At 45.3% G+C, this 255194-nt stretch overlaps 3 protein-coding genes across 5 annotated transcripts; 1 reads left to right on the plus strand and 2 right to left on the minus strand.

Annotated features, from left to right (window-relative positions):
• Positions 1-9820: 9820 nt before the first annotated feature.
• Positions 9821-132222, minus strand: LOC143924836 (uncharacterized). 2 transcript variants are annotated; one of them, XM_077449326.1, is made up of 10 exons: positions 131922-132214; positions 85241-89020; positions 80654-80745; positions 80507-80565; positions 73479-73645; positions 71945-72104; positions 70078-70269; positions 63910-64140; positions 16479-16620; positions 9821-14777 (listed from the first exon to the last, which is right to left on the minus strand). In XM_077449326.1, the coding sequence occupies exons 1-10, from the start codon at positions 131962-131964 to the stop codon at positions 14703-14705; spliced, it is 4941 nt and encodes a 1646-aa protein (XP_077305452.1). In that variant the 5' UTR covers positions 131965-132214; the 3' UTR covers positions 9821-14702. The 2 variants fall into 2 exon arrangements, with proteins under 2 accessions (XP_077305452.1, XP_077305453.1); XM_077449327.1 differs by lacking the exons at positions 9821-14777; positions 16479-16620; positions 63910-64140; positions 70078-70269; positions 73479-73645 and having other exon boundaries at positions 71962-72104; positions 131922-132222.
• A 34372-nt stretch (positions 132223-166594) lies between these two features.
• NDUFAB1 (NADH:ubiquinone oxidoreductase subunit AB1) lies at positions 166595-183428 on the minus strand. The gene is made up of 5 exons (XM_077449328.1): positions 183236-183428; positions 181042-181164; positions 176832-176919; positions 169934-170053; positions 166595-166722 (listed from the first exon to the last, which is right to left on the minus strand). The coding sequence occupies exons 1-4, from the start codon at positions 183380-183382 to the stop codon at positions 169962-169964; spliced, it is 450 nt and encodes a 149-aa protein (XP_077305454.1). The 5' UTR covers positions 183383-183428; the 3' UTR covers positions 166595-166722; positions 169934-169961.
• A 13720-nt stretch (positions 183429-197148) lies between these two features.
• On the plus strand, positions 197149-254932 carry TEX47 (testis expressed 47). Of its 2 annotated transcripts, XM_077449333.1 has the most exons (8): positions 197161-197283; positions 229797-229916; positions 233322-233394; positions 236519-236622; positions 240486-240550; positions 244698-244899; positions 247298-247457; positions 254033-254932. In XM_077449333.1, the coding sequence occupies exons 2-8, from the start codon at positions 229905-229907 to the stop codon at positions 254068-254070; spliced, it is 654 nt and encodes a 217-aa protein (XP_077305459.1). In that variant the 5' UTR covers positions 197161-197283; positions 229797-229904; the 3' UTR covers positions 254071-254932. The 2 variants fall into 2 exon arrangements, with proteins under 2 accessions (XP_077305458.1, XP_077305459.1); XM_077449332.1 differs by lacking the exon at positions 229797-229916 and having other exon boundaries at positions 197149-197283.
• Positions 254933-255194: the final 262 nt, after the last annotated feature.

Genomic DNA, 255194 nt, shown 5'->3' on the forward strand with positions numbered 1-255194 from the left:
TTTCAATATTTAGTAAAAAATGGAGGACAGACCATATTGGACCCATAAAGAATGAGGAAGGACATCTGGTTTCAAAGGCTGGGGAGATGGAGAAGGTATTGAATTTGGTCTTCGCAGGCTTCACGAGGGAATCGGGGGACTTCAGTAACCAAAACTGTAGTGTTTCTCCTTATGACACATCACAGGAAGCACCGCCATGGTTAAGAGTACAGAATTAATATTAGATTTGGGAAACTTAACATTAATCACCGGGACCAAATGGCTTGCATCCGAGGATACTCCGAGGGAACTCAGGTAATTGCCAGGCCAATGTTTCTATTTTTTTTCTGACAGTCCACTAACTGGAATGGTACCAGCTAATTGGAGAAAAGCCAATGTAGCACCAATATTTAAAAAAGGGCCCAAAATACATCCCTGGGAATTACAGACCAGTTAACCTAACATCAATAGTATGCAAGCTCTTGCAGGGCATGATAAGGGACTCTATACAAGATTTTAGTAATGAGAACGGTATCATTAGCAGTAATCGGCATGGTAAGGCAAGAACGATTCTTCATGAATCCAATCTATTAACCTTCTATGAGGAGGAGAGTTGCCATCTAGATAAAGGAAGGCTCATAGGATTTTGCAAAAGCATTTGACCACAGTTCCCCATAAACGTTTACCGTACAAAATAAGGTTCGGTGCCATGGACCATAGGGTGAGTACATGGATTGAAAGCTGGCTACAAGGGCGAGTTCGGGGGGGGGGGGGGGTGATAAATGGGGGAGTACTCAGAATGGTCAGAGGTGGGTAGTGGTGTACTCCACGGTTCTGTGCTGGGACCAATCCTTTTTATTTTGGTTATAAACAGCCTGGAGGATGGGGTAAACAGTTCAATCTCTGTATTTGCAGACGATACTAAGCTAAGCAGGGCAATAACTTCTCTGCAGGATGTGAAAAACCTTGCGAAAAGATCTGAACAAATTAATGGGGTGTGCAACTACATGGTAAATGAGGTTTAATGTAGAAAAATGTCATAATGCATTTGGGTGGGAAAAATATGAATGCAATCTATACACTGGGAGGAGATCCTCCTGGAAGAATCTAGGATGGAAAAGGACCAGGGGGTCCTAGTAGATGATAGGCTCAGCAATGGCATGCAAGCTGCTGCTAACAAAGCAAACAGAATATTGGCATGCATTAAAAAGGGGTTTAACTTGAGATAAAACGATAATTCTCCTTCTCTACAAGACTCTGGTCTGGTCGCACCTAGAGTATGCTGTCCAGTGCTGGGCACCAGTCCTCAGGAAGGATGTACTGGAAATAGAGCAAGTATAGAGAAGAGTGAAAGTAGTGAGTGTACAGCTTGTATAACGGTGTAAATTTGCTGTCCCCTCAAAATAACTCAACACACAGCCATTAACCACTTGCCAACCACCGCGCGACGATGTACGTCCTATTTTTGAAGAGGGATATCTCAGTAATGGCAGCAGCTGCTGCCACAACCGAGATATCCATCTCTTCAGGCGGCGGTCGGCTGTACGATAACAGTGGTCCCTGCAGCGGATTTGCCGCGAGATCACCGCTATCGGCAGCGGGAGAGGTGCCACCCCCCCTCCCGCCGCCCTCCCGCACCTTCCGCCGCTTACCTGAGCCGTCGTAGCGGTGGAAGCGATCGGGTCCTCTTCCTAGCTGGGCATAGAGACAAGTGGCCCCCACTCGTCTATATACCATAGGAGGGCGGAAGCGACGTCAAAACGTCACTTCTGCCCATACCTCTTAAAGGTATATTTTTTTTTAAATGTCATTTTTTTTGCATTTTAGCCCAAATATGAGATCTGAGGACTTTTTGACCCCAGATCTCATATTTAAGAGGACCTGTCATGCTTTTTTCTATTACAAGGGATGTTTACATTCCTTGTAATAGGAATAAAAGTGATCCATTTTTTTTTTTAAACAGTGTAAAAATAAATAAAATCAATTAAAATAAATAAGAAAAAAAAAAAAAGTTTTTTAAAAACACCCCGTCACGACGAGCTTGCGCACAGAAGCGAGCGCATATGTGAGTAGCGCCCGCATATGAAAACGGTGGTCAAACCACACATGTGAGGTATCGCCACGATCGGTAGAGCGAGAGCAATAATTCTAGCCCTAGACCTCCTCTGTAACATAAAAAATGCAACCTGTAGAATTTTTTAAATGTCGCTTATGGAGATTTTTGAGGCTAAAAGTTTGACGCCATTCCACGAGCGGGCGCAATTTTGAAGCGTGATATGTTGGGTATCAATTTACTCGGCGTACCATTATCTTTCACAATATAAAAAAAATTGGGCTAATTTTACTGTTGTCTTATTTTTTTATTCAAAAAAGTGAATTTTTTCCAAAAAAAGTGCGCTTGTAAGACCGCTGCGCAAATACGGTGTGAAAAAAAGTATTTCAATGACCGCCATTTTATTCTCTAGGGTGTTAGAAAAAAAACAATATAAAATGTTTGGGGGTTCTAAGTAATTTTCTAGCAAAAAAAACTGTTTTAAACATGTAAACACCAAGTCTGAAAAAGAGGCCTGGTCCTTAAGTGGTTAATGTCTAAACCGCTGGTAATAAAAGTGTGTACACCCCTAAGTGAAAATGTCCAAATTGGGCCCAAAGTGTGAATATTTTATGTGACCACCATTATTTTCCAGCACTACCTTAACCCTCTTGAGCATGGAGTTCACCAGAGCTTTACAGGTTGCAACTGGAGTCCTCTTCCACTCCTCCATGACGACATCACTGAGCTGGTGGATGTTCGAGACCTTGCACTCCTCCACCTTCCATTTGAGGATGCCCCACAGATGCTCAATAGGGTTTAGGTCTGGAGTAATGCTTGGCCAGTCCATCACCTTTACCCTCAGCTTCTTTAGCAAAGCAGTGGTCATCTTGGCGTGTTTGGGGTCATTGTGTTGGAATACTGCCCTGCGGTCCAGTCTCCAAAGGGAGGGGGATTGTGCTCTGCTTCAGTATGTCACAGTACATGTGGGCATTCATGGTTCCCTCAATAAACTTTAGCTCACCAGTGCGGGCAGCACTCATGCAGCCCCAGACCATGACACTCCCACCACCATGCTTGACCTTAGGTAAGACACACTTGTCTTTGTACTCCTCACCTGGTTGCCGCCACACACGCTTGACACCACCTGAACCTAATAAGTTTATCTTGGTCTCATCAGACCACAGGACATGGTTGCAGTAATCCATGTCCTTTGTCTACTTGTCTTCAGCAAACTGTTTGCAGGCTTTCTTGTGCATCATGTTTAGAAGAGGCTTCCTTCTGAGACGACAGCCATGCAGACCAATTTAATGCAGTGTATAGTTTGATCCCCCCACCCCTTCAACCTCTGCATACGTCTATTTCCCAAACACAATCTCTGGATATGATTCTGAGCATGTGCTCTCAACTACTTTGGTTGACAATGGCCAGGCCTGTTCTTATTGGAACCTGTCCTGTTAAACCACTGTATGGTCTTGGCAACCGTGCTACAGCTCAGTTTCAGGGTCTTGGCAATTTTCTTATAGTCTAGGCCAGTGATGGCGAACCTTGGCACCCCAGATGTTTTGGAACTACATTTCCCATGATGCTCATGCACTCTGCAGTGTAGTTGAGCATCATGGGAAATGTAGTTCCAAAACATCTGGGGTGCCAAGGTTCGCCATCACTGGTCTAGGCCAACTTTATATAGAGCAACAATTCTTTTTTTTCAGATCCTTTAGAGAGTTGTTTGTCATGAGGTGCCATGTTGAACTTCCATTGACAAATTTGAAAATTTTTACTTAGGGGTGTACTCACTTTTGTTACCAGCGGTTTAGACATTAATGGCTGTGTGTTGAGTTATTTTGAAGGGACAGCAAATCTACACTGTTCTACAAGCTGTACACTCACTACTTTACATTGTAGCAAAGTGTCATGTCTTCAGTGTTGTCACACGAAAAGATATAATAAAATATTTACAAAAAATGTGAGGGGTGTACTCACTTTTGTGAGAGACTGTATGTGTGTGTGTGTGTATGTGTGTATATATATATATATATATATATATATATAGTGTGTTTAAGCAGTCTCGTGTTTTAGTTTTTGTCTTGGTATGACACAAAAAAATGAGAAACTAAAAGCTAAATCTAATTAATTCTACGCAAAACTCAAAAAATGCACTGGACAGAATTATTGCCACCCTCAATTTAATATTTGGTAGCACACCCCACCCCTTGGAAAAAATAATTGAAATCAATGGCTTCCTGTTACCATTAATAAGTTTCTTACACCTCTCCATTGGCATATTGGACCACTCTTCTTTCACCAATTGTTCCAGGTCTCTCAGATTGGAAGAGTTCCTTTTCCCAACTGCTGTTTTGAGATCTCTCCACAGGTGCTCTATGGATTTTAGCATTGCTGACCAGTTCAGTATTCTCCAACGCTATGTATTAAACCATTTCTGATGTGTGCTTTGGGTCATTATCCTACTCGAAGACCCATGACTTCTGATGGAGACCCAACTTTCTGCCACTGGGCCCTACCTTACACCCAAGAATTCTTTGGTAGTCTTGAGATTTCATAATGCCATGCGCATGGCAAAGACATCCAGTGCCTGAAGTAGCAAAGCAACCCTGAAACATCAGTGAACCTCCACCATGTTTGCATATATTCTTTTCTTTAAAGGCCTCATTTATCTTTCTGAAAACCGTAGATTGATGGGCTTTCCAAAAAGCTGCAATATTTTCATCTGTACATAGAACATATTCCCAAAAGGATTTTGGCTTCATCTGGTAAGTTTTGACAAACTCTTTGTTAAATTTTTCTCTTTTGTGCAGGGAGGTTAGCTACAGTGCCATGGGCTGTAAACGTCTTGACAATGTTGTGCACAGTGAACACAGGAACATTATGATCTCTGGAAATAGACTTGTAACCTTGAGATTACTCATGCTTTTCCACAATTTCTCAAATCCTCAAACAATATACTATTCCATGCAGTTCTTAGTGGAAATCAAATTAGGACCCCAGAATTTCAAAGCAAAAATAACAGCCACAATAGGCTTTTACTGCTGTCTACAGGTTGAACTGAAAAAACAAATTGTACACCAGCCTCTACCCAGCGTGCCTCAGTTTTATGAAAAAGCAGTGCCAAGGTCATGTGCAAAAAAAGTTAAATATAGGGTTGGGTCCTGTGGCAGGGAGGTGTCCTGTATTGACTCCAAGAAGTGGATTTTAGAGTAAGTACAAAACAAAAATAAAAATCCCATTTTCTTTTGCATCCATGGAAGGTCTTAGGAGTTCAGATACAGTTCGGATGTTCAAAAGAAGTCCAATGAAGGGGTTGGCAACACAGCAACAACTATTCATACAAGCCTCAAGAAGAGCACTTCAAAGAAGAGGCCCCCCCCCCCCGGAGGACCAACTCCAAAATCTGAATTGATATGATGGAAACCCCTAGTAGATAAAGGGATCTTGGCAACAAAATCGAAAGGAAAACAGAGTGGTAGAGAGAAGTAATCTAATACTCCAAATAAGGATGCAGAAGTTCATCACTAAAAATGAAAGACCTCCACACAGAAGGCAACACCAAAACTGTGCTAGATAAAAAATAATTAACCAGAACTCACAATAGATGAACAGCTAATTTGTTAGTAGAGAAGTAGACCCAGAACCTAATGTGATCAACATAAAAACACTGGGGACAAACCCCAGGAAGAACAAGCACGGTAAAGGAGCCCAATAAAAATAACAACAGGTCTAAGTAAGAAGACCAGCGGCCTTACACTCCTGACCCTTGAAAATGTAAAGTGACTCCTGAGACTCAATAGAGAACTGAAGGTTCATTCCCATGAAGTCAACATGACAAAAGGAGCAGGGTGCCAGAGAGGCACCACCCTAAGATGACACTAGGGCCTACAGAAGAATACTGCAGTCTAACGCCAACCACAGCCATAGATCTAAACTCTTGAACCCCTGAGACCTAACATGGAGTGAGGGGCTGGAATTTTTAGAGAGATTATTAATGATCAAATTATGAGAATATTGACCTGATTAAATATCGCCTTATCTGGAGAACCTAGTGCAAGAGCCTCTCGGTCAACAAAAATTAAGAACGAGAAGTCAAGTGGTCCCATGAAGTCCATAATCTGGAGATTACCTGCAGCAGTAAACTAAGCTGTTTCATCTGTTGACAATTCAGGTAGACCCTGGATTGGGCCCCTCAGCGATGATCCCCGCCCACCATGTGGAATCTGCAGTGCATCCTAGGCGTACATACCTTTCTCTGTGCAGATGCTACAAATTGATTTTCAGTTACCAATGCATTTTCATCACGAAAAAGCGTGTGAGCCAGGCTAATATCCCGAGTGGGGATCTGGCTACTTTCCCTGTTGCATGGGGAATTCAAACTCCTTCCAGGAGGGAAGGGCACTGCATTCCCCACATTGGGGGTGGGGGGATATTACTAAAACTGATGTACACAGAATCTGGTGAAGCTGTACGTAGCCAATCAGCTTCCAGGTTTAAGCCCCTGTTCACATCAGCACCATTTGACAGGTCAAATCACATTTCAAATCAGAAACCTATTGCTGGCAGTAGGGGCATCCCTATCGGTGCAACGTTGCTCCGATTTACAAAAGTAGTTCCTGCACTACTTTTGGCAATTTCAATAAATCTATGTGCAAGAACCCGCACAGATGTATTTCAAGTCGCCCCAGAAGTCGGACTGAAACGCAGCTTTGAAATTGTGCAAGTTCAGATGAGTTAGCACGATTTCAAAGCCATGTTCAGTGTGAACGAGGGCCTAATGTCAAAGCTTAATGTGCTTCTACTGTGTTTATGCATTCTTTTTATCTGTAAAAGCCTCCCTTGTGTAGACATTCACACAAGAGTGCTGCCATCTTGGACATGTCGGCAGCCCCAGCTCTATCAGGGTCTCCAAACATTCAAAACAAACAGCCAGTTTACTGCCTTTCAAACTTTAGGGGGGCCAGACTGGCCAGTGGGAATAGAAATGTCCTGGCATCAATGGGAGTAAACACTGCCTTAAGCTTAGTTATTCGTGGGAGTAAAACAATTACACCATTGGTGTCAGTGGGAGGAATAGTGCTCCATTATTGGTGTTAGAGGAATGAACAGTGCCCCATCATTGGTGTCAGTGGGAGAAACAGTCCCCCATCAATAATATCAGTGGGAGGAATAGTGCCCCATCATTGGTGTCATGGGAGGAATAGACCATTGGTGTTGTGGGAGGAATAGATTGTGCCCCATCATTGGTGTCAGTGGAAAGAATAGTGCCCCATAATTTGTCAGTGGGAGCAATAGACCCCCATCTCTGGTGTCAGTGGGAGGAAAAGTACCCCATCATTGGCGTCAGGGGAAGGAATAGTGCCTCATATTAATAGATGGTAAAGTGCCCCAAGGACTGGATAAAGGCAAGCAAAGGGCCACACCCGGCTTGTTGGTCGCATTTTGGAGGGCTCTGCTCTATGGTATTCCCCTTTGCATGACAACTAAATAAAAGGTTATGTAGGGAGTGGTGGAGGAACTGGCCAGCACAGACAGTAATTAGACCCTCCCAGAAGGGAAAAGGGCTATAATGGGGTGGACTCTCTTGCAAGTTCAGAGGAACATTGTAAGTGAATCAAGAATCTTTTATGTAAAGGAAAAATGCTGCATGTCAATTTTTTTGATTTTTCAGTTTTTACCTGCAGTTTTAAAGTTGGTGGCAGGTTCTCTTTAACCGCTTCAGCCCCAGAATATTTTACCCCCTTCCTGACCAGAGCACTTTTTGCGATTTGTCACTGCGTCGTTTTAACTGACAATTGCTCGGTCGTGCAACGTGGCTCCCAAACAAAATTAACGTCCTTTTATTCCCACAAATAGAGCTTTCTTTTGGTGGTGTTTGATCACCCCTGCGGTTTTTATTTTTTGCGCTATAAACAAAAAAAGAGCAACAATTTTGAAAAAAGCGCATTAGTTTTTACATTTTGCTATAATAAATATTCCCCAAAAATATACAAAAAGCATTTTTTTTTCCTCAGTTTAGGCCGATACGTATTCTTCTACATATTTTTGGTACAAAAAATTGCAATAAGCGTTTATTGATTGGTTTGTGCAAAAGTTATGGCGTTTACAAAATAGGGGATAGTTTTATGGCATTTTTATGATTTTTTTTTTTTTTTTTTACTAGTAATGACAGCGATCAGCGATTTTTATCGTGACTGCGACATTATGGTGTACACATCGGACATTTTTGGGACCATTGTCATTTATACAGCAATCGGTGCTATACAAATGCACTGATTCCTGTGTAAATGACACTGGCAGTAAAGGAGTTAACCACTAGGGGACAGGGTAAGGGTTAAGTGTGTCCTGGGGCATGTTTGTAACGGTGGGGGGCATGGCTACGTGTGCCACGTCACTGATCTCTGCTCCCTGTGACACTACTGAACGGGGAGATTCTTGTTTACATTAGCATCTCCCCGTTCCTACCCGTGAGACAATCAAGTCCACGGGACCCGCGACCTGACTCACGGAGGTCCCGGCTGGCACGGCGGCAAATTTAAAGGGATGTACAGGTATGCCCATTTGCTCAGCTGTGCCATTCTCCAGCAGTGGAGCCTGTTAAAAATAGAAGGTCCCCGTGTCTCACATCCATCATAAACACAACATATTTTCTTTAACGGGACACAGAGCCATAGTGATTACTAAGTGGGTTATAGGCCACCTTCAGGTGCTGGACACTGGCACACCCTAAACAGAAAGTTGCCTCCCTATATAACCCCTCCCATTACTGGGAGTATCTCAGTTTTTTCGCCAGTGTCTAAGGTCTTGGTCACAATGTCAAGATGTGGTCAAAATGTGCTGTGCTGAGCTCCTCTGGAGCAATACTTGCTGGGGCCAGCTATGCAGCCAGATCCATTCAAAATGTCTTTTAGGCCGAATTGAATGGTGCTCAGGCCTCATATCCGAAGAAACTAGGTTTTGCCTGTAACGCTTCTCTTTTTAGAGAGCTGGACCCCCGGGATCCAGTACTTTTGGTATTAAGGCCATAAAGTTTTACTGGCGGGGTGCTTTTTACAGGTCCAGGACTGTGGGCTCCCAGAGGGTCCCCGGTTCCTGAAGGTTTAACGGAACCCACTATGAAGGCTGAAGATAGGGTCTGTTGGTTTTACCACAGAAAAAACTGCGGCGAGAAAGGTAAATGGAGTTTTTCTAAGGAATTTTAAAATTTTCTTATGAAATGTCTCCTTTAAAGTAAATGTTGTCATGGCTAAGTGTCAGCAGCACTGGGTGCTGTATAGAGCACGTACCTTCTCATGCTTTGCTTAGAGTTGCACTGTATCACAGAAGCAGCAGGCTTTTTTCCTCCGGCTAGCAGGCAGAGACCGTCCGGTAAGTTTGGGGGGTTTTGCTTCCTCCAGACTCCCCTCCAGACTCCCCCCACCTGAGCTGAACTCTTCCCCCTCTTCTTCAAGAGGCTGAGTATCAGTGAGAACTAAAAACAATCAGCAATGCTGTTTTCTTTCACTGCCCCTACACGGCGGCGGCTTTGAGATCTCCTCCATGCCATCCCTCCCTCACTCAGTAGATCTCGTCTGATAGGAGGCCCGTGCTTGCGTGGGAAAACTTTTTTTTAAAAAGAAAGAAGGGGGGCACGATGTGATGGTGGGGGAGGGGCTTAGCGTGGCGTCCTCCAACAAGGGAGTGTGTTTAAAAAAAAAAAAAAAACATTATTCCTTATTTTGGGATAGTAGGAGGAGCCATGCAGTTAATCCCCTTGCGTCAACTGTACTCCCAGAACCACTGGTTTATGGCACAAATGCAACCTTATAAAATAGATTTGTTTATTCCACACTACATACACCGGTGTCAGAAGACTCTACTGTACATTTTATACCACCAGGTCTTTCCTGAACAAATAGTTATAAACAAAGTCACAAAACAAGTTTCATGGATGCTTATATTTAGTAATTAGGGGATGTGTTTTTGTAGCTGCTAGTCAGACTCGTACAGCCATTAGGATGTGTTTTATTCCATTTCTGTACAATAAACACATTGTAGGTTATATCTTTGGATGCTGATTGAACGGCTTCAGATCATACTACAGCATTTCATTGACTTTGAGTTCAGGCCTCTGAGTTAGCCAATTTAATGTGTTATTTGTTCTGCTTGGGACTTTGTTGATAAACTCCTGTGTTCTGAATCGCCGTCGTGCTTCATGACCCAACTTCCTTTGAGTTTTTGGATCAGAGACCCCAATATTTGCTTCTAGAATTTACTCATACATCAGTCAGTACCTTAATAGGTGCAAGATTTGAAGGCCCTGAGGCAGCGACATGCAATGTAAAATGTATGTGTACTTTATATGTACAATGGATATAAAAAGTCTACAGACACGTGTTAAAATGTCAGGTCTCTGTTATGTAAAAAAAATGAGACAAAGATAAATAATTTCAGAACTTTTTCCACCTTTTAATGTGACCGATAAACTGTACAACTCAGTTTAACAACAAACTGAAATCTTTTAGGTGGAGGGAAGTAAAAATAAAATAATGTGGTTGCACACCCTTAAACTAATACTTTGTTGAAGCATCTTTTGATTTTATTACATCACTCAGTCTTTTTGGGTATGAGTCTATCAGCATGGCACATCTTGATTTGGAAATATTCTCCCACTCCAAATCTGTCGGATTGTGAGGGCATCTCCTGTGCACAGTGCTCTACAGATCACCCCACAGATTTTCAGATCGGTTTCAGGTCTGGGCTCTGGCTGGGCCATTCCAAAACGTTAATCTTCTTCTGGTGAAGCCATTCCTTTGTTGATTTGGATGTATGCTTTGGGTCGTTGTCATGCTGAAAGATGAAGTTGATCTTCATGTTCAGCTTTCTAGCAGAAGCCTGAAGGTTTTATGCCAGTATTGACTGGTATTTGGAACTGTTCATAATTCCCTCTACCTTGACTAAGGCCCCTGTTCCAGTTGAAGATAAACAGCAAAAAGCATGATGCTGCCACCACCATGCTTCACTGTGGGTATGGTGTTCTTTTGGTGATGTGCATTGTTGGTTTTGTGCCAAACACATCTTTTGGAATTATGGGCAAAAATAATCAACCTTGGTTTTTATCAGACCATAACACATTTTCCCACATGCATTTGGGAGACTTCAGATGTGTTTTTGCAAAATGTAGCCGGGCTTGGATGCTTTTCTTCATAAGAAAAGGCTTCCGTCTTGCCACTCTACCCCATAGCCCAGACATATGACGAATATGGGAGATTGTTGTCACATGTACCACACAGCAAGTACTTGCCAGATATACCTGTAGCTCCTTTAATGTTGCTGTAGGCCTCTCAGCAACCTCCCTGACAGTTTTCTTCTCGTCTTTTCATCATCGTTTTAGAGTGACGTCCAGTTCTTGGTAATGTCACCGTTGTGGCATATTTTCTCCACTTGATGACTGTGTTCTATGGTATATCTAATGCCTTGGAAACTCTTTTGTACCCTTTACCTGACTGATACCGTTTAACAATGAGATCCCTCTGATGCTTTGGAAGCTTTCTGCAGACCATGGCTTTTGCTGTAGGATGTGCCTAAGAAACTGTCAGGAAAGACCTACTAAAACATCTGAGCTTTATTTGGGGTTAATCAGAGGCACTTAAGATGATGGCAGGTGTGTACGGACTGCTATTTAACATGAGTTTGAATGGGATTGCTTAATTACACTTATGCAAATACATTATTTTTTTTATTTTATTTTTACTCCCCTAAAAGATTTGTTTTTCAATTGAATTGTACAGTTTACAGGTCACATTAAAGGTGGAAAAAGTCCTGAAATGGTTTATCTTTGTCTCATTTTTTTACATCACTGAAACATGACATTTTAACAGGGTTGTGTAGACTTTTTATATCCACTGTATGCATATTAGCCATTTTCAACTAGGGTTCCTCTGGAGGTTTCTGCGACTTCCTTGAGCAATTTCTGCCTCTCCGATAAGTAACCACCATTACCAGTGAACTTTTTAATTATCTATAATAGAGGGATTCTTCCCACTAACCACAAACATAAGGAATATTCTTCCTGTAGATCGACTGTGTTCTCCCTCCCAGCTGGGGCAGAGGGGGGCATGGGGAGCCATTCCTCCCAAGAGAACACAGTGATTATTGCTAGCAGCTATAGCCACAGTCAATAATAGCATGTACAAATGTGACATGCTGGTTGTAACCAAGTTGACCCAATTTAGCCTGCCCATAGATGGTTTGAATCTCAGCCAGTTCTGCAGGGACGGCCGAGATTCAAACCATCTATGGCTGGCTTAAGGAGCATTCTTCCCACTCACCATCATGATAATGTAATAGTAGATTACATTTTAGAATGCCATTTTTTGCAGAAGATCACATAACTCCTAAGTGTTCACAAACCATTCTTGGATCAAGGTGCTTCACTTATTGAACAACATAGGCTTGATGACACTGGTCATAAAGAAACCTGCCAACTGATAAGCAGTCATGTTCATTTGTGAAGTCAGCAAAGCTTCCATGCCCCTCTCCAGGAAAGATTTCTTTAAAACCAGCTTTGGAGACTACCACATTATCAATGGCTAAGCAAACTGCACAGAAAATTCATATTGAATCTGATTGACCTGTTTTATCAAAATCACTGATCTGGGAAAATTTGTGGACACCTGTCCACCACACCTAACATGAGCTTGCCCCATTCCAAAAGGCGTTAATTTGAGGTTCCTACCATCTTAATGGCTTTAACAGCCTTCAAACACTTGGGAGCCTTTCCACAAGATTTTGGAGTGTTTTTTGTTTAAATGTGTGCCCTTTCAGTTAAAAGTACATTTGTGAGCTTAGGATACTTGCGAGTTGGATAAGTTCATCTGGCTCACTATTGGAGCTCTAAATAATCCTAAAGGTGTTCCGTAGGGTTGAGATCAGGGCTTTGTGCAGGCCACTAGAGTTCCTTACACCAAACTCATCAAGCCATGTCTTTATGGAGCTGGCTTTGTGCATAGTCAGTTCTATTATGGCTAGAGCAAATGGTTGATCACTCCTAGCTGCCATTTTCTAAAAGCCAACTCTTAATGCAGGTGTTTCCAAATTTAATAACGGGCCAGTTTAATATTATTCAAACTTATGGAGGGGGGGGGGGGGCGCGGACTGTGGCCTGCGGGGGAAGAAAATGTCCTGGCGCCAGTGGGAGTAAACAATATGACATCTTGGTATTAGGGGGAGTAATAGTGCCCATCTTTGGTATAAGTAGGAGATATAGCGTCCCATCGTTGGTATCAATAATAGTGTTCCATCATTGGTGTCAGTGGGAGGAACAGTGCAGTTGCTGATGGAAGGAGTGGGGTGAATAATGCTTCAAGGCCTGGATAAAAGCATGCAAAGGGCCACAGTTTGGAGACCACTGTCCTAATGGAAACAGACCGGTAGTTTCTTTATTCAGCTTCTTTTTTTTTTTTTTCCTCTTTTCTCTTGTTTAAAAATTAACATCATTTTTTTTCCCCCTTTATTGCACTTCAATCACAATTGTTATGCTTTTGTTGACATGACTGACAGATATTTAATTGTTGAACTATGCTTTTAAAGCACCTTACAGTTGTCAACTGTATTTATTGAACACTGCTAGAATTATAAAATATATTTGTATTTTGTAGCATTAAAGCAGAACTAAACGTTCCTATCCTTTTACAGCCAAGGAAGCTGCCATCTTAGCCTCTGTTTGATCTGCAGTTGCCATGTGGTACCGTACTGCACATGTAATCAGTTAGGACACCAGCCATTTGATGGCTTGACAGCAAAAGCACCCGTGACAGTTAGCAATCACAGCATGCCTTTTGGGTTTTTGGGGACCTAGTTAAAATCAGAAACATCTGACCTCAACCATTTGTGAAGGTGTCCACATTTTTCAGTGTAGGAGGGCAGCCAATGCGGATACAGAAAATGCTATTTTCATGGCTTTTATGCTCATCTGCTGGTATGGCAAACTGTCAGGCAGGCAACTAGTAACCTAAGCTGATCAACGATAGTGACCCCTGGATTTCCTTCATGGCAGGTTTCCTTTGTATATCTCTGACTAACTCTTGGAGGCTCAGAGACTAGGATAGGGGATGTTTAATAAATCAGATACAGATTTGACACCCCTAAACCTTTTAGCACTGGCTTTGTTCTACATTTTCAAGAATGAACAAACCGGTCTATGTCTTGCAAAATTTTCCAGGACACATAAGGCTGCCCTGTATAAGTGCCAAGCAACGCTTCAGTATTAGTGTTATCCTAATTGTTTTATCTATTGCAAGGATGTTCAAGACAGGAGTGTATGAATTCACTGTATGGTTGTGACATGATATATGTCTGTAACAGTCAGTATGGGTGTTTGAGCAATCACATGATGGACACCACAATAAGTGCTACACGCAGAACATAATTCATCCAGTGTTCCTTTTCCCCACGTGTGAATCCTGGTATTGTCTACACAGTTCAGGATCTCACAGTCCATTGCTATGACCCCAGCATTTCACAGTACTTGATCATCTGAAGTCTTTAGTCCTTGTATTTAGCATTGTTGCTATATCTGGTTGTGTTGCAGGGTCGGCACAGTGTGAGGAAAGTGGTCAGAATGTGCCGTTTATATGCACCACCATCACTGTCTTTGTTAGATATTCTCACGAGCCTTTCCCAAAATCTCATCTCATTTGTGGGTCTATGCCGTCCAGCTCCGCTCTGTGTTGACCAGCTCCATTCCCTCGAAATAAGAGTGGGGCCTGCGTGCGTGGAACTAGAATAAAAGAGAATACGTGAGTCCAGCTGCCTTATTCCATCGTTTATAGTTATACAGAGTTGAGTGGTCTGAAAACACACACACACACACACACACACACACACACACACACACACACACACACACACAATTTACCGACAAGTGCATTTGACCTTCTCCTAAGCTTGCATGGACCTTTGTCAAACTGCTTTTGCATTTTCATCAACTTGCAGCAGTTCTAACGCACACAAAAGCCCACTGACACCGGCCCTCACAAAGGAAGGGGGAATATGAAGGACACTTATAAACGTGTGTGCCTTGAGCTATTGGACTCTATAAACAGGGAATTTACAGCTCCACTTGCTGGCAGAATAATTAATTTTTTTGCATAATATTATATTATGCAATATTTACTCCACTTGTAAATTTAAATGTAAAACTTCTTTTTTTTTGTCCTGTCCATAAAAAAGAAAGACAACACATATATATATATATATATATATATATATATATATATATATATATATATATATATATAAAAAAAAAAACACTAAACATTCACTGTAAAGCAAACCTGCTCTTTCTGCCCTAGCTCATTCAGGGCAAAGCAACAGGTTTAGATTAATCTCCCTACCCTCCCCAGCATACATTTACCTATGTTTTTTGCCCCCGCAGTCCTGTTTAATGCCAGCAGTCAAAAGACATACCCAGAATTTCTTGATATGAAGGAGCATGTCCCAAGCAACCGTGTAGGGCCAACCTCAGATGTCACAGAACAGTCCCTAGACATCCCCCCCCATACCCCTCAGCCCTAAGCTTCCGGTTCTGCAGGGTTAATGCCAGCACTGGACCTGTGACAGGCAGTTATCAAGAGAGCCAACTAAGCCTGCCTTTTCCACTCTCTCTTCTTCGCACTTAGTTCTTCACTCCTGCCGTCCATATTCAGCCAGCAGCAGGCTAAAGTCTGTTGTTGACTGACGTCACTTAGCCAGTCCAGACTCTGGAAGGATATTGACTTTTTCACCCAGTTGCCTGGATTGGAAGCAGACTAAGTCTCTCAGCATGCTGTTGAGAGCCAGTCGCTCCCACCCCCTCCACAGCCTGGAACTCCAGTGAGCGCTGGAGGGGCAGAGCAGAGAGTTGGTGATTGACAGTTATCAGCTCTCTGCTCAATGAAAAGCGAGAACTGAGAGATCAGTGGTCTTTGATCGCTCAGTTCTCGGTCTTGGAGGCGGCGGGGGGACAGATGCAGCACCACACTAATGCTGCATCCACTTAGGTGAGCATTTATGTTTGCTATTTTGAAATCCCACACTTTTCTTTTAAATAAAAGTATTCTTCCTTCTGCTGTTTTTTTTTTTTTATATATATCAGGAAAATGTTTATTGTAGTAAACAACATTACAGTCCAACAATAAGATCATGCATTACTCTTTTGCAACCACTTAACCAACAAACAGTAGTTACATAAGCAAAATCAAATCCGTTTTTTTTTTTACTAAACTTAGGGTGAACCTGTTACTTTGTCTAGAATGGGCAAAGTACGGGTTGACTTTAGAGAAAGAATACTGCAATGTGCTGCCTTAGACATAAAAGGTTTTCCCATATTGAAGAATAATTTTTGATCTTTTGAGTTTGATAGCAGTAAGAAGCATTTTCAGGCTACACTCACAGATTAGACTGTAGGTACCAAGTATAACCCCTATGGGGCTCCACTTACTGGAGACTGTAGAGAGAGCTGGTGCAAGATAGGGAAGGGAGTCCAGTGAATCGGTTCCATCGGCCAGCTGCACACCGACACGTCGCTCGCCTTACCCGAATCAACCATCAGGTCATTGACGCTGCTGCAGCTCGTTTCCAGCCTGGAACACAGCAAAGTCGTGTTTATATTTCAAAATTATAAAATGCGAGTATTAAAGGGGAAGTAGTTTCTTTATTTTCCAGCAAAACAAATGTGACAAACCTACACTATATAGTGAAGTGGTCGTGTATTTTTATATCTCATGACAATTTTTTTTTTATGTTTAATATTCTTTTCCTTTAAAAGAGCTTTGCTAGAATGTGAAAAATCCTGGGTCACCACAAAAGGGACGAAGTGTTCTCATACATTGTTCAGCATTGTAGCATAGCCCTATATTGTTGGTTAATGGTGAAGTGTTGCTGTATGTTGCTTGTCAATGCATTAGTGCCTCCATAAATTGGTGGTGGGGTAGTATGTAATCCAGGGTGAAATTCTTATCAACCCTGCAGTTCTCATGGTTTCTAAAGGCTATCTTCCATCGCACTCCAGAACTTGGAGATGGTTTTTCCGACGGAATTCCGCTGAAGCTTGGCTTGAATACACACGGTCACGCAAAAGTTCTCTGAACTTTCGACCGTCAAGAACGCAGTGACGTACAACACTACGAGAAAATTAAGTTCAAGGCTTCCGAGCATGCGTCAAATTGTTTCTGAGCATGCATAGGAATTTTGCGTGTCGGAATTGCTACAGTCGATCGAAATTTGTGATCGGAACTTTTTCAGACCGAAAAATTGAGAACATGCTCTCAATCTTTTGCTGGCCGAAAATTCCGCCAGCAAAAATCCAATGGAGCATACACATGATCGCATTTTCTGACCGAAAGCTCTCATCCGACCTTTGCTGGCGGAATTTCCAATCGTGTGTACGGGGCATAAATTGTCCTGGTCACCATTGTCTCAACAAATGAAAGCAAGGTTTAACCATTTTGCTGCCAGGCCCTGTGCTCCATTTTGTACACTCAGGTGGCCAGACCATTTTTGTAATTTTTCCTTTTGCTTTTTTATTTTTCACCTATTGCTTTCAGAATTTGTGAAAGACCCTACCCAGATTTTTTAGACCCTGCAGCATTTGCGCAAACGTTTATCAAACCAATATATTTGCAAAAAATACACTAAAGCCTTTAGCAGATAAAAACACAGCAACATTTACAAAATCTTTAGGCTCGGTTCACACAGGGGCGACTGCGATCCGACTTCAGGTCGCCCCTAGTCGCCTCAGGTCGGACAACATTTAAAAATCAATGTAAGTGAATGAGAGCCGTCTTAATGCACGCTACTGAAGTCGCCTCTGACTTCAAAAGAAGTTCCTGTACTACTTCAATCCGACTTGTAGGCGACTTGTACCCATTGATTTCAATGGAGGTCGCCTCCAAGTCGGATTTCTGTCTATACGGAGGAGACTTTGACAGAATTATTAGCTCTGAAGGGGGAACTCCATGCCAAATTTCTGAAAAAAAAATTTGGCGTGGGTTCCGGGGGCCCCCTTATTAAAGGGGGCTCCCGGATTCCGATAAGCCCCCCGCCCGCAGACCCCGACAACCAACGGCCAGGGTTGTCGGGAAGAGGCCCTTGTCCTCATCAACATGGGGACAAGGTGCTTTGGGGTGGGCGGGGCCGCACGCCCCCCTCCCCCAAGGCCCCCCCCATGTTGAGGGCACGCGGCCTGGTACGGCTCAGGAGAAGGGGGGGCGTCCGCTCGTCCCCACCCCCTTTCCTGGCCGGCCGGGTAGCGTGCTCTGATAAGGGTCTGGTGTGGATCTGGGGGGGGGGGTTTTCGGCGTAGGGGGTTCCCCTTGGAATCCATACCAGACCTAAGGGCCTGGTATGCTCTCGGAGGGGGAACCCATGCCAAATTTTTTTCAGAAATTTGGCGTGGAGTTCCCCCTTCAGAGCTCATTCTCTGATTGGCCACGGCAAAAGTCGCCTGGCCTGGGGCGACTTGTAAGTCGCCCCAGGTCGTGTCTAAAAGTCGTGTTCAAGTCGTCTCCAAGTTGCCTCGCAAAGTCGTCCTAAAGTCGTGTCGCCCCTGTGTGAACCGAGCCTTACTAAATATGAAAGCTTAACCTGTATTGAGTTAATAAATAACAAATATTTGTAACTTTTAAACTACGCCTTTTTGCAAAATGGTGAAAATTGAACAGACACAAAAGTGTAAATATCCAAATTTCTCTAACAATCTGAAGCTTTTCAATTTTCCCTTACACCTTTCAGAATTTGTGAAAGACCCCAAAACCATATATTTTCTGAAAACATATGACCTCTAGAATAAAAAAATAAAATAAAAAGTATTTTTGGGGATGTCTCTACCAGCTCAAGAGTGTGACATTTTTGTCCATTCTTCTTTGCAAAATAGCTCAAGCTCTGTCAGATTGGATGGAGAGCGTCTGTGAACAGCAATTTTAAAGTCTTGCCACAGATTCTCAATTGGATTTGGGTCTGGACTTTGACTGGGCCATTCTAACACATGAATATGCTTTGATCTAAACCATTCCATTGTAGCTCTGGCTGTATGTTTCGGGTCGTTGTCCTGCTGGAAGATGAACCTCCACCCCAGTCTCAAGTCTTTTGCAGAGAACAAGTTTTCTTCTAAGATTGCCCTGTATCTGGCTCCATCCATCTTCTTATCAACTCTGACCAGCTTCCCTGTCCCTGCTTAAGAAAACCATCCCCACAACATGATGCTGCCACCACCATGTTTCACTGTGAAGATGGTGTGTTTAGGGTGATGTGCAGTGTTAGTTTTCCACCACACAAAGCATTTTGCTTTTAGGACAAAAAATTCACTTTTGGTCTCAGCTGACTTCTTCCACGTTTGTTCTGTTCCCATGTGGCTTCTCGCAAACTGCAAACGTGACTTCTTATGGCTTTTTTCAACCAATGGCTTTCTTCTTGCCACTCTTCCATAAAGGCCAGATTTGGAGTGGAGAGCACAACGAATAGTTGTCTTGTGGTCAGATTCTCCCACCTGAGCTGTGGATCTCTGCAGCTCCTTCAGAGTTACGATGGGCCTCTTGGCTACTTCTCCGATTAGTTCTCTCCTTGCCCGGCCTGTCATTTTAGGTGGAAGGCCCTGTCTTTGTAGGTTTGCAGTTGTGCCATACTCTTTTTCCAATTTCGGATGATGGATTGAACAGTGATCTCTGAGATGTTCAAAGCTTGGGATATTTTTTCATAACCTAGCCCTGCTTTTAAACTTCTCCACAACTTTATCCCTGACCTGTCTGGTGTGTTCCTTGGCCTTCATGATGCTGTTTGTTCACTTACAAACCTCTGAGGGCTTCAAAGAACAGCTGTATTTATACTGAGATTAAATTACACACAGGTGGACTCTATTTACTAATTAGGTGACTTCTAAAGGCAATTGATTCCATTCGATTTTAGTTAGGGGTATCAGAGTAAAGGGGGCTGAATACAAATGCACATTCAGATATTTATTTGTAAAAAATTTGGAAAACCATTTTATAATTTTCCTTCCACCTCACAATGATGTGCCACTTTCTGTTGGTCTATCACATGAAATCCCAATAAAACACATTTATGTTTTTTTTGTAACGTGACAAAATGTGGAAAATTTCAGGGGGTATAAATACTTTTTCAAGGCACTGTATGGGGCAACCGGATGGAAATGGACCAGCTGTTAACTTCCATCCAATCCGATCCACTGGACAGATGGGGAACAGGACCACCATTCCTCTGTTTTTGGCAGAAAGGATCGATTCGGATGACGGTGGGTGTCAGTGGACATGTGTGCGCTGATATCTGCTGCTCCATAGAAGAGACTAAAGGGTCCAGTCAGGTCCACCTGAAAAACTGACAGGCGGTCCCGATCGGACGCCCTGTGTGAAAGGGGCCTAAAGGGATTTCCTTCATACTGGGAAAATATACTCTTACTTCCTTCTGAGTTTACAGGACAGAAAGTGCAGGGAAACTAAAGGCACTAAACTTACCTCTTCTCTAATGGTCCATGTCCCTTGGTGGCACCGGCACCCTCTCCTCGGGTGCTGATCTTTTGGCGTCTCCATTGGCCGCCGCGCGATGCTATTAATCCTGCAAATGTGCTAGAGTCAGTCATCCCAGCACTCGGGGACCGTGCCAGAGATGTAAGCTGAGCTGCACACATGCCACTGAAAACTGTGAGCAGGCAGGTGGGGGCATTTTGCAGAGACACTGCATGTCTTTTATGCAATAAAAGCCTGCCTGCTCATTATCTTTTGTTAAATTATTATTATACAGGATTTATATAGTGCCAACATTTTGCACAGCGCTTTACAACATGAGGCAGACAGTACAGTTACAATACAATTCATTACAGATAAATGCCTTCAAGGGGTTGTAAAGGAACTTTTTTTTAGAATAACAAGGATGTTATACTTACCTCCACTGTGCAGCTCGTTTTGCACAGAGTGGCCCGAACCTGGTCTTCTGGGGTCCCTCGGCGGCTGTCTCAGCTCCCTCCCGCAAGGACTCCACAACTTCACGCCTGATGTGGAGTGCTTGCGGGCGTGCTCCTGTGATACAGCGGGCGGGTACAGCCACTCGCTGTATCACTTGGCCCCGCCCCCCGCCACGTCACTGGATGTGATTTGACAGCAGCGTGAGCCAAAAACTTGATAGTAGTCCTAATCCTTCCATACATATAGTTACATACAGTAGTTAAGGTTGAATAAAGACAACAGTCCATCCAGTTCAACTCGTGTAGGTGTGCATGTGGAGAAAAATCATTTCCTGTATCCCTGTATATTGTTTTCGCTAAGATGTCTTTTAAAACTATCCATACTGCCTGTGGACATCACCGATTTGTGGAAGACTGTTCCACCTACAGCCTTACCACCCTGACAGTGAAAACCCCCCTATGCAGCTTAAGGTTAAACCTTCTAGTCTCATCATGTGGCCCAGTGTCTTTTTACACTCCCTGGGACTGAAAAGTCTCCTCCCTACACTTAGATCACTGTTGAGATATTTGTGTATCACTATCATATCTCTTCTCAAGCGTCTCTTCTCCATGGAGAATAAAGTTTGCGCTTGTAGTCATTCCTCATAATTGAGGTCCTCCAGTCCTCATATTAATTTAGTTGCCCTTCTCTGCACTCTCTCCAGGACATCCTTTCTGAGGATTGTTGGCCAGAACTGGACGGAATACTTCAGATGCGGCCAAACCAGAGTTGTATAAAGTGGCAGAATTATAATTTTAAATCTGGAGTAAATTCCCTTTTTAATGCATGCTAATAGTCTGCTGGCTTTGGTAGCCGCAGCTTGAGACTGCATGCTATTGCTCAGTCTGTCTTCTACTAGAACCCCTAGATCAGGGTTTCTCAACCAGGGTTCCTCCAGTGGTTGCTGGGGGTTCCTTGAGAAATTAGCAATTTCTGCCTCTCAGATAAGTTCCAACTGCCACCATTGATCTTTTTAGCTATTTGTAAGGGGGTAATTCTTCCCAATGTCCACAAGCGTAAGGAACATTCTTCCCATTAACCATCACACTAATGTATCATGAGTTGTAGATATAGTAATTTTTAGCAGGGTTTCCTGAGACCAGAAAGTTATATCAAGGGTTCCTCAGTGTTGAAAAGCTTGAGAAAGGCTGTCCTAGATCCTTCTCCATCCTGGAAGCCCCTAAGCGTTTTCCCCCTAATTAGTAACTTGTGTTTGTTTATATTTTTACCTCCCAAGTGCATTACCTTACATTTTTCAATGTTAAACTTAATTTGCCATGCAGTAGCCCACACCAATAATTTATTCAGGTCCTCTTGTAAAGTGTATATATTCTGCTGCTTGCTATTTCCCTACATATTTTTGTGTCGTCAGCAAACATTGAGATCGAGCTATTTATCCTAACCTCTATATAAATAGATTAAACAAAATTGGTCCCAGGACAGAGCCTTGGGGTACCCCACTAACCACTCTAGACCATTCTGAGTATGTTATTTATCATAACACTTTGGGCACGCCCTCGTAGCCAGTTTTCTATCCAAGAACAAACCTTCTGGTCCATGCCTACAAACCTCAGCTTGGAGATTAAAGTGGTTGTAAACCCTTACAAACCCCTTTAACCTACAGGTAAGCCTAGATTAAGGCTTACCTGTAGGTCCAAGAAATATCTGCTAAACCTATGCGGTTTAGGAGATATTTACCTGAAGACAGCCACCGCTGTCTACGGCTCATGCAACGTAGGCAGCGGCGCGCAGGTACACTGGGCAAGCCGCAGATCGCGGCGATATGCCGCGAGTGTCGCATGCGCGGGAGTGACATCATCGCTGCTCCGGACGAATCGCAGCGCCGGAGCAGCGAGACTCACCAAGAAGATGGACACTCGGAACTACGGGGGACAGCGGTGACTTCGCTGGCTCTTGTGTCAGGTAAGTGACACATAATGGACTATTATGCGATGTATAGTAGTCCATTATGCTTTACCTTTGCAGGGATTCAAAGAGGAAGTAAACCCATCAGAGTTTACTTCCTCTTTAAGCATTTTTTGGGAACTGTATCAAATGCTTTTGTAAAATTCAGATACACCACAACCACCAGTCTACCTTTGTCCAGATGGCAGCTCACTTCCTCATAGAAGGTTAACAGGTTGGCTTGGCAAGAACAACCTTTCGTAAACCAGTGCTGATTACTGATAATTATACTGAATTGACTGCCAAATTCTTGGATATGGTCCCTCATCATCCCCTCATATAGTTTACAAACTACCAACGTTAGACAGGTCTATAGTTCCCAGGAATATATCTCTGCACTTTTTGAATATTGGTACCACGTTTACGATTAGGAATAGTGGTCTGACTGAGTTCTTTAAGGACTCTAGGGTGTAAGCCTTCTGGACCAGGTGATTTATTTATGTTAAGCTTCTCTAATCCTTTCTGGACTCCAGCTTCTGTTAGCCACAAGGGTAGATCATGCAACGTGTTACTAACAATACTGTTTGACTCTATGTGAATGTACACCAGCCATAACTTTATGACCACTGACTGGTCAAGTGCATAACATTGATTATCCTGTGACAATAGCATCTGAAAGTTGTGGGATATGTTAGGCAGCAAGCAGTGGCATAACTAGAACCTTCAGGGCCCCGATGCAGGAAACCATGGCGGCCCCCCCCCCCGATAGGGCTCTTTTCTCCGAGCCCGATGGTGGAACACCAGGGCCCAGTCCCAAGTGGGTGGCTGAATATAAAGGATCCGATTTAAAAAACATAAATTACAGCCACTGTGCCCATCAAACGCCACCGCTGTACCATCTAATGCCACCACTGTACCATCAAATGTCACTACTGTGGCCATCAAACTCTGCCGCTGTGCCCATCAAATGCCACCGCTGTGCCCATCAAATGCTGCCACTGTGCCCATCAAATACTGCTACTGTGCACATCAAATGCTGCCACTGTGAATTCCCACCGCCCGCTCACTGTCTGTCCGCCACTTACCCTGTCTTGGTGGGGCAGCGGGTAACGGCCATGAGCGGGGTCCTCCATGCAGCTACTGAAATCCTCATCTCCCGTCCTCTCCTCCTGATGGGCATCCAATAGCTGTGTCTATCGTTTCAGCCAATCGGGTGATGGGTAAAAGACCCGCACACCTGATTGGTGGAGAGGTGGTTCAGTGTTAGGAAAGTGAATATTAATTCACTTTTCTAACACACCTGGGTAGACTGTGAGTGTCAAGCATGGCGCTCGCAGTTCACCTATTTTGAAGCCTATTATAGCCCATGGCTCTAATCAGGTGCTGAAAAAACACCCCCCCGCCGCTGTAATTCAGGCACCCGGCACCCCAAAGGGGACCAAACACCTAAATATGGGGGTGGCAGCGGTGGCCATGGATAGATTCATGCTATGCTATGCATGAATCTATCCATTGGTCATAGAGGGGGTGGAACCTGTGCACCCTTTTGGATGCACCGCCACTGATAAACACATGCACACACACATGCATACATACACATACATATATGAACACACACACACATACAAACATGCATGCTCACACACACTCACACACATACAAGCATGCTCACACACACACACACACACACACACACACACACACACACACACACACACACACACACACATGCTCACACACACACACACACATGCATGCTCACACACATACAAACATACATTAATGCTCATACACACACATACAAGCATGCTCACACACATACAAGCATGCTCACACACTCACACACACGCACACACATACATGCATGCTCACACACACACATACAAGCATGCTCACACACACACACACACACACACACACACATACATGCATGCTCACACACACGCACACACATACAAGCATGCTCACACACACGCACACACATACAAGCATGCTCACACACACACACACACACACACACACACACACACACACACACACACATGCTCACACGCACACACAAGCATGCTCACACGCACATACAAGCATGCTCACACACACAAGCATGCACACACACAAGCATGCTCACACACAAGCATGCTCACACACAAGCATGCTCACACACAAGTATGCTCACACACACATACAAGTATGCTCACACACACGCACATACAAGCATGCTCACACACACACACACACATACAAGCATGCTCACACACACACATACAAACACAAATACAGTAGATGGTCTTATTAAAAAAAAACAGCAGACATTTACCTTTGCTCTTCCTGCCGGGTACTGCACTCTAAGGGGAGACAAAGAGCACACACTGTGCTTTCACTAAGCCTAATGTGAGGAGCTCCCGCACTGCCGATTTCAGTTCGGCTGATGATCGTGAGCTCCTCTCAGCCTCCCCTCCTATCAAAGAGCCTCGGGCCCCCTGCAGCAAGGGGCCCGGTCGCCATGGCGATCTTGGCGACCCCTATAGTTCCGCCACTGGCAGCAAGTGAACATGTCCCTGAAGTTCATGTGCCGAAAGCAGAAAAAAATGGGCATTGCAGTTTGTTGTGCATTATGGGGCTACAAAGCCACAGACCTATCATGCTGACTTGTGTCCACAGCCAAAAGCACCTACAGTGGGCACATGGGCATCAGAACTGGACCACAGAGCAATGGAAGAAGGTGACATGGTCTGATGAATCATGTTTTCTTTTACATCCTGTGGATGGCTAGGTGTGTGTGCATTGCTTATCTGGGGAAGAGATGGCACCAGGATACAGTATGGGAAGAAAGCAGTGTAATGCTTTGGGTAACGTTCTGCTGGGAAACCTTGGGTCCTGCCATTCATGTAGATGTTACTTTGACACATACCACCTACCTAAACTTTGTTGGTGACCAAGTACACCCCTTAATGAAAACGGTATTCCCTGATAGCAGTGACTTCTTTCGGCAGCATAATGCTCCCTACCACACTGCAAAAATGTTTCAAGAATGGTGTGAAGAACACAACAATGAGTTTGAAGTGTGGCCTTCACATTTTTCAGATCTCAGACCAATAGAGCATCTGTGGGATATGCTGGAAAAACAAGACTGATCCACGGAGATCTAACCCCTCAACCAGTGATGGTCGGTGCTTAATATATGGGGGGGGGGGGGGCGGGGGGTTTTGGCAAACTAACACACCCCCCCCCCCCCCCTGCGCGCGTACGGAAGACTTCCGGGAATGCGGCAATTGCACAGCCCCCCGGACGTGAATTTGGCAATCGCACACCTGCACACAAATATTAATTCGCTATTGTCACACGAGTGGATGGGCTCTGTGCCCTGAGCCCACCCTTTTTTTAAGCCAGTTAGAGCCTCAGGGTCTAATCATGTGCTTCAAAAAAAACATTGCAATCCATGCTCCATGCATCCGGTGCCCTGCATGAGCGGCCGCCACTGCTCTCACTTTACAGGACCTAAAGTTCTGCTGCTGATGGCTTGGTGCCAGATACCACAGCTTACCTTCAGAGGTCTAGTGGAGTCCATCCCTCAAAGGGTCAGGGCTTTTTTGGCTGCAAAAGGGGCACCACTGTGCCACCCTACTAAGGGCGGCACAGTGGTGTAGTGGTTAGCACTCTCGCCTAGCAGTAAAAAGGGTCACTGGTTTGAATCCCAACCACGACACTACCTGCCTGGAGTTTGCATGTTCTCCCTGTGCCTGCGTGGGTTTCCTCCGGGTACTCCGGTTTCCTCCCACACTCCAAAGACATGCAGGTAGGTTAATTGGCTTCTGTCCCAAATTGGCCCTAGTATATGAATGGGGACCTTGGATTGTGGGCTCCTTGGGGTAGGGACTGATGTGAGTGTGCAATGTACAGGGATAGGGAAAATTGTAGACACTCACTCAGGTTGAACTGGATGGACTGGTGTCTTTATTCAACCTTACTAACTATGTAACTACTCAATATTAGATGGGTGGTCATGGCTGATCAGTACACACAGTTCCTTGCGTAAACCCTTGCATGTGTACAGATTTAGAAACCAGTATGCAGCCACTCATCTCTCAGGGGGCTTTATGGAACACCTGTGGTTTCCTGGCAGGAAAATATGCCCGGACTTTATGTTGTACGGCCAGTCAGCAACAGGCAGCCATGTACGTGAGCTGTAAAGATTGCTGTACACATGGCTCTGAAGCAAAACCGAAAAACAGAAGCAGGCAAAAAAGCAGATAAAAAAATCCAAAATAAATTTTCTGAAAACCTCTCAATACAAGCATACATTTAAATTTTTTGTATGAAGCGCAAGTTCCTCTAAAATAGTTCTGTACCATAACTGCTCTATAACAACTGAGTCACACAAGCTGTACACGCAAAGAATGACTTTGTCTTGCCAGTGAATAGAACAGAGAAACGACTAGAGCCACCTCTTCTTGTCTGTAGAAAGGCTCTCGTGTTCTATAGTAAAGCATGGAGTCGGCACTTTCTGTGCATAGTCGCCATTCATACCGTTAATCCCTGAACTGGGATTAATAGCAATGCTGCTGATCGTCCCAAGGCACAGGCTGTCATTTCAAACCTTTCCCGAGCCGAATAACACATCCGTCGAAAATCTGCTACCTTCAACTGACTACTAAATCTAAAACCAAAAAGAAAAAATTAAAAAATGTTGCTAAATGTTGGGATAATACAATTAAGTATTAATTTGTATAGCATTTAGCCCTCACTTCTATATTTAATCCAACCTTCCTCCAGGACCCCCTCTTCTCTCTGGCTGAGATAGCAGGGAACCACTGGCTCCCACTGCTGTCAATCACAGCCAGTAAACCAATGAGGAGAGAGAGGAGGGTTGGGCTGAGCCACAGCTCTATGTCTTATTGTCAGCGAGCAACCACCAGTGCCCCCAAAGCAAGCGGCTTGCTGTTGGGGGGGAGGAACCAGGAGCACTGGCGGGGAACCCAGGAAGAGGAGGATCGGGGCTTCTCTTCCTGGGTATGTTATAAATACCTGCTCCATTACACACAGCAGCTATGTATAACATGTTTATTTAAATTTTTTTAAGCCAAAATTTTAATACCACTTTTACAACTAGTTAAATTGTCTCTCCTAAAATGGGTTAAAATGTATCATTTGTAGTTCTTAACCACTTTCCCCCCTTCCTGCCCAGGCCAATTTTCAGCTTTCAGCGCTGTTGCTGTTTAACCACGTAAGCCGCGGACCATTTTCCAGCTAAAGGACCAGGCCCCTTTTTGCGATTTGGCACTGCGGCGCTTTAACTGACAATTGCGTGGTCGTGCGACGTGGCTCCCAAACAAAACTGCCGTCCTTTTTTTCCCCACAAATAGAGCTTTCTTTTTGTGGTATTTGATCACCTCTGCGGTTTTTATTTTTTGCACTATAAACAAAAATAGAACGACAATTTTGAAAAAAATTCAATATTTACTTTTTGCTATAATAAATATCCCCCAAAAATATATGCATCGGACAATTTTGACACATTTTTGGGACCATTGGCATTAATACAGCAATCGGTGCAATTAAAAATGCACTGATTACTGTACAAATGTCACTGGCAGTGAAGGGGTTAACCACTAGGGGGCAGTGTAGGGGTTAAGTTTGTGTGTTTTTTTTTAACTGTAAGGGGGCGTGGCTTGGTATCTGACGTCACTGATCATCTTTCCCTATAACAGCGAACAGACGATCAGTGACAGCCTCACTAGGAACCACGAGGAGAGAGAGGTTTGTTTACACTTACCTCTCCTCGTTCTTCAGCTCTGTGACCCAATTGTGGGACACCGGTGGTGATCGGGCCCGCGGGTCCCGCGGCCACGGTCACGGAGCCTAGGACCGGGTCACGAGTGTGCCGCCGCCGGCTGGGCTCTTAAAGCCAACGTACCTGTGCGTGATTGTGCCCAGCCCTGCTATTCTGCCAACGTATATCGGCGTGAGGCGGTCCTTAAGCGGTTAAATGACAATTGCGTGGTCATGCTATGCTGTGCCCAAACAACATTTTTATCATTTTGTTCCAACAAGAGCTTTCTTTTGGTGATATTTGATCACCTCTGCTTTTTTTTTTTTTTTGCTGCAAAACAAATAAAAAAAGACTGAAAACTTTGAAAAAAATAAAAAGTTTTTCTTAGTTTTTGTTATAAAATTTTGTAAATATGTATGTTTTCTCCTTCGCTGATAGGCACTGATGAGGCTGCGCTGCCGGACACTGATAAGGTGGCACTGATAGGCGGCACTGATGTGCAGCACTGATGGGCTCTCATAGGCGGCACAGATGGGCACTCATAGGCTGCAATGATGGGTACTTTTGGGTGGCACTGATAGGTGGGCAATGATGGGCATGGATGAGTCGCAATGATGGCACTAATTGGAATCACTGATTAGGAGGCACTGGCAGGTATTGCTGGTGGGCACTGATTGGCATGTGTGGGCACACATGGCCACCAGGGATGCCATACCTGGTGGTCATCAGTGGTGGCCATCCCTGGTGGTCCTGGGTGGGCATCCGAGGGGGGGCCGCGCTGATAAACAAGCAAAAGTAATTAAGGAAAAGCCAATAAATGGTGATTGGACACGGCTGATCACGTGGTAAAGAGTCTCAGTTAGAGACCCTTTACCTAAATCGAAATTGCGGTGTGTCAGACTGACACGCCGCAACAACGATTGCCGCTATGTGTGCCTCCAGGGGCGTGCAGCGGCCTGTTATTCTGACCACATCATAGGACATCTGGTCAGGATATCGCAACCACTTTGCCAACGTCATTTTGCTACATGGCGGGCAGAAAGTGGTTAAAGCGTGTTGACTCTTAGTCCTTATACACACTGGAGCTCAAAAATACCCATTTCAAGCAGTTGATGGGGTTTTTTTCTGCCTTAAATGCCACTCCATGTTGGCCTATGTGTACATAAGCTTTACAGGAGTTTAGAGGCACAAAAAAACATCACTTATGTGTTCAAGGGAGGAGCATTTTGGCATAAAAATCAACTCAATAATGATGTGACCACCCTTTGCCTTCAAAGCAGCATCAATTCTTCTAGGTACATTTGCACACAGTTTTTGAAGGAACCCGACAGGTAGGTTGTTCTAAACATCTTGGAGAACTAACCACATTCCTTCTGTGGATGTCGGCTGCTTCAAATCCTTCTGTCTCTTCATATAATCCCAGACAGACTCCATGATGTTGAGATCAGGGCTCCGTGGGGGGCCAAACCATCACTTCCACATTGAAGATAGTTCCTAATGATATTGGCTGCATGTTTAGGCTCTGAAACCTGAAATTTGGGCCCCTTTCACACGGGCGGATAGAATTGTGCTTTTAGCTGCGGACAGATGATGTTATCTACCGCAGCTAAATGCACACAATGCTTTCCTATGGCCCCATTCACACACTGCGTTTAGTAATGGTTTTGTTACATGCGGTTTTGTGCAGATAGAAAAAATAAAGTTGACTGCGTCCAGGAACGATTTACTACAGCTATCTGCACATAACTGCAGGTAATCGCAGTGTACTATTTTTCCTGCAGATAGCAGCGGCAACAAGGAAAGAAAAACAATAGGAAGCACATCAGAAATGGCAAGAATTTTCCAAAACGCAGCTAAACGCAGTGTACAACTGCAAGTGATCGCTGTGCCAGGATTCTCTGAATTTCAGAATAACAAAACATGCTTTTAACAGCGGCAGAACAGCCGACTGTGTGAAAGGGGTCTTATACTTTCAGGCTCCATTTTTTTCAGCTGTTAAATTTATCAGTTGTTAAAGAGCGGGGCCGCCGCATTCTTAGCAACCAATGACTCATTCAGCTGTCAGTGGGGTTCCCCTGTTGACAGCTGAAGTGTAAACAAAGTCCCCGCAATTGGAGCTGACAAAAAAAGGAGCGGGGCAATGTTTATCAACAACATTACTCAGCCGCTGAAACAGAGAGATAAAAAGAAACATTGTTTCTTTTTGTATTGGTTTCTTCATCTGCAGATCAAGTCAGTCAGAATGGTTTAAAAAAGGTCAGGTTATACCAGTGTTAACAAGTCCAGCATAGCAATGCAGTCAGAATTCCTAAGCCCTGATGAAGTGACCTCACAAATGCGCTTGTTTCCACTTGAAGGCCCAGAGTTGTCCACAAGCCATGCCCGCCAGCCAGCCCAGAGTTGCTGCCTAAACGTAAGTGGATTACTGTACAGTACTATAAACTTCACTCCCTGACCCCCCCCCCCAATTACAGCCCATGGCCCTCTGCTATAAGCCCCGATCCCTCTTATACAGCCCATGACACCCCACTATATCCCCTGACACCCCACTACAGCACCCCTCCTCCCCAAGAGAGATAAAGGTATTGCTTCACTTTAAGTACATTTTCATTTTACATGCTCTGGTCCCATTGTGTACTTAAAAGTTGGGTATGCCTGTATACTGCTATTGTTGCTGCTGGTTAATTTCCTACTCAAATTGTAAACACCAAACCACAGCGCAAACAATAAAAATATTCACTGTGCTTACAACAAACCAACTAAAGTGCCACAACCATGCATGCACAATATATATATATATATATATATATATATATATATATATATATATGACTGATAGGAGATTACAAACATATATTTCTAAAGTCCAAATAGAAAAAAGTTCCCAAAATTCTTTCTTCCAAAGTGCTGGTGTGCAGGAAATCCTAAAGTACTGTAGTGCTCCAAAGCGGTCAAACGGTGAACTGTGCGCCACACAACCCCTTTATGCTTTTACTCATCAGATAGTATGGACCCCTTAGCATTACTGCATGTGGGTCTATCAGGCCTAAACTGGTATGCGGGAAGATGTACGGTAACCACCAGTCCTCCATCTCTTTCAATAATGTCACCACTAATGTCACCACTCATACTTAGAGGAAAGAGAATCGTATAGTATAGTGAAGTCACGTTCGGCTGGCTTCCGAAACTAGCTTGGTTTGCGCAACCTCACGTGTTCCACCGCTAGCCATTCGGGACGTCACTAAGGAGCCGGAATATATGTAGATTCTGGTTCCTTTAGAGACGTCACATCTGGCTAGCGGTGGAAGCCACGCGAGGTTGTGCAAACCAAGCCAGTTTTGGGAGCCAGCCGACTGCCTTGAATAATTTTTTTTTTTTTTTATGTACAAAGCATGTATTCTCTGGAACACTAATGCCGCATACACACGACCGGACTTTTCAACATCAAAAGTCCGACGAAACGATTCCGGCAGACCATTCGATCGTGTGTGGGCTGCAGCGGACTTTTGATTTGCAAAAGTCTGACAGACTTTAGAAATGGAACATGTTTCAAATTTTTCCGCCAGAACTCCGCCGGACCCAGTTCCTACCGAGAAATCCGCTCGTGTGTGTGCTAGTCCGACGGACAAAAACCGACGCGAGGGCAGCTATTGGCTACTGGCTATGAACTTCCTTATTCTAGTCCGGTCGTATGTCATCACGTTCGAATCCGTTGGACTTTGGTGTGATTGTGTGTGGCCAAGTCTGTTCATTCGGAAAGTCCATCGGGAACTCTGTCAGAACTCCGTCGAAAGTCTGTCGGACCTAGTCCCTCGAAAAGTCCGGTCGTGTGTACGCGGCATTAGTGTGATTTTAAACCTCTGAACATTTTGATTGTTTGCACTGTTTTGGTGCTTACTATCAGTGCTGCATATCAGTGGCCATCAGTGCAACATATCAGTGCCGCCTATCAGTTTACAAAATTTACTGACAAACTTTTTTTTAGTAAAAAATAATAACCCAGCAGTGATTTACCATCTTAAGGACCAGAAGGTTTTACCACCTTCCTGACCAGACCATTTTTTGAGATATGGCACTGCGTTATTTTAACTGACAATTGCGCAGTCTTGCGACACTGAACCCAAATAAAATTGATGTCCTTTTTTTCCCACAAATAGAGCTTTCTTTTGGTGGTATTTGATCACCTTGGCGGTTTTTATTTTTTGTGCTGTAAACAAAAACAGAACGTCATTTTTGAAAAAAAAAAAATTTTTTTTTTACTTTCTGCTTTAAAAAAAAAAAAAAATCTAATTTCTTCATCAATTTAGGCCAACATGTATTCTGCTACATATTTTTGGTAAAATAAAAATTCCAATACGCGTATCTTGATTGGTTTGCTCAAACGTTATAGTATCTGCAAACTATGGGATATTTTTATGGAATTTTGTATTTATTTTTTTTACTAGTAATGGCAGGCATCAGCAATATTTAGCAGCAGACAAATCGGACACGGACACTTTTTTTTTTGGAACCAGTGACATTATTACAGTGATCAATGCAAAAAATATGCACTGTTACTGTACTAATGAACTGGCATGGAAGGGGTTAACATTATGGGTGATCAAGGGGTTAAGTGTGTTTTCCAACTGTGTGTGTGTGTGTGTGTGTGTGTGTGTGTGTGTGTGTGTGTGTGTGGTCCGTGCTCCTGCTTAGCAGGAACAGAAGTTCTGTGTCCTCCTGTCAGAACGGCGATCTGCCATTGTTCAAAATAGGCAGATCCCCGTTCTGTCTCTGTGGGGAACAATCACGTGTGGCCAACGAACATTGCTTCCTCACGGACCTGCTGATTGGCTCCCCCTCTGGCCAATTGGCACGTGCGCTCCCACACGGGCTAGTGCATGAAACGACGTACAGGTACACCGATTCACACAGTCGTGCCACCTTGCCGCAGTACAACTGCAGCAGGGCGGTCGGCAAGTAGGTAAATACCACCAAAAGAAAACGGAAAATTTATATCAAATACTTACCGTAATTTTCCTTTCCTGATGGACTCCATGGCAGCCTACGTATGGGTTAACCCCGCCTCTCCTACCTCATAGGACCCCACTCCCATAAATCTTTGCTTCTAGTCAGAGACCACGTTCCGTAACTTAGCCTACTCCAGCAAATGGGAGGGAACTCCTGCTGCCATGGAGTCCATCAGGAAAGGAAAATTACGGTAAGTATTTGATATAAATTTTCCGTTTTCCTGACAGACTCCATGGCAGCCTACGTATGGGAAATGACTAGCCATACACACCCGGGTGGGCAATTGCTGGTTAAAGAAAAGAAGGTTTAATTGGCACCGTCAACAGATAAGACATTCAAACCAAAATTAACCGAAGACAAGGAAGCCGGTTCTACACAATAGTGTGTCATAAAAGTATTAATCGACGACCATGAGGCCGCTTTACAGATCACTTCCGGGGAAACATGACGGGAAGATGCCCACAATGTAGAAACGCTCCTGGTAGAATGAGCAGTAACCGCTTCTGGGGGAGCCAGACCCTTAGCCTTATACGCCCTTTGGATGGCTTGGACAATCCAAGATGCTATAGTTCTTGAAGAAGCACGTAAACCTCTATTCTTCCCATAAAAGTAGATGAATAAGTGGTCAGAATTCCGGAAAGGAGCTGTGGCTTCTAGGTATTGCTTTAAGACTTCTCCAACATCTAGAGGATGAATATTGGAGTCTTCATCTGCCTGGAAAATTGGAAGGACAATTTCCTGATTTTCGTGAAAAACAGTTGTTACTTTCGGATTTTAACCTAACATAGGAATCAGGACTGCCCGATCTGGGAAAAAGGTGAGAAATGGCTCCTTGCAGCCTAGGGAACTAATCTCAGAGACCCTTTTGGCCGATGTTATGGCCACAAGAAAAGCAGTCTTAAGAGAGAGATCCTTAATAGATGCTTGTCCCATATGCATTTCTGAGAAAAAATCCAAGACAAAAGGAAGGTCCCATTTTGGAAACCTTGGCTTTCTCTGAGGTCTGAGTCTTCTTGCCCCCTTGAAGAACTGCCTAGTGAGAGGATGCTTGGCCATAAGATATCTGAAAATGCAGAGATCGCAGAGACCTGAACCCGCAAGGAACTTACAGATAGGGACAAGTCTAGACCCTTTTGTAGAAAACCAATAACATCCCGTATCTTCGGATCTCTACATGAGCCGTTGGATGTAGACACATAGTCCGCACATTTTGCCCAAATCCTCTGATAAACTTTGTTGGTACCTGGTCTTCTGGCATTTAGTAGAGTAGAAATGGCTGTGTCAGGACAGCCCTATGCCTCCAGCCTTTCCCTTTCAAAAACCAAGCCATCAGATGGAGCTGAGATGGGCAAGGGTGATAGATTGTTCCCTGTGACAAGAGGTCCGGCCTGAGAGGGAGCGGAACTGGATCCTGGTAGCTGAGTTGTAATAAGAGAGGGAACCATGGTCTGTTGGGCCAGTATGGAACAACCGCTACTACTTCGACTTCTTCCCATCTGAGCCTGGACAGAAATCGGAGAATGACTGGAACCGGGGGAAAGGCATAAGCCTTGTGAAACCTCCACTGGTCCGTCAGTGCATCCACTCCGAAGGCCTGAGGACAACGACACCTTGTGTAATACTTCTCCAGCTTGAAGTTGCACGGGGAGGCAAACAGGTAGAACTCCCAGAGACAGAACCCAGTTGAACACCTCGATGTGGAGAGACCACTCGTTGTTGTCCAGGGAAAACCTTGATAGAAAGTCCGCCTGGACATTTTGAATTCCCGGAAGATAGACTGCCGTTAGATTCAACAGATTTGACTGGGCCCAAGCCACGATTGGCTTTACTTCCCTCAGCAAGGAAAGACTGCGGGTGCCCCCTTGTCTTTTGATGTAAGAAACAGCCGTCGTATTGTCCATCCTTAGAAGGACTGAGGATCCTGATGTCAGGTGGAGAAAAGCCTGTAAAGCACAGAAGGCGGCCCGGAGTTCCAGCACATTTGAGACTACCTTCTGGGATGGGAAGTCCCACATGCCTTGGGCTACTTCCGACAAGCATAGAGCACCCCAACCTCTGCTGCTGGCATCCGTTGTCACCGTTACCCAGGAGACCGGGGCTATTGAATGGCAATTCAGAAGGTTCCTCTGCTGTAACCACCAAGGAAGACTCTCCCTCATTGAAGGGGTTATCCGAACCAGATGATCTCGGGAGTTCGGATCCCACTGTTGGAGAAAGCCCTTCTGAAAGGGTCGCATTTTCCATTGCGCCCATTTCACCATTGGAGCTGTGGCCACCATGGTACCTATTATCATTAGACACTGAGAGGCCCTGAGAAAGGGAGATGACATTGCAAGATAGATTCTGTCGCGAATCACCGGAATCTTCTCTAGAGGTAAGGAGATTGTACTCTTAAGGGCCGGTTCACACTGCGGGCGATGCGAGGCGACACGACTTGCCTCGCCGCGATCTGACAAGTCGCCCCCGTTCTGTACAATGGAACCGTTCTGAGAGGAGCGACTCGAGTCGCTCAGACTCAGAAAAAAGGTTCCTGTACTACTTTCGGGCGACCTCGGGGCGACTTGCATTGACTTCTATACAGAAGTCATTTGCAAGTTGCCGCTGAGGTCGCGGCAGGTCGCGGCGAGGCAAGTCGGTGTCGCCTCGCATCGCCCGCAGTGTGAACCGGCCCTTACTGTGTTGAATCGGGCTCCAAGAAACGTTAAGGACTGAGTTGGGATTAGATGACTTTTCTCCTTGTTCAATAGCCACCCGAATTCCATCAGGGTAGAAATGACCTGATCTCGATGTGACAAGAGATGGTCCCTGTTTTGAGAGAGTAAGAGCAGATCGTCCAAGTAATGGTGCAAACGAATCCCTTTGACCCGGATTAGAGCCACGATAGCCAGTAAGAGCTTGGAAAACACTCGAGGCGATGTTGTAAGCCCGAATGGGAGACATGTAAACTGAAGGTGTGTTTGACCCACTGCAAAGCGGAGATACTTCTGAAACTCCCTTGCGATAGGAACATGAAAGTAAGCGTCTTTCAGGTCTATGGAAATAAGCCAATCGCCTGGTTGGATCGTCTGGCGTATTGTTAGCAATGTCTCCATCTTGAACCTTTCTTTCTTTCTAAATGTGTTCAGGTGTGTCAGATCGATGACCGGCCTACAGGAACCACTCTTTTTGAGGACCATGAAAAGGGGGGAGTAAATCCCTTTGAACCTTTCCTCGGTTGGAACCCGAATGGCGGCTCCTTGGGCCAACAGGGATTCTGTATAAGACAGGAGAATTTGTCTCTTTTCCTCTGAGTGTGGCAGAACTGTCGGAACAAACCGGTGTATGGGCGGGCTGCTGAAGACCCAGGAATGGCCAGCTGACACTGTTTTGATTGTCCAATAGTCTTTGACTGAGGCTGCCCAGACGTGCTGGAAAAGGAGTAACCGGGCCCCAACCCGCTCCGCCTGGACAGGCTCTATATCAAAAAGACTTGGAAGGCTTCCGTCCGCCAGATGTAGCTGACTTTGAGGACTTCTGGCCAGAGGGCTGATTTCTCCCCCAATTTTTTCTAAATTTGCGACCAGGCCTGTAGCGACGGGCATCTCTAGCGCGTTCTGGATCTGACCTATATTGAGATCTCCTCTGACCCAGGAGACGGCGATCCTGGGGTAAGAACCCCGACTTACCACCTGTAGCGCGTGTAATGGCAGAATCCAATTTGTTCCCAAAAAGGGAAGATCCCTCAAAGGGAATTCTGCACCATGCCTGTTTGGAGGCAGGATCAGCAACCCAGGGGCGAAGCCATAGGGCACGTTTTGCCGTAACAGAGGAAAGCATAACACGTGCTACAAGGCGAATAATATCAAGGGACGCCTCCCCCAGGAAGACCGAAGCGAGTCTCAACTCATGTATTGGTGATCTCCTGACCAACTCTTCGGACATACTGCCCAGGGTTGCACCAATTTCATCCGTCCAGGCCTCCATAGCTTTTGATAACGCTGCCAGGGCTAAGGCTGGTTTACAAGCCATACCTGCTGTTATATAAATACGTTTCAAGTCCGTATCAATCTTTCTTTCTAGGCCATCCCTGCAGGACACAGTATCTTCCAGAGGAAGTGTAACATGTCTCACTAGCCTCATCAAGGCTGCATCAATGAGAGGGGCCGACTCTAGAGGTTTCACCTCATTGCTCTTAAATGGGTACATTTTTGAAATTTTTGAAATCAAGGAGTTTTTCCTCTCAACTTTACTCCACTCGTCCATGATAATTTCGCCAAGTTCACCCAAGAAGGGGAAGTTTGGGCGCTCCTTTTTGAGATGTTTAAAGTATTTCCTCTGTTTGGAGGGAGCTTCTATAGGATCTTCCCATCTCAATGTCTCCTTAACCGCCCTGACCAACTGCGGAACTAAGGAAAAGTCAAAACCGGCACCAGGTTCCAAATCTTCAGTCTCACTGTCGGAAGAACCGGAAAATGAGGAACTATGACGAGAGGGACCAGGAACCTCTGTATCCGAAACATCAGTGGCTAGAGCCGTACCGGAAGGAGGGATAAACGGTTGATCAGAATCTGCTTTATTCAGTGATTCCTGAACTACTCTCCTGACCAGAGCTTCCACTTGCTGGTCCCCAGCTCCTCTTTCCTTCATGGCTCTTCCATAACATAGCTCGTAGAGGGATTTACCCTCTGGGACCTGAGCATTACATCCCCAGCAGGCTCTACTCTCTGAGCGGCTGGCATGGCGGTGAGCATGGCGACCAGACTCAGACCTTTCTTTACGGTGTCTGGATGGTGACCTAATATGTCTAGAACTTGACGTGGAATGGTGATGTTGTGAATCTTTATGTGCTGATAACTGAGGTTCAGACCTGGAAGGGCTGTAAAGAAAAAACGTGCAAGACAAAGTCATCCTGATCCTAACCCAAGCAATACAGGCAGAATGAAAAGAAAAAAAAAAGATTCATTCCTACCTGCGGCATATGGGTTGGCCACTGGGGGGCGGCGATACGTCCATAGCAGCAGACTCAAACAGCTAGATAGTAAAAAACAAATACAGTGCTTGCAGAGTATAATAAAACAGCGTAGACCCAACTGACCATGAGAAAAAAGGGAGACATACCTTGAGAAAACAGAGAGCAGACACCGGGATCACAGCCTGAGCTCAAAGCATCCCAATCAAATAGCTGTCTCTGACAGCTATTTGAATCTGCCGCCGAGTGATGACGTCCTCGCGCCCACAGCGTACTTGCGCCGAGACTGACGCCGCCGTACAATGCCTGCGCGCATGCGCGGCCGCCGCCATCTTGCCCCAACCGCGACTGCGCAAACCAAGCCTCGATCTCAATCGAGACTCGCCAGCTGCGCAGATCGAAGCAGGAACCAGCGAGATGGAACACAGGAGCGTCCCAGCGCCATAACCAGGAAGACTACAGACAGAAAACGGTACAAACACACAAAAACTGCTGCCATAGATAAAATGTGTATACATTACCAATCCCGCACAACACCTGATCCGACCTGGTACTGGGAGCTTGAAGTACTCATAGTGCACCCGGGGCATCATAAATGGGGGGGCCTCCCGCTAATAGCAAGGACGTTTGGCCAAATTGCCGCTTGCCAGCCAATGGCTGGTTAGTAAGCTCTTCATGGCATCGCATCAAATCGCCCGTGCCCACCCTGCTAATAGCTGGGAAATTGGGCTCCAGAAAGAACCGCCATCCTGAAATTCGTGCACAAACCAGCCGGTCTGGATCCAACTTCATAAGGTAAAACCTTGGTCCTAGGAGGACAAAAAAGGAACGTGGTCTCTGACTAGAAGCAAAGATTTATGGGAGTGGGGTCCTATGAGGTAGGAGAGGTGGGGTTAACCCATACGTAGGCTGCCATGGAGTCTGTCAGGAAAGCTCTATTTGTGTGAAAAAAAAAAAGATAAAAAATTTAATTTGCGTACTGTATTGCATGACCGCGCAATTGTCATTCAAAGTGTGACAGCGTTGAAAGCTGAAAATTAGCCTGGGCAGGAAGGGGGGAAAAGTGTCCAGTAGGCAAGTGGGTAAGGGTGTCAGCAGATCAGCCTCTACAAACTCGGTAGTGCCTAAACATGGAGAGCAACTGAGCATGTGCAGAGCAGGGTGAGACCGTGTATTGTTGGATTTTACACAGTATAGGCACTTATTTTTTATGTTTTACATAGCTATACCTGCAAAAGGGGGTCAGCCTGAAGTGATCCAGCAGGACTTAATTTTCTGACTAATATTCCACTTTAAAGCAAATTCAATTTTGAACGACTTTTGTCAAGTCGTTGAATGTACTGAGAATTTTTGTACAATCCTTCTACCCGCTGTATGGAAAGCTCAAGTTTAGGCTTGAGTTTTTTTTTATTATTAACAAAATCATAAAGGCATTGGATTAATTGACACATAATCCAGAAACCCCCTGTAATATCACTCTGAAAATCTAAGTCGGTGTGTAAAAGGAAACATATAAAAAAAAAAATCCATAAAATTCGGCCCAACCAGCCGCCCTGACACCGACTCTTTCTCCATCCCGCTGTGGAGTGGCAGAGCACCCGGGGGCTAAGGCAGGTTATGCGGCCACATGGAGGGAGTCAGACCATCCTTTGCCGAGTGCTAATTGATTTGTTTGTTTTTATGCCAATCAGTCACTCTTCCTGATTCCATCATGTCTGTTTAATGGAGCACAGGATGGAAAAAAGCAGCAGGGAAATGAGCCTTTATTAACCGGCAACAATCTCAGCTATCTATTAAAGCAGTCCCTGTCCCAGAGACGCATTGCAGAGGCCACAGGCAAAGGAGGGGGGGGGGGACTTTTTCCATAAAAAATAAAAAATGCCTATTCATGGCAAAGTGACAGCAGGTTCCCATCACATTCAGGGAGGGCACATGATGAAGAAGAAAAAGTTAATGCTGTGTAAGCGCCGACAAGTCGAAGAAGCGTGGGGTGATCGTGGAAGTAAAGTAGTAGGGGGAATTTTTTCTTGATAAGGAAAAGGGGCTTTAATAAGTTAACCGCTTGCGGACCAGCCGCCGCAGTTTTACTGCTGCAGGTTGGCTCCGCTGCGCGAAATCACGTTATTGTACGTAATCTCACGAGGCTTGGATAGCAGGCACGTGCCCACCGCGGGCTCCGTGAGTCCGACCGCGGGTCCCGCGGCTTGATGTCCGTGGCGGGGATACCCACGATCGTCTCACTGAGAGGAAGAATGGGGAGATGCTAATGTAAACAAGCATTTCTCCATTCTACCTAGTGACACTGTCACTGATCACAGCTCCCTGTAATCGGGAGCGATGATCAGTGATGTGTCACACAGAGCCCCTCCTCCCACAGTTAGAATCACTCCCTAGGACACGCTTAACCTCCGCAGCGCCCCTCCTGGTTAACCCTTTCACTGCCAGTCACATTTACAAAGTAACCAGTGCATTTTTTAATCACACTGATCACTGTATAAATGTGAATGGTCCCAAAATAGCGCCAAAAGTGTCCGATGTGTCCGCCATTATGTCGCAGTCACAATAAAAAAACGCTGATCGCCACCATTACAAGTAAAAAAAATTCTTAGAAAAATGCCATAAAACTATCCCCTATTTTGTAGACGCTATAACTTTTGCGCAAACCAATCAATAAACGCTTATATTGTGATTTTTTTTTTTACCAAAAATATGTAGATGAATACGTATCGGCCTAAACTGAGGGAAAAAAGTGTTTTTATATATTTTTTGGGGATATTTATTATAGCAAAAAGTAAAAAATAATCGCTTTTTTTGTTTATAGCGCAAAAAATAAAAACCGCAGAGGTGACCAAATACCACCAAAAGAAAGCTCCATTTGTGGGGGGAAAAAGGATGTAAATTTTTTTTGGGAGCCACGTCACACAACCACGCAATTGTCAGTTAAAGTGACGCAGAGCCGATTCGCAAAAAGTGCTCTGGTCTTTGGCCAGCCAAATGCTCTGGGGCTAAAGTGGTTAAATGGCGTTAAAGTGGAGGCGCAAGCGTGTGAACTAATGAAAATGCTATAATTTAAACTCATTAAATTTATCACCGGTATTTATGTAGCACCAACAATATACGCTGCACTGTACATATTGTACATTCACATCAGTCCCTGTGCTCAAGGAGCTTACAATCTAAGGTCTCTATCTCACATTCATATATGCACATACTAAGGCCAATTTAGACAGGAGCCAATTAACCAACCAGCATGTCACAAAAAGTGATGGGAAATCTTCCAATCACAACGCAGAGATTTCCTCTTACTTCCTATTGTATCTGCAGGACAGGAAGTAAAGGAAAGTCACACCAACAGTTTGAGCTTTAGATAACCCAACTCCAATAATTTTTAAAAATCCACCTGTGGATTCCCCCTCCCGCAGTAAAGGTTAAATGCTCGTTCAGTCTCCTTACCTTGGAGGAACCCTTGGTAAAAAGTTTGAGAGCTCAGGAAACTCCTGAAATAAAGTTCAGTCTTACTGCCCACCCACTGCAAGGGTGGATATTTAAATGCTTATAACATCTAGGGATTAAAGTACAGTCTGCAGTACTTACCTTACACCCCTGCTCTGGCCGACTCCAGCATTCTCCTCCTCTGCCTGAGGCTCCAGTGTTAAACTTAGGGGAGGTTATAAATTCATTGTGTTAGTTACTTAAATAGGTCGTGGAAACCCACCCATCAACATTGCAAAACCCACCCTTCATTTCATTAAACACGCCTGCAAACAGCTCTGCCCATTCATTTAAAATTCGCCCTCTTCTGTAGCCATCCGCCCCTTACATGATATAACACTAATACACCCACCCCTTTCAGAGTAGCACGCGCATCGGGAGTGTGCGGCAGCGTCTGGCACAATGTCGCGCTCATTGCGCAGGCGCCATGTACAGCTGACTCAGCTGTTCAGCTTCGGCTATTTTTTGCGCCTCCATTGTGGTTCGTACTGCGCAAGCGTTGTGCCTGGGCGGGGGTCATTATCCGCCGGGGGGACCTTTCTCGGCAGAACACCGGCAGCACTAATGCAGCCCCAGACCATGACGCTCCCACCACTATACTTTACTGTAGGCAAGACACAATTGTCTTTGTACTCCTCGCCTGGTTGCCCCCACACACGCTTGACACCATCTGAACCAAATAGGTTTATCTAGGTCTCATCAGACCACAGGACACGGTTCCGGTAATCCACGTCCTTAGTCTGCTTGTCTTCAACAAACTGTGTTGCAGGCTTTTTTGTGCATCATCTTTAGAAGAGGCTTCCTTCTGGGATGACAGCCATGCAGACCAATTTGATGCAGTGTGTGGCGTATAGTCTGAGCACTGACAGGCTGACCCCCCACCCCTTCAACCTCTGCAGCAATGCTGGCAGCACTCATACATCTATTTCCCAAAGACAACCTCTGGATATGACGCTGAGCACGTGCACTCAACTTCTTTTTGTCGACCATGGCAAGGCCTGTTCTGAGTGGAACTTGTCCTGTTAAACCACTGTATGGTCTTGACCACGTGCTGCAGCTCAGTTTCAGGGTCTTGGCAATCTTCTTATAGCCTAGGCCATCTTTATGTAGAGCAACAATAATTTTTTTTCAGATCCTCAGAGTTCTTTGCCATGAGGTGCCATGTTGAACTTCCAGTGACCAGTATGAGAGAGTGAGAGTGATAACACCAACTTTAACACACCTGCTCCCCGTTCACACCTGAGACCTTGCAACACTAATGAGTCACACAACACTGGGGAGGGAAAATGGCTAATTGGGTCCAATTTGGACATTTTCACTTAGGGGTGTACTCACTTTTGTTTCCAGTGGTTTAGACATTAACCACTAGAGATCCGCGCTATAGCCGAATGACGGCTACAGCGCGGACCTGCTTTGCCGGGACTACGTCTATTGACGTTGTCCCGTGCATGAGCGGCCTGTGCGCCCCCTGTGATCAGCGAGTCTATGAGACTCGCCTGATCACGGATCGGAGCAAGGGGTCGTTCCCGACCCCTTACCACATGATCAGCTGTCAGCCAATGACAGCTGATCATGTGACACAACAGAGACGGTAATCGTCTGACAGCGCGAGGAGGAAAAAAAAAGCCGGTCACCGGCGGCCGTGATCGGGACATCAGTCCCGATCACGGCCAGCTTATCAGTGCCCACCTACCCCCTGCCAGTGCCACCCAAATAATAAAAAGTGCCCCCCATCAGTGCCCATAGTGCCACCCATCAGTGCCACCTATCAGTGCCCACAATCTGCCTCAACAACAGTCCTGCACCCCAGTGCCACATATCCGTGCCCATCAGTGTCATCTACCAGTGCCCATCAGTGCCACCCATCAGTGCCCAGCAGTGCCACCTATCAGTGCCCATCAGTCCCATCTATCAGTGCTACCTATCAGTGCACCTTAGTGCCACCCATCTGTGCCACGCATCCGTGCCATCTTATCTGTGCCCATCTTTGCCCATCAGTGCCGCCTTATCTGTGCCCATCAGTACTGCCTTATCTGTGCCTATCGGTGCCACCTTATCTGTGCCTATTAGTGCTGCCTTAACTGTGCCTATCAGTGCCCACAAGTGCCGCCTCATCAGTGCATTTCAATGAAGGAGAAAAATTACCTGTTTGCAAAATTTTATAACAAAACTATGAAATATGATTTTTTTTTTTTTTGCACTCATTTTTTGTTTGTTTAGCAAAAAATAAAACTCCGAGCTGTAATTAAATACCACCAAAATAAAGCTCTATTTGTGGGAAAAAAATGATAAAAATTTCATTTGGGTACAGTGTTGTATGGCCGCGCAATTGTCATTCAAAGTGCATCAGCGCTGAAAGCTGAAAATTGGTCTGGGCAGGAGGGGGGTTTAAGTGCCCAGTAAGCAAGTGGTTAATGGCTGTGTGTTGAGTTATTTTGAGGGGACATAAAATGTACACTGTTATACAAGCTGTATACTCACTACTTTACATTGTAACAAAGTGTCATTTTTTTCAGTGTTGTCACATGAAGAGGTATAATAAAATATTTACAAAATTGTGAGGGGTGCACTCACTTTTGCGAGACACTGTTTTTAAAATTTTCTTTAAAAGACAGTTTCCGCCTCTCGAAAAATGTGAATGACTTATGGACCATGTATCTGTTGCTCACAGTCTGCCGTTCCCCTGACATTATGGACAGCAGAGTGGCTTAGTGGTTAGCACTCCCACCTTGAAGCACTGGGTTCTTTGGTTCGGTTCCACCTGCCTGTAGTTTGCATGTTCTCCCTATGCTTGTGTGAGTTTCTTCTGGTTTTCCCACATTCTAAAGACATAATGGTAGGTTAATTGGCTCTTGTCTGAATTGGCCCTACAGTGTATGTGCATGTGAGATAGGAACCTTAGATTGTAAGCTTGTTGTTGGCAGTGACTGATGTAAATGTAAATGGTCGGTGCTACTTAAATACCTGTAATAAATATATTAGCTGCATTAAAATGCTTATTGCAGGCATTCTGATGTAGAACACAGCGTTGCCTGCTGATGCGCCAGTCTGTTGGGGCTACATGTGTCCTCTCAGTGTGAATCTCTCTGCACATCCATTGATCTGCCCCCCCATCCTGCCACACTCCTACCCTCCACAGCCTCCCTGCAGTAACAGCCGCAACACACTGGCAGCTCGGCGAGGAGTATAACCATGACAACAGCTCCACCAATCACAGAGCAGCGTTCCGGCACGTTCAGAATACCTCCATAGCTAAGGTAGCGGGGGTCTCTGAGCTGCTGGAGGATGCAGTAACCCCCGCAGTGCCAGACTGCTAGGAATGATGTCTGATTAAACATTCGCTGCACATCCAGCCACCGCTGAGCGCATGTGCGGAATCACAGACATGCAAATGACCCAATTGTGTCTGACTTTCCTGGCCAAGACATCGCTATTCCTCTCCCGACTAAAGAAACAGATGATGACTGCCATTAGAGAGAGACAACCTAGACAGAGCTAGGGTTACCCCCCAGGAAAGTTCTAAACTCCTATTGTAGATGAGAAGACTTCGCATAGCGAGTCTGACCTCAGTCATCAGAGCGACGGCGTGGAAAGACATTGTACAATGTAGACAATTCATTTTGGCAAAGCAGCCAGATGCTCTTTTCTGCTCCCATTGCAGTACAGTAAAGGCAAAGTAAGAATCGCATTGGCTTCCAAGAGGCAACACCGACAGTCTGAGACTATCCATCAGATAAATGAGGTCCACCCCGACAGGTCAGTACTAGTGAGCTGATGTTGGAGATTGGTGTATATACACCATCTAAGGCCTCATTTACATGGGTGTATCTATCCCTATACACAAATGGCCACTGCCCTCACCTATAACTGGCCTTTGCAGTAAGGAGCACATGGAAGGGCAACGCACAGCGTTGCCAGAACAAGATTCCTAGCCGCTCACCTCAAGCAGTAGACCCCTGAGTAAATCAGTCGGGTCTAAACAGCAATTCCCTTTAAAGGGTTGGGTCAGCAGAATCACACACTAACAATAGATGAATGCCGATAGCTTGCTTAATCACAGGATTTTCGCCGTCAACTCCGGGTAAGCAGATACGTAAAACTAAAGTAATAACATCTAGTGCTCGCTGTATGCTTAAAATTAATTATTTAAAATATAAAAGTGTGCGCTTACAAGAATCGCACTGTACCTCAGTGCAAAGGATTAATGGCAAAGACGCAGTAAACTCCACGAGAATCGGCGCGTTGGACGCAAGTGACGTAACGATCAAGGTCACGTGGTTTCTGTACGCGTTACGCCCCAAGGGGGTGGGGCGCCCCCTTGATCGTGACGTCACGCGGGTGATGTCACGATCAGGGTCACATGGTTTTCGTATACGTTACGTCCCTACGGAAACCATGTAACCTTAATCGTGGCGTCACCCGCGTCCAACACTGATTCTCGTGGAGTTTACTACGTGTTTGCCATTGATTCTTTGCACTGAGGTACAGTGTAATTCTTGTAAGTGCACACTTTATATTTTAAATAAATCATTTTAACCACTTGACCACTGGGCACTTAAACCCCCTTCCTAACCAGACCAATTTTCAGCTTTTCCTCATTGTTTCACAGCAAAACGGAACCGTTGAATGAAAATGTGTACGAAAAAGGCTTTTTTTTTGTTGTTGTTTATAGTTTCTGATCATGCCCAGTCTTTCTTTTCAGATTTTTTTTGTATGAAAATGGTACACATTAAACTAAAATCATTTGTTCTGTTCCCGTACGAGAACATTTTTGGCATTTGTCCCTACTGGAATTTCTGTACGAAAAGTCAGAATCGGATTCGCCGCAAGATCACTTTTATCGGTGGCGGGAGAGGTGCTCCGGTGCCCTCCACGGTTTACCGGAGCCACCAGCAGTGGCAGAGTGAGGGGAAGATGGCCCCCACCCAGCTCCATATCATTGCAGGGCGGAAGCGATGTCAAAACGTCACTTCCACCCATAGCTCTTAAAGGGACATATTTTTTTTTTATTATGTTTTCAAATTACATTTTTTTTTTATTGCATTTTAGTATAAATTTGAGATGTGAGGTCTTTTTGACCCCAGATCTCATATTTTAGAGGTCCTGTCATCCCCAGATCTCATATGTAAGAGGTCCCGCCATGCTTTTTTTCTATTACAAGGGATGTTTACATTCCTTGTAATAGGAATAAAAGTGACACTTTTTTTTTTTAAAGAACAGTGTATAAAAAGTTAAATCAATAAAAAAAAAATTAACGCGCCCCATCCCGCAGAGCTTGCACGCAGAAGCGAATGCATACATGAGTAGCGCCCGCATATGTAAATGGTGTTCAAACCACACATGTGAGGTATCACCACGATCGTTACAGAGAGTGAGAGCAATAATTCTAGCCCTAGACCTCCTCTGTAACTCAAAACATGCAACCTGTAGAATTTTTTAAATATTACCTATGGAGATTTTTAAAGGTAAAAGTTTGTCGCCGTTTCACGAGCAGGCACAATTTTGAAGCATGACATGTTGGGTATCAATTTACTCGGTGTAACATTATCTTTCATAATATAAAATGGGCGGCACAGTGGTGTAGTGGTTAGCACTCTCACCTAGCAGTAAGAAGGGTCGCTGGTTCAAATCCCAACCAGGACACTACCTGCCTGGAGTTTGCATGTTTTCCCTGTGCCTGCGTGGGTTTCCTCCGGGCACTCCAGTTTCCTCCCACAATCCAAAGACATGCAGGTAGGTTAATTGGCTTCTGTCCAAAAAACTGGCCCTACTATATGAATGGGGACATTGGATTGTGGGCTCCTAGAGGGTAGGGACCGATGAGAGTGTGCAATGTACAGGGATAGGGACAATTGTAGACACACACTCAGGTTGAACTGGATGGACTGTCTTTATTCAACCGTGCTAACTATGAAACTATAAAAAAAAAAATTGGGCTAACTTTACTTTTTTTCTTATTTTTTAATTAAAAAAAGTGTATTTTTTCCAAAAAAAGTGAGCTTGTAAGACCACTGCACAAATACAGTTTGACAAAAAGTATTGCAACGACTGCCATTTTATTCTCTAGGGTGTTAGAAAAAAAATTATATATAATGTTTTGGGGTTCAAAGTAATTTTCTAGCAAAAAAAACCTGTTTTAATCCCCCTGGCGGTATTCCCGAGTCTGGCTCGGGGTGAAAATTCAGCACCATTAGCGGTAACCCTGAGCCAGACTCGGGACCGCATCGCTGGATCCAGGATGAGTATGCTTACCTTATCCCCTGGATCCAGCGATGTCTCCCCGCACTGTGAGCTGCTTGTCCTCCGCTCAATGTATCACATCACCTGGCTCTGTTGCCTGCGAGCGTTGCGACGCACGGGGACAGAGAATGGCGCAAAATTCAAAAAGTGAAACATACACATTACATACATGATAATGTAATCTTACAGATTACATTGCTGTATGTAATCATTTCACATCCCCTTTGTCCCTAGTGGTCTGTCCAGTGTCCTGCATGTAGTTTTATTATATAAAAACTGTTCTTTATGGCTGGAAACTGGAGATCGTCCATAGCAACCAAAACTGTCCCTTTACATCAAAAATGATTTTAGACCAGCTAGAAAACAGCGATAATAAATTGGAATCACTCGCAGAATTGAGGGATAGCGATTTGTGGGGACGTCATCAAATACTGAAAAGTAATGACAGTGACAATTCTACAACTGAGCAAATTTCAGTGTTTTTGATTTGATTACATTATTGAATCATTTTTATTATTATATTATTATTTGGTATAATTATTTATAGTTATTTATTATATTATCATTTATGATTTAATTTTTCAAACTTTATCATACCCGGTGTCTTATCATATAAGGTCCCCCATCAGATAGCGTCCGCTGTGTACTGTGCATGCGCAGTAGACAGCAACACAGATTCCGAAAATAGCCGAGGATGAACGGCGCCTGCGCACTGAGTCCAAGTTCTAGCCCCACCATCCAAGAGGACATAGAGTAGGAATAAAAAAGAGCCGAGCGCAGCGAGGCCGAGCCCGAAGCGTGGCGAGCGAAGTTCACGCGCGAGGGGCCATCTAATTTTCACAACCCTATGTCCGCTTGGATGGTGGGACTACCACCCCCACTCACGGCGCAGGCGCCGTTCAGCTTCGGAAATTTTACGAAGCTTCTTCTGCCGCGCAGTACGGGGCGGACGTTATAGGATGTCTACTAGACTCTGGTTTGGACAGATTTAAGTTATTGAGTTATTTGAGTTATTCTTAAGAATTACAGGACTACAATATAAAACGCCAAATTTTCATGCAAAATAATTGTACCGCTTTCAGCGCCTAAAATCTGAAATAATCATACCGCCAGGGAGGTTAAACCACTAAACACCAAATCTCAAAGCAAGACTCTGTCCTTAAGTGGTTGAAGAGAGAAGTGGTTAAGTAACAGCAGAGAGCCAAAGCTGATCTCACATGATCCTTAACTGCATATGCAAGAAAAAATGAATGCATTTCAATGAGAATGAGCCTAGTTAACACCAGTACTTTCATGTGCGCTAAAAAAAAAAATAATAAAAAAAAATTGTGCATGCTTTTTTGCATGTATACATAACTAAACAAATTTGAGCGTACTACAAATGCATGTAAAGGCATCTTGGTAAAAAAAAAAAAAACATAAACAATGCCTAAAAAACACACCACAAACGCATTACAAATGCATGTAAACTTATATGTAGAACTGCACACTGAACACAGGGATTGTGGGGTAAGCGAGTCCTAAAAGGGCAGCACAGTGTTCTACAAGTAAAAGCAACACAAATGCCAGCAAGCACCAGGCAGCTTCTCTTTATCTGCTCTGTGCTGTCCTCATTTGGCCATCACTGGGAATGCAGAAATCATTTGTATTTATAAAGCGCCAACAATTTACCCAGAGCTTTACAAATTGTAAATTCACATCAGTTCCTGCGCTCACAGAGCTTGCAATCTAAGGTCCCTATCTCACATGCATACTAGGGCCAGTTTAGAAAGGAGCCAATTAACCTAGCAGAGCACTGGAGTACCTGGAGGAAACCCACAAAAGCACAGCAAGACTATGCAAGCTTCACGCAGGTTGTGTCCCAACTGGGATTTGAACAGAGGACCCTACTGCTGCCAGGGTCTGCCGGGTAAAAGTGATAACCGTTAAGCCATATGAGTTTTCAGATTGCACTGTCTGGTGTAGTTTGGGCACCGACTGCCAGATCTTCTGCCTGTGTAGCCATTGGCGCTTTTGTCTGCAGCTCTTTGACCCTGCTCTTTGGATTGGTCATCTCTTGATTCCTGACTGCCCCAATATTGATGCTAGCCCTGCTGGGCTTGAGTGCTGTTTAGGCAACTCAGCTGCATCAGGTGTCTCTGATCCTGGTATGTATTTATGCTGAACTGCTATATCCACTTCCTCTTTAGCCAATATGTATACCCTTTACTAACGTTGACTTACTTGTATACCCTATATCAGTGATGGCGAACCTTGACAAAAATCTATATAGGGCAGAGATGGTGAACCTTGGCACCCCAGATGTTTTGGAACTCCATTTCCCATGATGCTCCACTACACTGCAGTGTGTATGAGCATCTTGGGAAATGTAGTTCCAAAACATCTGGGGTGCCAAGGTTTACCATCTCTGCCCTATATAGATTCTTTGATTTTTGTTTTTATATTATGTTATTACTTTTAGTGAACATGGAAGCGGGTGAATCTGATCCTGATTCAGCAGGCTATTTTGAATCCTGCAGTCCAGCTGGCCATTTACATGCCTATACCGATCTAATTTGGTCCTTTTTTGCACAGATTATACCCTCCCTGTTGGTCACAATCATTATACTCAGTATTTTTCTATCTATTTCTCTCCTTGTATATACTTATTTATACAACCTTTTCATGCAGTTCACTGAGGTTCCAGGTGGTCAGTTCGGTCCTGGTTTGTTGCCCCCAACGGCGTTGTAGACTCGATGCGGTGGCCTTGACCCTTAACTTTCTGGGGAGACCCAAGCAACAACACATTTGTTTTTACTCTTTTTGGGCTTACCTACATATGGAGCAGCCTGGCTGGCCTGGTTGGTATTCTATTAATGTGCACACCAATTTCCCATATGCTAAAATGTATGGATATATACATTATATGTTTACTGTAGACCTGACCTAATACTGTTTTTGCATTATAGAATACCTATATACATAACACACACACACATATATATATATATATATATATATATATATATATATATATATATATATATAAATATATGTAGCGGGGTCTCTTTAAGGACTATAAAACTACTGTTCCCAGAACCCCGCTGGTTCCCAGGATGTTTGGAGTTATGCCCCAGAGACTCATGGGGGAGGGTATATAAGGAGGGGGAGAGGCCTAGTTTTTTTTTGGACACCCCCCCCCCCTCTCCTAGCAAGAGGAGGTCTGTGCTGAACTGCTGGAGGCACAAGGCCTGAAGCCTGGGCCTTGTGCTCTTTTCCAAAGAGCCCTCTGCCAGCCTAGCTGCACCTGAGAGACATTTTCTCATCCTTGCTGCAGTACACCAGAAGGATTGAAGACTCGGAGGTCGGTGGATTCCTGTTCCTAGACGAATCGGCGGAGGAAACGGACTTGGACTTGTCCGGGTGGTGAGAGCTGTTTAAAGACAGATACTTTATCTTTATTATTCGTTTGGATTACAAAGTTGTTCTTCAAGTGCACCACCCAAAGATTGCTAGCGGATATTGTTTCACTGGACTTCCATCTAGATCAGTCAGGCCTGACTGCATAGGTAGATAGTGCTGGGTGTTAGTTTACCCATGCGGGGAAGTAGCTGAAAAAGGGCAGCGCTAGAGTTGCATAGCAATACTTTATTATGCTGATTACTCTGTTTATCTTTATTACTGGTTACTGCAGGGACCTGCTTATGTGTTGCAAACCAAATGTTCGATTCATGTTATTCCTTTTATAAAACAACAAGTAAAGTCTATTATATACTTTCAAAGATTGTCTATGAGCTTGAGTTATCCACCCACGCACACACATATTTAGAGTATAAGCGATTTAATGTGTATTGCTAGATACTAACTGTGCCAGAGTGGGTAGAGCAGATTGCCGGTGGGGGTTGGCGGAGCTGTGCTCAGGGCCCAAACCAAACTTGCGGCCCTCTTAAGTGAGGGTATCGCTATACGTGGGGGCTCGTAAATCCGGGATTTCTGAGACAGCGGTGAACACGCCAGAGGTACCGGCATGGACCCACAGGGAGTCAGAGCGTGGTGTGAAGCGGCTAAGGCCGACCCAAGTCAGTCAGTGGTCATTAGCCTCCCAGGGGAGAAATGGTCGACTGAGACCGTAGAGGAGTTAATGAAGTCAGTGTCCCCAGACCATGAACCATGGGTGATGGAGATAAAATCAGACCCAGACATCTCATATCAGTACGCGGTAGTGGAATACTGGGATGGGATGCCGGAGGCTTGCAAGCGCTACTGTGTACGGACACAAGACAACAGATCCTATAGGTTGACGCACGCAACAAAGGAGGAGCCATCGCCAACGGGATCACCGCAGGCTGCGGCTGTACCTCACCCGAGAGTCTCAGACCAGCACCGGCCACCCTTAGCGCAGAACTGTGTGCTGTCCTGGGGGAGATTGTGGCCCAGTGCAAGAAGGATCCCACAGATTACCCGATGTCGGGGTACAGAAAACTCTGGATGTTTTCAGGGAGGAAACCTGTACCTTCGGAAGAAGAGGGATTTGAAGAGTGGTTAGATAGCGCAACTCAGACACTAGAGGAATGGGAAGTTCCAGAGCGCAGAAAGAAGCAGAGGATTGTGGAAAGTCTAAAGGGGCCTGCTCTAGAGGCCGTACGCAAACCTGAAGATGAGCAGGACAGACTGTAATGCGCAGGAGTACCTAGATGTATTACAGAATGTACAGGGAAAAGAAAGAGCTAAGTAAGGCAAGGGATTAACAACGCACCTCATCCCAATTGTAACAGATAGGGAGGAACGGAAGGAGAAGGACGGGACTGTTACGGTGCTAGTAATAGTTAGAAAAAAGTATATAAATGTTTAGATAAAAAAGAATGTTTTATTAAATGTAGTAAAAGCGATCAAGAGAGTACAAAAAGATCAAATTTAACAATATACATATATTGGCTGGCATACAGAGCAATATATAAAATCCAACAATTAGTTTGAATAACCATATTCTTGGCAGTTCAGATGGAAAATTCCCGACATGTTTCGCCTATTGTTAGGCTTCTTCAGGGGAGCCAATAATTGGTGGAAGAGAAATTGTTTTGTTTAAAATACAGAAAAGGTTCACTACGAATAGAGAAAAACAAAACAGAATTAATGGAGACGGTCATATACAAAAGCACACTCTTAGTCCTCAGCATTGCCCAGGTGTCTCAAGGGACCAATCAATACAGAGTAAAACAAATGGTATGTGTGTGTCATTGGAAAGTATAAACTAATAATACCTACCAATCTAAAACAGATGCGTCTAATCCCTAAGAAGAAGACCCCACCCGGGATTGGGAAGCGAACCGATCAGAGATAACCGCCAATGCGGTGACTGCAGGAGACAAAATAAGCGAACAGGCAAATCTAATATTTTACCATTTTTACAAGGAGCTTAAAAAAGCTTCCATAGAAATTAGGGTAATTAATAGATTGAAAAAGTCCATTACAATGAGGAATAAATTCAAAACATACCTGTGCTGAGTTAGGTGTATCATGTGTTACACATGGGGGACTGGAAATTGCACAGAAAAGGGTCCTTGAAATTGTTTCTAGAAGCCCGTGAATTGATCTTGATTGTAATGGGGTAAAAAAAAAAGAAAAATATTCAGATGTGTAGATTGTAGCTGTGTTCTACAAACAGCAACCCAAGCGTACCGCACAGCAGACAGCAATGGAGCCACACCATTCAGGCTCTTTTTCTGGCGGTTCCGCTCGGAACCTGAATGGTGTGGCTCCATTGCTGTCTGCTGTGCGGTACGCTTGGGTTGCTGTTTGTAGAACACAGCTACAATTGAGACTGCATTTTTATGCGATTTTGGTAAGCAAGATTCATTCTAATGGATTAAAAGCTACTTTTTGAGCATAATGCCCAGCCAATTTCCTTTTCCCCTCTACCTTTTTTCCTCTTGCTCTGCTCTAGGGCTCTTTTTATACATCTGAATATTTTTCTTTTTTTTTTACCCCATTACAATCAAGATCAATTCACGGGCTTCTAGAAACAATTTCAAGGACCCTTTTCTGTGCAATTTCCAGTCCCCCATGTGTAACACATGATACACCTAACTCAGCACAGGTATGTTTTGAATTTATTCCTCATTGTAATGGACTTTTTCAATCTATTAATTACCCTAATTTCTATGGAAGCTTTTTTAAGCTCCTTGTAAAAATGGTAAAATATTAGATTTGCCTGTTCGCTTATTTTGTCTCCTGCAGTCACCGCATTGGCGGTTATCTCTGATCGGTTCGCTTCCCAATCCCGGGTGGGGTCTTCTTCTTAGGGATTAGACGCATCTGTTTTAGATTGGTAGGTATTATTAGTTTATACTTTCCAATGACACACACATACCATTTGTTTTACTCTGTATTGATTGGTCCCTTGAGACACCTGGGCAATGCTGAGGACTAAGAGTGTGCTTTTGTATATGACCGTCTCCATTAATTCTGTTTTGTTTTTCTCTATTCGTAGTGAACCTTTTCTGTATTTTAAACAAAACAATTTCTCTTCCACCAATTATTGGCTCCCCTGAAGAAGCCTAACAATAGGCGAAACATGTCGGGAATTTTCCATCTGAACTGCCAAGAATATGGTTATTCAAACTAATTGTTGGATTTTATATATTGCTCTGTATGCCAGCCAATATATGTATATTGTTAAATTTGATCTTTTTGTACTCTCTTGATCGCTTTTACTACATTTAATAAAACATTCTTTTTTATCTAAACATTTATATACTTTTTTCTAACTATTACTAGCACCGTAACAGTCCCGTCCTTCTCCTTCCGTTCCTCCCTATCTATTACAGAATGTGTTTGGTGGGACAGAGAAAATCTCCGAGCTTGCTTATCAGTTAGAGCATTGCTACCAGAAGAAAGGTGAAAAACTATCAGACTACATGGGACGTTTAGATAAAATCCTGCATAGGATGATCCTAAGGAAGGGGATCAGCCCAGGGAAAGTAGATGAGGCCCGTGCTCAACAGGTACTGAGGGGAGCTCAACCCATGGATCCTATTGCATGGACACTGCGTGCCCGACAGGATGGGAAGAATCTGGAGTACACTGACCTCATCCGAATGATCAGAGAGGAAGAGGCCCTACTGGAAGAGAAAAGGGAAGAACATCTCATCGAGCCCGTCGAACAACCGGTAGCAATAGTTACATCGGCCATGACTCCCGCTAGAGATAAGGAGGTGGACACTTTGAATTTACAGATGTCCCAGGTGATGGAGATGTTGACTGCTATGATGGCGAAAGGTCAAGGGGGAGCCGAGAAACCAAGTCCTAGGAAGGAGTTGTTTCCAGATACACCAACACCAAGCCCCACTCGAGACCGAGAAGAGATGCTATGCTACAACTGCGGGGGCAGTGGCCACTTCGCCAGTAGATGTTCCAGTCCCAAGAAGAAGAAGATAGATAACCGCCAGCCGGTGGGAAACTCCAGAGGGCCCCGGTGAGGGAGTCAACCGGGTGCCCATGCCTTTCAGTGAACTCCAAACTGAATAGAAGGAAGAGAAAGAGAGAAAACCAGACCCCTCAGAAGGAATGTCTACAAATAAGAAACAATAACATCCCTCAGCGGGTTTGTACTCCCATTACTGTGGGGAGGGTCAATGCATACCAGGCCCGAAAAAGAATAAAGTCAAAAACCAACTGGATGAAGACGGGTCCCCAGAAGAGGGTGGCCTCAACTCGGCCCTACCCAGAAGAATTGGTCGGCCCGTCCCCCACTGTCTCCATCCAGGTGGAAGGAGTCTACACGAAGGCCCTCCTGGACACTGGAGCTCAAGTGACTTTGTTGTACAGAGACTTCTATGATAGGCACTTGAGCCATTTGCCTATACAGAAGATAGAAGAGCTGGAGATATGGGGCCTGGGAGCTCAGAGTTTCCCCTACGATGGTTACCTACCCATAAAGCTGACCTTCGATCCATCTGTGGCGGGGAAAACAGAGGTGTTTGACACCCTGGCAGTTGTGTGTCCTAGACCGCCCGGGGCCAGCAAGATGTCCCTCATCATAGGGACCAATACGGATCTGGTGCGAAGACTTCTGACCCCTCTAGTGAAGACGAGAAACCATCAAGATCCCAATATCCATCCCATGCTGAAGACAGCCTACCAACGGTTGGTCCTAGAGCAGAAGACCCCAGGAGAGGGGATAGGGAAGGTGTGGAGACTTGGGAGAGAAGGAGTGGTGCTGCAGTCCGGAGAGGTAGCCTGCCTCAGGGCCACGGTGAAGCTTACCTGGGAGCAGCCTGGCCCCTTTGTCATGCTGGAATCCGATCCAAGGGAGGACCACTCAGGCCTGGAAGTGATACCGGAAGTGATTCCAATCAAGGCCCTGAAGAAGGCTCGAGGAAGAGTCCCAGTGAGTGTGAGAAACCCTACAGAGAGACCCATAGAGATCCCTGCCAGGATGCTGTTGGGGCAGGTGAGTCCTGCGGCCCCAGTCAGCTGGTCAGAAGTAAAAGGAACGTGTGAAGGAGGCGATGTTTGGGAAAAACTTTCCATGGAGAACCCGGACCTACCTGGAGCCTGGAAGGAGAGAGCCAAGGCCCAGCTGACTAGATGGGAGAGGATTTTCTCAAAGGATGAGTTTGATGTGGGATGTGCCAGGAGTGCCACCCACCGAATCCGCCTCCAAGAAGACAAACCCTTCAGGGAAAGGGTTAGGCGGGTCCCTCTAGCTGATCTGGAGGATCTGAGGGAGCAGCTTGCGGAGTTGAAGAAGACTGGTGTGATTCGGGAGTCTAGAAGTCCCTATGCCTCCCCCATAGTGGTGGTCAGGAAAAAGAATGGGTCGTTGAGACTTTGTATCGACTACAGGACTCTCAACAGGAGGACCATCCCTGACCAGTATACCACACCGAGAATAGAGGATGCCCTACAGAGTTTGTCTGGTGCCAAGTGGTTCAGTGTAATGGACCTCAAGAGTGGGTACTACCAAATCCCCATGCACCAGGAAGATCGAGAGAAGACAGCTTTCATAACCCCAGTGGGATTCTTTGAATTCAACAGAATGCCTCAGGGCCTGTCTGGAGCCCCTGCTACCTTTCAACGCCTCATGGAGAAGACCGTTGGAGACGTGAACCTCATAGAAGTCCTTGTGTACTTGGACGATGTCATTGTCTTAGGGAAGACTTTGGAAGAACATGAGGCCAGGTTGGAGAAGGTGTTGAGAAGACTCAGCGAAGAGGGACTCAAGCTTTCTCCCGAGAAGTGCCGGTTTTACCAATCCTCTGTGAACTATCTGGGACACATAGTGTCTGAAAAGGGAGTGGCTACAGACCCTGAGAAGTTGGAGGCAGTTACCTCTTGGCCAAGACCGACAACAGTCACAGAGCTCAGATCTTTCCTGGGGTTCTGCTCCTATTATAGAAGATTTGTGGATGGGTTTGCCCGGATTGCCAAGCCACTAAACGAATTGCTCAAGACTGAAGGAGAAGAGGATGGCTTGGGACCTAGGAGGGCCGGTGAGTCGGTTCAAGATCAGTGGAACCCAAGGTGTGAAGAGGCTTTCCGAACCTTGAAGAGGAGCCTTACCACGGCCCCAGTCCTGGCCTATGCCGACCCCACCAGACCATATGAGCTACATGTCGATGCCAGTCATGAGGGCCTAGGCGGAGTGCTCTATCAAGAGTATGAAGAGCAGCTGCGACCAGTGGTCTATGTGAGCCGGAGCCTGTCTCCCTCGGAGAAGAACTACCCCACTCATAAATTGGAGTTCTTGGCCCTCAAATGGGCAGTAGTAGACAAACTGAAGGACTATCTCTATGGGGCGGAGTTTACCGTAAAGACAGATAACAATCCTCTGACCTACCTCTTCACTACTGCAAAGTTAGATGCAACCGGACACAGATGGTTGGCTGCATTATCCGGATTCAACTTCAGTCTAAAGTACAGACCAGGGGCTGGAAATAGGGATGCAGATGCCCTGTCCCGAAGATCTCATGTCATGGTCAATGACTGGGAAGACTGGACCCAGGTAGCACCGGAAGGAGTGCGAGCACTCTGTCAGGGTGCTGAGTTTCAAGCAAGAGGGGGCTCCAGAGCAGAGGAGATAGGAGTCACCACAGTGGGAGTCCCTCAACCCTACTGTGGGGTAACTCAACTAGCAGAGGAACTCCTGCCAAAGCTGTCCAGAAAGGAGCTGAGCTATGACCAATTGGAAGACCCCATGGGGAGATTGGTCCTTGAAGCTTTGGAGAACGAGAATCCAGAGGGACTTCGACATCACCCTTCCAAGGAGGCTCGCCTGCTGAGGAAAGAGTTGGATAAGCTACAAGTACATCAGGGAGTGGTCTACCGATGGGGCCCCTCTGATAACTCAGAAGATAAGTGGCAGTTGTTTCTCCCAGAGAAGCACCGAGAGACGGTACTAATTGCCTTACATGACCGGCATGGTCATCTAGGGGCAGAGAGAACTTTCCAGCTTGTCAGAAGCCGGTTCTATTGGCCCTGTATGAGGGCAGAAGTGGAGGAATATTGCCATTCTTGTGCACAATGCATCCAGAGGAAGACTCTACCCCATCAAGCTGCCCCAATGGGCCACCTACAGAGTCAGGGTCCAATGGATCTGGTGTGCATTGACTTTCTCTGCCTCAAACCCGATTTGAGTGGATTGGGAAATGTTCTGGTGGTAACCGATCATTTCACCTGTTATGCCCAGGCTTTCCCCACCAAAGACCAAAAGGCCTCCACTGTGGCCAAGGTGCTCATGGAAAAATACTTTGTCCACTATGGATTACCACAGAGAATCCACTCAGACCAAGGAAGGGACTTTGAGAGTCGTCTGATCTGGAACCTACTGGACTCATTGGGAGTAGAGAAGACCAGGACTACACCTTATCATCCACAAGGAGATGCCCAACCTGAGAGGTTTAATCGGACCTTACTAAACATGCTTGGAACTCTAGAGACAGAGAAGAAGCAACACTGGAGCCAACACATATCAGCTTTGGTGCACGCTTACAACTGCACCACAAGTGATGTGACAGGTTACTCCCCCTACCGGCTCATGTTTGGGAGAGAAGCAAGATTGCCGGTGGATCTGGCCTTTGGCATTTCCCTAGACCATGCCTCTGCTACCTCCCACAAGGGATATGTGGACCGACTTAGACACAATTTGAAAGTGGCCCATGAACGTGCTCAGGCGGCCTCGGACCAAAGGGGAGCCCGCAACAAGAGGAACTTCGATCTGAAGGTTCGAGTGCAAGACCTGCAGCCTGGGGACCGTGTACTGCTACGCAACCTGGGGATCCCTGGGAAGCACAAGCTTGCTGATAGATGGAGATCGGAGCCCTATGTCATTTGCAGAAAGCTACCTGGATTGCCTGTGTATAAGTTAAAACCAGAGGGGAAAGTGGGGCACTTGAAGACTTGGCACAGGAATCATTTGCTCCCGCTTACTGAAGCAGTCAGAATACCTCCAGTGAGAAATCCACCAGAATCTGTTTCCATTCTGGATACCCCGGGACCTAGCACTCGGTCTCAGACCTCCCGGGTTAGAGATGGACAAGATTCCCAACGAGGTGAAGGTGGAAGAGGAGAGCTTGAGTGGCTGTGGCCTTCATCAACTCCAGGAAATTCTGCCATAGATCTCCCACCTACTGAGGATACACAGGATGGGACACTGAACCCAGAAGCTACAGAGTTCATTCCATCTAGTGGTGTGCCTGAAGGCTGGGAAGATATCCCTAGCATTTACTCAGAAGAGGAAAGGACCGATGTTCCAGAACCAGTGATGCTGTCAGAGTGTGTTCCTGAAGTAGAGCCTGTGGCACCAGAGCCTGAAGTCCCAAGAGAACAGAGAGCTCGCCGAGTTGTGAGACCCCCCAAGAAGCTAACCTACTCTCAAATGGGGGAGAGCTCTGAGGACTCTGTTGTGACTGCTAGAAGAAGTGCTGAACGCTCTAATCCCTCCACTGACCATTTGGTGGAGGGCAACCCCAGCTCACTCTCTGGCACAGTTAGGCAGGCCACTCATGCCAGTGTGACCTGTGGGACAGGGAATCCCACCTCTGAGTTCTGGTGGAAATTCCCTGTACCAACATCATACCCAGCACTTTCAAAATTGGTACAGGATATGTGTTAAAAGTTTATCTTTGGGGACCAAAGAGTTTAAGTGGGGGGAGTGTGTAGCGGGGTCTCTTTAAGGACTATAAAACTACTGTTCCCAGAACCCCGCTGGTTCCCAGGATGTTTGGAGTTATGCCCCAGAGACTCATGGGGGAGGGCATATAAGGAGGGGGAGAGGCCTAGTTTTTTTTTGGACACCCCCCCCCCCCCTCCTAGCAAGAGGAGGTCTGTGCTGAACTGCTGGAGGCACAAGGCCTGAAGCCTGGGCCTTGTGCTCTTTTCCAAAGAGCCCTCTGCCAGCCTAGCTGCACCTGAGAGACATTTTCTCATCCTTGCTGCAGTACACCAGAAGGATTGAAGACTCGGAGGTCGGTGGATTCCTGTTCCTAGACGAATCGGCGGAGGAAACGGACTTGGACTTGTCCGGGTGGTGAGAGCTGTTTAAAGACAGATACTTTATCTTTATTATTCGTTTGGATTACAAAGTTGTTCTTCAAGTGCACCACCCAAAGATTGCTAGCGGATATTGTTTCACTGGACTTCCATCTAGATCAGTCAGGCCTGACTGCATAGGTAGATAGTGCTGGGTGTTAGTTTACCCATGAGGGGAAGTAGCTGAAAAAGGGCAGCGCTAGAGTTGCATAGCAATACTTTATTATGCTGATTACTCTGTTTATCTTTATTACTGGTTACTGCAGGGACCTGCTTATGTGTTGCAAACCAAATGTTCGATTCATGTTATTCCTTTTATAAAACAACAAGTAAAGTCAATTATATACTTTCAAAGATTGTCTATGAGCTTGAGTTATCCACCCACGCACACACATATTTAGAGTATAAGCGATTTAATGTGTATTGCTAGATACTAACTGTGCCAGAGTGGGTAGAGCAGATTGCCGGTGGGGGTTGGCGGAGCTGTGCTCAGGGCCCAAACCAAACTTGCGGCCCTCTTAAGTGAGGGTATCGCTATATATATATATGGGCTCCGAGGGAGAACGTGTGAAATGCCTTAACCGGCAGTGGCCTTATAATCTTCCCCATTACCTACTGAGTCTGTTATCCTGAGACCGATGGCCATCATCTGAAGGCTTTTTATATTGCAGTTTTCTTCCACATGTTTGTGTAGTTTTTAATTTACTTTTTTAATAAAATACACTAAAGGATAATGCACAAGGTCGGTGCGTCCTCTTTTTTTCTATTTCTCCTTTGACTGCTAGGATATCCCTATCCTCCAGGGCAGCAAGGCCTGAGATGTTGTCCATTACGAACTCTAGCCCACCTGGTTGGCCCACTAGTGCGCAGAAGTACTTGTTTTCTGCTATCATAACATATGCGCATACCTGAAGAAGATTTAAACCTGAAATATCAAAACACGTTGGATGTCTTATCGTCTAAATTATGTTTAAGGTCTTCTGTTGGCCCTTTTGTTACTGCTTTATATATGCATATAAGCCCTGTCTTTTTCCTCTATTTTAGACTAATGTATCTTGTTTCCTAATAACATGTATATATATTTTTTACATATCCTTGCCTTGGAGATTATTTGTCCGTTGTGCCCATAATGGTCCCTATGATTGGAGGGTATTCTCACGTATTTTGGGATGATTGCACTCACAGTTCCATACCAGATACTGATCCTCTACAGATTTGGCACACATTTTGAGGTCATTTAAAGTTCTTGTTTTGCAACCAAACAGGTACCAACAGGATGCAGGAGACAGCTTCAGGGTCATTATGATTGCATTACATCCAAAATATTTTTAGATTTATTTTATAGATATATTTCTTATATTTAGTTAATGGAAGATAAGGAAGTCAAACATAAAAAGCAGTGTAAATGTAAAATACTACAGGTACAATTACTAAATTGTAACTAAAAGCCAATGCTTTTTTGTGTGTTGGATAGAGCGATGATCATGTTTTTTGACTGTGTGCCCACTTAGGGGATTTATGCTCTCCGTTTGTCCTGGTGGCCACTAACCAAGGCTTATGAAACCCACACGGTCACACAAATATTGTCGGAAATTCCGAACGTCAACGCGGTGACATACAAGATGTATGACGAGCCGAGAAAAATGAAGTTCAATAGCCAGTGCGGCTCTTCTGCTTGATTCCGAGCATGCGCGGAATTTTGTGTGTTGGAATTGTCTACACATTGTCTATATTCTGACGTGTGTAGGCTCCATTGGACGTTTTCTGTCGGAATTTCCGACAACAAAAATTTGAGAGCTGGATCTCAAATTTTCCGACAACAAAATCCGTTGTCAGAAATTCCGAGCGAGTGTAGACAATGCAGACGCACAAAACTCCTTGCCTGTGCGGAATCAAGCAGAAGAGCCGCACTGGCTATTGAACTTCATTTTTCTCGGCTCGTTGTACGTCACGGCGTTCTTGACGTTCGGAATTTCCGACAACATTTGTGTGACCGTGTGTATGCAAGACAAGTTTGAGCCAATATCCGCTGGAAAAAAAATACAGGATTTTGTTGTCGGAATGGCCGATCGTGTGTACGCAGCATTAGAAGGGGATTCCCTGACTTTGGAGAGATTTTCTTACTTCCGGTTGTGTCTACTGTACAGGAATTAAAGATGAATCTCTTGAAGGGGACCCAGATGGAAACTGATGGGTTTTAACCACATCTATTCTATCCAAAATAAAAAGTTCCGGCTTTAGATACATTTAGGCCCCCAGAATGTTCTATAAGAGTTGTAGAAATTGATAAATTAATTCTTCTGCTGGCTCTCTTTCATGATAAATGTTTTAATTGCAACACATTTTTAAATAAAAAGTATCCATTGATACTTTTCACAAAAAAATTTGTAATTAAAGCCAGGATTACAGAAGAGAACTAACTCAGCGGTCCGCAACCTTCTTAGCACCAGGGACCAGTGGTTTCATGGCAGTCAATTTTCCCAGGGACCCAGCAAATGCAGTTCCCTTGATATCACAGAGCCCCTAGCAATCACAGCCTCCTCCATCACCATGCCCTTGCAGTCTGCCCCCCTTTTCCTCTCTAACATCACACTTCCCATTCTTATCTCTGCCTCCCCTGCACAGGCAGGACTTTTACCTTTGGCAGGGCAGAGGCTGTTATCAGTCCGTGTGTTCTCTCCCGCCTCCTCCGCCTGCCCTTTTGACTAAGTCATCCCATCAGCAGGGCAGGGGGTGGGAGAAGCTCTACATTCCAAACCTGCTCCCTGGCCTGCTGATAGGGTTACATAGCCAAAAGGGCGGACGGGTGGAGGAGCCGGGAGAGGACACACAGGTATGGCCGCACAGCAGGAGGTGAGAGCCGGCTGTGGTCTGTGCAGCTCGGACATCAACAGGCCATGAACTGGCACCGCCCTCGGGGGTTGGGGACCCCTGACCTATGTGATAAGTATTTTAGAATAGCCCATGGAGTGGACAGAAAATACCCATTCAACCATTTGCAAACCTCGTCTTTTCTCCAATCCCCTTAGAAGATGGTGTATTGTACCTGGGAGGGGCTCGTGATGGCTGTTGGGCTGGGTTTGTAGGGGCATTGTCCCGGGCACCGTCCTGACAGCCACACACACAGCTCCCCAGGGCCTGCAGGGGAAAGACTTCTTCAGAGCTGCTGAAAGCCGGATTGTCCAGAGAGTTGATGGAGGCCGAGGTTGTAAGCCACGTCTGAGAGGGACACCAAAATTGAGTGGGGACGTCATCAAATCGGCTGAATCTCCTGTAGCTGAAAACAGACACAATGTCAAAGTCAATGTCTATGAACTCAAAGATCCATGCTGTATATCATCACCAGACCCAAAGATTGCGATCTTGGGTATTTTTCATAAGAAATTTATACCGCCGATATTTAGTTCATACTAATTTTTTTCTTTCCCATAAACTTTTAGTTCAAAGGTGGTTGTCTGCTTGCTCTCTTAGCCCTTGTACACACCATCAGACATTTCGACAACCAAATCCGTCGGATTTTGTCCGTCGGATTCTGTCCGACGGCTTTTGTCTGAAACTATTGTATACACACGGTCGGACGAAGTTGTCGGAAAATCCGATCGTTCAGAATGTGATGACGTTATTTCGTTATGACGGGACTACGTTCAGGCTAGTATCCAATAGCTTTGATTTAGGAATTTGATCTGAGCATGCGTGGCACTTTGTCCGATCGGAATTCTCTACACATGATCGGAGTATGTCCGATCGGAGCATTTTGTCGGAAAATTTTACCAACAAGTTGGAAAACTTGGTCCGTTGGATACTCAGACAGAAACAGTCCGATGGTGACCACATACAGTCGGACTTTCCATCAAAACGGTCCGATCGGACACATTCCGTCGGCATCTCCGACTGTGTGTACAAGGGCTTACATTCACTTAATGGCAAAAGGCTGTCAATGCTATCTTGGAGGGAAAAAAGATTGACATACCAACACAGGGGCCACTGCACACCAAAATTCCATAAACTATGGTCTCCTTGGTTATCACCTATCCTAGTGGTTCCCTTCTTTGAACCTTCTCCATCACTCGCCACGATGACCCAGTATTTATAGACTATATTGAGATTATTTCAGATTTGGGGTTTCCATTTGGTTTTTCTTTCTCTACCCTTTGGGAGATGCAGTATATTGTGATATTGCTTGAAATATGCTGTGTATATTCTTGGGGACAATCTAGATCTTGTTTTACAGTACTGCTTGTACCTGTAATTGTTATTTTACAAGACATAATAAGTGTGTTGTTGCTGCGCAGATTGCTTTGTATTGATGTTACATTTGGTTTTTATAAGTTTTTTTTTAATCTGATTTTTTATTTTTATTTTTTCTTGTTTTGTATGTCTAATAAAACTTCAATAAAAATGTCTTGATTAAAAAAAGTCAGCTAAAATCATCTCATTGGCCCATGAAGATAAAACTAAAAGGATAGGTTAACCAATCACCACCACCTCCCCCAGCATCATATACGCAGCTTTCCTTGTTTACCTAGAAGCATTTGACCTCCAGGACTTGGGAACGAAAATCCTATGTAAGCTCTAAACCAACTTTTCAGAGCTTGCACAGCACTATGGACTCCTTCTCCAAGCATATGTGACAGCACCGGACCAATCACAAGGCAACTAGCATTGGGGAAGGCGGGAATGAACCACATACAGTAAAACCTTGGTTTGAGAGCGTTTTGCAAGACAAGCTAAATTTTTTAATGATTTTTGACTTTGATATACAAGTAGTGTCATGTCACAACTGAGTATAAAAGAGTAGAAGCGCCTCTAAGTGTAGCAATACAGCTACATTTAATGAAGGTACAACATTTAGAAACTCACATGGTTGATGATTAAAACAGAAACATCTAAGTATGCAGGCAACCGGGGGAAAGCTGTCCACATAGACCAACCTCCTTACTGCCACTTCCACACTGCGCTCCACAAATGGTTCAAGCCTCGCTTTCAGATCGCTCTACTTCAGGGTAGTCTTCCCGGTCACAATTGCAGACACCTTTACCCCGAATGCCTGCATACTTAGATGTGCCCCTTTTGATTTGCTAAACGTTGTACCTTTGTTAAATGTAACCATATGTCTACACTTAGATGCTCCTCTCTTCTTTTATACTCTGTAGCTCCTGCTGGATTTTGCTTCTAATCACCTTGTGGAGGCTTCCATTTGTGGATGGACATTTCATGGTTACACAACCCATCACATTGCTATAATCTTTTTATATGGACTATAAACCGAAGGACCTATGAATAAATGGTTGTGGAGCTAATCATTTGAGTTTCCATTATTTTTTATGGGGAAATTTGCTTTGATATAAGAGTGCTTTGGATTACAAGCATGCTTCCGGAACGAATTATGCTCACAATTCAAGGTTTTACTGTACTATATCATGGTGGCCATATGTGCTTCTAACTGATCTCTCATGGTAGGGATAATGGATCTATAGTGGATAACCCACTGGATCGATATGCCACACACAGGGAAGTGGAATGCAATCATAGTTGGGAGATACGATCGTGAGTTAAATCGATCACATCTCTGTTTTCAGCATGCAATCCCATTATCTAATTTTTCAAAATACCTTTGAATTCTTGAACAAAGCGATGGACATGAAGGGGGTTTGGAACAGTTTGGTTGTTTATGAGATTAAATCTGGAATATGACCTACATATCTGGTCTAGATCAGTGACCTAATATACTAAAGCTTAACAGCCAGGCAACTGGCATGTTCAGTTAAAGAGGTGAGCAATGGCAGCGACAGGTGTCCTTCAAGGGGTTAAGTGGAGAGAACAGCCAGTATGTAGACATACGGGGTTGATGGTAAATGTGACCAATGCCAAGAAACAGGAATGTGTGCATGGCCAGCTCTCGTAGGACTTCTTGACAGATGTGACCAATGGGGGGAATCTGGTAAATAAAAGGTAGCTGAGCCTCTTTGCCAACTGCCACCCTTAACCTAACATAGCAACCACAGGGAGTTGTACACATGCCGTGTCCGTGATGCTTTGCTTCATCGCTGTAGCAAACTATACCCCCTAGTCACGTTTGGTGGGCAGTACCGCTGCCAAATGTGACCCATTTAAGTAGATAGTACCACGCTGCAGCCTCGTGCAGCGCATGCAGTTGTGGGTAGTGGTGCCAGCTTTTTAGGGTTAAAACAGGAGGTGCAGAGGTGACATATTGCCTCCTCGCTGCCTATCGGCCACCCTCTGCAAAGTAAACCTCTACAGATTGCGTTTTAGAGGGGCAACAAGAGTGAACGAGCCCTAAGAGGGACTTTCATTGGGAATTAGTGGCGACTGACAGCCGCAGTTGCAATTCTCTGTCTTCAGCCTGGAAGGTTTACAACAAAAAAGGGAATTTTAGATGACAGTGTAATGTGCAGCTTCCAGAAAAGCTTTCAACTACTCCCAGTGTCACCTCGTCCCAGTGGTTGCCATGGCAACAGATAGCCTAGCCAGACCCCGCTGCTGTCTTCGTTGTGCACCCTGAGAATCCATTCTCACCAGCAGGGGGCAATCAGGGAATGCGAGATTTTCTCTAGCGAGCATTGCATGTGATTAGAATACAAAATCCTGCCTGGTAGAGCAGGGGAAGCATTTCATTACAATGCCAAGGCTGATTGGTAGAAGGCGTTGACCATAGTAACAATGCTTTGTTTCTCTACCGTAAACTAGAAAATGATATGAAGCAGCAAACACGATGGGTAAGACAACAATGTTCTCCATTTTACATTAAAAAAAACAAAAACTTTTAAAAGCTGTGCCAAAAAAAAAAAAAAAAACAGGTTGTCATAGCAACAAGTCCATTTACGTACAACGCTATATTCTTCAGTGATTTTAAAGAGGACCAGCCATGAGTGGCTCTATGGAAGTACCTGTATACAAAGCATTAAGTTATAACAGCATATATGGTCAAATCATATACAGTATCTCACAACAGTGAGTACACCCCTCACTTTTTTGAAAATATTTTATTATATCTTTTCATGTGACAACACTGAAGAAATTACATTTTGTAAAGTAGTGAGTGTACAACTTGTATAACAGTGTAAATTTGCTGTCCCCTCAAAATAACTCAACACACAGCCATTAAAGTCAAAAAAAAAAAAAAAAGGAGTACACCCCCAAGTGAAAATGTCCAAATTGGGCCCAAGTAGCCATTTTCCCTCCCCAGTGTCATGTGACTCATTAGTGTTACAAGGTCTCAGGTGTGAATGGGGAGCAGGTGTGGTAAATCTGGTGTTATCGCTCTCACTCTCTCATACTGGTCAATGGAAGTTCAACATCATGGCAAAGAACTCACTGAGGATCAGAAAAAAAGAATTGTTGCTCTACATAAAGATGGCCTAGACTATGAGAAGATTGATAAAACCTTGGAACTGAGCTGCAGCACGGTGGCCAAGACCATACAGCGGTTTACCAGGACAGGTTCCATTCAGAACAGGCCTTGGCATGGTCGACCAAAGAAGTTGAGTGCACGTGCTCAGCTTCATATCCAGAGGTTGCCTTTGGGAAATAGACGTATGAGTGCTGCCAGCATTGCTGCAGAGGTTGAAGGGGTGGGGGGGGGTGAGCCTGTCATTGCTCAGACCATACGCCGCACACTGCATCAAATTGGTTTGCATGCCTGTCATCCCAGAAGGACAGTTTTGCTGAAGATGAGCAGACTAAGGACATGGAATACTGGAACCATGTAATTTTTTTTTTAAATAAGGATGGTTTTACTGGTGTGCAAGCTTTGTGAATGTAGCCTTTTGTCTGAGTCTTTAGCCAAATCAGCCATGGTGTGGCAAGTATAGTGCATATATCTGCAGCCAGAAGTGTATTTGTGCTTACGACAGCCACGGCCAAAAAGCTTGTAGAAATCAATGACAGACTGACAAGAGCGAGGCTGTCTACCTCCGCAAATATATATCTGCATGTCAAGTGGTTGGGGACAGATGATCATCCCTTGACGCAGACTGTTTGCATCGATCTGTCCCTAACACCCTGTAACTGCTTGTATAAGACCAGTTATGATTTGTTCAATAAAGAAATTATAAAAAAACTTTTAAGGAATTTGGAGGGGTCTACAGGATCTGTGTTCCATAGGGATGAACTTGGTGCTGCATAGCACCCTGCAGCTAACTACATGCATTGCACTCAGTGCAGAGGGGAGCGCTCTAGCAGGATCCAGTTCCCGAAGGAACATTACAGGCCATCTCCATTGCTTGGGATCTGAATACGGCTCTAAAAGGTTTTTCCAAGGTTACATCGATCTGGCTGCACTGCTTCTACTGTGGTATTAGAAGACAGTGAGTAATCCACTGAAAAATTGATGAAAGCGTTTGTTACCCCAACATTTCATATTCCTGATATGTGCCCACTGTACCATGTACTTGTATGAGAAAGTAGCCTGTTCTTTTTGTATTGCTTCCTTTTTGTGAAATCCCTGGTGCGCAAGTCCCTCTGCTTTCCTACTGACCACACTAAGCAGGAGAATACACTGTGGTCAGTTCTCTAGCTATGCTGGAAACTCAGCCTGCTCCCCTCCAATGATCAGACTTGTCCTGACACGCCCCTGCTGCACAGCCATTCACTGGGAAGCTCCCTGTGCTGCTGCTTCTCCTCCCCCCAGCTCTTATGCAGCTGAGAACAGAGGGAAAGTGATCACTTATAAAAAAAGGGGAAATGTATTTATAATATATATATATATATATATATATATATATATATATATATATATATATATATATATATATATTCTAAACAATAATGTTTTGCATTTCATTTCTATTTTAAACTGAATGGGTTGTTTTACAAGGTGATCGTTTAGAACAAGGATATGCAATTAGCAGACCTCCAGCTGTTGCAGAACTACAAGTCCCATGAGGCATAGCAAGACTCTGACAGCCAAAAACATGACACCCAGAGGCAGGGGCATGATGGGACTTGTAGTTTTGCAACAGCTGGAGGTCCGCTAAATGCATATCCCTGGTTTAGAATCACTTTAAGGGAAGTAGAGGTCCATCAATTAGGACACTAGGCACCGGGGCTCTGGGGCTGTCATCCTCTATTTCACTAAATAGTGAGTTACTGACCTGGAAGTAGCTTGTGGGTAACATGCATATTTCTACTCTAAGATTAAATGAATTTGGTTGCTCAATTACTTCTAGATACCACATATTTGTATTCAAATTACCTGCTCTGTGTCTGAGCCACTTTCTGCTGAAGGATTTGTGTCTGGAACCTGCGGACCAGAAAGAAAACAGCCGCCGCAGCACAAATGATGATGCAGAACACGACGGCGCAGGCAATGACGGCAAGGCGGTGATGGGTCATTCGGTAATCGCAGGCAGGTCCCATGTACCAAAAATCTCTGCCAACTGGGCACCTAAGAGGAAAAGAACTGGCTAAATCAGAGCAATAAACACATGAATGACATGGGGAAAAGGAACTATTACTATGATGATACATTTACAAGTTTCAAGGGTTTGTCCACCCATAATGGAAATCTCATTGATGGGTAGATGCTCATGGCTTCCTGTATGGCTCATAGACTCCAGTGCTGAGATCTACCTGCTGTAGTAACCAGCATCTATCATTCACTTTATTGCTAATTACTGATTATTAATGTCAAAGTGGGAGGAGCTGGGAACTCAGGAGTGTTGGTTGTACTGAGTCTCAAAGAGGCAAAAAATGCTGGTGGAAACAATTAGCCAACATTGAATATTAATTTAGATGGACACGGCCTGAGCTAAACGCTCCAATAGACAAAAACAGCATTATAGCATTTTATGTTATTAAAACACTTTAGTGGTGTATCTAAAATATGGGTATTTTAGAGAATGTAACAGGCACTCTGAAGCAATTCAATTTCCATTCTATTTTATTGCTGTGCACCCCACAATCAACTGCTGGTTTGCAGCAGCTGGAAGATATACAGAAAAAGGAAAGCTGGTGGGACAGTTCATGCAGGTCTGGGGAAAGAGGTGGGCAGAAGGGGAGGCTGCCCTGGGCGGAGCATGTATTGTAGGGATAGGGGCCACATGTTCCTTCTACTATAAGTCTGACAGGAGTAGTGACTTCACTACTTCTGTTAGCCCAGTGCTGGAAGCGGCAAGGATAGGAGGAGAGAGAGGCAGGAGGAGGCGTGGGCTGTGTTCTCTCTCCCCCTCCTTCTCATAAGCTCAAGTGATCTTGTCCCGGCACTGAGTTCATGTCATCTCTCGTGAATAACCACAGTGGGCTTTATATAATAATATCTTATTGGATTATAATGGCCAACAATTTTTAGTTATAATTAGCACCAATCAGAAACAAGAGAGGAATAAAGAAAAACCATGGTTGAAACAAAACATATTGTTCATGCGGATAATGGCAAAGAAATTTAGATTCATACCAAAACTTAGTAACAATTCTGCAGGCCCAAAGGCAGTGATTTTCTCAGTTGGACCTTGGTATGCAATATGATCAGCATTCAAATAGCAGAGTGGTCTCCGCTCCGCCCACTTGCAATGGGTAGTAGCAATGGCAGACAGTAGATCGAACCCCTGCACGTTAGAGGATTCCTAATAGAGAACCTAATTCTCAACTCTGGCCTGAACATTGACTTTTGTATAGTACAAGGTAGGGTTAGAACCCCTGTCAGTTTTTTTTTTTTTTAAATTGCGGTCTGTGTCCCTATTGTGCAGATTTTCCCTCACTTCCTGTAAGTGACAAAGAGGACAAACCTCTCCAAGAGGAACCCAGAAAATATGAAAATCATACAGAAGGGTGAAGAGACTTAAAACTTCTGACAAGTTTTTATTGTTCCCCGTGCCCTCTTCTCCTGGTGCCAATTGTTCCTCCCATTACTTGTACAGGCATTGCAAGGACAGGAAGGGAGAGAAAATCTCCTGAATGGGGACACAAAAATAAAAAACGTATACAAACTCTATACATGATGGAAAATAAATTTTAAGAGTGATTTATTCTTCCTGAATTATTGATGTAGAGATGAACAAATTTTGATATCCATCAATGCAAATGACATATGAAAAGAAAATCCGGGTGACTTTGCTACTTACTGACACGCGGGGTCCTGGCCTTTGCGGTGTATACAGATGCCGTCATTTTGACAAAAAGTGCTGTGACAAGGTGACAGACAGAAGGCGCTAAGCTTGCGCTGAGACACACAGCGGAATCCCCGGGGACACATGAACCATTCTGTACAGGGCTCAACCGTATCTGTGGAAAACGGAAAGGCCAGAAGTAGGTGAATGGAGGCAAGTGTGACTCCAGAAGACCATCACTACATTGTCCTTCAAAGGGTTCGCTCAACAAAGAATCTGCCATGTGTTGCAAAAATATGGCACCGACCTCATACCATTTATCAGTGTGAACGGGGGAAGAGTTAAAGTGTATGTCTGGGCAAAATAAATGAATATACTGTAGTGTAGGCAGCACCTCTACAATGCATACACATTCCCCTATGTTTTGTATCTTTATAGACCCTGAAAGTACAAGAATAACTGAAACCCAGTAAAATACTAAATTCCTGTAGTGAGTGGACATTACTGCCCCTGAAAACTCAAGCAGTGTTATCAGCCCCCCACCCCCCCCCCCCCCCATGGACTACAAACCCTCTCTCCCCTCCTTATGTAATGGAGATGGGGGCACTAGAAGTGGGTAGGGCAGTCAACACTACTTGACGCTAAATCTGTTGGTAAACATTGGACCCAAAAGCAGGAGAGACAGGGCTTTAAAACCAAATTTGTAGAAGCAACTTTTTTCACTGGAGCAGTCTTTAAGACATTTGAAGAAGATAAGAGTGTTAAAAACCCAATGTAAGTCTATGAAATCCTATTGCACATGAGAAGAGGTCAGAAGGGAAAGCCAATGTGTTAGAGGCTCAATCATTTTTCATCAAGGCAAAGAAATATTTCTCAGCCCTGATGAAGTCCCCGAAACGTGTTGGCTTTCTCTTCTGACCTCTCTTCTTGTCATGTGCAATAAGGTTTACTGCACACACATTAGATCTACTAAATAAGTACTAGCTTACTATTGTCAGCTGCTAGCTCGAATTGGTAAATATTATTATGTTTTATTTTTCCAGCTTGGAAAATATATAAAAAAAATGTAATATTTTTAGTTCTGAACACAATAATTCCAATATTGGTGGGGTGGGGGGGGTTTTATGTTGACAATGAGTCCACCAAAATAGAAAACAAAAGGAGAAAAAAAATGTATGACTAAGACACAAAGGAACGTATTGCCGGTTGTTTTGGCAGGAGACCACACTCTGACTTGAGATGGTTATTTAATGACGTGAAACTGTTGCTGAACATTTACTTAAGGGTCATAAAACGTGACAGATCTGAAATGGATTTCATTTAGTGAAATGCGGCATCGAAGCTTTTATGAAGGAATGAAAATTGCTGTTAGCGAGAGAAGAACAGGTCAGCGGGGTGAGCTCTCTGCAAATAAATATATACAAATTCTAGGAGGAGACCATCCCTGGTCAGTTGGCTCTTGTGTCACCACAGGTCAGTCGATCAATAATGGCAGAAAGGAGCCGTCAGCTGTACAGGACCTCGAAAGGCCTCTCCTCTGTCTCCTTACCTGCCATGGAAGTGTTGCGGATTGCGGAGAGGAGGGTGTACTCCGAGGGGACCAAGGCCTCAAACACTGACGTTGGGTTAGCAAGTACCGATTCCTGTTCTACAGACATCGCGCTCCCTACTCGCACACTGTACTGCACTTTGTATTCCAGGGCAGTGCCAGCCAGCCTAAAACAACAAGCAAATAAGCTACTGCCAACGCAGGATAAAAGGCAAATTTAAATAGCAACTCCCGGCAACAAGGTAACTAAATCAGGCAATTTTTTTTTTCTTACATAAACAAATCCATTCAACTTACCTTTTACCTGAATTTTATATAATTTGCAATAGGATTTTTTTACGGCAAATATAACCAGAATCATGTCCGTCTCTGCTGTGCATCCTTCCTGAGCATTCCGGAAGGGCGGAGCTGGGAACCAGAGAACACACAGGTCTGTATTTTCACAACCTCAGATTCAAGGCTATTCAGGATAGAAGGACACCAACAACCATATGGGGCTGCTTTGGCTGGCCTTTTTCTGGTTGTCTTTGGCTTTATTGCTTTTCACTCACAATTCCAAAATAAATAGAAAGTTGGACTAAAGTCAGAACTGCTGATTTGCATACTTGGTTTAGGTTGGCGTCTCAGAGTACTAAAACCTTGAAGAAGCCCAACAACCAGGCAACTAGCATTTTTAGAAGGTGGTCAGTAATAACACCACCCGCCATATTTTCTCGCCAGGAGGAAGGTTCTAAAGTAAAGTGCTCTTTTTGCCCATTGCAATTCCTCAACAGGCAACTTACTTTTTAGACAAGTAAAAAATAAAAAAGTGTACCCATAATGTGCTCCAGCTAGGTAAAATAACCGACAGCACAAACGCATCATGGTGGGCCTGCTGTTGCCTCTTACTTACACTCCCCCGCCCTTGATGTCCTTATTCATGGGTTGGATAGGCCCAGAATTCTTATGCAAGTATCAACTTCCTAACAGTGGACACATGCACAAGGGTAACATGACATTGCTGAGGCCTAGTAGCGCTGCATTGTGGGAAGCATTTCCTTAGAGCTCAAGACTCAAAGGAGTTCATTTACTTTGGTTGGACTTGATGGACTTCTGTCTTTTTTCAACCTCACCTACTATGTAACTACTAAAGCTGGAGTGCAAAACCAGGCTCACTTCTGCATAGAAACCAATCCGTTTACAGGTTTATTTCCAAAGCTTAATTCAACAATCTGAGATTAGAAGCTGATTGGCTACCATGCACAGCTGCAAAGGGCACCAGTTTTAGTAAATCTACCCCATAGTGTTGTAGTGTAAAGCTCCAGTGGCAAATCACGGCAGTAGGGGAACCCAGGGATGGAAATATTCTGGTCACTGTCTATTAGTCTGTCTGCTATTGATTAAAAATAACTTTTCCTTAAAAATGCCTTTAATCTACATGGCCAGGCAAACAGGAGCATTTCATAGACAACAGTATAGATTGTAGACCAGCATTTCTCAACCAAAATTCATCCAAAGGTTGCTAGGGCTTCTTGACCAATGAGCAATTTCTGCCTCTCCGATATGCAATCACTGACACCGGTTAACTTTTTTAGCTATCTGTAAGGGAGCATTCTTCTGACTGACCATCAATGTAAGGGTATTTCTTCTCACTGACCATCAATGTAAGGGGCATTCTTCTCACTGACCACCACCAATGTAAGGGGCTTTCTGCTCACTGACCACCACCAAATGTAAAGGGCTTTTTTCTCACTGACCACCACCAAATGTAAGGGGCTTTTTTCTCACTGACCACCACCGAATATAAGGGGCTTTCTTCTCACTGACCACCACCAATGTAAGGGGCTTTCTGCTCACTGACCACCACCAAATGTAAGGGGCTTTCTTCTCACTGACCACCACCAAATGTAAGAAGCTTTCTTCTCACTGACCACCACCGAATGTAAGGGGCTTTCTTCTCACTGACCACCACCAAATGTAAGAAGCTTTCTTCTCACTGACCACCACCGAATGTAAGGGGCTTTTTTCTCACTGACCACCACCGAATGTAAGGGGCTTTCTTCTCACTGACCACCACCAATGTAAGGGGCTTTCTTCTCACTGACCACCACCGAATGTAAGGGGCTTTCTTCTCACTGACCACCACCGAATGTAAGGGGCTTTCTTCTCACTGACCACCACCAAATGTAAGGGGCTTTCTTCTCACTGACCACCACCGAATATAAGGGGCTTTCTTCTCACTGACCACCACCAAATGTAAGAAGCTTTCTTCTCACTGACCACCACCGAATGTAAGGGGCTTTCTTCTCACTGACCACCACCAAATGTAAGAAGCTTTCTTCTCACTGACCACCACCGAATGTAAGGGGCTTTCTTCTCACTGACCACCACCGAATGTAAGGGGCTTTCTTCTCACTGACCACCACCGAATGTAAGGGGCTTTCTTCTCACTGACCACCACCAAATGTAAGGGGCTTTCTTCTCACTGACCACCACCAAATTTAAGGGTCTTTCTTCTCACTGACCACCACCAAATGTAAAGGGCTTTCTTCTCACTGACCACCTCCAAATGTAAAGGGCTTTCTTCTCACTGACCACCACCGAATGTAAGGGGCTTTCTTCTCACTGACCACCACCGAATGTAAGGGGCTTTCTTCTCACTGACCACCACCGAATGTAAGGGGTTTTCTTCTCACTGACCACCACCGAATGTAAGGGGCTTTCCTCTCACTGACCACCACCAAATGTAAGGGGCTTTCTTCTCACTGACCACCACCAAATGTAAGGGGCTTTCTTCTCACTGACCACCACCAAATTTAAGGGTCTTTCTTCTCACTGACCACCACCAAATGTAAAGGGCTTTCTTCTCACTGACCACCACCAAATGTAAAGGGCTTTCTTCTCACTGACCACCACCGAATGTAAGGGGCTTTCTTCTCACTGACCACCACCGAATGTAAGGGGCTTTCTTCTCACTGACCACCACCGAATGTAAGGGGCTTTCTTCTCACTGACCACTACCGAATGTAAGGGGCTTTCTTCTCACTGACCACCACCAAATGTAAGGGGCTTTCTTCTCACTGACCACCACCAAATGTAAGGGGCTTTCTTCTCACTGACCACCACCAAATGTAAGGGCCATTCTTCTCACTGACCACCACCAAATGTAAGGGACTTTCTTCTCACTGACCACAACCAAATATAAGAGGCTTTCTTCTGACTGACCACCACCAGTGTAAGAGGCTTTCTTCTCACTGACCACTACTGTAATGGGGCATTTTCCCCACTGAGGGGGCTTTCTTTTCACTGACCACCACCAATGTAAGGGGCTTTCTTCTCACTGACCACCACCAATGTAAGGGGCTTTCTTCTCACTGACCACCACCAATGTAAGGATCTTTCTTCTCACTGACCACCACCAATGTAAGGGTCTTTCTGCTCACTGACCACCACCAATGTAAGGATCTTTCTGCTCACTGACCACCACCAAATGTAAGGGGCTTTCTTCTCACTGACCACCACCAAATGTAAGGGGCTTTCTTCTCACTGACCACCACCAAATGTAAGGAGCTTTCTTCTCACTAACCACCACCAATTTAAAGGGCTTTCTTCTCACTGACCACCACCGAATGTAAGGGGCTTTCTTCTCACTGACCACCACCGAATGTAAGGGGCTTTCTTCTCACTGACCACCACCGAATGTAAGGGGCTTTCTTCTCACTGACCACCACCGAATGTAAGGGGCTTTCTTCTCACTGACCACCACCGAATGTAAGGGGCTTTTTTCTCACTGACCACCACCAAATGTAAGGGGCTTTCTTCTCACTGACCACCACCAAATGTAAGAAGCTTTCTTCTCACTGACCACCACCAAATGTAAGGGGCTTTCTTTTCACTGATCACCACCAAAATGTAAGGGGCTTTCTTTTCACTGATCACCACCAAAATGTAAGGGGCTTTCTTTTCACTGGCCACCACCAAATGTAAGGGGCTTTCTTCTCACTGACCACCACCAAATGTAAGGGTCTTTCTTCTCACTGACCACCACCAAATATAAGGGGCTTTCTTATGACTGACCACCACCAATGTAAGAGGATTTCTTCTCACTGACCACTACTGTAATGGGGCATTTTTCCCACTGAAGGGGCTTTCTTTTCACTGACCACAAATGTAAGGAGCACGCTTCCCACTGATCACCAATGTAAGGGACATTCTTTCCACTGATTACCATTGTAAAAAGTATCATTCCCACTGATCATCAAATTAAGGTGCATCCTTCCAACTAATCATCACCAATGTAAGGAGAATTCTTCTCAATGACCACAAATGTGAGGGGTATTCTCCTCACTGGCCACCAATGTAAGGAGCATTCTTCCTACTGACCATAAATGTAAAAAGCATTCCTCCCACTGACCACCAATGTAAGAATTGTTGCAGACAAACACAAATAGGAGGATAACACACAAACAATTCAAATTTCTTGTGTACACATACAATAAACATTCCCAGTGCTGGAGGAAAAAGTAAGTAAATTCATAGACCTATTACTTCAACTAAAGCTCTCTGAAAACATACAATCAAAAGTAGTTGATCTGCATAAGGCTGGAAAGACATACAGAGCAATCTCAAAGCGTTTTGGCGTCCATCAGTTGACGGTTAGACAAATTTTCTATATAATGTAGACAGTTTAGTACTAAGGCTACTCATCCTAGAAGTGGGTGCCCAGCTAAGATGACTCCCAAGGCACAACATAGAATCCTCAATAAGGAAAAGAAGAACCATGAGCAACAGCTAACGGCTTGAAGACATCACCAGGAACTGGCAAACATCCCTGTTCATTAGTCTACTCTACCATATGTAAGAACACCAAAGAGGAAGCCGCTACTCTCCAAATTAAATATTGCTGTGTGCCCGTTTTCCAAAAAGCACCAATGTCAAACCTCAATGTGTATATGGATAATTTAGGGGTTGAAGCCCACCTTCTTTGCCACTGCACATGAGTTATGTGGTCAGCAAGAGGTTAAAGTGATTGTAAAGTCTTGTTTTTTTTGTTCTTTAAAATTAACAAAACATGTTATACTTACCTGCTCTATGAAATGGTTTTGCACAGAGCAGCCCCGACCCTCCTCTTCTTGGGTCCCCCGCCGGCTCTCCTGGCCCCTCGCTCCTGCCAAGTGCCTCCACAGCAAGAAGCACCCGAGTTGAGTCGCAGCTCTGTGTGTTCATTGAGACAAGGAGCTGCAGTTCGCCCCCCCCCCTCTTGATTGGTAAACAACTTTGATTGACAGCAGCGGCAGCCAATAGCGCTGCTGCTGCGTCTCAGCCAATCAGGAGGGAGAGTCCTGGATGGCTGAGGCACTTGTGCACATCGCTGGATAGAGAGGAGGCAACTGCACACTGAAGGAGAAGAATGCATTAAGAGAAAAAAAACCTTCTGACTTTACAACCACTGTAAATATAGCATTGGAAGTGTTGTGGTATATCAACCAAACAAGTGTGGCCTACAGCTCCCCCCCCCCCCCCCTTCCCTGTTATGCAAAAAAAGGAGAGGAGGAGGTATTCTGTAGTCATAACACACTTTCTGTCCTAAGGTTACAATGCTTCAGTGGTGCTTCAATTAAGCTTTGGTGATGCTTCAGTCAGGGCCGGTGCTACCTTTAGACAAACTAGGCAGCCACCTAGGGCGCTCAGCCACAGGTGTTCCTACTCTCTTCTCTCTGCAGCAAGCAACTAAGTCTCAGCAGGCAGTGGCCACGCCATTTGCACACAGTGTCAAAGGCGCAGCAGCGGCAGAGGACTGTATCTGTGTCCCGACTCCCGAATGAATGAAAGCATGGAAGCAAGCAAACATACATTGATGGGCACTGGTAGGCTGCATTTGATGGCCGCTGGCGGGGCTACCTTTGATGGGCGCTGGCGAGGCTGCATTTGATGGGCGCTGGCGAGGCTGCATTTGATGGGCGCTGGCGAGGCTGCATTTGATGGGCGCTGGTGGGCTGCATTGATGAGCGCTGGTGGGCCTGCATTGATGAGCGCTGGTGGGGCTGCATTGATGAGCGCTGGTGGGGCTGCATTTGGGCGCTTCATTAAAAAGGTGGGGTATAAATGGGCAGGGAAAAGGGGGTGGAGCTAGGGGGGGCAACAAAATGAGGTTTCACCTAGTGTGTCGAAAAAACTTGCACCAGCCCTGGCTTCAGTGAAGCTCTTTTGAAGCTTTGTGGAAGCTTGGCAGATGCCCTGTGTGTGTGTGTGTTAATACCTCTTACCTACAATATCGCCAAAACAAAGCTAAAGCTGAATTAAAGCCTCTCAAAAGCTGCAGGATGCTTTGAAGCACCACTTAATTGACATGGGGTATAATTTTTTAAGCGAAGCCGCAGCAAAGCAAAGGTCACGTGTAAACAGGACTGTAAGCTAACCATTTTATTTAGTGACGGGGCTTTGACTGGCATTCAGAGAGCTTTAGCAAAGCCTGTCCACAGCTTTGTTTTGAATCAAGTGTAAACTAGCCCTTAGTGTTGTCACCCAAAGACAGGAAGTGCATTACCAGCAGGATCATCAGGTGAAAAAACAAACAAAAAACAGAAGCCTGGAAAAAGAAAACGAATGCAGCCACCATATCTTAGGATAGGTAAACTGCAACATATTACATTTTTGTTTTTGGATTAAGATACACTTTCCTTCCTACAACCTATAATTTAGGAAATGAATCGGCATCGTCATTTTTCTTATCCACTGGCTTGCTGGAAGCAATGCTGCTTTACAATATGGCCACCCTCTTGCTTTCATATAACCAAGCTGTCAGATCTCCTCCATTAATCAGCCAGTGCCCTCAAGTACAATACAGCATGGAGTTCTATCCATGCAGTGATATCATATGTTTAACCGTGTGTTGCTCACATATGTGATATGATGCCCAGATTTACATCAGAATAGGACAAAGTCTTAAACATCTGACATAATCAAGTTATAATGTGCTCTTCACGTCTCTAATATCCGCATCCGCTTCATAACCAGCGCAGTGACACAGCTGTGACTATTGCACTTACGTCACATTGATCACATCCGCCCTGTCAAATCCAGCAATATACTTGTATGCGGAAGTTACCTGTAGAAAGACATGAACCCAATTAGCTGTTTAATAAATGGCTGGCTGGAAGACACGGCCAATTCACAGCCCCTGGAGGGTCACTAACCTCTTTGCTGAAATGTTTTTTGCAAGGTTCAGGATCACTGCACATTGCAGGTTGTTGTACGTTCACTTTGTAAGTCACGCTGATTGTTGGCACTGAAGAAGAAGAAGATTGGGACAGAATGTTACAGGTAATATACTGAGTACAGAAAACGGTCTACTAAACACTATATGAGCTGAACTATCGGCACACAGCTAAGTACGCAGATTATATCTATATAAAAAATAAAAAGAATTGTCTGGATTTGTATTGCTGTCCATCCAGATCTGAGATTTGCACAGCTCTGCCACATAACACAGCCCTAACTGGCCTGATATATACACTGTATTACCATATATATATATATATATATATATATATATATATATATATATATATATATATATATATATATATATATATACACACATACACACACACACACACATATACATATATATATATATATATATATATATATATATATACATACATATTTATATATATACACACACACATACACATACACACATATATATATATATACATACACATACACACACACACACACACAATATTATCAAAAGTATTGGGACTCCTGACTTTACACGCATAAGAATTTTAATGGCATCCCAGTTTTATGCCCTGTACACACATTATTATTTATTTAATTTGTGGGAAAATCTTTTTTATCTTGGACTGCCACTACGGACCACCTTCTGAAAATGCTGGTTGCCTGGCTCTCTCTGGCTGCAATACTTTTTGAGTCACCGGCATGGAACAAGTCTGAGTAAACATAAAACTCCCGATCAATATACTTGCTCTGTCAGTGGCCAAAAAGCACTTAAAAGGGGTTGAAACCCTCATGTTTTTTTACCTTAATGCATTAAGGTGAAAACCCTTTTGTGCTGCAGCAGCCCCCGAGAGCCCCCCTTTTTCCCATCGGCGGGGCCGAGTCCTGCTTTGTCAATGGACGCAGCAGCAGGACTCGGGAGCAAGCCCTGCACAAGTGCCCCCATGGAATGCGGCTTTTCGTGGGGGCACTCGAGACGAGGAGGAGCCAGGAGCGCTGCTGGAGAATCCCAGAGAAGGAGGATCAGGGCCGCTTTGTGCAAAACCTGTGCACAGAGGAGGCAAGTATAATATGTTTGTTTTTTTGTTCGTTTTTTTTTTTAAACAAAGCTTAACAATAACTTTAACCACTTGGGATCCGCGCTATTGCAAAATGACGGCAACAGCGCGGACCCACATTTCCGGGACTACGTCTATTGACGTGGTCCCGGTTACGAGCGGCCTGCGCGCCCCCTGAGGGGTGCGCGCGGCGCGCTCTGTGATCGGCGAGTCCGTGAGACTCGCCTGATCACCGATCCGTGTAAGGGGTCGATCCCGACCCCTTATCACGTGATCAGCTGTCAGCCAATGACAGCTGATCATGTGATAAAACGGAGCCGGTAATCGGCTAGTATTCCTCCTCACGCTGACAGCGCGAGGAGAAAAAAAAAAAAGCCGATCGCCGGCGGCCGTGTTCGGGACATCAGTCCCGATCACGGCCAGCAATTTAAACGGACACCTGCCCCCTGCCAGTGCCCACCTGCCACCCGCAGTGCCATCCTGAAATAAAGTAAGTGCCCCCCTGTCAGTGCCACCCAGCAGTGCCCATAGTGCCCACAGTGCCACCCAGCAGTGCCCACAGTGCCACCCAGCAGTGCCCACAGTGCCACCCACAGTGCCACCCAGCAGTGCCACCCAAAATCTGCCTCAAAGGTGCTGCACCCCAGTGCCGCCCATCAGTGCCCAGCAGTGCCGCCCATCAGTGCCCAGCAGTGCCACCTATCAGAGCCACCTATCAGTGCCACCTATCAGTGCCCATCAGTCCCATCTATCTGTGGTACCTATCAGTGCCCATCCGTGCCACCCATCCGTGCCACTTATCCGTGCCACCCATCCGTGCCATCTTATCTGTGCCCATCTTTGCCCATCAGTGCCGCCTTATCTGTGCCCATCGGTGCCGCCTTATCTGTGCCTATTAGTGCCGCCTTAACTATGCCTATCAGTGCCCACCAGTGCAGCCTATCAGTGCCCACCAATGCAGCCCATCAGTGCCCACCAATGCAGCCCATCAGTGCCCACCAATGCAGCCCATCAGTGCCCACCAATGCAGCCTATCAGTGCCGCCTAATCAGCGCACTTCAATGAAGGAGAAAAATGACCCGTTTGCAAAATTTTATAACAAACTATTAAAACATGATTTTTTTTTTTTTTTTTTTTTGCATCTTTTTTTGTTTGTTTAGCAAAAAATAAAACTCCGAGCTGTAACTAAATACCACCAAAAGAAAGCTCTATTTGTGGGAAAAAAATGATAAAAATTTCATTTGGGTACAGTGTTGTATGACCGCGTAATTGTCACTCAAAGTGCATCAGCGCTGAAAGCTGAAAATTGGTCTGGGACTGAGGGGGGTTTAAGTGCCCAGTAAGCAAGTGGTTAAAGTAAAACCAAAAGCAAATCTTTTTTTTAGTTTTGGATAGAGTGGAGAGGGATTAGAACACCGGTCACGTTTTTATTGCTGTCTGTGCCCCCGTTAACCCTTTGCCGACCATATAACTTACATATACAGTGGCAAAGTGGCACTGTTGTGCAGGATCACGTATCTACACTTCTGGGTCTGGGGCGTGCATGCTCGCCGCCGCCAACCTGCTCCCGCTGTTAGTATACACAACAGGAGCTGATCAGCTGATACCGCAGACTCAATATTCACCGGAACACTCTTCGGTACTAACGGAGAACGGAGGTCTGCCTATGTAAATAAGACAGATTGCTGTTCTGTCAGTAGGGAAGGCATGGATCCTGTGTTCCTGCAAAGAAGGACAAGAAGCCATGTCTCCCCCCCCCCAGTGAAAGCACCTCACATATAGAGTTTCGGAGGCAGTGGGAGTTCTGCTATTACATAAAGGCTCTATATTTCAATCACTTATACGAGAGGCATGTTTTAGCGAGTCTCAGTCTGTGGGGAGTGGTGGAGCACTGGAGCGCAGGGTGAAAACACGGAAAGAGACCTTTTTTTTTGCTGCATTTTCACTTATCTTGAATAAGAATATTTAAAAGATTGGAGATTTGCCTTCTTTTGAGCATGGGACTTTTTAGTACACTTTGTATTTCTTTTGGATCTTTTTATGGGATTACATTGATTTATAGTGCTACAATCTTTATAATTAGTTGTATATATAAAGATGATGAGTGACTTATCCAGTTGTCAGATTTTTTAAAGAAATATTTTAGGCCACTCTGACAGGTAAGTAGCAGAAACCACGCCCACCTGCATTCCTTTTGTCCCATAATTATGATAGGCAGCCTCATTGGCCAACAGAAATATGCAGAAGGCACAATCAAGCTTCAGCCATAATGGGAAGGTTTGGGAGCAGGGGCGGACTGACAACTCATGGGGCCCCCGGGCAATAGGAGATTATGGGGCCCCCAGGCAATCAAAGATTATGGGGCCACACAGTATACACAAACACACACACAGTATACAATCACACAGTATACACAGACATGTTTCTATTGGTTGAGAAGGTACTGGAGAGGTGGGGCAGCTATAATCTTGGGATTTTTAGATCAAAAGGATGTCGGTAAAGGACATTTCAGAGACAGATGTAAAAAAAAAAAAAAAAAAAAATTTTACATACTGTCCCTGGTTTTACTGACGCTGACAACCCTGATGGGGCCCCCTAGTGGCATGGGGCCCTCGGGCAGTGCCCAAGTGGCCCAATGGTCAGTCCGCCCCTGTTTGGGAGGATACATGTAGTTGACAACTGCAGCAGTTGTCTCTTCTACTCCTTTGTGAACCAGTTTCTTTGCTGACACGCCAATGGTAGATGGACTGATCATTAGACAGAAGGTGGAGACGCCGCACACCAGAGCCCAACCACTATATAGAAAGGTGAAGATGGACTAAGCTGACCATAGACAGTTTGAAACTCGGCCAGTTCAGCAGGAACTAGCCCAAGATTCTAACCATGTATGGGTGGGCTGAATATACTGATGTTGATCGATCAATCAACTTTTGTGCAACCAGGCTGTCCGATTTTACATGTGATTATTGCTAGCGGCTGTTATAAATCACTGTGTTCTCCCAGAAGGGGTGGCTTCCACTGCTCCAGCCGGGAGGACACAACGGCTCCATGGGAGGGATTCCCCTGTCAACACTGTTGGTGATGATGGGGGAAATCGAGCAAATGTCTTTTCTGAAACCCCTTTTTGCAGGAAATAAATTTGCTCCTTCTACAGCAGGCCTTAGGGTCAATGTCCACTGCATACTACTATTTGCATAGAATCAGACACAAATGACTTTTGCACGATGCAAATATTCTTCTGCTCTATCATAGATGGCTGAAACTGTCTCAGGTCTACAAATGCAGTAGTTTCTCAATTCCTACGATATGAAAACCTGCCTTGATATCTCTATGAATTATCTTTTTGAAAAGGTCAATAAACAAAAGCAGCCGCTGAACTATTCTTAGAGACATCTCTGCTGAGAAAGAAAAAAAGAAAAAAAGCCAACACAAAAAAAAAAAAATGGTTCTCGTCAATGTGGAAGAAATTTCACGACTGACCTTTAAAGACTGGTTGTTGTTCATCTACAAAGAAGATTCTGTCTCTCCCAGAAGGTGAAGACATCATCTCACTAAGTATGTGGGGGGTGAAGGTGCTGGATTGTGGTGGAGTCACAGATTTTGTTGAGCTAGGAGGCTCTGATCCATTTTTCACTGCAGTTGCATGGTCTTGATGCTGGTCTGAAGGAAGTCTTGATTTGGGATGATATTCTTCCACATCCCAAGCTGGTGTTGTTTTAGAATAGTGCAAATCATTTTGAGTGTAGCCATGCGGTCCACCTGTTGTTGCTGGGGCAGGGCTTTCTGTCCTATACTCAGTTACATTGGCATGGTTGGTAAACGAGGTCCTTTCTGTTGGTGCATACACGTCCACAGCTTGGTCTCCAGGAGTTTGCATGTCAGCTTCTTCATTAACATTCATGGTCAACTCTGGACCAGTCCATGTGATTGACTGATCATATGTAGATGTTCCAGCATTTGACTGTGTAGATTGCATTAGCCCTTTGTGAGATGTAGGTCCATGAGGATAGGATACAGTGGACTTAAATGATATCTTGGGGATCAATTCTGTTTGGTTCATTAGTCCAATCTCAATCTGAATCGCTGGCTCGTTTTTACCGCCACTGTGGCTTTTGAAACTTGTTTGTGTGAATGATTCCATTTTGTTTGCAGTGGTTGGTTCTTTTTCTGTGTCAAGTTCTGCTACATGCCTTGTGATTGGCTCTGTGTCTCTGGAATCTGTTAAATTCTCAGTGGTAGGCTTTAACAGTGTAGTTGATTCTATCTTCCGGTTTGTGATTGGTTCTGTTTGTGTGGTTGATTCTGTATGAGTATCTGGGGTTGGCGTTGTTTGTTTCTGGGTATCCATTTCATCCCTGAACCATTCTGATTTTGTGGTGGGATGGGTCGCTGTTGTTGGTTTGTGTCTTGTAGTAGAATCTCTCCTAGATGCTGGTTCATTTTGTGCAGTGGACTCATCCTTATGCGTTGTGACTGGTTCCATCTGAGAGTCAGTTTTTATCTCACCCTGTAGAAATGGATCTGTATTATTTGTTGATTCAGTGGTGACCTTTGTAATTAGCTCTGGTATTGTTGGGAAGACTGCCCTGGTCTTTGTCATGAATTCTTTCTGCGTGGAAGATCCTGTGTTTGTGATTGGCTCTGTGTAATTACCAAGTTCCATGGGGCTGTTTGGGATTGGTTTTGTTTGATAAGTTGAGTCCAGAGTATTGTTTATGACTGGCTCTGTATTGGTGGAGAATTCTTTTCTATCATTTCCTTTCAAGTGGCTATCAGTCAATGGTTCTGGTTGAGTTGTATTAACATATGCTAATGTTCCAGAATTTGGCAGATTCTTTCTTGTTGGTTCTGGCTGAGATGGTGTGATCAGATAAGGCATTGTTACAGTAGTAGGCATCAGAGGGCTTTTTGTTGTTACGTTAGGAGGTTTTTGGGTGGACATCGTTGACCAGGTCCTTGTGGAAAAATCCTGCTCTGTAGACAGCTCTGGTTGGGTCTGTGTGATTAACTTAGACTGAGTTTGGGTGGTTAAACCTACTCCTGATGTGCTTAACTTTGGTGGACCCAGAAAAGTTAGAATTGTCTGGTTCTTTATGGTTTGCTGCTCCTGTGTGGGTGTGGTTAGCTCCTCTTGGGTTAAACGAGTGCCTGATTCCTGGTTCTGTGTAGTGAGTGGGGTGAGATCTAACCAAGGCTTTTCAGTTGCTACTACTTGAAGGTGTGTGGTTACATTGTATTTTGTTGTTTGGGTCAAGTGGTACCTTGTGTGTGATTCTGAATGTCTGTGTATGAATGGTTTAGTGTGTTGACTGGGATATGCTTCCGATTGTCTACCTTGCTCTAGGCGGTTTAGCTTGTGAACTGCAGTTTGACTGTCTGTTACAGAAATTGAGAAATGTGTAGTGGGTTCTTGGGACTGTGTTGTCAGTTCAGACTGACTGTGAAAGACAGTCTGGGTAGTCAGCCTTGGACTAGCTGTTCCGGATATTCCTGAAAGTCCTGCTGTTATGGACCCCATCTCATTCTCCTTTAGATCTCCTATATAGGAGGGATCTGATAGCTTAGTACTAAAGTGGGTATCATTTTGGATAAAAATATGTCTCTGGGTAGATGTTACCAACTTTGTGTGAAGCGGTTGTGAGTTAGACTGACTTGGTTGCATCTGAGTGGTTAAATCTGGCTGTTCTTGTTCATTATTGTGCGCCAGAGTCTGTGAAACATGATTCCTTTGTAAATGGTGGTTTGAGTGATGTTTATGGTGGCTATGTGAGTGTGGCTGGGTGTGGTTGTGTAAGTGTTTCTGATGATGTCTGTTTGGTTCTGAAGGAAATGTTCTATCATGAGCTGTGCCTTTATGTTGAGATATGGTGTTGGTTTCATTTTGGCTAAGTGACTCTATAACTTGGTGTCTGTGTTTATGGGAATGTGTTATATTACTGTGAATTTGGTGGCCCTCTGTCGTGCCCAGCCAAGTCTGGTCTTTTTCTCTTTTGGCTTGTGCAGCTACCCCTGTCATTAATCGACTATGGACTTCTGTTGCTGTTTCTACAGGTCCTTCAGAACGGTCACTTGAATGACCTACATTATCAGAAGTCCTTGCAGCCTGAGTGGCCAATACATCAATCTGTGTAAGTCCAACGACACTGGTCTCAGTGGTTAATTCTGGATGGAACTGAGCTCTGTCTTTTTGGCCAAGTCCAGAAAGTTCTGTTGAGCTCAGGTTTGTGTTCATAAATATATTTATGTCTGGTATCTTTACATTTACTTTGGATTTTAACTCTTGCGTGACTTTGGAATCATGTACTTCTGGCCAATTGACCTTTCTTAAAAGTCCAGCTCTTGAGACATCGTTGTGCCGATCAGCTTCAGGTACAGAAGTCACATTTTCAGCATTCAATAGATGGTCCTGGGTATTCAGAGAATTCAGTTCATACAACACAGCCTCTTTTCCAGTTGTAAAGGTGGAATTAGAAGACTGAGACATATGTTGAAGGCTGTTAGTGAAGAAGCTAGAATTATGATTTACAAGGGTATTGAGCAGAACTGATGTGTTACTTGATTTTTCCTTCAGCTGCCTACCCATCTGTGTTACTGCTTGTAATGCCACTGGAAACTGTTTAACCCTATCAGGCGGAAATGGCATGCCTTTTTGGCCAGATTTAATAGTGTTTCTCAGAGGTGTGGTGGCAGTCCTCTGAGGTATGGGGCCAACTGACAGCCCTGTTGAGCCAACGGTAAAATTGGAGTCTCTCAACTGACCTGTTACGGGTTTTGATGTGACATTTTTATGATGTAAATGTGGAAGGCTTTGATATCTTGCAGAAGGGTTTTTATTTGGAAATATTGGAACTGTTTTGGCTTTGATGGGTACCATTGGCCCTTTTCTAATAACTGGACGCTTTTGATGAGAATCACTCAATGAATGGCTCCTGGCAGTCAATGGTATCTTGGTAGAATTCAGCTGAGACTCATAGGGAGTTGAGCTTCTTTGCTGAGACCGAGGATGAATAGCATCACTGACATTTGCAACTCCTTGCAGTGGCTGGACTTTGGCAGGCCTTACAGATATGCCTTTCAGAGGACTATGTTGTTTTTTGCCATCTTTTGGAGGTGGAAGATGAGGTGCAGCTGTCTTGTTTGCTGGTATACGGGATGCTGGTGTTCGAAGCATGGGCTTGGGGGTGACAGCCATGGTGAACTGAGCCCCTAAGGTAGTACTTGCAAAATATTCCACTGCATCAGTGTTATTGGCAACAAGCTCTAAAGGGGGATAAAAAAGGAGATATCGTATCCATAAGAATGTCAGCACAAAACGATCAACAAGTAACAATTGCTTTCGCTTTGGAATAGTTACTGACCAAGTTGAAATAGACCTGTGATTCATACAGTAAAATTGAGCGGAAAGAGTGGGGCCACAACCAAGAAATCAATGAGCAGGTCAGTGGAATCTGGCCTGGGGTGAGCCTGATAGCTTGCACTTTATGAGGCTCAAGCCACATGCTAGTTATACCAGTTTTAACCCCAATATGTATATGATTTTTTTTCCCCATCTTATAAATCCACCAAATCTTTTGTGGTAGAGCTTTGATTGCCAATACAGGAAATGTCCATATTTTGCTCTGAAAGACACCTAGCAGCCAAGCAAATATGAATAATTCATGTATCTTAGCATTTGCCTGCACCTGGAATCTGTTTACTACATAAGAGTATCCACAGATTCACAGAGACTCAAACCCTTAATCTGGATTCATACCTAGGGTTGCCACCTCAGCCCTTTAAAACCAAACATATATTACACAGGTTCTGTGGCTGATTAAGATGGTAATTAAACTCACTTGGTGCCTTGTGTGCATTAAATTAGCCTTAGAACCTGTTTAATTCATTTGTTTTCGGGTTTAAAGGGATAAAGATTAGTGTATATAGAACACATGGTCAGCAGTAGTCAGCATGTTGTAACAAGTATGCCTATTCCAAATCCATGGAAGACCATGAGGACTGAGACCTTCAGTTCTGTAAAACGTATTTAAAAAAATAAATAATAATTTGATGGTAGTTTATATTTAACAGACAGGGATTTCCTAGTTATCACTTATTTATCTATATCCTCTACAACTACACCAATCCATTAATAACTTATGGTCAAGCCCCTTTGCGTTTGCCCTGGAAAATAATTAGGCAAAATAAAATGTGCTTGTCAGAGACTGAACATTTTGATCCATCTCATACATGTAGTAAGTCTACGGCTGCCTAACACGTTTTATTCAATTTTGCAAGACAAACCCAGTAAGGCTTCTTGGCAGGTGTAGTAGGTCAAGAGGCTAATAGGTAATGGACCTCAAATGCAGCCTCTAGTTCAACCCATCTCAAACAATTTGGGATGGTCTTTCACATAAATAACTGGGCTAACCTGTTGGTTGTGACATGTGAATTTTAACAGCAGATCTTCTTTACCATGTAAATCAACCATTCTCAACCAGGGTTCCATAGAACCCTGCTGTTCCTCCAGAGGTTGTTAGGGATTCCTGTAGCTGTTGGTGGTGGACCTCCCATCTGATGGTGCCTGCATTGTTCTAGTTCTAACGCCACTTGGCAGAGCCAGGTGACATCAATGATCTTTTTAGTAGGAGTAGCATTCTGCCCACCCCTAAGGGGGATGTTCTTTCCATTGGCCATCAACGTAAAATGCATTTTTTTTTTAGCATGAGATCTGAAAATTCATTCAAGGGGTAAAAGGTTGGGAAAGACTGATGTAGATAGACACTCGTATACTGACATAATAATCTAAATACTGCACACTGTGTAAGGTTACATTGTAGATTTTTTTGTTTTTTTACAGTGCTACTTATATTGTTATTTTCCCAAAGGGAGCGTGTCAATAGGCTATGGACATTCAAGTATTTATACAGTATATCTCTCAACAACTCTGGTCCCCCTTCCAACAGCCACTCTGTTCACCTTGCTTTCCCTCCCAGCAGTGACTCAGGAAGAAAACTAAATACAAAGTTATGGATGGAGTTTGGCTAGTGAACCAGTGGTTTACCAAAGCAGGTGTGCAGCTGAATTCAAAAGTATGCACGTTTCTGCACAGTGACATTGGTCCAGCCTGGACCATTGTAAGTATTTATATGTTATAGTTGGCCGATCCCTTTGGAAGCTGGAAACCACTGTAGTAGACACCACTACTTCAGTGATCACTGCTAGTTTCCAATGCTGGATCTTCTCAATTAATTAAAAGCATTCTCTGATTAGATGTGGTGGAGAGGTGACATCACTATCCTAACTTTGTCCAATCTGAAAACGCTTTGCATTTATTGAGAAATAGTGAAGTGTTCTCTGAATGGTACCTGTGTTGGGCGGGCATCCTCCTGTGTTCACTAACCATCCTCCAACTCACCTCTGATTAGGGATGAGCTCAGGCGCGTTCGCATGGAACACGTGCAGAGCCCGCCAGGAAGTCGGCACAGTGCTGCGCTAATCACAGGCAGCGAGACATTGCCCCGACGTGCGGCTGCAGAGATCAGGCAATGTCTCACTGCCTGTGATTAGCCCAGCGCTGCACCGATTTCCTAGCGGGCTCTGCACGTGTTCAATGCGAACACACCTGAGCTCATCCCTACCTCTGATATTCAAAGACCCACTTAAAAAAAGACCAATCAACTGCGGGCTGGGCCATTTACTGTCTACAGCACACTGATGTCACCAGCATCCTGTTCCTTTGTTTATGTGTGCTGCAGAGGAGTGAATGACCTGGCCTGGAGCGGATTGGACTAAAAAAAAAACGACTTTGAAGTTTGGATAGAGGTGAGTTTTGGAGGACGCCCAAACTCATGTCTACTTATTATAGATGCGCAAATTTTTAAATGTCCATAGCCTTAAATATTAGGTCATGGAACCCCTATAATTATACAACGTAAGGGAATTAGGCTGCATCCACACTATGACTTGGCATGTCAGGCCTTGTACTTACAGTATGCACTTCTTTTGCTTGTTGATGCGCTACACGCATAGGACAGACCATTCTTGCCAATTGGCTGCCCTACGCATGAAAAACGTGGCAAAGTATCTAGTTTATCTTTTTGAGCTTCGAGCTTTGCACGTTTTTTTTTTTTTTTTAACTGCACATCTGCTTGGCACATTCTGGTCCCACTGACAATGAATAGCATTGCAAACGTAACACGCATTTTTTGCACTTTTCATGAATGCATGCACAATTGTGCAATTTTGCTCATATTCACAAAATGCTGTGGTTTGAATACAGCCTTGGAGAACTTTGAAAATATGGCTCAAGTAAAACAAACAGAATGGAATTAGATTCAGTGTTATATCAACAATAAATCTGAAGCTGTGCAGAGTGTAATCAGTGTTCATTCTACATGTGCATATATTACCAACCAGCCCATATGCCTCTCACATCTCAAACATGACAATTCTTAAAAAATGTTCGAGAAACCAGAGTTGAGTTGTCCGTGAGGAAAGTCCAAATTAGCCACTGGGTAATAGCCAGATCACTAAACCCTGCAGATACATAATGGCTGTCAATTACGCTAGAGTGGGACAACAAGCACAGCTTGTGCTAATGAGCCGCTGAGATTCTGACAAAGCTCCCGCGGCAGATGGCACATCACATGGCACTTCCAGGAGTGGTGGAAGCCAAGTCTGGTGCCACGAGACAGTTTGGAAACACTAGCTTCTTCAGACCTACTCTCATCCAGGGTTTTAAATGTTACTTTATCCATTAAGAAAAAAGTGAAAGGGTCTCTTTAAAGCCCACCCTTGACTCAACTTACTTTCCCCGTGACCACCACTGCATTCAGCCCCTGTGTAAGTTCATATGGTGTAGCATCTTACACATGGTTGATGGCATTATCCTTTACCTCACAGTGTTCAGGCCTGCAATTGACCACTAGACCCGAGTACTGCATCATGGGAATTCACCTGCTCCCATAAACAGGAAAGAGGCAGATATTGTGCATAAGCTTAAATGAGCAAACTAACGTACAGTGGTTTTGTATAGATTACTATTTTTTATTCATTATGGTCCAGATATATTTTCTCCTTTTTTTCGCCAGGTAAAATGTTTAATCCTGAACGTGAATATTTCTTATTCCTATTTCCAGGCAGCAGGTGGAGACTTCTTTACATGTGATATTCTGTATCTGTTTTGCCCTTTTGTTGTAAAAAAAAAAAATGTTGTTTACAGTGCTCAACAGCTCAAGTTACGCACACAAAGAGAAGTCAGAGAAGTGACAACTCCCTTCCTGGGCATGTGTAGGGGTGGGGTGGGCGTGGAACACCAATACTCCTACAGAGGCACCATCCCAGAAGATATATGTAAATATATTTCAAAAAAATAATAGAAGAAAGTGGGACTCTAATTGTGCCTCAGAGGAATACAAAAAACTGAAAGACAATATAATTATACAAAAATAAACACATTTTTATTTTCTAAAAAGCAAAATTTAAGATACATTACAGTCTTAATGATTCACTTTGAGTTCAGGGATGTGCTAGTTCCTAGCAGGTCATACAGAAAGCAGCCTACGCGTTTCACGGGTGATTCTGCTTTGTCAGGGCCTTGAGGATAGCACAGATGTAAATGTTGAGTGAATTCTACAGAGTGTTGATGAATCATGAATGTACCATATACCCTTCCTGGGCAGTTCAGTCCAAGGTATCAGTGCGATTCAGCCAGTATGAATGGAGACATCTACCATTGTGCTCTCTTTTTAGATAACCGACAGTACTCTGATCACGTAATCCTTGATCAGCAAAGGCAACTTGCATACTCTATCAAAGGTTCCAGCTCAAAAAAAGGTTCCAACACTTTTCGGTTTTGTTTTGGATAAAGTGTGGAAGGACTGTGACCTCTGCCATGTTTTCAATGCTGTCTAAAGCTGGCCATACATTATACAATCTTCTTATTCAATTTCCTTTAGATTTGCCATCAACTATAGTGCAAGGGCTGTATTGATTGCATACAAATTGAAAGTGTTTACGTTTCACCTCATATTACATGGTTTTGGTAAATTTAAATGAAAATTGTACAAGGAAATTGTATAATGTATGGCCGGTCATACACGGAGCAAATTGCAGGAAAAAAATTTGCTAGATTTCCCCATCAACATAGATGGTGTTAATGCAGGAATCCCTTCTGCCGAGGCAATGTCTTCTCGCAGTGTGGGAGCGGAGGAAGCCGTCCCCGCTGGGAGAAGACAGTTATTATTGCTAGCGGCTATAGAAGTCACTAGCAATAATCAAAAGGTAAAAGTAAAACCCAGCACACTGGTTATACCCAAGTTGATCAATCAATCAACTTAGTACATTCAGCCTGCCCATACACAGTTCACAACTTGGCTGGTTCCTGCTAAACCACCCAAAATCCGAACCATGTATTGCCTGCCTAGGTCCTCACTGGGGACAGATACTGTCATCTCACCAAGATCAAGACGCAAAGAGGGTCACAATGGGAATGTAGGCAGCATAAATCTTGAGAGAAGTTCTAACCCTTCTGTCCTCCATCTATCCCTTCAAACACAGTTCCGGATGAAGCATTTACTCACCAAGCTACACCAAAAGTTTGGAGACACCTGACTATCACACCTGCATCACAAACCTGTATCCAATTCCAAAATATTGGGCATTAATATGGAGTTGCCCCCTTTGCTGCCATAACTACTTCCCCTCTTTTGCGAAGGCTTTCGACAAGATTTTGGAGTGTTTGTGGAAATGTGAACCCATTCAGCCAAAAGAGCATTGGTGAGCCAACATCAGTTGGATAAGAAGAAGACCTGGCTCATAATTGCCATTCCAATTCTTCTCAACAGTGATCTGTAGAGTTGAGATCAGGGCTCTGTGCAGGCCACTTCACATCCTCCACACCAAACTCAAAAAAACATATTTGTATGGAGCTAGCTTTAGGAGCACAGTCATGCTGGAACAGAAAAGGGCCTTCCCTAAGGCTATTACTACAAGGTTGGAAGTCACCTATAACAACCTCCACTGTTCTGGAAAGGCCTTGTAAAATATTTTGACGTATATCTGAGGGATTTAAGCAAAAGAGCGTTTTTGAGGTCAGGCACTGAGGATAGATGAGAAGTACTTGCTAGGGTGGGGGTTCAATCAATCCTAAAGGGGTTCAGTAAGGTTGAGGTCAGGGCTCTGTGCAGGATACTTGGCCTTCTCCACCCCAAACTGATCAAACCATGTCTTTATGGAACTGGCTTTGTACACAGGGGGCACAGCCATACTGGAATGGAAAACACATTCCTCCAATTGTTGCCAAAAGGTTGGAGGCACACAATTGTTAAAAATAGGGGTGTCCAACCTTTAGCCTTTCCTGGGCCACACTGGAACAAGAGGCAATTGTCTTGAGCCAAACAAAATAATATAGTAATTACAAGGACAGCTGATGAGCAGAAAATGCTGGGCAGATCACAAGTTAACTGCTTGCCGACCAACAGCTGTCATTTTACTGCGGCAGGTCGGCACGATCCGGTGAACTGACGTAGCTATACATCGGCTCACGGGTTCGGGATAGCAGGCGCGTGGGCGCCCGCTGCACTGCGGGGGTGCCGATGCTCGTGACTGACGGACCGCCAGCCACGAGCAATCGCGAGCACAAGAGGCAGAAAGGGGACGTGTGTGTGTAAACACATAAATCCCTGTTCTGTTCTGTGAGAGACAGAGTGTGTGTTCCTAATAGCTAGGAACCACGATCCGTCACTTCCTGTAGTCAGTCCCCTCCTCCTTCAGTTAGAAACACATAGCAGGGAACACAACCCCTTGATTGCCCTCTAGTGTGGACCCCTTCCCTGCTAGGGACATATTTACAGTAATCATTGCATTTTTTATAGCACTGATCGCTGTATAAATGCCAATGGTCCCAAAAATGTGTCAAAAGTGTCTGATGTGTCTGTCATAATGTCGCAGTCCCGATAAAAATCGCAGATCGCTGCCATTACTAGTAAAAAATAATAATAACAAAAATGCTATAAACCTATTTTTTAGACGCTATAACTTTTGCGCAAACCAGTCAATATACACTTATTGCGATTTTCTTTTACCAAAAATATGCAGAAGAATACATAACGGCCTAAACTGAGAAAAAAAATATTTTTTATATATATTTTTGGGGGATATTTAATATATAGCAAAAAGTAAAAAAGAATGCTTTTTTTTTTTCAAAAGTGTCGAATCGCAAAAAGTGTTTTGGTCAGACAAAAATATGTAGAAGAATACATATCGGACTAAAGTGAGAAAAAAATTGCTTTAAAAAAAAAAACCTTGGAAGTAAAGTTGCTGTAGATCCGAGGGGGACATGCAAGGAAAATAAAAAACAGCATTTTAGCTTGCACATGATTGGATGATAAAATCAGCAGAGCTTCCACTCATTTCAGATCTTCCCCTTAGATTTAGAACGACTGCACTTCTAAGGCCGCGTACACACGCGCGGACTGTTCGCCCAACCTTGTTCGGCAAACAGTTTGTCAAACAGTCCGCTCAAAATTTGCATGAGCGGACTTGCCCACACACGAGCGGACTGTTTGACGAACAAGGTTGGGCAAACAGTTCGCTCAACTTTTGAAATGAACGGACTCGCCCACATAAGGAGGAGGCAAATCCGCCCACTTCGAGCGCGTGTACAGGTAGGCGGGGCCCGCGAAGGATACGTCGCGGGCTCCGCCGCCTGGAATGGGCTTAAAGGGGAACCCCAACGCCGAAAAAAATCGGCGTGGGGGTTCCCCCCAAGTCCACACCAGACCCTTGTCCGAGCACGCTACCCGGCCGGCCAGGAAAGGGGGGCGAGCGAGCGCGCCCCCCCTCCTGAGCCGTACCAGGCCGCGTGCCCTCAACATGGGGGGGTGCCTTGGGGAAGGGGGGGCCGCGCGGCCCCCCCACCCCAAAGCACCTTGTCCCCATGTTGATGAGGACAAGGGCCTCTTCCCGACAACCCTGGCCGTTGGTTGTCGGGGTCTGCGGGCGGGGGGCTTATCGGAATCCGGGAGCCCCCTTTAAGAAGGGGGCCCCCGGATACCGGCCCCCCACCCTATGTGAATGAGTATGGGGTACAATGTACCCCTACCCATTCACCTGTGAAATAAAGTACAAATAAAAACACAACACAGGGGAAAAAAATATTTTATTGCACAGCCGGGGGTCTTCCGTCTTCGGGGGTCTTCTCGCCGGACTCCTCCGCTATGTGTGTGTAGCTCTTTTGCTAGCGGAGGAGTCCGGCTTTCTTCCTCCCCGCCGCCGGCCTCTTCTCCCGACTTCGGGGGTCTTGTCCCCCTCTTCGGTTCTTCTGCCGGGCCACCGCGCCTGGTCCGGTGGCCCGGTCTTCTGTCGCCGTCTTCCGTTCTTCTGTCGCCGCCTTCGGTTCTTCTGCCGGGCCACCGCGCCTTCTTGTAGCTCTTTTACAGGCGGTGGCCCGGTCTTCTGTCGCCGTCGCCGCCTTCCGTTCGTGTTCTTCTTCTTGTTCTTCTTGTTCTTCTTCCAGGAGATGTTGACACGTCGCTCCCTCCGGCCGGAATGCCAGAGCCGCCCTGCGTTGCCACTTATATAGTGACAATGGGGCGGGGTCACATGGTATATGTCACATGGGTTGGTCACATGGTGACCCCGCCCCCTTACGATGTCATAGTCCCCATGTGACATCAACCCATGTGACCAACCCATGTGACATATACCATGTGACCCCGCCCCATTGTCACTATATAAGTGGCAACGCAGGGCGGCTCTGGCATTCCGGCCGGAGGGAGCGACGTGTCAACATCTCCTGGAAGAAGAACAAGAAGAACAAGAAGAAGAACACGAACGGAAGGCGGCGACGGCGACAGAAGACCGGGCCACCGCCTGTAAAAGAGCTACAAGAAGGCGCGGTGGCCCGGCAGAAGAACCGAAGGCGGCGACAGAAGAACGGAAGACGGCGACAGAAGACCGGGCCACCGGACCAGGCGCGGTGGCCCGGCAGAAGAACCGAAGAGGGGGACAAGACCCCCGAAGTCGGGAGAAGAGGCCGGCGGCGGGGAGGAAGAAAGCCGGACTCCTCCGCTAGCAAAAGAGCTACACACACATAGCGGAGGAGTCCGGCGAGAAGACCCCCGAAGACGGAAGACCCCCGGCTGTGCAATAAAATATTTTTTTCCCCTGTGTTGTGTTTTTATTTGTACTTTATTTCACAGGTGAATGGGTAGGGGTACATTGTACCCCATACTCATTCACATAGGGTGGGGGGCCGGTATCCGGGGGCCCCCTTCTTAAAGGGGGCTCCCGGATTCCGATAAGCCCCCCGCCCGCAGACCCCGACAACCAACGGCCAGGGTTGTCGGGAAGAGGCCCTTGTCCTCATCAACATGGGGACAAGGTGCTTTGGGGTGGGGGGGCCGCGCGGCCCCCCCTTCCCCAAGGCACCCCCCCATGTTGAGGGCACGCGGCCTGGTACGGCTCAGGAGGGGGGGCGCGCTCGCTCGCCCCCCTTTCCTGGCCGGCCGGGTAGCGTGCTCGGACAAGGGTCTGGTGTGGACTTGGGGGGAACCCCCACGCCGATTTTTTTCGGCGTTGGGGTTCCCCTTTAAGCCCATTCCAGGCGGCGGAGCCCGCGACGTATCCTTCGCGGGCCCCGCCTACCTGTACACGCGCTCGAAGTGGGCGGACTTTCCGAGCGGGAACAGTCCGCTCATTTCGAAAGTACAGCGGACAGGCCCACACACGGGCGGACTGTTCGCTCAAACACAGTTTCAGCGGACAGTTTTTCGGAATTTCCGAAAGACTTTGTCCGTCCAACTGTCCGCTGAAACTGTCCGCTGAAAGCCCACACACGAGCGGACTGTCCGCCCAAACACTGTTCAGCGGACAAGGTTGGGCGAACAGTCCGCCCGTGTGTACGCGGCCTTAGTGCACTTTCAGTGCAAAGTGGATTTGCCTTTCGTAAATAACCCCCATTGTGTTTTTTCTAAATTGTCTCTTTTTTTGTTTATAGTGCAAAAAAATAAAACCCGCAATCAAATGCCACCAAAAGAAAGCCCTATTTGTGGGGAAAAAAAAAGGACATCAATTTTGTTTGGGTGCAACGTCGTACGACCGCGCAATTGTCAGTTAAAGCGACAGAGTGCCGAATCGAAAAAAATGGCCCGGACATTCAGCAGCCAAATCTTCTGGGGCTGAAGTGGTTAATGATCACTGATATAGATAATATACCTTAAAGGGGTTGTAAAGGTAAATATTTTATCCCCTTAATGCATTAAGGTGAAAAAATATATCACAGTTCCGCCGCCCCCAGTCCCCCTGTTTTACTTACCTGACCCCTCGAAAGTCCTGCGCTCGCCCCCGACATCCTCCTTGCCGCTCAGCCTGGCTGCTGATTGGCTGGAGTAGATGGATTGAAAGCAGCACAGCCATTGGCTTACACTGCTGTCAATCAAATCCAATGACGCATCGCGCCGGGGGGCGGGGCCGAGTGATACAGCGAGCGGCTAAAGCCACCGGCTGTATCACGGGAGCGCGCCCGCAAGTGCTTCTCACCATGCGAGGGAGCTCACATGAACGTGAGAAGTACCTGCGGGAAGAAGCAGAGACAGCCGCCGAGGGACCCCAGAACAACAGGTTCGGGGCCACTCTGTGCAGAACGAGCTACACAGTGGAGGTAAGTATAACATGTTTGTGATTTAAAAATAAAATAATAATAAACTTTACAACCCCTTTAATATACAGATGCTGCCGAAAACTGGAGACACGATTGTGAAGAGTGTGATATTCTTTCTTTGGAAAGCTTATAAAAACGTATAAAAGTCCATGGTCGTATGTGTTCACATTTATACAAAAAAAAAAAAAAAAAATCCAAAAAAAGAAAATCAAAATTCTTGAGTAAGTTTACGATTTTGTGTTGGGCCACATTCATAGCCATCTGGGGTCGCAGGTTGGGCACCCCTGGTTACAAATGTGTTTGTATTAACAACACCCTTCACTGGAGATACCTGAAATCAATCATTTGAAAGAGGCTCCACATACCTCTGGCCAAGGAACATTCCTCAAAGACTTCAAAGACCGATTTGACCTGTAACTTCAAAAGGAAGTGAAGGCGCAATTTAAAATTTGTCCCAAGAGGACAAATTACTAGGGATGAGCACAGGCTTGGTCCCAATTTAAGGTTTGGATTGAAGTTGGGAGCAAGCCATCACTCCCGCCCAGGGCCGTCTTTAAGGCAGGGCAAAAGGGGCAGCTGCCCTGGGCCCTGTCATTGTTGTGGGGCCCAAAGCAACTGCCTCATACTTGCCAACTATCCCAGTTTAAATTCCCTCGCCCCTTGAAGTGTTAGTCCTGTGCTGTGTCCTGATATCTCAGTGTGAAGTGCTGCTACTAATGCTGCCCAGCTCTGCCCTATTGTTGTGTACAGATGACTCACCTGCAGACCCTGTGTTTATATGTAAATAACCAGCATTCATATGTAAATAGCAGCAGCATTCATAAGTAAATAGCTGCGGCTGGTGGCATCGATATGTAAGTATAGGCAACCAACCAGTGAGCAGTATTACTGTACAGTAATCTCTAGCAACCAATTAACAAGCAGAAATCATTTGCTGTAACCTCTAGCAACTAATCAGTGAGCCATAATGTGTGCTATAACCTCTAGCAACCAGTCAGTAAGCAGTAATGATATGCTGTAACCTCTAGCAACCAATCACAATCGCTGCCCCGATCTGATACAGTAAACGTATTTTAAGTCTAGCTGTTATTTATTGTATGTCTCAGAGCAGGTGGAGAGTGAAATTGGATGGGGGGGGGGCGGGGCCCAAGAAAATTTTTGCCCAGGGTCCAATCAATATTAGAGACGGCCCTGCTCCCGCCATATCAGCACCCAATCAGTCACGGCCAGGGCATTCCCCACGCCGCAGATGTGCGTTACAAAGGGGCGGGGGATGATCGTCACATCATTGGCCATTGCCATTTTTGGTCAATGACACTGTCTATTACTCTTTAAACTATAAAAAATAAAGCGATCACTATGGCAGACTATAGTAAGGATATATCTGCATTACATTCTCCTGCAGTACAACGTCATCTTAAAGTCTGCCATTACAGTAAATTACTAAAGATATTTTGTCGTTTACAACCAGCCTAAAGATTTTGCTGCAAGAGGGAAAAGGCTGTTTTTTTTTTCTGACCTGGGGCAGCCAGACAGGAAACACAGAGTCATATCCACAGCTAAGCGTTATAGGACACAGGAGGACGCAGTAATTGGACGGCCTATTTTTCATTTTCTCTTAACCTGACAGCTCTTACGAGTTGCCTCCAGCCTTGGAAGACCCCGGCTGTTTGAGTATTTAGTGACCTTTAAAAGAAAACAGATTGGGCTACCTAGCATGGTGCTGACCGCGAAAAGGCAGAGCAATACAAATAAAAAACGAAATCTTATGCCCCGTACACACGATCTGAGTTTTCGTCTGAAAAATCTTGGATGTTTTTTTTCCGACGGAATTTCCGCTCAAGCTTGGCTTGCATACACACGGTCACACAAAAGTTCTCAGAACTTTCGACCTTCAAGAGCACGGTGACGTACAACACTACGACAAGCCGTGAAAATGAAGTTTAATGCTTCCAAGCATGTGTCGAATTGTTTCTGAGCATGCGTAGGAATTTTGCACGTCGGAATTGCTACAGACGATCGGAAATTTCCGATTGGAACTTTTTCCGTCGGGAAAAATAGAGAACCTGATCTCAATCTTTTGCTGGTGGAAATTCCACCAGCAAAAGTCCGATGGAGCATACACACGGTTGGAATTTCCGAACCGAAAGCTCACATTGGACTTTTGCTGTCGGAATTTCCGATCGTTTGTACGGGGCATTAGGGTGAATTCACCGGGTACCATTGCATTTCACTAAAACACATCATAAAAAAAACATTACAATGCACATTGGAAATCGCAAATTAAGATGCAACCGAACATGTGCACAGCCATGAATGTGTCCAAAGGGATCCTTCAGACTTGCTTCGGTCTCTGAATAGCGATCTGCGGCCCATATCACTCTTTAGAGAGCATTGAGGAAGCGTTGTATCACCTCCTCATTGCCTTCTTTACCCCTTGAACCCTGCACTAGTGCGCAGCAACTGCATCCAAAGCATCTCGCCCATGGCAAGTGTACACCTCGGCTGCTACCTCTGCAGCTAAAGTGGAAGCAGTTGGGTGGCGTGGCTCAACCACAAAGATTTAACATCCCTCAACTGTTAGCCCTTGTACACACGGTCGGACATTCCGACGGAAAATGTCTGATCCAACCGTGCTGTCGGATAATCCGACTGTGTGTGGGCTCCATCGGACTGTTTCCGACAACATGATCCGATTGGACTTTGTCCGATTGTGTGTAGAGAATTCCGATCGGACAAAGTGCCACACATGCTCAGATCAAATTCCTAGATCAAAGTTATTGGCTACTAGCCTCAACGTAGTCCCGTTGTAACGAAATAACGTCGTCACGTTACGTACAATTGGATTTTCCGACAACTTTGTCCGACCGTGTGTATGCAACACAAGTTTCGGACAAAATCCGTCGGACAAAATCCAACGGATTTTGTTGTCGGAATGTCCGACCGTGTGTACAAGGGCTTAGTGTGTAGGTGTGTGTGTGTGTGTTACAGAGCATTAGCATTCATGTAATGGCACCTCAAAGCACCAGTCCTCCAGGGCACCACACTGCGCAGACACAAACGCACGGTGCATTGCAGATCACTATGAACGTAGTGCAGGTACAAATTTAGGGTGACAACTTTGTTTTCACTACCAGGAAAAGTGGTCTAGAGAAATGGCTTGGAGCGAGGGCATGCATGCAGGAAGTGACTAAAAAAAAACTGAAGGAGTTTAGCAATGCCGAGATGCAAAAAAAAAAAAAACTGATTAAAAAGGTGAAAATAGTATTTTGTAAAAAAATATGTGACGATTGTTTATGACAAATAATGTCTTAGAAAGCTAAATTTCACTCAAAGTGATTGTAAAAGGCTAGTTTTTTTTTTTAAATAACAAACATGTTATACTTACCTGCTCTGTACAAGGGTTTTGCACAGAGCAGCCCTGATCCTCCTCTTCTGGGGTGTCCCAGTGGCGCTCCTGGCTCCTCCTCTTCATCGGGTGCCCCCACAAAGAGCCACTTTCCATGGGAGCAGCCGTGCAGGCGCAATCACGAATCCTGTTGCTGCGTCTATTGACACAGACAGCAGGACTCAGCCCCGCTCCCATGTCACTGGATTTGACTGACAGCAGTGGGAGCCAATGGCTCCTGCTGCTATTATTCTATCCAATAAGGGTAGAAACAGCATCTGGAGTCGCTGGGCTCGTGCACATCACTGGAACGGAAGGGCTCAGGTAAGAAAAAGGGGGTGCTCTGGGGGGCAGCTGCAGCACAGAAGGTTTTGCACCTTAATGCATAGGATGCATTAAGGTGAAAAACATAGAGACTTTACGACCCCTTTAAGAAGTTACTAATCCCAGGACCCTGCATTCGCTATATCTGGTCTTTCACAGTAAACAGAACATGAATATGCAATTATTTTAGTTAGAGTGGTGATCCACCCCAAAAAAAAAAAGCATGAATGTGCCTAAAAAAAAAAAAATTTTTTTTTTACTCACCTCTAAATGGCTGTTGCTAGGGGGTCCCTCGTAGTCTGCCTCCTTCAGTGCCTGTGCTCGTGACATCACTTCCCCTTGGTGCAGGAAGGGCTCAGCTCTGCCCCCTCCCTCTTGTCAATCATCTGGGACACGTGAAAGGTCCCAGTTGATTGCGTGGCCAATGACAGTGCCACTCGCGCATGTGCAGTGGGTGCCCGGCTGTGAAGCCACAGCCGGGTGCCTACAGTTATAATGCCTGCACCGCCAAACGGAGGGAGAGACGAGCAGGGCTTCGATGCCCTGCATCTCTGGACCCTGGGGCAGGTAAGTGTCCGATTATTAAAAGTCAGCAGCTGCAGGATTTGTAGCTGCTGACTTTTTTTTTTTATAATGAGAACACCTCTTTAATAAAAATTGCTAAATACCTTTTCTTATTACCAGTCAAAGAAGTCTTGTGACTTCTGTGTGTGGTTAAAGCTTTTTAGGCATTTTCATTCTACTCTGACTTTCCTATGAAGCTGCAGGACCCCTGACCCTCTGTCTGGACAGTGCCGATCGGCCCTGTGCTGATCACATGCACCCTACCAAGAAAAAAAATTAAATAAAAATTCTCTAGCAGTGCACACCAAACTGAGCATGTGCAGAGTGCCTCCAAGGCTCTGTTCTATCAGGAAATGGATTGGGAACAGTGGAAGAAAGGGAGGTTTAGAGAAGACAGGATCAGCCTTTTTACACGATGCAGAGGATTAACCTCTTAGGCTCCACAGTGAGTATACCAAGCATGATTTACTGCACATACAGACTGATTTGACTGTTGCGGGTTTAGGAACACTTTAAAGGTTTACATTCAGCTTTGGGGCTCTTCCCACTATGTGACTGTGTTCCGAATTTGATAAACACCAGTCACCACAAGGGCATACAGAAAACAGATGCTTTCTATGTGCCCTGCTCACACCACAATCACTGCGCTGCAGTTTACCCACACAGTGGATGCAGCTCAGTGCACCCGTGGCTTTCCTGCGGGTTACCTGCACTTTGCCATAGAGTTCTATTACATCCTGCAGGTGTGGTGCACTTGCCGAAAGCGTTCAGGTTGTTATCACTGGCTGTTGCTCTTCCAGGCGCAGTGCATTTGGTATCACTCTGCCTGTGACAGGAGCCGGCGATATAATGGAAGCATCGGCTCTGCTCTCTACTGCAGCCTCATGCTTCCTCTACCGCCGGCTCTATTCTTATCACTTATGCTCTGGCATGGCAGGCCGGGAACCCATAAACTGGGCTTGAAGCCAGCCCAAAGCAGGAGGTTGAGGGCCACATCAGAGGGCACCGCTGGGCCAGTGGTTGGGCACCCTTGGATTGGACCCTATGGTCCTTAGCTGTGTTCACAAATGTCTGACACAGATCAGATCCTGCTGCACCCTCTAACCTTGTGACTTGTTAAAAAGTTACATTTCATTCTGATCACTAAGGGAGATGAGACGGAAGAAATGTTTCCTTCTGCTTGCAGCAGACTGATGACATCATTTCAGCCTGAAGCTCAAGGATGGTTCTTTTTTAGTGATAAAAGTTGGAGCTTCGGGAAAAAAATAATGTGTGTGTGTGTGTGTATATTATATATATATATATATATATATATATATATATATATATATATATATATATATGTGTGTGTGTGTGTGTGTGTGTGTGTGTGTGTGTGTGTGTGTGTCTGTCTGTCTGTCTGCATCTGTATGTATGTATGTGTGTATATATATATTTTTTTTCTTTGTATAATGTGCCATGTTAAGACTTTATTCATGCAGACTCTAAATTTAATAGCTTTGTGTAAAAAAATAAAAAAATAAAATAAAAACACATAAAAGTGCTGTATATAAATACTTAAAATATAAAAAAAAAAATTCTAAAATGTAAAAAATAGACATAAAACATCAGTTTGAAAATGTATAAAATTAAAAAAAAATAATAAATAAACTAAAATAAAATTGACCCTATTATGGTTTCCTTATAAAAATGGTGCAGTTATTCTTTAAAATTAAAGTGTGGCGCTGCATCTGGCCAAGTTGGATCTGCAGCCTTGTGCTCCAGCAGTGGCTCAGTAGGCAGGTGCCAAAGCACTTGGCAAAACTGTCCCTTCTCACACAAACGTGTGGGGCATGTTAGGTTTGGCACTTATTCAGCCTTTATACACAGGAGTAGATCCAAGATCCCGAGTATTAATCCAGAAAATGAATCAATCCAGTATTTCAGATCCATTACTCTATCACCACTTTTCTTTTTTCGTTTTTTGGTTCATAGAACACAAACAAATACAAAAAAAATGAAAGCCCATTCATATGAAAGTTCTCGGTACATTTGACCATCTGATGAATGTCTTTGGAAAGTACTTCAAAATTTGGTTCTAACAATCGGTTTTTGGACGAATAAAGTTTACCAAACACAACTCGCTCATTCAAGGAAAAAGTTCCATCCTGCTCCTTCATAATTTCTCACCATTGCAGTTGAAAAAAGTGTCACTAATGATTAGGAAATGACTGAACGAATGCTCTTAAAACTAAAGGTTTGGAATAAAATTTTACTAGTGTAAAGCCAGCTTTAGGCGCAATGCATTGCGAAGGACGTGACACACAGTTTATGAATGCTGGGCCCTAGAGTTGCCACCTCATCCCTTCAAACCCGAACACATATGAATTACACAGGTTCTGAGGCTAATTAAATGCAGATAAGGCACCAAGTGAGTTTAACTACCTCCTTAAAGAGGAAGTAAACCCTGATGGGTTTACTTCCTCTTTGATTCCCTGCAAAGGTAAAGCATAATGGACTAGTATGCATCGCATAGTAGTCCATTATGTGTCACTTACCTGACACAGGAGCCAGCGATGTCACCGATGTCCCCTGTAGTTCCGAGCGTCCATCTTCTTGGTGGGTTTCCATGGGTCTCGCTGCTCCGGTGCTGTGATTCGCCAGAGCAGCGATGACGTCACTCCCACGCATGCGCACGGGAGCCGACACTCGCGGCATATCGCCGCGATCTGCAGCTTACCCACTGCGCCTGCACGCCGCTGTCTACGGTGCATGCGCCGTAGACAGCGGTGGCTGTCTTCAGGTATATATCTCCTAAACCGTATAGGTTTAGGAGATATTTCTTGGACCTACAGGTAAGCCTTAATCTAGGCTTACCTGTAGGTCAAAGTGGTTTGTAAGGGTTTACAACCACTTTAATCAGCCACAGAACCTGTGTAATTAATATGTGTTCGGGTTTAAAGGGATGAGGTGGCAACCATAACGCTGGCCCTTTAAAAGCAAAGGCCGAACCTTCCCTGCGGATTTGGACTGTACAGTGCAAATGGAGGTTTGATGAGTCTTCAAGCTGGTCCTGGTCTATAGCAATGAGGCTGCTGCATCCTGTCCTCCTACTTCCTGAGGCCGGATAGGATTCCAGCAGTGTGTTTCCGCAGATCCCCCTGAACACGGGACTGTGACCTTATCTGCAGGAAAACCTCTACAGATAAAGCAGGACTTGGGGTGTGGAGGTTGGATGGTCAGGGGAAGGCGATGGGGGAACTACACAGTGTTTCGTGTGTTCCTAAACCACGGAAGAGTCAATAAAAATTCCAAAGCAATTCACACCCTCAAGTGACACATGTACAATACACGCCAAACGATTTTACTGTGCAAAAGAATACGGCTATTATCTGCAGCAACCAATTGGAGGGCTATCCTTCTCTCTCTACCTAAATAAAAATAAAAAAAAACAGATCATACACTCTTATTGCTATTTTAAAAGTAAAAAAGAAAAAGAAAATGGATGGATGAACAGCAGCAACAAGTAGATGAAAAGGTGTCAGGGTGGCAAATGAGAACTGCCATTAGCAAATTGTTAAAGGTGGACTCTGCACAAAAACTTTCTTTTAAATCTATTCCTCAATAGTCACAAAGGATGTAAATTCACTTCGCTTGCACCAAAAGCCTTGGCAAACCCAGTTATTGCCTTGTAAAGTAGTGGTTTTATCATCACAGAACTGTGGGAGGGGCCCAGCAAGGCCCACCCACTACAAGCTGCCAGCAGACAACTACAGGAGGGGCGGAGACCAGACCAGTCACCCTGCACATAGAGAGAGAGCAGCAGTGAGGGGTCTTTATTACAGAAAGCTCCTACACACAGGTAAAGTGTCACACTGGATTACTGCACAGATCTGGAAGAAATACACAAAAAACCCCAACATTCAAGAAGAACACACTCCTGTATTTAGACAATATTTGCTTATCCTAGACGGCAGCTTTAAAGGTGTTGGAACAGTCATCTCTATCATTCACTACTTCATTAAGGACAACCATGTACACATCAGGGTAAAAGGAAAAAAAAAAAAAAACTGATCACTGATTGCGCTGCCATAGAAACCATTCTTCTTTCCAATAGTCTTAACAACTGAAAACCTCTTCTTAGGATATATTTAGACGTGTGTAAATCTCCCTTTCCTCGTAAGCTCGAACTGCGTTTGGATCGAGCTTCCTAGGCTACTGACCGGCGGTGAGGAAGCGACGTGACAATTCCTCACCGTCTGATATTACCCCATTTTTGCAGACAAATGTGACGCAACTGCATGCATTGATCACAGTTGCATTGTGCCCACATGTTGGGTGCACTTGGTGGGTGGCAAAACTGCACATTTTTGACCCCCCCCCAACCGCATGGCTAAATAAAGCATAAGACTTAAAGAAGTCCAGCCTGAGCTTGTTTGGATGGGCTTCTCCTCTCGTTTTGCACTCCTGTGACCCGTTTTCAGCAGAGAACGGTCTGAAGTCCACTCTCTGTCAAGGAACCACATCATCCCAACTCTGGAAGTCTGAATCCGACAGGTACCTGGACTGATGGCCCTCTCAGCCAGCCACTGAGAGGCCGAGACGGCCGCTCCCTGCCCCTCCACAGCTCAGCGCTCCAATGAGCATGGAGGCGCAGAGCAGGAGAGCTGCTGATTGACAGTCTACAGCTCTCTGCTCTGGGAGCCAAGAGAACCGAGCCATCAGCGGTGTTCAATGGCTCGGTTCTCAGTGAAGGCGGGGGACAGATGCAGCATACTTCTCATTTAAAGTCACTTTGCCCATTCAGGATAAAGTGACAGGTTCTCTTAATAGGGGTAAACTGCCTCTCCCCCCAACCCTTTTCCCATGCTCCTCCTCTGTCCTGTATCTTTGTAGTAGTGCTGCGTCCAAACCCTGTGTGATCTCTGTGTAGGAACTTGTAAAATAAACTTCTAAACTTCCCCCAGCCTTCCCAGCCGCATTTACTTTTAAGCCCCTTTCACACTGGGGTGGGAGGTGCGTCGGTGGTAAAGCGGCACTATTTTTAGTGGAGCTTTACCGTCAGATTTGCACCGATATTCGGGCACTAGCGGAGGCGGTTTTAAAAACCACAGCAAAGCACCTCTGCAGAGGCACTTTGCCGGCGATATAGCTGCACTGCCCCATTGATTTCAATGGGCTGGAGAGGTGAAGGAATGGTGTATACACCGCTCCAAAAATGCTGCTAGCAGGACTTTTTTTTACCATCCTGCTATCACACCGCTCCAGTGTGAAAGCCCTCGGTGTTTAAGACCCCTTTCACACTGGGTCGTTTCATAGGCGCTATTGCGTTAAAAATAGCGCCTGAAACAGCCGCTGCTGTCTCTCAAGTGTGAAAGCCCCGAGGGTCGGTGCGCTAGCAGGAAAGTGAAAAAAGTCCTGCTAGCAGTATCTTTGGAGCAGTGAAGCAGCGGTGTATTCACCACTCCTTCACCGCTCCTGCCCATTGAAATCAATGGGGCAGCGTGGCTATACCGCTGGCAAATCACTTCTGCAGAGGCGCTTTGCGGTGGTTTTTAACTCTCTCGCCCGCTAGCGGCCGAATAGCTCCGCAAATCCAACGGTAAAGCATCACTAAAAATAGCGGCGCTTTACCGCCAACGCACCTCCCGCCCTAGTGTGAAAGGGGTCTTATGCCCTGTACATACAGTCGGACTTTCCGCAATTCTGCAATCGGATCTTGTTGTCAGAAAATCTGATGGTGTGTGGGCTCTGACTTTTCCTGTTGGAATTTCCGACACACAACGTTTGAGAGCGGGATCTAAATTTTCCCGAAACAAAATCTGATCATTTAAATTCCGATCGCGTGTAGACAAATCCGACGGACAAAGTGCCACACATGCTCAGAATAAATTACGAGATGAAAGCTATTGGCCCGTTTATAGCCCCATTGTACGTGTTGTACGTCACTGCGTTCTGAACGATCGGATTTTCCGACAACTTTGTGCGACCATGTATATGCAAGACAAAATTTGGGCCAAAATCCTTTCGGAAAAAATCCAACGGATTTTGACCTCGGAATGTCCGACCGTGTGTACAGGGTATTACAGTAATTGATAGCCGAGATTTCTGTGCCTCTGTTGTGAACGTTGAAGATGAATTTCTCCACAATGCCTATAGCTACAGAGGCCAATGTGGACTTGTGTATAAATTGCTGTTACTGCTTGTTCAGAATAAATACATTGTTCATTGTGCATAATCTCTGCACATGTTCACTTTAAGTGACTCTCCAAGAACTCGGACCAGAATACAAGAGCTGCCATTGTTGATTTGCTTTTTTGCAGGTGGTGCTGATGTCATTGCGATCCTTGGCGTTCACAGCTGTCATTTTGTTTTTTTGTTTTCTTTGCAAAATAATCACATTACTGATATTTGGCTGTTAAAGGATACCAAACCTAAATTACATATCCATGTGTCTCATGCATAAAAATACATCTTAGGAAAACAGTCGTGTAAGTGATCCACGGGGAGCGTTGTTAGGAAAACTTCAGTTTTGTGTAGTTGCTGGCAAGTTGAATAACATATTGGCTTCTACACATATTCCCCAACTTGCATAAGGATTATGTAACCCTTCAAAGAGAACCAATCTAAACGGGACGCAATCAAGAGCCTGAAGATCCTATGTTAACTGACTGTAACTGATCAGGCTTTGAAGAGACCTGAACTAAAAGAAATAATCAAGATCACATTTTTATTTATTTTATTAGTTGCCTTAAAACTTTCTATAATAGGCTGGATTCACACCTATGCAGTTTTAGTGCTTTTGCATTTTGCAGATTTGCACCAGAGTCCATTTAACATGGTTTCCTATGGAACATGTTCTGCAGTGCAAATCTGCAAAATGCAAAAAGCACAAAAAATGCATAGGTGTGGATCCAACCTCAGGAACAAGCCCAAAGCAAGAAAAGTAAGAGAAGTCAACTCCTGATTGAATGCTTTTGCTGGGTCAGTGAATCAGAGCGATGGGTCAGCCATAGGGTCAGAATAAAGGCCAGGCAACTAGTATTTTCAGAAGAAGGGGTCAGCAATGACCCCCTCCATACTTCTACAGTAGAACTTTCCTGTTCACTTTATTTAGGTTTACTTATCTTTCATAAATCTGATTACTAAATTTTAAAATCAGGGGTCACCTGAAGTCTGACATTTGCTCTCCGGTTAACCTCACACACACTACCTCCCTGATCCCGAGAATGAGCAACATTGTCCACCAACAGAATGCTAAATAATGAGCTACATGGAACCGTTATTTCATACTGTTAGGGCTCTTTCAGATGGGTGGCAATTTCCCTGTGTACACTTCCTTAACTAAACTCTTAAAGTGCACATTAATTTGGCGCCCCCCCTTATTTTTTTTTATACTTGTTACAGAGGTACTGGACACCCTCTGAGGATGGCTGCCTCCTTTTATTAGGATTCATCTGACCATTAAGAATTGCTATTACAGCCACTTACTATTTTGTACTAAGGGCAACACACAACTTTAAGCGCCAGAATCCCCCTTATATCTGTCTGTCAAATTGGATAGAGAGCGTCTGTGAACAGCAATTTTCAAGTCTTGCCACAGATTCTCAATTGGATTTAGGTCTGGACTTTGACTGGGCCATTCTAACACATGAATATGCTAAACCATTCCATTGTAGCTTTGGCTGTATGTTTAGGGTCGTTGTCCTGCTGGAAGGTGAACCTCTGCCCCATTCAAGTCTTTTCCAGACTATCAGGTTTTCTTCCAAGATTGCCCTGTATTTTGTATTTCTGACCAGCTTCCCTGTACCTGCTGAAAAAAAGCATCCCCACAACATGGTGTTGCCACTGCGGTGTTTCACGGTGGGGATGGTGTGTTTAGGACAATGTGCAGTGTTAGTTTTACACCACATATAGCTTTTTGCTTTTAGGCCACATGTTTGCTGTGTCCCCCACATGGCTTCTCGCAAACTGCAAATAGGACTTCTTATGGCTTTCTTTCAACAGTGGCTTTCTCCTTGCCACTCTTCCATAAAGGGCAGATTTGTGGAGAGCACGACTAATAGTTGTCCTGTGGACAGATTCTCCCACCTGAGCTGTGGATCTCTGTGGCTCCTCCAGAGTTACCATGGGCCTCTTGGCTGCTTCTCTGATTAATGCTCTCCTTGCCCGGCCTGTCAGTTTAGGTGGACGGCCATGTCTTGGTAGGTTTGCAGTTGTGCCATACTCTTTCCATTTTCAGATGATGGATTGAACAGTGCTCTGTGTTCAAAACTTGGGATATTTTTTTTTATAACCTAACCCTGCTTTAAACTTCTCCACAACTTTATCCCTGACCTGTCTGGTGTGTTCCTTGGCCTTCATGATGCGGTTTGTTCACTAAGGTTCTCTAACAAACATCTGAGGACTTCACAGAACAGCTGCATTTATACCGAGATTAAATTACACACAGGTGGACTCTATTTACTAATTAGGTGATTTCTGAAGACAATTTGTTCCACTGGATTTTAGTTGGGGGTATCAGAATAAAGGGGGCTGAATACAAATGCACGCCACACTTTTCAGATATTTATTTGGCAAAAATTTGGAAAACTATTTATCATTTATCTTCCACTTCACAATTATGCGCCACTTTGTGTTGGCCTATCACGTAAAATCCCAATAAAATACATTTACGTTTGTGGTTGTAACATGACAAAATGTGGAAAAGTTCAAGGGGTATGAATACTTTTTCAGGGCACTGTATACTGAAAAATAGAGTTTGATTTTATGTACACTTCAAGAGAATTTTTTTTTGATTCTTTCCTAATGGTGACAGGAAGCTTTCTTGTTATTGGGAGTGGATTTGCCCCAGGTATAATAGCCTGCATCAGAACAGAGATCATATGTGACAAGAGAAATAGACTGTAGAACCCTGGTGCCCAACATGTGGCCCTTTGGTATATGATGTGAGGCCCTCAGACTTCAGTAGACTGTAGTGGAGACACAGATTAGGGGTAAAAGCACTGATCTCCACTAGCATCTCCTGTTTTTTTTATGTTTCCAGGCCAAAAATGTAGCATATACACAATCTCTGACCATCATGGGTGTGTCCCCCTAAACCCATGCTGTCTGTGTTCAGGGTCATGTGGATGGGCGGTTCTGTGGTCGCTCATCCACATGGATATTAAATTGGGAGCAGCGACTGTCTGTTCATCTGCTGTGTCCTAATTAACATGAATGAGACTGCCTGAATGGGAATGCATGGAACACATGTGCATCACCTTTCCCTTGCTGCATACTTTGAAATGGCAACAGGTAAAGCCAATCTACAACTAGCCAACTCTATTGCCCTGTACACACGATTGGACATTCCGACAACAAAATCCAAGGATTTTTTCCGATGTTGGCTCAAACTTGTCTTGCATACACACGGTCACACAAATCTTGTCGGAAATTCCGAACGTCAAGAACGCCGTGATGTACAACACATACAAAAAGCAGAGAAAAAAAAGTTCAATAGCCAGTGAGGATCTATTGCTTGATTCCGAGCATTAATGGAACTTTGTGGCGTCGGAATTGTGTACACACGATCGGAATTTCCTACAACAGATTTTGTTGTCGGAAAATTTGAGCTCCAGATCTCAAATTTTGTGTGTCGGAAATTCCGATGGAAAATGTCCGATGGAGCCTACACACGGTCGGAAATTTCCAACAAAAAGCTCCCATCGAACATTTTCCGTCGGGAAGTCCTACCGTGTGTACAGGGCATATGTATGAAACACTGCAGATTTGCTAAAGTCAGAAAGTTCACCCAATTTACCCTAAAGTGCACCCGTCACAAGGGCTGTTGTTGCTGGCCTTCTTCTGAAATGCTAGTTGCCTGGCCGTGTGGCTTTGTACCAGTGTCAGAATTCCTTCTCTCTATGCTTGTTCCAGGTCAGGGACTTAGAAATAATGATGCCATTAACACAACGTGTCCCTGGTGACTCCTGGATGTCTGTACTGTGGTGGTCTCTTGCCATCTTTAACCAGAAGCAGATGTGTTTGTATCAAACTAACCTGACACATATGGAATATATAGTGAGCAACGCATCTGCCATTGGGGCCTGTAAAACAAACCCCAGCCCGACTATTGGAAAGGCCACATGAGGGGTCACTGACTGAATTACTATCACTCTTCTAGTGACCCCGAATGTTCAAAGTAAGGATTTGGGGGCAGCAGGAGGTTCTGATATATGGGGCCTTATTTCCTAAAACACAATGAAAGCCTATCCTCAGTCTTCCAGTGGGGCATGACAGACGCCATATTGTACAGCCCGCTGTGACTGAGCAAAGACACCCTTTATGTCTGCTGACAGATCTTTATTTCTATAGGGAATCAGGACAAAGGTCACGGGGCTTGTGAGTGGAGGTGGCAATCTTGGGGCTAACTTCATTTATTGCATATCATATTTTATGGTATTCCAAAAGTACACATGGCATTTAATTAAATCAGCCACATGCCTGATTTTTTAATCACAGAGACATTAAATATAAAGTAATTAAGGCCTCATTTACACCTGCTTTGCTTTCTGAAGAGCGATCCAAACGTGGATGATATTAGACCGGAGGTGAGTAGGTGTTGTATCTCCTCCTTACTGCCTGCTATAACCCCCTAAATATCAGACAATCCCGTCACAACAACGTGCATTGTGTGCGGTTGCAGGGTGGTTGCAGCGCAGCCCCATTTACGTGAATGGGTCGCGCTTCCTAGGGCGTGAGCGGGACAGTGGGTATCATTCATGACCACAACATGTGTACACCCCTGGCCGAAACCTCTGCAGCAAAAAGGGGATGTGGTTAAAAATGGCCCACAGTGCCCCCAGCCTGCTGAAGAGCCTCTGCCCCCCCTACCTGGTGCCCCCAAGCTCCAACAGTGTACCACAGAGTCTCCCATTCTCCCACAGTGTCCCCTTGCCCCTGCAATGCCCTCAAGTCTCCCACAATGCCCCCAGCAGGCTGGAGAGCCTCTGTTCCGACCCGGTGCCCCCAAACTCTGATATTGTGCCTCAGTGCTTCCCATTCTCCCACAGTGTTCCCTTGCCCCTGCAATGCCTCTGAAGTCTCCCACAATGCCCCCAGTAAGCTGGAAAGCCTCTGTCCCCACCTGGTGCCCCTAAATTCCAACTGTGTCACAGAGCCTCCCTATCTCCCTCAGTGTCTCATTGCTTCTGCAATGTCCTCAAGACTCCCACAATGCTCCCAGCAGGCCGGAGAGCCTCTGTCCCGACCTGATGCCCCCAAACTCTGACATTGTGCCTCAGTGCTTCCCAATCTCCCACAGTGTCTCTGTGCCCTCCTGTCTCTCACAGTGCCTCCCAGCCTGCTGCAGAGCCTCCAGCCCCTCTGATGCCCCCAACCTGCAACCGTGTGTCACATAATTTCTAACTTCTGCAGTGCCCTTAGGTCTTCTACAATGCCCCTGCAAAGCCCCCTGCTTCCTCCTACAGGGCTACCAATTCCCCTAACCCCCTCTAGAACCCCCTTCAACTAACATTGACCCCAAGCCCTATCCAAAGCCTTCCAGCATTTCAGTTCATGTTTTGCACCCCCATACTTTTATTGTATGAGTATAAACTTTTTTGTTTATACGCCTGGGGATGGAGGGTTTTTGAAGAATTTACCAGGCTCTGGGGGCAGTAAGGTTGAAAACCACTGGTGCAGTGTTCATCAGTCCACAAACACATGAGCTATGTCATTATGAATTTTAGCTCCCATTACCTTTTTCCATTGTTGCTCCAAGGCAATGCCAATCTGTACTATATAGAGCAATGTGAAAGGCTCCAACGTGATGAGAAGTAGACGTTAGATGGAGTCAGCTGAATCCTAATCCTATTCTGAGCAGAACACTTAATTACCGCCACAGCCACGCTGCCGCTTTTACTTTGCTAAGTAAGCCATTACTCAGCCCCGACCGCGCTGGAATATCAGCAACAAACAGAAACCGAGGGAAAATGTAACCAAGGAGGACACCGATACGGCACAAAACATGGACACCTTGAAAGTGAGAGAAGGTCTTGGCGTTATTGAGAGAACAAGGCAGGAGGGGAGTGATGGAGCCCAGGGAAACAGATACAGTACATCATGCAAAGAGCACGAAAGATTATCCGGAATTCAATACTTCGATGTAGAGCTAGAACTGTAGACAAAACCGAACTTCAGGCCAAAAAATGTAATTGAGATATATGTACACACAGCATAAAAATCCTTGGCAGAATAACACACGCGCCAAAAGTATTGGGACACCTGCCTTTACACGCATATGCACTTTAATGGCATACCAGTCTTAGTCCGTAGGGTTCAATATTGAGTTGGCCCACCCTTTGCAGCTATAACAGCTTCAACTCCTCTGGGAAGGCCATCCACAAGGTTTAGGAGTGTGTCTATGGGAATGTTTGACCATTCTCCCAGAAGCGCATTTGTGAGATCAGGCATTGATGTGGACGAGAAGGCCTGGCTCACAGTTTCCCAAAGGTCTTCTATCGGGTTGAGATTAAAATTCTGTGCAGGCCAGTCAAGTTCCTCCACCCCAAACTCCCTCATCAATGTCTTTATGGATCTTGCTTTATGCACTGGTCCAAATCATTTGGTGGAGGGGGTGTAGGATTGTTTTTCAGGGGTTAGGCTTGGCCCCTTAGTTCCAGAAAAGGAAACTCTTAAGGCGTCAGTATGCCAAGACATTTTGGACAATTTCATGCTCCCAACTTTGCGGCAATAGTTTGGGGATGGCCCCTTCCTGTTCCAACATGACTACACAAAGCAAGGTCCATAAAGACCTGGATGAGCGAGTTTGGGGTGGAGGAACTTGACTGGCCTGTCAACCTGATAGAACACCTTTGGGATGAATTAGAGCGGAGACTGTGAGGAGGTCCTCTCGTGCAACATCAGTGCCTGACCTCACAAATGCGCTTCTGGAAGAATGGTCAAACATTCCCATAGACACACTCCTAAACCTTGTGGGCAGCCTTCCCAGAAGAATGTAAGCTGTTATAGCTGCAAACGGTGGGCCAACTCAATATTGAACCCTAATGACTAATGCTGCATTCACACTACAGCATTTTAAATCGCGGGCAGATTTACCACGGATCTGCCTGCGATTTGACAGCGAAGTGGTGTGAATGACAAAACGCAGAAAGCATTTGAGATGTCATTCATTTGAATGACACCTCAAATCACCGCGTGGGTCTGCCACGATTGACGCGTGATAAAATGCGCTGCAATCGCGGGAAGCATATCGCCTAAAAAAAGTTCAGGAGCTACTTTGGGGCGACATGCATCCCTCGACGCAGGCTGGCGCAATTGCAGCACGTTTTATCGCACGGCAGACCCGCACCGTGTTTTTGAGATGTTATTCAAATGAATAGCATCTCAAAGGCGAGTTCCGCGTTTTGTAATTCACACCCTGGCGCTGTCAGATCGCGGGCAAATTTGCCCATGATACAAAACGGTGTAGTGGCAATGCAGCATAAGACTGGGATGCCATAAAGTTCACGTGCAAAGTCATGTGTCCCAATACTTTTGAAAATATAGTGTATAAAAATAAAAGCAAGCAAATGCTTAGAAGTGGCATCAAAGAGAAAACAGAAATCTGGGTAATAAGGTTATGAATCGTTTCAGCGCTGTTTGACCACACCACATACACCGCATAGTCAGCCAAATGTCAAATTAATTTGCGTTTTCTTTTAGCACCTCCACCCACCACCATAATCCATCATAAATAGTAAAAACAGTTCAAAACACGAAATCTAACAGTTGTGCGTTATCAGATTATAACTACCAAGCCCAACACAAGCAGCAGACACATTTACTACCGGGCCCCTGTGCAAGAATGATTTTTTGGTCCTACTGTCTAAATCAAAACGCACACTTAAGACACACTTGCATCATCTAAACCAGGGGTCTCCAAACAGTGGCCCAGGGGGCCAGATGCGGCCCTTTGCTTGCTTTTATGCGGCCCTTGTTTATTCACTGATACCAACAAAGGGTCATAATCTCCCCCCCCCCCCCCCCAACTAACACCAATGAAGGGACACAATTCCTAACAATAACATCAAAGATGGGGCACTATTTCCCCAATGATATCAATGATGCGGCACAATTTCTCCCAATGACACCAACGATGGGGAACAATTTCTTCTAAAGACACCAATAATGGGATCCAATGACACCAATGATGGGGGACAATTCCTTCAAGGACACCAATGATGGGGCACTATTTCTTCCAATCACATCAATAATGGGGCCCAATGACATTAATGATGGGGCACAATTCCCCCAATGACACCAATGATGGGGCACAATTCCCCCAATGAAACCAATGATGGGGAACAATTTCTTCCAATGACACCAATAATGGGGTCCAATGACGCTATATGATAGGGGACAATTCCAACAATGGGGCACAATTCCTTCCACTGACACTAATGATGGGGCACAATTTCTTCCAGTGACACAAATGATGGGGCACAATTACTGAGCCAACAATGGGGCATTATTTTTCTCTCAATGATATCGGGACCTTTTCTACTCCCAATGGCTACAGTCCGGCCCCCTTAAAATCTGAAGGACATTAAACCGGCCCTTTGTTTTAGAAAGTTTAGAGACCCCTGATCTAAACCAAATAAATTAATGTTTCTCAACTCCAGTCCTGAAGTACCCACAACAGGTCATGTTTTCAGGACTTCCCTCAGATGAAAACAGCTGTGGTAATTACTAAGGCAGTGAAACTGATCAAATCACCTGTGCAAAATAATGGAAAGCCTGAAAACATGACCTGTTGGGGGTACTTGAGGACTGGAGTTGAAAAACATTGATCTATACTAGTGTCCTCAAGTGTTCCCAGCAGGTCATGTTTTCAGGCTTACCGTTATTTTGCACAGGTGATTTGATCAGTTTTACTGCCTTAGTAATTACCACAGCTGTTTTCATCTGAGGGAAATCCTGAAAACATGACATGTTGGGGCGCCTTGAGGGCTGGAGTTGGGAAACACTGATTTAAACTACTGTGCCTCTGATAAGCGATCCGCATTGAGGAGGCATTATGACGCCTTCTTAATGCCTGTTTTAACCCCCAACATACATTGCACACATTCGTGGGGGCATTTGTGGTGTGCCTCCATTCACTTGAATTGGTTGCAATCAGCAGCTCCACCTGCTCTTTGCAACAGAGGGGTTCATTTTTGTGACTGCAGAAAGGAAATATCCCGTCCACTGCCATTGCAGCTTAACGAGAAGCGGTTGGGGGTACTAAAAACTTGGCTCAACAGTTCATTTTCAATGCCCCCAACTGTAGGTCTAAATGAGACCTTAGGAATCTTTCACACTGGTGGCCACAGGGCAGTAACAGCTGAGCTGTGGTTTTACCCGCTCATTGGCCACTCGTTGGAATTTTAACATTACAGCCTGCCAGGACTGTACACATTGTGAACCAACACCAGAATTGCGGGTGCCTTATCAAGGTTCTGAGCCCTTGTACACACGGTCGGACATTCCGACAACAAAATCCGTCGGATTTTGTCCGAAACTTGTGTTGCATATACACAGTCGGACAAAGTTGTTGGAAAATCCATTCGTACATAACGTGATGACGTTATTTCGTTACGACGGGACTACGTTCAGGCTAGTAGCCAATAGTTTTGGTCTAGGAATTTGATCTGAGCATGCGTGGCACTTTGTCCGATCGGAATTCTCTACAAACGATCGGACAAAGTCCGACCGGAACAGGTTGTCGGACAGTTTTATAGCCCAGCTCTAAAACTTTGTCCGTCGGATATTCCGACGGAAACAGTCCGATGGAGCTCACACACGGTCGGATTATCTGACAACACAGTCCGATCGGATATTTTCCGTCGGAATGTCCGACTGTGTGTACAAGGGCTTACAGTTCCTCTTCTCTGAATCAACGTCTGGGAGTGCAGACATGGATGGAGCTCGTCCCAGCTCCAAATACTGATCCAAGATCGTGTGTATAGAGTGTGAAACAGCCTCAGCCTGGGCTACAACCAGGCCACACACTCCAACACGTTTCGCCCCACCCTCGGGGCTTAGCCATGGGGGCTAAGTCCTTTGGGCAGGGCAAAACACATTGGAGGTGTGGCCTGGTTGGAGCCCAGACTGAGGCTGTTTCACATTCTATACACAGGATCTTGACGTGATGTGTGGTGTTATAGGACTTTTTTGTCTTCTGCTTAGGGCTGTACACATGCTACACCCACAATGCTTTGCACTTTTAATTTGGGCTTCAGAGTTTGACAAGCAGCACTGCCTATCAAACTTGCCCATCATGTGATCAATGGTGGTCGCACTGCAGTTGCAAGCTAAGTAATAGGCTTTCAGTAGTGGCACGGCACCATAATGAAAAATTGTCATTAGGCAATAAAAAAAATAAAAAGGTGTTAGTAGTGCCCCCTTAATGCCTGACAGCTGCTGCTATACCACCCTCTGAAAAACAATACCTGCTGGATTCCTTTTCATAGAGTGGTATATGTGGCTATCGTGGTAAGCTGGTAGATGTTACCAACTCAAAAGCATGGTTAGGGCATCATGAAGATGGGAGAGACAGACGGGAAGGCGCCAGTTGCAAGTATCCACCCCACGGGAGACGGACGGTGGATGAGAAATCGGCGATCGCCGCAAGCAGACGGACTGACCTTAGGAGGCGGGGGAAGGAAGATTCGGGCCATTGCTTCTCCTCCCAGGTGAACAGGAAGTGTGTCCTGACTGACACACGACTGACCAGGGAGTCCTAAGGCTCCCTGGCCGATCAGGTCTCAGGACCAGCTTCCTAATTGGCTGGGAGGAGAATCAGGATGACAATAGCGAGAATTAATATACTATTGTCACACAACTGGGTGGACTCAGGGAACGTAGTGCTCTGCGCCCCGAGTCCACCCCTTTTTTGAAGCCAATTAAAGCCCCTGGCTCTAATCACGTGCTTCTAAAAAACAACAACCCATTGGTGCCCTGTATGTAGATTAGGGGCCGGGCACATGGATTAGGGGGGCGGTGCCCCGTATGGGCAGGCCACCACTGCTAGTATACATGGACCCCCTACTTTCTACGGGCCCTTGTGCAGCTGCACAGTTTGCAAAATGGTCTGCCACCCCTGGCTAACACTTTAAGTGACGCCAAGCAGACGGCTACCACCCTTGACTCTGAACTAGCCAGGATGTGTAAGTTCACGTCCAGCCATGAACGGCTTTGCTCCATAGCAGCTGGAGTTCTTTGAGACTAATTGATTGCATGATTAACAGAGCGCAGAAAACACGGTGACACATTTAATTACCGCGTCTAGATACAACACCACCCCCTCAAGTTGGCTTCCCGGTGCCATCACAGGGAAGACTGCACAAGCTGCAGTCTGGAGGCAGGAAATAACGACAGGCAACCGGTATGGACACACGTTATTGGTTGGTGGTTACCGGGATCAGCGAAAAACGCATTTTTGGGAGATGGCATGAAAGCGGTAACAATTAAAGAAGAGGCAGACAAAATTATTCTAAAACCCCAAAGTCCAAGCCAAGGACTGTGATCTATGCATTGTGGGAACCATAGGTGGGCACTAGGGTGTGCACCCCAAAACTCAAACACAGAGGCAGTGGTTAGGGGTGTACACATGCCACGGCTGCAATGCCATGCTTCACAGCCATGGCAGAAATCATAGAGAGTTGAATTTTTTTTTTTTTTTATATATTTATTTTTAAAATGTTATTAACTGCCCTGTTGGGGGGCTTTGGTGAAATATCAGGGGTCTAAATAGACCTCTGATGTCTCACATTTAAAGTGGTTGTAAAGTCAGAATGTTTTTTATCTTAATGCATTCTATGCAGTCTTTTGCGCACAGCAGCTGCCCTCGGGCCCCCTTAATACTTACTGGAGCCCATCTCTGTCCATGAGTGTTTTAACCATCTGAGACTCTCCCTCAATCAAAGTCAGTCAGCCAATCAGGAGAGAGAAGGGGCGGGGCTAGGTCGCAGCTCTGTGTTTGAATGGACACAGGGAGCTGTGACTCAGTCCGTAAGCCCCCATAGCAAGCTGCTTGCTGTGGGCTCACTCGACAGGAGGGAGGGGCCAGGATCACAGAAGAGGGACCCAAGAAGAGGAGGATCTGGGCTGCTCTGTACAAATCAACTGCAACAGAGCAGGTAAGTATAATAAGTTTTTTTTTTTTTTTTGAGAAAAAAAAAACAAGATTTTACAATCACTTTAAGATTGAGAAAGGGGCTGAGGACATAGATTCGTTAGTCCCTTTCTCTGCAGCCTCAGCTGCACAAATGAATAGGAAACACTCACAGGCTTCCTATGCATTCACAAACTGAAGCATAGTAAACAAAACATACAAACCTGCATAAGAGCCGAGTCTTTAACAGCCCCCAGTTGCCCCTCCTTAAAGCGGGAGTTCCACTGTATTTTTTTTTGTTTTTTGTTTTTAAATCAGCAGCTACAAATACTGCGGCTGCTGACTTTTAAAATATGGACACTCACCTGTCCAGCGCGCCCGCGATGTCGGCACCCGAAGCCGATCTGTCCCTTGGCTCTCGGGTGCTGCCACCGCCATCTTCAGTATGGGAATCAGGAAGTGAAGCCTTGCTGCTTCACTTCCCGGTTCCCTACTGCACATGAGTGAGTAGCGCTGCGCAATACGGACGGTCCCTGCTGTCTCTGGGACCCGTGTGTTTTCCAGCAGACAGCGGGGAAGGGACAGGAAGTGGCATAAATACCAGCCGCTTCTGTGGCTATCTATGCCCGGAAGTGGGTGCAAATACCTGTATTATACAGGTATCTGCACCCCCCTCCCCCCTGAAAGGTGGCAATTATGACACCGGGGGGGGGGGGGGGGGGGGGTTCCGATGAGTGTAAGTTCCACTTTAGGGTGGAGCTCCACTTTAAGGTGTGAATAGAGGTGCCCACATGCCGCAGTAGCAATGCTTTGCTGCGCACCTGGTGCAAACACTATTGGCGGTTGGCAAGCCTACTGAACGTGAATTGGGAAGCGTGACCACAAGGGATGAAAGTGCGTGTGACACATCTGGCAAAAAAACATGTGCTGAGGAGGGGGTCACATCGTCTCCACACCATCTGTCAATTGTACCTGAAAAGCAATCCAAATGTGGGTCGCTTTTCAAATGAGCAGCAGGTTTTTGTCTAAAGGAAAAGCTTTATGAAGGCTGCCATTACCGATCCAAACTCCAGAAAATGCTAACTACCTGGTGGTCCTTCTGGATCAACATTTCCTTTCCCTGACTCCAAATAAATCTGCAGATCTAGATTTCTGACTTTACCCTGAATTTTCCAATGTGCTTGATTGTTCCAGATCAATGACTTGGAAAGCACTGAATGAAGGATCAGCATGACAGCCAGACATGGAGCATGGACATTATAAAGGGCTTAGATTTACGCTTTATTATTTGATCACATTGGCCGTTAGGATTTTCCTCAGCCGGATTAAAAAATATGAAGCATTGTATGTAAAGCTGACCATGGCTCTTACAATATGATTGTACCAGCTCCTTAAGGGCGACCATAAACTATACAATCTGATTGTACAATCTACTTTAGATCTATCACCAACTATGTAGAGCAAGGGCCTGCCTGATTGGATACAGCTTAAAAGGATCGTTAAGATCTGACCTCATATAACACAGTTTTAGTAAATCTAGATGCGATCGTATAGCGTATGGCCAGCTTTAGATGTACCAACAACTATTACATAGTATTAGAGAAAGTATAAAGAGAACTCATGCTGGGAACTCTGCCCTCTTTCCTCCAATGACCAGACTTGTCCTGACACGCCCCCCACTGCACAGCCATTCACTGGGAAGATCAGTGTGCTGCTGCTTCTCCTCCTCCCCCCAGCTTTATTATTTATATATTTATTTATTTTTGTATACCTATATACAAAATGTTTGCTTTCATTTCAATTTTAAAGTGAATGGGTTGTTTTACAAGGTGATCATTTACAATCACTATAAAGCAGAATGAACCTGTTCACGCCAACCCTACGCAAATATGCGGCCTCACTGGACTGAGCTTTTTTCTGTGGGGCCGCATATTTGCCTTTGTGCTGGGAGGGTAGCGCACATCGCGCTCCCAGCACAGCGATCAGATCACCAAGAGCCCCGGGCCCTGTTCTAACGATCGGGACCTGAAACATCCAATTCTGGGTCACCTGACCGCTAGCCTCTGATTGGCTATCACAGTGATCAGTCATGGTGAAGCCCGCCCCCTTGTTTTCTGTTTGTGTGAATGGATGAGACAGATACATTGTATCAATTTCTGTCCTAGCAGAGATCGAAAAAATGTATTAATAAAAAAAAAAAAACACCTAGATCAAGGTTTCATCTTGGTCAGTGCCAGGGTTAATGTTTGGGTTAGGGTCAGTAATTTTTTGACAGGATTTTTTTATTTTTTTTAATTAGTATCATTGTCAGTGTATTTTAGGTAGGATTAAAAAATAAATAAATTAAAAAATAATGCGTACTATTGTTTCTGGTCTGTACTGCTGGTACAAACACCAAACTAACATACATGTGTGGTATCGCTGTGATCGTCAGGAGCAGGAAAATTTATTTTGGGTTGTTTTTTAGTGGTAGGTTATGGTAGTAGCAAGAAATATACAGCTAAATTTAAAAAAATAAAAATAAATATATAAACATATAATATATATAAACACACACACACACACACACACACACATGTTTATATATATATATATATATATATATATATATATATATATATATATATATATATATATATATATATATATATATATATATATATATTTATATATATATATTATATATATATATATATATATATATATATATATATTATTTTTTTTTTTTTTTTTTACTCTTTTGGTACAGTTTTCCATTTACCAATTACCACCAAATGAAAGCCCAATTTGTCCTGAAAAACACAAGGTATAATCCACCTAGATGCACAAAGTAGTTATGATATGTACGGTTTTACTAACACATGTGAAAGTTGCAAAATTGGGCTCGTCTCGGGGAAATGACATGCACCCATTGTTGATGGGAGGTAATCGCAAGTAGGCTGCAGGAGATCAGCACTGATATGACACAAAGAATTAAAAAAGGTGCAAACAGCATTTTATTACATTAAGGAAATTATTATACAAGGGGCTCACATCCATTTAAAGGCACTGAGCTCTTCCTCGAGTGATTAATTCACAAATCTATACTCTGTTATATGGTGACAACACTTTGCCCCGTCTCCTAGTAGTTCTCTTGCTTTGTCACACAGGCCAATAGAGACCACAAATGACACCATGCGCAGGCACGGTCCATTTTTGTCACTAGCAATGAGATCAGGTTCTGTCCAAATCCGATAGAAAGCTGTCATCTCAGAGCCCCGCCCACTCTTGTACAAAAGGGGTGGAGATTCCTGTAACACCATTGACCTAATATGACCTCAATAATAATTAACATCCCCGCCCCTTTGTATACACACAGCTGGAGGGTGGGGAATCCCCCAGCTGCAGCTCATTGGCCCAACAATGGCATCTAATGTGGGGATTGGACCAAACCCACCTATATACTGTGAGTATGGGATTGTATATATAGTATTGTAAAAAAAAAAGTTTTTAGATTTTATTGTTTTGTTGTTTTTTTCCCCCTTTTGATTGGTTGAACTAGATGGACTTGTGTCTTTTTTTCAACAAGACTAACTATGTAACATACCTGGAGCGGACTCCTAACTCATTTCTCGCTGAATTCCAAACTCGCGCTCCTTCTCCAATCCAATGAGCTTTGGACCGAGTTATTCTCCACCCCCAAAGCCCGCCTCTTTGTTTGGAATGACCCCGGAGTAAAAAAAAAAAAAAGATAACGCTCGTTGTCACCATCAAGAAACCCGCACTGGGAAATGCTGCGCAGCCATCGCTGGAGGAAGGCCCCAGGTGATCCTCGGCACTAAGATGGGGGGGCGGCAAAAATGTTCTTCTGTTTGTTATTTATGACTTAGAGGGTCAGGGGATGCCCAATCTCATCCCTCGTGGTCAATGTCTAAAAATATCCACCCTGAGAAACACCACGCCGCCATTAAAAGCAGCCTGTACACTGTTTAAAGTGTTACTAAACCCACAGCAGTAAAATAAGTCTGTATATGCAGTAAAAGCATGCTTGTTATACTCTGTGGAGCCTAAGGGGTTAATGCTCTGCATTGTGTAAAAAGGCTGTGTGATCCTGTCTTCTCTGATCCTCCCCTTCTTCCACTGTCCCCAAACCATCTCCTGGTAGAACAGAGCCTTGGAGTCACTCTGCACATGCTCGGTTTTGTGTGTATTGCTAGAGGTTTTTTTTTCTTGGGAGAGTGCATGTGATCAGCACAGGGCCAATCAGCACTGTCCAGAAAGAGGGTCAGGGGTCCAGCAACCTCAAAGGACAGTCAGAGGAGAATGGAAACTTCTCCTACAAGTTTTAACCAGGCACTGATAGAAGTCACAAGACTGCTATATATTGCAGATGAGAAAAGGTATTTAGCAGTTTATATTTACTAAAATTATTGCATTACCATGTTGTGTGTACTGTGGGAAACCAGATATAGTGAATGCAGGCTCCTAGGTTTAGTAGCACTTTAAAGTGGTTGTAAACCCTTACAACACACTTTGACCTACAGGTAAGCCTAGATTAAGGCTTACCTGTAGGTCCAAGAAATATCTCCTAAACCTACACAGTTTAGGAGATATTTGCCGAAAGACAGGCACCGCTGTCTACGTCGCAGGTGCGAATATGCCGCGCGTGGTGGCTCCGCCGAATGACAGCGGCAGAGCAGCGAGACTCACCGAGAAGATGGATTCGCCGGACTACAGGGGACAGCGGTGACATCGCTGGCTCCTGTGTCAGGTAAGTGACACATAATGTACTAATATGCGATGCATAGTAGCCCATTATGCTTTACCTTTGCAGGGAATGAAGCCTGCTCATCTACGTATGTTGTAAATGCATACAAAATTACATGCTTTTGCAAGCGTTTTCAAAATGTACGCCGCATTGGGGCGTCATTCTGGCACCCCAAATGTGGCAAGTAAATGCGCATTTTGCCACGTGCAAAAACATGCAACAAACGCGGTAAAATGTGCAAACCTGAATATGGCAATAAAGCTCCTTGAGCTACTTTGCTGCATTTACTGCATGTATGGTAAGCCATTGACATGAATGGGCTGCTCTATGCAGCATGCGTAAAAAAAGTGCATTTTTAATGCGCTTCAGTGCCTTGACAAAGTATTCATACCCCTTGACATTTTCCATATTCTGTCATGTTACAACCAAAACGTAAATGTATTTTATTGGGATTTTATGTGATAGACCAACACAAAGTGGCACATAATTGTGAAGTGGAAGGAAAATGATAAAATGGTATTCAAGTTTTTTTTTTACAAATAAATATGTGAAAAATGTGATGTGCATTTGTATTAAGCCCCCCGGAGTCAATACTTTGTAGAATCTCCTTTCACTGCAATTACAGCTGTAAGTCTTTTTGGGGATGTCTCTACCAGCTTTGCACATCTAGAGATCCCATTGTAGCTCTGGCTGAATACTTTGGGTCGTTGTCCTACTGAAAGGTGAACCTTCGCCCCAGTCTGAAGTCTTTTGCAGACTCCAACAGGTTTTATTCTAAGATTGCTCTGTATTTGGCTCCATCCATCTTCCCATCAACTCTGACCAGCTTCCCTGTCCCTGCTGAAGAAAAGCTTCCTCACAACATGATGCTGCCACCACCATGTTTCACAGTGGGGATGGTGTATTCAGGGTGATATGCAGTGTTAGTTTTCCCCACACATAGCGTTTTGCTTTTAGGCCAAAAAGTCACATTTTGGTCTCATCTGACCAGAGCACCTTCTTCCACATGTTTGCTGTGTCCCCCACATGGCTTCTCACAAACTGCAAATGGAACTTCTTATGGCTTTCCCTCAGCAATGGCTTTCTTCTCACCAATCTTCCATAAAGGTCAGATTTGTGGAGCGCAGGACTAATAGTTGTCCTGTGGACAGATTCTCCCACCTGAGCTGTGGATCTCTGCCGCTCCTCCAGAGTTACCATGGGCCTCTTAGCTGCTTCTCTGATTAATGTTCTCCTTGCCCAGCCTGTCAGTTTAGGTGGATGGAAATGTCTTGGTAGGTTTGCAGTTGTACCATACTCTTTCCATTCTCGGATGATGGATTGAACAGTGCTCCGTGAGATGTTCAAAGCTTGGGATATTTTTGTATAGTCTAACCCTGCTTTGAACTTCTCCACAACTTTATCCCCAACTTGTCTGGTGTGCTCCTTGGCTTTCATGATGCTGTTTGTTCACTAAGGTTCTCTACCAACCTCTGAGGGCTTCACAGAACATCTGCATTTATAGTAAGATTAACTTACACACAGGTGGACTCTATTTACTAATTAGGTGACTTCTAAAGGCAATTGGTTCAACTAGATTTTAGTTAGGGGTATCAGAGTAAAGGGGGCTGAATACAAATACACACCACATTTTTCACATATTCATTTGTAAAAAAAAAAAAGAAATTGAAAACTATTTATCATTTTCCTTCTACTTCACAATTATGTGTCACTTTGTGTTGGTCTATCACATAAAATCCCAATAAAATACATTTACGTTTTTGGTTGTAACATGACAAAACGTGGAAAATGTCAAGGGGTATGAATACTTTTTCAAGGCACTGCAATACTAAGGTGCAACAAGGCATGAAAAAAAAAAAGGTGACAACTGTATTTTATTGTCAGATGTTGAGGACACACAGCAGTTTGCACCAAACCCCAAGCTCATCCCTCGTACTAAGAAACCAATTCCAGGAAAGCCATGCAGTCATCACCAGAGGAAGTGGCTGAAAATGGGCTGCAGAGGATCAGAAGTTATGACATGGAACAAAGCATGAAAAAAATAAAAATAAATTAAAAAATAAAATAAAACGTAAAAAAATAAAAAAATAAAAATTTATGAAAAAATAAAAATAAAATACAAAATAAAAAAAATAAAAAAAATTCATTAAAATAAAATAAAAAAAGGTAAAATATGTATTTTATGGTCAGTCTATAACGCACAGAGCTTCATCACTCAGTGTCAGGACAAGGTCAACCAGCACCCAGGGCAAAGAGGCCAAACTGCCCCCTCCCAGTAGTCACTCGCTTGTCAAAATCGCTGATGTCACGACTCCATTCAGCCTTGTAAAAGAAGGAAGGACCCCCCATCCCTACAGTAATGTGCCCCCCCCCCCTTCAAGAAACCCTTCACCTGAGGATGTGGCTGAAAAGCGGCACCAGGAGATCAGCAACCCTGAGCTGCAACAAACTATAAACCAAAAATTAAAAAAAAAGGAGGTGAAAACCATTTCATTGTCCGTCGTCTACAACACCCAACGCATTAGACCCAAACCCCAACCTCAACTCTAATATCAAGAAGCCCAACCTGGCCATTGTCGTGCAGCTACTCAATGACAAAGTGGCTGCAAAGAGCCTGCAGAAGACCGGCAGTACTAAAATGGAACAAAGCATGAAAACAAGGTGGAGTGTTATGTACATTGTACTGGGATTGGCAGCCGCTGGCAAGTTGTCTTCCTTTGATTGTGATACATTTCTGGGCGTTCCTCTCTGGATACTTTATGTAACATTTCTTCTTTATATAGAAAACATCAGAAATATTATTGAAAAAGGAGGTGGAAAAAAAACTGCATTTGATTGTCAGTTATCTATAAACACACAAAAGGTTCACAACCCCTCCCCCAGCTCATCCCTGGCACCAAACGACCCATCCTGGCCAGGCAGCCATCGCTGGAGAAAGTGGCTGCAAAGAGGCTGTAGAAGATCAGCGCCTATAGAATGCAACAAAGCCTATAAAAAGGTGGAAAGTGGATTAGATTGTCAGTTATCTAGAACACACAGGAGTTCACAACAACTACCCCCTTGGATCATCGCTGGCACCAAGAAACCCACCCTGGTCAGGCAGCCATCACCAGAGGAAGGGAAAGAGAGATATCACCACTCCAGGAGGTCAGACGATAGTCAACCTCTTCACCAGTATAGAAGCCACAGGTGCTGCCAATTGTATGTACCAATAATTAGGAAGTAGGTCTGGACAGCCGCACTATGAAGAAATTGCCTTTTTATTAAAAAAAAAAAATCGCATCAAAAATACATGCCACAGCAAACAGGCGAACTGACGCATTTCGCACTAACAGTAGTGCTTACTCATATGAGTAAGCCCTACTGTTAGTGTGAAACGCGTTGGCTCCCCGTCTGCTGTGGCATGCATTTTAAATTTTGATGTGATTTTTTCAATAAAAATGCAATTTCTTCAGAGTGCGGCTGTCCAGACCTACTTCCTAATTATCATCACCAGAGAAAGTGGCTGCAAAAAGGCTGCAGAAGATCAGCAGCTATAACATGCAATACAGCCTAAAAAAAAAAAAAAGTGAAAACTGTATTTGATTGTCAGTTGCCTGGAACACACAGGAGGTTCACACTAACCCCCCCCCCCCCCCCCCCAGCTCATCAATAGCAGCAACACACCCACTCTGGGCAGGGAGCCATCACTATAGGAAGTAGCTGCAAATAGGCTGCAGAAGATCAGCAGCTATGATATGCAACAAGACAAAAGTGATAAATGTATTATATTATGAATTATCTCTAACACACAACCCTCCCTCCCCCAGGCTTATCCCTAGCACAAAGAAACCCACCCTGGCCATTCAGCCATCACCAGAGAAAGTGGCTGCAAAAAGGCCACAAAGGGTCAGCAGCAAATCCAACAAGCAACAATGCAACAGCAGAAAATGCAAAAAAATTAAAAAAGGTGAAAACTGTATTTGATGGTCAGTTGCCCATAACACTCCAAGGTTCAGACCAACCCATCCAGCTCATCAACAGCATCTACACACCCACCCATGGAAATGCCTGGCAAGTGTCTGTACATAGGCTGCAAGAGATCCCCACCACTAAGGCTGGCCATACATTATACAATTTTCCATTTACCTTAAACCATATAATATGAGGTCACACCTAAACACTTTCAATTTGTATGCAGTCAGGCAGGCCCTTGTACTACAGAGTTGATGGTAAATCTAAAAGGAAATTAAATAAGAAAATTGGATAATGTATGGCCAGCTTAAAATGCAACAAAGCATTATAAAAAATAATAATAATAAAACAAAAAGCTGGAAACAGTATTGTGCTATGTGATGTCTATAACAAACAACATTTCTCACCTAACCCCCCCCCGCCCCCAACTCATCGATAGCACCAAGACACCCACCCCGGGCAATGCCCGGCACCCAGGGTTGCCAACCTGCTGCAGCAAAATATTGAAATTTACTGGCGGAGCGCATTTTTTACTGACAACCTGAGAAACTACAGAACTCCTATTGAAAAACTAACGCAGTGAATCTTTGAACAGTATAAACACGATATGGAAACACCGACAATACCCACAACAACGCCATTTGCTTGATTTACACTTATTAAGTCAACCAAGAAATGATCAGCCCCTGATATTTACTGGCAGTTGTAAAAAAAAAACAAAAAAAAACACATTTTTACAAACTGTCAGTAAATTTACTAGCGGTTGGCAACCCTCTTGTCAGTGAAGGAAGTGGCTGCAAAGAGAATGCAGGAAATCAGCAGCGATGACACCACATGCAAACCCTAAAAAAAAAAAAAAAAGGTGAAAACTGTATTTTATGGTTGTCGGTGTCAGTGGTCCATAACATACAGGGGTTCACACCAAACACCCCCACATTCCCATCACCCATCCTCAGAAATGGAATGCAAATCACTGGGGTGGGGGGGGGGCTGCAAAGAGGTTGCAGAAGATCAGCAGCTAGGACATAAAACAACCCCCCCCCCCAAAAAAAGGGGGGGGTGACAATTGTTGTTTATGAGAAATATCCCCCAGCTGGTCTCTGTAATGAAATGCTGGGCTTTCTATGCCGCACATTGGAGACATCAGACAGTAATCTATGCAGAGACATCAAAGCTGGGGGGGGTCTTTTGAAGTCTGCTGAAAATCAGGCATTGCCCCCCTCCCCCCCCCCAAAAAAAGGAAGAAAAAAAAAATCAGAACCATGTGTGAGCTCCATCCATCCACCCGGCTCCATCCAGCGGGCTCCGGTCCACCTCCCGGTCGGAGTATATAGGAGACATCCATATGTATGGATAGCGGATCATCCCCCATCCACCCTCCACCATGCCAATGCACCATTCTCTGTGACCTTGTGGGCTACTTACCGGCCCCTGGAAGCAGCAAGAGCAGCAGAAGGAAGCGGATCATCCTGGGGCCATGGAGCTCAGAGGCGGGCTGCTCGGTGGGTCGGGATCCGGGCGCAGGTAGGGGGGTGCTGGGCTTTCCGATCTCCCCTCTCCTCCTCCCGGCTGTCAGAGCCCAGCACGGCTCCCCGGGTGAGGATTGGGGGGCGGAGCCCGGCTACACATGTTCAGGACACCCCGATCCCAGCTGTGTGCTGTGCCTGGGTCACATCCACACTACTGTCACTTGTAGATCCCGAATCCCCTCCCCCAAAACCTGGAGGAGGAGGGGGGGCTCCATACACCAACCTCCCCCCCCCCACTGGAGCATCTGGGGGCCACACCACCCCCAGCTGCTCCTCACCGGATAATGGGATCCTTCTGGATCTGCACGCTCCCTAATAAATCCCAGGCAGCGCCTTCGTCTTCCAACCGGACGTGCACGGAGCGATAACACTGAACGACCGATGTCTGCCGCGACAAAACCATCCAATCGGACGGCCAGCGAGAAATGGCAGATAAAAAGTCGGGGAAAAAAAAGGTGCATTTGTAATTTTTCCTCTACCGTACACACTTTGATCGATGATCGATTTATTTTTCGATCAATCTCTTCCGATAGGAATAATCAATTATAGTTGGCAATCTTTTCAATCAATACGATACACACAGGGATGTGGATTTTGAATGATATATTAGATACGATCATAACGTACGATCGTAAATGATCTCGCCATGTAGTCTCATAATCTGATCGATATATAAAATAGGATCATAGCGTACGATCGTAAATGATTGATCTTGCCATGTAGTCTTATAATCTGATCGATAGATAAGATACGATCATAAATGATTGATCTCGCCATGTAGTCTTATAATCTGATCGATAGATAAAATGCGATCATAACGTACGACCATAAATGATTGATCTCGCCATGTAGTCTTATAATCTGATCGATAGATAAGATACGATCATAAATGATTGATCTCGCCATGTAGTCTTATAATCTGATCGATAGATAAAATGCGATCATAACGTACGACCATAAATGATTGATCTCGCCATGTAGTCTAATAATCTGATTGATAGATAAAATACAATCAAAACGTACGATCGTAAATGATTAATCTCACCAATCTCGCCATGTAGTTTTATAATCTGATCGATAGATAAGATACGATCATAATGTACGATCATAAATGATTGATCTCGCCATGTAGTTTTATAATCTGATCGATAGATAAGATCATAACGTGTGATCATAAATGATTGATCTCGCCATGTAGTCTTATAATCTGATCAATAGATAAGATAAAATCATAAAATCTAATCGATAGATAAATTATAATCAAAACGTATGATCGTAAATGATTAATCTCCCCAACCTCACCATGTAGCCTTCTAATCTGATCGATAGATAAGATACGATCATAAATGATTGATCTCACCATGTAGTCTCATAATCTGATTGATAGATAAAATACAATCAAAACGTACGATCGTAAATGATTAATCTCACCAAGTAGTCTTATAATCTGATCGATAGATAAAATACGATCATAAATGATTGATCTCACCATGTAGTCTCATAATCTGATTGATAGATTAGATACGATCAGAACGTACGATCATAAATGATTGATCTCACCATGAAGTCTTATATTCTGATCGATAGAAATACAATCGTATTCATGAATAAAGTATTGGTGGGCACACACACACTTCAGTTTTTTGTTGTTGTGTGATTGCAGTGCGAATCGATCAATACAATAAAAAAGCCATAACAATTTTGAATCAATTTCAATCGGATTCAGTAAAACGTAGTCAATTAGCCAGGGCAGAATACTATCGATCGCTTTGCACCAATTAGCAGCACTGAGATCATTTGTTCAGGAATAAGATTATATGGTGGAAACAGAGATTTGATTAATAATTGATAATTGCAATAGTGGCTATACACACTTTGATCGATGATCAATTTATTTTCCGAATGATCTCTTCAGATAGGAATAATCATTTATAGTTGACAACCTATTCAATTAATACGACACATGCGGGGAAGTGGATCTTGATCGATGGATAAAATACAATCATACCGTACGATCATAACTGATGGATCTCACCATGCAGTCTAATAATCTGATTGAAGGAAATACAATCATCTTCATGAGTAAAGTATTGGTGGCCACACACACGCACACTTCCGTTTTTTTTTTTTGTGTGTGTGATTCGATCAATACGATCAAATAGCCATAACGATTTAGAATAGATTTCCAACGGATTCAATCAAACGTAGTCAATCAGCCAGGGCAGAATACTATTGATCGCTTTGTACCAATTAGCAACACTGAGATACTTTGTTCAGGAACACGATCATATTTTGACAGATTAGATTTTTAGATTACATGGTGGAAACAGAGATGCGATCAATAATTGATCATCGTAATGGTGGCTATACACACTTCGATAAATGAATGATTTATTTTCCGATCAAACTCTTCGATAGGAATAATCAATTATAGTCGAAAACACATTCATCAATATGCCACACATGGGGAAGTGGATTTTGATCGATATTTGCGATAGATATGATCATAACGTACGATCATAACTGATTGATCTCACCATGTAGTCTCATAATCTGATCGATAAATACGATACGATCATAACATACGATCATAAATGTATGATCTTACTATGTAGTCTCATGATTTGATCCATGGAAATACAATCATATTCATGAATAAAGTATTGGTGGGCACAGACACAATTGAGTATCTTTTTGTTGTGGGATCACAGAGCGATTCGATCAATATGATGAAATAGCCATAACAATTCAGAATCAATTATAATCAAATTTAATCAAACATAGTCAATCAGCCAGGGCAGAATACTATTGATCGATTTGCACCAATTAGCAGCACTGAGAAAATTGATTATCGTAATGGTGGCAATACACTACACATGCAGAACAAAGCAGTAAGTTCCCGTTGATTCTGGCGCCACCAGCTGCACATGCTCACTTTACTCCCCGTGTAAGCTCCAAGTCATCCCAGATAGAGCTTACACAAGTAGAGGATTCCTCCCTGGCCCCCATGTGACCATGCTGAGTCAATTGCGTGGGAGAGAGGGCAGCGAGTCACATTCCCCCCCCCCCCCCCCCATAGAAGGTATGTCACTTAACCTCTCGATAGACAGGGCAGGGGGAGGTAAATGTAAGGGGTCATTCACAATAAATGGAACATGAATTTTAAGTGCAGTAATCCATAGGAACTAAACCTCTTCCATCATGTCTTGGTCGCACTTAGGCTACTTTCACACTGGGGTGCTTTTCAGGCATTTTTGCGCTAAAACTTGCGCCTGAAAAGCTTTCACACTGGGGGCGGTGTGCTTGCAGGACGGGAAAAAAAATCCTGCAGGCAGCATCTTTGGGGTGTTGCGGGTGCAGTAAATTCACCGCTCCTAAAATGCCCCTGCCATTGAAATCAATGCCCAGCGCTGCAGAAGCGCCTGCAAATCGCTTCGGCAGTGGTGCTTCATAACCCTTTGTTCGGCCACTCCCGGGGGGTTAAAGGCTCCCAGCCAGTGGCCAAAACGCGTTGCTAAAACTACGGTAAAGCACCAGTAAAACTAGCAGCGCTCACCACCAACGCCCCAGTGTGAAAGTGCCCTTAGAGCTCAACTTCTTGATTAAAGAAAAAACCCTTAAAGCATACCTCCCAACATTCTGAGATGGGAATGAGGGACACCTACTAACAAACGTATGTAGGCATAGGACACACCCCCTTAAAAGAGAAATAACCTTTTTTTTTACCACTACTATTCATTTATATTGGCTTTTAAAATGTACAAATGCAGCAATTTAGAATTTGAATGAAAGGTTTAGCACTGGGAAACACTTTTTGAAAGAAAAAAAGTGCATTTTATATACAACTATATAGATCAGACCAAAATGAGGGACAAATGAGAAGGAAAGAGGGACAGAGGGACATTGCTCCAAATCAGGGACAGTTGAGAGCTATGCCTTAGCCCTTGTACACACGGTCGGAGAATCTGTCGGAATGAGTCTTATCGGACCGTGTCGTCAGATAATCCGACTGTGTGTGGTATGCATCGGACTGATTCCGTCCGAATCTCCGTCGGACCCAATTTTCCAACATGTTGGAAATATTTCCCGACCAACTGGTTCGATCGGACATACTCCGATCATGTGTAGAGAATTTTGATCGGACCAAGTGCCACGCATGCTCAGATCAAATTCCTACATCAAAGCTATTGGCTACTAGCCTGAATGTAGTCCCATCATAACGAAATTACGTCATCACGTTCTGAACGATTGGATTTTTCAACAACTTGGCCCGACCGTGTGTATGCAACAGTTTCGGACACAATCCGTCGGACTAAATCCGTCGGATTTGGTTGGCAAAATCTCCGACCGTGTGTACGTGGGCTAACAGTGGGTCCCTCCTTCCCTGCACTGAAAGGGTTAAGTATAGCGGTTGGAGGAAAAGTACTGTATTTCTTGCTCTTCCAACTACCAGCACTATTCTCTCCAATGCTCTGTGTTGTCGGTCAGCTCTCTCCACCCTCATGTACAATGCAGGACTGTTGGCCCTGCATTGTACTTGATGACGTCATAGCGCTTTAGAGAAGATGCTTTGGGGGACCAGTGCGGAGGAAGCATGCAGGAGCGAAGAATAAGGTAAGTATTAGGCCCCATTCACACTTGCCGATTTCCTGCATTTCCAAAACGCTTGGCAGTTGCTGCTAAATGGGTACCATTCATGCTAAATGGCATCCCCAAACATTGTGTGATTTTGTTGAAAATATCGCGTGACAGTCGCACAGCAATACGCTCATTATGAGTGAAGCTTGTCACCCAAAAAGTAGCCTCTTTTGGATGACAAAAGCACATAGGGCAGCCCATTCACTTCAATGCGCTTTTTGTTTTACATGCGGAATCGCGTGAAAATCACCCACACAAAATCACAATCTGGAATGAGAGTGCCCATTGAGGGAAATGTGAATGGGGCGGTGCACCTTATTCCTCCCCCTCTAAACCTGAAAAGCAGTGTGGGGGCATTACTAAGAGGAAATCTCTGCCTGGAATGGGGTTTGAACTTTTTATTGCCATTGACATCAGACACACATTTGGGAAAATAATTATTTGATCTCCTGCAGAGTTTGCCCACCATTTACAACGAAATGATGGGCCCATAGTTTTTATCATAGGCGTATTTTAAATAACAGAGATAGAATATCAACCAGAAATTCAGAAAACACATAATACAAATGTTATGAATTGAGTTGCAGTTCAGTGAGTAAAATAAGTATTGGATCCCCAAGCTAAACATGATTTAGTACTTGGTGGAGAATCCCTCGTTGGAAAGCACAGAGGTAAGAGGTTTCTTTTAGTTAGTGCACACATCTCAGGAGGGATTTTGGTCCACTCTTCTTTACAGATCTTCTCTAAATCCTTAAGGTTTTTTGGCTGTCACTTGACAACTCGAAGTTTCAGCTCTCGCCATAAATGTTCTGTAGGCGTAAGGTCTGGAGACCGGCTAGGCCACTTCTCGAGCCACCCTTTTGTTGCCTTGCCAGTATGTTTTGGGTCATTGTCATGCTGGAAGACCCATCCATGACCCATCTTCAATGTTTCTGAGGGAAGAAGGTTCTCATCCAAGATTTTACAATACATGGCCCCATCCATTGGCCCCTCAATGTGGCAAAGTCTGTCTTTACCTTTAGGAGAGAAAGCCCCAAAGCATCATGTTTCCACCTCTGTGCTTAAAGAGGAAGTAAACCCTCTGTGCTTAAAGAGGAAGTAAACCCTTTATTCCCTGCAAAGGTAAAGCATAATGGACTACTATGCATCGCATAGTAGTCCATTATGTGTCACTTACCTGATGCAGGAGCCAGCAAAGTCACCACTGTCCCCTGTAGTTCCGAGCGTCCATCTTGGTAGGTCTCGCTGCTCCGGCGCTGTGATTCACCGGAGCAGCAATGACGTCACTCCCGCGCATGCGCATGGGAGCCGACACTCGCGGCATATCGCAGCGATCTGCGGCTTGCCCAGTGCGCATGCGCCGTAGACAGCGGTGGGTGTCTTCAGGTAAATATCTCCTAAACCGTATAGGTTTAGGAGATATTTCTTGGACCTACAGGTAAGCCTTAATCTATTCTTACCTGTAGGTCACAGTGGTTTGTAAGGGTTTACAACCACTTTAACTGTAGGGATGGTGTTCTTAGGGTCATAGTCAGCATTTTTCTTCCTCCAAACATGGCAAGTCCCCCTCTTCAAGAAGGCACATGTACAGTCATGCCAATGAACATCTAAATGATTCAGAGAAGGATTGGGAGAAAGTGCTGTGGTCAGATGAGACCAAAATTTGAGCTCCTTTGCATTAACTCAAATCACCATGTTTGTAGGAAGAAAAGTACTGATTACGACCCTAAGAACACCATCCCTACAGTGAAGCACAGAGGTGGAAACATGATACTTTGGGGCTGTTTCTCTGCTAACGGTACAGGCCAACTTTGCCGGGGACAATGGGCGAGCCATGTACTGTAAAATCTTGGATGAAAACCTTCTTCCCTCAGCCAGAACACTGAAGATGGGCCTTTCAGCATGACAATGACCCAAAATATACTGCCAAGGCAACAAAGGAGTGGCTCAAGAAGAAGCACATTAAGGTCATGGAGTGGCCTAGTCAGTCTCCAGACTTTAATCCTCTAGAAAATTTATGGAGGGAGCTGAAACTTCGAGTTGCCAAGAGACAGCCAAGAAACCTTAAGGATTCAGAGAAGATCTGTAAAAAAGAGTGGACCAAAATCCAGATGTGTGCAAAACTCTGTGCTTGCCAACAAAGATTTCTCCACCAAGTACCAAGTCATGTTTTGCTTGGGGGATCAAATACTTATTTTACTTATTTAAATTTTTGATTGATATTCTGTCTTCATCATTTAAAATACACCTATGATAAAAATTATAGACCCTTAATTTCTTTGTAAGTGGGCAAACTTACAAAATCTGCATGGGATCGAGTAATTATTTCCCCCATTTACATTGGTGGCATTTACACACATTGTGTGCTTTCTAAGCCCGCTGTCGACTTTCTGGTCGGAGTCCTGCTGTGTCCAATTGGGAAATAGAATCATATCTGAACGCAGCAGCCTAATCCGGGTAAAGCAGGTGTACAAGGTAAGTACAGGAGGCTTATTTTTCTATAGGCAAAGTACAGGTCCACTTTAAGAATTTGCACTCGTTTTTTTTTCTGAATAAGGTTGAAGGACGCATTTGGTCTTCAGGGAATGAAGGGATGGTTGTTAACAGAAACAAAGCTGTGTACTTGCTATCAAGCCAACTTTAAATGAGATTTTACTAACACTACATTTTATTGTATTAATCTACATTTTTTTTTTTTTTTTTTAATACTTGCCATTTTATTAGAGATTTTTATAATTTTATTATTTTTATAAATTTTAATTTATGACACTAAATTGTATTAATATTTAAATAATTTATAAATTTATATACATTTAATAATTGATATCATTTGAAAAATATCAAGCCACTTTGATTATGATTTTACTAACTTTTCCAGACAACAAATCGTGCAAATATACATTTCTGTAAGAACGACTGACACATGTCAATGCCTAATGTCATTATCAGAGATGTAAGATTATGTGGCATCTTCTGAACAATTGCGACGTGTGCCTGTGAAGGGTTCATTTATGACAGGTCCTTAGTCCATATTTCTATGATGGAGGGAATGGGCTTGCAGTAATGAGTATTGCCCGCTGCCAGCTCCTGCTAAAAATAGCTCGGTCCACTCAGAGGTAACTCACGTAGGTGTGTTCTTGGTAGGTGAACGCAGCAACACCCTTGACATTTTGCATTGAAACGGTGGAGGACCATCTGTCACCATAAGCAGCATGACCCATATTAAATTTGGGAGCTGCGGTGATGATATTTAATACAACAAAATTGCACACTGGGAATATATAATGGCCGCTGTCACTCACATCCAGTGAGCAAACTGGGGTTGCCATAGCAACAACTACTACTGGAGAACTAAGAAACTGATTAAAAGGAGAGCAAGGAGCCTTTGCGGAGAGAGATACCTGGATAGCAGAGCCAGCCTTTCAATGTTTGATAAAGTATAACACGCTTTTCAAAGGAAGGAAGAAAAAAAAAATGTCATAACCAGCTGAATTTTTCTTAAAATAGCTTCATGGTGGACTTAGAAGCCTCGGCAATGGCTGAGTCCTGCTTCTGGCTTGTGTAGGAATAGAAAACACAAGCTAGGAGCTACTGGGGGGCATAATATGAAGAAGATGTCCATAAAAAATGGAGTGAAGGAAAGGGATGTGTGTGACCCCTAGCAAACAAAGAGCGTAGGCTAAGGGTGTAATACAGGGCCCTATCCTCAGCTCAGCCTAGGATGCAGGGTTTACTGATCTAAAATATGTGCAAACCTTTTGTGTCTCGAAAGAAGAGGGAGATCTCGCCAAAGGAAGAGAGATAGTTGTCACCGGTACAAGTGCCCACATTAGAAGATTTACCCTCTACCATTCAGTGACAACTAAAAAGCTCAGATTTGTTTACTACTGTCAGTTTTGGTGGTCACCAAGAAAAATAGAGAGGATGAATCTCCCCAGTGGGGCACAGACAGCAATAAAATCTGAAAGAATAAAATGAACCAGTATTCCAAGCCAAATTGTAAAAATATATTAAGGTTACCATGTCAAAGTGAAAGTGAAAAAAAAATAAAAATGTTCAGTCATATCTTCTGTACTCCTCACCAGCACATATTGCCCACTGTCATTTCCTCCGCACTCCTCTCCTGTACATAGAGCCCCCTCTCATACCCTCCGTACTCCTCGACTACATGTACTGCCTGCTGTCATACCCCCCGCACTCACTGCCCTCTCTCATACCCTCCGGACTCCTCTCCTGCACATACTGCCCCTTCTCATACTCCTTGATTACACTTACTGCCTGCTGTCATACCCCCCGCACTCCTCTCCCGCACATACTGCCTGCTCTCATACCTGCCACACTCCTCAACTACACAAACTGCCTGCTGTCATACCCCCCCCCCCCCCCCCACTCATCTCCTGTACATACTGCTCTCTCTCATAACCTCCACACTCCTCAACCACACAAACTGCCTGCTGTCATACCCCCCTCATTCCTCTCCTGTACCTACTGCCCTCTCTCATAGCCTCTGCACTCCTCTCCTGTACATACCACCCTCTCTCATACCCTCAGCCCTCCTCTCCTGTACATACTGCCCACTCTCATACCTTCTGCACTCCTCGACTACAAAAACTGCCTACTGTCATACCCCCTTCACTCCTCTCCTGTACATACTGCCTACTCTCTTACCCTCCGCACTCCTCTCCTGCACATACTGCCCTCTCTCATACCCCCCCTCACTCCTCTCTTGTACATACTGCCCACTTTCATACCCTCCATACTCCTCGACTACACTTACTGCTGGTTGTCATACCCCCCGCACTCCTCTCCTACACATACTGTCCTCTCTCTTACCCCCCTCCACACTCCTCTCCTGTACATACTGCCCTCTCTCATACCTCCCTCACTCCTCTCCTGTACATACTGCCCGCTCTCATACCCTCCGTACTCCTCGACTATACTTACTGCCTGTTGTCATACCACCCGCACTCCTCTCCTGCACATATTGCCCCCTCTCATACCTTCCACACTCCTCGACTACACAAAATGCCTGCTGTTACACCCCCTTGCATATTACACCCACTAAAAGATTTCAACATTGTAATTTACCCAACCTTGCCCTTTCTTGAATAGGCACACTGTTGTTAGTGATTATAAAAATAACATTTGCCATCATTTACTAGTTCCAGAATACTCTTAGCGCTTGTACACACGGTCGGAGATTCCGACCGAATGGTTCCTATCGGACCGTTTTGTCGGATATTCTGACTGTGTGTGGTCTGCATTGGACTGTTTCTGTCGGAATATCCGACGGACCAACTTTTCCAACTTGCCGGTAAAATTTTCCGTCAAAATGCTCCGATCGGACATACTCCGATCATGTGTAGCCTACTCGACGGACAAATTGCCACGCATGCTCAGATCAAATTCCTAGACCAAAGCTATTGGCTACTAGCCTGAACGTAGTCCCGTCGTAACGAAATAACGTCATCACGTTATGTACAATCGGATTTTCCGACAACTGAGTCCGACCGTGTGTATGCAACATCACAGCAATTAATCAGTCGGAATTACTCCGACGGATTTGGTTGCCGGAATCTCTGACCGTGTGTACGGGGGCTTATATTTCCACCCTCATACTTTTTGCCATCTGTGTCCCATTGGGGAGATTTCCCTTCATTTACTGGCCAATAGTCGACCATGAAGTGAGAGAAAATTCCTCCAAAGTCAAGAAATCAGGGTCACCAATTCCCCCTCTATTCCTGATCTGGTGACAACGCAATGTGGAATTTTCTTTCACATTCACCTGATGATAAAGGTAACAGGACAAAAAGAGAAGGTGGATCTCCCTAAAGGGGACAAAGACAGCAATTAAAAAAAAAACTGACAGGGCTTCCAATCCCTCTCCATTCTACCCAATACTAAAAAAAGTTTTGCCTTCATGATATTTTAATCACAGCCTCATTATTTAATTTGTACTAAGAACTGTTCTAACCCCCATCTCCTACTCCATAAAGAACTTTGCAAGATCACAGAGGAAGCAATTATTTTCTGAGTGCCACGGTCAGACAAAAACACTGGTGTGATGTGCAGAGAAGACATCACATCTGTACATGAGCTCATGTAATCTGTGCAAAAGAAAAAGCACAATGCAAGTGATTTTAAAAAATCCTCCCTGTGATTACAATGGCTACAAGTTCTGCCAAACTACACTTTTCACTTCTTTGGACACATATAACATTGCCCTGTTGTTGTCCGAATGTAAACAAATGGACAGGTCAATGTGATCTGTTACCATACATGGTAAATTACATCACTGCCCCTTTGTTTATATTTGGATGACATCAGGGCAATGTTATATGTGGATGTGGTTGTATTTTTCTAGGTTATAGATTTTTTTTGTTTGTGAATGCATAACTAGGGGTACGATGTACCCTTTACCCATTCACATTGGAGGGGCTTAAAGCTGAAGACCTCTTTATGTTAAAGGTGGTTTCCAGATTCCAATAAGCCCCTGCCTGCAGACCCCACACAACCACCACACATGGTTGTAAGGAAGAGGACCTTGTCCTCATCAACATGCTCTTGTGTGCGGAGGGGAAGCTGCTGACACAGAACCCAAAATATTGCAGCTATCACTAGTAATGCGGACTACTGCAGTGATTTACAGCTTTCCCATCAGAAATCAGATATGTATATGTAGCGCTCACTCCTGCAGGGGCTGCCGAATTTGCCACAGGTTCCTTTCCCAGATAAGTGCAATAGCAGCCAGCAACCAACAGTCACTCTTCTGGCTAAAATGAACTGTCTAGGGATGGCCTTTCTTTGAAATTTATTGCTGAATAATTTGGATACGGCATATGGAGCTATGGGATACTCCATGAATGCTGAGCAGCAATCCAAAGACACTCTTTACTTTGTCATTACTTCTCAGAAAAGTCCCTCCTAGTAATGAATTAGAAAGCAATAGCACTGAGACAGCATCAGAAATGTCCCAGGCCAAGCAAGCACTAGTGCTGATACACAAGGGATGGTAGCAATGACAGTCACTAGGATCCATCACTCAGGTCTGTACTCACAATGTCCATGGATACTTAAATGCCTCCTTCCAAGATCAGACATTTCCCCAGTAAATCCTCCAGACCGGATCCTCAGTGAAATTCCTTGCTTAGCTTCAGAGATTCTTAGCAAAACAGCCCCCCCCCCCCCCCCCAGTTATGCCACAGCTGGGGCCTCTATGAGCACACTCAAGATTTCAGCTGGGCTGCCTGGTAGAGCAGCAGCTCTTTTGGCTGGGAACTTCACCTCCTGGACAAGAAGAGGGCAATTCAAAGCCATTTATGCACCCCCAGCCACCTTCTGATCACCCTCCCCCAAGGATCGGCTGAGACAAAATAATGATGACTTGCCTTTCCAGCCTACTACATTCTAGATTACTTCTAGAAGGCAGGGGAAACAATCAAATCTGCAACCAGTGAAACTCAGAACAGCCAAAAGCAATCACAAGCTGCTCCACTGATTACAGAGGAGCCAAAAAATGTTTTTACCTGACAACCAGTGTGAGAGGGTGCTAAGTCTATTTACATTGTGCCAAGCCGGACCAATGTAAGTATACATCATTTATAATTACTGGAGTTCAGCTTTAAATGTTATAGCATTACTTTAAGTCAGCAATCTACATGTAAATCAGAAATTTGCAACAAGTCTCTCTACCACATCAAGTCCAGGCTCTTCAGAATAATTTTTCCTTTAAATTCTGCTCTTCTGTGCTCAAATATTTGGGTGTCAGAATCCCCTTTGACCTTTCCCACCTGTACTCTGTGAATTACCTTCCTCTCATGTGTACATTACAGGATCTTAAAAATTATGATCATTCTCTATACTCGTGGTTCGGGAGGTTTAATATTATAAAAATGGACATAGTACCCGCTTCCTTTATCTTTTCTAAACTTTACCCATTGTGGTTCCCAGCTCCTTCTTTGCTACTCTACAATATGCATTTACAAGGTTCATTTGGGGTCATAGCAGACCAGGACTACACAGAACAATCCTATCCCTCCCTAAAGCGAGTGGAGATGTGGGCAAGTCTGACTTATATCACTACCATGTTGCAGCAGTCCCCACCAGGTTGGTTTCATCACTCTCACTCCAAGCAATGGGTCTCCATAGAGCAGTCGATTATCTCTTATGAACTCCAGGCGCTCTCTTGGATAGACCCATCATTATATTGTGAATTTGGAATAAACTGCTATCTCAATTGAAGCTCTCTTCCCAAGCAGGCCCGATGATTCCCCTTTTGGCAACCCACAATTCCCCCCTGCGGTGACCCAGACACGCTTTCTATCTTGGAAGAAGGTTGCATCTTCAATTAGTTCAAATTCTCAAAGTCGGGGAACTCTACCTTCCTTGTCAAATCAGACTTCTGTACAGCAGTCCTCATTTACACACTGGTTAGAACATTGGCAATTGTTGTCCTTCATCTCTTCTTTTTCCTCCGCTGATTCATTTACTAGGGATCCAGATTCTTTTGAGTCCCTTCTCGTGCAAGACTGTACACCTGAACATGTCTTCCCCGTGGTATACAAGGCCCTTCTTGCGAAACTCCATCCTGACCAGAATTTACAACTAAATGGGCATCCTATTTCAACGCTCAATCCACAGCGGAGGAGTGGAAGAAATATCACTTTTACTCACCGTTTGTCTCTGGCGACTAATGCCCACAAGACAAACTTCAAGCTCCTCTCTCATTGGTATTGGTGCCCGGCACTGCTCCATTGGATGTATCTGTCTGTGTCGGACCTATGCTGGCACTGCTATTCTGCCATGGGCTCTCTCTTGCATATTTGGTGGGAATTCCCCCATATTCTTGATTTCTGGGATCGGATCTTAGGGCTCTATACCACTGTTACAGGGGTGACTGTTTTCAACAGGCAGCAAATCACTCTGCTCTCTATCTTACCCCTCTCTTTTAAACATATCAAGAAAGGCCTCCTTAGGCATTGTTTGACAGCAGCGAGATCAGTTATTTCACTCCATTGGTAGACGAACCAAGTTCCGCCTTTGATTGAGTGGGTTACAGAGATGGAATACATTTAGAGGATGGAGTCCCTCCTGGCACGCAAACTGGATACATACGAACAATGCCAACAAACATGACTCTCTTTGAAGGTAATCAGGGAGTCATTTGAACTGCGATACCTCCTTGTGGGACAATGGTAGGACCTGTACTTGGTTTGAGGTCGTGTGAAGTCTCTTCTGATCCACCCTGGCTGTCTTAGCCCCTCTTTCTATCCTTTGTCCACCTACTCAGTTTCTTGCTGTTCCTCTTCCTTCTGCCCCTCCTACCACCTTCCCCCTCCTGCTTATTTTTCCCCCCACACCCCTACCTCCTTGAATTTGTTCAATATTAGGGACTGATGTTTTGTGGATCATAATTCCCACCAGTGCTGGGAGTTTTTGGCATGCTCACGTTCCTCTTAAGCTTAGTAATTGGTGCTATTTGGCATACTATGTCCTTTTATAGCCATGCTCCTGTTTTGGCCCATTATTTTGTATTATCACTGGTCCCTATTGCATACATGCTATATTCTATGTGGTGTGTTTATATATTTTGTTGACCTTTACACTTGGGTGGCTGCCATTGTTTTGTTAATTATTTTATTTTATGTTTGTTTTTGCTAGCTTTGCTGGTATGTGTGTACCACTTTTGTACTACTATTTTGTATTCTGAACACATTTTTTCAATAAACAAAGAATGAACATGAATTGTATAGCATTTTATTGTCTATCCCAATATTATAAATTTATGCTCTGTGTGATGTTTCAGGCACAGGTCCTTGAGGTCTTCCTATTAAATTTCCTGCCCTGCAGGGGAAGTTTCTATGATTGGTTCTCATGCCACCCATTTATACCTTCTCTCAAGTTCTTCAACATTCTAGAGCTAATACATATGGTAAATGGTGCCCAAAGAATTTTGCGGTGAATGTCAGGCTATCTGTCCATCAACCATGGTAAATATACCTATACCCCTTAAAGCGGTAGTAAACCCGCAAATTATTATTTTTTTTTTTAAACCTGCAAAGCAAAAGGCATAATGAGCTAGTATGCACCGCATACTAGCTCATTATGAAATACTTACCTTAGAACGAGGCCCCGACATCTGGCCCGATCCACGCCGAGGGAGCTGACATGCTCCCTCGGCGTTTCTTCCGGGTATCGCGGCTCCGGCGCTGTGAGTGGCCGGAGCCGCGATATCGTCACTCCCACGCATGCGCGCGGGAGATTTCATTCCGGCCGGTCGGCCACTGCCGGATTTTCAGGCCGAGAATCCCCTTGTGCGCATGCGCCGCTGCAGTCAGCGGTGCATACCGAGGGGGGAATATCTCCTAAACCGTACAGGTTTAGGAGATATTTTTTTTACCTACAGGTAAGCCTTATTATAGGCTTTCCTGTAGGTAAAAGTTAAAAATTTGAGTATACAACCACTTTAATTTGCTGCAGCACCATCCACATGTCCAAGTAGGACACACAACGTTAGAGATTATATATTCTTTCAAAGCAAATAGACTTTTGCAAACTGGTACTGACTAGTATGCCTTTGGTTATTAGGACGCCGGCAGCTAGAAAGTTGTTATGGTGCACAATGAAAACCTGTGACTTTGTGTAACTAAAAGGCAGGCTTCATCCACACGCCGGCTTGTATACAATTTATGGGCAATTTTTTTAGGCATCTTGCCAAGGCACCCCTGAAGAAACCTTAAGGCACCCCAGTTAAAAAAGGCCGGCTTACACATTTCAGAGAACAGGACTTGCATGAATAAGTGAGCATGATTCTGCCAATATGTGGGTATTCTACTGTCAATTTAGCGCTCATAAACTTAAGTAAAAGCTTAAAGAATGGATATAAAGCAGAATATAGAGGTCACTATTGAGAAATGGAGCAGCTAGATGCAAACCCTTTGATTTGTTATGAAGGTGACTGATGAAACCTAAATGTGGTCAGGAAAACTCATCTGTCCAGTAACTCTCTCTGTTGATCTGTTTTCAACGATTGCTTATTATGTTTTTAAGTAATTAACAAACTGCTGCATGTCCAAGTGCTCCTTTCTCCTGGGAGGCAGTATTGGAAATACAGCAGGGCAGATCTAGTTATGTAATATTTCCGAATACGGTGGCCGGGATGGTGGACTGAGCAGACGTGCTGCCTGAGCTCTGCTGGAGAATTATCCGTCCTACCATCCGTTTGTGGTGTTAATTGCTGCCAAAACCCTGTGTATGCCTTCGAGGAGCTCGGGGGGTCCCAGAAGGGCCAAGAAGCTGCAGTTTCCCTCCTCCGTTGAGCATCTGGAAGCCCCGTTACAGAGGCCTGCTGAACTGCCCCTGGCCAACATGGCGTCACAGACAGACCGCGTGGAGGACGCTCCGCCTGGGATCCCGGAGGTGATGGCGGCTATCACGGCGTGTCAGGCTGCGCTGACGAACAAGATCGAGGCCGTGCAGCTTGACGTCGGGCTGCTGCGCCAAGATATCGACAAGATCCGATCCCGGATCTCGGCGGCGGAACAGCGGATCGGTGACACGGAGGACGCGGTGACCAGTCACGAGGCTTCCATACGAGCGCTTCAAACGAAGGTTAGAGCGCTGGAATACTGAGCGGAAGACGCCGAGAATAGAAGCCGTCGTAATAACCTTCGTATTGTGGGGCTCCCCGAGGGAGTCGAAGGTAGAAATCCGACCGCCTTTACTGAAGACCTGTTACGTTCGGTTCTTCCGACCGCACAACTTTCCCCATACTTTACAGTGGAAAGAGCACACCGGGTCCCACCGAGGCCTGGCCCGGAGGGCGCCCCTCCGCGTACGATGATCCTACGGCTGCTGAACTTCCGAGACAGAGATGAACTTCTTCGTGCAGCCAGAGTGGCGGGAGATGTTCCTTACCAGAATGCCAAGCTTATGTTGTTCCCTGACTATACTCTTGAGACGCAGCGACAACGCAGATCTTTCGATGCGGTCAAGGCCGCCCTGAGGAGCAAGAACATTCGGTACAGCATCCTGTTTCCGGCCAAGCTACGGGTGGTTGACGGCGAGACTGTGCGGATCTTTACCAGCCCCAAGGATGCTAGTGCTTGGCTGGACACCCTTCCTCGTGGGTGAGCTGTACCTGAGGTGTCGGGCTTAACCCTGTTTTAATTTCACACTCGGCATGTACGGGACGAGGACTGCCTTGGAGGGATGTTTCGCTTTTGTTTTATTTTACCCGTTTAGTTTTGGAGGATGCCTTATTTTTTCCCCCTTTTTTTGTCTTTAGTTATGGGGCCTAGCAGCCTCCTCTGACTGCCTTCGGTTTATGCGTTCAGTCCTCCTATTTCGCTCTCTGTTTTGGCTGCTCTGGACTCCCTGGGGTGGTACTAAACATGTTCCCTTGACTGAGACTTATCACCCCGGGGCTCTCTGGACTTTTTCCGGCATACGGGGACGTATCCTTTTGTTTTCTTTTCACAGGTTCTTTCCATTTTTTCTTTTCTTTTTTTTTTCTTGGCACATTTATATATTTTTGTATTTACTTAATTTTCTCCGTGATCCAGCAACTCGGGACGGAGATGTTGACTGTAGTTCTTATTTTTCACATTTTTCCACGGTTCTGTGGTTGGGACTGCTGGTGCGAACCTGAGCGGGTGCTAGTCCGCTGCCATTAGCCCTATTTGAACTTGTTCATGTTTGTTAGTTGGGGGTGTATGTGCCCTCCATGGTTGGGAGGTGCACGGGGAGGGGGGAGGGAGGGGACGCCTGTTGCGACCCATGGGTTATGGTGTTTGGGTTGGTTTATGCTCTGTTTTATTACTTTGGTTGGTTGGGGAAGACATGTGTGGGTTATATATGTGGGCTGTTTATCTGCTATGCTGTGGAGGATCCTGTTCGCCTGGTGGAACGGAGATCATGGCTGATTTGACAGTTCTGTCTTGGAACGTCCGTGGCCTCAATTCCGCCGTGAAGCGTTCCCTGGTATTTAAATTTGTGCAAAGGCACACTCCCAAGATTTGCATCTTCCAAGAAACGCATCTTACTGGTTCCAAGATTTTGGGTTTGAAGAAGGCGTGGGTGGGAGCACATTATCATGCCTCCTACTCTAACTATGCCAGAGGTGTTAGTGTGTTAGTGCACAGGTCCCTGGATTTCCGACCCTTGCTGATCAAAACGGATCCGGAGGGTCGGTATGTATTGATTCATGCGCTGATTGCTGCCATCCCCTTTGTTATTGTGGGCTTGTACTTGCCCCCCCCGGCTGATAGTGCCCTGCTTTACACTGTGATGAGGGTGGTGGCCCAGCTGGGGGTGGAGAGAGTATTATTGGTTGGGGATTTCAATTTAGTTATGTCTAATACCTTAGATAGGCTTCATCCCTCCCCTGGGTCTAGTAGTGGCCTGTCCAACTGGGCCTCTACATTTGGGTTAACGGACCTATGGAGGCACTTCCACCCTTCTGATGCACAGTTTACCTGCCTATCCGCCACCTATAGGACGCTGTCTCGGTTGGATATGGCTTTTGCGTCCTCCGCTGTGCTACGAGAGACGGTCTCTGCGGAGATCCTCTCTCGGGGTATATCGGACCATGCTCCCTTGTTGGTGTCGGTTGGCGGGGGTAGGGCGCCGGGCCCGAGATTGTGGAGGCTGTCGAAGTACTGGATTGAGGAGGTGGGCATTCGGGAGGAGATCCCAGAGGCGCTGTGCGACTTCTGGTTGCATAATGAGGGGTCGGTTGACCCCCTATGTGTCTGGGATGCCTTCAAGGCCTGGGTTAGGGGCGAATATATGCGTAGGATTGCTAAAAGAAAGAGGGAGCACGTGCAGTCTCTGCGGCGATTGGAGGACCGGGCGCGGGATCTGGAGATGGGGTTTGTCGCCAACCCGCAGCCTAATAATTACTCCCTTTGGCAGGGTGCCCTTCGGGAGTTGTCGCTGCTCAGGATTGACCTGACCAAGAAGTCCATGTTATCTAGTGCCCAGAGGGTGTTCGAATATGGTGATAAAAACGGGCGGCTCCTGGCCTGGCTGGCTAGGGGACAGTGCCCGGTGACCCACATCGGGCGTTTGAGGGATGCCGGGGGTGCCCCCCTGACCACCCCTGAGGCGATTAACGATCGGTTTCTGCACTATTATCGGGGACTGTACTCCTCTAGGGTCGGCTACTCGGAGGTGGAGTTGGCTGGGTTCTTGGATGGGGTGGACATCCCATGCCTGAGCCCGGCTCGGCGGGAAGACCTGGAGCGGGATATTTCTCTTGAGGAGGTGCAGATGGCGTTGGGGTGTATGCAGGCGGGTAAGGCCCCGGGTCCGGACGGTCTCCCAATCGAATTTTATTCTGCGCATCAGGAATTGTTGGCCCCGAGGTTGGTTTCCCTTCTTTCCCAGTTTGCGGATTTGGGCGCACTCCCGGAGTCCATGTCCGAGGCGGTGGTGGTGTTGGTGCCCAAACCTGGTAAGGACCCTGAGGATTGTGCGGCTTATCGGCCCATCTCACTGCTTAATGCTGATGCTAAGCTGCTGGCCAAAATCTTGGCATGCCGGTTGATGCAGGTCCTGGGGGACCTTGTCCACCGGGACCAGACGGGGTTCATGCCGGGGAAGGGCACTGATATCAACATTCGCAGGCTCTTTCTTAATTTGGACATGTCCCATGACAACATGGGCACTCGAGTCATAGCCTCTCTGGACGCAGAGAAGGCTTTTGATTCGGTGGAGTGGGCCTACCTCTGGGAAGTGCTCCGGAGGTTCGGGCTAGGTCCTAAATTTCTAGGTTGGTTACGGTTGCTTTATGGGAGTCCGAGGGCCAGGATTCGCACAAATGACACCCTCTCCGATTTTTTTCTCCTCCAGAGGGGCACCAGGCAGGGGTGCCCGTTGTCACCCAGCCTGTTTGCTTTGGCGCTTGAGCCCTTGGCGATTCTAATTAGAGACTCGGGGGCGGTTAAGGGTCTTCGTGTGGGCCCTCTGGAGGAGAAAATATCGCTTTATGCTGATGATGCCCTGTTGTATTTGGAGGATGCGGGGGCCTCGCTGCAGGCGGCCCTAGCTATTTTTACCGAGTTTGGCAGATATTCGGGCATCCAGATCAATTGGTCTAAGTCTGTCTTATTCCCTCTGGACTCACAGGCGAGGGCGGTGCAGACACCGTCCCCGCTGGTTTGGGTGGAAGAGTTTAAATATCTGGGAGTGTTGGTTGCGAGGGAGACTCGGACGTTTCGCCGGCTTAACCTTCAACCCCTGGTGGCGAAATTTAAAGACCATTGTGTTAAGTGGAAAGATTTACCCCTGTCCCTACTGGGTCGGATTAATATTTTCAAGATGATGTTCCTCCCGCGCTTTTTGTACATGTTCCGCAACAGCCCGGTGTGGCTCCCTAGCTCCTTTTTTAGGGAGCTGGAGAGTTATCTGAGCACTTTTCTGTGGAATGGCAGGGCCCCTAGACTGGCTAGAGCTACCCTGCAGCTGCCGGTCAGGTGCGGGGGCTTGGCTTTGCCGAACTTGCAGGTGTATTACTGGGCGGCGATTTTAGTGTCGGTGCGATGATGGTTTGAACAGTCGGGGGATAATGCGGCGGTGGGACTGGAGGCAGCGGCCTTGGGTTCTATGCGAGAGCTCGGGAATCTGGTGTACAGGGGTCCTAGGGCGTATCGTTCTCTCCCGTCGGCTACTGCGACGACCCTGCGGGCCTGGGCGGTGGCCAGAAGGCGTTTTCTTCGTGAAGATCGATACTCGCCCTTTGCTCCGTTGTGGGGTAATCCGAGTCTCCCCCACTTCCAGTCGATTCCAGACCCGCAGCTGTGGGCCCGATATAATATTCGGACCCTTAGGGATATTTATGCCGAGGGGTCCTTACTGCCCTTTAGGAGTCTAGTGGACAGATCGGGGCTTCCTGGGTTTATGCTGTTTCGTTACTACCAATTGCGACATGCGGCCAGGGCACAGTTTCCCGGGCCTATTGTGCTGTGTGCGGACCCCGTAGAAGATGCCCTGGCGCAGGAAAATCTCACTAAGACCCTTACCACGCTGTATCAGGTTCTGCTGCGCTCCGATTCTCCTAGGATGAATACCCTCTGGGACAAGTGGCGTGCGGACATCCCTGATTTGGATAGGCAGGATTGGGAGGAGTGTTTCGAGGATGGGTCCCGGCTGCTGATCTCCTCTAGGGACCGGTTAATACACACAAAATTTTTACATCGCGTATACTTTACGCCGCAGAGGCTGCACAGAATGTATCCCCAACGGTCCCCGGAATGCCCCAGGTGTCATTACCCTGAAGGCACATTTCTGCACATGTTTTGGGACTGCCCCCGAATTGCTCGGTTTTGGAGGGATGTTTTTGACTGTATAAACATTCGCCTGCAACTGACGATTCCTATGACGCCTGAGTTCGCCCTCCTGGGGATTCAGGATGATGAACAGCGTCCTCGGTACAGTAAGCTGTTGCTCTCTCTCCTGGTGTTTTACGCCCGGAGGGAGATCCTTCGGCATTGGATATCATCCTCTCCCCCTACGGTGGAGCGGTGGGATGCGGCGGTTAATGCTGTCCTCCCCCTATACAAACTGACTTATCTGGTTAGAGGGTGCCCGCAGAAGTTTGACCGGGTATGGTTACCTTGGGTGGAACAGTTTTGAACTCTTGAAATGTTGCAGTTGTGCCTCCCCTCCCCCCCCCCCTCGTCCCCCTATCTCTCTCCCCCACCCCCCCCCTCGTCCCCCCCCCCCCTTTTTCCCTCCGCACTGGTATTTTTGGTAAGGGTATGGGAGGGGTTTGTAGGTGAGCTTGCTGTATGGGCACACTCCTTTTTGCTATTCTGGCTCATTTGTTATGTTATAGTATTCTTGGATTACTTCTGTGCTGTACCAGTCTGCTGAGATGTATGTATATTGCTTGTTATGTTCTGTCTTCTCAATAAAACCAACCGTGTTGTTAAAAAAAAAAAAAAAAAAAAAAAAAAAAAGTTATGTAATATTTCCAACGTGTGTAGTACACTGTTGACATTCTGCCTTGTTAAGATGAAAGGTCAGCAGGTGTTAGCAGGGTATTTTACTGGATTATGCAAAACCCACGTAGATAGTCCCCTGGTCAGATTTAATTAAAAAGCCAACTTTTGTTTTAGAGGTGGTATTTTGGAGTTTTCATTTCTTTTGTGTTTTTATTGGTATTATATGTTGATGGGGTCTTTTAAAAAAAGCACTCCTCAAAATGGAGGATTCATCTGTTACTGACCATTTGTTCTTGAGCTGCCTTTTGTTCACAGCACTTAGCTGTATTGTTTGAAACAAAAAGGTAGCTGAATGCATGAACAATGTACACTAAACAGCCTAAAACATTAAAAAATACAAAACTAAAACTAAAACAAACTTAAGACAACTGAAAAATTCACAACACCCTCCTATCCCCATGTATTAAATAAAAGTTAGGTATACACTAGTTAGGAGCTATATATATATATATATATATATATATATATATATATATATATATATATATACAATAACACTGCACAGTAATCAAAGAACTCAAAAAAAGCTGCCAACACGCTAAAACTGGGATCTTTTTAGCTGTAAAAACGTCAAAGTGTAAAGTGTAAGCGCTAAGCATATGTGACTGCAAAAGTCAATGAAGATGACTCAAAATAGTGAAACTTAAAAAACCTAATATAATGTGTACATATAACTATAACCTATTAGTGAAACATGACCCCAAATCTGAGTATAACAACTCCAAAAAAAAAAGAATAAAATAATGAATATATAGGCGATAAAGTCCATATATTGATAAAGATAAACGTGCAGATGTGAATCCCAGCGAACTTCGGTGACAACAAGAGTCCCACTTTACTGTGACCATAGATTATTCCACCGCAGTGTAGCTCTCACCACCTTAAGAAGCGCAGGCTTACCAGATGGAAATGACCCGAGTAGACTTATATCTAAGGGGTCAACAATGGCTTATGATTCCAACTACTGCAGCACTGGATTCAGCATTCCATCGTTAAATGGGTCCCAAGGCAAGTAGTTCATTCAATGTGGCGGACTGCATATAATCACTGTTTTTAGAGAGACAGCTCCGGCATCAATTCAGACATAAAAGTGGAAGGATAGAGCCAAGATGGTGTAATAACGTTTCAAAAAATCGCTTTAATAAAAATAAAGTATCAAACTCACATTTCCATAGTTATTAACGAACATATCAGAGGAAATAGGCAGTGGCGGAGTCTTCCCAAGCACTTCCCCACACTAGTTAGACCTACCACCCCTAGTTAAACACTGTCCTTTTACAAAAGCATTAAAAACAAAAAAAAACTAAAACAAACCTAACACCTAAATCAACCTAAAAATTCACAGCACCCTCCTAACCCTTTGCATTAAATAAAAGTTAGGTATTCACAAGTTAGACCTACCATCCCTAGTTAAAAACTTTCCTGTTACTGTCCATTTTTACAACGCTTTGTACTCTTCCGTACTTTCATTCTCGTAGTAAAACCCCCGTCTCTTATCTTTGTCTCTAGTAAATTTAGGCCTAGCCTTGCTTATTAAAATCACTACTCACTGTCCATTAAAACAATATTTTTCCATAACACCCTGTACAACTTTACAGAATACTATCCCCCCCAATGGTATTTAATGGATTTGAGTATTTTCAATGCTGTCCCTGTACCCATAGTATAATATGTATATAAAAATAATAATAATAATCATTGGTACATATCCGCCATGGCAGTGCCCAGTTTCCATGTCTTTTGTGATGGTGTTTTGTCCATTAGTCCTAAAAAATTGCCACAATTTAGCAATATTTGTCCCTCATAGACTTCACTGGGATTCTCCTCTAAGCTCACGTTCATCAAACTTTGAACAAGCTTTGGCCAACCCTTTGGCGAATTGATTCAGGGCAGATCTGCCCATTACTGGAGAGTAGTAGAATAGACATTTGAATGAGACTGGTAGCCCTGGGACAGCACAAAGTGCTTTGAACACATCTACAATATAACCCACATTAATGCTTGCTATGCACAATGTAAGACAAAACATCCACTAACAGTCTGTTCTCCGAACAATGGCAGACTAACAGCACTGGCCTTTTTCCCTGCTTACTTTTAACGTTCATTGCTTTGCTTTGTTTTTTGAACAATTTTAGTACAGTGAAAGGTCTGTCCAACTGAGGGTACATTCAAATTTTTGAGCTTTCAAATCAATAGAAACATAAATGTCCTTACACAATAACTACCCATCCTTTGATGATGCAAGTGGATATATGTTACTCTTCAAAACTGTAATCACACCATAAAAGACCTAGTTTCAATGATCAGGATATATATGGGCACTATTAGCGTTACACTATACACAGGGATCCATAAACTCAAAATGATCAGGCAAGTCCGTGTTCACCTGGAATGTATATCTACTATTCAGCATCCATTACAGCATACTGCTTCTAAACCCAATAACAAAAATTGAATATATTGCACTTTACCAGTTCTAAAACGTGGTGGCTGCATTTGTTTTATGATTTTATGCTTTGCTTTCCCTTTATTTTTTACATTGCGATCCTGCCAGTAACATACTTCCTGTCTTAGCCTGACAACCCTCATTTACCATATTGTATTTACGGAGGAGCATCATTGTCGCCCTAGGACATCTCCCCTTCTCCTGTTTTCAATAACATAGGTGACTGACTGAAAAGTTTTCAGCTCAGGAGATAACTGACAGGGTCAAATTTTTTTTTCTACATTTATAAACAGAAAAAAAACACTGTACGGTGGTCATATGTGGAGATACAGTAAAATCCGACCAACCTCAAGCATTTTTGTTGGCCATCCGCCGTTTATGTTTAACCTATTGAGAGGAGCCATAGACACCTCTGGGGGTGGTTTGTAAAGTAAAGTAATAGAGCAAGTTTCTTTTTTATAAAGCCGATCATTATTCACTTTGTACTTTGCACAAGTTCCTTTTAAAACAATAAAAAGCTGGCCTTGCAGAACAATCAACAATCTGGCCTTGGAGAACTCATACCGAGTATTATTCCATTGATACCTCACTCTATCACGCATTGCTAAATACGTACCCTAATGCTCACCTCTCTGCTTTTGTAACTGGACAAAATTACTCAGTGACTGGTGGACTTGTCCAAAGGTGCACAGCTTATAGAGTTGAGTCTATCCTTTGATAAATATATTATACTCAGATGCCACCTGGGAAATGATGCCATAGAATCCTTGTTAAACCAAACTATTCAAAATATCCATATGGCCAAACTACACGTATTTTTAATACACAAAAAGGTCACTCTTGGAAGTCTCCAGTGCTGAATCTTGCTGAGGTGGAAACTTATCTGAATGGGGCCATCATAATGAAAGATTTTTACTTTCACTGAAAAATATTTAAACATTTGTTCCCCATGGATAAAAAAATTCCCAACAAAAAATTAGAGCCCTGAGTTTATGAGAATAAATGCACCTCCCTTGGAAATGGGGATCACCCCTTCCTCTTACTCCCCCTTCTTTACACTCATTTCTTTAAGCTGGCCATACACTGAGTGTCCCTGCCAGCTCATCTTCATTTGCCAATAATCAATAGTTTGATCAATGTTCGTTAAAGGTGCCTGCTTACATTTTTTTGGGCCAAATAACAGTTACATCCAATAGCCCAATAGAGGGGATTTGTCCGTCTGCTGTTAGTGTCAGGCCGCGTACACACGCGCGGACTGTTTGCCCAACCTTGTTCGTCAAACAGTTTCGGCAAACAGTCCGCTCAAAATTTGCATGAGCGGACTTGCCCACACACGAGCGGACTGTTTCAGCGAACTGTTTGCCAAACAGTTCGCTCAACTTTTGAAATGAACGGACTCGCCCACGTAAGGAGGAGGCAAATCCGCCCATTTCGAGCGCGTGTACAGGTAGGCGGGGCCCGCGAAGGAGACGTCGCGGGCTCCGCCGCCTGGAATGGGCTTAAAGGGGAACCCCAACGCCGAAAAAAATCGGCGTGGGGGTTCCCCCAAAGTCCACACCAGACCCTTGTTGGAGCACGCTACCCGGCCGGCCAGGAAAGGGGGGCGAGCGAGCGCGCCCCCCCTCCTGAGCCGTACCAGGCCGCGTGCCCTCAACATGGGGGGTGCCTTGGGGAAGGGGGGGCCGCCCGGCCCCCCCACCCCAAAGCACCTTGTCCCCATGTTGATGAGGACAAGGGCCTCTTCCCGACAACCCTGGCCGTTGGTTGTCGGGGTCGGGGGGGCTTATCGGAATCCGGGAGCCCCCTTTAAGGCGGCGACAGAAGAACGGAAGGCAGCGGCGACAGAAGACCGGGCCACCGCCTGTAAAAGAGCTAGAAGAAGGCGCGGTGGCCCGGCAGAAGAACCGAAGAGGGGGACAAGACCCCCGAAGTCGGGAGAAGAGGCCGGCGGCGGGGAGGAAGAAAGCCGGGCTCCTCCGCTAGTAAAAGAGCTACACACAGATAGCGGAGGAGTCCGGCGAGAAGACCCCCGAAGACGGAAGACCCCCGGAGCTGTGCAATAAAATATTTTTTTCCCTGTGTTGTGTTTTTTTTTGTACTTTATTTCACAGGTGAATGGGTAGGGGTACATTGTACCCCATACTCATTCACATAGGGTGGGGGGCCGGTATCCGGGGGCCCCCTTCTTAAAGGGGGCTCCCGGATTCCGATAAGCCCCCCGCCCGCAGACCCCGACAACCAACGGCCAGGGTTGTCGGGAAGAGGCCCTTGTCCTCATCAACATGGGGACAAGGTGCTTTGGGGTGGGGGGGCCGGGCGGCCCCCCCTTCCCCAAGGCACCCCCCATGTTGAGGGCACGCGGCCTGGTACGGCTCAGGAGGGGGGGCGCGCTCGCTCGCCCCCCTTTCCTGGCCGGCCGGGTAGCGTGCTCCAACAAGGGTCTGGTGTGGACTTTGGGGGAACCCCCACGCCGATTTTTTTCGGCGTTGGGGTTCCCCTTTAAGCCCATTCCAGGCGGCGGAGCCCGCGACGTCTCCTTCGCGGGCCCCGCCTACCTGTACACGCGCTCGAAATGGGCGGACTTTCCGAGCGGGAACAGTCCGCTCATTTCGAAAGTACAGCGGACAGGCCCACACACGGGCGGACTGTTCGCTCAAACACAGTTTCAGCGGACAGTTTTTCGGAATTTCCGAAAGACTTTGTCCGTCCAACTGTCCGCTGAAACTGTCCGCTGAAAGCCCACACACGAGCGGACTGTCCGCCCAAACACTGTTCAGCGGACAAGGTTGGGCGAACAGTCCGCCCGTGTGTACGCGGCCTTAGAGGAGGATCTGTTATAATATCTTTCGCAAATCTAATAGCGCATGGCTGGCATTGCTTGCACTTTCCGCTTTCCTTGACATGCCTTGAGATGGCAACATGCATGCACTACTCTATCTCTCTATTGGGTAGGAATGAGCTTAGTGTTGTGGCCTTACCAACCACTGACGTCACCCAGCCCATTTGCTTACATAGCTGGGACAGATTTGGTTCCCATTGAGCTCAGTGGGCTTTGATATTTGAACTTCTTTCAAAATTGCCAAACCCCTGCTGAATCAAACCCAGGGCATCACTACTTTTAGGGGGTCTCCTCCGCTTCCATTCTTGCAAACTGGAGGAATACGGACTGAAGAACAGAAGAGCCTGTAAGGGGGCTAATGATTGGCTGACGGTTGGAACCTAACTACTCAAGCTTCCACTCCCTCCTTCTTGGACAGGACAAAAAACACCTTCTGGTAGATAAAGACCTTCGCTATATTGTGCCAAACTCCTGGCCATAGGCCCACTCTTGACATCCCTGGCTGTAGGCCTTAATATTTGAGAAAAAGGAATGACCACACAAGAAATATGTTTACGCACTTTACTGTAGCTTACAATGATGGCCATAACTTCTAACATCACACTGACATACTAACAGAACGGCACACCCAGGAGCACGCATTCTGTAGCAGTCATTTTGAGGCAAATGATAAGCTTTCTTCCCTTTGGGAGCACCACAGTGTTGGAACCGATCTCCCTGTATACTAAGTACACAGAATTCAGCTTCTATCACACTATCATACCAGTCTCACTATCTATGTCCCAATGTATAACTCTGCCCAGCTGGGAACACTCCCTGATGTTGCACAAGTTCACAGGTGTACTAGTAATCACAAGGATATTGGTCTGGCCTGATAGGCCATTTGCATCCTGCTCACTGTCCACACTCAATGGTTACAGAGTCAGGGCAACTACAGCTGGTCCCCGGGTGTTGAACTACTGCACCCTTCAGCCCTGTTAAGGTCCCTTGGCATTAGCTGACTACATCTGAATAGCCCTGGAGTGCTTGGCTCCAATGCTCCAACTCACAAGGTTCCCCTCATTCTGGCATTTATATAGGCACTAACTCCACCACTAGAATAGGTTTTACTCTATATGGGGCTTAACACCCAATTACATAATTCCCTTTACCGGGCTACAGAGCCACCTAGTGGCAGACAAAGTAACTGCACCTGCTTACAATCCTGTAAAATCAGACAGAACTGTCTTGCTAAAAAAAAAAAATCATATGAACAAACATGTACTGTTCCCTATGGCCCGCTATGGTATGCATCTCCCATGAAGATCCTGGTTTACAACAGAGATGTGTTCTTCTGTACAGATTTACCTTTTATAAAAATTCTTCAATAAAACCATTGAACAAGAAGAAACAAGATCTGCTTATTTACAAAGAGAACCAATTTAAATTCACTTTCGGCATATTAGGTACAGCCCAAACCTGAAGAATGCTGCGTGCCCATAAAAGTAAATATGTTGTTTGGAAAAGTCTTAATTTAGAACGTAATTTATTCTGGCGGCTCTCCACCGCGAGCTGGTGCTGCAAACAGCTGCTAACAATTAAAGTGTTACTAGCAGCGAAACATGTGGAGGAGAAGTCTTATCACTGCATGGTGTGACTCGCACATTATCAAGTCAGGGACTGGCACATAAGAGGAAGTTTAGGTGTAACACTTTCTTGGCTAGTTACAACTGCCAATGGTGGGTGATGTTTTTGTTATAGAAGCTGCCAAGGGAGCCTAGGAACATGATAGTGTGAGTCAAGCAATAGACATACTACCTATAATCAGCTATGGGCCTCTTGATTTACCAGTTTAAGTGTAGGCATGGGTCAAAATCATTAAAAAAATACATCTCTGCAATGCATGCACATTTCCCTATGTTTTATCTCTTTACAAACTCTGGAAGCACAGGAAATCTGATGATCCTGCCAGAAATCCAATAAACTCCTAACTTCCTGCAGTGAGCCGACAACGTTGCCTGCAGTATACTGAAATCTCAAGCAGTGTTGTCAGCCCTGCTTGAGTTTTCCTCTGCTGGACTACAGAATGCCTCCCCTTCTCCTCATCTCCATAATATAAAGAGTGGTGTTCAGTAAAGGGTTGTCAGCACTGTACAGAGAGCTAGGAGTGCAAAGGATTTCTGGAAGGATCACCAGATAGTTTTCTGAACTTGCAGGATTAGTTTGTCCTTCCTCACTTGTAAGAGGAAGGGGAGGGCTCTCTAATATAAATACTGGCGTATTTACATTTGTGATGACTGTTATTGGTCATCATAGTGAGCACAAGGTACAGAGCCGCTCAGATCGCTTCTGTACACTGTCTGTAATCAGAGCTGTCCAGAGGTGGTAGATCACAGCAATTAATTATTGAGTGCACTGACTGCTGATGACAACAGCAGTGCAGAAATAAACATCTACCAGTTTGTTATTTTTAAAGTGACATCACATGAGGACGTGTACATGTAATGCAGAGAAGTACTTTTTTTTTTTTTTTGTATTTTGAAATATTGCTTTCTCTTTTGGCACCATTATTTTGTGTAGCACTACAAAAAATGGATACCATGGTCAAGCCTAGGTTCACGTTGATGCGATTTGGCATGCCAAAACGGAGGCTATTGCTGGCATTGGCACCGTTTGAATCAGCGCGACGCCGACTTTGCAGCGCAGCACCGATTCCCAAAGGTAACTTCTGTGCTACTTTTGGCGACTTGGGGTGCGATTTCACTAGACATCTGTGCAGGAACCCGCACAGATGTCTCTGAAATCGCCCCCCCCCCCCCCGAAGTCAGACTGACATGCGGGTATGAAATCGTGTGAGTTCAGCTGAATTCGCACAATTTAAATCCTGCAGCAGTGTGAACCTGGGCTAAAGTCATTTTTTTTTTTCATCTACTGTCAATATTTTTATTGCTGTCTGTGTCCCCATTGAGGAAGGTGATCCGCCTGCTCAGCAGGGATCTCTCCACTGATCTCCACTGAACAGGAGGATGACATGCCTGTGTCCGCTCTGCTATGCAGAATGGACACAGCCCACTCTCCTCTATGGGGTGGTCAGATGGAAACGGACTGCATACTCGTTTCTATACCGATTGTCATCTGAGTCAATCCGCTGGTCAGATGGCAAATGTATTCCCATACCTCTAGTGCATTTTATCAGATCGGATGCCCCGCAGGTGTCTGCATGTCTGTTGACATCCGTCGCCCTAATGAGAACAATGGGTTGGTCCGCCTGAAAAACTGACAAACCGACCTGATTGGTCCACTCATGTGAAAGAGACCTTAAGATGCACCTATGCTTTGTCTTTTCAAGGCAGAGTGGGGCATTTTGTCCCTGTGAGTACAATCCCAGCGTTTTAGGCTGTGTCCAGCCCCACTGCCCGCAGCCTGTCAAGTCAATGGCAGGCTGAAATATGCTGCGGCTGGATACGGCTGACCATTGTACAATGTCGTCAAAGCTCAACAGCCAAGCAACTAACATTTTTAAATAACCAGCAATGGCAGCTTCCATATTTCCACCAGTACAGGTTGTCCTCCAGGATGTTTATATGCTGTAGAACCTCCACCACTAACAATGTACAATCTGGTATGAGCTGTAAACCTAAAGGACAAGTGTTTAGATTAAAAAGGAAGCAATGGAAGGGAGGCTGGTGCTTAATCATTTCCCATAGGCAAAGAAGCCTTTCACTTACTCACTGTTCTTTTCCGGAGCTCGTGCAGATGCTTTGAAGGAGTTAAAAGACATGTCGTCTGTTTCCGTGTAAGGAAATTACTGTCTATGCTATACATACAACCCCGTCTGCCTCGTCATAGAGAGTCCATAGACAATCAGAGCTATTTGCAGGAATAACTAAAAGAGAAGAAGAGAAAAGGCATCTACAGTACCGTATATCAGTAATGCAGGTTACTCTGCCTTGGTGGCTGTTAGGGCTAGCAAGAAGTGCATTATAAAACTACCTTAGAACATGAGAGCTGAACAGTTGGTTTTGACTTGGATAAGAATACATTCACTATATGGCAAAAAGTTTGTGAGCACCTGACAATCACACCTATAGGAGCCTACTGGACATCCCATTCCAAACCTATGGGCATTATTATGGAGTTGTCCCTTCCGCAGCTTTAACTCTCCTTCTCTCTTTTGGGGAGGCTTTCAACAAGATTTTGGAATGGTTGTGGGAATGTGGACCCATGCAGCCAAAAGAGCATTGGTGAGCTCAGCTGATTATTATTTATTTTTATTATTATACAGGATTTATAAGGTACCAATAGTTTACGCAGCACTTTACAACATTTAGGCAAACAGTAGTTAAAATAAAATTGAATACAAGAGGAATCAGAGGACCCTGCTCATTAGAGCTTACAATCTAGGAGGAGGGTCAAGTGATACAAAAGGTAATAGCTGTGGGGGGATGAGTTGATGGAGAAAGTGGAAATACAGCTGTTAGGTGGAGGTAGGATAGGCCTCTGTGAAGAGAAAAGTTTTCAGGGATCACCAAAAAGTGGATAGGTTTGGAGATAGTTGGACAGATTGGGGTGGGAGATTCCAAAGTATGGGAGAGCCTTGGGAGAAGTCCTGGAGACGATTAAAAGAGGAGTTGACAAGGGAGCTAGTGTGCAGGTCTTGGGAGGAACGAAGAGGATGATTTGGTTGGGATTTTGAGACGAGGTTAGTGATGTAGCGGGGGGGGGGGGGGGGGGGGGGGCGAGTTGTGGATGGCTAAGTTATTGTTAGTATTTTAAATTTAATTTGTTGGGTGATTGGCAGAGAGGAGTAGTAGACACTGAGCGGTTGGTAAGGTGGATGAGTCTCGCAGCAGCATTCATGATGAACTGAAGGAGGATAACTTATTTCAAGGTAAGCCAATGAGAAGGGAGTTGCAGTAGTTGAGGCGAGAGATAACCAGGGAGTGGACTAGTAGCTTTGTGGTGTCATTGGTTGGGAAGGGACGTACTTTGGAGATGTTGCAGAGGTTGAGGCGGCAAACTTTGGAAGGCAATTGGATGTGGGGCAGAAAGGAGAGTCCAGGAGAACTCTGGCATTACGGGGATAGGTTGATGGTTGTGCCATTGTTCCTGACAGAGAAGTGGCACGTGGGTGAGGAAATATTGATGTTGGATAAGAAGACCTGGTTCATAACTGGCATTCCAATTCATCCCAACAGTGGTAGGTAGAGCCAATATCAGGGCTATGTGCAGGCCATTAGACATTCTCCACACAAAACCATATTTTTTTTTGGAGCTGGCTTTGTACAGAGGGGCACAGTCATGCTGCAACAGAACGGAGCCTTCCCTCAAGATTATTACTACAAGGTTGGAAGCGCACAATTGGCTAATATATCTTTATATCCTGTAGCATTAACAGTCCCTTTCACTGGAAGCACCTGAATGCAAATTGAAGGAGGGTCTACATACTTTTGGTCATGTAGATGTGATGATGACGTATCCGCAGACTTTGACTATATAGTGTACCAGCAGATCTCAACGCCTTAACACATTTCTTAAAGTAGGATTTAGACTTATGTATGGATCTTTTATTCTGCTGTAAAGGTTCATCAGTGAATATCACTTCACCTTTAAAGCAAGCAGAAGTTCCAGTGCACACATGGTGCAGCTATGGTTAAGGGATGCATGCAAAATGTTACAGGGATGCAAGAGACCTTAGTTGGAGCCCACTAGAGAACATGCCCGTACATGTGTACACAATCCCTAACAGAGGTAAAGGCTCTTCTCATTTTCAAAGTGGGATGCTATCAAACAATGTCTTCATATTTTTCACTATCTCCTGCAGTTACACAACCCTGGACAGCTACAAAAACACCTCTGCTATGTTTACCGCTCTTCGATAGAAGACTTTCTGGTGTTATTTAACCACTTTGCCCTCTGGAAGATTTATCCCCCCCTTCATGACCAGGCCATTTTCTGCTATACAGCACTGTAACCGACTAATCACAGCACAAGCAGCGTGCCCCCTACCTCGCAGTTGCAGTAGATGTACAGTGCACAGTTGGCAATGGAATCTTGTGACAATATACAAGCCATTTGTTGATAAGGAAGAGGATGGAGAAATTGTGTGGTTAACAACTGTACAGGATACAGCCACCTCTTTGCCTCTGCCACCTTTAGACACAGGGCTACTGTTAAATCCAGTCTTGGCCATATTTAATAAGCCCAAACCAAGAGAAATGAAGTAACCCACGTTAACCAGATCAAAGCAAAAACCAAAAATGGAATTCAAAGGATGAGAGCAGCACAGATAAAGATCTATCAGATTGATAAATATTACAATACCAGGTCTTGATAATGACCAAGGTGTTTTGGGAGTTCATTGCTACCTTCATCAGGGATTAAGATTGCAATGAAAGGCTACATGATGAAAATAAAAACTGGTGATCCAGGCAAGTCTCTTATTGTATATTATAGACTTCTCTTTAGCTATACACTCTGGTCCAGCATATTTTTCATTGCCACCATAAGCCCTGATGAAGGCGTGCAGATTAACCTCAGAAAAGCGTTGGCTATTACTGACAGCTGTTATTGTGGCAAAGTATTTTTGAATGTGAGAAATGTGGAGCTCTCATCCTTTGAACCCTTTAATGCACCAGTACTAATGATACTTTGCCTGGACTTAAAGTGGTTGTAAAGTCAGAAGGTTTTTATTTTGTTTTTGTTTTTTTAATCTTAATGCATTAAAAAAAGAAAAAGCCTTGTGTGTAGCAGCCTCCCCAGCACCCCTTAACTTATCAAAGCCCCTTCTCTGTCCAGCGATGTCCACGACTCTCCATCCTGATTGGCTGAGAAATAGCAGCCATGCCATTGGCTCCTGCGGCTGTCAGTCAACTAGCCAAATGGGAGAGAGAAGGGGTGGGCTGAACGGCAGAGCCATGCCTGAATGGACAGCTTCAGCGGGGCTCAGGTGCCCCATAGCAAGCGGCTTGCTGTGGGGGCACTCGACAGGAGGGAGGGGCCAGGAGCAGCAAATAGGGACCCGAAAAGAGGAGAATCCAGGTTGCCCTGTACAAAACCACTGCACAGGAGACAAGTATAACATGTTAAAAAAAAAAAAAAAAATCATTACTTTACAAAAAAAAAAAAAAAACACACACACAACAAACCTGTGTGCAGCAACCCCCCCCCCCCCCCATACTTACCTGAGCCCATCTCAATCCAGCGATGTTGCAGGAGAGTCTCGGCAGCCCGAGAAACTCCCCCCTCATTGGATGAGATGATAGCGTGGCGCCATTGGCTCCCGCTGCTGTCAAAGTGAGCAAAAATGGGAAGAGAGACACAGAGCAGTGGCTTGGCTCGGGTGCCCCCATAGCAAGCTGCCAGGGACCCAAGAGGTGGTGGATCAGGGCTGCTCTGTGCAAAACCAATGCACAGAGCAGGCAAGTATGACATGCTTGTTATTTAAATAAAATAAACCCAGACTAGTATCACTTTAATGGCTTGCAGAAAGCAACCTCTATTCCAACTTCCAAAATTACCTTTTGGATTGGGGTCCAGCTCTCCAACAACATACCCACTAAAGAGAAAGATGACAGCGCAGAAGTTTGTAATTATAAAATCATTATAAAGAACCTCAGTAACGTTTTTTTTCAGGAAATGACAGACACAGACATCAGAAGTGTGGTTTTACATTTATTAAAGGCCAACACATTCAGACAGTTTAAATACAGGATCCTGGAAGAAGTGGTGACGGCAGCCGCGGTGGCACAACATGCAGGTGCGCTAAGAAGACGCCCAGCACAACTATCTATGAAAAGAAAACAAAGCAGCAAAACATGAACATACTGCATATAGCACCCAACAACAAGAACCATCAACATCCTTTTCAAAGTTATAACACCATATAGTGTCAAAGATAAACAAATCATGATTAAATATGGATTAATAAATATAAATTCATGCCATACAATCCAATAAAGTGCTAGAGTGCTCAAAAGGCTGCTACTGCTTCCCAAACGTTGTCCTATACCCTCCCCAATGCGCTTCGACAAAGGGAATCGCATGTCTTCCTCAGGAGGTGGTTCGTCAGCATGTATTGACCAAACTTCACTGTGCGGTCACACGCCATGAGGCGAGGGCATTCACAAAAGGGGCGAGCACTGGCGTGTTGGCACTTTCTTTGAAGTACCTTCCATGAGGATTGTCTTTTGGCATATAGTTTATCACTACATGATGGACTTTCACTATGTAGCATGATTTGCACATAGAATATTATGTACGTTTGAGCACTGTAGCACTTTATTGGATCGTATGGCATGAATCTATATATTTATCATCATATTTAAGGATATATGTTTAAGTTTGTTTAGAACACTATATGGCAAAATATTTTTGCACATATGGGATTGTAAGAATCGCTAGCAGCTGACCTATTATATACATATGTAATACACTTGTGTATATACACTTTGTATTGGGAGGATCGTAGCAGTAGCTTGCAAGACCTTAACATTATCAGTACCCTTTTAATTTATATTCATTGCCCTTAGGGTCAGTGGGGTGCACTAGCCTCAGACAGATTTAGCATAAACAATAAAAAGATGGGGGGAGGTTACAATGCACTTATGAAAATGTATTCATATGACCATGAAAAACACAAGGTTGAATTATGAGAAGTTCCGGTTACCCAATTAAAACCAGACAGATCAGTTGATGCATAATCCAGAAGCCTTCATGCTATACTACTCCTCTAGAATATATGTCGCTAATTAATTGCAATCCCACAACATAATTGCTGCAGAAGATGTTCTCAGTTGATGGTTATAGGTCAATGTATAAAGTGGCTGATTTAAGGGTTCCCTAGAACATGTCAAGAACAGTTAGCACAAATCACTTATAAGAAAAGGAATAAAGTACAGCACGTATTACGTGTTGCTTTACAAATCATAACTAGGGTTAAAGACCAAATAGTGGTACTCTCCATTTTAGAACTAAATATTGATCAGTTTCCCAAAACAGTTACATTCACGGCATGCCGTGAATAACTGTCAGTGTTTCTTGCACTCTCAACCATCAATGGCTGGGGTCCTAACCGAAAACGTGCAGCACCATGGCAACTGCAGATCAAAGAGCAAGATAGCAGCTTCCTTGGCTGTAAAGGAGAGGAGGATTTAGTTCTGCTTTGAGAGAGGCAAGTGCCTACCCTGGGGACAAACAGATAAACTGTCAACTTTCCCATTCAGAGTATTTTGTTTTTTGCACAGCCGTTTTATTTTGAATTATGTGATTGATTTACCTGATTTTAACTTTCAAAAAAGGTAGTTATGAATCTCATTGGTGTCCGTGCTAAAATATCCATTTCGAATTTAGTGCCAATACATTGATTTATCAAGTTTGCCATGTGGGAGTGGCTGGAGTAAATAGTGGGCTTCTGAATACCTCTCCTGCTTTACAAACAGGTAAGCAAAAGGGGTTCCCAGAGCACCAATCATTTCTCTTTTAAGTGTAAACAAAAAGTACTTTAAAAGTGGTTATAAACCCTTAGGCTCCATGCACATTGGGCTTAAACATCTGTTCTATTTGGAGTAATAAAAAAAAAAAAAAAAAAAAAAAAAAAAAAGCTCATAGAACATTTTTTGTACAAAGTTTAGATGAGTTTAGGAGAGTTTTATGTTTTTTTCCTGCCAGTGAGCTCCAATCAGAAACGCAAATGAGAAGGTTTTTTTCTCTGCCTCTAAACGTCCCAATGTGCATGGACACACAGGATAACACTGAGTTGCTTCTACAGGCAGAACACAAAACTCCTGTAGAAGCAACACGTTTTACGCCAGTGTGACGTGACTGACCTCAGGTGACACTCAATAAAACAAATCCTCCAACATAAGCTGTACCTTTTAATCTGCAGTATTTTCTACATCTAGTCAAAGTGCAGAATTTATAAAGTTTGCTTAGAGTTCAGAAAAAGGGTGCGGAGAGCAGAAGTCACACTGCAGAGCTCCGTGAGGAGAGTCCTGAGAGCTGATTGGAGGGAAGTGACACACCCCCCTTCACACAGCACACAGGAACAGAGCTGAGGCTGTCAATCAGATGGAGCTCCCTCCCTGTCACCATTTTCTTTTGGTGTTAAGAAAACTTGGCAGAAGTTATTCATGCGAGGAATGAAGCAGAAAACGGAAGTTACATTTAGTGCCCTTAATTGAAACATGCACACAGTAGAGGGATATGCTTTGTTCATATTTCATGTCTGAGGTTTACAACCACTTTAAGGCCTGTATTGTGGAGCATGTGCAGCTTCCTTTAAGGTTTATTCTGACATCAGTTTAGGACTCTTGAAATCATTGTCATTGAAAGGTGAATCTGACCTGCATTTCACCTACTCCCAAACTGCATGAATGTGCATCAACCTAGCTTAAGCTGCTTTTGCATTTCCATCGATTTGTCAGGAGAGAAAAGCAGCTGATGGGAATAAATGTCTGTTGATACATGCCCTTCAGCTGTCCATACATGAATTGAATCTTGGCGAGTTTAGCAAGGAGATTCGATCCATGTATGGACAGGCTGGTTGTACTGAATAATATTCATCAACTTTAGTACAACCAGCCTGTCAAATTTTTGACATAAGATTACCGCCTGCAGCTACAGCAACTAGCAGCATTCAGTGTATTTTGCAAACCAGGAAGGGTCCCCCCCCCCCCCCACCGGAAGAACATACAACTGCAGAAGCATCCCCCCCAATCAATACTGAGGGGTTGATTTACTAAAACTGAAGTGAAAAATCTGGCGCAGCTGTGCGTGGTAGCCAATTAGTTTCTAACTTCAGCTTGTTTCACAAACAGAAACCTGAGAAGCTGATTGGTGTCTATGCAGAGATACGCCAGATTTTGCACTCTCCAGTGTAATCAATCCCTGCCTGTTTTGATGGGGGAATAGAGCAATCAAATCATCTATGGGTGCTCTCTTGTGCATGTTAATGGCTATACACATAAAACACAAGAGCTAGATGGCTCTCTTATACTTACAATAAACAAAGGACTTTCTACATATACTTCATTCATATACATCCTGCTTATCTGCAATGTAATCTACTATCTCTTGTGGGGTCATCAACTTCTCACCATCGGCGTCTGGGATCTCAAAGCCTAGAAGGAAAGACCAGAGTTCATTAGAATCAGACAAAATGAGAACATACTGAATGAAGGCAGCAGAAGGCAACGGTGCAGCTCCAGCAGCAGAACACGAAGTCCCATCCCCTGCTGCCAGGCTGTGGGGGAACTTGCTGTTCTAAAACTGCTAGAGGACACAAAGCTTCCTTGACTCTGATTTAGAGAGCAGAGCAATGACAGCTTCACAGATAGTTTAAGCAAGTAATGTCTCAAGCTGTTTTTGAACAGCTTCCAGCAGTCCCCTACCCCAGCCAGCAACTCCCAGAACACCCGTAGTGGCCAGCAGTGCATGTGGCTTCTTGTCATTCAGTAACTGACTTTTCAAGTCTTCAGTCTGAGGGAACCAAACATTTTAAAATGTTTCTCACTTTTTAAAAGGATAAGAATATATTGAGGGTGTGCAAGTTACAGGCGCAGCAGCTCCGGCACCCACCTTCCCCAATAGTAACAGCGAGCCGGGGGGTCGTCTACTGAAGAAGTGGCTAAAATCCAACAGGGTGATTAAACAGAACTTGATCGATAGACCAACTTCTGTTAAACCACAGTGGCCATGCATGGATCAAAATTTGACTGGTCCCTGCTGAACTGCCACATTTTCGATATATATACACACAAAAAATGATATTGAAATCTAATGACAGCTGGAACAAATACTATGGGTGACAGATATTTATTCATAAGCTCTAACCAAATTTGATAAGCCAATATTTGCTGCCATCATCCTGCAAAATTAATATGCAGCTTTAACCTGCATTCCCTGCGCCTGCACGTGTGTTTACTGATGCTTGCGCACAAGCCAGTTGCCTAGCAACCCGCAAGTGGGTAGGGGTAGATAAAATCACCCGCGTACAGAGAAAGCTCGCTACCTCTACTGAGACTGTCCTACTGACACAGATAATTAAAAATAAATCATTGCCGGGAGCAATGTCATAGAAAAGTTCAGCTTAAACCTTTTTACATTAAATCATTTATTTCATTTTTTTTTTGGATTGGAGAAGAATTGAGGTTCAAAATAGAAGCTCAAATTCCATTGTTTATGGAGGTATGACCACAGCCCAGTGAGGTGGAAATTGCAGATGCTGGAGAACGTCAAGTCCTATAGCATGAATGATTCTACCTGAAAGCCCAGAAAATGTAAAAGGTTACCAGGCACATTTTATATATTATTTTGGTAACAACTCCACAATGAAAACACAATATCAGAAAAATGCAGATTGCGGGCTCTCATCGTGTCCATTTATTTCTATTGAATAATACCTTACTGCACGTAGTGGATGGATAATAATTAGTATGGCCCCCACGTATGCCTCTGAGCAAAAAAACATCATCCATCAAAGCCCTGGTGACACAGATTAGAGACATGGTCCAAGTCTGCCATCTAGTGATAAGGTGGAATATTGCAGTAACAGTTATTTTAAATATATGTCACCATGGCCATATTGAGTGCACTATGCCAGGTCCCTGGAATATATAGAAGAAGAAAATCAAACGCAAGGAGTGGGACTTTATGCACACTACGTCAATTATACAAAAAAAAAAAATATATTCAAATATGCCATTTTATTCGAAAAAAAAAAAAAAAAAAATTAAAAACATTAAAGCGGGAGTCCGCCGGGACTCCGCGTTTTTTTTCTTTTTTTTTTTTAAAAGCCAGCAGCTACAAATACTGCAGCTGCTGACTTTTAAAATAGTGACACTTACCTGTCCAGCGTGCCTGCGATGTCGGCACCCGAAGCCGATCTCTCGATCGTCTCTCGGGTGCTGCCGTCGCCATCTTGGGTATGGGAATCAGGAAGTGGAGCCTTTCGGCTTCATTTCCCGGTTCCCTACTGCGCATGCGCGAGTCGCGCTGCGCAATAAGGATGGACCCGCTGCCTCTGGGATCTGTGTGTTTCCCAGCAGGCAGCGGGGGACTTTCGGAAAGGGGCGTAATCTACGCCCCTTTCCGCAGAGAGCTATCCCGGAAGTGGGTGCAGATACCTGTACTGTACACAGGTACCTGCACCCCCCTCCCCCCTGAAAGGTGCCAATTGTGGCGCCGGAGGGGGGGAGGGTTCCGATGAGCGGAAGGTCCACTTTAAAACATATCCATAACAACCCAGACTAGTGTGCAAGTATATCCAGCCCCCAAAAAACAGGTAGGGAGCCCTAAAGTACTCTCAAACAAATGTTCAGCATAGTAACAGGCATAACCAAAGGCTGATAATAAACACAAGGCTGCAATTGTAGGGGGATGCGTGGGCTCACACTAGAAGAGTACTGTGCTCAACATGTTTCACATTTAGCAATTTCAGAAGCATGAAGGGTTAAATTTCAGCTCATTTCCCAAACAAAAACCTGATAGAACAAATATAACCCTTCATGCTCCTGAAGAAGCATTAATAAACGTGAGACATGTTGGGCACAGTTCTGTTCTAGTGTGATCCCACGCATCCCCCTACAAATACAGCCTTGTGTTTATTATCAGCCTTTGGTGATGTCTGTTACTATGCTGAACATTTGTTTGTGAGAGTACTTTGGGGGCTCCCTACCTGTTTTTTTGGTGGGTGGGTATACTCAAACACTAGTCCAGGTTATTTTTCATATGTTTTAACATTGGTTAAAATGATTTTTCTAATAAAGTAACATATTTGAATATATTTTTTGTTTCATCATCGACAGACTTGTGACCACACTTCATGCTTCTGTCAAGTTGGCATTGCTACGAGTTGAACCCATTGGGGAGATTTTACATCACTTCTTATCCGTGGGACAGCAGCACAGAGAAGACAGTGGCTGTCACTAGAGGTATTTGTTAAATCTACACAGGCCAAAGCAGGGCAAGTCTAATACAAAGTCCCAAAGAATGCCTCATTAGGATGAAGCGTCGGGGCGGGCTCTGCTGATGCCACTGCGTTATGTTTTTAATGTCTTCTCAAATGTGAATGACTATTTTATCAATATATGTTTTACATTTAAAATGGAATCACACTAGGTGGCCCCATTTTTCTCCTTTTGCCATATGTCATATTGAGAGGAACCGCTTATGAATTTCGGTCATTATACCTATGGTGGATACCCATTGATGTCACTACTTTAATGGATCCCTACCACATTTATATATTGTATCAGTTTTTATTGGAAATAATCTCATTGTTAATTTTTCATCAGCACTGCACTATATTACTTTAATGTAAAGACCATGCCATCATATTTTATGAAGGGAGGGGGGGGGGGGGGAACCTCATGTAGATTTTCCACAAGATCTCATTCACACGGGCGCACTACAGTGTAAATCCGCGCGACGGCCATGTTTACCTACACAGCGATGCACAGTTGTTCCATGCAGTCAGTCCTATTCATGTCAAATGGGATGTAGTGACTGCACACACACTGTGCCCAAATTGACAGCTATGAGTGTGCATGGCCCCAGACACAGAGTGTGCATTTGGGGCCATGCAGCCAGGTGGCTGTCAAATTGCGAGCAGCAGTTGTGTCCATGCAGCCGCTGCATCCCAATTGACATGAATGGGACTGCCTGCACACACACTGTTCACGGCAGACTAAAGCCGGCCATACATGGAACAAGTTTCTTTCCTGCAACCACAGGTTGATGGGGGAAATCCCTTCCCCAGAGTAATTGTGTTTTACAGCCCCTAGCAATAATCAACTTGGGTACAATCAGCTTCCTCGTACATGGTTCGAATCTAGGCCGGTCCCTGCTGAACTGGGTGAGATTTGAACAATCTATGGCGAGCTTTATTGATCTGCGATCCAACACACGTCCTCTATCAGGCTGAATGAAGGATGATTTTAAAATAAGTAAAAAAGTCTGTCGCCAATCACAGCATATGGCCAGAATTGGGGAAAAAAAAAAAAAATGTACCCAACTATAGACTCAATATGGGCCCTAAGTTGATATATGAATGGTTTCCAAGTCCTTAGCCCATTCTAAGCCCAGATGAGGTAGTGGTATTGCTGCTCCCAAAATGCATTGGACATCTCATGGTCAATTGTGATAAAAAAAAAAAAAAATTGGAATTTCACCTTTTAAACTTGGTGCCCATTTATGTAAGTTTGCATTTTATGTTGCTGGGATGTGACCTGCAGGAGGTTGATTCATCAGGTTTAGTTGTAGTGAGATTTGTAACAAACAGCCACAACCTTTACACTGAGAACATCCACTCTGGTAAAAGAAACATCAGTTTGGCAGATTGGTCTTTTTCACAGTTCATACAAACTATTAACTGTCCAAAGGTTTTTCTTTGACCCAATTCACCATCATTGGTTTAAACATGTTTGGTTATAACAATGTCGCCAAGCAGCTTTTCAGACAGTAAAGCTGACCTTCTATTTATGTACAGCGGAGCACCAGAAAGCATGGACACAACACTTACACTTTGGTGAGAACAATTTTAAATCAAATCCAATTCCCAAAGCTGGCTTCTCATCAGAAAATCTGAATGGCAATCAAAAAGACTAGACAGTCTTTGTACCAGGAGATCTTCCTGATTAATGAGAGACTATGCCTCATTGATGCCAACGCACAGGCATGTCAGTGAGGCAACCTTCCCCTTCTATCCAGTTATGCAGGGGACAAAGCTATAAGGTGGCCAAAGATTAATCAAAATTTGGCTGGTTCAGTAGGGACCGGCAGAATTTGGATCTATGCATGGTCACTGCAGTTCAACAGAAGTTGATCTACCAAACAGTGGCTGCAGCACTGTTCAAGTGTCTCCCCACTGTCAGTATACAATAGCGCAGCTTGGAGGATTCCTCCATCCACACTGAATGTGTGAATGGGGGGGGGGGGGGTGTGCAGTCTCTCTCTCTCTCCCCCCCCCCCCCCCCCCGTTCAGACCACTGGCTGAATGAAAAAAAAAAAAAGCGAACATGTTCGGCCAGCTTCATTTCTAATCGGAAAAAAAAAGTATATACAAAAATAAATCAGTACTTTGATTTGAGTGTTGCTTTATGTGATGCTGCATTATATAAACAGCAAACCGTAAAGGAAAAGCCTCCATGATGAGACCTTACCAGCTTTGTTCAATATCATTCTAATGGCCCATCTTCTCTCTGGCAAACAGGCTAACAGTGTGTCGCTAGTTAATGGTTAGTTCAAAGATGGAGCCGGTATAGTGCCCTGTGCATGTGCAGTGATGCACACTTCCACGCACAGAGCTCCAGCCATAACGTTTTAGAATTGGATGAGTGCTTGCAGTGAGAGTTGAAGCCTGCACATTGCAACTTTTCTACCAGGAAGCACCCCAGGACAATGCTGCAAGCATGACCGAGTTACTACTGCTGACCCTTGAACTCTTAATGATTGAGTAACACAGAATTCAGAGGTAAGGATTAAGTAACACACCGAGTTCAGAGGTCAGGATTAAGTCTATGCATTACTTAATTCTGGCCCCTGCACTCTATGATTCACACCCATGACCCTTAAGCAGCATAGGTTCAGGTTTACTTTAACTCATACCATTTTAAGCCCACCCACTGTTATGACAATTTGGCAGGACAAGCGCCCGCGCCGCCCCCCCCCCCCCGTTCTGCTTTCACAGGCTATGCTGAGGCAGAAGACATTGGCTCCTGCTGCTGTCAAAGTCAGTGAAGTGGGAGTATGGGGTAGGGCTGAGCCGTGCTTTCTATGCCTTTAGACGCAGGCAGCAGGGCATTGGCATGAGCCCACATGAGTGCCCCATAGCAAGCAGCTTGCTATGGGGTCAATAGTAGAAGTGGCAAGCCAGGAACAAAACAAAAAAAAAAAAAAAAAAAACTACACACCACACCACAATGAAACTGCACATATAATTTATTACAGGTGATGCTATGAAGGAAGGCACTGGACCCGATTATTATTCACAATGTTCTGTATGCTATGGTCAGAGAAGGCAAAGTAACAGCATGAAGTGCCTGCTACTATCGTTGCAGCGCTCCCAACCAAACCCTATGCACATACCATCTTATGGAATGTTAGTATTCAAGCCTAGGCACACATGTACCCCATTACTGTTACTCAATGATAGCTTAAGGAGGCTGTGCAGCGAGGTGTGCTTTTTTTTGGCGTGGGGGGGGGGGGGGGGGGCACAGTGAATGTTGAACAGGCACATTATGGTGCAAGCTGTACAGTATTTGTGTTCCTTTGTCTAATTGATAACAGTACAGGTTTTCTACAGCTCCAGATGCCTCCGTCATTTAGGCCCCTTTCTCTCCGCTGAACCCCGCTTGGCAGGCGGATGACAGGTCTGTGTCTGCTATGCAAAGTGGACACAGACAGACAGTCCCACTCTCTTCTATTGGGCAATCAGATGGAAACGGACCGCTTGTCTGATGCCATAAGGAATAGGACTATCATCCGTCTTTTTTTGGACAGGATCGGACGGATGGTGGTGGGTGTCAGTGGATCTGCCGCTCCATAGAAGAGACTGGAGGGTCCGACTGAAAAACCTGACAGGTGGACCTGATCGGGCAACCTTAGATATATCAGTTTCAGCTGTCGATAGAGGTGGCCACCTTTCCAAAATAAAATTATTTAAATCTGCTAGTACATCTAACGCTCCCCTGCAGACAATGGTGGCGTGTGAAGAGTGTGGGCAATAATACAGGAGGTGTGTTACTTGCCAGACCACTAGGTGAAAACAGAGGACAAAAGCCAGAAAAAATAAATAAATAATCAAAAAGCAGCCACCGTGTCTAATTGGTAAGCTGCAATAGATTACATTTTTGGTTTTATTCCGTTTTAAGACAATAAACTGGGGTGTAGCCATCTTACCAAACTCATCCTCCATCGCCATGATTATTTCAACTTGGTCCAAACTATCCAGTCCCAGGTCTTTCATGAAATGGGAGTTGACGGTGAGCTAGAAGAAGCACAATGAACATCTGGAATTTCAGGTTTATGCACCACTAAAACTTTATGTATAAATATATATTTATTTTTTAAGGCTGGGTTCACACTGCTGCGATGCGGGAACGCTGCGAATCCACTGCGGGTTCCCGCATCGCATGTCTCCCGGCGGCAGTTCACACTGCCCTATGCGAACTGCTGGGAGTGTCAGTGAAAAGTTAATGACACCTCCAAATCAGTTCGCATATCGCAGTGCGATCTGCAAACTCGGACAGGAATCGGATCACATGGTGTGAACACCCATGCGATCCGATTCTGCTGCGGACCAAAAAAAGGGTGCTGTACGCGATGCGTATTCAGCCATACTATCTGTATGGCTGAAATTGCATCGCACAGAGATCGCATGTGATTTGCACTGCGAATCACATCCGATCTCGTACATCGCAGCAGCGTGAACCTAGCCTTAAAGACAGGAGATATCTGTTGCCATTTACCATCAAAAGAGAGCCTGCAAAGTTAACCCTTTAGTGACAGTGTCAAACAAATAATGCCTGAACACAGTTTTGCAACTTTGACAAATGTTAGTAAAACTGTGCATATCATCACAGCTACTTTGTATATCCAGGTGGATTATACCACATTTGGGAAAGTGGGCTCTTTTGATGGTAACTGGCAACGGATATCGACTGACTTTTTCTTGTAACACTTTATCAAAAGGAAAACTGGCACAAAATCGCAAAAAAAATTTAAAAAAAAACATTTTTTCTCCTAAATTAAGCTGTATTTTTCATGCTTTACCATTATTTCCCACCAAAGAACACCACAAAATAAATTCTTCTCATGACGATCGCAGCAATACCACATATGTGTATGTTATTTGTACACGTATTAGGGCCCAGAAACAATGATGTGTATTTTGCGTTTTTTATATCCTACCTAAAAACACACTGCCACCGATTCAAAAAATCCTACCCAAAATGTACTTACCCTGACCCGTACACCAATTCTGGCACTGACCTAGATCATACACTAATACATACATATATATGTGTGTGTGTGTACACATACAAGCTTGTTTATTTACATTTTCATCTCCTACAAGGAGAGATACAATGCATCTTTCTTTCAATTCAGAAGAGAAAGTAAACAGAGGGACGGGCTGTACAGTGGTGGATCACTGCGATAGCCAATCTGAGGCTTTCATGGTGATGAGGAATCCCAGATATGAATGGCCAATGGAGGAAAAAAGGTGAACACGAACACACACACACACACACACACACACACACACACACACACACACACACACACACACACAGTAAGGTGGACTATGCTTTCAAACCTGGTTGAAACTAGTACTATACTCCTGATCCCATGTTGGGCTCTAATCACACAGACATTTAGCCACATTGCAAATCCCAGTGGCAAGAATCTACCCCAGCTGGAATTGACTGATAGCTGTTGCTGAGCCCTGTACAGTGGAATGACAGACTGTCAGTGTCCGCAGCTATTTGTGCCTGTTTGCACAGCCAGCGATTACCTATGATCGCAGCTGGATGCCGTCTGAGCACAGTGGTCAACCCAAGAAGCAGGAATCAGATTCTTGCTGCTGGGATACGCAGCATGGCAAAACACCCATGCGGATGGAGCCCAAGATCCCTTGTAAAAATATTAATGTTACAATCTTTGCTGACAGTGCCCTGATATATTAAAGCGGAGCTCCACCCTAAAGTGGAGCTTCCGCTCATTGGAACCCTCCCCCCGGCGCCACAATTGGCACCTTTCAGGGGGGAGGGGGTGCAGGTACCTGTACAGTAAAGGTATCTGCACCCACTTCGGGCATAGATATCTGCAGAATCTACGCCCCTTTCCGCAGGTCCCCCGCTGTCTGCTGGGAAACACACGGATCCCAGAGACAGTGGGGACCATCCTTATTGCGCAGCGCGACTCGCGCATGCGCAGTAGGGAACCGGGAAATGAAGCCGCAAGGCTCCACTTCCTGATTCCCATACCCAAGATGGCGGTGGCAGCACCAGAGAGACGATCAAGAGATCGGCTTCGGGTGCCGACATCGCGGGCGCGCTGGGCGGGTAAGTGTCCTTAGCAGTCAGCAGCTGCAGTATTTGTAGCTGCTGGCTTTTAAAAAAATAATAAAAACAAACAAAAACAAAAAAAAAAAAAAAAAAAAAACGGCAGAACTCCCGCTTTAACTGCAATTTTAAGATATCAGGTAAGCCAGATAAAGGAGTAATAACAATACATTTGTGTATGACTAGATCAGTGTTCCGCAAAGTGTGGGACAGGTACTACCACCCCTGCCATTCACTCTTCATGATGGGCAGTACACAAAGGATGCAAGTACAGAACAGAAAGACAGGCAGAATACACTTAAAGTTGGTCACACACACACTAGTGGAATTTTAGTCTAAATTTTCAGTTCAGAACGTTTGTTATACATTATCTAATCATTAGTGGTGTCAAATCAATGCTCTTTTCAACCGCATGAATGATGAGATGAGAAAATTTGAAGGCGTAGGATGGAAACAAATTTCTAACCAAGTATGTGGTATTTGGGAAATTCCTGTTAGTCCAAAACCAAAATGTTAAAACGCCAACAAGATATTGAAGTACTTTTGAACAACAATCAAATATACAGAATTTTTGTACAAATGTTTGCATGAAAAACTACTAGTGTAGGGCCATCTTTACTCTAGTGGAGGCAGCCACTGTGGGTACTACTGGTCATTTTCCAGACGACTGATCTAAAATAATGATACATAGAGATTTACTATAATTGGTGCACACAGAATTTGGTGCAGCTGTGCATGCCAATCAGCTTTGAAGTTCAGCTTGTTCAATTAAAGTGTTACTAAACCTACAACAGTAAAATTACTATGTATATGCAGTAAAGCATGCTTGTTATACTCACTGTGGAACCTAAGGGGTTAGTCTCCTGTATTGTTTAAAAAGGCTGTTCGATCCTGTCTTCTGATCGTCCCCTTCTTCCACAGTCCCCCAATTCATCTGATAGAACAGAGACTTGAGGGCAAGATGCACATGCTCAGTTTGGCGTGTACTGCTAGATAATTTTATTTTTCTTCTAGGGAGAGTGCATGTGATCACAGGACCAATCAGCACTAGTCTAGACAGAGGGTCTGGGGTCCTGCAGCCTCATAGCACAAGCAGAGGAGAATGAAAGCTCATTCTACAAGCTTTAACCAGACACTGACAGAAGCCACAAGCCTGCTCTAACTGCTGATGAGAAAGGGCATTTAGCAGTTTATATTTGAAGCGGAGGTCCACCCTAAAGTGGACCTTCCGCTCATTGGAATCCTCCCCCCCTCTGGCGCCAAAATTGGCACCTTTCAGGGGGGAGGGGGTGCAGGTACCTGTACAGTGAAGGTATCTGCACCCACTTCCGGCATAGATATCTGCAGAATCTACGCCCCTTTCTGAAAGTCCCCCGCTGCCTGCTGGGAAACACACGGATCCCAGAGACAGCAGAGACCATCCTTATTGCGCAGCGCGACTCGCGCATGTGCAGTAGGGAACCGGGAAATGAAGCCGAAAGGCTCCACTTCCTGATTCCCATACCCAAGATGGCGGTGGCAGCACCCGAGAGACGATCGAGAGATCGGCTTCGGGTGCCGACATTGCTGGCGCGCTGGGCGGGTAAGTGTCATTATTTTAAAAATCAGCAGCTGCAGTATTTGTAGCTCCTGGCTTTTAAAAATAAAAAAAATGGCGGACTCCCGCTTTAATAAAACTATTACATGTACTTTGGGTGACCAGACACAGTGAATGCAGGGTCCTGGGTTGAGCAACACAAAGTTTTGACAATAAAACCTGGAAGCCGATTGGTTTCTATGAAGAGCTGCGCCAGATTTTGCCTTCTCCAGTTTTAGTAAATCAACCCTCATAGTCTTCTGGGAGCTGGCAAGATGGTTGTCTTGAGAAGGAAATAAAAAGGGATGTATTCCACAACGCCACTGATGGAGAAAGGGTGAGTTTATGGATGGGACTGTGTGAAAGGTGGCAAAACACCTAAAGTAGTACTGTGGCAGTGTAACGAGGTGGTACACTTGGTAACTTTACCTATCACACACACTGGCACACAAAAAAAGAGCAGACCCACCTTTTCTGGATCAACCTTATCGTACAGCTTCAATACATATAAAACTCGTTCTGCAATGCCTTCCAAGGTTAGGGGAGGAGCATCGCTGTACTGGCGACATGACTGATATAAGTAACCGGAGACCTGCATACAAAGTAAAGAAAAGGGGTAACTATGTATATTTATCCAGGAAAAAAAATAAAAAAAATTGTTGACATAAAATGATGCATATAGTTTACTATGGCTCTGGCCCACAGACATGCCAATCATGGATCAAAATGTGTCTAGTTCAGCAGGGACAAGAATCAAATTGTGCACAACTAGACCGTTGAAAAATTCTCTCTCAATCAGCACTGCCGTCTAAAGCTGGTGGTGCTGATCTGTGTAGTCTGATGGCAAGAAAGTCTCCCCACTACCAGAATACAAAGACTGAGCGAGGAGGATTCCTCCATCCACATCCCAGCTTCCCCTTGCTGCCTCTACCACTGGTAATTGCATGGGAGTCAGTGTGTAAGAATTATTCCTCCCCTACCGTGAGACACCCCCCCCCCCCCCCAAAAGTAGCTTTGCTGGCCGGCTTTCTTTCTCTCCACACCCTCCTACCGGCTGCAGCTGCTGCCTGAGTGAAAAATGTCAGAACTGGGGGGGGGGGGGATGCTTGCTTGGGCGATTTGTACCGGTCACTTCCATTCATTCATCACTGAAGTATAGCAAACTATTTACTATGATCCAGTTTGTGAATGAAACTTCTATACGTACGAGTCTCTACACAGGCTTCTATTTATTCATCCACAGTGTAGATGAAGCTGTAGAGAATAGAAATGTCTCCAGTCCCTTCCTCAGTCTCAAAATGGAGACTTCGGGGTCTGTTTAGAGTGACCCCTGATGTCTGTCCAAAGCACCCCCCCCCCCCCCCCCACCACCAAAAAATAAAATTTTAAAAATGTTGCCAGTTTAAAAAAAAAGTTAAAGTGACGCTACACGTTCATTTAAAAAATAAAAAATAAAAAAAAAAAAAAAAAAAAAAAAAAACACACACAAACCTTTACAACCCCTTTAATATGAACATGTTAAGGGCCCTGTCACACACACACACAGACCAATCGGGTTTGCCTGTTCGTTTTTTAGGTGGACCCCATTGGCCCATCCATTCTGCTCTATGAAGCGGCAGATGTAAGTGAACTTATGTCTGTTTACATCCATCTAAATACAATCTGATCTTGCCACGGCCTGCGGAGAAAAAGTTAATTGTGCACTGCGGGGCCCTGCCAGCCCAGAGGACGGCCAATGCAATGCCTAGAATGTGGCACATCCATGTTCACCCTCCTGGCAATTTAAGCCCGCGCTGTTGCCGTCTTTCGGGTATAGTGTGGGCATCAAGTGGTTAAAGTGTGTTTTTTTCCACCAAAAAAAACTGCATTGGAAAAATCGAAGCACAAAAGTCACGTGACATAGAAAAAAAAATTGCAACCCCCAATATTTTATTCTCTAGGGCCTCCGCTTAAAAAAAAAAAAAAAAAAAAAAAAAAAAAACTAAGTTTGGAGGTTGGTGTTCAGCAGTGTCACCCTCGCGTCGGTGTCCTATCACATTGTGTCCCCCATTGGATAGTGTCCGCTGTGTACTGCGCAGTACACACAGATTCCGAAAATAGCCGAAGATGAACGGCGCCTGCGCCGTGAGTCCAGGTTCTATCCCCACCATCTAAGTGGACATAGAGTTGGAATAAAGAGCCGAGCGCAGCGAGGCCGAGCCCCTAAGCGTGGCGAGTGAAGCAAACCCGCTAGGGGCCCTCTAACATTTGCAACCCTATGTCCACTTGGATGGTGGGGCTACCACCTCCACTCACGGCGCAGGCGACGTTCATCTTCAGAGATTTTCCTTCTGCAGAAACGCTGCACCTGCGCCGTACGGGGTGGACACTATCCGATGGACGGACGCTATATGCCAGAACACCGGTATTGAGGTGGTGAAGGAAGGAGAAAGCGGCCATTCCTTGCTGTGTGTTGGAGGACGTCTGAGGAGTTGCTGGCAGGACCCGGAGGACCCCAGAGAGGTCACCACTGGCAGCCCTGAGTGTTCCTCAGTCCAAAATGACCAATCAGATTTCACTTTGTAGCAGCCTGGCTTTAGCAAAGGGACCTGTGATTGGTTGCTAAGGGTTACCACACTATGGACACGACCTCCCCCCCAGGTGACCCTGAGTCCGCACTGTACCTGTGTGTTGAGGAGCGGGGCCGGCTCTGCAGGTCTGGTGAGGGTGGAGCGCTGCCGGCACACGGCTCCGCTCAGGGGCGCCACAGCGCGCCGGGGGAGAGGGCGCAGAGCCGCGCGGACACACACACAGAGGGCACGAGACGCCATGGCTGACAGTGGCCTACCCACACTGCACTGCGGCGAGGACGGCACCAGCGAGACTTCCGGAGGGCGGGATAGAGCGGCCACAGACCATAGAGAGGAAGCTGGAACGAATAGAGAGCGGCTCGCCGTAGAGGGGCTAAAACCAGAGCGATAGTGGAGCAGAGCCCTTTCTACCACCTTAACAAAGCGCGTTGTATGGGCAATTATAATATACGGATATGGGAAATCATTCCGCCGTTTTGGCGCACCCCATTATTTAACCCCAGCGCCATCTTGGTGCACCCAATGCGTGCAGAGTGGAAGGTCACGGGGGTCATTGAGCTAGTCACATGGCTCAGCTGTCAGAGAGGATTTTATACAAAGCTCCCAACTGTCCCACTGTCCCTCATTCCTCCTCATTTGTCCCTCATTTGTCCCTCATTTTGGTCTGATCTATATAGTTGTATATAAAATGCACTTTTTAGCTTTCAAAAAGTGTTTCCCGGTGCCAACCCTTTCATCCAAAATCTAAATTGTTACATTTGTAAATCTTAAAAGCCAAAATAAAGGAATAGTAGTGGTAAAAAAAATCTCTTGTGTGTTTAACCAATCTTGTTTTTTTTTGTACAATTCTCCTTTAAGGGGGCGTGGCAAGGGGTGTGTCCTATGCCTGCATACTTTTGCTGATAGGTGTCCCTCATTCCTATCTCAAAAAATTAGGAGGTACATCTTATAGCCTGAGGCATGATTTAGGTATGTGAATGGTCAGGTTTCCCGCAGAAACCAATTATACACTAGCAGTAAGTTACTATAGGGTGTCAGTATTTGGTTGCCATGGGCAACACAACCCCTATCTGGACTCACACAAGGCCATAACCATACTTGGAAGTGTTCCCGAGAATAGGGGTGGAGAATGGGCGGGGCTAACTGTGGTGCCCTTGCGGTGCTACACATATTTTTCAAGCAGAGGCCCTAAAGAATAAAATGATGGATGTTGCAATTTGTTATGTCATACAAAATATGTGCAGCAGTTTTGAGAGCATGCAAATTGTTTACAAGAAAATATATTATGCGTGTGGTCACCAAAATGTAATACCCAATTTCTTTTAGTAAAATAAAAAAAAGACAATGACGAGTAAATAGATACCCAACATGTCACACTTTAAAACCACTTTCAAGGACGTCCTATGACATGCTGGACTTTGAGTGGACCAATCGGTATCATGCTACAGGCAACTGCAGGCATCATTCACGTTACTTTTTTTTCAGCCGGCCATTACCTACAAAGTAAAATCCATCATAGCGGCTGTTTAGCTGCTTGATTGCTTTTACAGGCTGTGGGGGGGGGGGGGGACATTTCCCCCACCCACCGCCCTCCGGTGTTTCTCCCGGCTCGGCCATGCGCTCGGGGAGCCGTAGAATGAATCCGCCGGCGGCAGCAGTTTACCATAGAGCTGACTGCGGACCAGATGGTCCCGGCCATCTCTATGACCCTTAGAAGCCGGGAGCAACGTCATTACGTCACTTCTGGTGCCGGCAGATGTAAACACTGACTTTTTATGTTTTGCTGGGAAGCCTGAGATCTTTCTTTTTTTTGATCTCAGGCTTTCCAGCCTAGAGGAGAGATGTGGGGGCCTATAGACCCCAGATCTCTCTGTAAAGAGGACCTGTCATGCACTATTCCTATTACAATGGATGCTGACATTCCATTGTAATAGGTATAAAAGTGATCACTAAAAAAAAAAAGGAAAGTGTAAATATAAAAAAGTAAAAGAAACATTAAAAAAATATATAAAATGTCAAAGCGCCCCATCCCCTTGTGTTCACACGCAGAAGCAAACACATACGTAGGTCGCACATGTAAACTGTGTTCAAACCACGTGAGGTATCGCTACAAACATTAGAGCGAGAGCAATAATTCTAGCACTTGACCTCCTCTGTAACTCTAAACTGATAACCTGTAAACATTTTTAAAACGTCGCCTATGGAGATTTTTAAGTACCCAAATTAGGTGCCTTTCCACGAGTGTGCGCAATTTTAAAGTGTGACATGTTCGGTATCCATTTACTCGTTGTAACATCATTTTTCACACTATGCAAAAAAAAAAAGTGGATTAATTTTATTATTTTAATTTTTTTTAATCTTTAATTCATAAAAGTGTTTTTTTCCACCAAAAAAAAAATCACGTTTGAAAAATTGCTGCACAATACCGCGTCATAAAAAATTGCAACAACTGCCATTTTATTTCTAAGGTCTCTGCTAAAATATATATATATAATTTTTGAGGGTTCTAAATAATTTTCTAGCAAAAAAATAATGTTTTGTTACATGTAGAAGGGCTGGAAGTGATTAAATTTGCGCACACCTGCAATGGCCCCAAACTATGGTACATTAAATTATCCATAGGCGACACTTTAAAGGCCTTTATATGTTACCAGTTTAGAGTTACACAGGAGGTCTGGCGCTAGAATTATTGCGTTCACTCTGATATTCGTGACGATACCTCACGTGTGGTGCGATCGCTGTTTACATATATGTGTGGGACCTACATGTGCATAACTTTGCACATCTAGACTTTGCAATATTTGCTCACTTTTCTTTGCAGAACAGCTCAAGTTCAGTTAAATTTGATGGTGACCATTTGTGGACTGCAGTCTTCAAGTCATTCCACAGATTTTCAATGGGGTTTAAGTCTGGGCTCTGTCTAGGCCATGCAAGGACATTCACCTTTTTCTCCTTCAACCACTGTGTGGTCATTTTTGCTGAGTGCTTTGTGTCATTGTCATGTTGGAAGGTAAACCTTCTTCCCATTGACAACTTTCTGGCAGAGGGCAGCAGATTTTCCTTGAGAATTTGATGATATTTTGCCCCATCCATTTTCCTTTCTATCCTGACAAGTGCTCCAGTCCCTGCTGCAGAGAAACACCCCCATAAAAGGATATTACCACCTCCGTGCTTTACTGTAGGAATGGTGTTATCTGGATGGTGAGCTGTATTGGATTTCCACTGGACATGTGCAATTAGTTTCGTTCTGAATAAATTTTTCCACTAAATTAGACAAACTCATTAAATCTGAACTATTTGAATTATCGAAAACCGTTTTAATGAATTTTTCCGAAATTCGAAAATATGAAAGTGCAAAAATTTGAAAACTCGAAAATAAGAACGAAAATCTGAAAATTCAAAAGAATGAAAAAAAGAACAAAAATTAGAAAACCCAAATATTCGAACATTTTAAATATTAACTCATAATAACTATTACTAACTATTAAATAATAGGTATTGGAATTTCCTTTCAAACTTGGCTGTTAGTGAATGTAATGAATACAAATTTATCTGGAGTTATGAATTATCCGAATTAACGAATGCCAAATCTAAACGAATGGAACGTAACAAATTATTATTATTAATAATAATAATAATAATAATAATAATAATAATAATCTTTTATTATTATTAATTCATTACATTCCATTTATTTAGATGCAGCAGTCATTATTTTGGATAATTCAGAACTTCGGATAAATTCGTATTTGTTACATTCACCAACAGCCAAATTTGAAAAGAAATTCCAATACTTATTATTTAATAGTTAGTTATTATTAATGAGTCAGTTATTATTTTGGATTTTCTAATTTTCCTTATTTTCAGATTTTTGTTCTTCTGAATTTTGTTTTTTTTCTTATTTTCGGATTTTCGAAATTCTGAATTTTCGGATTTTGAATTTCTAAATTTTAAAATTTCCAAACTTTCGGATTTCAAATTTATTCGAAATAGCTAATTTCGATCATAAGGAATGACCCGAAATACGAACAAAAAAAACAAAAAACAAAAAAACTTTTTGACAGTGCACATGTCTAATTTCCACCAAACATATTGTTTGGTGTTGAGACCAAATAATTACATTTTAGTCTCATCTGATCATAACACCTTTTTCCATGTGGCTTTTGAATCTTCAAACTGCGTTTTGGCAGAGCTCAGTCATGACTGCATGTGGCCTTTCTCGAGGAGTGGCTTTTTTCTTGTAACTCTCCCATACAAGCCATATTTGTGGAGAATTTGTGATATTGTTGTCACATGACACAATGAACACTCTTTGTCATAAATTCCTGCAACTGCTTTAGAATTGCTGTAGCCTCGTGGTGGCCTCTCTGACCAGTTTCCTCCTGGCCTTTTCATCTAGTTTGGAGCAATGTCCTGATCCAGGGAGGGTCTGTGTTGTACCTTCCACTTCATAAAAAAAAACTTCACTGTGCTTCTAGGCATTGATAAGGCCCTTGACATGTTTTTTTGTATTCATCTCCTGACTTGTGCCTGTCCACAACCTTATCCTGGAGATCTTTTGACAGTGCCTTGCCACCCATAGTTGATTGTTTACTTCAGTTGCACTACCAGGGACTGAAATGCTCCAAGAAAGCTCTTTTCATGCTGAGCTAATCAAAATGACCACAGCTGATAGCAGTTGAAAGTCAAATGGCTTTGTGTGCCATTGAGAAGGTGATTAGCTACACCTGATTGAATTTACAAGTCATTTTTAGGAGGGGGTGATTCTTTTTCCAACTCTGTATTTCTGTTTTTGATACTTTTTTCATTTTTTTCTGACATGTTGATGTTTTTCTCTTTCACTTGGATGTTATACATTGAGTAAACACAGCTGGAAAAAACAAAAACGGTGTCTTCATTTCAGGCTGCAAAGCAAGAAAATTTGATTATTTTAAAGGGGTTATTCTTTTCTATGCCCACTGTATTTATAAATTGACCAATCCTGCTGTACTGACAACCTGATCTCATTTCTTGAGGCTCTAAAATGCCAGGAAAGTAGGATATCAGTTTGAATAGATGCTTATAGCAATAAACACACCAAAACCGGGAGTGACTAAACCCTTGTCGCTTCTGGTTTCTGACGTCGCAGAAGATACTTCCATTTCTTCCACTCTTCACAGAGATTGTGACCTGAGCGGTTGCATCGGTACTGGGCTCCTCAATAACACAAGAGAGCCTGGACCACATCAACCCAAGACCATATTATATATATATATTGCCTACAGGCTAAAAGCGGTTAAAGGAGAGGACCTGATCACTGGGCTTGCATTATACAGTAGGTTTCCTGCCACTAAGAAGGACCAACAAAAATGTTGTTATGGGGCCCAGTGATTTCTTAGGCAGCCCATAGATGAGTCAGTTGTTTTCATTCAACCCACTGGGGTTGACTTGATTCTCCCTTCCACACATTCAGTTTGAATGGAGGAATCCTCCCGCTGAGCTATTGTATTGTTATAGCAGCGAGACTTTCAGCTGTCAGAATACACTGATTAGCATTGTGGGGTGTAGCCTGCAGCACTGATCAAGTGGGGAAAAACTGACAGGGCAGTAGACCGACATTTGTACAACCACAGTACCTGTCAGGAACTTACCAGCAACAGACAGGTACAGCTGCGTGCACACAGGCGTCGGCGTGTGTCTTCTGCGCGTTCGCGTACGCGTTCGCGTACGCGTTCGTTTACGCGTTAGTGTGCACGTTCGCGAGTGGCGATTCGTACGCGCGCTCGTTCACGTGGTCGTGCGTGGCGTGCGTGCGCTCCTTCCCGCCACTGAGCGTTTAAAGGACCCTCAAGTGCGCCTGTGCGGCGCTGTTTCGTCTCAGCTTCCGTGTGTCTGAATATCTGATCCTGAACCCGGTTACCTTTGAATACCTGATCCTGAACCTGATTACCTGCTACCGTTATCGACCCGGCTTGCTTGACTTCTCTGCCTTCTCCAATCCCGACCCGGCCTGCCTGACCTCGAAACCTCTTCTGCTTGTGATTCCGTTGCCGACCTCTGCCTGCTTACCGACACCTCTTCTGCCTTACGTTACCACCAGTCTGCTTACCTTCTGACCCGGACCGTCTGACTCTTCTCCAGCCTGCTGCCAGTTCCAATCTTCGGCTTCTGAAGCTACTGCCTGCTTCCAGCAAACCGCAGTCCACTCAGCCTTCAGAGGGATCTCCGCTCTTCTACCAGCTCCAGCGGCCCTATCCAGCAGACCCTCCTACCCACTGTGCTCTCGAGACCGCTGTTCCCATTCCAGCGGCTCCTGAACCAGCGCTGTAAGAGAGGTCTCCTCCTACAAGTCGGGCTCCACATCTGGACCTTAACAGTACCCATACATGGATCAAAATTTGAGCAGTTCCTGTTGAACTGGCTGAATTTCGATCCATGTATGGCTGGCTTTAGTTTGTTCCTGTAGATACCCTGTACTGTTATTGCAGGCACAACAGGCCCCTGTGCACAGATGGCATCCCACACTGTATGTAGTGGTTGTAAACCCTTACAAACCACTTTGACCTACATGTAAGCCTAGATTAAGGCTTACCTGTAGGTCCAAGAAATATCTCCTAAACCTACATGGTTTAGTAGATATTTACTAAAAGACAGTGACAGCTGTCTACGGCGCATGCGCCGTAGACAGTGGCACGCAGGCACACTATAGCTGCTAGCGGCATGCCGCTGCTAACGGCGATATGCCATTAGTGGCGGCTCCTGTGCGCATGCGAGGGAGTGACATCATTGCTGCTCCGGCGCTGTGAGTGGCCGGAGCAGCGATACCAGGAAGAAGATGGATGCTCCGGACTACAGGGGACAGCGGTGACATCGCTGGCTCCTGTGTCGGGTAAGTGACACACAATGGGCTACTATGCGATGCATAGTAGCCCATTATGCTTTACCTTTGCAGGGAGACAAAGAGGAACTAAACCCATCAGGGTTTACTTCCTCTTTAAATCTGGTGCTGCGCTATAAAGTGCTAACAATAACTCACTGTATAAGGTGCTAAGGATATGCTGCAATATCAATATGATAAAGTGATAAAACAAATACAGTGCTGAAACAATAAGGTGCATTATACAGCAACAGGTCAGCACGATCCCACAAACCGTCTTAGCAGCCCGGGCAATACAGCACACATCCAGACAGCTGTCCAGGAGGCACAGAACACCGATCACCTGACCCCACTAAAATATATATGTTCTCCCAGCAGGCCAAGGGAGTCCAAGAAAACTCCTTCCCATTGGTTGAGATACCCCATGTACTCCTAATTTGTCCTTGCTTTGCCCTTGTCTTATCTAATGTCACCCGGCCACCTAGCAGCAAAAGAAAAAAGTGCAGCAATTCCAGGCTTAGGCTGGGTTCACACTGCTGCGGGGGGAGATCCGGATGTGATTCGCACCGCAAATCACATCCGATCTCCGTAGCGATGCGAGTACAGCCATACAGATAGTATGGCTGAATTCGCATCGGTCCCGCAGCAAACTCGCATGGGACCCTTTTTTTGGTCCGCAACAGAATCGGATCGCATGGGGGTTCACACCATGCGATCCGATTCCTGTGCGAGTCGGCAGATCGCACTGCGATATGCGGACGGATCTGGGGGTGTCATTAACATATCATTGACACTCCCAGCCGTCCGCATAGGGCAGTGTGAACTGCCGGCGGGAGTAATGCGATGCGGGAAAACGCCGCGGATTCGCGGCGTTCCCGCATCGCAGCAGTGTGAACCCGGCCTTAGGGTGAAATCAATTGATCCCTAACAATAGGTCAATGTAACTACACCTGGCATGTAAATTTAGGAGCAACCCTGCCTGAACACCAGGGTGCTCCAGTTAAAGAAAACAAAAGTCTTCTTGTACTCATAAAATATGCTGAAATTGCTGTCCCACAAGCCAGAGTCTCACAAACATGTATAAACCTCAGCACAATCATTATTGTAAAAATGAAACACTGCCATTAGAGCTAACACTTTGAACCTACCTTAACCACTTAAGGACCGCTTCCTGCACATATACGTCAGCAGAATGGCACAGCTGGGCACAAGCACGTACCAGTACGTTGCTCTTTAAGTACCCGGCCCGGTCCTGAGCTCCGTGACCGTGGCCCGTGGGACCAGCGGACCCGATCGCCACTGGTGTCCCACGTTCGGGTAACAGAGCTAAAGAATGAGGAGGAGAGGTCTGTGTAAACAAACCTCTCCTCGTGCTTCCTACTGTGGCTGTCACCGATTGTCTGTTCCCTTTTATAGGGAAGGACGATCAGTGATTTCACATGCCAGGCCACGCCCCCTACAATAAAAAAACCCACATAACATCATACATAACCCCTCCTCGCCCCCTAGTGGTTAACTCCTTCGCTGCCAGTGTCATTTACACAGGAATCAGTGCATTTAAATAGCACTGATTGCTGTATAAATGACAATGGTCCCAAAAATGTGTCAACAATTTCCGATGTGTCGGCCATAATGTTGCAGTCACAATAAAAATCTCTGATCGCCGCCATTACTAGTAAAAAAAAAATATTAATAAAAATGCTATAAAAATGATCCCCTATTTTGTAAACGCTAATTGCGTTTTTTTTACCAAAAATATGTAGAAGAATATGTATCGGCCTAAACTGAGGGAAAAAAATGTTTTTTTATATATTTTTTGGGGATATTTATTATAGCAAAAAGTAAAAAATATTGAATTTTTTTCAAAATTGACGCTCTATTTTTGTTTATAGCGCAAAAAATAAAAACTACAGAGGTGATCAAATACCACCAAAAGAAATCTCTATTTGTGGGGAAAAAAGGACACCAATTTTGTTTTGGAGCCACGTCACACGACTGAGCAATTGTCAGTTAAAGCAACGCAGTGCGGAATCGCAAAAAGGGGCTTGGCCCTTTGGCTGCAAATTGGTGCAAATTAAGTGGTTAAAGAAGAACGTCATAAAAATAGTCAGAAACTGCTTAGCAATGAGCAGTAATGTACAATATAGTGTATACAATGCAGGAGTGTGTAATATACAATAGTGTATGTAGTGCAGGACTCTGTTAAGCTGGCCATAGATGGTTTTCTTTTTTTCTTCGTTCAGTCAGTGCGCAACAGATTCCTTCATCTACACAAATTAGGCGGATTGAGAAATCTCTGCACAATATCACCCCCCCCCCCCCCCCCCAGGTCATTCTGTTCCTAAGTACAATATCCCCCCCAAGTCAATCTGTACCCGGTACAATCATTACCTCCACCCCAGTCTGTCACAGTCTGCACAATTTCCACCCCCCCCCCCCCCTAAATTCACAGACCTCAATTCAGGCAAAGCTCAGTGGCATGGGAGATTTCCTTTCGACGCAGGACATAGTTGCCAACATTTCCAAAAAGTTCCAAGGACACCTTTTTCGTTGTGCATTCAACAATCCATTGTAGAATGTATTTTATGTGTGTGGCATTAATTTCACTGCAAAGAGTATGCAAAGGAAAGGAGTGTAGAGTGTAAGACATTATGTATAGAAGAGGACTGATTAGGGTGAAATGGTGGACAGTAATTGCAGGAGAGGAGCGCAGAGTGTATGGCGGTGGGTAGTATATTCAGGAGAAGAGTGCGGAGTGTATGGCGGTGGGTAGTATTTGCAGGAGAGGAGTGCAGAGTGTAGGGCGGTGGGTAGTATGTTCAGGAGAGGAGTGCGGAGTGTATGATGGTGGGTAGTATGTGCAGGAGAGGAGTGCAGAGTGCATGGAGGTGGGTAGTATGTGTACGAGAGAAGTGCAAAGTGTTTGGGGGTTGGTTAGAATGTGCAGGAAAGGTGTGCGGAGTGTATGGTGGTGGGTAGTATATGCAGGAGAAGAGTGCGTAGTGTATGGCAGTGGGTAGTATGTGCAGGAGAGGAGTGCTGAGTGTATGATGATGGGTAGTGCAGGAAGAAGTGCAGATGAGTACATGGTGTGAACAAGCCCTAAGTCATTGCTCTAGCACGACAAAGGCTACAGGGCAGTGGCATGCATGGAGCAACTGACGCTGGCTACAGGCACACAGCAGCAGTACCCTCCAAATGACCTCCCCACACATCCGCCTTTCACTAAGTACATACAGCGCCGCTGAGTTGATACACCGCTGGCCTTGATTCTCCTCCCTCCATCTCTCTCAGAGTGAACTCTTGCAGCCGGCATCACTGCCAACGGGATCTCCGAACTCGGGCAATGAGATCCAATACCGCCAGAACTTATCAGTGGCCAGCAGCTCTGCCTCCATCTTGTAGGCATCTTTCTGCAGGCAGCGTTGATCAATGATCAAGAGTGCTGAAAGAGGTTAAGGGAAGAGTATTCAGGTTGGTGGATGTATAAACCTAGCAGCACTGTATGTACTTAATGACAGATGCAGCAGTAGCATCTGGAACATGTCTCATCTGTGGATGCAGTGTCTGTTGGAGCAAAGTGGGCCCCATCTTCCTCAGTGCCTGTGTGCATTGCACACTTTGCACTTATGGATGATAAGCCACTGTTTGGTCCCCTATGAGGTCCTTGAGATCCATATTAAAATCTTGGGGAAACCTGGATGATCGTTGACAATGGAGTATACGAGCATGTTACTGTATAAACCCAGTGATTTGGCTATACCTCCAGATATTCCGCCTTGGCCTCCCTCATTTGGTTCTCCTCTGGAGGCGGCCTCCCAGGTTCGTAACTTGGGATTCATCTTAGACTCAGGCTTAACCCTGGCCCCTCAGGTAAATAAGATGGTCGGTGCATGCCACTGGCAGCTAAAACTCCAGAGGGTGTTGTTCAAATACCTGGATCTTCCGGACAAGAAAAACGTCATGTATGCCACGATCGGCAGCTGCCTAGACTATTGCAACTCGTTATATCTGAGATTGCCAAAGAAAATAGTGCAGAAGCTTCAACTCATACAGAATGCTGCGGCAAGGCTACTTATGGGTGTCCCTTTGAGGGATCATATCACCCCCGTTCTTTGTGCCTTGCACTGGCTGCCGGTCTACCATCGTACTCTGTTTAAAGCAGGTTGTATCATGTTTAAAATCACGAGAAGCTTTGCTCCGAGTTACCTCTGTTCACGCTTCCACAAACAAGTTCTGAGCAGATCACTTAGATCGAGCAGAAGAGATCTCCTGCACATCTCTGTGCCTAAGAAGACCCGGCGTGGTGGTCAAGCTTTCGCAGGAAATTGGAAACTTGACTCTTCACACAAGCCTTTCCTGCGTAGCCTTTCTGGTTCCATCTTTCATGCTGCTTCCCTGCTCTTGTCTCCTCCTAGTCCCTGGGTTTTTGCTCCAGGGACTCTGCCAAGCACGTTGGGGCCCTACGGGGTAAGACTTCACTATATCAAGATTCCTCTCAACTCAACTCATGAATGGGTAATATCCAGTCACCATCATATAGACTATAATTCCCAGGGAGAAATAGTCAGTGGGATATCATATGGCAGTCTGAATATTTATGGGACTTCCACTAATCCCTGAGGAGGTGTGCCCAGAAGGTGGGGGAGCCCATAAATAGCCTCATAAGCAGGGGGTATTGCAGAATTCTGGTGTGAGGCAACATTCCAGGGTCCAGCCTGGAGGTGGACTCTATTTACTAATTAGGTGACTTCTGAAGGCAATTGGTTCCACCAGATTTTAATTAGTGGTATCAGAGTAAGCCAAGGTTCAAATCGGCAGCTATTGGCAGCAATAGCACTGTCCAAATCGGTGCGTAGTCAACTTTGCGGCGCCGCACCAATTCCCATAAGTAGTTTCAGTACTACTTTTGTCGACTTTGTTGTGCAATTTGTATAGACAATCTGTGCAGCAACCCGCACAGATGTCTCTGAGATTGCCCCCAAAGTCGGACTGACATGCGGACATAAAATCGTGCGAGTTCAATACCGCTGTCAGTGTGAACTTAGGTTTAAGGGGGCTGAATAAAAATTCACGCCACTAGTGGTGCACCGAAATTTCGGCCGCCAAAGCATATCGGCCGGAAAATGTGTTTTCCGTATCAGGCCAAAAGAGAAAAGGTGCCGATAATGGAGCCAAAAAGGAGTGAGGTCCACCCCGGGTGCCACCCATTTGCGGGGGGGGGGGACATCCTGGTGGCTCAGAGTCCTCCCCTTCCTCCTCCTCCCCCTCACAGAGCAACGATCTCCGTGTGTCAGGGAGCTGAATTACCCGAGCCGTATTAACAATGTCCCACATCCTGTTATAGACGGCACACTGATCTAATGCCGGGACATTGAATCAGTGTGACGTGATCCCAGGAGACGGGACATTATTGTTACTGCAGCCCGGGCAATTCAAATTCAGCTCTGTGACACAGCAGGAGATCGCCGCTCTGATCCAGACACAGGCAAGGCTGTATCTGACAGGCACTGGCAAGGCTGTATCTGACAGGCACTGGTGAGGCTGCATCCACAGGCAATAGCAAGGCTGTATGCACAGGCAATAGCAGGCTGCATATGATAGGCACTGGGAAGGCTGCATCCCATAGGCACTGGTGAGCCTGCAGCCACAGGCACTGGCGAGGCTGCATCCCACAGGCACTGGCGAGGCTGCATCCCACAGGCACTGGCGGGGCTGCATCCACAGGCACTGGAAAGCTTCATATGACAGGCACTTGCAAGGCTGTATCCACAGGCACTTGCAAGGCTGCATCCACAGGCACTTGCAAGGCTGCATCCACAGGCACTGGTAGGCTGCATCCACAGGCACTGGTTAAGCTGCATCTGACAGGCACTGGCAGGCTGCATCCACAGGCACTGGTGGGGCTGGATCTGACAGACACTGGTAGGCTGTATCTGTGTCATAGTTTTACACTATGGTAATATTTTAGATTTATTTCCATGCATGATATGCTGGATTAATTAACCACCATCTCCTATGAGAGCGTCTCCACCCAAAGGAAAGAAAGGAGTTAAGGACTTCCATCTCAAGGGATATCTTTCCATACTACACTCGTGACGCTTATAATTTATGCCCCGTACACACGATCAGACATTCCGACAACAAAATCCATGTTTTTTTCTGACGGATTTTGTCTCAAACTTGTCTTGTATACACACGGTCACACAAAGTTGGTCGGAAATTGCGAACGTCAAGAATACGGTGACGTACAACACGTATGACAAGCCGAGAAAAATTAAGTTCAATAACCAGTGCTGCTCTTCTGCTTGATTCCGAGCATGCGTGGAACTTTGTACGTCGGATTTGTGTACACACGATCGGAATTTCCGACAACGGATTTTGTTGCCGCAAAATTTGAGAACCAGATCTCAAATTTTATGTGACGGAAATTCCGATGGAAATTGTCCGATGGAGCCTACACACGGTCGGAATTTCTGACAAAAGGCTCCCATCGAACATTTTCCGTCGGAAAATCCGTCCATGTGTACGGGGCATTAGAGTCCATTCTTTCTGGTAAGCAGCCATTTTTTGTACATGGTGGAGGCGCACCTGCGTGATTCACTTTTGCGTTTGACATCCATATCCACATTTAAAGCGCAAGTAGAACTTATATTGAGCAATGGATTTTTTCACTACCTTCAGTTCCAACAAGAGGTTTTCGTTATTGGACTGTTATTATTTATGGGACTTTGCATATCATTTAGTCTGGTGTTCACATTCATTGTCCTTATCACTATTTGAAGTTTTATTGACAATTCATAGCGCAGAAAATGTTCTGTTATGTATGGAACACGTGCCCGTCCCCATGAGAGGTAAACACGGCCTTGCACGGTCGTAACTCTTTAATACGCCCCATATGAATGTGGCCCAAAGGTGAGGAAGACCGGAGCAGCCATCTCTTGTTCCTTGTTAATAATCCTTAAACTTATGGCAGGATGTGATGTACATTCATTATTAATGCTCATTTTTAATTTATTCCCCCTTGTCACTTATTCATCCATATCCTTCTGCTGTGATAATTAATCTAACAGTTCCTCCCATTCTCTTCCCAAATGTTTACCGGTCTCCCTTGGTTGCTAGGATACGGCCGCTCCACCTTCACAGGTGAGAGCTGGCACTGCCTCGGGTACCCAGAGTATCTCAGCATCCTGCCAGCATGGCTTCTCATCATCACAGACGCTTGTCTACCCCAGAACTCCCTTATATCTCGGCGCTGACTGCAGTTCTGGAGACACAGCATATGGTCTGAATGATTTTATTGCCCGTTTTCTTCACCCTTACATGTATGACATGACAGGTTTACCTAAAACCACAGGACTTCTAGGCTGAAAGTCTGGATGGGTTGCCCATAGTGACCAGTCATCAATTCCTTCCCTTTGGAGGGGGTTGTCCATCTCTGCCAGGTTGTGCAATGGCCCCAATGGTGATGTGCCATGTCATCGCAGCGCCATGGCACAACCCAGAAGTGACAGCTGGTGACATCAGGAAAGAGATGGCGCTGTGGATCTGGGGGTGCTGCGACATAGCGGCGGATCTCTGGAGATCATTGCTGGATCTCCAGGCACGTGAGTAGGATTTTTATTTTGTTTATTTTTTACACAACCCAGCTATACAGGTAAGTGGGGAGGGGGATATAAAAATATTTTGGGGAGAAATAAAGAACTAAACCCCCCTATCCTTTACAGCCAACAAAGCTGCCATCTTTGCTTCTGTTTGATTTGCAGTTGCCATGGTGCTGCACATGTGATCTGTCATGAACCAGCCATTTGTTGGTTTGACTGCCGAAATATGTAGAAGAATACGTATCGGCCTAAACTGAGGAAAAAAAATGTTTTTTATATATTTTTGGGGGATATTTATTATAACAAAAAGTAAAAAATATTTTTTTTTTTTCAAAATTGTCGCTCTTTTTTTGTTTATAGGGCAAAAAATAAAAACCGCAGAGGCGATCAAATGCCACCAAAAGAAAGCTCTATTTGTGGGAAAAAAAAGGACGTACATTTTGTTTGGTTGCAACGTCGCAATTGTCAGTTAAAGCAACGCAGTGCCGAATCGTAAAAAGTGCTCTGATCAGGAGGGGGGTAAAATCTTCTGGGGCTGAAGCGGTTAATGACGTTGACCAAACGCAACAGGAGGTATAATTCCTGCTGCGGTTGCCAAGCAAAGCATCGTGGCAGTGTCATGTGTACAGACTCCGCAGCTAGAGGGGGTTAGCAGTTGGTGGGCATTAAAATTGTGGCTCAACCAAGGGGTTTTACCTCCCTCCAACTGCTAGTGCTAAAGAGTGCTAAAGCAAAACATTTATTTTCACTTCGGATGCATGCAAGGGAGGGTTATAACCTATGTCGTTTTTTTTTTTTGTCATCAACGTCCCATTGGGGAAATTTTTTCTGGTGAAAACCCAAAATTTGGGATTTACTTTCACTCTAAAGCCTCGTACACACGATCGGATTTTCGGCAGAGAATGGTATGATGACAGACTGTTTGCCTAAAATCCGACCGTTAGTACGCTCCATCAGACAATTGTTGTCTAACTGTCCGCCGACAAATGTTCGATGGCAGCGGACAGTGGTCTGTTGTCAGATTTTCCTATCATGTGTACACAAGTCCATCATACAAAAGTCCAAAGTACAAACGTGCATGCTCGGGAATCAATTCTCACCAAACACGACATTAGCAGAAGGTGCCCAAAGGATGGCGCTTATAAGCTGAAATTCCACATAGTACGTCACTATGTTCATGTTTGTTGGACGATAATTGTGGGCCAACAGGAGAGGGTGAATCTCCCTAATAGGGACACACACAGGAATTAAAAAAAAAAAAAAACTGACGGGGGTTGTAATTCTTTTCTACTCTATCCTAAACTAAAAAGCCTTTAGCTGTTCTGTATGATTTTGGATGTTAACCATTTCATGTCCACAGGTATATTTAATTATGACACTTTCATTTTTAAGACTGAAGTGTATTCATCTTATACAATGCATCTGGAAAGTATTCACTTTTTCCACATTTTGTTATATTACAGCATTATTCCAAAATGGATTAAATTCATTATTTTCCTTAAATTTCTACAAACAATACCCCATAATGACAACAGGAAAGAAGTTTTTTTTTTAAATCTTTGCATTTGGTTTACAATTATTTTTTTTCAAATAAATATCTGAAAAGCATGGTATGCATTTGTATTCAGCCCCCTTTACTCTGGTACCCCTAACTAAAATCTAGTGGAACCAACTGCCTTCAGAAGTCACCTAATTAGTCAATAGAGTCCACCTGGGGGTAATTTTTTTTTTTTTTCAAATATAAATTTTTATTTATTTCCGGCATAAAAGTACCCCATAATACAAACAGAAATAACAACCAGACCGAATAGAGCCCGGAATACAAAGAACAATGTGATACAAAAAAGAATAGGAGCAATCCAAGCAATGTAATGAGCAAGACATGTTAAAACAAAAAGGTACACAGGATGTCCTTACTGTCGTCTGAAGTAGAGATTGGGGTTGTGAAGGCTCATTGAGGAGGTACAGAAACGGGGTACAACACCTGAGTCTCGCCCCACTAGTCACGGGGAGAAAACCCAGGGCTGCCGGAGGGGTATAGGGGGAAGAACTTGGGAGGGACGGGGACAGAAGAGGGGGGAGAGAAAAAGAGAGACAAAAAAAAAGGGAGGAGGGGAGGGGGGAGCAAGAGGAGAAAAGGAGAGGATGACAGACTGGAGAAGTAAAAATCAATAGACATGGCGGTGGTGCATTCATCGGACCCACAGGGGGGGGGTTGGGGGAGAATCAAGGTTTAAGCAAGGATTGGCCTTCAGCGGAGAATATGAACAAACACCAGATGTCCCAAGTTTTTTTGTATTGTTCTTGTTTGTGTTGTGAAGTGAGAATTAGGTCTTCCAATTTCCGTATGTCTTCCACTTTCCGCAGCCAGTGTGCCACTGTCGGAGGAGAGCTTTGTTTCCAATGAAGGGGGATACATGCCTTAGCTGCATTTAGCAGATGGCACATAAGTGATTTCCGATACTGTTTAAGGGGTGTCACTGAGAGATGGAGCAAAAAGAAGGCGGCGTCCATCGGGATGGGGTAGGCCGCAAACCTCTGAGAGATGCAACGCACCCCCTCCCAGAACGACAGCAGTCTGGGGCAAGACCAGAACATATGCAGCAGTGTACCCTCCTCCTCATTACAGCGCCAGCACCGATCCGAGGACGAAGGGTAGCATCTGCTCAGCCTGGCGGGGGTCAGGTACCAACGGGTGAGGACCTTGAAGTTTGATTCCTGAATTTTGGTACAAAGAGAAGATTTGAGGGCCAGAGTGACTATGTGGTTCTTTTGTAGCGGTGAAAATTGACAGTCAAGATCTCGCTCCCATTTGGCCAGACAGGGCAAATCAGGCTGGTCTGCAGGCGAGGATAAGAGGGCATAGGTCTGAGACAATACATGGGTCAGGGGATCCATCGTCGAGCACAATTGCTCAAATGACGTCAGATGTTGTGCAAATTCCCGGGGGTGTGGTAGTGAATGCAGGAAATGGTGTAACTGTAAGGCTGGCCAGAACGGGAGACCATACGGTCCCGACGGCGCCGTAAGTTCCGTCAGAGAGGGCCATTGGCCCCCCACTAAAAATTTGGCTGCATGGTCGTGGGCGGAGTCAACTAACGCTGCATAGGTAGAATAGTGGAGACCCGGCTCAAAACTCGGATGACCCAATATGGGGAGCAGGGGAGAGAGCGTCGAGATAAGAGAGGCTTTGGTGGCGGCCCTATAACTATGTCTCAGCGTCGTCCCGATAAGGGGGTGCAGTTTCAGGGATGTCGGTAGGGCCCTATAACACCATAGTGCTCCTTTCAAGGGTATAGTGGTCTGTGACTGCTCGATCTGCACCCAGAGTTTGGATGCCCCGTTACGTCTCCAGTCAACAATCCTTCCCAAATGAGAAGCCATGTAGTAGTTGCGGATGTCGGGGAGCGCTAGGCCCCCCTGATGCTTGGGAAGTATCAGCTGCGCGTGGCGCAGTCGAGGCTTCTTACGTGCCCAGACAAATTTAGAGAAGAGGGACTGTGCTTGCCTAAAGAAGAGTGGTGGTACATGTATGGGTAGGGCCTGAAGGAGGTATATAAATTTGGGCAGGATAGACATTTTTAGGAGGTTGCATCTTCCAAACCAGGAGTGCAATCCTCCCTGCCACTGCTCCAGTAGTAACCGAGACTTAGTCAGCAGAGATGGAAAGTTAAGGGCAAACGTCCGGGCAATAGTAGCCGGAATTTTTGTACCTAAGTACGTCAAAGCTTTGTCGGTCCATTTAAAACTAAAATTGGCCTGCAGGTCAGAAAGAGTACGGGGCTGGATTGCTATGCCCATCGCTTCGGACTTAGTAAAGTTTATTTTCAGGTGGGAGATCTCACCATATAGGTGGAACTCCTTGAGAAGGTTCGGTAGGGAAATGCTGGGATTGGTCAGGGAGAACAAAAGATCGTCAGCATACGCCGATATTTTGTAATGGGAGGTGCCTGACCGTATTCCTGATATATCAGGGTTATTTCGGATAGTACATAGAAACGGTTCCAGAGAGAGGGCGAAAAGCAGGGGCGACAGGGGGCATCCCTGTCTCGTCCCATTTCGAATGGGGAAGGGGCTCGAAAGGACTCCGTTAGCTTTGACTTGGGCTGTGGGGGTTGAGTAAATATTAGTGATCCACCGCAACATTTTGTCACCCAAACCTATGTGGCGAAGGACAGAGAACATATAGCGCCAATTTACCCTGTCAAAAGCCTTTTCAGCATCAGTATTAACCAACACACAGGGGATTTTTTGGGCTTCTGCAACGTGGAGTAGATTTAACACTTTAATAGTGTTGTCTCTTGCTTCTCTGGTAGGTATAAAACCCACCTGATCCAGATGAACAAGAGACTGGATGTGCTGTGCTAGTCTGGTGGCCACGATCTTGGAGAAGAGTTTTAGATCTAGGTTGAGGAGGGAGATCGGTCTATAGCTACCACAGTGGCTCGGGTCCTTCCCGTCTTTAGGGATCAGAGATATGTGTGCGCGCAGAGTGTCTCCCTGGAAGGATGTGTCCGCCCCTAGCGCATTAAAAAAGGTCACCAGACGCGGGCCCAGTATTGGAAAAAGGGCTTTATAGTACTGGGCGGTAAGACCATCCGGCCCAGGCGCCTTATCCGCTTTCAATGTGTTGACTGCCCCCTGCAGTTCCGCTAGGGTGATGGGCTCTTCTAAAAGAACCCGCGTCTCCTGCGGAAGTGAGGGGAGTTGAGAATTTGCGAGGTAATCGGTTATTTGTGATTGGCTACGGGAGGAATCCGGCAGGTTATAGAGACCCATATAGAAGTCCCGAAAGGAGGCTGAGATCTGCGTTGGGGTAGATACCCTCTGGCTCTGCGAATTAACCACCTGTGGGATATATGAGGCCGATTTGGTATCCCTAACTGATCTGGCCAACAGTTTCCCGCATTTATCACCACTTTCGTAGGCCATGCGCCTGGAGAATTGTACCGCCGCCTTCGCTTTATAGCGGAGAAGTTCTGTTACTTGCATGCGGAGCGCCAACAACTCCGCTTCCAAGGGTTGCGTAGGTACCTGTTTATGTTGGGCTTCCACCGAGGCCAACTGGGCAAGCAGGTGTGTGAGTTGTTCAGTTCTTTGTTTTTTAAGGCGGGCCCCATGTTTGATAAATATACCTCGGATAACCGGTTTATGGGCCTCCCAGAGAATTCCAGGGTCGCAGCCCGGGGTGGCATTGTCCCTAAAATACAGGTCAAGCTCTTTAGCAACATCGGCAAAAATCTCGGGTATTTGTAGCAGGCTTTCGTTGAGCCGCCAGAAAAGAGATCTAGGTGATGGGTGGTCACTGAGGGAGTAAGTCATATAAATAGGGGCATGATCCGACCATGTGATCTGCCCCAGAGAGGTAGAGGACACTAAGTGCAGTTGGTCGTGCGGTACCAGGAAGAAGTCTATTCTAGAATAGACTCTGTGTGGTGTAGAGTAGAAAGTGTAGTCTCTTTCATCGGGGTGATGTAGGCGCCACACATCCCACAACCGGGCGTCGCGCAGTGTTTGAGCAATCTGTTTCCGACAGGAGGGCGATATCACGGAGTGTCCCGAGGATGTATCCGAGGAGGGAGAGAGCGGGACATTGAAGTCACCGCCCAGGATCAATTGGCCCGACTTAATATCCATTAAGCGTGATAAGATGCGTTTGAGAAATCTGTCTTGGAGGACATTGGGTGCATAGAGAGAAGCTAGTGTAAATTGCATATCTCCTATCAGGCCTTGCACAAAAAGAAAGCGTCCCTCCGGGTCTGTGGTAACCGCTCGGCATTGCCAAGGCAGTTTGCCCGAGATCAGGATGGACACCCCCCTAGATTTGGAGGAGGAGTTGGTGGAGTGGTATACCCTGGGGAAGTGTCTGTTCCGGAGCAGGGGAAGCCTGTCATCCCTAAAGTGAGTTTCTTGAATAAAGACGACGTCTGCACGCGCCTTTTTAAGGTCATGCAACAGCATCCGCCTTTTCTCGGGGGTATTCAGACCTTTGGCATTCAGAGACACAATTTTGATGGAATCCACCGCCATGTCTAAGGATGGGAACGGGTAGGGACGGTAGGGGTTGAAAGGACAGGTAGGGGGTGCGGGATAAAACTGGAAAGAGGTAAGTGGGAAAGGGAGGCAAGAGGGGGGAAGGATGGGTGAGAGAGAGGTGGGGGGCTAAGCCCGGGAGCACCTCAGCACCCCGTATAAGGAACGGGGCAAAAAAAAAACTAAGGTGAAGACACTGTCTTCGTATGCGTATCGCCCCGACTTCTGGGGGAACGCCACGGCCTACGTGGGGTGGGGGCAGACAAAAGACCGGAGTGAGGTCCCGGCTAGTGATGGACGAACTTCCGACGGGACGTTTCGCGAACGCGAAACGCGAACGGACACAAACGTTCGCGAAAACGACCGTTCGCCGCGGGCTCCATTGACTTCAATGGGAGGCGAATTTCGCAAACCTTTAGGTCGAATTTGCGGCCACGGGGTAATTATTAGGGGGTAGCACGTAGTCCCACCACCTGGACAATAGCATAATACATGTATGAGGTGAATTTGGGATCGATAACTACAAGCATTTTTTTTTTATTTGGGAAATTGTTCTGACAATTCAGGACTATGGAGCTAATGAAGGCAATGGAGGAGAGGGAAGGTCAGGGACCAGGGTAGGCAAACAAGAGGGTGCAGGAGATACAGAGCACTGACAGCAGCACCGTAATACAGAGCACTGACATCAGCACCGTGACATACAGCGCTGACAGCAGCTCCGTGACATACAGCGCTGACAGCAGCTCCGTGACATACAGCGCTGACAGCAGCTCCGTGACATACAGCGCTGACAGCAGCTCCGTGACATACAGCGCTGACAGCAGCTCCGTGACATACAGCGCTGACAGCAGCACCGTGACATACAGCGCTGACAGCAGCTCCGTGACATACAGCGCTGACAGCAGCTCCGTGACATACAGCGCTGACAGCAGCTCCGTGACATACAGCACTGACAGCAGCTCCGTGACATACAGCGCTGACAGCAGCTCCGTGACATACAGCGCTGACAGCAGCACCGTGACATACAGCGCTGACAGCAGCTCCGTGACATACAGCGCTGACAGCAGCTCCGTGACATACAGCGCTGACAGCAGCTCCGTGACATACAGCGCTGACAGCAGCTCCGTGACATACAGCGCTGACAGCAGCTCCGTGACATACAGCGCTGACAGCAGCACCGTGACATACAGCGCTGACAGCAGCTCCGTGACATACAGCGCTGACAGCAGCTCCGTGACATACAGCGCTGACAGCAGCTCCGTGACATACAGCACTGACAGCAGCTCCGTGACATACAGCGCTGACAGCAGCTCCGTGACATACAGCGCTGACAGCAGCACCGTGACATACAGCGCTGACAGCAGCTCCGTGACATACAGCGCTGACAGCAGCTCCGTGACATACAGCGCTGACAGCAGCTCCGTGACATACAGCGCTGACAGCAGCTCCGTGACATACAGCGCTGACAGCAGCTCCGTGACATACAGCGCTGACAGCAGCTCCGTGACATACAGCGCTGACAGCAGCTCCGTGACATACAGCGCTGACAGCAGCTCCGTGACATACAGCGCTGACAGCAGCTCCGTGACATACAGCGCTGACAGCAGCTCCGTGACATACAGCGCTGACAGCAGCTCCGTGACATACAGCGCTGACAGCAGCTCCGTGACATACAGCGCTGACAGCAGCACCGTAAGCAGCCCCAGGAGGAAGTCAGCACAGCACAGGGATGGTGTGATCCCCTCATAATAAGAACCCCCAGGAGGAAGTCAGCACAGCACAGGGATGGTGGGAGCCCCTCATAATAAGAACACCCAGGAGGAAGTCAGCACAGCACAGGGATGGTGGGAACCCCTCATAATAAGCAGCCCCAGTAGAAATATGACACCGCTCAACCTCTTCAAAGAGGAGGGTAGGGGCATATAGTACGGTGTGCTTTTTTGGGTCAGGGAAGTGAGCCAAATGAATTAAGAAGGTCTGTGTGCTTGATTCCAAAAATTGTTTATAGACATATACATGGTCTACTGATCACATGTGTTGAATTCCTCCGAGATCCATGCCTCATTCATTTTTAGAAATGTGAGGTAGTTAACACTGTGGTGAGCTAGGCGAGTACGCTTATCGGTCACAATCCCCCCTGCTGCGCTGAACGTCCTTTCGGACAGGACACTGGATGAGGGGCAAGCCAACAGTTCGATTGCAAATTGGGCAAGCTCTGGCCAGAGGTCAAGCCTGCCCACCCAGTAGTCTAGGGGTTCATCACTCCTCAGAGCGTCCACATCGGCCGTTAACCCAATGTAGTCGGACACCTGACGGTCTAGGCGTTCCCTGATGCTGGATCCGGATGACACCTGTCGATGGGTCGGCTGAAAGAATGACCTCATATCCGAAGTCACCAACACATCTTCAAACCGGCCTCTTCTTGCAGGCGCTGTTGGATTGGTACCCGCAAATCCTTCTCTGGGAGTGGGAATTGCTCCTCTGCCAGCGCACGCAAAAGCAGAATGCAGCATTTCTCGAAGCAAGGCCTGGAAGTGCTGCATTCTGACAGCCCTCTGCGACGGCGGTAACATTTCCGCCATTTTGTGTTTGTACCGGGGGTCTAAGTACGTTGCCACCCAGTACTGGTCCTTGACCCTCATGCTTTTTATACGGGGGTCCCTATTAAAACACTGGAGCATGAAGGCCCCCATTTGCACTAAAGTGGAAGCGGTGTGGTGGCCTGGCTCCTGCTCATCATCCAGGATAATGTCGTCCTCTTCATTCTCCTCTCCCCATCCTCGCACAACAGGGATCCCAGAAAGGTTTAAAGCATGCTCTTCTTGCTCCTGCTCATCCGCCCCGGCACCATCCTCCTCTGACTCCTCATCAGACTCCTGTTGTTGACTTGTCTCAGATAGAGTAGCCCCCCCTGGGAATTCATCCAGCATTGCGACTTCCTCATCTTCCCGCTCCTGCTCCTCCACAGCCTGATCAATGACACGACGCAATGCACGCTCCAGAAAGAAGGCATAAGGTACCATGTCACTGATGGCGCCATGGCTGCGACTGACCAGTTTGGTGATCTCCTCAAATGGCCGCAGAAGTCTGCATGTGTCGCGCATGAGCAGCCACTGGCGCGGTGAAAAAAAACCCAGCTCCCCAGAACCGTTTCTTTCGCAGAGTTCATACAGGTAGACGTTAACTGCACGTTTCTGCTGGAGCAGCCTATCAAGCATATAGAAGGTTGAGTTCCATCGCGTCGGGCAATCGCAAATAAGACGTCTGACCGGCAGATGGTGTCGCCGCTGAATGTCAGCAAGGCGAGCCATGGCCGTGTAAGATCTTCTGAAATGGGCCGAGATTTTCCTTGCCTGCCGCAAGATGTCCTGGACCCCAGGGTATTTGACAAGGAATCGCTGCACGACCAAGTTTAAGACGTGTGCCATGCACGGCACGTGCGTGATTTTGCCCTGTTTCAATGCGCTAAGCAGATTGGCACCGTTGTCACACACCACTTTACCAACTGTCAAATTGAGCGGTGTTAGCCACTCATCTGCCTGTGAACGCAAAGCTGAAAGGAGTGCCGGGCCAGTGTGGCTCTTTGCTTCCAGGCACAACAGACGCAGCACGGCATGGCAACGTCTCACCTGGCATGTGGAATAGGTTCTGGGGAGCTTGGGCGGTGCAGTGGAAGAGACGCTAGCAGCGGAAAAGGAGGAGGCAGCTGAGGAGGAGAGGGAGGAGGATGGAGTAGGAGGAGGAGAAGAAGAGTCAGGCCTGCATGCAATCCGTGGCGGTAAAACCAAATCTACACGGGTGCCACGGGTTACATGCTTGACGGCCGTCAGAAGGTTCACCCAGTGGGCAGTAAAACTGATATACCTTCCCTGCCCGTGTTTGCTAGACCACGTGTCTGTGGTCAGATGTATCTTGGCACCGACACTGTGTGCCAGAGATACATTCACTTGCCGCTGAACATGGCCATATAGCTCTGGGATGCCCTTCTCTGAGAAATACTTCCTTCCTGGGACCTTCCATTGTGGTGTTCCAATGGCCACAAATTTGCGAAAGGCCTCCGAGTCCACCAGTTTATATGGCAGTAGTTGGCGGGCTATGAGTTCTGACAAGCCAGCCGCCAACCGTTGGGCAAGAGGGTTATCCGGCGTCATCATTTTTTTACGCTCAAACATTAGGCCCACGGAAGCCTGCCTTTTTGCAGAAAAATGTGAGCTTGGCGTGATGGAAGGTGGAGTGGAGGACAATTGTGAGGAGAGAGGAGAAGGAGAAGTAGAAGACGAGGCTGGACGGTGAGAGCCTGCAGTGTGGCTTTGTGTGTTCCGTTGCTCCCACTGGGCTCGGTGATGGCTGCTCATGTGCCTTCTTAAGGCGGTCGTCCCTAGGTGAGTATTGGGCTTACCGCGACTAACGCGTTGACTGCAAAGATTGCAGATGGCAACGCTATTGTCAGCAGCGGACACGTTAAAAAAAGCCCACACTGCGGAGCCATGTGCCGGTGTCCTGGGAGCGCCAGATGTGACCGTACATGGTCGATGACTCGCTCCTGATACATTTGCAGTCTGCTTTGTCCCTGCTGTGCAATGTAAGTCATTGCTGCTTCTCCTCCCTATCTGCTGGTCCATATCTCCCTCTGAACTCCCCTCCTCTTCCTCTCTTGTGGGCACCCACGTGACATCACTAGACACGTCATCATCAACGTCACCTTCCCCACCGCTATAAGTAGAGTAGGCAGCAACACCGGGGACCAACCTCCTCCTTGGGCTGATCTGGGTACTGGCGTCAGACTGCTGAGTAGCGCTTGTTGCTACCTCCTCTTCCTGATCCAATACCAAGAGTGGCTGCGCATCAGAAATGTCCTCTTGATATGGATCGGAAAATAATTCCAGTGACTCAAGCGGAAGGTATGTGGTGGTGGTGGTGGTGGTCGTGTTGTTGGTGGTAGTGTCTTTGGGGGTGCACATAGCAGAGAGTGAAGAAGAGGGTGCAGATCGAGAGGATGAGGAGGGTGCAGAAGAGTAAGGCTGAGCGAGCCACTCAACCAAGTCTGGTGCATCCTTTAAAGTAATTGAACGCACCTTCTGCAACTTCCCACTTTGGCTCAAGCCTGTTGCTCCTGCCCTACCCCTACCACCCCTGCGGAAGGGCCTGCCTCTTCCTCTGCATGTCATTTTTTAAATGACCCTGTGACAAAACTCTTAGTCCCTATACCGCTGAAGGACTGCTGCAGTATAGGTGAGCGGTCAGCAGTGGTGCACGTCAACCCTATCTATTGTGGACCTATAGCGGTCCTTACAGAACAGCAGACTGTACCGCACTCAAGCCTATGTACCGTAGCACCCTATACCAAGTTACCAGTCCTTATAAGAACTTTTGTGGACCAAGCAGGTTGTGTATTAGTGTTTAGCAGACTGTACGTCAGTCCCTATACCGCTGAAGGACTGCTGCAGTATAGGGCAGCGGTCAGCAGTGGTGCACGTCAACCCTATCTATTGTGGACCGATAGCGGTCCTTACAGAACAGCAGACTGTACCGCACTCAAGCCTATGTACCGTAGCACCCTATACCAAGTTACCAGTCCTTATAAGAACTTTTGTGGACCAAGCAGGTTGTGTATTAGTGTTTAGCAGACTGTACGTCAGTCCCTATACCGCTGAAGGACTGCTGCAGTATAGGGCAGCGGTCAGCAGTGGTGCACGTCAACCCTATCTATTGTGGACCGATAGCGGTCCTTACAGAACAGCAGACTGTACCGCACTCAAGCCTATGTACCGTAGCACCCTATACCAAGTTACCAGTCCTTATAAGAACTTTTGTGGAACAAGCAGGTTGTGTGTTAGTGATTAGCAGACTGTACGTCAGTCCCTATACCAATGAAGGACTGCTGCAGTATAGGGCAGCGGTCAGCAGTAGTGCACGGCAACCCTATGTATTGTGGACCGATAGCGGTCCTTACAGAACAGCAGACTGTACCGCACTCAAGCCTATGTACCGTAGCACCCTATACCAAGTTACCAGTCCTTATAAGAACTTTTGTGGACCAAGCAGGTTGTGTATTAGTGTTTAGCAGACTGTACGTCAGTCCCTATACCGCTGAAGGACTGCTGCAGTATAGGGCAGCGGTCAGCAGTGGTGCACGTCAACCCTATCTATTGTGGACCGATAGCGGTCCTTACAGAACAGCAGACTGTACCGCACTCAAGCCTATGTACCGTAGCACCCTATACCAAGTTACCAGTCCTTATAAGAACTTTTGTGGACCAAGCAGGTTGTGTATTAGTGTTTAGCAGACTGTACGTCAGTCCCTATACCGCTGAAGGACTGCTGCAGTATAGGGCAGCGGTCAGCAGTGGTGCACGTCAACCCTATCTATTGTGGACCGATAGCGGTCCTTACAGAACAGCAGACTGTACCGCACTCAAGCCTATGTACCGTAGCACCCTATACCAAGTTACCAGTCCTTATAAGAACTTTTGTGGAACAAGCAGGTTGTGTGTTAGTGATTAGCAGACTGTACGTCAGTCCCTATACCAATGAAGGACTGCTGCAGTATAGGGCAGCGGTCAGCAGTAGTGCACGGCAACCCTATGTATTGTGGACCGATAGCGGTCCTTACAGAACAGCAGACTGTACCGCACTCAAGCCTATGTACCGTAGCACCCTATACCAAGTTACCAGTCCTTATAAGAACTTTTGTGGACCAAGCAGGTTGTGTATTAGTGTTTAGCAGACTGTACGTCAGTCCCTATACCGCTGAAGGACTGCTGCAGTATAGGGCAGCGGTCAGCAGTGGTGCACGTCAACCCTATGTATTGTGGACCGATAGCGGTCCTTACAGAACAGCAGACTGTAACGCACTCAGGCCTATGTACCGTAGCACCCTATACCAAGTTACCAGTCCTTATAAGAACTTTTGTGGACCAAGCAGGTTGTGTGTTAGTGATTAGCAGACTGTACGTCAGTCCCTATACCAATGAAGGACTGCTGCAGTATAGGGCAGCGGTCAGCAGTAGTGCACGGCAACCCTATGTATTGTGGACCGATAGCGGTCCTTACAGAACAGCAGACTGTAACGCACTCAGGCCTATGTACCGTAGCACCCTATACCAAGTTACCAGTCCTTATAAAAACTTTTGTGGACCAAGCAGGTTGTGTGTTAGTGTTTAGCAGACTGTGCGTCAGTCCCTATACCGCTGAAGGACTGCTGCAGTATAGGGCAGCGGTCAGCAGTGGTGCACGTCAACCCTATCTATTGTGGACCGATAGCGGTCCTTACAGAACAGCAGACTGTACCGCACTCAAGCCTATGTACCGTAGCACCCTATACCAAGTTACCAGTCCTTATAAGAACTTTTGTGGACCAAGCAGGTTGTGTATTAGTGTTTAGCAGACTGTACGTCAGTCCCTATACCGCTGAAGGACTGCTGCAGTATAGGGCAGCGGTCAGCAGTGGTGCACGTCAACCCTATGTATTGTGGACCGATAGCGGTCCTTACAGAACAGCAGACTGTAACGCACTCAGGCCTATGTACCGTAGCACCCTATACCAAGTTACCAGTCCTTATAAGAACTTTTGTGGACCAAGCAGGTTGTGTGTTAGTGATTAGCAGACTGTACGTCAGTCCCTATACCAATGAAGGACTGCTGCAGTATAGGGCAGCGGTCAGCAGTAGTGCACGGCAACCCTATGTATTGTGGACCGATAGCGGTCCTTACAGAACAGCAGACTGTACTGCACTCAGGCCTATGTACCGTAGCACCCTATACCAAGTTACCAGTCCTTATAAAAACTTTTGTGGACCAAGCAGGTTGTGTGTTAGTGTTTAGCAGACTGTGCGTCAGTCCCTATACCGCTGAAGGACTGCTGCAGTATAGGGCAGCGGTCAGCAGTAGTGCACGGCAACCCTATGTATTGTGGACCGATAGCGGTCCTTACAGAACAGCAGACTGTAACGCACTCAGGCCTATGTACCGTAGCACCCTATACCAAGTTACCAGTCCTTATAAGAACTTTTGTGGACCAAGCAGGTTGTGTGTTAGTGATTAGCAGACTGTACGTCAGTCCCTATACCAATGAAGGACTGCTGCAGTATAGGGCAGCGGTCAGCAGTAGTGCACGGCAACCCTATGTATTGTGGACCGATAGCGGTCCTTACAGAACAGCAGACTGTACCGCACCCAAGCCTATGTACCGTAGCACCCTAGACAGACCAAGTTACCAGTCCTGATAAAGAGCTTTGTGGAACAAGTGAGTTGTGAATGATTAGCAGACTGCAGCAGAAGGGCAGCAGTCAAGTATAATATTCTTTCTATATTTGGAAGAAAGAATATTATACGTGTACAAGCCTATTACCGTACCACTGATACCAGTCCTGAAAAGAACCTTTGTGGAACTAATAGTAACAGCAAGTCTTTAAAATTATCCTCACTGCCTGACACACTGCTTCCTGCCTGTCCCTATACAAATTGGCAAAAAAGAGTAGGCTGGAACGATTAGCTGGAACAGCTCTTTTGTGGACCTGATAGTAACAGCTAATGATGATGATGATGATGATGATGAAGAAAGACTAATCTGGCTGAGCTGTCCCTAAAATAGCAGCATACAGCGCTCTGTCCCTTTATCTAAACTGACAAAAGAAACTCAGGCTGCTGACCTAACACCTATACCAGTCCTGAAAAGAACTTTTGTGTACCAAATAGCTAGCGTTTTCTCTGTCCCTACTCCACACAGGATCCTTTCCCTACAGTGACAGAAGAAAGAATGTAAAATGGCCACCGGATCGGGTGTATTTATAGGTTAGGGGGAATGTCCAAGTGTCCATGAGCTGTCATGTCTCAATTGGTTGTCCTGTAACACATGATAAACGTGTCACGAAAGGTTAAAGTTCTTGTATACATTAAACACGTAAGTCCGCCGGGGCGAACGACGGAAAAAGGCGTTCGAACCCGCGGACGGCGAAAGTCGGAAATTCGCCGCGAAACGACCGCCGGGCGAACCGTTCGGCCATCACTAGTCCCGGCCTCCCTGTCCACTTCGGCGAGAAGAAGCTTAATAGCCAATACATATTAGTAAAACACAACATAACATTTGGCAACCTGTAAACCTAAAAGTAGAATAATAGAGAGCAGGCAGCATGTAAGAAACATAAGAAATAGGAGAGGAATAAAAATACCCTGTTACCCGTAACACCAACCACAGTAATACCTCCCGACCAATGAAAGAGAGAGAAAAAAAAACCAACAAAAATAAACAAAAAACAAAACCCCACCCACCCCACCCCCACAGGGGGGGGGGGGGATAGGGAAACAAAACCCCTCCGTATAGAAACCCGGCGGGCACATCCCCCCCTCCCCCCCCGCAGCGGACCCCCCCCCCCCCCCCGGGACAACCATAGAAAAAGTCACCGCCAGTTCAGTAAGATAGTTCACGCTGAAAGAGCACCTGCAGTTCACCTCCAAAAGTCACCCTAATGACTGTACCGATGAGTAAAGTAGGGCAGGACCTCCCAAAGCAAAACCCAGGCAGCAGCCAAAACCTCCCCCACAAGTTCCATAAAATCATGTGCGGCAGTGTCTCATGGCTCCGGAACAGGGCACAGTCCACCTAGAAAATAATAGCAGGGGAGTGCGGAGCCCTCAACCAACTCCCCACCGCTCCGCCACCCCTCTCCACGGCCCCCATCTCCTCCAGCATAAAAAGCAAGGCACCCCGAGGTCCGGGCAGGGAACCTTCAGCGGGAACATAGTCGTGTCACGTATAGGCACCCAAGCCAATTCGAAGGGGAATAGCAGGAGGCAATACTACCCACCACCCCCCCCCCGAAAAACCGCCAACGCGGCGGCGAGGGCGCCCGGCACCAACCGCATTCCCAGAGTGGAGAGAGAGCCGGTACAGTGTAGGGAGGCAGAAATACCTGTGGAGGGCGGTGATGAGCCGGGGTGACATCCATCAGCGAAAAGAGAAGAAGAAGAACGTCAGTCAATAGTTGCGCGGTCCCCCGCGTGTAGGCGATCGTTGCCGGCACCATAACCACCGGAGGATGACCCAGGGTGGCGGCACAGAAGAGAACAGGGAGCAGTTCCGTCGGGGTCGAGGAGATCCAGGAGGCGAACGTCGCTCCCACCAACATTAAGCGGTAAGGCTGCCGCATCCGGCAAGGGAAAGGAGGAGTCGGTCCACGGTCCCAGCAGATAGGTCCCCCCGCAGCGGCCGACCAAGGCAGGATCCGCCGCAGGCCGCCCGGAGGCACACACAGCGGGAGGGGCTGATCATCATCGGGTCAGGAGAAGCAAAATAGGTACAGTACATGGTGTCACAGAGGTAACAGGCGAGAGTCTAGACTTCCCGGTCGCTGTCTTGCGAGAGTGCTCTGGGGCGCCTGCTCCCCCTCTGTGTTCTACGCGGCAACGGGGCAGAAAACCTCGAGACCACTGGACGTCCCTGCACACGGGGCAGGTACGCCAGCCAATTCGGGACATCAATAGGGTCAGCATTGAGGAAGATAAAAAGTTCAGGTAGGGCCTCCGGTGTCTGCAACATAAAGGAGCGCTGATTCTTAATAAAGGTCACAGAAATAGGGAACCCCCAACGGTAAGTGGCATTGCAACGCCTGGCCAATTCCAGGAGTGGCTTCAATAAAGCTCTGCGGTATAAGGTCGGCCTGGAGACATCTGGCAGAATCTTAATTCGGGCCCCGTCAAAGTCAAAGTCACCCGACTCCCAGGCTCTGCGGGCAATAATATCCTTGTGCGTATAGTGGTGCAGACGGCACAGCACATCCCTGGGTCGGTTCGGGTCCAAAGATTTAGGGCCCAAGGCTCTATGGACTCTATCTATTTCCACCGTTTCCGGGAGGTGATCACCCGCAAGCTGTCGGAATATTGCCGTGACCGTGGCCAGGAGATCCCCCGGCCCAGTGGCCTCCGGAAGGCCGCGGAGCCGTACGTTGTTCCGGCGACCTCGGTCCTCCATTTCTTCCATGCGCAGCTGCATCTCCACCGCTGCATGAACATGGTCCTGTTGCTGCGCCTCAAGAGTAGCCACCCGCTGCTCCAGGGAGGTCGTGGATCGTTCTCCCGCTGTAACCCGGGTATCCAGATTCCGTACCTCCTGGCGGACAGCCGCAATCTCCGCCCTGTGTGCCGCTTCCACTCTCCCGACAAGCGCCTCAATGTCAGCCTTGGTCGGGAGTGATTGCAAAATGGCCTTCAAGTCCGGGTCCGTCTGGAACACCGGTAAGGCTACGGAGCCGCTCACATCCAGGGGCGGTGCAGCCGGGGAGCCCGGGTACAGTAGCGGGCTTTGCGATCTTTCGGACCCGGAGGGTCCCTCCAACACCACCGACGCCGGAGAGTCCGGGCCATGCGACTCCGCCATCTTGGGTCCCGAGGGCCCCGCACTCGCACGGTGGAACAGCCTCTGCAACTCACCGGAGATTTGGGAACCGGGAGTTCGGTCGCACTTCTGCTTAGCCCGTTGAGTGGCCCGCTTCTTGGATGACATTATACAGGTCACAATGATAATAATTAGCCAGTGTGGACACCAGGAGGCCGGGAGCTCAGTAGAAGCACGTCTTCACCCGGCCATGTCCAGACCACGCCCCACCTGGGGGTAATTTTATCTCCATATAAATACAGCTGTTCTGTGAAGCCCTCAGAGGTTTGTTCAGTAGTGGCTAGTGACGTTTTAGCATGGGGGGGTGCAAGACCCCGCCCTTCCCTTTTGACCCATCCCACTTCTCATAAGCCCCACCCCTTAGAAAATCATCAACTCCATCCCCTGTATTCCACTTGCTTCCACCCATAGTATCAGAAGTATACAGCTCAGCATTACAGGACACAGTATATACAGTAGCTCAGCCTCACAGATCTGGGTATATAGCTCAACCTCACAGATCTGGGTATATAGCTCAGCCTCACAGATCTGGGTATATAGCTCACCCTTACAGATCAGGGTATATGGCTCACCCTTACAGATCAGGGTATATGGCTCACCCTTACAGATCAGGGTATATGGCTCACCCTTACAGATCAGGGTATATGGCTCACCCTTACAGATCAGGGTATATGGCTCAGCATTACAGATCAGGGTATATGGCTCAGCATTACAGATAAGGGTATATAGCTCAGCCTCACAGATCTGGGTATATAGCTCAACCTCACAGATCTGGGTATATAGCTCAGCCTCACAGATCTGGGTATATAGCTCACCCTTACAGATCAGGGTATATGGCTCACCCTTACAGATCAGGGTATATGGCTCACCCTTACAGATCAGGGTATATGGCTCACCCTTACAGATCAGGGTATATGGCTCAGCATTACAGATCAGGGTATATGGCTCAGCATTACAGATAAGGGTATATAGCTCAGCCTCACAGATCAGGCTATATAGCTCAGCATGACAGATCAGGGTATATAGCTCAGCCTCACAGATCAGGGTATATAGCTCAGCCTTACAGATCAGGGTATATAGCTCAGCATATGTAGTATGTGGGAATTTGGGGAAAGTAAGGCATCAGATATATAGTCTTGTGAAAAGAAAGGTTTCTTTTATTTCTCTGGAAAATAAACACAAATTGATTTTTATTTCAGGAAAGAGGTAAATCCATAAGCTTATCTTCAGCACACAGTGCAAAGTAGGAAAAAAGCTCCAACAGAAAAGTACATGTCAGGGTATTTCCCAGTTTATTCTGACTAAACACAGTCCTTCTGCTTCTTAGCAGCAACAGGAAGCTTTCCTCCTTTCTTACCTCTTAATTTCCACAAATTCTCGGAGCTCACACCTATACATAACAGTGGTGGCTGGTAGCCGCGGATGCACAACACCCCCACACTAAGGGTGGCCAGGGGCTCGAGGCACTGATAGCTGTGAGAACAACCCCCCGCGGGAGGTCCGGCACTTACTGGTTTAGGCGGGCTGCTGTGGTGTGCTCTCTTCTGGAGTGCGGGTATGCAGGCAGCTGCGCTTCTCCTCTTCCAAAGCGTTAGGCATCCAATAGGATCACCTGGCAATTTGGTCAATCGGGAAACAGGTCTCACAACCTGCCTCCCGATTGGTGGAGAGGAACTGTAGTGTGAAGAATAGCGAAAATGTATTTGCTATCGTCACACAATTGGGTTTTTTTTAAGCTTTTTTGAAGCCTATTACAGCCTCTGGCTCTAATCAGATGCTTAAAAAAACAAAACACCCCCACCCAAGGAATTCATGTGCTCCGCATCCAGAAAGGGGCCAGGCACATGGATGGGGGGGGGGGGCAGTGCCAGTGTGGCCTCAATGCACGGGCCGCCACATTGTTTGTTAGAGTACCTTCGTGAACAAACAGCATCATGAAGGCCAAGGAACACACCAGGCAGGTCAGGGATAAAGTTGTGGAGAAGTTTAAAGCAGGGTTAGGTTATCGAAAAATATCCCAAGCTTTGAACATCTCACGGAGCACTGCTCAATCGATCATCCAAAAATGGAAAGAGTATGGCACAACTGCAAACCTACCAAGACATGGCCGTCCACCTAAACTGACAGGCCGGGCAGAGAAGTCAGAGAAGCAGCCAAGAGGCCCATGGCAACTCTGGAGGAGCTACAGAGATTCACAGCTCAATTGGGAGAATCTCTCCACAGACAACTATTAGTCGTGCTCTCCACAAATCTGGCCTTTATGGAAGAGTGGCAAGAAGAAAGCCATTGTTGAAAGAAGTTTGCAAGAAGCCATGTGGGGGACACAGCAAACATGTGAAAGAAGGTGCTCCAAAATTGAACTTTTCAGCCTAAAAGCAAAACGCTATGTGTGGTGGAAAACAAACACTGCACATCACCCTGAACACACCATCTCTAGAGGCCAGTAGAAGGAGCTGTGAGCTCCAAGTGGCTTGCATGTGGATTTTCTGAACACAAGTGGATTTTTTGAACTAAAGTGGAGAGTTAACAACCAGAAGTTGAAAACAGGAGTTAAGACAGGAGTCTCTAACCTCTATCCTACCTCCATCCTCCCCTCCATTTTAAAGATCCCACTGCAAGGGGCAACCAGACAGCTTTCCAGAAATGTCAGGCTGACAGCAAGCCAGATTCACCGGAACCAGAGTGTTTAAAGGGGACAACCGCAGCCAGGTAAGCTCGCACCTCCACTCCCCCCCCCCCAGTGATTGTTCCAGGGACTCCGTCCGACCGCCTACGGGGGTCAGGAAGGAATTTTTGCCCCACTGGTGCATTTGGCTGCTACTGTCAGGGGGTTTTTCGCCTTCCTCTGGAACAACCATAGGTTAGCATACCCCTACCTCCGGCCTCCTTTCCATTTTTTACGCTATCCTAGGACGACTATTCCAGATCACAGCCAGACTTCTTTTCTAAGCGGAGACCTCCACCCTAAGTAAAGGCAGCTGGAACAGCCAGCAACCGAATACAACAACTCCTTCCGCATCCATATAGGCATCCCCTGATCAACTTGCGCGCTAATAGCCTCAAGCACGGCGGCAAGTCTGATACCTAGCCCCACCTCAGGATCAATACCCTGATCAGGATCATCATCTTAGGCCCATAGTACCATCAACAGCATCCACAAACCATGTGCTACTTCAAATACTCAGCTGAAGTTCTGCACAGACTAAGGAACATCAACACCACATTGCCATCTTCCATACAAAAAATACTTCAAAGAGAACAACTATTAAAAACCGGGCGACAACCAGCTCCCAACCACAGGAAGACATCTACTCGACCACTACAATTAGATTGCGCCTTGATTAACGCCAGGTCTGCAGTCAAACATAGACTGGAAGTACACGACTTCATCATCGAGAACAATGTAGACTGCCTCTTCATCACCGAAAGCTGGTTAACCTCTGACTGCAACACCATCCTCACCGAATTGGTGCCGGAAAACTACAGGATCCTAACCGAACACCGGATAGGGAAAAAAGGAGGAGGCCTAGCAGTGATCTTTAAAGGTCACCTGGATCTCACTAAACCATCATCTCAGAACCCAGTGTCTTTTATGGAAACCCTGACGCTACATTTTCAACCAACACCCCATGACACCACTCATATTCTACTGTGCTACAGACCACCGGGACCAAAGTCCAATCTTCTTTCACCCCTCACGGAATCCTTTGCAATGCACACCCTAAAATTCAAAAATTTCCTGGCACTCTGAGATTTCAACCTTTGGGCAAACGAGCCTAAAGACCCCATCGTGACTGCCTGCATCAATCAACTAGAAGAACTGGGTCTACAGCAACTGATAAAGACTCCCACGCATGGGTCAGGACACACCCTGGACCTCATTTTCAAACAGAACATCGACGTCAACATACTCGACAACATAACTCTGCCATGGACGGATCACCACGCCATCAAATTCAAAATCACTACCAACATCACCAACGCAAAACGGAAACCTGTAACAACGCACTGGACCAGATCGCATAAAAAACTGTACTCCGAAGCCTTCAAAACCACTCTGTCCAAAAAAATATCTACAATAACTTTAAACCACTCTACGGAGGAAACACTCAACTCCCTGAACAAGGCATTACTGCAATCAGCAGACTCGGTAGCACCAAAACGCAGGGCTCTCATCAGGAAGAAAAATGCTGGATGGTTTAATAGCTCCCTCTCCGTACTAAAGCAAGAACGCAGAAGAGCGGAAAGAACATGGAGAAGAAATCCCACCGAGGAAAACCTATTTAACTACAAAGGTCTGACAGAGAATTATCGGAAAGCAATCTTCAAAGCCAAAAAGGACCACTTCTCATATACAATCTCAACGGCCGCAAACCAACCACGGGAACTGTTTAAACTGGTTAATCAATCAATGAATCCGGTGTGCCTAGAACCCCCAGAAAGCGAATCCCAGGATTACTGTGACAAACTGTCGGATTTTTTCATCGATAAAGTCAAAACCATCAGGGAAACAATTTGTCAGAAGAAAACATCCAACCTCAGCCAGCAAATACATAAAGAGGATGTCCGCACCAACATACCGCAACCGCCAAAATTTTCACTATCCCCAATTACCGTAGACACCGCAAAAAACATCATTAATAAACTGCGTGACAGTACCTCACCTATTGACATCATCCCCACAAAACTACTGAAAGAATGCTCCGACATCGTGGCTCCAACCATAACCCACCTCATAAACCGATCATTCCACGAAGGGATTGTTCCCAGCATCCTCAAACAAGGCATCGTCAAACCTCTACTCAAGAAACCAAACCTGGACCCTCAGGATCCAAACAACCGTAGGCCAATTACAAGCCTCAACACCATTTCTAAGATTATGGAGAAAGCTGTAGTACATCAGCTACAACTTCACCTGGATACTCACAAACTCCTGGACCCGCTGCAATCAGGCTTCCGCCCGGGTCATGGAACAGAAACGGCTCTCCTCAAGATTTGGGATGACGCCCTCGAAGCAGCAGATGACGGAGAGCCGTGTCTCCTCGTACTGCTAGACCTAAGTGCAGCGTTTGATACAGTAGATCACAATACTCTACTTGTCCGCCTCACAGAAGTAGCCGGAGTCCAAGACATAGATCTCCATTGGTTCGCGTCCTTCCTAGGAAATCGGTCACAGACAGTGAAACTAGGAAAATTCCTCTCCGAAACTCGGGCAGTCACCTGCGGAGTCCCTCAAGGCTCTCCGTTGTCACCCGTTCTCTTCAACATTTACATTCGCCCACTCCTCCAAATCATCAGATGCTCAGATCTCTGCTTCCACTCTTACGCTGACGACACGCAACTTTATTTCCGGATCAATGGAAAAAAAGATCACCAACAACAACTTGAAAACTGCCTCAAATCAATAGAGGACTGGATGACCACCAACTCCCTCCAGCAGAACCAATCAAAGACAGAGCTTCTTATCTTACACCCAAATCATAAGCCCGCAACCAAAACCTCCTGGTCTCCACCAACCGTCTTTGGGCAGAATATCTCCCCAAAGACCAAAGCGAAGAGTCTCGGGGTTATTTTAGACGCACAAATGTCAATGGATGCGCAAATAGGATCTGTAGTCAGTCGATCTCACCATCTGCTGCGCATGCTTCGCAGACTCATCCCTTTTATCCCAAAGAATGACAAAGCAGTGGTAGTTGGAACAATCATTAATTCACGACTGGACTACGCAAACTCGCTTTACATAGGATTACCACAATATCAACTTGCGCGATTACAACTGATCCAAAACACGGCGGCAAGGCTGATAACAGGAAAAAACCCTGGGAATCCATTTCTCCTTCACTGAGGAGCTTACATTGGCTAACCGTAAAAAATCGGATCATGTTCAAGACCCTTTGCCTCACCCACAAATGCGTGCATAGAGAAGCTCCGCAATACCTAATGGAGAAAATAAATCATTACACACCAAACCGCAGTCTTCGATCAGCCAACAAAAACCTCCTCCTCGTGCCCAAAGCCCGGTATAAATCCAAGGGTGATCGGAGATTCGCTGTCCAAGGGCCTCGGCTATGGAATGCTCTACCAATCAACATCCGCCTGGAAAAAAATCACCTGGCTTTTAGGAAAAAACTCAAGACCTTCCTCTTTTAGCAGATGATCAAAGCTCGCCACAGCGCCTAGAGGCGATTCAGTTCGCATTGTGCGCTATATAAGTATTTCATTCATTCATTCAAGTGCGTAGCCTGCATGCCCGCCCTGCCATGTTGACGTCACTTCCACTTCTGCGTTCTAGACTGGCCAGCTTGGAGTTTCCCGTGACCAAATTCCACACCCCCACAGCTGAGGGATCGTTACCGGAGCCTGCAGAGCGGCATCAGAGTACCCCAGGACACCCTCATCCCTGACAGGTAGGGATGAGCCGAACACCCCCCAGTTCGGTTCGCACCAGAACTTTCGAACGGACCCCAAATTCGTACGAACTTTAGAACCCCATTGAAGTCTATGGGACTCGAACGTTCTAAATTAAAAGTGCTAATTTAAACGGCTAATATGCAAGATACTGCCCTAAAAAGGATTTGGGGACCTGGCTCCTGCCCCAGGGGACATGGGTCAATGCCTAAAATGTTTTTAAAAATGGCCGTTTTGGCGGGAGCACTGATTTTAATGACGATTAAAGTGAAAAAAAAAGTGAAATATTCCTTTAAATATGGTGCCTGGGGGGTGTCTGTAGTATGCCTGTGAAGTGTCACGTGTTTCCCATGTTTAGAACAGTCCCTGCACAAAATGACATTAAATGGAAATAACCTCATTTAAAACTGCTTGCGGTTTTAATATTATATCTGGTTCCTGCAATATGGTTGAAAATCATTGAGAAAAATGGCATGGGTAGCCCTCCCTGCCCATTACCAGCCCCTTTGGGTCTTGTACGCATATTAAGAGGAACCCCGTACCCATATTAAAAAAAGGAAATGCGTGTGGCCCCCAGGCCCTATATACTCAGAACAGCAGTATACAGGCAGTGCAAACAAGACAGGGACTGTGTAGGTTTGTTGTGTTAAGTTGAATCTGTTTGTAATTTTCAACTGGTACATTTTTAAAGTGTAGCTCCAGTCAAAAAAACGATTTTTAAGCTTTTTGGAAAACATAGGGAAGGGTTATCACCCCTGTATAATTTGTTTTGTCATCCATCTTTTTTCATCTCACTTGCTGTTGTCTCCTTCCGTTTGCAAGTAGGAGATGTTTGTAAGTTGGATGTTTGAAAGTAGGGGCCTGCCCTATATGCTCTGCAGAAATGGCGGAACAAGGTGTTGGTTTTGCCACAACATTGTAAGCCCTGAAAGTGACTCTTGGTGGGCGCTGGAGCGCCCTGCTGTGAACGATTATATCAAGAATTGTAATTACATGCCATTGTTGAACAGTGGTAGAAAAATTTACCTTTGGTGGTTGTGGTGCTGGTGCCACAACACTATAAGTCCTCACAGTTACTCTGGGTGGGCACAGGAACGGGCCCTCCTGTGAAATATTATATCAAGAATTGTAATTACATGTCCCTGTTAAACAGGGGCAGAAAAATTGGGCCTTAGGCACTGGTGCTGGTGCCACGACACTGCAACCTCTCCCATATACTCTTGTTTTATTGCAGGAATTAGCCCTGCTGCAAAGCATTGCATCAAAAATTGTAATTAAACGCCCCTGTTAAACAGGGGCAGAAAAATTGGGCTGATGGCATCACCCAGAACCAGAAATGTTCTTCCAACATATCAGCGGAGGAGGAAGAGGATAGACAATCAACATAACAGGACAGTCACTCAGTATCAGCATAGGCAGTCTTGAAGGGATGTGATATTTCAAAAAAAATTATTCGGTTACATCAGCTTCAGGTGCTTGGTAGCTGTGGGTGATCCAAGACTGATTCATCTTGATGAAGGTCAGTCGATCAACTGACTCGGTGGACAGGCGCACCCTGTGATCGGTAACAAAGCCACCAGCAGCACTGAAGGTGCGTTCCGAAAGAACGCTGGATGCAGGACAGGCCAGTAGCTCAATTGCATACTGTGCAAGCTCTGGCCAGTGATCCATCCTCAAGACCCAGTAAGCCAGAGGATTTTCGGTGGGAAAGGTGTCCAAATCTGACCTTGCCCCAAGGTATTCCTGCACCATGTAAATCAGACGCTGGCGATGGTTGCTGGAACCGATCATACCTTGGGGCTGCGGACTAAAAAATTGTCTGAAAGCATCAGACGGCCACCTTCTCCACCGCTCCTTCTGACCGATGCCTCAGCAACACGTTGTCCAGGACCAGGAGTTTGTAACCTCCCAGTCTCTGGGAACGCGTTGCACAGACCTTTCTGCAAGGCCTCCCGGAGATGTCTCATCCTCTGCTCCCTCTGCGATGGCAAGATAAGGTCGGCAACCTTACCCTTGTACCGTGGATCAAGGAGAGTGGCCAGCCAGTAATGGTCCCTCTCCTTGATCCGAAGAATACGAGGATCCTTCCGCAGGCTTTGCAGGATCAGGGAGGCCATGCAGCGTAGGTTAGCTGAGGTATTCGGTCCGGAGTCCTCTGGGTCACTAAGGGCAACATGATCCGCAGCTATCTCCTCCCAGCCATGTACAAGTCCACGTGTTTCTTGGGACTGTAAATCATCCCTACAAGACTGCTGCTGCTGATGCTGAGTGCCAGCCTCCACCTCCATGCTGACACAATCATCCTCCTCCTCGTCGTCATCCTCTTCCTGTGTGATGGGTGGCACAGCAGGAACACTGTCTGGATAAAGGGGGCCTTGAGAGGCAAGGAAGTCCTCCTCTTCCTGCCTCTGTTCTGCCTCAAGTGCCCTGTCCATTATTCCACGCAGCGTATGCTCCAAGAGGTGGACAAGAGGTACAGTGTCACTGATGCATGCACTGTCACTGCTCACCATCCTTGTGGCCTCCTCAAACGGTGACAGGACAGTGCATGCATCCCTGATCATGCCCCACTGGCGTGGTGAGAAAAAAACGAGCTCCCCTGACCCTGTCCTGGTGCCGTAGTCGCACAGGTACTAATTGATGGCCCTCTGCTGCGTGTGCAGCCGCTGCAGCATGGCCAACGTTGAGTTCCACCTGGTGGGCATGTCACATATAAGGCGGTTCTTGGGCAGGTTCAACTCCTTTTGGAGCTCAGCCAGCCGAGCACAGGCATTAAATGATCGGCGGAAATGCACACAGACTTTCCTGGCCTGCTTCAGGACATCCTGTAAGCCGGGGTACCTGCCCAAGAACCGCTGCACCACCAGGTTAAGGACGTGAGCTACACAGGGCACATGGATCAGTTGTCCCTGTCGGAGGGCGGAGAGGAGGTTGGTGCCATTGTCACAAACCACCATTCCTGGCTTAAGCTGGCGTGGCGTCAACCACCTCTCGGCCTGCCCCTGCAGAGCTGACAAAACATCCGCCCCAGTGTGGCTCCTTTCCCCCAAACAAACCAGCGCAAGCACGGCATGGCATCGTTTTGCCTGCGTACTTGCGTAGCCCCTGGAACGCCTACGGAGCACCGCTGGTTCTGAGGACAGAGCACTGGAAGAGGCCATGGAGGAAGAAGAAGAGGAGGGGGTGGAGGAGAGAGGTGTGTCACAACCAATAGTAGCATTTTGGAGGCGTGGTGGCGGAACAACCTCCAACACTACTGCACCTTATCCTGCATCCTTCCCAGCTGCCAGAAGAGTGACCCAATGGGCCGTGAAAGACAGGTAACGTCCCTGTCCATGCCTGCTGGACCATGAGTCAGCGGTAATATGCACCTTACCGCTGACCGCCCTGTCCAGCGAGGCAAGGACATTGCCTTCCACATGCCGGTAGAGAGCCGGAATCACCTTCCGTGAGAAAAAGTGGCGTTTGGGGACCTGCCACTGAGGAACCGCACATTGTACAAACTCACGGAAGGGGGCCGAGTCTAGCAACTGAAAAGGCAACAGTTGAAGTGCTAGCAATTTAGCCAAGCTAGCATTCAACCGCTGGGCATGTGGATGGCTGGGAGTGAACTTCTTTCGCCGGTCCAGCAGCTGGGGCAGGGACATTTGCCTGCTATAATCGGACGTGGGTGTACTGCTAGCAGAGTGCCCGGAAGCACTTGGCTGTGACACACCTAATTCTACACCTTCATTCCTCTCAGAGCAGGTTTCAGAGAGGACTGAAGGTCTAGTGGGGTTGGAGATGCCAGCTGATGAGGAGCAAGGAGAGGTCCGCTTTGTTCTTTGGTGTGGGTCTTTGAGGTACGCTTGCCAATGAGCTGCATGGCAGGTCAACATATGTCTGGTCAAGCATGTGGTGCCCAAGCGGCTGATGTTTTGGCCACGCGAGATACGCTTGAGACATATGTTGCAAATAGCAGCGGTGCGATCTGATGCACTCGTCTCAAAAAAGGCCCACACCAAAGAACTTTTAGAATAACGCGCAGAGGCAGCGCCCTGCACAGGCGGAGCTCTGCGGTGTGATTCAGTCGGTGTGCTGCCCCTAAGCTGGCCCCCAGAGGGCATCCTGCCTCGTTGGACATGTGCCTCCTCCTCCTCCGCCTCCTCTCTCCTACCAGGCACCCACGTGGAGTCAGTGCCCTCATCATCCCCTCCCTCTTCATCGCTGTAGCAAACCTGGCAATATGCTGCAGCTTGTGGAACATGACTGCCAGATTGCTGTCCTTCTTGAGCATCCCCTCTCTCTGCATTCACGCTACTGCCTTCCTCTAGCTGAGTGTCATCATCAGAGCCTACAAAACACTGGGCATCCTCCTGGAGCATGTACCCAACACTGTGCTCAAAGAGTTCAGGAGACTCCTCAGGAGGACGTGGTGGGTCTAGGGAAGGAGTCACTGATGATGACATTGAGAGGAGGGAAGACGATGCGTTGGCAGCTGCTTTGCTAGTACCCTGAGACTGGGTGAGAAAGGATGAGGAGGATGAAGAGGGCTTGGTCATCCACTCTACCAAGTGGTTGGCATGTTGCGGTTCAACATGTCCAGCTGCCGAAAAGAAGGACAAGCGTGTCCCATGGCCACGTGCTGATGACAATGCACCGCGTCCACGACCAGCACTGTTGTCTCTAGACACAGAGCCTGCTTGCCCTCTTTTATCGGCTCGTGCCTGTCTGCCTCTCCTTGCTGGCCTTCCAGACATGGTAATGGCCTGAAGGGAGTTGGGTAAAACAGCAGTTGGGTAGTGTATAATCTGCTGGAAGCACACAACACCCACTAACTCCTGCAGATGCCTTTATTATAGAACACCAGAGATAGGGGTATACTGTAATGGAGTCACACAACACCCACTAAGCCCTGCAGATGGCTCTATTAGAGAACAGCAATAAAGGGTAGATACAGGTGTATATTGTGCTGGAGGCACAAAACACCCACTAACTCCTGCAGATACCTTTATTATAGAACACCAGAGATAAAGGGGTATATACAGATGTATACTGTGCTGTGCTGGAGGCACACACAACTTCCAATAACTCCTGCAGATGGCAAGTGGGCTCAAATAGAGAAGAGCTATGTAGGTGGATATAGCGGTGTGTACTGGGTACAGAGCACGCAGACAGCACGCACAAGCTCCTAACACTACTGACTGCAAACTCTATTATAAAAGATAGATCACTAGCTATATAGGTGAGGTGAATAAAGCGGTGTATACTGCGGTCAGGGCACGCAGACAACAACCACTACAGAAGAGCAAGATCGAAAATCGGCCGATAACGATCGGTGTATACTGTGTTGAAGGTACACAGAACACCCACTAACTGCTTCAGACGCCAACACACTACACAAGGCCACCGCGCTGGCGGCCTTATATAGTGTGGGGCGTGTACTACACAGCCTGAGCTATGATTGGCCACAGGCATCCTGCCTGTGGCCAATCATGGCTCTCCTCGCTGCTGGCGCTGTGATTGGCCAAGCATGCGGGGTCACAGTGCATGCTTGGCCAATCATGAGCCAGCAATGCACTGCGATGACGCAGTGCATTGTGGGCCGTGAGCGCCACGCGAATTCGGCGCAAACGGCCCATAATGTTCGGAATTCGCCGAACGGGCGAACAGCCGATGTTCGAGTTGAACGTATGTTCGACTCGAACACGAAGCTCATCCCTACTGACAGGCATCTTCATCTCATGAACCTGCAAGTGTACATCTTACACTAACATTCTACAAGCAGAAGGACTATTTCAGTTGGAGCCTCCACCCCTTCTCTCACTCCATTTTTTTTTAAAATAAATTTGCAAAGATTTCAAACAAACTTCTTACACGTTGTCATTATGGGGTATTGTTTGTAGAATTTGGGGAAAATAATGAATTGACTCCATTTTGGAATAAGGTTGTAACATAATAAAATGTGGAAAAAGTGAAGCGCTGTGAATACTTAACCGATGCACTGTATTTTGTCTTCTTTGGTTCCTCCTTTTGCCTAATGAAATTCTTAAATAAAACCTTTCTGTTTTCACTACATATTTGTAAACCCGGTGACATCATCACTAAGTTTCAGTGTTTCTCTATGCAATACAGGCAGATCATGGCTGATGGGAGGGACCGGTAGGGTACTGTATATAGTTACATAGTTAATAAGGTTGAATAAAGACACCAGTCCATCCAGTTCAACCTGAGTGTCTACAATTGTCCTTATCCCTGTACATTGCACACTCACATCAACCCCTACCCTCAAGGAGCCCACAATCCAAGGTCCCCATTCATACACTAGGGCCAACTTTGGGCAGAAGCCAATTAACCTACTAGCACGTCTTTGGAGTGTGGGAGGAAACCGGAGTACCCGGAGGAAACCCACGCAGCCACAGGGAGAACATGCAAACTCCAGGCAGGTAGTGTCGTGGTTGGTATTCGAACCAGCAACCTTTTTACTGCTAGGTGAGAGTGTTAACCACTACACCTCTGTGCCAACCTATGCCCTATATAGCTTCCTGAAAACAGGAGGCTGTGGTAACCCCCATATGTGATGCTGAGCCTTTGGGATTGAAAGAACTGTGAGAAGTGATCTCAAAGCAAGTGTGAAAGAGGACCTGGTGGATGGAGAGTGTGATGAGTCCGAAGCATTATGGGTGGAACTGCATTTAGATGGGTGTAGTTCAAAGTTAATCGTTGGAGTTTGTTATAGACCACCCAATGTGAATGAGGAGGTGGAGACTCAGCTCCTTGCACAGATGGAAAGGGCTGCAAGGGTTGGGACAGTGATAATAATGGGGGATTTTAACTACCCAGAAATTGACTGGAGTAATGGCACTGCGGGGACAGTTAAAGGGCAAAAAATGATAAACCTATTACAGGACAATTTTATGGTCCAGTTTATTGAGGCCCCAACTAGGAATGAAGCTCTGTTGGACCTGGTAATCTCAAACCATGCAGAGCTTATTACTAATGTCCAGATAAAGGAACACCTGGGTAGCAGTGATCATAACATAATTTCCTTTGATGTTAGCGCTAAACAAGAAATACATACGGGAAAGATAAAAACACTTAACTTCAAGAGAGCAAATTTTCCAAGGATGAGGGCTACTCTCCAGGACTTAGACTGGGAGAGAATATTCGCTTCAATGGGCACAGAACAGAAATGGGAATTCTTCAAAAAGACTGTTTGGGACCTCACTGCAAAGTATATTCCCATGGGCAATAAGTTTAAAAGGCTAAAAACAAAACCTATGTGGCTCACGGCCAAAGTTAAAAAAGCTATAAACTGTAAGAGAAGAGCTTTTAAAAAATATAAAAATGAAGGATCACTAGTGTCATTTAAATATTACAAAGAAATTAACAGAATATGTAAAAAGGAAATCAAGGATGCAAAAATTCAAAACGAACCACAGATTGCAAAAGATAGTAGGACAAACCCCAAAAAATTATTCAAATATATTAATAGTAAAAAGGTCAAGTCTGAGCATGTAGGCCCTTTACAAAACAATCTAGAGTTGGTGACTGGGGACAAAGAGAAGGCTAATTTATTAAACACTTTCTTCAGCTCTGTGTACACAAAAGAGCATGGGGGAGCGCATGTCCATAATGGGGGTGATAGTGACACAGCCCCAAATGATCCACAATGGCTCAAAAGTGATATGGTCCAGAAATACTTAGACGGAATAAAGGTGGATAAAGCACCTTGCCCTGATGGCATCCACCCACGGATCCTAAAAGAATTGAGCTCTGTAATTTCAGAGCCATTGTATCTAATTTTTAGGGACTCATTAATGACGGGAATAGTCCCACTGGATTGGCGCAGGGCGAACGTGGTGCCTATATTTAAAAAGGGATCAAAGTCTTTACCAAGTAACTATAGACCTGTTAGCTTAACTTCTATAGCTGGGAAGATACTGAAGCGTTTAATAAAAGACCACATCGACGAGTTCTTGCTGAACAAAAACACTTTAAGCAACAGACAGCATGGATTCATGAAAGACAGAAGTTGTCAGACAAATCTGATTTCTTTTTATGAGGTGGTAAGTAAAACTTTGGACAGAGGGGTGGCGGTGGACGTGGTATACTTGGATTTTGCAAAAGCGTTCGATACAGTTCCGCACACACGGCTCATGTGTAAAGTAAAGTCTACAGGTTTGGAAATATCAGTTTGTAAATGGATAGAAAATTGGCTAAAAGACAGAATTCAGAGAGTAGTGGTTAATGACTCTTACTCTGAATGGTCTAAGGTTATCAGTGGTGTACCCCAAGGTTCAGTGCTGGGACCCTTACTTTTTAACATCTTTATAAATGATATTGGGTCTGGGATCAAAAGTAATATTTCTGTCTTTGCAGATGACACCAAGATATGCAGTGGAATAACGTCTTTACAGGATGTCTCCAATTTACAAGCCGACCTCAATGCTCTGTCTAATTGGGCGACTATGTGGCAGATGAGGTTTAATGTTGATAAATGTAAAGTTATGCACTTGGGGCCTAAGAATATGCATGCATCATACATGCTAGGGGGAGTACAACTGGGGGAATCCATAGTGGAGAAGGATCTGGGGGTTTTGGTAGACCATAAGCTCAATAACAACATGCAATGCCAAGCTGCTGTTTCCAAAGCGAGCAAAGTCCTTTCTTGTATTAAGAGAGGTATGGACTCCAGAGAGAGAGATATCATTTTGCCCCTGTTCAAATCATTAGTAAGACCTCACCTGGAATATGCCGTTCAGTTTTGGGCACCAGTTCTCAAAAAGGATATCAAGGAACTGGAAAAAGTGCAGAGAAGGGCAACCAAACTGATGAGAGGCATGGAAGAACTCAGCTATGAGGAGAGATTAGAGGAACTAAATTTATTCACTCTTGAGAAGAGGAGATTAAGGGGGGATATGATCAACATGTTCAAATACATTAGGGGTCCATATAGTGAACTTGGTGTTGAGTTGTTCTCTGTACGGTCAACCCAGAGGACATGGGGGCACTCTTTACGTCTAGAGGAAAAGAGATTTCATCTTCAAGTACGGAAAGGTTTCTTCACAGTTAGAGCTGTGAAAATGTGGAATAGACTCCCGCCAGAGGTGGTTCTGGCCAGTACAGTAGATTGCTTTAAGAAAGGCCTGGATACTTTCCTGATGGTACATAATATAACTAGGTACTAACATAGGTAAAGTTGATCCAGGGAAAATCCGATCGCCTCTTGGAGGATCAGGAAGGAATTTTTTTCCCCTGCTGTAGCAAATTGGAGCATGCTCTGCTGGTTTTTTTTTTCGCCTTCCTCTGGATCAATTGTGGGCATAAAATTGGGTATCTGGATTGTACGATTATTTTTTTATTTTATTTATTTGTTTTTAAGGTTGAACTGGATGGACTTGTGTCTTTTTTCAACCTGACTAACTATGTAACTATGTAACTGAAATCCAATGAATGAAAGGGGTTGGCCAGGGACAACCAGGCTAGGAAGGAAAGAGCTGGATGATGATGGATGTCCTCAGCTAGGAAAGGAGGCAGGCTCTGTCTGACTTGCTGGTGTTAGTAAATATTAGAAAAGAAAGGCTTTTACAGTATAGGAGTATACTACATATAACAGTATCTCACAACGGTGAGTACACCCCTCACATTTTTGTAAATATTTTATTATATCATTTCATGTGACAACAACTGAAGAAATGACACTTTGCTACAATGTAAAGTAGTGAGTGTACAGCTTGTATAACAGTGTAAATTTGCTAACTCAACACACTTTACTTGTCACATTAATGTCTAAATGGCTGGTAACAAAAGTGAGTAGCCATTTTCCCTCCCCTGTGTCATGTGACTTGTTAGTGTTAGAAGGTCTCAGGTGTGAATGGGGAGCAGGTGTGTTAAATATGGTGTTATCGCTCTCACTCTCTCATACTGGTCACTGGAAGTTCAACATGGCACCTCATGGCAAAGAACTCTCTGAGGATCTGAAAAAAAAAAATTGTTGCTCTACATAAAGATGGCCTAGGCTATAAGAAGATTTCCAAGACCCTGAAACTGAGCTGCAGCCTGGTGGCCAAGTTGAGTGCACATGCTCAGTGCCATATCCAGAGGTTGTCTTTGGGAAATAGACGTATGAGTGCTGCCAGCATTGCTGCAGAGGTTGAAGGGGTGGGGGGTCAGCCTTTCAGTGCTCAGACCATACGCCGCACACTGCATCAAATTGGTCTGCATGGCTGTAATCCCAGAAGAAAGCCTCTGCTAAAGATGATGCACAAGAAAGCCTGCGAATAGTTTGCTGAAGACAAGCAGATTAAGGACATGGATTACTGGAAACATGTCCTGTGGTCTGATGATACCAAGATAAACTTATTTAGTTCAGATGGTATCAAGCGTGTGTGACAGCAACCAGGTGAGGAGTACAAAGACAAGTGTGTCTTGCCTATAGTCCAGCATGGTGGTGGGAGTGTCATGGTCTGGGGCTGCATGAGTGCTGCCAGCCCTGGGGAGCTACAGATCATTGAGGGAACCATGAATGCCAACATGTACTGTGACATACTGAAGCAGAGCATGATCCCCTCCCTTCAGAGACTGGGCCGCAGGGCAGTATTCCAACATAATGACCCCAAACACACCTCCAAGATGACCACTGCCTTGCTAAAGAAGCTGAGGGTAAAGGTGATGGACTGGCCAAGCATGTCTCTGGACCTAAACCCTATTGAGCATCTGTAGGGCATCCTTAAATGGAAGGTGGAGGCGCACAAGGTCTCTAACATCCACCAGCTCTGTGATGTCGTCAACATGTGAAGCTCTGGTGAACTCCATGCCCAAGAGGGTTAAGGCAGTGCTGGAAAATAATGGTGGCCTCACAAAATAGTGACACTTTGGGCCCAATTTGGACATTTTTACTTAGGGGTGAGATCTGTTCTGAGTGGAACCTGTCCTTTTAAACCGCTCTATGGTTGTGGCCACCATGCTGCAGCTCAGTTTCAGGGTCTTGGCAATCTTCTTATAGCCTAGGCCATCTTTATGTAGAGCAACAATTATTTTTTTCAGAACCTCAGAGAGTTCTTTGCCATGAGGTGCCATGTTGAACTTCCAGTAACCAGTATGAGAAAGTGAGAGCAATAACACTAAATTTAACACACCTGCTCCCCATTCACACCTGAGACCTTGCAACACTAACAGTCACATGATACCGGGGGAGGGAAAATGGTTAATTGTGCCCAATTTGGACATTTTCACTTTCGGGGTGTACTCACTTTTGTTTCCAGCGGTTTAGACATTAATGGCTGTGTGTTGAGTTATTTTGAGGGGACAGCAATTTTACACTGTTATACAAGCTGTACACTCACTACTTTACATTATAGCAAAGTGTCATTTCTTCAGTGTTGTCACATGAAAAGATAGAATAAAATATTTACAAAATTGTGAGGTGTTTACTCACTTTGTGAGATACTGTAAGACCCCTTTCACGCCACACCGCCCATTGCGCCGGCGGTAAAATGCCGCTATTTTTAGCGGCGTTTTACAGCCGGATTTATTACCCCCCGCTAGCGACCGCAAAAGGGTTAAAACCGCTGGCAATACGCCGCAATAGCGGCGTTTTGCGGGCGGTAATACAGCGCTGCCCCATTGATTTCAAACACACCGCTCCTAAGAAGCTGCTGGCAGGACTTTTTTCTGATGTCCTGCCAGCGCACCGCTGTAGTGTGAAAGCCCTCGGGGCTTTCACACTACACACAATGGTGCAGCTTCTTTAGGGCGGATTGCAGGCGCTATTTCCAACGCAATATAGCGCCTGCAAAACGCCCTGGTGTGAAAGGGGTGTAAGTCTTCTGATGAATATCCACTAATATAAATGTGGTGTGTAATGATCATCGCAGTAACCGGTGTTGGTTGTCACTCTTGCAGAAATCCGTCAATCACAGACTCTTCTATGCAGCGAAGATCTCTCCTGAGGGGACCAATTACAAGGATTTTACAGGTAATCAGACATGGGGCAAAAGGCCATACCTACCTTATCTTACCCGGTTTACTTTGGCCTCCCTACTGCAGTCTAATCATGGATCCAACCAATCCAATATCAGAGAAAAGTCAAAGTCTGAAGCTAAATTTTCCGTCCACAGTTCTTACATTTCAGTAACTCAGTGTGTACCTGGACACACAGGAACTGAATACAAGGGAGAGGCTATAGGGGCAGAAATGCATGAAGAAATGGCAAAAGGTGGGTGGTGGGTATAGCCTCCTGTCCTGAAATTCAAGTGCTAGGCCCTTTCGCATCTGCCATAGTATCAGACCACAGCTCGGGCCTTACCTTCACCTCCACCATTGGCCTTCCCCATCAGCCATGGTAGTAGAACATCCTACAGTTAGCTCAGCTCCTGAGTATACCCAGCTCACATCCTATGCAACTGATGGGATACCTTATCTCTATTACACACAGCGCCCCACCCCTCTGTATTACACACAGCGCCCCACCCCTCTGTATTACACACAGCGCCCCACCCCTCTCTATTACACACAGCGCCCCATCCCTCTCTATTACACACAGCGCCCCATACCTCTCTATTACACACAGTGCCTTATCCCTCTCTATTACACACAGTGCCTTATCCCTCTCTATTACACACAGTGCCTTATCCCTCTCTATTACACACAGCGCCCCATCCCTCTGTATTATGCAATAGATATCCCTATCTATTCCTGCAAGCAGCATCTTTGAGGGGCTGTAGGAGTGGTGTATACACCTTTGCGGGCGCTTTTAATCCTTTTTGGATGTTGGGGGGGGTTAAAAGTGCCCCGCTAGCAGCTGAAAAGTACCGGTACTACAAAAACAACAGTAAAGCTCCGCTAAAAATAGTGCCGCTTTACCGCCGACGCCACCAACACCCCAGTGTGAAAGTAGCCTTACGCAAAGAGCCTCCTCCCTCTTTATTACAAGATATTTCTTGCCACTCTCCATTCCATGCAATACTTTTTTACATGAGGTACATGAAGCCTCTCAGCCTTTTTATTACATGCAGAGCCTCTTCTATCTTTATTACCTGCAATGGGTAATCCCTCTTTATTACCTGTAGTGGATAATCCCTCTTTATTACATGCAGCCTCTATTACCTGTAGTGGCTCATGCTGCTACATTACACATCCCTCATAGATTTCTACTACAAGCGATGCCTCATTCATCTCTATTACTTGCAGTTGATTATCCCTCTTTATTACATGCAGTGACGGTGACGCATACCTCTCTACTACACATCCCTCATAGATTTTTATTATAAACAACGCCTCATCTCTCTGTATTACCTGCAGCTGATTATCACTCTTTGGGGGGGGGGATTTACTAAAACTTGTGCACACAGGGTCCGGTGCAGCTGTGCATAGTAACCAATCAGCTTTCAGGTTTTATTGTCAAAGCCTAAATGAACAAGCTGAAGTTATAACCTAATTGGTGACTATGTACAGCTGCACCAGAGTCTGTGTGCACCAGCTATAGTAAATCTCCCACATCGTTTACTACATGCAGCCATGCACGTTTCTCCATTACCTGTAGCGGCTTATACTTTTCTACTACACATCTCTGAAAGATTTCTATTATAAGCAATGTCTCATCCATCTCTATTACCTGCAGTAGATAATCAGTCTTTATTATACACAGTGACGCTTGCCTCTCTACTACTCGTCCTTTATAGATTTTTATTACCTGCTGTGGTTTATCCCTCTTTAGTACATACAGTGATGTATGCCTATTACATGTAGTGGATCATGCCTCTGTATTGCACGTCCTTCATAGATTTCTATTACAAGCAGTTCCTCATCTATCTTACCTGCAGTGGCTAATCTCTCTTTATTACATGGACTGACACATGCCTCCCTATTACATGCCCCTCATAGATTTCTATGGTAAGCATTGTCTCATGCCTCGCTATTAGGCTACTGTTACACTGAGGCGCTTTACAGGCACTACAGCACTATAAAAAAGGCACCTGTAAAGAGCCTCTCCAGTGTGAAAGCCCAAGGGTTTTCACACTGGAGCAGTGCGCTTGCAGGATGGTAAGGGCACTTCCACACTGCCAGCGCCTCGGGCGTCAGTGGTAAAGCTCCGCTATTTTTAGTGGTGCTTTACTGTCATTTTAGCAGCGTTATTTGGCTGCTATTGGGGCGGTTTTAACCCCCACTAGCGGCCAAAAAAGGGTTAAAACTGCCCGCAAAACTACGCTGCAGTGGAGCTTTGCCAGCAGTTTGGCGGCGCTGCCCATTGATTTCAATGAGCAGGGGGCACTTTAGGAGAGGTGTATTCACTGCTCCTACATCACTGCAAAGAAGCTGCTGGCAGGATTTTTTGTGACGCTGCGCTAAGCACTCAGGCTTTCACACTGGGATTGCAGCTGAGGCTTTTTTCAGGCGCTTTACAGGCGCTATAGCACCTGAATAAAGCCTCCAGTGTGAAAGGGGTCTTAAAAAAGTCCTGCAAGCCGCATCTTTTCATTGGTGCATATACCGCTCCTAAATATGGTAGCCACCTCATGCCTTTAAACCCGAACACATATTAATTACACAGGTTCTGTGGCTGATTAAGGTGGTAATTAAACTCACTTGGTGCTTTATCTGCATTTAATTAGCCTCAGAACCTGTGTAATTCATAAGTGTTGGGGTTTAAATGGATGAGGTGGCAACTCTACTCCTAAAGTGCCCCTGCCCAATGAAAACAATGGGGCAGCCCCGCCATACCGCCGCTGCAGCGGCGCTTTTAACCATTTACAGTTGCTAGCGGGGGGTAAAACCGCCCCGCTAGCAGGTGAATAGTATGCTAAAACGACGGTAAAGCAGAGCTAAAAATATCGCTGCTTTACCGCCAATGCCCACCCACCGATGCCCACCCGCCCCAGAGTGAAAGTAGTTTCACACCTAGTGCTCCATGCCTTCTATCAATATTTCATAGAATCACATCCGAATGGTTTGTTATGTATGTGAACTCAATATCATGATGGCAAATCTTTTGTGGGATAAAATTAAGAATGCAAATGTAAAACTGAGTGTTCTTTGGTATCTTTGGTACTTGGGGAGGTTCCGTTAAAGTTCACAAAGAAATCTTTACTTCTCACACACAGATCACTGCGATAAGCTTTTCAAAAAACTGCTGCAATCCAACCTAGGAGAGGCCATCACTGGCTTACTGCTGATCTATCCCACCTGTGTCATCCACATCATTGAGGTAATCGGCCGCGGTGAGGCTCAGCTCAGGCCGTCTCTGTGTCTGATAAATGAAAGTAGTATAATGCTGGCCATACACTATACGAGAAATAGGCCGAAATTCGGTCATTTGGCCAGTTCGTTTTTTTTTTTTTGGCCAGTTAATGGGCACAAAATCGATAATCGTTGGGACATTTTTGAGCTGAAAAAACGAAGGACGAGTTTAGAAATTTTCTACCGAACGAACGATAAATTGAAAGGTTAATGTGTTTCCTGTCTGAACTGTTTGCACTAGGTATATGTAGAAAAAACAAACAAACAAAAAATGAGGCGGCACTGATGGGTGGCAGTGATGGGCACTGATCGGCTACACTGATAGGCAGCACTTCTAGGTGGCACTGATTGACACCACTGGTTGGCATTGATAGATGGCACTTGTGGGCATTGATAGGTGGCAATGGCAGATGGCAAAGATGAGGCATAATTGCCTCTTCCTCTTCGGGACCAATGTCCTTTTCAGATGAGCTGGTGATTGGCTTTTTTTTTCTCCTCCACTGTCAGCATGAGGAGAAAAAAATAAACGATCACTGAGCTTTTGTTTTGATCATGTGATCAGCTGTCATTGGCTGACAGCTGATCACATGGTAAGGGGCCGGGACTGGCCCCTTACCCGAATCGGTGATCATCCGAGTCTCAGTGACTCGGTGATCACAGCGCACTCCGCGCGCGCACTGTAGGGTGCACGCAGGGAGCGTGCACAGGGGATGGCGGCCTCCCGGGAATTCAGGTCCATGCTGTGGCCATCATTCAGCTAAAGCGCGGATGTCAAGAGGTTAAATGCACTGTAATCACACTGTATATAGCTGGCTGCTAAGGTGGGGGCCGGGAAGCCAGCCAGCCACTGAGCCATCAGCTGTCAGCGGGCTTCCCTGCTGAAAGCTGAATATGAAAAAAAAATAAAAATAAGTTGGGTCCCCCCCAGGTCCATACTAGGCCCTTCGGAATTGGATCCGAACCCCCCCCCCCATTCTCACACCAAAATGTAAAATAAATAAATAAATGGCGTGGGGTCCCCCCAGGTCCATACCAGGCCCTTCAGGATTGGATTCAACCCCCCCCCCCCCCACACCAAAATCTAAAAAGAAAAAAAAAATGCCGCGTGCCCCCCCCAAAATCCACACCAGACCCTTATTCGAGCATGTGGCCCGGCCGGTCAGGAAAGAGAGGGGACGAGCATGTGCCCCCCCCTGAACCATACCATGCCCTCAACACGGGGGGGGGGTGGGTGCTTTTGGGCAGAGCAGGCTGAACCTGTACCATATAGGTTTAGGAGATATTTCTTGGACCTACAGGTAAGCCTTAATCTAGGCTTACCTGTAGGTCAAAGTGTGTTGTAAGGGTTTACAACCACTTTAAACCCCCAATGTTAATTCATTGGACACAATAAAACAAAATATTCTCCTGCAAACTATTTATTAAAACAATTATAAGGGATAATAAAAAAAAGTAATAATAAGCATTAGGGTTCTTTCACACAGGCTTTCCGTCTGTCGGACTCCACATTACTCAGCGGGGGGGATCGCTACGCTCACTGTGCAGAGACGGACCTATCAGAGCCTGGCTCTTCTTTATGAGATCTGATTAAAACAGACCACCTGCCTGTTTTCACACGATCCCATCTGATCCGCCAGATGGATGGAAAATAGGGTCTGGATTCGGCGGACCAGATCGGATAGCAGCGGGAATCAGAGGCCATATCACCACTGACATCCGCTGCTCCATAGGAGTGAATGGAGGGTCCGCCTGAAAAACTGACAGGTGAACCTGATCGGAAAGCCCGTGTGAAAGGGGCCTTCTACTTACCTACTCTGTGTAATGGTTTTGCACAGAGCAACCCCGATCCGCCTCTTCTGGGGTCCCCAGCTGGCGCTCTTGGTTCCTCCCCCCTGCTGAGTGCCCCACAGTAAAGCACTTGCTATGGAGGCATGTTTGTGGGCTTGATCCTTAGTTGTGCTGTATGTCAATTGACACACACAGCGCAGCTCAGCCTCACCCTCCCCCCTTCTCTCACTGGATGCGATTGGTAGCAGCAGCCAATGGCTCCCCCTACTGCCTCTCTTTCCAGAGAGGAGATAAAATGCCTCTGCTCTCGTGCACAGCGATGGATTAAGATCGACTAAGGTAAGGATAAAGGTTGTGCCACACAGAGAAGGCGTTTAATCTTAATGCATAGACTGCATAAAGGTGAAAAAAAAACTTTTATCTTTAGAACCACTAATAAAATTGTTACCCCAGCACTTGCTGCTTAAAACTTTCAATGCTCCTGCTTCTCTTACTACTGCTTCCCTGAACCTCTGATCGTCACTGGAAAGAGCCAATGGTGCATAGTGTGACCTGAGAAAAGCGTGTGGGCCGCTCAGGCTCGATAGGGAGGGGGGATGTAGACATATAGGCTGTGTGAGTGGCTAGAGACGCAATGATGTCACTCCTGCACATGCGTGCGGGAGCCGCCATTTACAGCATAGGACTCTGAAGAAATGGCCCGGGTGCTGTTCCTTCAGAGCGCATGCGCCGGTGATGTCCCCAGCTGCATCTACAGTGAATATCTGCCAAGTGGCGCACGTTTAGAAGATATTTACAGTACCTATATGTAAGCCTTTTTACCATAGCTCCCAACAGTCCCCAATTTGGAGGGACTGTCCCTGATTTGGAGCATTGTCCCTCTGTCCCCCTTTCCTCCTCATTTGTCCCTCATTTTGGGTCTGATCTATATAGATGTATATAAAATTCACTTTTTATCTATCAAAAAGTGTTTTCCAGCGCAAAACCTTTCATCTGATCTCTAAATTGCTGCATTTGTAAATTCCAAAATCCAATATAAAGGAATAGTAGTGGTAAAAAAGCACTTGTGGGTTTAACCAATCTTGTTTATTTTTTTTGTACAATTCTCCTTTAACCACTTCTTAGTCATAGGACGTCCTCGGCTTTCCGGCCGTCTAGGGGGTGCGCGCGATGTACACCGGGCACCCGCGATTGCCTGTGAACGCAGCAGGACCGTGGATCTTTGTGTGTGTAAACACACAGATCCATATGCTGTCAGGTGAGAGGCCCCCTACAGTTAGAATCACTCCCTAGGAAACATAATTAACAATTATGCAATTTTATAGCACTGATCAATGTGAATGGTCCCAAAAATGTATCAAAAGTGTCCGATATGTCCGTTGCAATGTCACAGTCAATTCTCGCAGTTTTGTTTATAGTGCAAAAAATAAAAACTGCAGAGGTGATCAAATACCACCAAAAGAAAGCTCTATTTGTGGGGGGAAAAAAAACATAAAAATTTAATTTGGGTACAGTGTTGCATGACCGTGCAATTGTCATTCAAAGTGCAACAGCGCTGAAAACTAAAAATCGGTCTGGGCAAGAAGGGGGTGAAAATGCCGGTATTGAAATGGTTAAGGGGGCGTGGCATGGAGTGTGTCCTATTCCTGCATGTTTTCATTCCCATCTCAAAAAGTTGGGAGGTATGCTTATTACCTATAGGTAAAAATGATGCATGGCACTTGTGTTTTGTCTATACCGGTTAGATTCTCATGTTTCCATAATGCGCTGAAATGGAATAGCAGATTGGTTTCTACTGACAAGATGTTTTTTCTCCTTGACAAATGTTTGCATGAGGTCTACTGCGCCTTCAAGGTGAAGAGTATTGCCCAATCAGCCAATCCAATCCAATCTAGGTTTACTGTTATAGTACACTTTTTTCTTGTTTATTGTCCAATCAGGGCTTGGCTTTAATCTTCTAACATTAAAATGTACCGCTTATGCTAAAAGCAGCTTGTTCTATGTTCCTTCTTGCAAGCCTATCATAACTTTCTTTTTCTCCAGTCTAGCAGTGAAATCTTGTTCAGAATTATTCAAGATTTAGCCCACATTCAGAGGGACGGTGTAAAGTAAGTCTGCTTTATTCAGATTTTCCAACATTATCCAGGACATTCCACAATATCATTGTTTTTAAGTGTTGAATAAAGACATAACGACCAAACATGCGCTCCAGCAAATATATAAAAAAAAAAAAATCTTACGCTCTTGTTTTTAAATGGGTAGTATGCCATCTAGTGGCAGTTCATATTTAAGACATTCGGAATACGAAGGACAGTACCTTTCTCCTTGTTGGCTCTTTTGAAGAGTTTTGAAGACCTACCCTTATAATGGAAAAAGTTTGAATATTTATCCAATATAATAGTAACAATTTAATAAAAAAAACAACAACATGGGTTTCCTCCAGGTACTCCAGTCTCCTTCCACACTCCAAAGACACGCTTAAAGTGGTTGTAAACCCTTACAAACCACTTTGACCTACAGGTAAGGCTTAAGGCTACACGGTTTAGGAGATATTTGCCGAAAGACAGGCACCGCTGTCTACAGCGCATGCGCTGCAGACAGCGGCGCGCAGGCGCACTGAGCGCGCCGCAGTTAACGGCGATATGCCGTGAGTGGCGGCACCCGTGCACATGCGCGGGAGTGACGTCATCGCGGCTCTGACGAATGACAGCGCCGGAGCAGCGATAACCGGAAGAAGATGGAGGCTCCGTACACAAGGGGACAGCGGTGACTTCGCTGGCTCCTGTGTCAGGTAAGTGACACATAATGGACTACTATGCGATGCATAGTAGCCCATTATGCTTTACCTTTGCAGGAAATCAAAGAGGAAGTAAACCCATCAGGGTTTACTTTCTCTTTAACGGTTAAATGGCTCCTGTCTACAATGGCCCTAGTATGTGCATGTATAAATGTGAATTAAGCCCCTTTCACACATGCAGCATCACTAAGTGGAATCTGCTTGTTTGGTGGGGGATCTTTCCGCTGATCCCCGCTGAGCATGTGGATGACAGGTCCATGTCTGCTCACACTATGCAGAGCAGAGACGGATTCAAACCCATTCTTCTCTATGGGGCAATCAAATGGAAACAGACCGCCTGTCCATCTCCATTGGATCCGCCGGACAGATGTGGAATAGGACCACCATCCGTCTGTGTTTGGTGGACAGGATCGAATCACATTTGTCCACTGACATCTGCCACTCCATAGGAGAGACTGGAGGGTTCCGATCAGGTCCACCTGAAAAACTGACAGTTGGACCTGATCGGACAGCCTGTAAAAGGGGCCTTAGATTGTAAGCTTTTTGAGGGCAGAGACTGGTGTGAATGTAGAATATATGTAAAGCGATGCGCAAATTGACAGCGCTATAATAGTACCTGTAAAAAATGTATTATAGCTATAAGACATGTAGATGTTTAAAATTTTAACCCTTTCCCACCCAACCTAGCATCTCTTCTGTTCTGATAGCCATGATTTTTTTGGATCATGTGACCACTGAGATTTGCTGTTCACCACATGTCGGTAACAACCCATGCAATCCATACAAAGAAATAAAAAACAAATAAGTTCAGAAATATATTTATGTGTAATAAAATGGAATGACACAGGGAAAAAGTATTGAACACGCCAACTGAAGTTTATTTAATACTTCATACAAATCCTTTGTTGGTAATAACAGTTTCAAGACGAGTCCTGTATGGAGAAACTAGTCGTATGCGTTGCTCAGGTGTGATTTTGGCCCATTCTTCCACACAGTCTTCAAATCTTGAAGGTTCCGTGAGCCTCTTCTATGAACTCTGATCTTTAGTTCTTTCCATAGATATTGGCTTCAAGTCAGGTGGCTGGGCCATTCTGGCAGCTTTAATTTTTTTCTTTGAAACCAGTTGAAAGTTTCCTTGGCTTTGTGTTTGTGTTTCGTTGTCTTCCTGAAATGTCCATCCTCGTTTCATCTTCATCATCGTGGTAGATGTCAGCAGATTTTGATCAAGAAAATCTTGGTACATTTTTCCATTCATCCTTCCTTCAATGATATGCAGTTTGCCAGTACCATATGCTGAAAAACAGCCCCACACCATGATGTTCTCACTTCCAAATGTCACTTTTGGTATTGGGGTGATGTGTAGTGTCATTTGATCTCCAAACATGGTGTGTATTATGGCATCCAAAGAGTTGAATTTTGGTCTCCTCTGACCAGACTATATTCCCCCAGTATTTTACAGGCTTGTCTTAATGTTGTGCAACTTTAAAACAAGCTTCACCATGCTTTTTTTCTTCAGCAATGGAGTCTTGCGAGGTGAGCATGCATACATATTCCAGATCTTTCTCAAGCTCTCCACAAGTGATCCTTGGCTCTGGACAACTCTTCTGATAATTATTTTCACTCAGTCAGAAATCTTGCGAGGAGCACCTGGTCGTTGCCGATTTATGGTGAAGTGATGTTCTTTCCATTTCTGGATTATGGCCTCAACGGTGCTCACTGGAACATTCAGAAGTTTAGAGATCCTTCTGTAACCAATACCATCAGTATGTTTGCAACAATAGGGTTGCAAAGGTCTTGTGAGAGCTCTTTGCTTTTAGCTATCATGGGATGTTTCTTGTGTGACACCTTTTTATAAGCCATCAGTTGAGACTGAACCAGCCGATATTCAATTGCACTAAGGGGCAGGATTGCTTTCTAATTAGTGATATATTTCAGCTGTTGTCTTGGCTTTGCAAGCCTTTTTGCACCTTTCTTCATGTGTTCAATACTTTTTTCACTGTGTCATTCCATTTTATTATACATAACTTAAAGTGGGGTGCCCCCTAAAAACACTACAAATCCTGCAGCTGCTGACTTTTATTAAATCAGACACTTACCTGTCCCAGGGTCCAGCGATGCGGGGGAACGAAGCCCCTCCCTTGTTCCCTGCTCCGCTCACGGCGCTGGCATTCTTACTGTGGGCACTGGGCTGTGGCTTCACAGCCGGGCACCCACTGCCCATGCGGGAGGGGCGCCACGATACGCCGCACAGTCATCTGGGACACGTGACAGGTCCCAGATGACTGTGCAGCGCAGATGGGAAGTGATGTCACCAGCCGGGGCAATGAAGGAGGCAGACTACGAGGGACCCCCTAGCAACAGGCATTTAGAGGGGAGTAAAAAATATATTTTTTTCCAATTATTTTTTTTTCAAAATTTTTTAATGAATTTTAAGCAATTTTTTTTTTGGTGGCAACACCACTTTAACCACTTCAATACCGGGCACTTTCCCCCCTTCCTGCAAAGGCCAATTTTCAGCTTTCAGTGCCGTCACACTTTGAATGACAATTGCGTGGTCATGCAACGCTGCATCCTAACTAACTTTTTATAATTTTCTTCCCACAAATAGAGCTTTCTTTTGGTGTTATTTTATCACCACTGGGGTTTTAATTTTTTGCTAAACATTTCTGTTATAAAATTTAGTTTTCTCCTCACTGACGGGCATGGATGAAGCTGTACTAATGGGCACTGATGAGGAGGCACTAATATGCAGCACCGATAGGCTGCACCGACAGTCATTACTGATGAGCAGTGATTGGCAGATGTGGTGGGCACCTCTGATGGGGGCTGAGTTGTTAATCAATGCGCTGATTATCAGCGCAGACTCCCCTCTGACAGGAGAGCCACCGTTGGGCTCTCCCGGTCAGCGAGAACTGAGGAAAGCTGCTTACCCGCACTTCCTGGTCACAGCTGATCATGTAGTAATGAGCCTATGTCATAGGCTCTTTACCACTATTAGAGATTTGTTGTATCGGAGCGACACACAGCACCAATGATCGCCGAGCTGCGCACCCAACAAGCAGCTTATCCTGCTGGATGCCATATGACGTCCAGTCAGGATAATGGAGCCACATTGTGGACATCAGTCCGCAACAGGGCAGGTGGCAAGTGGTTCATTTCTGAACTTTTTTGCTTTTGTTACTTTGTACTACTGTATGTATGGATATGCATATTACAGACATGTGGTGAATTTCATGTCAATAGCAGCTTTAGAAATATATTTACCTGGAAAAATGGAGACATGTTCAAAACTTATTTTACCCACTCTGTATCAGGACATAAGAGTTTAAAATCCTCTCGCAGGTTTTTATTGATGCCCCCCCTGGAGAGACCTCCTGCTACTTCCGAAATGTTTGCCTGGCGTTAGGCTTTAATAGGAGTAGAAGTAGACTCTAACACGGACGCTTGTGGTCTTTTAGCTCACTTCTTCAGGAGGCCAGGATTCTTGTGATCTCCCACAACATATCCAGCAGGCTCTTCCAGCAGTGGGACTACCATAGAATGAGGCTGCAGTCCAATTATATTCATGACGATACAGAAAACCAATCCGAGGAGGAGGTGGCAGAAAGGTGCTTCACAACATTGCTAAAGCTCGGGATTTTCTTGTCTGACATTATGCAGGTAGGTGTATGCTGCTAGTTCTCTTCTCTAAAAGTTGACCTTTCCAAAATTCAGCATGAATAAAGTCCTGACATACACTATATTGTCAAAAGTATTCTGACGTCTGCCTTTACACGCACATGAATTTTAATGGCATCTGTAGGGTTCAATATTGAGTTGGCCCACCCTTTGCAGCTATAACAGCTTCAACTCTTCCAGGAAGGCTGTCCACAAGGTTTAGGAGTGTGTCTATAGGAATGTTTGTCCATTCTTCCAGAAGTGCATTTGGTGGAGGGGGAGGGGGTATTTTTGGTGTGAGGTTGTTTTTTGAGGGGTTGGGCCTGGTCCCTTAGTTCCAGTGAAGGGAACTTTTAAGGCGTCAGCATACCAAGACATTTTGGACAAGTTCATGCTCCCAACCTGAAATGGTGAATGGGGACACACCAGACCCATGCTATGAGCTGCTCTGTGCTGCGGTGTGAACCCAGCCTCAAAGAGAAAACGTTCCTCCTTTCACTATGGAAATGGCTTATACTCAATCCAGTTACTTTGACTAAGCTTGAATCGAAACTTAGAGTTTTTGTAAAATACCCTTGCAGTGGGCCATTGCTTGCACTGCAAAGGGTAACTGGTCATTAAAGGAGTCGTGAACCTTCAAAAAAAAAAAAAAAACACCTGGCAGTGACCCCCCCCCCCCCCCCCCCAGCTCATCCCATATTACTTACCTGAGCCCTGGAACCTGACCCACTGGAGACACGCTGTCTCTCTGCCTGGGGTTCTCAGCTCTTGATTGGGTAGATTGATAGCAGCGCAGCCATTGGCTCCCGTTACTGTCAATCAAATCCGATGAAATGGGGTCGGGGCCGAGTCATACATTCGGTGGCTATGGACGGCGAATGCTGGACTCAGGAGCGCACCCGCAAGGTAACCCCCCTCGGGGAAGCGCTTTCCTGAGGAGGTTGTCTGATGCGGAGAGAAGCCGCAAGAGATGTCAGGGTACCCCAGAAGAGCAGGTTCAGGGCCACTCGAGCTGCACAGTGGAAGTATATGTTTGTTATTTAAAAAAATAAAAATAAAATAATAAAAAACCCTTACGATCACTTCAAGTCTAAAGCCCCGTACACACGAGCGGACTTTTCGACATCCAAAGTCCGACGGACTGAGTCCGTCAGACTATTCGATCGTGTGTGGGCTGCAACGGACTTTAGCTTCGCTAAAGTCTGACGGACTTTAGAAATGAAGCATGCTTCAAATTTTCCCGACGGAACTCCGCCGGACCCGGTCCCCTTCGAAAAATCCGCTCGTGTGTATGCTACTCCGACGGACTAAAACCGACGCTAGGGCAGCTATTGGCTACTGGCTATGAACTTCCTTATTCGAATCCAGTCGTACGTCATCACGTTCGACTCCGTCGGAGTTTGGTGTGATGGTGTGTGTCCAAGTCCGTTCGGTCGAAAAGTCCGCCGGAACTCCGGCGGAACTCCTTTGGAGGTCTGTCGGACATAAGTCCTCTCGTGTGTACGGGGCATAAGAATAAGGTGAAAGGCCCTGTTCACATTGGGGAATTTGGAATAGCAGGCAGAATTGCCACGATACGAAATTGTGGCAAAACGCACATTTGGGAGCCATTATTCTTAATGGTGCTCCAAACATGGTGCAATTTTGCCACACTTGTGTGACAATCATGGCAAAATGTGCATTGGAAAAAATAAATAAAAAATTGCACAAGAAAAAGGTGCAGGAGCATCTTCTGCTTGACAAATGCGCATAAAACAAATGTGCACTTGAATGGGCTGCCCAATGCGTGACATATTTAACCATGTGAAAATGACGCACAGAAAATCACGAGCGGGAACTTTTATTCTGACTATGCGATGTGTGAACGGGGCCTTATACTTACCTTATTCCTCACTCTGGCAGGCTTCTGCCAGTGAACTCTTTTCTCTTGTGCTCTGGGTTATGCATTGTACATGATGTCATAATGCAAATTATACCTTTTGTAGTAGGTCACAGTGTGGAGAAACTCAAGTGTCCTACACAGAGTCCCAACCTCAACCAAACTGAGCACCTTTGGGATCAATTGGAAACACTGATTGCAAACCAGATCTTTTCATCCAATACCTGACCTCATAAATGTAATTTTAGCTAAAATGGGTACAAATTGCCACAGGCACAATCAAATTCTTTCACAAAAGCTTTCCAAGAAGATTGAAAGCTGTTATATGAACAAAGGGAAACCAACTTTATATTAATATTATTATATTAATGGACATGGCTTTGGAATGGGATGTCCAACAAGCTCACACAGACGCAATGGTCAAGTGCCTGCAAACCTTTGGCCTTTGTACAGAAGAAAGATTTTACAATAGTTTGAGGAATTGAGATTGATTTATCTATTTGTTACTTTTAATTGCTGCAGCCTGGCAGTAAAGGTCCTGGAGAGGATCTACACGAGTTGGCACCTGAACTGCGTGTCCAAGAAGAGACCATCCATTTTCTCCTCAAGTCGGACAGGTTTCTGAAACCAGAAGAGTTCCTAGCAATGTATGACAGACCAGTGAATGTCTCCATTCTATCAGGTAAAATACACCCTTAATGTGTCAAAAGGCTATTAAAGACAACTTTGAAACCTCTTTAAGGCCCCTTTTACACGGGCGTCACCACTAAGCTGAATCCGCTTGCTCAGCAGGGGCCCTTTCTGCTGATCCCTGCTGAGAAGGATGACAGGTCCATGTCTGCTACGCTATGCAGAGTGGACATGGACACTGTCCCGCTCTCCTCTATGGGACAGTTGTATGCAAACGGGCCACCTGTTCGTTTTCATCTGATCTGCCAGTAGGTTGGGGAATAGGACCACCATCCATGGGTTTTTGGCGGACAGGACCAGATGAGATGGCGGCGGATGTCAGCGGACGTGTCCGTTGACATCCACCACTCTATAAAAGACTTGATGGTCCGATCAGGCCCGCCAGGAAGACCTGATTGGACAGCCCCATGTGAAAGGGGCCTGAAAGATTTTAATGCTCCTCCACAGGAAGATCTAAATCTATTAAATGACCAACACATTGAGGGGTTTCTAAAGGACCCCATTCATCGGGGGGCTTTCAATTATCCAGGCTGAAGCACATGTAAAAGTAATGAACTAAATTAGCTGTACAGTGGATATAAAAAGTCTACACACCCCTGGGTAAATGTCAGGTTTCTGTGATGTAAAAAAAAAAAAAAAAAAAAAAAGAGACAGATATAAATAATTTCAGAACTCTTTCCACCTTTAATGTGACCTATAAACTGTACAATTCAATTGAACAACAAACTGAAATCTGTTAGGAGGAGGGGAGTAACAATAAAAAAATAAAATAATATGGCTGCATAAGTGTGCACACCCTTAAATTAAGCAGCTTTTGATTTTATTACAGTACTCAGTATTTTTGGGTATGAGTATCAGCATGGAACATCTTAACTTGGCAATATTTTCCCACTCTTCTTTGCAAAAACACTCCATATCTGTCAGATTGCAAGGGCATCTCCTGTGCACAGCCTCCTTCAGATCACCCCACAGATTTTCAATTGGATTCAGGTCTGGGCTCTGGTTGGGCCATTCCAAAACTTTAATCTTCTGTTCCTAATTCCCTCAACCTTGAAAAACAGCCCCAAAGCATGATGCTGCCACCGCCATGCTTCACTGTGGGTATAGTGTTATTTTGGTGATGCGCAGTGTTGTTTCTGCTCCACAAATATCTTGTGGTCTGGGCCATTCCAAAACTTGAATCTTCTTCTGGTGAAGCCTTTCCTTTGTTGATTTGGGTGCATGCTTTGGGTCATTGTCATGCTGAAAGATGAAGTTCCTCTTCATGTTCAGCTTTCTAGCAGAATCCTGAAGGTTTTGTGCCAATATTGACTGGTATTTGGAAAGGTTCATAATTAACTCCACCTTGACTTATGCCGCGTACACACGACCGGACTTTTTGACAGCAAAGGTCCGACAGAACGAGTCCGTCAGACAATTCAATCTTGTGTGGGCTCCATCAGACCTTTGCTTGCTAAAAATCAGGCAGACTTTAGAAATAGAACATGTTTTAAATCTTTCCACCGGAACTCCGCCGGACCGAGAAATCCATTTGTGTGTATGCTAGTTCGACAGACAAAAAACAACGCTAGGGCAGCTATTGGCTACTGGCTATGAACTTCCTTATTCTAGTCCGGTCGTATATCATCCGTCGGACTTAGGTGTGATTGTGTGTGGCCAAGTCCGTTCAGTCGGGAAGTCCGTCGGACCTAGTCCCTCGAAAAGTCTGGTCGTGTGTACGCGGCATAAGGCCCCTGTTCCAGCTTAAGAAAAATAGCCCCAAAGCATGATGCTGCCTCCTCCATGCTTCATGGTGGGTATGGTGTTATTTTGGTGATGTGCAGTGTTTTTGCGCCAAACATATATTTTAGAATTATGGCCAAAATGTTCAATCTTGGTTTCATCAGACCATAACACACATCCCCACATGCTTTAGGGAGACTTCAGATGTGTTTTTGCAAATTTAGCCGAGCGTCAATGTTTTTCTTGGTAAGAAAAGGCTTCTAGTCTTGCTGCTATACCCCATACATATGAAGAATACAGGAGATTGTGGTCACATGTACCACACAGCCAGTACTTTTCAGATATACCTGTAGCTCCTTTAATGTTGCTGTAGGCCTCTTGGACTCTTCATCAATTTTGGAGGCACGTCCAGTTCTTGATAATGTCACTGTTGTGCCATATTTTCTCCACTGATGTCTCTCTTCACTGTGTTCCATGGTATATCTAATGCCTTGGACATTTTTTTTGTACCCTTCTCCTGACTGATACCTTTTAACAATGAGATTCCTCTGGTGCTTTGGAAGCTCTCTGCTGACCATGGCTTTTGTTGTAGGATGCGACTAAGAAAATGTCAGGAAAGACCTACTATAACAGCTGAACTTTATTTGGGGTTAATCAGAGGCACTTTATATGATGGCAAGTGTGTACTGCCTCCTATTTAAAATGAGTTGGAATGTGATTGCTTAATTCTGAACATTCTGCTACTTCTCCAGTTATAAGAGGGTGTGCACACTTATGCAACCACATTATTTTAGTTTTCAATTTTTACTCCCCCCCCCCTTAAAAGATTTCATTTTTTTTTTCAATTGAGTTGTACAGTTTATAGGACACATTAAAAAGGTAGAAAAAGTTCTGAAATTATTTATCTTTGTCTCCTTTTTTTTTACATCACAGAATTGTGACATTTCAACAGGAGTGTATAGACTTTTTATATCCACTGTATATATGAGGAACTCCTGGTAGTGGTATGGCCTCCTTGATCTAGATTTACTTATTAGATGACTCAAAGCCTGATAAATGGGGTCCCTTAGAACTCCCAAAATGCATTGGCGATTAAAATGTACAGGCTCCTGTACAGTAAAGCCCCTGTCACATCTGTGTGATGCTGGAATATTTGCAAAATTGTGTTCCCACAGTGCAAAAAAAGTCTGCCCCTTTTATTGAAGGTGCGATTTGGTGTCATGCAGTCTTAGCCCCCGTACACACGGTCGGAGAATCCGTCGGAATGTGTCCTATCGGACCGTGTTGTCGGATAATCCGACTGTGTGTGGTATACATCGGACGGTTTCCGTCGGACCAAATTTTCCAACTTGTTGGAAATATTTTCCGACAAACTGGTCCGATCGGACATACTCCGATCATGTGTAGAGAATTCCGATCGGACAAAGTGCCACGTATGCTCAGATCAAATTCCTACATCAAAGCTATTGGCTACTAGCCTGAACGTAGTCCCATTGTAACGAAATTACGTCATCACCTTCTGAAAGATCGGATTTTTTGACAACTTTGTCCGACCGTGTGTATGCAAGTTTCGGACACAATCCGACGGATTTGGTTGGCAGAATGTCCGACCGTGTGTACGGGGGCTTACAGAACCCCAAGTGCACCTTGCTATTGTGTACACAAAATCAGGTGGCAAAAACTGATGGTACAAATAAAAATGCGTGTACTTATTTGGGGTGTGTACAGCAACCTACTGAAATGAACACGCTTCCCTATATGCGACACACCAAAAAAATTTATGATGATTGTGTGGTCACACCTACACAAGCATAAATGGGGGTTAAGATCTATGAAAATGTAGGATAGTCTTCCACAGAAGCTAGTTATTTCTAACTCTGTGAATGAAAGTGGTTGTAAACCCTTACATATACCCAGTGAAGTGACTGACCTCAGGTGATACATAGAGATTAAACAAATCCTCCTACATAGGTTGCACCTGGCTATCTGCAGTCTTCTCTACATCCAAAGTGTTGATTTTATAAAGCTTGTCTGAGAGTTGAGAGAAAAAAAAAAAAGGGGGGTGGAGACTTGAAGTTACATGCTGCAGAGCTCAGTGGAGAGCTCTGAGATCGGATTGGAAGGAAGGGACACACCCCCTTCACACGGCAACAGAGCTGAGGCTGTCAATCAGCTGGAGATCCCTCTTGTCACCTTTTTTCTCTTGGTGTCAGAAAAACTTGGCAGAAGTGATTCATGCTGATAGCAAAGAAAGGAAGCAGCAGAAAAAAGTGACACTTGGTATTTTGGATTGAGACAAGTACACACAATAGAGGGATATGCTTTGTATATATTTAAGGTCTGAAGTTTACAACCATTAAACTCAAAAGTGGGCTGGACTTGCTCTTAAATTCTCAATGTACCAGACTAATAATATTGATAAGATATAAGGCTGTAGAATGTTGATCCAGCGAGTATTCAATTACATTAGGGGATAAGGAAGGAATTCTATTTTGGTGCAAATCTGGTTTTATAAAGATCTCGTCTCTTCCTCTGGGATCAGCTGTGATGTTTGGGTTTTCCAGATGCAGGTTCTTTATTTCTGTCTTTTGGTTAAACTCAATGGACTTTTTTTAGTCATGTTCCCTGGAGTCTGATCAGCTGCTGTCGTACATTTCTACATTATTGGTGTAATATTGTGGGGTAGAGATGCTGGCAATGTAGGGGCAGTGAAGGTTGTGGCTGACCAGGCTCTGCAAAGCCTACTTCAGTCATTTCTCAGCTTTAAAGCTCAATATATGGCACCACTGGCATGTTCAAACCTATTTTGGTGGGGCATTTTAAACCCATAAATGCATACCACTTATAGTGCTTTGAAAAAGTATTCACACCCCTTGAAATTTTCCACATTTCGTCATGTTACAACCAAAAATATAAATGTATTTTATTGGGATTTTATTTATTCTTTGACACAATGTGGCACATAATTGTGAAGCGGAAGGAAAATTATAAATGGTTTTCAATTTTGTTTACAAATAATTATATGAAAAGTTTGGCATGCATTTGTATTCATCCCCCTTTTACTGAGTGCCAGTTCACACTAGGGTGGCTTCAAAGTCGCCTGACTCTTGCCCGAAGCTGCCCCGTACAGTGCAACTTCAGCGCAGCTTGAAAAACGACTTCTGTATAGAAGTCAATGCAAGCCGCTCCGCAAGTAGTTCAGGAACCTTTTTCTAAATCGAAGCGACTTAAATCGATCCTGTTAGAATGGTTCCATTGTACTGCATTGAGTGCGACTTGTCAGGCTGACAAGTCGCCCGACAGGTCACCCCTGTTTGAACCAACACAGGTACCCCTAATATCTAGTGGAACCAATTGCCTTCAGAAGTCACCTAATTAGTAAATAAAGTCCACCTGTGTGTAATTTAACCTCAGTATAAATACAGCTGTTCTGTGAAGCCCTCAGAGGTTTGTTAGAAAACCTTAAACAGCATCATAACGACCACCGTCCACCTAAACTGACATGGCAAGGAGAGGATTAATCAGAGAAGTGGCCAGGAGTCCCATGGTAACTCTGAAGGAGCAGCAAAGATCCACGGATCAGGTGGGAGAATCTGTCCACAGGACAACTATAAGTCATGCACTCCACAAATCTGGCCTTTATGGAAGAGTGGCAAGAAAGTCACAAGAAGTCCTGTTTGTAATTTGCGAGAAGCCATATGGGGGAAATGTGAAAGGTGCTCTGGTCAGATGAGACCAAAATTTAACTTTTGCACATCACTCTGACCACACCATGAAACATGGTGGTGGCAACATCATGTTGTGGGGATACTTTTCTTCAGCAGGGACAGTGAAGCTGGTCAGAGTTGATGGGAAGATGAATGGAGCCAAATACAGGGCAATCTTGAAAACCTATTAAAGTCTGCAAAAGACTTGACTGGGGCAGAGGTTATCCTTCCAGCAGGACAACAACCCTAAACATACAGACAGAGCTTCAATGGAACGGTTTAGATCAAAGCATATTCATGTGTTAGAATGGCCCAGTCAATGTCCAGACCTAAATCCAAATGATAATCTGTGGTAAGACTTAAATTGCTGTTCACAGACACTCTCCATCCAATCTGACAGAACTTGAGCTATTTTGCAATGAAAAATGGGCAAAAATGTCCCTATCTAGATGTACAAAGCTGCTAGAAACATCCCCAAAAAGACTTGCAGCTGTAATTGCAGCAAAAGGTGGTTCTAAAAGTATTGACTTGAGGGGTGAATACAAATGTACGCCACACTTTTCACATATTTATTTGAAAACCATTAATCATTTTCCTTCCACTTCACAATTATGTGCCACTTTGTGTTGGTCTATCACATAAAATCCCAATAAAATACAATTACGTTTTTGGTTGTAACATGACAAAATGTGGAAAATTTCAAGGAAGTATGAATTCTTTTTCAAGGCATTGTAACTTACGTGTAAAAATACGTGTGATCGCTTTTCTATGAATAAAATAGGCAGAAAGTTGCATTTTTACTGGCCAAGTAAGGTTCAGTGGTTAAAAAGGGTGTATTTCAGGGCACTGGTGCCTCACAGGCCGAAATCAGTTTTGGCTGTATGCACATCCAAGTGCTACTCATGTGTGTACAGGGATGTATGTCCTAAACGTGTACTTTCTACATAAGTATTGCTCAGATGTTCATATAGCTGAAGTGTATTTCAGCCTGTCATTGATTTTGTCAGGCTGCTGGCTGGACATGCCACCCGTGCCTCGCAAGCAATGGGAGGCCTTGTAGGCTTTATAGCTAAACATGGCATTACTGTCAGAGTTTTTATTACCACAACTCCACTGACATTTAACGTTTTCTTTCTAGATCAACTCTGGCCGGCCTCTCAGCACTTCTACCTATAGTTGCCATTTTGACATCTTCCGCATCCACCACAAAGCTTACCAGTTTTTACATCAAAGTAGTATTTGATTGAATGCATGTTAAAAGACGTTACACTGTAAATAAAGCTTGAGTTGTATTTAAAGAGAAACTCCAGCATGAAAGTGCAAAATGACTCCAGACAAATAATGTTTATCTCACAACCATATTTTATTTCCTCAGAAACAGGAAATATATATTTAACAGAAACCTCCTTTTACGTGTGCCAAAAATATATAATTTATATTACATTGTCTTTTCAACCATATCCAAAGCGCTTAAACTGCCTCACACCTGCGCCGGACCATAGGAAAGCAAAAAAAAAAGAAAAAAAAAGTGAAACCGTGAGGCCTGTACAATTTGCATATAGTATATTTATAGATTGGTTTAACGGGTTTTAACACAATCTGCTATGACCAAAAAGCAAAATGGAAAAAATAAAATAAAAAATGAAACAGAGCCATTCTTAAGAGTGTGACCGATGGTGACAAAAGTCAAAATATCCACATTTGGGGGAAAAACCTCAATGATAGCAGGCCTCATCTATTGCCTTTGCCTTATAATTAGCTTAGAATGTTTGAGTGAAGAATGGCCTTGGTTTATTTTGGCCATTCTTTTGTATGGACAACAAAATTGCAGGAAATTCTCAACTAAGACACTTTAACGAGGCCAAGCATGCCTGAAGGTTGTGTCCTTTCACTTTGTGCCCAAAACTCGGAAGGGGCAATCTTTGCTGTGGACAACACAAACAGGTCTACAATCAGATATGTTCCAACATGGCCCCAGTAAAGATGAAGGAAACAGAGAAAAGAAAGGGGGGCGCACAGAGTTGGCGTTTTTTTTTTTTTAAATATGTTTGATCTATAAATGGTAAAGTTAATGCCAGGTTTACCTTATCAATACAAAAAATAACATTCCAAATCTTGTATGTAGTGGTCTATACCTGTACAGAGTCTGAAATATTATACAAAGTATTTACAATCCATCATGGTGTCCAATGCTCCCTGTGATCAGACATTATAGGCTGAATAGAGGCCAATTGTAATTGTCCTTCAGATATCATAATCAAAGTCTGCTGTAATGCAAAAGTCTTGTTGGCTTAATGCAC

The sequence above is a fragment of the Lithobates pipiens genome, unplaced genomic scaffold, assembly GCF_037356315.1.
Source record: "Lithobates pipiens isolate NorthernLeopardFrog02 unplaced genomic scaffold, aLitPip1_a1.2 Scaffold_22, whole genome shotgun sequence".
In the NCBI taxonomy this organism is placed as follows: Eukaryota; Metazoa; Chordata; class Amphibia; order Anura; family Ranidae; genus Lithobates; species Lithobates pipiens.

Coding starts and splice junctions, on each gene's coding strand:
- LOC143924836 (XM_077449326.1), bottom strand. CDS start 131,964: ATGATCCGCTTCCTTCTGCTGCTCTTGCTGCTTCCAGGGGCCG. Junction 73,646..80,506: donor GCGGATGTGATCAATGTGAC/GTAAGTGCAATA, acceptor TTGTTGTTTTAG/GCTGGCTGGCACTGCCCTGG. Junction 72,105..73,478: donor CCGCAACACTTCCATGGCAG/GTAAGGAGACAG, acceptor CGTTTTCCACAG/ATACGGTTGAGCCCTGTACA.
- NDUFAB1 (XM_077449328.1), bottom strand. CDS start 183,382: ATGGCGTCTCGTGCCCTCTGTGTGTGTGTCCGCGCGGCTCTGCGCCCT. Junction 181,165..183,235: donor CCCCGCTCCTCAACACACAG/GTACAGTGCGGA, acceptor CTTTGTATGCAG/GTCTCCGGTTACTTATATCA. Junction 170,054..176,831: donor GGCGATGGAGGATGAGTTTG/GTAAGATGGCTA, acceptor CTTTCCTTCTAG/GCTTTGAGATCCCAGACGCC.
- TEX47 (XM_077449332.1), top strand. CDS start 197,197: ATGGCTTCTCATCATCACAGACGCTTGTCTACCCCAGAACTCCCTTAT. Junction 240,551..244,697: donor ATTCAGAGGGACGGTGTAAA/GTAAGTCTGCTT, acceptor GTGGTCTTTTAG/CTCACTTCTTCAGGAGGCCA. Junction 244,900..247,297: donor TCTTGTCTGACATTATGCAG/GTAGGTGTATGC, acceptor TAATTGCTGCAG/CCTGGCAGTAAAGGTCCTGG.